Source organism: Globicephala melas, chromosome 7 (assembly GCF_963455315.2).
Source record: "Globicephala melas chromosome 7, mGloMel1.2, whole genome shotgun sequence".
Taxonomy (NCBI): domain Eukaryota; kingdom Metazoa; phylum Chordata; class Mammalia; order Artiodactyla; family Delphinidae; genus Globicephala; species Globicephala melas.
The window spans coordinates 29,602,668-29,891,025 of record NC_083320.1 but is presented as its reverse complement, the minus strand read 5'-3'; the positions used below and the strand labels follow the sequence as shown (position 1 = coordinate 29,891,025).

Sequence of the window (288,358 nt, the reverse complement as noted above, 5' to 3'; positions counted from 1 at the left end):
CATATGGTAATTCTATTTTTAGTTTTTTAAGGAACCTCCATACTGTTCTCCGTAGTGTCTATATCAATTTACATTCCTATCAACAGCGCAAGAGGGTTCCCTTTTCTCCACACCCTCCCCAGCATTTGTTGTTTGTACATTTTCTGGTGACGCCCATTCTAACTGGTGTGAGGTGGTGATACCTCATTGTAGTTTTGATGTGCATTTCTCTAATAATTAGTGATTTTGAGAAGCTTTTCAGGTGCTTCTTGGCCATCTGTATGTCTTCTTTGGAGAAATGTCTATTTAGGTCTTCTGCCCATTTTTGAATTGGGTTGTTTGCTTTTTTAATATTGAGCTGCATGAGCTGTTTATATATTTTGGAGATTAATCCTTTGTCCATTGATTTGTTTGCAAACATTTCCTCCCATTCTGAGGGTTGCCTTTTCATCTTGTTTGTAGTTTCCTTTGCTTTGCAAAAGCTTTTAAGTTTCATTAGGACCCATTTATTTATTTTTGTTTTTATTTCCATTACTCTAGGAGGTGGATCAAAAAAATCTTGCTGTGATTTATGTCAAAGAGTGTTCTTCCTATGTTTTCCTGTAAGAGTTTTATAGTGCCCGGTCTTACATTTAGGTCTCTAATCCATTTTGAGTTTATTTTTGTGTATGGTGTTAGGGAGTGTTCTAATTTCATTCTTTTACATGTAGCTGTCCAGTTTTCCCAGCACCACTTATTGAAGAGACTGTCTTTTCTCCATTGTATATCCTTGCCTCCTTTGTCATAGATGAGTTGACCATAGGTGCGTGGGTTTATCTCTGGGCTTTCTATGCTGTTCCATTGATCTATATTTCTGTTTTTGTGCCAGTACCATACTGTCTTGATTACTGTAGCTTTGTAGTAAGTCTGAAGTCAGGGAGTCTGATTCCTCCAGCTCCGTTTTTGTCCCTCAAGACTGCTTTGGGGGCTTCCCTGGTGGCGCAGTGGTTAAGAATCCACCTGCCAATGCAGGGGACATGGGTTCGAGCCCTGGTCTGGGAAGATCCCATATGCCATGGAGCAACTAAGCCCCTGCACCACAACTACTGAGCCCACGTGCTGCAACTACTGAAGCCCACACGCCTAGAGCCTGTGCTCCACAACAAGAGAAGCCACCGCAATGAGAAGCCCGTGCACCGCAGCGAAGAATAGCCCCCACTCACCACAACTAGAGAAAGCCCACGCACAGCAAAGAAGACCCAACGCAGCCAAAAATTAATTAATTAATTAGTTTTTTTAAAAAAGACTGCTTTGGCTATTCGGGGTCTTTTGTGTCGCCATACAAATTTTAAGATTTTTTTTTCTAGTTCTGTAAAACATGTCATTGGTAATTTGATAGGGATTGCATTGAATCTGGAGATTGCTTTGAGTAGTATAGTCATTTTCACAATATTGATTCTTCCAATCCAAGAACATGGTATATCTCTCCATCTGTTTGTATCATCTTTAATTTCTTTCATCAGTGTCTTATAGTTTTCTGCATGCAGGTCTTTTATCTCCCTAGGTAGGTTTATTCCTAGGTATTTTATTCATTTTGTTGCAGTGGTAAATAGGAGTGTTTCCTTAATTTCTCTTTCAGATTTTTCATCATTAGTGTATAGGTATGCAAGAGATTCCTGTGCATTAATTTTGTGTCCTTCAACTTTACCAAATTCATTGATTAGCTCTAGTAGTTTTCTGGTGGCATCTTTAGGATTCTCTATGTATAGTATCATGTCATCTGCAAACAGTGACAGTTTTACTTCTTCTTTTCCAATTTGTATTCCTTTTATTTCTTCTTCTTCTCTGATTGCCGTGGCTAGGACTTCCAAAACTTCCAAAATGTTGAATAATAGTGGTGAGAGTGGACATCCTTGTCTTGTTCCTGATGTTAGAGGAAATGCTTTCTGTTTTTCACCATTGAGAATGATGTTGGCTGTGGGTTTGTTTTATATGGCCTTTATTATGTTGAGGTAGTTTCCCTCTATGCCCACCTTCTGGAGAGTTTTTATCATAAATAGGTGTTGAATTTTGTCCAATGCCTTTTCTGCATCTATTGAGATGATCATATGGTTTTTCTTCTTCAGTTTGTTAATATGGTTTATCACATTCATTGATTTGCGTCTATTGAAGAATCCTTGCATCCCTGGGATAAATCCCACTTGATCATGGTGTCTGATCCTTTTAATATGCTGTTGGATTCTGTTTGCTAGTATTTTGTTGAGGATTTTTGCATCTATATTCATCAGTGATATTGGTCTGTAATTTTCTTTTTTTGTAGTATCTTTGTCTGGTTTTGGTAGTAGGGTGATTGTGGCCTCATAGAATGAGTTTGTAAATGTTCCTTTCTCTGCAATTTTTTTGAAGAGTTTGAGAAGGATGGATGCTAGCTCTTCTCTAAATGTTTGATAACATTCACCTGTGAAGCCATCTTGTCCTGGACTTCTGTTTGTTGGAAGATTTTTAATCACAGTTTCAAATTCATTACTTGTGATTGTTCTGTTCATATTTTCTACTTCTTCCTGGTTCAGTCTTGGAAGGTTATACCTTCCTAAGAATTTGTCCATTTCTTCCAGGTTGCCCATTTTATTGGCATAGAGTTGCCTATAGTAGTCTCTTAGGATGCTTTGTATTTCTGCAGTGTCTGTTGTAACTTCTCCTTTTTCACTTCTAATTTTATTGATTTGAGTCCTCTCCTTCTTTTTCTTGATGAGTCTGGCTAATGGTTTATCAATTTTGTTTACCTTCTCAAAGAACCAGCTTTTAGTTTTATTGATGTTTGCTATTGTTTTCTTTGTTCTATTTCATTTATTTCTGCTCTGATCTTTATGATTTCTTTCCTTCTGCTAACTTTGGGTTTTGTTTGTTCTTCTTTCTCTAGTTCCTTTAGGTATAATGTTGGATTGTTTACTTGAGATCTTTATTGTTTCTTGAGGTAGGCTTTTATTGCTATAAACTTCCCTCTTAGAACTGCTTTTGCTGCATCCCATAGGTTTTGGATCGTCATGTTTTCATTGTCATTGGTCTCTAGGTATTTTTTGCTTTCCTCTTTGATTTCTCCAGTGATCTCTTGGTTATTTAGTAATGTATTGTTTAGCCTCCATGTGTTTGTGTTTTTAATGTTTTTTCCCTGTAATTGATTTCGAATCTCATGGTGTTGTGGTCAGAAAAGATGCTTGATATGATTTCAATTTTCTTAAATTTACTGAAGCTTTATTTGTGACCCCAGATGTGATCTATCCTGGACAATGTTCTGTGCGCACTTGAGAAGAAAGTGTAATCTGCTGTTTTTGGATGGAATGTCCTATAAATATCAATTAAATTTATCTGGTCTATTGTGTCATTTAAAGCTTGTGTTTCCTTATTAATTTTCTGTTTGGATGATCTGTCCATTGGTGTAACTGAGGTGTTAAAGTCCCTCACTATTATCGTGTTACTGTCAGTTTCCTCTTTTAGAGCTGTTAGCAGTTGCTTTATGTATTGAGGTGCTCCTATGTTGGTGCATATATATTTATAATTGTTATATCTTCTTCTTGGATTGGTCCCTTGATCATTATGTAGTGTCCTTCCTTGTCTCTTGTAACATTCTTTATTTTAAAGTCTATCTTATCTGATATGAGTATTGCTACTCCAGATTACTTTTGATTTCCATTTGTATGGAATATCTTTTTCCGTCCCCTCACTTTCAGTCTGTATGTGTCCATAGGTCTGAAGTGGGTCTCTTGTAGACAGCATATATATGGGTCTTGTTTTTGTATCCATTCAGTGAGCCTGTGTCTTTTGGTTGGAGCATTTAATCCATTCATGTTTAAGGTAAATATCAAGATGTATGTTCCTATTACCTATTTTCTTAATTGTTATGAGTTTGTTTTTGTAGGTCCTTTTCTTCTCTTTGTTTCCCACTTAGAGAAGTTCCTTTAACATTTGTTGTAGAGCTGGTTTGGTTGTTCTGAGTTCTTTTAGCGTTTGCTTGTCTGTAAAGCTTTTGATTTCTCTGTCAGATCTGAATAAGATCCTTGCCAGATAGAGTAATCTTGGTTGTAGGTTCTTCCCTTTCATCACTTTAAATATGTCATGCTACTCCCTTCTGGCTTGTAGAGTTTCTGCTGAGAAATCTGTGTTAGCCTTATGGGAGTTCCCTTGTATGTTATTTGTCATTTTTCCCTTGTTGCTTTCAATAATTTTTCTTTATTTTTAATTTTTGTCAATTTGATTACTATGTGTCTCGGCATGTTTCTCCTTGGGTTTATCCTGCCTGGGGCTCTCTGCACTTCCTGGACTTGGGTAGCTATTTTCTTTCCCATGTTAGGGAAGTTTTTTGACTATAATCTCTTCAAATATTTTCTCGGGTCCTTTCTGTCTCTCTTCTCCTTCTGGGACCTCTATAATGAGAATATTGTTGCATTCAGCATTGTCCCAAAGGTCTCTTAGGCTGCCTTCATTTCTTTTCATTCTTTTTTCTTTATTCTGTTCTGCCACAGTGAATTCCACCATTCTGTCTTCCAGGTCACTTATCCATTCTTCTACTTCAGTTATTCTGCTATTGATTCCTTCTAGTGTATTTTTCATTTTAGTTATTGTACTGTTCATCTCTGTTTGTTCTTTAATTCTTCTAGGTGTTTGTTCTTTAATTCTTCTAGGGCTTTGTTAAACATTTCTTGCATATTTCGGTCTTTGACTCCATTCTTTTTCTGAGGTCCTGGATCATCTTCACTCTCATTATTCTGAATTCTTTTTCTGTAAGGTTGCCTATCTCCACTTCATTTAGTTGTTTTTCTGGGGTTTTTTCTTTTTCCTTCATGTGGTACATAGCCCTCTGCCTTTTCATCTTGTCTATCTTTCTCTGAATGTGGTTTTTGTTCCACAGGCTGCAGGATTGTAGTTCTTCTTGCTTCTGCTGTCTGCCCTCTGGAGGATGAGACTATCTAAGAGGCTTGTCAAGAAATGGAAAATTTTATCCAAGCCAAATTATAACCCAGGAAGAGCATCTCAATAAACTCTGAGAACTGTTCCACCCGTTAGAAGTCAAGGCACAGTTATATAAGTTTTTTGAGACAGAGAGCTGTGCATCAAATGATGTATTATTGACAGTTTACACAATCCAGATCTAAGCATCATTGTGGTCCCTTACAAGGTCAAGAAGGAATGTTATCTCTTAAGGAGTTGTCTTGTTGATGCTGGAAGAATGTTGCTCTTTTTGGCTGAGGATGTATTTCTGCCAGTGTAGGAGGTTTGGTCGACGCATAATGCAGAAACACAATGCACAGTGCGGGGAGAGCTGGGAGGTCGAAGGGCAGAGAAAAAATGTTTTATGTTTAAATTTTTCCTGTTTTGCCATAAACTATGAATTTTATTTCACACATGTAACCTAGCAGTAAAGAGACAGGACTGTTAATTTATCCCCCAATGCTGATATCACCATTTTGGGAGAATGGGGGAGAGAAAGGCAGAGTGGAGGGAAAAGTGTATAAGGAGGAACTCCTCAACTACCAGGAAGCCAAGAGATGTGTCCAAAATGGATAAGTACTACACAGTAACATGAGCATATTATTTATCAATATGGAGTAAATACAATGGGGGCCTAAGGAGAGTAGAGAGAAATGGAGCAGTAAATGAATGTTTTTCTTTATAAGACTTTTGATACACATTGACTTTTCAGCTATGTGTACGTATGTCTTTGACTAAATAAAAGAAAAGGAAATAGACTAGAGTGAAGGAGATGCATGGGAAGGTATGGCAGATAGTGAGATCTGGGGCCCGGTGTTGCCTTCCTTCTCCTTTCGGATATTTCCAAATTTTCTGTAATAAAAGTGTAATGTGCTTATAATTGAAACATTTAAACAAACACTTTTTAAAAAACATACTTACAAATATTTATGCCGAAGTCATAGTCCCAAAATGTTGATAGGCATAGACATTACCTGTGGAGTTACTTAAAATGCAGAAGCCCAGGTTTTACCCTCTGAGATTCTGGACCATTATGGATGCCCTAAATAGACCAGAAGTGCCACATATTGTTCAAAATATAAAGCAATACCAAGCCAGGAAACTTTTCCTCAATTTCCTAAATTACCCAATCCATAATACATATAGAATGGATAGGAAGTTTAAATAGTGTTTTTCTAGACTGGACGATTTTCTAATCTGTGTGTGTTCCTGCAAAAGCCTCTGCTTTGCTAGTACTCTCAGCAGCTGCCAGCTGGGGTACAGAAATTTGCATTGCAGCACTCTCCCCGGTTACGTAAGAAACACTGCTCCGGGACCCCATTCCACACGGGGGCGCTCTCCCAGTTTGGTCCCTGTACCTCAGAGTCCATACGAGATCCAGTTCTTCCTTCCACTCCCAACATCTGGGACCACTCCGTAACCACAGGGGCAAGAGACACACTTGGAGCTTTCCTGGAAAGTACAATTTGTTTGACAGCAGCAACAGCAGCTAGTAAATTCAACTGAAAAAAAAAAATTAGCATAGTGAAGCAAGTTCCCTCAGGCAATGGGAGTCCCAGCCTCCACTGGAAGTGTTCAAGCATTATTCATTCTGCTCTACCACCCCCAACCCCTCATCAGGGGATGACATAGAGAGCTTCCCACAGCCAGGAAATGGCTGGATTTCAAGGTCCCTCATAACCCAAGAGTGGTAGTCACCTACAGCAATTTTGCCTTTCCCCATACCACCCCCACAATCCCCCACCCCCACCCACCCCCAGGGACATTTAACAATGTTTAGAGACATTTTTCTTTGTTACAACTGGGGACTGGGGTGGGGTGCCACTGGCTTCTACTAGGTAGAAGCCAGGACTGCTGCTAAAAATTCTACAAGGCACAGGATAGCTCCCTCCACACACTCCAATAAAGTATTATCTGACCCAATATGTAAGCAGAGCCTAGAATGACAAACCATGTGCTAGAAACTGTGATACAATTATTCAAATGAGGTTAAAAGATAAGCTGTCCTCTTCTTTTACCACAATAAAGCTCTATTATCTATTAATACTTGGCTTGATAAAATGTGTTCTATGTGCAGAAATTAAAACCATTTACAGACAGGTGCATCAGTCACCCTTTCCCAAATAGGATCCAAACACACACTATCGCCACCTCTCCTTAGCAGGCACAGCTGTAATCTCATAAAAGATGCTTTGCCTGATATGCTTTTCTTTAAGTCTTACTTCACAACAGAAGCTGGAGATGGTAAAAAATAAAATCTGTATACAAAGCTAGTGAGAAAAACAATTTGACAAGTGATGTCCAATGCTAAAAATAAAGTAAGAGGTGTTAGTTTACTAGTATTGAGGAGAATATAAGATGCTATAAAGCAAGTTCGAGATGCTATAAAGCAAGTTCAAGAATATAAGATGCTATAAAGCATGACATTTGTTGGAATGGATGGTACAATTGCGACATCATACCAGAAATTAAAGATCTGGCAATGTGCTAAGGTAAGGTGGTCTGTTATGTTTTATTATCACGTAGATGTGGTGAGGCCAACAGATTAGGAGACGACTGATTGCCACTGAAAAGGATGTTTGTAACTCATACTTCTCAAGAGGAGAGGGAATGGTGTGCCGCACAGGGCCACACGAGGAAGCGCCAGGGTCAGTTAGGAGGCAGAAGAGGGAAGCAACAGCAAGAGTATTGCAGTTTTCAATGGGAAGGAATGGGTGAAACAGGGTAAGCAGGCTAGTTTGAATAATTTCATCAGGCTGGACACAAAGGCGTCTCTAGCTGTCTGGTACCTGGCCCCAGGTGAATAGGGCAGGTGGATAGTGGTCCAGAGTGTGACAGCCCCATTGAAGGAGGTGATTGGGGTGTGGGCTCTGGATCAGTTTCCTTCCTTCTGACAAGCACACTGGAGGGCAAGCTGTTTACTATCTCTAGGAATTGGCTAACCCTGGGAGGGGCAGTCCCTTCAGGGTCATCAAGGCCCCAAATAACAAAGCATCAGAATACAGAAAATAAAAGACATGGTTAATACACAAAGGGAATGTCAGAATGAATAACGAAATATCAAAACAGTAAGCTTATTCTTGTTGAGTGTGCATGGGTCCATGGGAAGGAGATATATGTCCAAGAAAGGTGAATAAAGCATGAGAGAGAGGTTTCTCTCTCCTCTGTACATCAGGTTTAATTCAAATGGCTGGGTCATATAATGGGTGAGCAAAACCAGACATACACCCAAGCGCACATCAACTGATGAGTGTATAAATAAATTGTGGCATATTCATACAGTGGAATATTATTCACCAATAAAAAGGAATGAAGTACTGATACATGCTACATCACAGATGAACCTTGAAAATCTCATGCTCCGTCAAAGAAGCCAGACACAGAGGGTCACATATTGTATGACTCTATGTACATGAAATGTTCAGAACAGCCGTTGTATGTAGATTAGTGGTTGCCAGTGCCTGAGGGGAAGGGGGAATGAGAAATGATTGCTAACAGGTACAAAGTTTCTTTTGAGGGTGATGAAAATGTTCTTAAATTAGATAGCAATAACGGTTGTATGTCTATGAATATACTAAAAAAATTAAACCGTACACTTTAAAAGGGTGAAATTTATGGTATATTAATTATATCCAAATAAAATTGTTATTAAAATAAATAAATAAACAGACTGTGCAAGTTTCCTCCTAAGACACAGTGATGAATTTATAGTGACTGAATAAGAAGGTAGGGCTCTGGGCTGGCTGTCAGCCCAGGGGAAGGGCCTGCCCCCCAATCCCTTCCCGACTGCCTGGTGTGGGTAATTGTATTCCACCCGTAGTTATTTATAACTTTGAGACTTGAAGGCTTTTGATAGTCGAGAGCCTCCTATTAACATGCAAATAATCCTGGGAGAGTTGTAAAATAGCAATCACTCCCCAAAGTGGAATGCAGTCTTGCAAAAGAAGCTGCTGGCCACCTGCATTCAAATGTGTTAGTGTAGGTATTGCAAAAACTGCCGTGAGCCTCAGCTCAGCAGGTGACAGCAGGTAAAAGGACGGAGGGTGTCTCAATCTGGGACAGAGAGCGAAGGAGGTGGAGCCTGGGAACATCCCGGGCTTCACAGGGAGGCATGGAGGTGAAGGCAGAGAGTGGCAGAGACAAGCCCGCACTCCCCACGCCGAGAAGACTCTCTTCATTCTCCCTGAGTTGACAGTACGGCCACCCACATCAGGATGGGACTAGGGTACAGACTGGAAAAGACCTCAAGTAGGCTCGGGGGCAAATGGAGCAGGACAGGAAGTTAAAGAAATCAGCAGGCACAGCATCACAGGCCAAGAGGCAGGGCAGGGCTCAGCTGGCCTCAGCCAGGGAGGAGAGGATAGAGGATGCTGAGTTCCAGGGACGGGACCTTAAGGCAGCAGCACCAGGACAAGCACAATGAGCCTGAATCTCTCCCCATATCAGGTTCTGACCGTGGTTCGGTTCTGTACAAAGTGAACGCCAATGACAGAAGTACCAGGCCAGCCCTCACCAGCCTCAGTAGAAGGATGTGCTCTAAGAAATACGTTGGTGATCGATAGATTGCCGTGACCTCCCTGTGTCAGTAAACATTACTGAAGTTCTACCTGACACAGGCCCTGCAGCATGTGGAGAGATTGACACTTGGTCCCAAAACGGAGCGGGGAGCTAGTTACACCCAGAGTTGGAAAGAAGGCAGAAGGTGTGCCTCCTGTGGTCCCTGGCAGAGAAAGGCATCCTCCTTTTAGACTCTGCAGCAGCGTCGCTTCAGACAAGAGGGCTGGGGGCGGTGGCGTAAACCGTGTCACTGCCTCCTATTTTGTGAGCAGATATTATCTGACAGCCTGGAGAAAAGGTACTTAAGAAGGGGGAGGGGGAAGGCACACACGGAGATGCTGCTGTACCCAGAAGCGGGAAAGCCATCCTGCATCTTGGTCTCAGACTTGAGTGAGCACCGCAATCACCTGGAACAGAAAGGCACGTGGCTTCGTTAAGTCCGGGGTGGAGCCTACCAATCCCTAGACGATACTGATGCAGCTGCTGCCCAACCCGCAGCCGGAAATTACGAACCAGCCCTGGGTAAACTCTCTCACCTGTTTTCTCAGGTCATCTGAGCAGACGGGTCCTGAGAAGAAACACACACAAGTCTACAAGGAAAGGTCCAGCGCCACACAAGCTGGCTAGGGAGAAACAGAGGGAGAGATTCCACTGAAAAACACAAGTAGTGGAATAATAATAACAGCAGCTAACGTGGATTGATTGTGCCCTTAGCCTGTGGGGAGGACACTCTAAGTGCTCTATGATTTATCTCACTTAAACCACAGGACAAGCCCACAACGGTGGTGCTATTCATATCCCCGTATCCCCTGTTTAGTTGGAAAGGGAAACCCAAGAACAAGGGTGAAAAGCAGCTGGCTGGTGCCAAGATTCAGGTCCAAATCGAGTGGACCCACATCCTTAACCACTGTGCCCTGCTGTTGGCAGAGGAAACAGAAATGACACTGGAAACAGAGATGCTAGCATCTTCTTTCCCTCATGAATCCTCCTGCTAGGCCTTCAGGAAGGCACCTCAACTTTGCAAGCTAGTCTCTTTTGGGAGAGAAGGAGGTGAAAAGGGAAGTGTGTTCATTTGGTAGGGATGCCCAGCCGAAATACCACAAACTGAGTGCCTTAAACGACAGAAACGTACTGTTTCCCAGTTCTGGAGGCTGACAGTCCAAGAGAGAGGTGCCGGCAGGTTTCCATCCCTCTGCTGGCTGCAGGGGAGAATCTGGTCCACGCCTCTTGCTTAGTTTCTGGTGGCTTGCCGGCCATCTTTGGCGTTCCTCGGTGGATGGACATATCACCCCATCTTTGCCTTCATGTTCTCACGATGTGTGCGTCTGTCTCCAAATTTCCCCTTTTTGTAAGGACACATTCATACAGGATTAGGGGCCTCATCACACCTGCAATGACCTAAATTCCAAATAAGGCCATACTCTGAGGTGCTAAGGGTTAGGACTTCAACATATAATTTGAGGGGGACATAATTCAACCCATAAGAGGAAGCAAAAATCTTCCTGGTATGAACTCCAAATGCCTAGATCCTAAAGATATCAAAAATACTTTGGGAATTCCCTGGCAGTCCAGTGGTTAGGGCTCTGTGCTTTCACTGCCGAGGGCCCGGGTTCAATCCCTGGTCAGGGAACTAAGATCCCACAAGCCACAGAGCACGGCCAAAACAAAAATACTTCCCTGGGCAGGGCCAACCCACCATATGTATAAACTAAATAAGAAGCCCCACTTTTATCCAAGACTTTAGAAATAGGAAAAAAAGTAGGAAAAAAAGAGGAGTACCTTAAGGGAATTTTATAATGAGAATTCTTTTTTTCCTAACACTTTTCTTCAACTTTAATGCTTCTCTTTCAGGTATATCTACCATCCAATTATAAAGTAGGAATGCAGCAAGTCAGGTGAAAATGGTCTTTTGGTACCTGCCACTAACCACTGTGTGAACCTCTCCTCTTTGAACAGCATTTGAATAAAAGCTGTGCTCATTTGAGGAGAGCAAGGTTGAATCAGAGAAGATGGATGTGAAGATTTCTCGGAACAAAGGTCTAAGAAGTAAAGCAAAGAGAACTGATGTTCTGTATCAAAACGCCTGGGAAAGACAGCAATCTAGTGATTTCATTATTTGACATTTTCCCACTCCCACGACTCAGGGTGGGGTGTGCCAAAGGTAGAAAAACGCAGTGTCTGAATCTCACAAGAAGTTCCTGTGACGGGGGACGGGCAGAACAACTTTTCTTTGGGGACAGAATGCAGCATCCTAATTAATTGGAGAGAGTACAGCAAGGGCATTCTTGAGAATGCCAATTTACATCCAACACAGAATTCAATTTGCCTTCATGTATGTCATGATTGTTTAGAGAGGGGTTGATGAAGAGACTTGGGGTCCAGCCTTTGCTATAAATACCTCATTCACTCTCTCCTTTATTCACTGTTGGACTCCGATGATGTGCCAGGTGTTGTGAAAACAGTGAGTTAGAAAGTGAGATTGAACCAGCGCCTCCTCTTGTGGGGCTCTTCGACCTTCAACAGTACTTTTCTTCATGTGTTAGCTCCTCAATCCGAAATTTGAAAATTGAATTTCCCTAAAGGATTCAACTCGGGCTTCGCTGGTGGCGCAGTGGTTGAGAGTCCGTCTGCAGGGGATGCGGGTTCGTGCCCCGGTCCAGGAAGATCCCACATGCCGCGGAGCGGCTGGGCCCGTGAGCCATGGCCGCTGAGCCTGGGCGTCCGGAGCCTGTGCTCCGCAACGGGAGAGGCCGCAACAGTGAGAGGCCCGGGTACCACAAAAAAAAAATTAAATAAATAAATAATAATAATAAAAAAATATTGTAATAGCATCCTCCAGGCATATTAAAGACCACAGAAGTGAGCTCTGCCCTACAGGGTGCCACAGGTGAACATTTGCCTATGTCAGGGTAAAGAGCATTACCACCAGCCTTCCCTGTTCTCCAGAGACAACCCTGGGGCCTCGCAAGTATTGGCAGAATTTCAGCAGACGGTGAAATGACACACACATGTACACTCCCCCTGCATGTGTGTGTATGGTGAATGTGTGTGTGTGTGTACACGTGAACACAGATATCTATGATCTGTTGGGCTGATGATGCTGGCAGTGAAGCAAGGTGGGGGGGAGAGAAAAAAAAAGTGTTGAGAGAGAGGAAAATGGAGAGATATTTAATCTCAATGTAACCTTTCGGTGACATTTCTTTCTGCAGTAGCCGTCTAGCTAGCGAATGATGCCGCTATTCTTGGGTTAACACCTTAAGAGAATTTTTTGATTGAAAATGTGGATTCTTTTCAAGAAAATAGGGAAAGCTACATATTTAGATGCAAGCCATTCAGGCCGAAGGCACAGCAGGCTAGGCCTTATCGGGTATGAATGTGCCAATGACAGCCTTGTCCTGTCAAGCCTCTGCTGTAATTAATTACACACGCCCTTCGAGATTTCAACAGAAATGAAGGTCTGAGGGTCTCCTGGGGACGATCCACGAAAGCCACAAAGCAGATCTCTTGGACACAGACTGAAAACATCAGGTAGGAAGGGGTTCCCTCGGCTGGATTCATGGGAAATAAAAGGAAAAATAACTTAATATTGGTATTTGTGACAGGCCAGGCCTACAAATCTGCAAAGCCTCCACAGGCAACAATCTGGTTTCCTCCTTTTCCATGAATGATGCGCTGGGAAGGCCGAGCCGGAAGAAATAAAAAAACAACAGCCCTTCATTCAAAGTAGTTCCTTGGAGGAGCAAGGTCAGAGGGGTGAGAAGGATGGGAACATGTGACCCAGAGGACACACAAAAGCCAGGGAGGGGGCAGGGTGGGAGGGCTGTCACTGCCACCCCCCCCCCAGCTCTCCCCACCAAAGCCAGGGTCACAGTGTCAAGTTCTCTCCTAAGATCTCCTTTTGCTCTCAGGAAAAAAATTTTTTTCTACTTGACATCCATTTTTAAAGATTTTTTTCCCCCTATAGTGTACATGCTCAGGTCAGAAAGTTCACTCAGGGACTTCCCTGGTGGTCCAGTGGTTGAGATTTCACCTTCCAATGCAGGGGGTGCAGGTTCAATCCCTGGTCAGGGAGCTAAGATCCCACATGGCTCGGGGCCAAAAATCCAAAATATAAAACAGAAGCAATATTGTAACAAATTCAATGAACACTTTAAAAATGGTCTACATCAAAAAAAAAATCTTAAAAAAATAAAAGTTCACTCAGTCCACTTTCAAAATGCCTCTGTGGTGCCCCTGTCTGAGCAGCTGACACAGGCGCTGAGGGCCAGGGCTTCGAACCTGCCCAAACTTACTTTGCAACAGTACAGAGTAAGAAAGGGCCAAGCAAGGGATGGGGCCGGGGAGGGAAAAGCACTGACTCCTGGGCAGAGAGAGGCGAGAGTGTCTGAGGCCAGCTGCTACCTCAAGCATTTCAGCATCAAAAGCTGATCCAGCTGGAGTTACGGGAGCTCCATGTAACTAACTAGCATTTTTTCTTTTCTTCCTGGCTAATGGCGCGCGCGCGCGCGTGTGTGTGTGTGTGTGTGTGTGTGAGAGAGAGAGAGAGAGAGAGAGAGAGAGAGAGAGAGAGAGGAGATCCACTCAAAGTCCTGTCAAGAAACAACCGAGGGGCTTCCCTAGCAGTCCAGTGGTTAGGACTCCATGCTTCCACTACAGGGGGCACAGACAGGTTAACTGAGGGGTGAAACAAGATGTTTTCTAGCCAAGAGGAGAATACACATAGATGTGTGTGTGTGTGTGTGTGTGTGTGTGAGAGAGAGAGAGAGAGAGAGAGAGAGAGAGAGAGAGGAGATCCACTCAAAGTCCTGTCAAGAAACAACCGAGGGGCTTCCCTAGCAGTCCAGTGGTTAGGACTCCATGCTTCCACTACAGGGGGCACAGACAGGTTAACTGAGGGGTGAAACAAGATGTTTTCTAGCCAAGAGGAGAATACACATAGATGTGTGTGTGTGTGTGTGTGTATGAAATGGGTATTTGTATCCCTCAAACATATATTTCTCAATTATTTTGTGAAGAAATTGAGAGTAGGAGATATAACAGAGCATTAATATTCACTTCTCGTTTTCAGCCCGAGGAGCTCATTGAGCCTGAGCAGGCCTGAGTCTATTACTTAGATTGGGCTTGTTATTCGTTTCTCCATTTATATCCATTTATTGCATGTATATTTATTTTCTTTATGAAAATCATCGTTTCTATGTACAGCAGAATATCCATGTTTAGCTCTCCCTCAGTTCTCCTCATTCTTTTTTCTGAATATTGAAAAATCTCCTTTTCAGAAAAATGTTGATTAGACTTGTTTACTGGGTGAAAAAAATCCATTCTCCAAGTGTAAAATGAATTAGTAGGAAAGGAGCTTTTTGGAAAAAATAGAATTATTGAATCTAGATTGGCGTAACATATATTATACTGCAGTTTACTCTGAAGAGAGAGATGAGATATGGATGACATCATTCTAACAGAAAATCTCTCTGGAAAAATACTTTCCTGCTTTGAAAGAATTTTAACAAACAGTATTTTAGATGTAAGATTGAATCACATTGTAGGTCAAAAACAATTAAACATCCACAATTTCAATGACTGATTCAAATACAAGAGGACTGAGAAAAGCGTCATTATTTTTTTACTTAAATACAATAAAAGTTCCGCTTGAATTGTACATTTAAAATGGGTGAATCTTATGGCATATAAATTACATCTCAATGTTGTAAATTAAATGTTTGTGTACCCTCCAAAATTCATGTCGAAACCCTATGCTTCAGTGTGGCCTTTGGGAGATAATTAGGGTTAGACGAGGCCATGAGGATGAAGTCTTCACGAGTGGGATTAGTGCCCTAATAAGAGTGGTGAGAGAGCTTGCTTCCCTCTCTGCTCCCTGCCATGTGAAAATACGAGAAGGTAGCTATCACAACCTGGAAGAATTCAACCATGCTGGCACCCTGATCTCGGACTTTCAACCAGGGAGAAATAAATTTCTATGGTTTACAGGCCATCCAGTTTATGATACTTTGTTATATAGCAGCCCAAATGGACTAAGACATGCGATAAAGCTGTTACAAATACTATTGAGTTATTTATTCATAACTATTTGCAAAGCACTAACCCATTATTTATAGGTAGGAGATCTACTGAGGGTCCATGAAGCTCTATGAGTTATCTAACTTATCCAGAGAAGGGGAGAAAAACAAGCCACAATGAAAAGCCCAGACCTTGCTCCTCTTGGCTCAGTCCCCTACCTCACAAGACTTGAGTGTAAAAGGGCCCAATCTATTGCCAGCATTTGCAGTTCTCCAGGACAGGAGGATAATTAAGCCAAGGCCACAGAAGTTTGTAGAAAAAGAACCAGAAACTAAAGTCCACCATCTCAACTGCTTCTTTCTCCATGGTAAGTTAACCATTAACTTGAGACCAAACAGGGACTTCGTCTTTTTCTCTGAGGCTTCCCTCTTCTACTGTGACACACCTACTTCTCCCTACCCCACCTCCTAGCCCACCCTGGAAAGTGTTATCAGACAACAGCCTCCCTGTGGAAGTTCACCTCAACCCAAAGGGTCCATGCTGGGAGACAGGAAAAAAAACAGAATTGGCAGTAACACTCTGAAAGTCTCTTGGGTGCTGTTCAGCGTGCCACCACGCTAGCATGCTTTCCTGGTAGCAGATGGATCCACTAAATCTACAGGAAGCCCTCTGAGAGGTGCTTCTCAAACTTGAATCCGCAGCGGATCTAAAACGCAGATTCTGATTCTTTAGGTCTGGGCTGAGCTCTGAGAGTCTGTATTTCTCCCAAGATCTCGGGAAATGCTGATGCTGCTTGAGCAGGTACCACACTAAGCAGTGAGGTTTTGAACAGCACTCTTCAGAAGAAATGTAAGGCAAGGCAAAAACGTGAGCCCCGCAGACAATTTTAAATTTTCTGGTAGCTACATTAAAAAAGTAAAAAGAGGGACTTCCCTGGCAGTCCAGTGGTTAAGACTCCATGATTCCACTGCAGGGGACCCGGGTTCGATCCCTGGTTGGGGAACTAAGATCTCACATGCCAGCGTGGTGCGACCAAAAGAAAAAAAAAGTAAAAAGAAGCCGATGAAATTAATTTTAATACTACATTTTTAATACATTTAATAAAAATGAACTTATTTACAAAACAGAAACAGACTTAGAGAACGAACATATGGTTACTGGGGGAAGGGTTGGGGGGATAGTTAGGGAGTGTGGGATCGACATGTACACACTGCTGTATTTAAAATGGATAACCAACAAGGACCTACTGCATAGCACAGGGATCTCTGCTCAGCGAAACGACCTAAATGGGCAACATTTAGGTTTCCCACTGAAACAACCTAAATGGGAAACAACCTAAATGGGAAAAGAATTTGAAAAAGAATCGGTACATGAATATGTATAACTGAATCGCTTTGCTGTACACCTGAAACTAACACAACATTGTTAATCAACTGTACTCCAATATAAAATAAAAAGTTTTAAAAAAATTTAATACTACCTTTTTATTTAACCCAATAGTTCAGAATGTCATCATAACTAATGTAAGAATTTATTTTTGAGGTGTTTTACATTCTTTTTTTCATATTAAGTACTTGAAATCTGGTATGTATTTTACACTTATCTCTATTCCAACAAGCTGTTTTAAGGGCTCGGTAGCCCCATATGACCAGTGGCCACTGTTACAGGACAGCTCTAGGGACCTCCTTACACGGCCCTGTAATGCCTGGCCAGGCACCCCACAAGCAGCAAATGCTAAGGGGAATTATTCCCATTCTACTCTATTCTTTCCTGGTGAGAGGTCTGCTAAGAGTTCCTGGAGACTCAGAAAAGGAGACAAGAAATGTCTTGTCTTTTAGGGAGGGGCATGATTCCAAGAGAGGAAGGAGGGCATTTGCATTTGGGAGCCTAGCAAGGACACAGGAAGTTCAGGGTGGCCAAGTGTGGTGGGTGAGAGGCAAGGAAGAGGCCCCAGAGCTCCTGAGCTGCTCTCCGGTCCCTGACTCTTCGCCACCCATCACTGACCTGGTGCTGCTTGGGTCCCTGCCCCAGACTCGGAGGTCATGGCCAAACTCACCAACCCTATGACTTGAATTTAGTGCCAAAATCAAAGAGGGCAAGAAAGAAATTAAAGAAGTATAAAATAAAGAGAAAAAGGAAAGTGAGAAAAGTGGGAGATAAAAGAACCCCAAGGAAAAGAAAAACTCCTCTAAATACTTAACCTCTATTTACTTTCTCACTTCCTTACTCTTAGTTCCCAGACTACACACAAAAAGATGAATTTTGGAGACTTTTTTTCCTGCCTTAGCCTAGAAACAGGAGGAGGCTTGAAGCTACAGCATTTAGCTTTTACAAACCAGCATGAGAGTATCCCTCATGATTCTTCTACAGAATTGGCTTCTAGAAGTCATAGAACTGGAGGACCATCGACTTCAAACTCCCTTCAAGGCAGGAATTCTTTCAGAAACAAGGACAGCCAGCCAGCCCTTCCATGAGAACTTCCAGAAAGGGTTCACTACCTCCATAAGACATCCTTTTCCATTTTCAAGAAATGTTACAAAATTGTTTCTATCAAGTGGAAATTTACCTCCATTTAATGTTCATCCACTCATCCAAGTCCTATTTTCTGGAACTACACAAAATATATGTCATCCTTATCCTTTAAATAATTGAAGACAGATGTTCTGGCGTGCTTGTCCTAGATCTCTTCCTGTTCAAGTCTGCCAACACTTTTATATCAATCTGAGACCAATATATATAATATTATAATTGTCCAGAAAGAGAATTAGTTAAGTAAATTGTAGTCCTTCCATACAATGGATTACTATGCAGCCATTTAAAAATGATGATGGAGATGCAGATTTATTGACATTGAAAGATTTTTACCATATGTTAAATGATTAAAAGGCAGGCTAGAAGACCATATGTATCGTAGGATCCCATTTTTAAAATACATATGTAAGTATAAATAAACAGAAAAGTCTAGGAGAATACACACTAAAATATCACAGAGGTTATTTATGGGTGAAGGCGTTATAGATATTTTCATCTTTTTGCTTAACAGCATTTTCTCATTCTTTTACAGGAACATGTGGTCCTTGTATAGTACAGTTAAATAATGTTTTCTGTAAATAAATTGTAACCAGTCTTCATAGCAGGTAAGGATCAGTGACAAATCATTCATCATTCATTTATTCATTCAATGAATGAATGTCTACTATATGTCAGACACTGTTCTAGGTGCTGGGAGACAACAGTGAACAAGACAGTCAGAAATCCCTGCACTTCTGGAACCTACATTCTAATGAAGAAGACAGATATCAAAAAAGAAATAAGAAAAATATATAGCATATTAGTAGTAACAAGTGATCTGGAATAAAAATAAAACAGGCAAAGGGTGGCAAGTGTACGGGAGGTTGAAATTTTAGATAAGATTGTCAGGGAAAGCCTCACAGAGAAGGTGCTAATTGAGTGAAGACCAGAAGTAGGTACAAGGACGTGCCACAGTTTAGGTGTGTGTGGAAAGAGTCAAGGGAGAGTAAGTACAAAGACCCTGAGGCAGGAGCATGGCCCACATTCAGAAACTATCAAAGAGCCCAGCAGGGCTGGAGTGGAGGGAGCTGGGGAGAAGGAGACAAGGTCAGAGAGGAAACAAAGGCCAGATCAGCGGGGCTTCGCATCCCTCTAAGATGGGCAGCCCACGGAGGTTTCTGGGCAGAGGGCTCACGTGATCTGACTTGTGTTTTAACAGAGTCACTCTGGCTGCTGCTGTTGAGAATAGACTGAAGTGGGTAAGACCAAAAGCAGGGTGACCAGGTGGCCTCTGGAATCATCCAAGCAAGAGATGACAGCGGCTTGGACCACTATGGTAACCAGGTGTTTAATCAGATTAACCAATTGTTAGTGACCAGAGTATATTTTGAGAGTAGAAGCCTCAGGATTAGCTGACGGGCTAGACGTGGGGTATAAAAGACAGAAAGGAACGCAGAGGTTTTGAGGAGGAACGATTGCAGTGATTGTATTCGAGATGGGGAAGATTGGGGAAGGGGCAGACAGGGTTAGAAGTCAGGAGCTCAGCTTTGAACATTCAATCTGAAAACCTCTTGGTGGTTTTCACCAAGTGGAGGTATCAAGAAGATAAATGTTTCTGGAGACAAAAGAAAGGCGCTGGATAGAGATATGTTAACGAAACAAAATTCAACTGAGAGACAAAAAACATTCAACTGAGGACATTTGAAAGATCTTACTGGCTTCAGGCACTGATTCATGAATCAGGCAGCATCTAGTCTAGCAGATAGAAAGGAACCCCAAGGAGCTGTACAAAATGAAAAGTTTTATAGGCAGAAGGGTGCAAGAACAAGAAAGTTAGGCAAAAATCGGATCGATTATCACAAGGTTACTTTCCCTTTTGGCAGGGGCCTATCGGGTAGATTATCTAACTGGTGTTGATCAGGGGATTCCCGACTGACTGGTTCAAGGTTCCATTTCTGGGAAAATCAAAACCTTAATTAAGCTAAATCTCGGTTTTGGTGACATGGGGCTTCGCATAAGCAACTCCCTTTGGGGTCCGTTGTTCTTAATAGACATAAATCAGGAGGTGTCAACAGATGGGACTTAAAGGTATGAGACTGCAGGAGATGACAAGACTGTCAGTGTAAGGAGAAGAGCTGCAGGTCTGAGCCCTGGTGCACCCGACGTTATAAGTTCAGGGAGAAGAGGAAGATCCAGAGGGAGACTGAGAAGCAGCTGAGTGGAGAAGGAAAAAAGACGGAGAAACTCTAGCATCCTAAAAGCTAACTGAAAAAAGAGATTGAAGATGGAGGGAGTGGTCAACTGTGTCAAGGGCTGCTGCTAGGATAAGTGAAGGGAGGAACGAGGGTGACCTTGGGATTCAGCGACACAGAGTTGTGAGTGACCTTGGTCAGAGCAGTTCTGGTGGGGCAGTCAGGGCTGGAAGCAGTGGTGAAAATCTCCTAGGAGTAGGATCAAGAGAGGCTGGGAGGAGAGAAACTGGAGACAGCTTTCTGGGAGCTTTGCTCTAAAGTGAAGAAAAATAGAATCATAACTAGAGAGGAGGAATCCAGAGAGGGTTTTTTGTTTTGTTTTTTCTGAGATGTGAAACATAACAGCATGCTTGTCTGTAAGTGGAAATGATCCAGTAGAAACAATAGGGAAGAGAAGGGAAAATTACCGGCGCAGTGTTTTGGGTAGATGAATAGGTATGGGATCCAAGCACCAGTGGGAAGTGAAGCCCTTGCTAGAGGCACAGGATCATCCTCCACGGTACCAAGACAAAAGGAGGAAATGGGAACAGATGCATCTACCAATAAGTAGATATATTGTAGGAGCGTGTAGGGTTGGTCTCTGATTGCTTTAATTCTCTTAGTGAAACAGGAGGCAAAGGATATCTGCTCAAGGTGAGGATGAGGTGTGAGGTGAGGTTGGAGGAAAGAGGAGAAAGTGTGAACCTATCATCTAGGAGAGGGAGAAGAGTGAAGGGATTACGGTACTTGTTTGCTAAGCAGCATTAAAGGTAGGCACACTTGAATTCAGTGACCATAACATCATGTTTGAGGCCTCCGATTTATAATTCCTTTTTTTTTTTTTTTTTTTTTTTTTTTGCAGTACGCGGGCCTCTCACTGTTGTGGCCTCTCCCGTTGCGGACCACAGGCTCTGGACGCGCAGGCTCAGCGGCCATGGCTCACGGGCCCAGTCACTCCGCAGCATGTGGGATCTTCCCGGACCGGGGCACGAACCCGTGTCCCCTGCATCGGCAGGCGGACTCTCAACCACTGCGCCACCAGGGAAGCCCCTATAATTCCTTTTTAAAGAATAACTAGGGGGCTTCCCTGGTGGCGCAGTGGTTGAGAGTCTGCCTGCCGATGTAGGGGACGCGTGTTCGTGCCCCGATCCGGGAGGATCCCACGTGCCGCGGAGCAGCTGGGCCCGTGAGCCATGGCTGCTGAGCCTCCATGTCTGGACCTCAACAGGAGAGGCCACAACAGCGAGAGGCCCGCGTACCGCAAAAAAAAAAAAAAAAAAAAAAAAAAGAATAACTAGGAATCAGTCAATGGAAATATTGACTTCACTACTAAAATCACAGAGCCCTAGACCTTTTGAATTGGAGGATACTTGAAATACTATCATTCAGCTTCTTTCTTTCAAAGAGAAAAACATAGGAGACCAGGGAAGTTAAGATGTTTACTAAACGAGGTCCCTAAACAAGTTAGTGGCAGAACTCAGATCCTTATGGAGGGGAAGAGAATAAATAATTGAGTGGTGTGTCCCCCAGATACAGACTATACATTAATAGCTGGAATGTATATAACACTTCCTTGCTAGAGATGTACAATAATGGCATGGGCTACCTGAGAGGGAGTGAAGGTTAAAAGACATCTTTTAAGTGTTGTGAAGGATGGCTCATGCATTACAGAGTTAGTCTAAATTACCCTTCCAATTCCAATGTTCTACCTTTCAGATGAAATGTTCAAGAATACCGTGCATGAGAAAAAGCGTACCAGGGCAGCGTTAGGACTACTAGGGTAACTAAGGCCCGCAGCTCACGTAACAAGCCTCCTCCCCTAAAGTCTTCAACTACAACTTTTGAAATGGCAGAACTGACTGAAGTTCCTTATTTCCCCTGCCTGTGCTACGGTACCTGTGCTTATCCAGCAGGAAATGTCTATAAAACAAGTAGCCAGAGGAAGAGGTAGGAGACTTAAGATGCTTGAATATTAACAGGACAGATAATTAGTCCTTGAATAATTGATGCACTTAGGCTCCCAGGCTATTATTGTGACAAACATTCCTAATGGTGCTAAAACTAATCCAAAGATTTCCCAGTGCCAATCAATGAATGGACCACAAGTTTGCTCCAAAGGAAGTGCACAGAAATGATGATTATGTTGCTATTCTAATAAATAGGAATTGCCACAGGAGAGACGTTGCCTTTAAACAAAATCTGGGGAAGTTTCCTTCAATCTAGTTTGTTTCATAGCATGTTCGTAGTTTTTAAATTTTTCTACAGCATATTGGAAAAGAATTGGGGGAATGATAAGGACAGATATAACACGTCCACTGATAATTGCCGTGTGTCAGGTGGGGCTGGCAGATTCGGCCAGAGCCCTGTTAGATTCAGTTTATTATTTACATAGCAAAAGAGCAAGGAGCAAAGGTGCCAGCTCCTGTGTCCTCTGTCCCACAGAGGGGGCCAGGTGACAACAACATGGACAATAGGAAGCTCTATTGCAGAGGAGCTATCACCAAGCTCAGCTAAAGAGTTTAAAGCCTGCAGTTGTGTGCTCAGAGTAGGGACAAGGCCTCAAACCTCATCAGAGGCTGGGAAGCAGTGAGGAACTGTCTCATGTTGGCTTCCTAGGGAGACTGGGAGGCAAGTGGGAAATGCCTGATAGCATCTTCTCACAAGTCTCTCATGTTCTGAGACAATCACAGGGCCTGAGTGGAGACATGCACAGATCGCCATGGCGCCAGGGCGGAGCCGTCCCCTATACCATGGTGGGCTTAGAGTCTCTTGGGAAGGATGGTGAAAGAGAGGGAGGAATGACATGCAGAAATCAGTAAAAATAGTCAAAAGAGCTCTGATTAGGAAGCTGAGTCACTGACTAGTCGGCAAGAGAAAGAGGACCTACAGGCAGCATTGGCTCATTGAGGGGGGACCCACTAGGGGCAAGGAGCTGACAAACAGCCCATTGGACACAACATAACGGGAGAGTCCAGGGCATCCCCAGCACATGGATCTGAAAACACTACTTCACATCAACAAAATCAAAAGCTATTCAGAACAAAGAATTTTTTTTTTTTCTTTTCTTTTTTGCCGTACGCAGGCCTCTCACTGCTGTGGCCTCTCCCGTTGCGGAGCACAGGCTCTGGACGCGCAGGCTCAGCGGCCATGGCTCACGGGCCCAGCCGCTCCGCGGCATGTGGGATCTTCCCGGACCGGGGCACGAACCCGTGTCCCCTGTATCCGCAGGCAGACTCCCAACCACTGCGCCACCAGGGAAGCCCAGAACAAAGAATTTTTAAAGGCTAACGAACTGTTCTGAGAAACATATTATGTTATGTCATATAAATATGCAATTGAAGAGTTTCTGTCATAGATGGTGCTCCCTCATTATTGTCAGCAGACTTTGTTAGAATCTGGATCTTCCTAATCCTTCAGATCCTACACAGCTACAACCTGGTGGAATAAGCAGGGAAAAGTATCATTTAAAAAGAGAGAGAGAGCTTCCCTGGTGGCGCAGTAGTTGAGAGTCCGCCTGCCAATGCAGGGGACGTGGGTTCGAGCCCTGGTCCGGGAAGATCCCACATGCCGCAGAGCAACTAAGCCCATGCACCACAACTACTGAGCCTGCGCTCTAGAGTCCGTGAGCCACAACTACTGATCCCACATGCCACAGCTACTGAAACCCACGTGCCTAGAGCCCATGCTCCACAAGAGAAGCTACCGCAATGAGAAAGAGTAGCCCCCGCCTGCCGCAACTAGAGAAAGTCCACGTGCAGCAACAAAGAACCAGTGCAGCCAAAAATAAATAAATTAAATAAATTTTTTAAAAAATAAAATAAAATTACCTTTAAAAAAAAAATCACTTTTGTTCCCCTACTGGACTAGTTCCATGGCATCAAAAATAGCTTCCAGGGCTTCCCTGGTGGTGCAGTGGTTGGGAGTCTGCCTGCTGATGCAGGGGATGCAGGTTCGTGGCCCGGTCCGGGAGGATCCCACGTGCCGCGGAGCAGCTGGGCCCGTGAGCCATGGCCGCTGGGCCTGGGCGTCCGGTGCCTGTGCTCCGCAGAGGGAGAGGCCACAGCAGTGAGAGGCCTGCGTACCGCCAAAAAAAAAAAAAAAAAAAGCTTCCATTCTTAGTAATTTAAGCATTATTTTATCAGAACTTTAAGAATATGTGACTTTAATGTTTCATTGCATTATCTACCAATATTTTAATTTAGTCTTAGACCCAAAACACTTTCCAAAGGAGAGCATCTCCAATCTGGTAATTTATGTCAACAAGAAAATATGATGAATTAATATAAATCAGATTTACTGCCAACTTTTCATGAATAAATTTATTTTGTTAAGTAGCTTATTAATTAAATAGGAGTATGATAAGATAAATGATAATAATACAAATAAATTATAGCCCCAAGTTGCTTGTTATTTTCAGAGAGAAATGTTGTAGGTAATAGCCATGAACAGGAAAACATGTTATACTTTCAATACCAAAATTCAAAAATAATTTTGGCATAGCTGCTCCATCAGTATATGAAAATTAAATAAATTAAAAAGAAACTGGGGGCTTCCCTGGTGGCGCAGTGGTTGAGAGTCTGCCTGCCAATGCAGAGGACATGGGTTCGTGCCCCGGTACGGGAAGATCCCACATGCCGTGGAGCAGCTGGGCCCGTGAGCCATGGCTGCTAAGCCTGCGCGTCTGGAGCCTGTGCTCCGCAACGGGAGAGGCCACAACAGTGAGAGGCCCGCATAACGCAAAAAAAAAAAAAAAAAAAAAGAAACTGGAACACATTCTTGTTTTTTTTAATTTGTTTATCTTATTTATTTATTTTTGGCTGCATTGGTTCTTTGTCGCTGCACACGGGCTTTCTCAAATTGCGGCGAGCAGGGGCTACTCTTCGTTGTGGAGCACGGGCTCTAGGCACACAGGCTTCAGTAGTTGTGGCACACAGGCTCAGATATCCTTGATTGTGGTGCATGGGCTTAGTTGCTCCACAGCATGTGGGATCTTCCTGGACCAGGGCTCGAACCAGTGTCCCCTGCATTGGCAGGAGGATTCTTAACCACTGCACCACCAGGGAAGCCCCTGGCACACATTCTTAATGATTAATATTCCACACATATTTTGAGCGAGACATGAATAAATGAATGCTGACAATCTAGCATATGCTGTGACAAATGAGTGTCATAGACAAGATCAGCAACATTGAATATCAAGATATATTTGAAGATTCCTCGTCTTCTCCCTACCCAAAGAAATCAGATGTATTATTTGGCTTCTGCTAAGCATCACAATGAACAACAGTTTATTGAGGATCTGCTGTAGGCACTGGGCCACCATCCCAACACAAGGATTTTTAGAAGACAGCTATCCTAATGTAGCTTGTTCTTCTTGAGCAGACATAGGACATAGAAGGATAAATATATAAGTCAAGGAAACATATTTTGCATCAAATTATCACTACAGGTAATGAGTGTTGCCGAGGGAAAGTAACTAAGGATTTCTCTGGAGGAGGAAGTCTTCTTGAGGGTAGGATGGCTTGAAGGAAGGTAGCTCTTAGATAAGCAAAGGGAAGGTCTTCACAGTATGCACTATCACAGGTCTAGACAGGACTATGGGTATATGCACTCAAGTGTGTATAGATAAGTTTGGCTGGAAGAGAGGAGCTGTGAAGGGAAGCACATTTGTTGTTGATGATCATGCAATGAAATGTGGTTCATACAGGTTAGAAGAGACAACATGTGGAGCCTTGAAAACCAAACTATGTTGGGGACTTCCAACAGGGGAATGGAAGGAGATTGAATGAAGGACGTTCCCACTGGAAATCATAAATTGCTCTTGGCCAATTTGGGAGTGTCGTGGGAAGGTCAGTCTGGCAGGAGCATATGTAAAGGATGGGTTTGAGGAAGGAGAGATTAGAAGCAGGGATACCAGTCAGAAAACTAATGTGCTGGTTCAGTCACCAAGTGATGAAAAGCTGGGAGGCTGGGAGAGATCAAGATGACTGAAGATTCTAGTGTGGGTGACTAGGAGTCTTTATACTTGCTGAATGAATGATTGAACAAGGGAGCAAGGGCAGAAATTCAGAGTGAAAGCTGGTTTAAAAGGGATAGATGGTAAGTTTGGATTTAGACAAACCAAATTTATTGTGATGACTGAATACGGAGGTGGAGGTCCTCAGGAAGCAGCAGGAGATGTGAGACTAATCAGAGCAGTCAGAGCTGTAGACATATGTTTGGAATTAATCCCCAGGGAGGTCAACGTTTAAGCCATGGCAGTAGAAGGATCCTACACTGGGAGCTCATGTACAGAGAAGAACAACAGAGAAGGCTGAAGAATGAGGTTGAGACATGTTCAAACTTAGGGAGAAGAAAGAGGAGTTGGAACTAACAAAGAACCCAGAAAAGACATAATGTGAGAATTAAATGGAGAAACAGGACAATGAAACGTCGTCAGTGCTGACTGGATCAGAGCAGTTCAGGAGAATGACAGCAAAGATCATAGATAGCCTTGGAAAGAATGGCTTCAGGAAAATAACAAGGTGAAAGCTAAACTGCAATGGATTAAGGAGTAAAGGTGGCAAAAGCAAGTGTAATGCTTAGCAGTAGAAAGAAATGACAGCAGTTGAAGGGAAAAGAAAGTAAGGGAAAGATCTTAAAGAAATATCTGTGGTACAGAGCGTAAGTACTGCAGGGCACCATGCTTGACCTCTATGGACTGTGGAGGTGATATATGGTTTGACTCTTTAAATTTGATTTCTACTTTTTAGTTTAGCAGTTGACATGCACATCTTTTGATAAAGGACCCTCTACTAATTCTTTATACTTGTATTTTATTTTCTTAAATACTTTTTAACCCAATGTATATTCTACAAGTAAGGATACAATGATATATTTTGTTCCATTACATGATGCTTTGTACTATATAAGGTTAAATGTAGAATTTATAAAAGTTATAAAGCAAAAGACAAATATATTTTAGTTTATAGGGTTTCAGTAACTGAATACATCCTAGAATATTTTGGAACTTGAGTAAGAGTAACCCTATTTGTTGGTTACCCATGTCTTCTTGTATTACAAAAATCAGCACTCCTTTATCAGACCCTTTATCTTCAGACACTTCTTACCCAATCTTCGTGCCTATCCTCATCCTCCTTCTCCACAGCTAACTTTTGTTCTTTTGCTCATTTTCTTTCCACTTTCCCCTAGACACCTATGTTGTTTGTATCTTCAGTCTTTTCCTCTAGTCATAAAATGAGCATAACTAAAATAACAAAGTGCTTACTTAGTATGTGCCAGGGACTACTGTACATGCTCTCCATGGGTTGTATCATGTAATCCTCCCAATGCATTTTATGGATGACGAAACTGAAGCAGGGAGAGGTTAAATGACTTACCCAAGATCACATAGTTTGTAAAAACAATGAAGCCAAGATTAGAAAACAAAGGAAGTCTTACTCCAAAGTCCATAGCCTTAACCAATTGCTACATTGCCTCTCACCAGATCCTGTAAGTCTCTTCAAATCTGCATTCCTTCCAGTCATGAACTTCTTCAGAGTACTAACTTCATTCAGTAATATTTTCCTGTGATTATGGGCAACCCACATCGTGCCAGGGGGCTGGGGGTTCAGGCGCTAAGAGTATGGACACTGGAGCGCCCTGTCCAGGTGAGGCGAACAAGAAGTCATTAGAATGGAGTGTGAGGGGTGAATGCACGTTCACAGGCCCTCACAGGCCAGCGGCAGGGGAGGGGCTGACTTTCCTCAACACCATCACCCCTAGGCAAGTCAGCCTGCTAGCCTTTACTAGATAAGAGACTGGAGAAATTATTGAAGCTCTTTTCAGGTCTGTAAGTAAAATATAACAGATTATGTAGTGTTCTCCAAAATCTGTCCTTATCTTTCTTCTCCATCACTTATAGCTGGCTTCAACAATCAACTGTATGTCCATAGCTTCTGCATCTGCAACGTCAGCTTGGTCCTCTCTTCTGAGCCCTAACTACAATCAGTTGTCCATGCCAATGGGATGCCCCTGCTTCCAACTCAAACCTTAAGTATTTAAAACCCATTGAGAACCAAACCAAACCAACCCACTGACTCTCTGAAACCGTTGTGTGTAGAGAGTGGTGCTGTCCACACCTGCCACCAGCACCTCCATTCTTCCAGAAATCCAGGGAAGAAGCCTCTTTTTATTCTTCCTTCTCCTCCCTTGGTCCTGACATCTAGTCAGTATGTTTCCCAGTTTTTTTTTAAATTCCTCCTTCCTTTCCATTTTTTTTTTACTGCCACACCAGTTTCAACTTCCTTAGCAAGCCTAACCATTGCAGTAGCAGCATCCTAACTCACCTCTCTGCCATGAACCCCTGTCTCTTAAATGAGGCCAGATTAGTCTTCCTGAATCACAGCTGACCATCTCTCCCTGTCCCACTGCCTAGTCTATCCTTCCATGCTCGTTATGCTCTCACCCCCATTACCTTCTCCTCACCACTCTCCTTCATACATCTTATACATGTCAAGTTAAACCGCTCCCTATTTTCAAACCAACCATGAGGCATCCTGTGTATGCAGCTTCCTGCATCTGGAATACTTTATTTTTGGATGTCCAAATACTGCTCATCCTTGAATGCTCTGATCAGATGCAAAATTTTCTCTCCCCCTTGGTTGGAAATGATCTCTTTCTGACATGAACTTACACAGCATTCTATTGCACTTCTAAGCACTTGACGATTTATACCTTGTTTGTGTAGTCGTGCATCTTCTCTCTTCTACGTGGCCGTCTTGGAGTGCACAATCCCGTTGTGATTCTTTCTTATATGAATAGATACTGTCCTTAACACAAAGTGCTCAAAAATATAAACAAGTGAATAAAAAGAAAAAGAATGGAAGGGCAAAAAAGACAAAAGATGGAATGACAGAAGATTGGAAAGATGGAAGAATAGAGGCAGTAATATAGCATATTACCATGGGCTAGAATGACATTTCAGAATTCTAAGCAGTAGGCATCTTTCCATCACAGGGATTTAAAGTAGGAAAAATAACTGACTATAGTGACATGTTAGAGAAGAATTTTCCAAGAAGCCAGTTATGTGAAAGAAACAAAGTAATACCACCGTAATGTTCAGATGCACACATTGCTGAAAGCTAGAAATTAATGCAAATAAGTAGGCTTTTAAACAATACAGGTTTTTTTTTTTTAAGAATTGTTGTTTTGGAGGTTTTTTTAAAATTAATTTTTATTGGAGTATAGTTGCTTTACAATGTTGTGCTAGTTTCTGCTGTACAGCAAAGTAAATCAGCTATACTTATACATGTATCCCCTCTTTTTTGGATTTCCTTCCCATTAGGTCACCAAAGAGCACTGAGTACCCCGTGCTATACAGTAGGTTCTCATTAGTTATCTATTTTATACATATTAGTGTATATATGTCAATCCCAATCTCCCAATTCATCCCACCCCCTCCTCCCCACCTTGGTATCCTTGTTTGTTCTCTACGTCTGTGTATCTATTTCTGCTTTGCAAATAAGTTCATCTGTATCGTTTTTCTAGATTCCACATATAAGCAATATTATACGATATTTGTTTTTCTGACTTACTTCACTCTATGACAGTCTTTAGGTCCATCCACATCTCTGCAGACGGCACAATTTCGTTCCTTTTTATGGCTGAGTAATATTCCATTGTATATATGTTCATCTTCTTTATCCATTCCTCTGTTGATGGACATTTAGCTTGCTTCCACGTCCTGGCTATTGTAAATAGTGCTGCAATGAACATAGAGGTGCATGTATCTTTTTGAATTATGGTTTTCTCCAGGTATATGCCCAGCAGTGGGATTGCTGGGTCATATGGTAGTTCTATTTTTAGTTTTTTAGGGAACCTCCATACTGTTCTCCACAGTGGCTGTATCAATTTACATTCCCACCAACAGTGCAGGAGGGTTCCCTTTTCTCCACACCCTCTCCCGCATAGACTGTTTGTAGATTTTTTGATGATGGCCATTCTGACTGGTGTGAAGTGATACCTCATTGTAGTTAATAAGGGAGATGAAAGAGCAAGGAGCTAGAGATACGCTAATGAAGGAGTTAAGAAAACATATTCTCTTCTAAACTTGAATTTTTGCTTGTACCTGGCAATCCACAGGCTCTCAGCACCACCCCATTAAACACTGCCTAACTCAAACATTTCACTAATAAGCTTATCTCCTTAAGGCTATTTTTTAAAAAATCAAATCAAGAACTCAGCACAATCTCAAAAGTTTCTGCATTTACACAGATATCTAGAAAATTATCCTTAAGTAGAAAAGGAGTTTAAAATCAACTAGTATATAACTGAAGAAATGGACAGATCAATTTCAAGCATTATTCTTCATACCCTGTCAATTTCAAATGCAGAGAAACGGATGAATGAAGCTGTCAGTGCTGGCCATTTCACTAGCGCTGTAGTCATCTGCTTCTAGCTGCAGAACGTTAATTTCTTTTAGAGAAGCAAAGTACAATTTTGGAATGTATCTTAAACATGCCTGGATTAGACAGAAATCAAGGAAAAAGTACAAATGTCCCACAAAAATTAAAAATCATAAATCTCTACACGAGGAATGTGTGATTAGATTACTAATTTTTCTTTGTGAATTTTTTCCTAGCCTCTATTTGTACCACAAAATCCCTCAGTACAGGAAATGAAAAGTTCCAATCCACATATTAAAAAAAAAAAAAATTCAATTCCAAGGAGATACAAGGCACTTGGCAATGCCTTAAAGCAGCGGTCCCCAACCTTTTTGGCACCAGGGACCGGTACCCATCTGTGGCCCAGGGGTTGGGGACCCTTGCCTTAAAGGAAGAGTGTTTCTTCCAGTTTTTTGTTTGTTCTTATACTTATGAAACTATGAAAATGAATAGAGAAAGGGCTCCTGATTAAATGAAATAGAAATTGGCTTGTAAAACCTCCATTATAGCATATAACAATTTCCAATGCAACTTCCAGTTGGATTTCAAGGTTGGATACCACATTAAAGTCATCTTGAGTAGCATTTAATTGATCCACGGTTATTACACAAATATTAATCATTGTTAGTCTAACCATAAAGTACCATGAATATAGCATCCTGGGGTTCTTGACAAAATATAAGGTATAAATATACACACACACACACACACACATACTCTATTTAAATAACAAAGGGGAAAAAATACCTACCCTGGATTAGCAGCTTCCATCAATATCCAGGCAAAAGAAATTAAACCAAAAGCAAGGCTACTTCACAGCAAGATTTATTAATACATCCAAAAGAAAGAAAGAAAAATCATTTTGTCACACTATATACAGATAATACATACAGTGTTTTATACACATATTACATCAGTTTTTACACAAGAAAAATATACATAAAAATGTAAACCTTTGTATACAAAAACCCTTAAACAAATTAAACAAGGACCAGATAACAAAAGGAGACCAATCCATTATTATTTCATCAAATTTTTAAAACGGTGATACAGTACATTCATTGAGATATATATGGAAAACGTGAGCCATCTCTTCTTGTTTAAAGGGAAATTACAAACCGAAAGCCCATCATCTCCCAAAATGTGGTCTCCCCCAGCAACTGCACACCCAATGCTATAGATATGCCTTTCCTCAGAACTGGGGCCTCTTCCCAAAATCTGCCAGTCTCCTCATCTAGCTCCTACAGTCTGTGCAGAAACAAGTGGCTCCTAGCTTTTGTGCATATAACTAAGCTTCCAGCCACTCTTTACACAAATACAGAGAAGATTCTCAGTTTGTAAGTTCCCTTTAAGCAGCTTTTTTTTTTTGTATATATTTTTCATGTATGGCCTTAAAACATACTTGTGTGCCAAGGTGAAGGAGAACACTGAAAAAGAAGGGCTTTGAGAACGGCTAGTCCTTGCTACCGTGCAGTTACTTCGTTAGAAGAGATTTCGAAACTGTGCAACCTGTCATTTTACTGGTTTCCAATAAGCTACCTCACCTTTGATTTCCCACTGCAACTTGGTTTCAATCTGTACTTCAGTACTCTGGTTAGTACCATACAATTGCCAAGAGGCTTGTTAAAGGCTGCTTCTGATATCAAGTTTCAGCTAAGCTACTGTGTGAAATCCCTCAAACCCCAACCTCTAGAGTCTTCAGGGGTACTCTTACTCCACCTGTTTTCTGTTAACATCTTAAGATTCAGGATTGTCCATTTACACACTCCTCTCTCTATAAGGTCTTGAAATGGAATCTGCTGCCAACTCATCACAAAATAAAATATGTAACAGTTTTCTCATAATATTCTTTCATTCAGTGTATCAAATTGATATACTAATGAAAAATACCTGAAGCTGTGGGGAGTAAGAATTAAATCTAGGTCAAGTGCGTGCAGACTTGGAGTTCTTAAAAAAAAAAAAAGTCTGGGAAGACCTCTAACTAAACAAATGCAAAACCTACTTAAGACAACTGCATGAGAGAGCTGCCTTCTCTCAAAGCTGAATTTTGAACAAGGCTGAATAACAATTAGGTGATATATTTCCCTGCAGCTAGAGAGTAGTTAACTTCCCCCAGGCAAAATGATCTTAATGATCATTATTTATTAATGAAAGGAAGAGGCAAGTTGGTGAATTAAGTTGGTCTAGGAGATGGTGGATGACATACAGTAATGGAAATGTTAGGATTGCTTTATAACTGAAATAAACAGGTTAGTTTGTGGTACATCTCCATTTCAGAGAGAGGAAAATGCACAAGGTTCCCCAAGTGAGTCTCCAGCTCTCTTCCTCTCATGGGACAGATGGCATTTTTAAAATGACAGTCTCCCTTTCAGTTAAAAAAAATAAAAATAACAATAAAAGGAAAAGGAAGATAAATAAATAATGTGTGGACGTCTTTAGATGAGACTTTTAAATGTTCTTTAAATAACTTTTGATAGTGTATTTTAAATCATTACATACAACTGCCATTGCAGTGACAATATTCCAGTAGGGGCAGCATTTTGCTAAATGTAAAAGATTGCCATTTAAAACTCATACATATACATATGTATATACAGTATATCAACACTATTTATATACATATATATCTAGAGAGCAACATTTCATTGCCTTTGAACATCTATATATCCACTCCCACAATATATACTAGAGACATACTGTGTGAGTATATATGAAAGTATATGTACACATGCTCCGACATGTATATATACACTTTTGTCTGTGTGTGCATAAAAGCTTTAAAGGCACAATATATAGGGATGCAAGTTTTCTAGAGAGCTGCAGCAAAGTTAAGACAGGATGTCACCAATGTGAGAAAAGTCAAAAGGAAATATAGCAGAACTCATTACACACGAATTCACTAAAGCAGTTTCATCATGAATAAAATGAATTATAGAATTTAAGAGGCTTAGGTTATAGAAGTCAAGAGGCTTTCCATTAAAATGAAAATGGTAAATTTATGATTAAATCACAAAGCAAACCAAACTTTTGAAAGGACAAATTAATGACAATAAATGACAAAATAAACCTAACACTAATGTCAATCATAAAATCATAATTATGTTCTTTTTCAATTTAAGTAAAACGTCCCAAAATTATCTAGGTAAAACTTTCGAAGCAGTCTTGTTTGAACGTGGTTTTTTGGGTTTATTGGTTGTTTGTTTTGAGACAAAGATGATGCCCAATTCTCAAAATTACTATAAAAAGTATTATAGGGCTTCTCTGGTGGCGCAGTGGTTGAGAGTCCGCCTGCCGATGCAGGGGACGCGGGTTCGTGCCCCGGTCCGGGAAGATCCCACATGCCGTGGAGCGGCTGGGCCCGTGAGCCATGGCCGCTGAGCCCGCGCGTCCGGAGCCTGTGCTCCGCAACGGGAGAGGCCACAGCAGTGAGAGGCCCGCATACCGCAAAAAAGAAAAAAAAAAAAAAAAAGTATTATATACAAAATTTGTATCTTCTGGGAAATTTCAGAGACAAAGATATTTAAAAGAAATGAGTGAAATATTAATGAAATATGGCTAAGCCAAATGATTCTGGCGAGAAAGGACATAATAAAGGGAAAAAACACAACGAAGTGTGATTTTTAAATGTTGAGAGATTGACTTAGAAGGTAATGAAGATGAAGAATAGTGAGACTGGCAAGTAAGTACAGTTCTAAGAGGAACTCATAAACAAGACTATAATCCTAAGGACTTCCATCTTTGTATGCTCTGACGATTACCCTAGACTGTCACCTCTTCTTGTTTATAGAATAATCCAGAATTTTCCATAGACGTATAATCTTGCTTAACAAAGGCTGTTTATCTATTATACACACACTTTTTTTAGGGAAATATATGTATATATATATTTATCTATACACACACATATACATACGTGTATATATAGATTTATACAAATGTATAAATAAACATAATACTTCTCAATCTTTCCACTGACAAGGCAAGTTCACATTCAGCAAAGTGCCACCACATCCCATATACACATCTCTGTACAGATATACACAAAAGGGTCTATTTTCACCCTTCAATCAGGGGGAATTTATTCTAGCAAATCCCATAGTAACTGAAGGGAGAAATGGCACCAATACAACCTCCCTTCTTTCATTTGCATGCATATGTACAAGAAATACGCAGATTTTAAAAACCTATAAAGCAAAGAGTGAATGAAACTGGGAGATGCTGCAAAAAATACAACTGTAAAAAGAACAACGTACAAAGCTTTCCCAGGTCTTGAGTTATCTAAGATGAATGAGGCTTCAAAGGTAACTACAAACTCAGATGGATTATTAGAAGTTGTTTTGACATGTTTCAAAGTATATGATTTTTTAATATTAAAAATAAATGTGATTGGAGCATTTAATAACAACTCTAGCTTTGACTATTTTAGACCACCAGATACTTCAGTAATGAATGTATAGCAAAAAGACAAAACTCAAAATATAGGAATGTATTTTTTTTTAAATTCCAGATAAATCAGGTAAATAGTCAAGGGTAGCATAACTTTTCGTATAGCCAAAATATGGGGGTTGGGGGGCATGCTAACTTCATAAATAACAACACAACTGAGTAACTTTTTTTTTTTTTTTAAATTTTGGAAATAACTGAAATCAACCCAGCTTTGAAATGTTCATGGTGAAATGATCCCACCAACTCTTTAAACAAAGCAGCCCCTTAAAAAACGGCATTCTTTATAAAAGGCCTATACTTTTCTTAAAATTTCACCAAGAAAAGGTGATCAATAATATCTTATAACTCAGAAGATGAAGAAATCTATTATTAACATAAAAAAGGTTCAGCTGATCTCTGGTCCCATCACCCCAATAGATAAACACAGCTCATGTCCAGGTCTGTTTCTCTTATTTTTACTCTCAAAAGTGAGAGGCTGGTCTTTAGAACCTGCTGTTTCTTGAGTCATTTTAAAAACACAGCATAAGTTAATCAGAAGGTTAAAATAAAATGCACATGATATCAGAGCTAGCCTTTTAACATAACATAATCAAGAATTTGGTGTATTTATACAACAGAGACGATGAGAAAGTAACTCCAATACCCTCAACTAAATAAATCATATTTCTACTATACATTGTTACCTTTTTCTCTTTTGACCTAAGCACACATTCATCTCTCTCACACATGTGCCCCCAATGTATATTTTTGCATGTGTGTGAAAGCACAGACATATACATGCACACAAGTACTTTAATTCTATTTTTAAGTCACAGTGGGAATTCCTTAGTGAGGAGGGATAAAAAGTTCCTGAATAAGACACTGAGAACATCTAGATTTATTATTTTCTCTATTTTACTTCCCAACTTAACTGTAATTAAAGAATAAATCCATAGGAAATAAAAGAGGTTTTAAAAACTTAGTTTACAAATTCCAGCTACAGTAGTTGGGAGCTTTACTTGATCTATGTATTTCTATTTACCCTGTAACTAAGCTTCTAGCCATCGTAAGTGTAAACCACAGATCATTTACTAAAGAGACATCATTCTCAACAGTTCTATGAGCAGTAATAAATGGTCTAAAGGTGTTCTATGTTTTGAGGCCCCAGGATATCCTTTTATTTTATATATCTGCAAGGTAGCAAAGGATAGCTATACACCTTGACACGGCAGAGATCCAGTGTAAAAAGGTGCTTCACTAGTTTGTTTTGTAAAAAAAAAAAAAAAAAAAAAAAAAAAGCTCATATATAATTTTTTAGCTATTAAACACATAGGCAACATAATTCATTACACTCAATACAGCTTTAGTATAAAACTTATAATTTATGAGGTGATGTTAATAGTATAAATTAATATACCTTTTCTCTTAAAATCTACAATAAGTATTCTGAAAGCTCATTGGGGAAGGAAATTTTTTAAATAAAAGTTTTAAAGCTGTGCGTGGTGGGAAAGGATTCTGTATGCTGAGGCTGAGATGAGAGCCTGAAGGAGAAGGAAAAGCGTCCCATGCAAGACACCGTGGGCTACGAAACCAAATGTTTTCTCTTTCTTGCGCTCTCTTCAATGATGAGTCACCTTTAGCTTCTTTTAAAACTATTTTCTTATTTTAAAAACTGCCCTAATTTCCACAAGGAATCCCTGAGACATACTCAACACTATACAGTGAAAAGAACTATCACTGTTGAGAGGAACTGATTCAACCCTTCAGAGCAGATGAAGACACCGTCACAAGCACCAAACCTCCCATCCCTTCCACACTCCTCGGCTGGAGCCAACTGTACCTCAACAACGCAGGGTGGAGTCCTTTCAGGGCAAATCAGTCTATTCCCCAAGTAAAAGCAAGGGTGGCATTTAGCTGCATTAGAGCCTTCTGCACGGCATGTTGAAATTTTTTCCAAGGGTAACTTTGGGTGCATATAGAGCTTACTTCAGTGGTCCCCAGCTTAAAAAAACAAACAAAAACCAAGTGAAAGAAGAAGATTCTATTACTCTTAGGCAAGGAGCAGTACAGATTGTGTGTGTGTGTGTGTGTGTGTGTGTGTGTGTGTGCGCGCGTGCGTGTGCGCGCACGCGCTTCAGTGCCGGGTCTCTAATAAGACTGTTTTTGGACTGAACTTCAGATCACCAAAACCCTGCCACTCAAAAGTAGCCAAACAGCCCCAAGATTTGGGAACCTGGGGTAAAAAAAGTCATTCCAAGTTTGCTCTCTTTTTTCTCTCTGAAATGCCATGTTTCTTTTTATTTGCTCTGTATCACAGTGCAGAGAGGAAAGCTAACAACAAATAAGAGCTGGAGTGAAAAGAGAATTTTTGCTATTTAGAAATAAGGCTAAGTTTGACCCACAATTTTCGCATTAATGACACCGGTCATTAGGAGAGACATAATTATTCATTTATGTTTTATGTTTTCTTTCCTAACTCACTGGTTAGGAAAGAAGAAAATGCTTAACGCATATCCAGCTATGTCCTTCACTGGTATCTTATTACACATCTTTTGAAAGGTGGCATTTAAACAATGCTACTTCATTCTATTGAACATGGATTTCGGGTCCCTCCAGAATATGATATTGGAAAGCTTTATAAAGTTCAGAATATTAAGAAGTCATTACATTGTTTTACTTTTCTATAGAATGCCCATGAAAATTCAGTTGTTTTCAATGTATTGAGAGGAAAAAAAAAAATCTACGTTCTATCACACATATATTCCCACCACCCCCCTCCACCCCATCCTCAAGAAATACATTTCTTGTCAGGAAAAAATCCTTGGAGCGATGTAGGTGTCTGTGATGAAAGATCTGGTATGACTACATTTTCTTCCAGGGAATCCTTTAAATTGCCTCATTAAACTGCAGAGTTCTGTTGACCATTTAAAAGACCACTGTGTTATTCTATATATACCAGATTAAAAACAGAATTTAACAGAATGTTAAAAGAAGGCTAAAAAGAAAAAGGATGAAGCAACTGGAAACGAGACACCTAAACAAAATTTAAAGGAATTTCTAACCCTATAAAACTTGAACTGGTTCACCTGGTGGTGTTAACATCCTCGTCTCCTTGCGATACCATCCACAGCAATCTTTTGAACTAACGGGAGGAAAAGGCAACGTGCCCCACACAAGCACTGCCGACGAAGCTACCACCCGTCACCACCACCCCCCCCATGCAGGGGCACAGGAAGGACTGCAGGCAGGTATCAGTGAACTCACAGGATGGGTGTGACCTACATAGGCTCAAATTCTAGTGCCCAATGATAAAAGCCCAACGGTAAAGGTCAACAGAAATATAAATTTCTTCATGTAAGAAGCAAATTGTACAGCTAGGGCATCTGCATGTATCACGGACACTGTTTCCTTCCAAATCAAAGAACTGTCTTTGCCTCTGTGGATCATGATCACTGACTGAGAACGAGCTCTGATAAGGAAAAGCTTTAGTGTTAGTCGCAGAAAGTGATGATTCTTAACTTGCGGTTGAGAGGTTGGGCTTATTTAAGAAATAAATCTTATAAATAACTATTTGGCAAAGATAAAGTATTAGCTTTCGTTAGCCTTAAACCGCTCAAGACAATAAACTACAATTTTAAGGAAAAGAAAAAAATTTTTTTCCAACTTTATCTCCATACCTACTATTTGCTTCTCATTAAATTATACTCTTTTCATGGAAGGACACTAGACACGCCGTACTGCCTGCCAACATGAAATTGCTCAGGAAGTCATTTATGAAGCAGTTCTATCTCACATGGTAGGTTACTAGAGAAAATAATCCTTTGCCATATAAGCTATGCGACGATAATTAGAAAATTTTTCCATTGCATAGTCTGTCACTTGGTGGGTTAAATGTAATTGCTATTTACTATTGCGAATTGTTAACTAACTACATAACCTACCCAGATGTGCAAATTGCTAAGCCATTTGTACAGAAGAAAAACAATGTCTTAAGTACTTTAATTAAAATAATACTAACAATTATGCAGAGGGTGCAAAGGAGAAAAACACATCTTTCCTTCGGATGCTACAGATCACAGCCAGTGAATATTATACGTTAGAATGGAATTCAGATTCTCAGAGCACAGAATGTATCCATTAACTGCAGCAACTTTGTAAATTAAATCACATTAACACAATCTAACTGGCCTTTATAAATGGTCCCAAAGTACTGCAGAAACAGAGTGAACCTTCTTTGCCACTATTTCTCATGAGTTTAACACTAGAGTGAAAGCTAGTATCCACCTAATTAGATAGAACCTTATATAAAATTTGTTTTTGATTCCAGTATTGCCTTATTATAGAATAAGTGCTATTTTAAAAGACACTGATTTTCATATTTCTGGAGTAAAAGACACTTCATTCCTTTCTTTACACATTAATAGCCAACCTACTACTAATAGACTAGAATTGCTCCATTAGCTGAAAGAACAACATAACAGATATCTCTGGGTTCACAGATGTTCTTCTCTCTTCCAAAAAGGGACTCACAAGAAACAGCAAGAACAAACAAATCGCAAGCTCGGATATTTGTTTTGAAGTAGACGAAACGAGAAGAAAAATTTGTTTTTTTGCTAACTCCTCAAACCTACACTGGTACTTTCTACAGGTGCCCTTCCTTCAGCTATCATCGTGGGCATCTACACAAAAATGAATTTACTCAAAGTTTTTGGTGTGAAGCTGTAACTGGCAACATTCCTGATCATTTCATGCCTCCTTAGCAGAAAGCAGAAAAGGGCTTAAAAATGCACAGAAAACAGAAAATTGCAAACAATAAAATGTGCAACTTACTGCAAACTCAGTTTTGATAACTGAAGAATTTTAAGCAGCTACCACAAGGGACAAATAGCCAGAAAAATTCAGATCAACGTCCCATGACTTGCCCTTCACTGTCAAAGAAAGGCTGATGAGAAAGTCAATGTGTATGTACCACTTTTACCTCCATAAAAAAGAAAGTCAATGGGCTGCTCTGCTACAACCTTTAATTAGTACACAATGGAGACGGAATCAAATCACTGGGAATGGACAGTTATCTCGTGATGATTATAACGGGATGTGAAGAGTTTAGCAAACTAAATGACACTTTTGAGCAGAGGTAACTACTCGTAATCATTTCATTACAGTACATTAAAATAAAAAAGCTTACTAACATAGGTTCACAGGTGAAAAATATTCAGATGATCTCTTCTCACCCTTCAGAATAGAAATTTACGGTGCTACCAAATATAATTTTGCTTTGTGACATAATTTTATAATTTAGACATTTCTCAATCTGCAAAAAAGGCAAAGCTATTAAAAAATAAATCTTCCAATCAATTATCATGATTAAAAAAAAAAACTAAATATATTACAAACATATTTTTGGCCCACAAAAAGAAACTTCAATAAATACAAAATAGGGCATATAATGATTTCATACAGTCATGTGACATTTCCCCTCCATAATCTCAGGCACGTTTTATCTGCATAATGCCTGCTGATTACCATCATTCCTTTAAAAAGCAGAGAAAGGAAAGCTTTCAAAAGAAGGGACTGGTTAGAATTAGCACGGCATAAAGAGCACACATATAGGAAGTAGGAAAATACATCCAAATCTTTACCTATTGAAAAGGAATTAAGATCAAATATTCCCTGACAAATGAATTATTATATCCCATCATCAATAGATATGTTCTCTCTACTCATCTTAAAATATATATATGTAAATTAGACTAGACTCAGGTATAAATAGCCAATGGTATCTCAAGGGACAGTGAAACCTCTCAGCAAAAGCAGAGTACAGATGCCTTTAAAATCTAGTTCCACCCTTGGGCGGGGGGATCGGGGGTCGGGGAGAAGGCAGGTAAAAAGAAACCTCACATATTCATTTCATAGTCACCAACTTACTAAACTATCCAATGGGATTTTTAACCCTAAAGTTCTGGTACTTAAAAAAAAAAAAAATTCCCCAAACTTAAACCTAAATACTTAAATTATTTTAAAAGTACCAAAGGGTGGGTAAAATTTGTCTAATTTCCATATTCCGCTTTGAAAGAAACTTTAAAATGTGTATCCTTCAGATATTACACATCACTTCACAACCGGCACATTGATTCTACAAGTGTCGTCAACATTTTACAAATCTTACCAAAGAATCACTACTGTAAACATGAAAAATTCAAAAGCAAAAGATGGATCAAGGAGTTCACAGATCCCATCTTTCCAAACCTATCTGACCTATCCTGCTTTTCACATCAAAATATTTTAATTACATCTTGCGAATATATTCCATGGAAGAGGGATTTAGAAACAAATGCATGTCTAAAAAGGCAAGATAACCAACCACCAGACCTCAGAATCGCAGCAACCCTGCAGTCCCTCCAGGCAAGCTTTTCACGACATCTGCAGGGCACTGACATGAATTCAGCTTTTTGTGTTCTGGGCTAACTTAGCAGAAAAGGGTTGTGCTATTCACGCCACCAGACCACCACCCTTCTCCATTCAGGAAAGTCAGTTAACTCAGTGGGAAAGAATGACCAACCTTATCAGGGCTGTGAGATGTGGGAAAGGAGAAGAGCCTTCTACTCGTTAGGAAAGAAAAAACAAAACAAAACAATGGGACAGCTGCTTCCTGCCCTGCACAAAAACACACGCGTGGGTGCACACATACACACAGGCAGTTAAAAGACTAATTTTTTTCTTTTTAATTAAACATGATCACAATTAGGAATGGAATCCTGGCCTCATGTGATGTTTAGCAGTCGGTGCTAAGTCAGAGCCTTGATCTGCCTCTACACACCACTTGCCATCTCTTACACAGGAACTCAATGAATAGGCTCATTCCATTTAGAACCACCTATGTAAAGACCTGGTATTAGAATGGAAAGCATTGATCTGAATACTAGGAAATAGTAAAGGGCACTGGTAATCTGAGGTATCTTTCACTTCTAGGACTTGCTGCTAAAAGTCGATTCTATCCAGTCACTGTGCTGAGCCACTAAGGAAACCACTGGGGGAGAGTGGACCTGCCAGGAGGGAATGAGCACCAGTGCGAAGGAGCACATGTGAACACTGAAGCGAGGTCCACTGTGGGGTAACCTGCTTAACTGGAAAAGGGAGTTCTCCTCTAGTCCCCATCTGTTATTTTTAAAATCTTCTTTAGGAAAAGGGGAGAGGGGTGATAAAGAGGAAAACAAGATAGAAAACACCAGGTTCCCCACCTGCCTGCAAGCACACAGATACGCTCAGTTAGGGGAGGTAAAGGGAGAAGACGCATTATTGGTACTTGTAGCTGTGGCACCTGTCACTGTGAAGCCTGTGGGAGGCGCTATTGAGCTGTGGCTGGGCTGCAGGTCCTTGGGGATGCCACTGTGAGAACTCAGCTGGTGGCCGAAGGCTGCGCTGAACTGAGGGAGTTGCTGCTTGGGAGAGGTGGAGGCCAGCAGTTCAGCAGAAGGCCCCATGCCACTGAAGCTGGTCTGCGGTAACCCCGGAAGCACACTGGAGCTGCTGGGGGTCACGGTGGCGAAGGCAGGCTGTGTGGTCTCTGAGTTCGAAGTGGTGGGTGGTGTGGATAGGGAAGTGGAAAGAAGATGTCCATCTGCGCCGAGAAGGTTGCTAAATGGAGAGGGATCTCCGAGGCTGACAGGGAGATTGCCCCAGTGAGTTCTGGGGTTTACGACTCCTCCAAGTGGCACCTCAAGTTGGGCTGGGAGCAAGTGCTGCGCCATGATGGGCATCTCTGCTGAAAAGGTAGCTGCCATGTTATCACCAGAGTAAGATGTTGTGTGGGGAGAGGTGATATGGTCGCTGTAGGGAGACGGCACGTGCTCACTGTCATAATGGCTTCCGTGGGGCGAGGAGTGTGAATGGTCACTGCTGTATTGCTGTCGTGAGGTGATTAGGTCATCTGCCTTGCTCAGCAGCTGGGCAGGATGCGGCCTCTGCGAGGCATGGCTGCCATCGTGAAGTCCATGAAACTGTCCTGGGAAGGCTCTCTCCCCAAGGGCACTCTGGCTGATCAGAGTGGCAGAAGTAAGGCCAACGTTGGCTGGGGCAGAGAACTGCCCCTGGATCTGCCCTGCCAGGGGTGTAGGTGGGTTAGACAAGGTAGCAGAACGGAGCAGGCTCTCATCCAGCTCTAGACTAGAAAAGTTGTCGTGGACTATACGCCCATTCAGCAGCTCCCCCAGGTCCGTGTTTACCTCTCGGCTCAAGGACTGAATTCCTGAAGCTCCAGTCCCTGTGGAGAACACCCCTATTCCTCTGTCTGACAACTCCTGGACGGGCACACCATCTGACTGGGTGAGCACCCCAATGGTACTCAGGCACTCAAGAGACGTCACGGCCTGCAAGGCCCGCTCAAGCTCCTCGGCCTCTTCGGTGGTGGGGAGGAGGTCCCCGTTCTTGCCTGAGTAAACGAGAGCCATCAACAGTCAGCAGAGCTTTCACCGCCCCAGACCACAAAAATCATACAGCGGAATTATGTGTAACAATATTCTAGTAAGGATCGGATGGAAAGGAAAAAAGTGAAACATTCAGCTGCAGGACAGGTGTGAGGGGTCAAGCTGTCCCGGAACCTGAATCACATCTTCAGTTCGTTTACAGCACTATCAAAATCCGTCTGAGCCAAGTGTTCAGTGCTTAGGAGTCTAAGCACTACCAATTTAAAACACGTGGTGACTATCTGATTTCACGTATGTTTTTACCCGAAGCTATATTAACGTCATTAAAACGGAAAACATGTCAGTCAGTTCAGATCTGAGACAAAAGGCTGTGTGGGAGGAGCCGCCTTTGCTCCTCTACTCTTGGGCTCTTCCAGCTGGAAGGGCAGCTGTGAAGCCTACGATACAGAACTCACGTGCATATCTCAGCGCAACACCAAGCACTCAGCTCACTTCATAGGTTACCTTTTGAAATGCTTTTGCGTTACTCTCTACCCTTCCCCTCTCATCCTTCTCCCATTTCTAAGTGATTTTCACAAAATGGAAGTCACAGGCCTCACTGATTTCATTTCCAATATAAAAAACACATTGTTAGGAACTTGACTAATCACCCCCAAAATATCCAGTTTTTAATGGTGAAAGAAACCTTCTAAGAGTAGAAAAGATTTCCCCTGAAAGCACTAGAGAATTGGCAGTATTAAGTCAACTTTGTTCTGGAAAAGTGCACTTCAATTGAAGTACATGGTGGGGTATTAAAATGAGGACAAGTTCTGAAAGGTTTCAATAAACTCAAATTTAAAATGTCTTTGTTCAAAAATAAACGAAGGGTGTATATGTATAACTGATTCACTTTGTTATAAAGCAGAAACTAACACACCATTGTGAAGCAATTATACTCCAATAAAGATGTAAAAAAAATAAAATAAAATAAACGAAGGTAGGTGCCTTCCCTGGCGGTCCAGTGGTTAGGACTTAGGGCTTTCACTGCCACGGGCCCACATTCAATCCCTGGTCGGGGAACTAAGGTCCCGCGTGCTGCGCGGTGAGGCCAAAGATAATAAATAAGTAAAGGAACAAAGTTATAAACGTAGCTCTCAAACCTACCGATCCACTAAGGCTAGGATATCAGTCTAAAAACCGTACATGCCTCACCTTTTAAAGAGAGTAAAACAGCTTCAGTGCTTTACCTTTCCTGTCTCTGGTGAAAGACGTTACACGTGAGGAGGGATACTCCAAACATATCTCAAAAAAGCTACCTCCCCCTTTAAAAAACTCATTTTAAAAACCAGTTTTCTCCAATCAAAACATTGACCATACCTTCAAAAAAATCAAAATCTTGTAAGTCATCAGGTAGCCGCGGCAGGACGTCTGAAAAGTCCTCCTGGTTCAATTCCAAGTCATGTGGAATGTCAGTGATCTCATTGGCAATGTCATCCGGCAGCTCATCAGCACTCAGCTCTGGCGTGGACGGGCTCCTGGGGAAGACGACACGATTGGCCCCGCCCCCCCCCACTTGACCTCCACATCAGTGTCCCCAAGACAAGTCTGTCGATGCAAAAACGGAAAATCCTAACTCAAAATGTCTCCCTTCCTACTCTAAGAGAAGAAATTCGGAAACCAAAACGACAGAACTCGCCATATGCAGTTACACACTTTTGCAACGCTTACCCATGTATTAAGAGAAGACAACCATTTGGAGATACTATTTTTACTGCAAATTAGAATGAATGACAATTTGGTGCACTAGTAAAATGAATTACAATTTGGTATGTCAAGTGTGTCTTAGTACTTTATAGTAGAATTTAAAATCTGGTCAAAATAATAATTAAAAAAAAAAAAAAGAAACAGGGCTTCCCTGGTGGCGCGCTGGTTAAGAACCCGCCTGTGCCAATGCAGGGAACACGCGTTCGAGCCCTGGTCCGGGAAGATGCCACATGCCACGAGGCAACTAAGCCTGGGCGCCACAGCTACTGAGCCTGCGCTCTAGAGCCCGTGCTTCGCGACAAGAGAAGCCACCGCAATGAGAAGCTCACGCACCGCGACAAAGAGTAGCCCCCACTCGCCGCAACTAGACAAAGCCCGTGTGAAGCAACGAAGACCCAATGCAGCCAAAATAAATAAATGATGAATGAATGAATAAATAAATAAATTTAAAAAATGAAACAGATAAAACTGGGATGTTTAGCTGAAACAGAAGCCTCATTCATCTGGTCAAAATGCTTATTACCCCTGACAAAATTAATAATGCATCAGATTTCTGATGGAATATTTCTGTTGGAACATATATGGAATTTCTGTTGAAACAGAAAAATCTGAGAGTAGTCAATTAAATTCCCAATATCAGCATTTGCTCTCTTGGTTATCAAAAGCTTTACTTCAGATCTAACCCCATCAGATATTTTGTTAAAAAAGCATACTGAAAACTACAAGGTCTAGGCTTATATACCAAATGGTTCCTTTAGCCTACTTCCAACACTAGAAAAGTAAACGAAGCCAGATGTTCTGAGAACAATCAGAACACGTAAAGCAGACGTAAACTCTGGCACCACCACTGACCGGATGTGAGAGGCCTCCACTGGCAGTGAGACGCTGGTGGGCATGCTGAGGTTCCCCTGAGGAACTGCAGGGGGAATGGGCTTTTGGGGTCGACGAGGTCCACGCCTTCTCTTCTTCTTGTGTTTTTTGGTAAGTGCAGGAGGCTTGGTTTTTTTCCTGGGTTTCCTCTGCTGCTGGTGCTGAACTTTACGGGAGCTATCTCCTCTCAAGAAATTATCCTTTGGAATGAATAAATGGGTATTTTTAAACTGAGATTATTTGGGAAAAACCAAACAGCTATCTGAAAAAAATACTTATATCTCTTAAAATTCTATATAGTGCCTAAAACTATGTATAACGATAATTAAATGAATAAGAAATTCATTTTAAAATTTAATTCAAATCAATTCAATATATACATATAGCTCATCCCACATTTACAGGCATTGTCATAGGTGCTGTAGTATAAAAAATTGAATAAAATTTGATTTGTGCTCTCAAAGAACTTAGTCTCCCATGGGAAAAACATGACTACAAGGATACATAAATACAGTAGAAAAAATTGGGCAATAATGATATAAACACCTTCTAAGGGTACACAAAAGGAAAATCCTGTATTTGTAGTTAGGACAAACAGGATTTTAAGTTGTTGGGATAAGGGGGAAGATCATTCTAGGCTAAAGGAAATGGCACAAACAGACAAAAAGGACAGCAAATAATTGGGTATGACTATTGCTCGCGGTATAATGGAGGACAAAATATAAAAGTAACCTGTAAAGAAGTCTGGAACCAGATCCTATATGACTTTGAATACTCTGTTAAGGATTTTAAACTTTATTTTATAGGCAATGGGGAATGAGTTTTGATGACAGGAGTACATGTTTTAAAAGGATTAACTATCCTGCTAGTAACGTAAAGGGATAAAGAGAAGAGGCAAGTGAGTGGAGGAAGAAGTTCCAATCAGAGGGCTATTTCAACAAGTATTACGAGACTGATAAATAGCTGAGGGCCAAGTGAGCAGGAATAGAAAAGCGCCGGCCTGTTGAGAGAGAATTCTCAAGATGTGACAGATCCTTGGGTGTGGTGAGGACGTGGGGAATATAAAATTCTCAAATGTGTCCAGGATTTCTAGCTGAGGTGATTGTTAGGGGATAATGCCATTAGTTGGGATACAGAACACAGCAGAATAAACAGAATCAGGAAAAAAGTTAAGGAATTCAGTTGGCCTCAGATAGAGTTTGAGACGTGAAGACGTCCAGGGAGGCAGGAGAAAACCGTATCTGGTGCACAGGAAGGAAGACAGGGATGGAGATGGAGACCTGGAAATCTTGACACAGTAAAAGTCCTTCAAATAATTTATAGGGACCAGGGAGACATGGTAAAGAGAGAAGACAATGGGCACACAGCTTTATAAAACTGTTGCAGTTAAGTGAGGAGGCAAAGGAAGAAGAACCAGGAAGGAATAGAAACCTGCACTACAACTAGCTTTCGTCAGCTAAGTACCCTTAAATCTGAAGACCCAGATGCACATTTTACTCTCTCTACAATCGGAAAGCATTTTACAATGACGGCATATTATTCCTGCCGTCAGCCAGGTGATGGTCATTACAGTTGGTGCTGCCTACATGTTCAAAGTTGGTCATAGCTCTTTGTCCTGTCATTGTTTGAATGAAGGTATATGCATCGTTGGTTTTACATGCAGAGGAAAAACTGCTGAGTATGCAGAAAGGCACAAAAAGTGGCAGTGTGTAAAACTGTTACTGGTGAAGCAAATATTCATTATTGAAGAACTGACCACAATACCCCCCACCCACCTTTTTATTGCAAAGCCACAACCAAAGGAAAAAGGAAAATAATCCACAAAGTGGACAAAGCTGTGTTATAGTAGATGTATGTAGAAAATACTGCCTTTCACACACCAAGAATTAGCTGAAACCAGGAGTGCTATAGAAGATAAAAATATCTACGTCTATCTATCTAAGACTAAAAAAGCTATTTTGGTAAGTATAAAATAAAAATTTTAAGTGATAAGAAATGCACTGTGCCACGTTTTTTCCTTCTTGGTGGTATATAAAACAAACGTGGTTTTTACGATTGATGTCACCTCTGAGTTGATGAACTCAGTAATAACTCTTATAATCAAATACATAAAAAGACCTGAAGACTAATAATTATCACTAACATCAAACAAATTCAAAGCAAGAATAAAATTAAGCATAAATTCAGGAAATCTAAAAGATGTTTAATCCCAGACAAATACTTGAATCCAAACACAATTACAGACTCAAAATTCACAAATTTAGAAAACAACAAAAAAGAGGCTGCTTCCCAGCCTCTGTAATTCCTTTTGGTTCAACACGTGACGTCTACTTCTTTTATGCCCACTATGTAACTGAATAAATAGTGAATAAGCAGCTACCAGTACCCACCAGGTGCTGGCATCCATTCCAGGATTTCCCTCTAGGACCAGTGTGAATCTTGAGCAGGAGGGAGGAAGAGAGCTCTAGCCAAGAATATACTAATCCTACTGGCTCTGCTTCTGGGCTTCTGTCTTCCTCTCAGGCTTATGCTGTGGAGCCACGCAACGTGTTTGGTAAGGTGCCAGCTCCTCCACACAGAAGTGCCCACGTCTGAGACCCTGCCTGGCCCTTGGTGTTCCCTTACTTAGCTCCTCCAAAGAACACCTGTGTCCTAGAGGCTTTCCTAAAGCCAACTGCTCATGTACCTACACTACCTACAAACACTGTTCACTCCCAGCATTCTCACTGTCCCATTCCACTTCTACGCAGGACAACCCATTTAGTAACTTACCATCTGTTGTATGGTCTCATACCTGTTGAATACCATGTTCTGTCTGCCAGCCTGGACCTCGGGCAGCTCTAGCCTCTTCTACCAATGGCTGTCCTATCAAGTGGCTGAGTCTAGCTCAGAATCTCACCCCTATCCCCCACAAGCCATGTGCCTAACCGATAATTTATTCAACCATTACTTACGGAGCATCTTTGTTCCAAGCACTGGGGATATAGTAGCATTGAACAAAAAGATGTTCCTGCCTTTGTGAAGTTTACATTCTAGTAGGGGGATTCAGACAATAAACAAACTAATGAATACATAATGTTAGGCAAATATAAATGTTAGGAAGAAAAATAAGGTAGCGTACAAGGATAAAAAGTAGCAGGGTAGAGGGGAGGCAGAAATGAACTGACACTTGATCAGAAACCTGAATGAAATGAAGGAGTGAGACATGGAGAATCTGGGGAAAGAACACTCCAGGAAAAGAGAAAAACAAGCAGAAAGTCCCTGAGGTGGGAGCATACTTAGAGTGTTTAAGAAAGAGCAAGAAGGCCAATGTTGCTGGAGCTGTGGAAGTGAGGAGAGGGTATAAGACGAAGCTGGAGCGGTTGCCAGGGCCAGATCAGGAAGTGCCTCATAGGCATGGTAAGAATGGATTCTAGATGCGATGGGAAGCCACTGGAAAGTTTTGATCAGGGAACTAAAATGATCAGATGTATATTCTAAAAGGCCTGCTCTAAAGGCTACATACTGAATGATTCCATTTAGAAGACATTCTGGAAAATGTAAAATTATACGGACAGAAACAGATCAGTGGGGATAGAAAAGGGCTGACTACAAAGGGCAACACTAGAGACTTTTGGGGGGTGATGGAATGATTCTGTATCTTGATTATGTATCTGTATGCATGTCAAAATTCATAGTACTGTACACTAAAAAGAGTGAACTTTACTATAGGTAAATTCAAAGACAGTGGGACCCACATGCATAGTCTACCCTGACTGATCTGTGAGCAACACATCCGGGCACAGGAGGCGTGGCAGGAAGAAGGGAGACTAATTAGGAGGCTATTACAATAATGCAGGCAAAGATGATGGTAGCCAAGGCTAAAATGGTAGCAGCGAAGTTGGTAAAATGTGTGTGAATTCAAGATATAGTCTGAAAGTAGAGCCATGAGATTTGCACAGTTTTTATCACCCAGTGTTAGTCTCTCACTGGGGGACGGATGGAATACAAGTGTTTGCTGTACTCTTATGTAATTTTAAACTTAAAAATAGCTCAAACTAGGGCTTCCCTGGTGGCACAGTGGTTGGGAGTCCGCCTGCCGATGCAGGGGACACAGGTTCGTGTCCCGGTCCGGGAAGATCCCACATGCAGCGGAGTGGCTAGGCCCGTGAGCCATGGCCGCTGAGCCTGCGCGCCCGGAGCCTGCGCATCCGGAGCCTGTGCTCCGCAACGGGAGAGGCCACAACAGTGAGAGGCCCGCGTACCGCAAAAAAAACCCAACAACAATAACAAAAAAAAAATATGGAAGTCATTCTTTAACCGTGATAACACCTCGATAAGCTAACAAAAATGTCTATGTTTTAAATGTTTTAAACTTAAAATGGGAAAGTAATTATTCAATATTTGTATACATAGTTCAGTATACAACTTTTCAAAATATATGGTCCATAAAGGAAATCTAGAAAACGAAACAGGTTCTTAGAGAAGAAGCCGGTAAACTTCATACACGGCTACTGAGGTCCAGAAAGGATGACTCATTAGTCCATGTTATACATATAGCTAGTGGCAAAGCCAGGACCACAGTGTTACACTACTAAGTCCTGTGCAATGGCCACTTGGTTACCCTGATGCATCCCTGCAAACTAAAATATGCTCATAGCAGGTAAGAGTTGTCTTATTCAATTTTTTAATACATAGGTACCTAACACAATACCTTGCAAATAGCAGAACAACTCAGTAAGTGTCTGATGGGTGAAATGCATTTATTTTAAGTGATTATATAATTCAGGTAGTTCACTAATTCAGACTTTTCTCTCCAAATTATTCTGAATTAATTAGGGCTTACGCTACCAGCATTAACTAAAGCAATAATTAAGTCCAATGGAATTATAATAAGGGTTGGCTTTTGGCTGAAATTTCATCAAATATCCAAGACATTTGCAGAATTATATATAAGAAAAGCAAAATCCTAGAGAAATGGAGCAAAGAAAGATCTTGGGAAATCTGCCTATGTATAAAAAAATGTATCTTGAGAAGTATAGACTAGCTATAGATAATAAACAAAATGACCACATCTAACTAACTACTAAATACTTTCTAGAACAGTGTTTTCTTTCAGTGAGGGTATAAAATTAATTCGATCAGTTATGACCAGCATTTCTTTTTCTTTTTTTTAGTGAAATAGAAGAGACTACAAAATATGAGGTACTAAAAGAGTACTGTTTCACAAAACTCGTTTCAGTGATTTACATACACATATAGTTTGTACTAAGTCATAAAATATTTCCTACTCTGGACAGCTATCAAAACTTTGAAAGCCTCAAGCTATTATATATAGGATGGATAAACAAGTTCCTACTGTACAGCACAGGGACCTGCATTCAATATCCTGTGAAAACCATAATGAAAAAGAATATGAAAAAGAGCATGTATATACATATATGTATAACTGAGTCACTTTGCTCTACAGAAGAAATTAACACAACATAGTAAATCAACTATACTTCAATACAATTTAAAAAATATATATATGAACTTTGAAATCCTCTGTTGCAGAAAATAAAATTTGAACTTACCATTTTTTTGGCATGTTCTTCACACAGAGGTGTCTGGTGTGTAATGTCAAAAACGGGCACAGAGCACTGCTGTCCATCTGCAAACTTGGCCGTGCAACTTGAGAAGAGTTGCTGAGAGCGGTTCAAGAGGATATCTGGGTTTTTTTTAAGTTAGGAATAAAATACACTCAAACCATTTAATTTTTCGAGCTCTACATAAAATTTGTTTCTTCCCTAACTTGTGCTTAGTAAGTATAAATTTTATTATCTATAAAAGCTAAAGAACCAACCCAACTACTAAGAATAGAAAAATGATAATAGTTATCATCTTTATTTCTCAGAATATACTTCTGAAGGAGTCTATTTTGCTAATGAGCTTCTAACATGAGTCTCCCATTGTGATTTATGGCCATTGTGATTTCTGTTATTTAGACAAGCAGGGTCATTTCCTTCCTAACACATTGACTCCTAAAAGTTCCACTATGATGATTAAAAACAAACAAACAAAAAACTTTCTTTTAAGGAAAATTTCTGCCTAAGATACTCATCAAGAATAAATATTTAAAGATATAATTACAAAAAACTTGACTATCCAAATTTGAATTTTTCATTTCACACTTCCAACACCAAACTCAAACTTATAACTTATGAAAAATTACTTTTAAATCAAAATTGCACTGTTAAAATTGGAACATCAGCTTTTTATCATCATCATTTTTAAGCATCTATACTTTTAGCCAGCCACTAACTACATTTCCGTAGATTTACTTTTTATCTATTAAGGAAATACCTTTCCTTTTTCCTTTATGCTTTTACGGTTAAGGCTATTTATAAAGCCTGTACCGCATAGAAACTACTGCTGAAAAAGCTGTGAAAATACAACACCAAGAACAGAAAGGAAAGCAAAAATCAGACAGATAGCAAAGAAAAGTAATTGCAACTATATAAATTTTTAAAATGCCACTCAACTTCGAATGTTTAATAAAAGTGAAAGTAATAAGATTTCATAACCAGTCTGAAGCTCCTTAACATAGGTTTTCCTCAAGCATATCCTGTCTTAAGATATATTCTTTCCTAGTCAGTGATGTTTGTTATCTTTCATCTCAAATCAGCACCATATTCTATAAAAATAGCAAATTAATCCCATACCAAAAAGTGTACTGTAAAACTGCATAACTTTCTTGGAAGACTAAAAACAGTTTTTGAATAATGGGATTTGACTTTCCCATCAATGAGTGTCATGGTTGCCTCATACAAACTACCTAGAACCACTGGAAGGACCAGAATCCTATTAACAAAATTTATTTAAGTGACAGCCACTGGAAAAACCTACTACTTGCTGTCAGCTTTGCTCATTTTGATATGATTCTTGAATACAGAGTCACAATGATATAAGCAGAAAAAAACTATTCAGAGGACACCAAGAAAATCAGAAGTAATATAAAAATTATTTTCAATTATTACAGTTATGATTTCAAAAGCCATTCATCACTTGGCCTGAGAATGAAATATATCACCCCAATGAATTAGTACTTTTCAACGCACACTTGATTTAGTTAAGAGGATACGTTGGAAACAATGTCTGGTGAATGGAAGGGCTTTGTTGGTGCACTGTTCACCCTTCACGGTCCCACTGCATGCTGCTGGCTCCACCTCCTTCAACTTGGTCCGGCTTATGCTAAGGAACAAAAGCCACAAAACTGATTTTTAAAAATGGTTTAAAAATCCAGGGCAATTATTTAAATAATGTTACTACTCTGTAACACCCACATTTTTAACTACCTACGTTCATTATTTAAATGCAAATATGGGGGCTTCCCTGGTGGCGCAGTGGTTAAGAATCCGCCTGCCAATGCAGGGGACACGGGTTCGAGCCCTGGACTGGGAAGATCCCACGTGCCGCAGAGCAACTAAGCCCGTGCACCACAACTACTGAGCCTGTGAGCCACACTACTGAGCCCCTGTGCCACAACTACTGAAGCCCGTGCGCCTAGAGCCCGTGCCCCACAACAAGAGAAGCCACCGCAGTGAGAAGCCCGCGCACCGCAACAAAGAGTTGACGCAACTAGAGAAAGCCCACATGCAGCAACGAAGACCCAACACAGCCATAAATAAATAAATAAATAAATATTTTAAAAATGCAAATATGAATTACAATGACCAGTTCCAATACTTTTCCAACCTACTGACAAAACAAATATTACATTATAATTGGTCTCAGCTATGTCTGTTTTTGTTTTTTTGCTTTTTTAAGTGATATTTTGGTTCCTTTTACTTTACAAAGAGGCAGTAGAGAATAGTGATGAAGACCATCGACTAGATCAGAAAGACCTGGTTCTGAATCTCCGCTCTACCTCTTATTAGCTCTGTGACCTTGGGCAAGTTACTTAGCCTTGCTTAAGCCTCAATTTCCTCACCTGTCAAGTGGAGATAAGAGTACTTCTAGTCGACAGGCAAGCACCAAAAGACATAACACACCTAAAACACTTACCACATACAGTATATAGTATGGTAAATAGATAATAAAGAGTCAATGGTTGTTAGCCACCACTATCATCATCATCATCATTTTTTTTTCAGTTTATTTTTTTTAACATCTTTATTGGAGTATAATTGCTTTATAATGGTGTGTTAGTTTCTGCTGTATAACAAAGTGAATCAGCTATATGTATATATATCTCCATATCCCCTCCCTCTTGCGTCTCCCTCCACCCCTCTAGGTGGTCACAAAGCACTGAGCTGATCTCCCTGTGCTATGCACCTGCTTTCCACTAGCCATCTATTTTACATTTGGTAGCGTATATATGTCAATGCTACTCTCTCACTTCATCCCAGTTTACCCTTCCCCCTCCCCGTGTCCTCAAGTCCATTCTTTACGTCTTCGTCTTTATTCCTGTCCTGCCTCGTCAAGCTGCTAAACAATACAGCTGCAGAAAACTTAACCTAATACATGAGGAATGGGATACAGAACAGAAAGCTACGCAGTGAAGAATCTCCTTTCCACCCTCGTCTTGATTTGCTAGTTCCCACTCGCTCTATAATAAGTATTCTTTTTTTAAAGGAACTCCTTTATTTATTTACTTATTTATTTTTGGCTGTGTTGGGTCTTCGTTTCTGTGCGAGGGCTTTCTCTAGTTGCGGCGAGCGGGGGCCACTCTTCATCGCGGTGCGCGCGCCTCTCACTATCACGGCCACTCTTGTTGTGGAGCACAGGCTCCAGACGCGCAGGCTCAGTAATTGTGGCTCACGGGCCTAGTTGTTCCGCGGCATGTGGGATCCTCCCAGACCAGGGCTCGAACCCGTGTCCCCTGCATTGGCAGCAGATTCTCAACCACTACGCCACCAGGGAAGCCCAGTATTCATTTTATTAGTTTGTGATCCTTCCATAGTTTTATACAAACATAAAAAAAATTTAAAAATAAACAATATTTAAATTCTTGAAAGTATCAATATAAAAACTATGCTATCTATGTAACTCTATAAAGCGTCACAAACTATTAGGCCTTTACACATGCCTGAGCATGGAAAAAGAATCTACTTAATGCACTGAGTCACAAGTCAGGCATCAAAAATAAAGAAATATTTTGAATTGTTTGTTTCTAATATCTTTCTAAGGATTTAAGTGGAATGATTTACACTAATTAGAGAAGGTCATATAGAATAAGTTACATATGAACTTATTACATAAAATCTAAATAAAAGAATATTTTCATTGTAATTGTAACTTTCATATAAACAGTAAATGCAAATAGATGCTTCCAGGTGCTGCCATAGAAGTTGCTTCAATTAAGAATTCTGCAAGGGCTTCCCTGGTGGCGCAGTGGTTGAGAGTCCGCCTGCCCATGCAGAGGATGCGGGTTCGTGCCCTGGTCCAGGAAGATCCCACATGCTGCAGAGCGGCTGGGCCCGTAAGCCACGGCCGCTGAGCCTCCGCGTCCAGAGCCTGTGCTCCGCAACGGGAGAGGCCACAGCAGTGAGAAGCCCGCATATCGCAAAAAAAAAAAAAAAAAAAAAAAAAGAGTTCTGCAAGATTTGTCAGATCACAAGAGTGAGGAACTAGGTCATTAAGGCCTGTAAAAAGAATACACACTTTCAAAAAAAACGAAGCTTTACTAATTTGGCAGCTAAGCCTAATTTCTCTTGGTCTAGATTTAAATAGAAGGTACCTCTCTATTTTGAATGGATAATTTTCATTGAACAGTTTAATAATTTGCTCAGCCAGCTACCAGGCCTAGTGTTACAACACGACCCTCACTTTCTTTACCCTAAACTTCAAAGTAAACCATTGGTTTCATTTTTTTAAAATCACCATTATGTTCCAACTCACCAATCTTTCTCTTAAAATAAACCCAAAGTCAGAATATCAATATCCCCATGGATAATTAAGGTAAAAATGCCTGCTGTGATGTTAGATATATTTTATTATCCAAATAATCCCAACAAAACAAAGGTTTTGATGTTGTTAATATGAAAATATCTACGACGGGCTTCCCATTTGTATGCTCTACTGGATACCCCATTAAAAAGGAAGTTTTCACACAACCAACACTATCTCTCTGCAGGATTGTGGGTTACAAGATACTGAGATTTGGGTTTACATACTTTAAGCTATTTCAATGACTTGTTCCACATATTCACCGATAAATATGACAAAGTTACTATATAAAGAACATTTTAATGTTGTTCAGTTTATATCTAAACTATATTTAAAGAATACCTATTAGAAGGTAGTCACTATAGTTTTAATTTCTAAAATATTTAGTGACTTCCCTGGTGGCGCAGTGGTTAAGAATCTGCCTGCCAATGCAGGGGACTTGGGTCCGATCCCTGGTCTGGGAAGATCCCACATGCTGCAGAACAACTAAGCCCGTGCGCCACAACTACTGAGCCTGTGCTCTAGAGCCCACAGCCACAACTACTGAGCCGGCGTGCTGCAACTACTGAAGCCTGCATGCCTAGAGCCCGTGCTCCGCAACAAGAGAAGCCACAGCAATAAGAAGCCCACACACCACAACGAAGAGTAGCCCCCGCTCCCTGCAACTAGAGAAAGCCCGCGCACAGCAACAGAGCCAAAAATCAATAAATTTATAAGTAAATAAATAAATGAAATATTTAACAGCGGGACTTCCTTGGCAGTCCAGTGGTTAAGACTCCGTGCTTCCACTGCAGGGGGCGTGGGTTCGATACCAGGGAACTAAGATCCTGCATGCCGTGCAGCACAGCCAAAAAATTTTTAAAGAAATAAAATTTTAAAAATTTAAAAATAAAATAAAATAAAAATGAAATATTTAACAGCAACCTTTTAAATGTCTTTTGTGGAACTAGGTCTTTGAGAACAAAAAATATTAAACACAGAGGACATTATTCAACTGACAGCTGATTTCTGCAAACCTAAAATATATGTAATGTAAAGCAGTTAGTTTTAATCACCAAGGAATGATTACGGCACACTGGCATATGATTATCAGTGATGCACTGAGCAATAAACTTTTTACTAATCATGGGAGACATAACCAAATGACATCACATAAATCTGAGAACTATAATCAAGTTCATCTTGGTGTTTGTTTTGTAATACTTAGTTATCATGAAATTTTCTTAAAAACATCACTAAGGGTGGTTTGGGAGATGTTCTGAAAAGGAAGCAGTCGATTCTGCCAGTTAAAAATCATAGGCAAATACAGTTTCCACACAAACAGCAAATTGTCCCAAGCTCACAGTATATTCTCTTTCATCTCTGACAGGGTCATTATAATATACAAGACCCGATACATACAATGGTCTACATCTAGATTGTTTTATGTTGGACAAAACTCAAATTTCTACTGAAATTATACTCTTGAAAGCATTATATAATATAAATGTTAGATACCATTATTTTAAAACCTATGTCAAACTGAGTGAGTTCTTTCAATAAACAGAGAATAGAGCTTCACTTGTTCAATTCTATTCATTCATTCATCAACACTGGAGATTAAAAACAAAATATACATTGTTCCTGCCCTCATAGAAACCACTGTCTAGCATGACAGACAGACATCAATGTAAGTATAAATTCAACAGTGAAGCAGAGTACAGAGCACAACAGCATATATATCAGGGGGACCCAGCACAGTCAGTGGAATCTGGGAATGCTTCTCTGAGAAAGGCAAGTGTCTGAGTAAGAAGTATGCTAAGATGTTCTAAGATGATCTAAGATGTTCTATGATGTAAGCTAAGATGTTCTATGACAGACACTACCTCCACTACGGGGGACTGGGAGCTCTTAAGAGTGAGGGGAGCTTTTTTCGTCTCGGCCGCCGACATGCCATCCCGACTAAGGAAGACCCGGAAACTTAGGGGCCACGTGAGCCACGGCCATGGCCGCATCGGCAAACACCGGAAGCACCCGGGAGGCCGCGGTAATGCTGGTGGCATGCATCACCACAGGATCAACCTCGACAAACATCACCCAGGATACTCTGGGAAAGTTGGTATGAGGCATTACCACTTAAAGGGGAACCAGAGCTTCTGCCCAACTGTCAACCTTGATAAATTGTGGACCGTGGTCAGTGAGCAGACACGGGTAGATGCCGCCAAGAGCAGGAATGGAGCTGCTCCTGTCATTGACGTGGTGCGATCGGGTTACTACAAAGTTCTGGGGAAGGGAAAGCTCCCAAAGCAGCCTGTCATCGTGAAGGCCAAATTCTGCAGCAGAAGAGCTGAGGAGAAGATTAAGGGTGTCGGTGGGGCTTGTGTCCTGGTAGCTTGAAGCCACATAGCGGGAGATTCATTAAATGATAGCAAGTGCTTTTCCAAAAAAAAAACAGTGAGGGGAAATACTGCAGGCTGCAACCACTATGGAGGTATATTAGATATACATACACAGTTTCAAACAACTTAAATATGCCAAGAAGCAGAAAAATCTTAAGGGCATAGTATTTTTTGAGATACCCAACTGAAAAGTAGGTTATTTTTTTACAGCAAATATAATGAAAACCAAATTACACAAAATGAAATTTCAAAAATTATATAGCTATGTAAGGAATATGATCAATAGCTACAAAGCAAAGGTTAATTTTTAGTTTTCTGCTTTTTTCCTCAAATGACTCATGCATGATCACTACAGAAAAATTAAAATACACAGACTACAAATTTTTTTTAACTTTATCAATAATCCCACCATCTAGAGATAAACACTGGTAATATTTAGGTATATAAACCCCAAAATGTTTTATCTATATAATGTTTATTTGCGCATGTGCGCACACGCGCACACACAGAAAAAGACTAGAAGGAGACAGAATCAAAATGTTCACAGTGCTTGGCCTGTTTTGTGAATGTTGACACTATGGTGATTTCCTGCCTTTTTCTATATTTTTCAGATTTTCACAATAAGCAAGTATCTTCATTATAAACAGAAGGGATTCTCCCCCCAAAGAAATCCAATGTAATAAAACATTTTGAATACATGATATATGGGATTATGTAGATATTAACAGAAAATACAATGGAAAGAAAATTTTAAAATAATATAAGTAAAAAACATACAATACCACTTTTGTGGCTTAAAAAAACCTAAATATTACTTTTAAATAACACAAAATTTCTAAGCATTGTATTTTTTTAAAGACAGGTAACATTCTCAAATCCTCTACTGAATAAATTCTAATCAAACTCCAGCAAAATTATAGTAATACTTTAATTTTACTGTCACCTCATGGCAGGATTATTCTGCCATCATAGAACTTTGAGCAACAAAACCAAAATACAATGCTTAAATATTTCAAGATAATATGCCCACCACTCACTGTGTCTCGACTATCCTCTCAAAAATTAGAGAAAACAGACTGAGGTGAGTTCTCAGAAAGAGGTGGTAGTGTGCGGCTCTGACCTGGTCCGACGGCATGCAGCTCTCTGTAGCTCCTGGATCAACTGGCCAGTACATTCTGGCTCTCTACTGGCCGCCTGCAGCAAAGCTTTCCTAAACGTGTGCCGGCATTTCTTTTGACGAGATTCTGCCCGCTCCAGGCGGCAGAGGTGCTTATATTTCTGCTGAAAGTAAGTGCAAAGTTGGGTCACCCTGGAGCTCCTACTCTCTGTATCATCATCATCCGACCTAGAGAGTGCAGGGAGAGAAGGAGAAAACTTGATTACACGTTAGGCTCATTTTAAAAAGGGGAAAAGCAGATGAAGAAGGGGGGCTGGATGCACAGGCCTGAAACTTGTGGCATGTGAGCACACATTTAACAAAATTAGAGGAAGAGAATTTCAGTAGAGCCGCTGAAAATAAGTACAGTGTTTTTACAATAAGTGAGCAGTAGAGACAATCCAATGCTCTAAGAAGCTTAACCTTCTTATTCTTAGTGTGTCATGATTAGACACTCAACGCATCAGTGTCTTCCAAGTTTTAAGTGACTAGGGATTTTGGGGAAGAAAATAATTTCTTTACCTCTACTTATTAAAAAGTCTGAGTAAATGACACGACGGTTTTGAGGAAACAGCATAATTTCATAAACGATAGGTCATACCAGAAATAGAGCAGTGAATTCCAATGGACCATGAATACTATCTAAGAGCTGCTCTTTCAGATGTACTGGTTTTTAACTACCCTTTTTTTGCTAAGCACTTAAAAGAATTTTGATTCTAGGGATCACAATCATTCTACAGTATTTTTTTAAACTACAGGAGATATCCTAAACAACATTTCATATAACAGGGAATTACACAGAGGCTTTTCTATCATTAACGCTAATGTTGATTGATTGGTGGCCCCTGCTGGAGCACTACACTGAAAAGGATGCTGAGGGCACATTCAGGCTCAACAAGAAAGAGAGCTGTGGTTCGTTAGCAATGTCTACCACCAGGGAGGTTAAAAAGGTCACCTTTCTATAGAATAAATGTGACCTCATTTTTTTTTACTGTTAGGAATAATGCACACAAGACTTGAAAACTGACCTGTGTTATTTTACCTTCCTTCTCTTATAACATAAACAAACAGCACACATATGACACTACAGACGACATATTTATTATCTTACTAATATTCTGTAAATCCTTTCCTGGTTTCTCTTCTTGAGTGGTAGTACCTGTTTTTTCTTCAGAATAGCCCATAACAGGCTACTCTGTAAACTTCTGTTTGGTATATGTCTTAAGAGTCATGTTCTCTTCAGTACAGTTTCTACTACAGATATACCAATTGAAGGATCTCACTTCAACCTTTTCACCTATTAGACATTCAACATTTACTCTATGTCTATCATGCTTTGTGAAAAAGCTAGGAGCTTTTTAAAATTGCAGTTTCCCAAGACCTACCCTACATCTACTGAACCAGAATTTCCATGGGATGGGATGCAGCAATCTCTATTTTAATTGTTCCCCGAAGTCCCACAGCAGGTCTCCATTCGGGAATTGTAGTAGAGCCAGTACATGCTGTTAGTATCTTTAATGTGAGGTAGAGAACAATAAACATAGGAGAGGTACAGATAAAATGCTTTTAAAGTTCCCTAGAAAGACTGCTGGATGAAAGGCTTTTTGTAGAGGAGATGACAACAGAACTGAACCTTGAAAAAAGGGTAGAATTTGAAGATGAGCACAGAAAGGTACCTCACAAGGATAAAGCAATATAAGCCAAGATACAGAGATGGACAGGATGGGAAACAGCAAGGACTGAGTAGCTTGGTTTGGCTAAGGCGTGGGGAATGCAGGGGAGTGCTGGTGGGTTAGGTAGCCTTTCTAAAGCTAAAGGCCAGATTAAAGAGTTCAACCTTTATTCCATAGGCAATGAAGAACCTTGTAGATTATTAAGAAAATAGCTAACAATAACAGAGCTATGCATGAGAAAGATTACACTGTCAGCAGATATAAATGGAAGAAGAGACAGAAGAAGAGAACAGTGAGGAAATTATGATAAAACTCCAGGTAAGAAATAACAAGAACCCTACACCAGGGGGGCAGCAGCAGGACTAGAGAATATCAGAGGTAATCTGCATGTATAAGAGACTCTGGGGACTTCCCTGGTGGTCCGGTGGTTAAGAATCTGCCTTCCAATGCAGGGGACGCGGGTTCGATCCCTGGTCGGGGAACTAAGATCTCAGATGCTGTGGGGCAACTAAGCCCGTGCGCCCCAACTACTGAGCCAGCGTGTTCTGGACCCCGCATGTTCTGGACCCTGCACGGTGCAACTAGAGAAGCCCACGCGCTACAACAAAAGATCCCATGTGCTGCAACGAAGATCCCATGTGCCACAATGAAGACCCGAAGCAACCAAATAATTAAAAAAAGAAAAAAGAGAGAGACAGACTTTGTCAATTGGGCAAAGAAGATGGAAGGGACAATAATCTCCCAGCTGTTTCCATTGGCAAAGAGCAGGAAACAGGAGCAAGAGCAGATCTGGGGTAGGAAATAAATTCCATTTTAGACCTAGGTATTTAAAGTACAGACGAGGGGCTTCCCTGGTGGCGCAGAGGTTAAGAATCCGCCTGCCAATGCAGGGGACACGTGTTCGAGCCCTGGTCCGGGAAGATCCCACATGCCGCAGAGCAGCTAAGCCCGTGCACCACAACTACTGAGCCTGCACTCTAGAGCCCGCAAGCCACAACTACTAAGCCCGCGTGCCACAACTACTAAGCCCGCGTGCCACAACTACTTAGCTCACACGCCTAGAGCCCGTGCTCCGCAACAAGAGAAGCCACCGCAATGAGAAACCCGTGCACCGCAACGAAGAGTAGCCCCCACTTGCTGCAACTAGAGAAAGCCCCAGCAGAGCAACGAAGACTCAACGCAGCCATAAATAAATAAGTAAATTTATGTTTTAAAAAAAGTACAGATGAGGCAACATAGGGAGTGGTGGAGAAACAGTTGGAAATTATAAACTTGGGCACGTTTAGAGAAGAGATACAGATTTCGGAGTCAACGGCTAACAACTGGGAGGGACTAAAAGTAAAAGGCCACAGAGATAATAGAAAGAACACAACACATAAGGGCCATTATCACAGAAGAATTTGGTGACTGGGTATGAAGGATAAGAAAGGCAATAATGACTTTGAATCTGTATAACTAAGAGAATGGAAGCGCCATAACAGAAAGATGAAAGAGAAGCAGTAAGTCTTAAAGGGAAAATAAAGCTAGGGTGGAAAATCAACTGCCAACATTGTTATTTAAAAAGACTCTTATTACTGCAGAGAAAATGGACTAGATGAGTGTTTCTCAAGTTAACCATGGGAAGATGCACCTGGATGCTGCATGTTACATCATGATAAAAGTTTTCAAAGCTTATTCATAACTTCCAAAATTATCTTGCTGTGGTCCAGTAACAAGCAGTTTGCAGACTAGCACAGATCCACAGACCATCCTTGGCACTGTCCTAAACTAGAAAATCTTCAAGATGCCTCCCACTTCTAAGGTGCTAGACATTAATATTTCAAATCTGGTTGCTGAGGAAGAGTAGCAAATTAGGAAGAGAAAGGCCAGTTCCCATAATATACCAGCAGTGACAAGGGCTGGTACCTACAGCATTTCTCGATGTGTGTTAAGTTTCCTTCTTTCTTTAACTTTTCTCATCTGGGTGAAATGGAGACACAGCTGGCTCACCCAACTCCCATGGTCAAGAGAAAGAAATGATACATGTGAAATCACAATATAAGTACAGGTATTATTATTAAGATGCTACTAATAGCTCCAAATAAATACAGAGCAGTAAATTCCAAACCTGATTTCGTAAAACTTCAGGCTTGTCTGTAATCTCAAGGCATGACGTGAAATTTTCCAAATAAAAGTCACTTTATCTTATTTTATTAAAACAACAAAAGAGCGAAAACTTCCCACAAAGAAAAGATTCATGACCAGATGGCTTCACTGGTGACTTACACAAAATGTTTAAAGAATTAGGGGACTTCCCTGGTGGTCCAGTGGTTAAGACTCTGAGCTTCCACTGCAGGGGACATAGGTTCAATCCCTGGTCGGGGAGCTAAGATCCCGCATGCCACGCGTATAGATAAATAAATATTAAGAAAAGAAGGCATAGTCAGAGCTGAGGGAAAAAAATAAGGCATAGACAGTTACACCTCAATAAAAAATAAATTTTTTTAAGTGACAGCAAAATAAAAACTTTTTCAGACTTTCAAAAGCAGAAAGAATTTATCACTGGAACACCTGCACTACAAGATATATTAAAGGAAACCTCTCATACAGAAGAAAATGACATCAGATGGCAATCTGGAACTACTCAAAGAATGAAGAGCTCTCTAGAAATTGTAAAAACATGGGGGATTATAACATGGGTAGAAGTAAAATGTACGACAACTATAGCACAAAGGATGGGAAAGGAGAAATGGAAGTACACTGTCATACGGTTCTTATACATGAAGGGGTATAACACTTAAAGATACACTAAGGCAATTAAGTATGTATACTGCAAACCCTAAAGCAACCACTATAAAAATAAAACAGAGGAATGCAGCTAATAAGCCAAGAAAGGAGATAAAATGAAATCATCATAATCAAAAAAGAAAAATGGGAAAAAGGACAAGAACAAATAGGACGAATAGAAAACAAACAGAAGATTTTAGACTTAAATCCAATAGTATCAATAATCACATTAAATTTAAATGGTCTAAATACCCCAAATAAAAAGCAGAGATTGTCAGAGTACATAAAAAAGTAAGACCTAACTATATGCGGCCAACAAGAAACCCACTTCAAATATAAAGACTAAAATAGGTTAAAAGTAAAAGGACTGAAAAAGATACCAAGTTAGCAGTAACCAAAAGAAAGCTAGAGTGGCTATACTAATATCACATAAAGTAAGATCTCAGAGCAAACACTATGACTGGGATAAAGAGCGTCATTTTATAAAAATAAAAGGATCACTTCATCAAGAGAACAGAACAATCTTAAATGTTTATGTATCAAATAACAGAACTACAAAATGGGTGAAGTAAAAAGCGAAAGAACTCATACAAATCAACAGCAAAAAGGCAAAAAATCCAATTTTGCAAAAGAAAACATACAGATGGCTAATAGGTATATAAAAAGATGCTCACCATAGTTAATCATCATTAAAACGCAAATCAAAACCACAATAAGATATCACCTCACACCTGTTGGAATGGCTACTACCAAAAAGAAATAAGTGTTGGTGAGGATGTGGAGAAAAGGGAATCCTTGTACACTGCTGGTGGGAATGTAAATTGGAGCAGTCACAATGGCAAACAGTATGGAGGGTCCTCAAAAAATTAAAAATAGAACAGAATTACCATATGATCCAGCAATCTCACTTCTGGGTAAACATAACGAAAGGAAATGAAATCACTGTCTCAAAGTGAAATCACTGCCTCAAAGAGATATCAGCATCACTGTATCATTATTCACAATAGCTAAGATGTGGAAGCAACATAAGTGCCCACACACAGATGAATGGATAAAGAAATTGTATGATATGTATACAATGGAATATTATTCAGCCATAAAAAATGAAATGTTGCCATTCATGACATCATGGACGGACATCAAGGGCATTATGCTAAATGAAATAAGTCAGAAGTAGAAACAAATACCATATGTTCTTTCTTATATGTGGAATCTTTAACAAAACAAAACAAAACAGGGACTTCCCTGGTGGTCCAGTGGTTAAGACTCTGCGCTCCCAATGCAGGGGGCCCAGGTTCGATCCCTGGTCGGGGAACTAGATTCCGCATTCATGGTGCACCTAAGAAGCCCGCATGCTGTAACTAAGATCCTGCATGCCACAACTAAGACCCAGTGCAGCCAAAATACACAAAGAAAACAAAACAAACAAAAACCCCCATCAAGCTCATAGATACAGAGACTTAATTGGTGGTTGCCAGAGACAGGGGTAATGAGTAAGAATAATAGGTGAACTGTGTTTTGGGGGATTTTGTTTTATTTGTTTTTTAGTTTCCCTAAATTTTTAAAATTTTATTTATTTTAATTTATTTATTTTTGGCTGCATTGGGTCTTCATTGCTGTGCATGGGCTTTCTCTGGTTGTGGAGAACGGAGGCTACTCTTTGTTGCAGTGCACAGCCTTCTCATTGAGGTGGCTTCTCTTGTTACGGAACACGGGCTCTAGGTGCACGGGCTTCAGTGGTTGTGGCACGCAGGCTCAGTAGTTGTGGCTCACGGGCTCTAGAGCGCAGGCTCAGTAGTTGTGGCGCACGGGCTTAGTTGCTCTGTGGCACGTGGGATCTTCCCAGACCAGGGCTTGAACCCACGTTCCCTGCATTGGCAGGCAGATTCTTAACCACTGCACCACCAGGGAAGCTCAGTTTCAATAAACTGAATAATAAAAAACGATCCTGTTTAGTCTCTCATGGTAGAAATAAGACAGCAAAAGAAACTTTGTGAACAATGATACGAAGAGTCTTATTCAGGGGCTGAAGGTCGTCCTGCTCTCCATCAACATTGCCTCACCCCATCTTCCACACCCAAGCATACATATGTTGTTTTTATTGGCTACAAAGCAAATGTGATAATATTAAGGGATGGTTTACAAATAAAGAATGTAATTTTCAAAAAAAAAAAAAAGTGAGAGAACTAAAAGGAGAAATAATCAAATCCACAAGTAGAGATTTCAACATCCCTTTCCAGTAACTGACAGAACAAAATGAAAGAAAATCACCAAAGATGAAAAGAAAGAAAATTAAAGAAGACCTGAACAACACTATCAACCAACTTGACTTAATTGACATTTACAGAACACTGTAATCTAAATGTGGTCTCTGAACACAGTACAATTAAATTAAAAACCAATTCCTGATAAATCCCCACATATGTGGAAACTAAATATCACTTCTAAATAACCCATAGATCAAAGAAGACATCAAAAGGGGTATTAGAGGGAATTCTCCGGTGGTCCAGTGGTTAGGACTCTACTCTCTCACTGCCAAGGGCCTGGGTTCAATCCCTATTCAGGGAACTAAGATCCCACAAGCCACGCAGCATGGCCAAAACAGAAAAAGGCGGGGGCGGGGGGGGGAATTAGAAAATATTTTGAATTGAATAAAAATGAAAACACGTCGTATCAAAATTTGTGGGATACAGCTAAAACCAGTATTTGGAGGGAAATGTATAGCACCAAGCACCTATGTTAGAAAACAAAAAGGACTTCCCTGGTGATGCAGTGGTTAAGAACCTGCCTGCCAATGCAGGGGACATGGGTTCGATCCCCGGTCTGGGAAGATCCCACATGCCGTGGAGCAACTAAGCCAATGAGCCACAACTAAGCCCACGTGCCGCAACTACTGAAGCCCGCACGCTGCAACTACTGAAGCCCATGCTCCGCAACAAGAGAAGCTACTATAATGAGAAGTCCACGCACCGCAACGAAGAGTAGCCCCCACTCGCCACAACTAGAGAAAACCCTCGCACAGCAACCAAGACCCAACGCAGCCAAAAATAAAATTAAAAAAAAGAAAACAAGAAATATCTCAGATTTAACTGATTTAAGCTATTACCTTAAAAACGTCAAAAAAAATTAAAGCCAAACAAAAGGAAACAAAGAGCAGAAAGCAATGAAATAAAAAACAAGAAATTAAAATAAAAAAAAAATCAATGAAACCAAAAGCTTTCTTCAAAAAGATTAAAATCTGGGCTTCCCTGGTAGTGCAGTGGTTGAGTCTGCCTGCCAATGCAGGGGACACGGGTTCGTGCCCCGGTCTGGGAAGATCTCACATGCCGCGGAGTGGCTGGGCCCGTGAGCCATGGCCGCTGAGCCTGCGCGTCCGGAGCCTGTGCTCCGCAACGGGAGAGGCCACAACAGTGAGAGGCCCGGGTACCACAAAAAAAAAAAAGATTAAAATCTATTTGAAGCTATTTTTTTATATTTATTAATTTATTTTTTGGCTGTGTTGGGTCTTTGTTGCTGTGCGTGGGTTTTCTCTAGCTGTGGCGAGTGGGGGCTACTCTTCGTTGCAGTGCGCGGGCTTCTCATTGCTGTGGCTTCTCTTGTTGCGGAGCACAGGCTCTAGGCGCTTGGCTTCAGTAGTTGTGGCTCAGCGGGCTCTATAGCACAGGCTCAGTAGTTATGGTGCACGGGCTTAGTTGCTCCGTGGCATATGGGATATTCGCAGACCAGGGTTCGAACCCGTGTCCCCTGCATTGGCAGGCGGATTCTTAACCACTGCGCCACCAGGGAAATCCCTATTTGAAGCTATTTTAATTAAAACTTTGAAGTTATTTGCACAAGGACAAATAGGCCAATGGAAGAGATTAGAAAATGCACAAACAGACACACACATTTATGTCAAGGCTTCCAATGCAATGAAAAATAAGTGTTCAATAAATAGTGCTGCTTAAATAGAGAAGCCATATGGGAAAAAAAAAAAAAAAAGATCCTTGGCCCTAACTCACATCACATATAAAATATACAAAAATAAATTCCAGAAAGATTGTCAGTGAAACAATAAAGCTTCTAGAAGATAATATGAGAAAATAGCTTCATGACCCTGGGGTAAGCAGTGATTTCTTATAAACAGGTCACAAATTAACCACACAGGAAAAAACTAATAAACTGTACCCATTGAAATTAAGAAATTAAGAACTATCAAAGACATCTTTAGGAATGTGAAAAGGGAAGCAGTTACTGGCAGTACTTACTGTTCCTTAATAGTACATTTAAGATACCAACTTATTTCTGCTACTGAGAGACGTAAGTAAAATCTTAAGAGCTCCACTTTGGCACAGGCATCTACAACTAAACTAAGTAACCAAGGAACCTCTGCCAAAACAAGGCCAAATTTTCTCCCCAAATTTCTTTAAGTACAAGTTTGGTTTAGGAAGAAAGCCCATGAAAAGGTTCTTCGGGGGGAATGTAGCGATCACGCCACTGTGCCTTTTTTTCCCCCAAAACACAATGAACTCACTGAGCAATTTTAAATGGCAAAACCTTGAGAAATTTCACATGGCCAAAACTTCTTGAAGATATAATGGACAGGCTTGGTAGGGCCAATTTTCTACAGCTCTCCATTTTCTATTACACTGAAGCACAACAAGAAGCTGGAATAAGGTAGTTCTACAGGTAGTCTAAAAAAAAGGACAGAGGTTCCTGTGAGAGAACACAGTGGCAGATGCAGATGGGCAGCTGCAGGCACGGAAGGGATGGTAAACCAACGCAATCCCAGTTTCACCCAAGGAAAAGAATGTAGTGCCCCATGCCTGAAGCATAATCCTAGTTCAACGAGAATATGCTGAACAAGTGAATAAACAAATGAGTGAGGAGGAAAAGATTAAAGGGACAGCTGGGCAGGAAGTAAGGAAAATTGCTTGTAAAAAGGAGAAATATATACTGAAGGAAAAGAAGAGCCAGTCAAAGAAGAAGCAAGTTAGCCAAACTGGCCAAGAAAGTAAAATGCTACAGAGATGTAGACAAAGCTGATGGTCACAAGTCTGTAACAGCAAAAGAAATATTCTGAGAACTGCACTAGAAGGCAGAAATGGAATATACATGGCTCCTAATCGAGGGCAAATACTCCCAATACTAATGTTCAGGTAATTTTCAGAATTAAAATAGGATTCTTAGCTATCATTTATCATTTCCCACGAACCAGGTATTGTGCCGAGCATCTAGTTATGTTATCTATTCATAGCATTTGGAAAATTAACCCAAAATATCCCAAGTCAGGCTAAGCTGATTTGAATATCAACCTTAGGAAGCACAGTTGATATTATCTATAACTTAGAAAGCTTAAGCTCAATTGTACTTCTGTCTGAAAACAAGAAATGCTAATGGTGAGGAAACAGTCTTAAATGACATATAAAATGGAATCTCAGAGACAGAAAAAAAATATATAGCATTTTCCAATAGTAACTAGGAGACAGGGGAGACAGGGACAACTATACGGGATATAAAGCCCAAGAGTGGAAATGGAGGCATCAGGCTGTTACAGTTTAATGACACTGACCATTAATAAATCCAGCTAACTCTCCTTGCTCTAATTCCATGTCCAAATAAGCTTCTGACTATAATTTGCTTCCCATATAGTTTTGCTTAGTGAACATCTGTACTACTTAATGATGATACTTCCTACTAAAAACTGTCATTTTGGCTTATACATTAGCCTCTAGTGAATCAGCTCCCTAAGGCTAATCATTTCTGGGTGTACTAACAAATCACATTTTTAAGCCTATAAATTCAGAAACCGGACCTTAGAATGTATATGCATACTATGATACTGTGAAATTCTAGGAGTCGGCCTGGGTGCAGATAGTCGCCCCTCTGTCTTGCTGAACACCTATTCAAACCACAGTACTTAAATGAAAATAATAATTAGCTGAGTCTGTGAGTCATCTTTTAGCCCCACAGAAGGATCTATCTCAGTCCTGTCACACCGCATCAAGCATATACCTATGATGCTGAGGCAGTCCCCTGAAAGAGAACTAGTCTCCTTCTTACCACTGAAGGGGCTGGGCATTAACCTACAGCGTTCTGATACGGTAGATATCGAGAACCTCTAACGAGATTATTTCAAAAAAATATTTTAACACAGCAATATTCAGCGCATTAGAAATATCAGAGAATGGATAGGGATATCCCTGGTGGCACAGTGGTTAAGAGTCTGCCTGCCAATGCAGGGGACACAGGTTCGAGCCCTGGTCCGGGAAGATCCCACATGCCGTGGAGGAACTAACCCCATGCGTCACAAATTCTGAGCCTGTGCTCTTGAGACCACGAGCCACAACTACTGAAGCCCTCGCACCACAACTACTGAAGCCCGTGCTCTGCAACAAGAGAAGCCACCGCAATGAGAAGCCCACGCACCGCAACAAAGAGTAGCCCTCACTTGCCACAACTAGAGTAAGTCCTCGCGCAGCAAAGAAGACCCAACGCAGCCATAAATAAATAAATTTATCTTTAAAAAATAAAATGAGGGCTTCCCTGGTGGCGCAGTGGTTAAGAATCCGCCTGCCAATGCTGGGGACACGGGTTGGAGCCCTGGTCTGGGAAGATCCCACATGCCGTGGAGCAACTAAGCCCGTGTGCCGCAACTACTGAGCCTGTGCTCTAGAGCCCATGAGCCACAACTACTGAGCCCGCATGCCTAGAGCCCATGCTCCGCAACAAGAGAAGCCACCGCAGTAAGAAGCCCGCCCACCAGAATGAAGACTAGGCCCCACTCGCTGCAACTAGAGAAAGCCCACACACAGCAACGGAGACCCAACGCAGCCAGAAATAAATAAATAAATTTATTTAAAAAATAAAAATAAAATAAAATGAAATTAGCATATATAGGAAAAATCAATCTACTACAGTGGAAATTTAAGAATAAAAAGAGGGCTTCCCTGGTGGCGCAGTGGTTGAGAGTCCGCCTGCCGATGCAGGGGACACGGGTTCGTGCCCCGGTCCGGGAAGATCCCACATGCCATGGAGCGGCTAGGCCCGTGAGCCATGGCCGCTGAGCCTGCGTGTCCGGAGCCTGTGCTGCGCAACGGGAGAGGCCACAACAGTGAGAGGCCCATGTACCGAAAAAAAAAAAAAGAATAAAAAGAAAAAGGAAGACTCACGTGTGTCTTTCGTATCTGAGGGTCTCTCGGATGGACCAGGCAACCTGGTATGGCGAGGCCTGCTCTGAGTCCTCCAGTTCTTCTCCACTCTCTTCAGACCAGTCCAACCCTAGGACAGAGGAGAGGATGTTGCAAGTTAGAAAAAATGAACATTTATTTAAAATTTAGATAAAAAGCTACCTGAAATACATAACCCGACACCTATAGCAAGTACTCTCATAGTGTGAATAAATCCCTCCTGATGAGTTTCAGTCCTGTTCCGGCAAAGGTATTAATAATGAATGTATGACATGCACTCGCATTTAAAATAATGACATTACAACAAAAAGGCTATATTCCACGGATGAACTTCTTTTGTCAGATGCTTCACAAATGGAATAGAAACAACACAAAGCAAAGAGAGAGTTCAAGTCAAAAAAAGGGGTAAAATTTCTTAAGTATCAAAATGTTATACACTAAAATAATGTCGAAAAACATAAAACATGTTCAAAATGACAGGAGAATAAGCCTAATTCATGTTCAGGCAAGAAAAAGTCAAAAGGTGCCAGTGGACTCATGCTATACGTCAACAAAGAAGGGGCCTAGAATATATTGTGAAAGGCAGGCACACTCCATCCCCTTTTCCCAACAACATCTCTGGAGGAAAGGACACCATCCACTAGGCAGGGCCATTCCCAGGCTCTTGTCCCCTACGGGAAGAGGGAAGGGCAGGATGGCAATGTTCTATTTCTAGTATCGCTTGGGGTTTCTTTCAGTTCTTTTAAACAAGAGCTGTCACATTTTGAGTTCCATTTGGAAAACAATGTTAGAGGGAAAAGTGGAGAAATACAGTATAATAATGCTTATTTATTTTGTTAAATCCTATTATTTTTAATGACTGGATAATTGTTAGCTTCCAACATACAGGTTTTGCCTTTTTTTTTTTTTTTTTTTTGGCCACACAGCAGAGTATGCGTGATCCTAGTTCCCCAACCAGGGATCGAACCTGTGCCCCCTGCAGTGGAAGCACAGCATCTTAACCACCTGACCGCTAAGGAAGTCCCAAAGGTTTTGCCTTTTTAATTTTGTATCTTGAAGAGGTCTTAAATATTGATGTTGCATAGCCTAAAATACAACAGTGTGTGGACTACATAACCTTAATAAACTCATACCACTATGAAACTTTAATTAGATACCTTGATGACTAGTATTCTATGTCTTCCTTCTTGAGACCCTCAAAAATCAAAAGACCATCTTCATTAGGCACAGTTAGTTAAAAAGGACCTCACAGATTTCTTCCATAATTTAAATGAGTTTACATGTGCCAAATTGGGAAATTAAGAAAAGGTTAATTGAAATGCAAATTATAAATGCTTAAAATTAAATATTGCCATTGGCATAAAGAAACGCCAAATCTAGTTCCAAGATGACTATTCAAAATGTCAGGTCATCTTAAAAACTAAGTTACTTTCTCTAACTAAAATAATTAGTAGTTTGTTAAAGAGTAAATCAAAAAAATAAAAAACAAATAAGTGACCACATCATCACCTTCAGGACGTTGAAAGGTGAGATCCTTCAAACACAAAGTGACACTCAAGGCACCTTTAAGAATTAGAACATGAGTTGTTATTTTTTATACTTTCTGTAGAAGTCATAATAATGTCTATTAAGATACCCATGCTTTTCTCTGAAAAAGTCAAGATCTAAGTCATAAGAAGTAAGATGGAAGTGTTTCTCCTGTTGTAAAATTAACTGTCCAATAAAGCAAACCTTTGATCTTGGCTTCATTATCACTAGTTTCAACGTAACTAATTGAGATAACCAGCCCAAACAGGACTGTAGAAGCCAATTAAATACTGCGTTTTTCTTTAAGTATTCTTTGCTGACATGAATGCAGAGTACACTTGGTTATAATAGTGCACTGTAATTTCTGGTTTCTCCAAAATAAACTGTTTAAAAAATTTGGGTCCCTCATATGCTTGAATTTTTAAAAAATAAAAAGACAATACTTTTCTATGAGTTTTAGTTCTGTTCAAAATGATTGAAAGTCAGCCCTCAACACAACATAGCATTTCATAGTTTCAAAAGCTAAAATATTATCAGCATCTAGAAATAAACAGAAATATAAATAAAAATTTAGCAGATGATGTGGGTAAAAGGTAGAATAAAAGGCAAACATTTGGAAGAGAAGTTAGATCTCTGCCTCAAAACTAATGCCTAATGAGTTCCAAACAGATGACTAAAATAATAAAAGGGCTAAAAGAAAATATAGGTGAACATATTTATATGCTCTTGGAATGAAGAGAGCCTAAACAAGAGGAGAAAAAAACCTGATTCAAAGGAAGAAATCTTTAAAGAGAGAGAGAATACATAAAAAAATTTAACCTCTAAATTCCAAAACCTTTATAGTAGATACTAAAAGCAAGTAACAAATGGGAGTGAGAAGAGGTTTTGCAACAAACATTAAATATGTATAAAAAGCTCTTACACCTATCAATAAAAAAGAGAAATGCTTAAATAAAAATGGATGAAAAAACTGACAAGATAAAATAGGAAATACATATGTCCAAAAAAAGTAGTATGAACCAATATTCAAAACTACATTATTAATCTAAAAGAGCAGTCCTTACTCAAAAGTATGGCCCACAGATCCCCAGGGGTCCCTGAAACGCTTTTTAGGGACATGCTTAGGTCAACGCTATCTTCAAAACAATACTAAAATGTTATTTGCCTTTTTTACTGTGTTGACATTTGCACTGATGGTAAAAACAACAACAAAAAACCCATGGTGGGTGAAACTGCTGACACCTTAGCGTGAACCAAGGCAGGGGCACAAAACTGTACCAGTTGTCAATATATATTCCATACCATGACTTGCAATTAAATGAAAACAAGTACACAAAAAACAATTTAAGACCATCCTTGATAAAGCACTCATTTATTAAAGACTTTATTTGATTATATCTTGATTCTTGTGTATATGTCTTTATGATGCTGTGTGTGATGAAATGTGAGGTATATATAAAGCAACTCTACTGCATCCGAAGAAAGTACAGCAGCTGTCTTGAGGAAAAGCACTTTGTAGGACTCTTAGTTGTGACCTGAACTAGCTGCTTTTCCCTCATTCAATACCAATTTTATTTGAAAGAGTGACTGACAAACTATTGGCTATCTTGCAGTCATTTTTTCTAAAATGAACATAGTGAAACCATCACCCCAAGGAAAACAATGAACAGTATTTATTGCCAATGGTAACATTCAAATGTTCACTTAAAAGCTCAGTTTTGGGGGAAAACTTGAATTTATCACTGAAAGTATGACAAATATCTAAGAGTTGGACTTCTCCGATAAGACTGGTGTTAATATTAATGAATGCAATCTAAAATTTTTGTATAATGAAATGTGTCAACATTTGGGACATCTGTGTAACTCAGTAGAGCAATATCTTCCAAATGACCAACATACGATGTTACAACATCACGCATGGGTAAAATATGCATTCAAATATCAATGGAGGGGGGTTCCCTGGTGGCGCAGTGGTTGAGAATCTGCCTGCCAATGCAGGGGACACGGGTTCGAGCCCCGGTCTGGGAAGATCCCACATGCCGCGGAGCAACTACTGAGCCTGCGCATCTGGAGCCTGTGCTCCGCAACAAGAGAGGCCGCGACAGTGAGAGGCCCGCGCATCGCGATGAAGAGTGGCCCCCGCTTGCCGCAAGTAGTGAAAGCCCTTGCGTAGAAACGAAGACCCAACACTGCCAAAAATAAATTAATTAATTAATTAAAAAATAAAATCAATGGAGGGCTTCCCTGGTGGTGCAGTGGTTGAGAGTCCGCCTGCCGATGCAGGGGACATGGGTTCGTGCCCCGGTCCGGGAAGATCCCACATGCCGCGGATCAGCTGGGCCCGTAAGCCATGGCCGCTGAGCCTGCGCGTCCGAAGCCTGTGCTCCGCAACGGGAGAGGCCACAACAAGTGAGAGGCCCGCGTACCGCAAAAAAAAAAAAAAAAAGAAAAAAAGAAAATCTATGGATTTTAATGTAACAGTATGCAAAATTCCTAGATATGGTTTCAGATTCCATGTTGAAACTAATTTTTAAGAAACTACCACTTGTCAAGTTTTGGTGTAGAACCAATTACAAATATCTACAATTATTTGGAAAAAACTATTAAAATATCCCTCCATTTTCTAGCTACAAATGTGTAAGGCCATATTTTTATCTCCTAACCAGAAAAAAAAAAACCCACATATCAGGACACACTGAATGCAGAAGCACATATCTAGCACATCAGACATTAAGATTTGCTAAACAACGTCAAACAATGCTGCTCTCCCCATTATATTTGTTTTTGTTTTAGAAAAGTTATTTTTCATAAAAAGAACATGTTAACATGCAGTAAATTTATTGTTATTTTAAAATGAATTAGTATTTTTTTTAATTTCTCAGTTTTAACTTCTAATTCAGTAAATATCAGTAAATATAACTCACATATACAAAATCTCTACCGTGTCCTCGATAATTTTTGAGTGCAAAAAAAGTGATTCTAAGGCCAAACACTTGAGAAACACTGATCTAAGGTATGCAAATTAAAGCAAACTTTCTATCAAATTTGCAAAGGCTAAATAATAATAATAATATCTAATATCCAGGGCTGTAAAGATGTAGAGAAACTGTCATTCTCATACACTGCTGAAAGAAAAGTAAACTGACAAAATAATTCTGAAGGAAAATTTGGCAATATACATCAAAAACCTTTTTAAAAAGTGCAAAAGCTTGGGATCAGCCATTCTGCTTCCAGGAATCTATTTGAAGGAAAAATTAAAGACGTGACGGTAATTATTTTACTGAGAGGGCTATATAGCTATAATACTTTACACTTTAATAAATTGGAAATGATTTAAATTCAAGAAAGAATTCAGCTGTGACAAACTGTGTATGAAAAATTACTAACGTGATAATACATTGCAAAACATTTTTAAACAGGTTACAATACTGTACATACAACAGGAACTTACTTTTATATATTTAAAAGAATATGCCAAGATATTAACAAATAGGTATTAATAAGGCTTGGGGTGTTTTAATTTATTACTTTGCTTATCTATATTTTTTCTTTAAGTTTTATTAGTTTTTTTAATTACCAAAAGTCATACATGGTTTAATAACAAATGAAATAATATGAAGCTATAGAAGAAGAAATATCACTCCCATCTCCCCAAACACATCCTGTCCAATTCCATCCCCTGCCATGGTAGCCAATGTTAACAGACTGATAGTGTACATCCATTCACACTTTAACTATGCTCATACCAGAGAGGCATACATCTATCCATATGATTGATCAATAGATATACTGGTGTCCCTTGTTTGTTCACTTTGCTTATTTTTACAAACATGGGACAGTACAATACCTCTTGGTATTTTTCTACTTGTTAATGTATCATGAGCACATCCAGGTAAAAGATGGAGATTTCATTCATTCTTTTTAATAGCTGCATACTTCATAAAATGTATATGTACCAGAATTTACTCAATTCTGAATTTCCTATAGGTTATAAAGGTTGTTTTCAGATTTTTAATACTGCAAGCAATACTGTAAGCAATGCTGTAGTAAACATCCTGGAACACATATCCTTACATTCTGATATTTTTTTTATCCATAGATAGAGTCCCAAAAGTGAGCTTGCTGGCTATACATATACTTTTAATTAGTATATATTGTTGCATTACTCACCAGCAAAGTATGAGATCCCATATCCTCATCAACAACAGATATACTTTTTGCCAATATGATGGTAACTCATTGTTACTTTAATTTGCGTTTCCTCGTCTGTTACGAGGATTGAGGCTTTCATTTGTTTATTGACCATTTATATTTCTTCTTCCTCTATTCCCATCCTTTTCCCATTTTTCTATTGCTGTCATATGTCATGCAAATAATTTTTCCTAAAGTTAGAATCACAACTCACAACACATTCAAGAATAAATTCCAAGTGAATCAAAGGCTTAAATGATCAAAAATAAAACAAAACAAACTATTAATAGAAAATACAGAATAACTGTATAAACTCGCTATCAGAGAGATTTTCTTGAGTAAGATAAAACTCAGAAGCAACAAAGGAAAGACAGACATTTGACTATATTAAAGTTTTATCTGTAATTTTTTGCTTTTCAATCGTGAACAGGTATTACTTTAAGATTTTTTTTTTCAGAAAACTGTCAGCAGATATTTACAATGCTATCTTATTCCAAAGTCCTGTGATAAGACATGTGGAGAACTTCATTAGACACACAGGGACTGAGCTCAGAGGCACAAAACCAAACACAAGTGCTTTTAATACTGCTACTACTACTGCTAGAAGCTATAACTGGAATTCTAAATTCCCAGCTCCTATTTCTTCTGTAACCTGTTCACCAGTCACTGTCCTGTCCAGTAGCATATTTACTTTAAAGCGGTCTACCTAAATACGAATCTTTAATTGACCACACTGTCCAAGTATTCTTTTACTCCTATTACATGAGAAGGTTATGAAAATAAAACCTTGTGCAATAGGCACATCTTGTCACATTACACACACATGATATGGTAAAATAGACGGTAACTCACCTAAATGGGGAAACAGATCAGTGTCCAGCTGATGTTTTTGGGTGCACAGTTTCACCAGTCTCTGCAGTCGACTTATACAAGAGAAGTGTGGAGAGAAGGCTGTGGCTTTCATAAGGACCCGGTCAGTCCTGGGCGGGTCCACGACGGGAGCCCTACTAGATGGCAGGAGGGGCAGAGGCCTCTTGTGAGACAACTGCCTGGCTTGTGCTATAGTGTGTGGAGTGGGGGCCACTCCCTGCATTGGTAGGCTGGTGTTCTGAGGTTGAGGTGACTTGCAGACTAGACCCTGCGGTGGCGCTGGAGGTTTTAAAGTGGATAAAGGTGACAGGTGGGAGTGCTGCTGCGGAGGCTGCTGCTGAGAAGGTGCAGGAGGGGGACTAAAGTGCTCTTGTCGAACTTTTAAAATCTCTGTCTCTCTCTGGCGCTGCCGATTCTGGGCCAACTTGCTCTGCAACTTCTTTCTCACAGTTGCCCCTTTCTTTAGGTCATCATCTTCCTCGTTGAAAGCAAATGGGTCTTCCAACTCAGTTTCCAGGTAGTGGAGAGGGACCCTTGCCCCCGGTGGAGAGAGGGACATCCCATCCAGTCCATTGGGCATCTTCAAGGCCAACGTGGGCACCGTCAGGCTAAAGGCCATGGTATCCATCTGGTGCCTGACCTTTACCTCATCTATAGGATCATTCTTTTTCTTCCTCTCTTTTTTCGGGATAAAGCCAAGTACCTGCAAGTGGCTGTTGCAGTACCTTTAAAAATACACACATATACAGGAAAATGTTCATGATACATATTAAGAAAAGGAGAATATAAAACTACGTATCATAAAATGTGAATCCTAATATGTTCAAAATGCATGACTATAATAACTCTTTGGCATTCATGGATGTGATTTATACAACTTCCACTACCCTCAAGCAATCCTCAAAGTCTGTGCAATTTTCCTAAAGCAAATATATGAATTGCACATGTGAAGAGGCTGCCAGACAGAAGCAAGTCATTCAAATAGTGAGTGGCCCTGGATAACCAACCACCCAGCTATTGCTTCTCACACCGCTTTGTTATTCTCTATTCATAGCATACAAAGTAGCTCATCAGGAGTCTAAAGGATCACTTAAAATTCTCTTATGGAGAAAAAAATACATGTCCCAATGCCATTCAAGTATTGGAGATTCACAAAGATCTTATGACATAACACTTCAGAATGTTAAATGTCAAAGAAATGATACAAATGAACGTATTTACAAAACAGAAACCGACTCACAGACTTAGAGAATGAACTTATGGTGATGGGGGGAGGGGGGAAGGATGGAGGGAAGGGATAGTCAGGGAGTGTGGGATCCACATGTACGCACTGCTGTATTTAAAAAGGATAACCAACAAGGACCTACTGTATAGCACAGGGCACTCTGCTCAGTGTTATGCGGCAGCCTGGATGGGAGGGGAGTCTGGGGGAGAATGGATACCTGTATATGTATGGCTGAGTCGCTTTGCTGTGCACCTGAAACTATCACAACATTGTTAATTGGCTATGCTCCAATATAAAATAAAAAGTTTTAAAAAAAAAAGAATGTCAAATGTCTACTGTGTGTGTTCTACACACACACACACACACACAAAGAGAGGGAGAAGGAGAAAATAAAATAATAAAACTAGTTAGTGCGATAATCGATTAAATGAGTTTCTCAATAGCCAGCCACGTGTTAAGTACATGGATTACCTCCTCTAGCTAGTTTCTACCTGCAGTAGGTACTAAAATAATGCTCTTTATACAGATGAGGAAACTAAATTTTATACAAATTAAATAACTTGCCCAAAGCCACCTATCTGGAAAGTGACAGAGCTGAGACAAACTAAAAATCAAAGCTTGTATAGCACAGGAAACAATATTTAATATCCTGTGATAAACTATAATGGAAAAGACTATGAAGAAGAATGTATATATATGTATAACTGAATCACTGTGCTATACAGCAGAAATTAACACAACATTGTAAATCAACTATACTTCAATTAAAAAAATAGAAAAAAATAAAAGTCAAAGCTCACAAAGACTCAATAAGTCTTCAACAATGAGCAGGTTACTTCTGTAATATAAATGCTATTTTAAAAATACTATGAAAAGACAGAATCCTTCTACATAATGAGAAAGTAGAATGCATGTTATTCCAATAAATTTCACTGAAATCCTGTGAAGGCTTCTAACCAGTAGAAAAGTAGTATTTCCTAAACTGGTATACCTCATGCAGTTCCAAGGTATGTTAACAAGTATGTCATAAAAACAGTATTCCATGCTTAAATAAATTTGGAAAATGCTGGCTTAAACAGAATTAGATAATGATTTCATCATTTGTTTCTGCTAAACAACCTCTCAAAGCATTCTGTATGATAATGTGCATTATATACCAAGGGTAGAAATCTACCCATATAGCATTGCTTCCCAAACATATTTAAAACGGCACCTATTTTATTGCAGCATATTTATGACATCTCCATAGAACACAGTTTGGGGAAAAAGGCAATAAAGTAAATAATGTCAATCCCCAAACTCAATGGGTTGCAACAAAAAACTGTTTTAATGATTGTTAAAAACACAGATTCACCAAAAATCAGGACACATGGTTTTGTTGGTTTGTCTTAAAAATAAATCTATCAGAGGCACTCTTTAATTTTAAATAGAACTATTAAGAAAAAGCTTTCTGGACAGTAAAGAGACGTTACACTGTGTTTGTGTGTGTGTGTGTGTGCGTGCACGCACACGCGTGTGCCTAGCAGGTTTGAGCTAGGTCCCTTACACACCTTAAACAGAACAGAGTCATCAAGCTGCAGCCAACAGGGAAAAGGGTTTCAGGGATAACTGTACTAAGCTTCCCAACAAAGAGTTAATGATTTTTGTTATTTTCTACTCATTTTCAAATTAACAAAAGGATTAGTACTATTAGTGGGGAGAAATGAAGTGGGTTTTTTAAATTTAGAAATCAAACTCTTCTGCTCATTTACATGGGCAGCCTGGACTGGTAAATGAGGCTACTATGTACTACATTACCTAATCCAGCAGAGGCAAATCCGCATGTACAGTTCTCCTTCAATCCCACCCTCAACTCCCACTCCAGCCACTGTCACACTATCACAACATTTAGCCTGAACTCTTAAAAACTCTGCCTCTTCTAAAAGGGAAAATTCTTCATAACTAGAATTAGAACAGCTTAGTTATGAACAGCATTTAAAGTAATGCAAATATAGGGCTTCCCTGGTGGCACAGTGGTTGGGAGTCCGCCTGCCGATGCAGGGGACGTGGGTTCGTGCCCCGGTCTGGGAGGATCCCACATGCCGCGGAGCGGCTGGGCCCGCGAGCCATGGCCGCTGAGCCTGCGCGTCCGGAGCCTGTGCTCCGCAACGGGAGAGACCACAGCAGTGAGAGGCCCGCGTACCGTAAAAAAAAAATAAAATAAAATAAAAAAATAAAAAATAAAGTAATGCAAATATGAATTTCCAGTCTAAAAGAATACAGGGGACTGACTGCAAATGGGTTGTTTTGAGGGGATGAAAATGTAAAATTAGACTGTGTTGATAGTTGCACACTCCTGTAAATAAACTAACAAATACTGAATTGTACACTTCAAATGCGTGACTTGTATGGTATGTGAATTATATCTTAAGTTGTTTTAGAAAAGAGTAAATATAGGAAACAAGAAAATTTCTTGGTAAATATATACCATTAAATAAATATATATATAAAATTATACCAAACTTAAATTTAAAATACTATATAAAATAACCAACTTAATATACCCATTTATCTCTAAGCTATCAAGGCTACAGTAATGGGCCTTAGCTTCCCACTGTATATTAGAAAATGGACTTTTCAATTATACCAGTACTTCTACCGAACGTAACACTATTCTATCGAAAAGACGGAATCCCATAAGTTAGCACTTATAATACACACCAGGTTAAGTTACACACCAGATATTAAGAAGCTTCCTCTAGCTGACTACCAACCAGATAATTCTGTCAATTGAAAGTCCTTGGGAATTTGTTTTCTAAAACTATACATAAAACCATGTCAAATCCCTAAGTGTCCAAGGAGTAACTGCCTTAACAATGATAAAAGCTTATTTTCAAAAGAATATTAATCTTTTCTACATTGTATCATATAGTACAGTTATAACTATTATATTTATACACAGGTTTAAACATATTATTACATGAATTCAATCTGGGTTTCTCGAGGTAAAATATTACCTCCTACTAATGTCTACTTTAATCTGTTTTCAATCAACCCTACAACAAGAAAAGTATTCATAGCATTTGTGTTCATGTGATTTTGGACCAATTCTGAAAAAATGTATAACTTAGCATTTATTAAGCCTAGTTTCTCTTGACACAGCAACACAAAAGTCCTTTCCCTTCTTGTTCTAAAAAAAGAAAATTACTTCAAATATAAAGGTGAAGATGTATGCTTCAGAGAATTAATATTTTGGAGAAATTCAGAGTGACTCTCACTTTACTTCTTGCTGTTAGCTATTAAGATAACACTTGCTTCGACTGAAATAAAAAAAATCCAAGGTTGACAAAAATTGCAACTGTGTGTGATAAACTAAATTTAAGACAAAATTATAGAAATGTGATTATAATGGATCTTGAAGTAAAAAAGTTAATCCAAGTCCATCCATTCTTCAAGTTAGAAAAGGGCAGCAGTAAGAAATTATTTTCAGTCAGCTAAAACCAACTGGACAGACATGCTTAGCCTAATACCTTGGTACCTTTCTCACCTGAGATTAAAATTTTATTCCTTTCCTCACTAAACAGCTGTTTCTAACTTTCAGGTATTGTAATCTGAAGCCTAAAGTGCTCATTAGAAATTCTACGGGAGTATTCCCAAATCACCACATTATACTGTACTCATTTTGGTGGGATATTTATCAACACAAATTATTTATTTCACCCTAAAAGTTTAAAAGTTGCTCACCATGACATATAAAATACATGATTCCTTTTCAACCAATTTACGTAGGTGACATTCGCTTATATATAGGAACAAAAATAAAGGTTGTATATGTATTTTTTAAAGACAGAAGTAAAAAGTTCAAATTTCTACCTAAAGATAACAAGTATTTGAAACTTTTAGGAAAATAAGCATGCATCTCTCTGTAATATCCTACAATGATCAGCATGGTTTCTGGAGAACTGAGAATAAAGAGACATAAAAAAAGAGATTACATGTGAAATCATATAAATTTTCCTAAGAATATGAAAGATGAATAATCAGCATAAGACTCCTTTAAAAACACCTCCACATTTTATTTAACTCAGAAAAATATAAATTCATAATCCTAGTCAAAAAGCCTACTTTACTATGAAAATACAGTTTCTAAATTATAGTAAATATTGTCTATATGGAACACTTTTTAACCAAAAGAAGTCTGAGAGGAAGTAAATCTGAATGATTCAAGTAATCATTCTTTTGAATAATTCTTTTTCAATAAGTACATACCATTTGCTACCTTTCAAACAAAGATTTAAAAACTCTAAAATTATTATCATTAATTATAACACCTAAGTAGTTCCTATAATTTCTCTCACTTTGGCTGATGAAATTCTAAGTAGAGAAATCAGGAAATACTTTCTAAGGCTGCAAACCAAACACATCAGTGCCAAGACTTCAAGCAAAAAAAAATTTTTTTTTTAAATAATCCTAGAAAGTCTATTAAGTAAAAAAGAAGAAAACAAACATACTTTTCAAATAATTCCCCAAAGTTACTACTCCATTTCTTAAATATTGCCATCACTCATCTTTAGAACCATTCTAAAGTTTACTTAGATTACCCCCAGAACTCAACATTTAAGTTCATCATATCAAAACACAAACAAACAAAAAAACCCAACTCCCAAGCCTACTAATTAATAATCAAAGATTGCTTTCCACTGTCAGCGCTTACCTGCGGTCCTCTGATTTAGGGATGGGGTTGGTGCAGCGCTGGCTATTATACTTGGCCACATATTCACATTGCTTGAAGGGGGCAGTCTTGTCCTCCAGAACGTGTCTGATACAGAAAGCGTAGCCGTTGAGTCGCCGCTGCTTGCACAGTTTGGGGCTATATGAGCACAAGGGCTTATTGTCAACCTCAGAGAAGTGTATATGTTTCCCTTCATACATCACGTGACTCTATTCCTTGTGAACATCAGCTAAAAGACCACCACAAAAAAAGAAACCCAAATGATAAATCAGAGAGTATAATGCAGATTTAAGTTGAGAATTTCACTGAGGGACTTCTGCCCCACAGCCATACCTGATTTTAAATCTTCTGCACCATAGCAATGTTAAGAGAACCCCAAGGATACCACAGTTTGGAATGCTGCAGAATCAAGATGAAGCAGATTGTCTACAAAAATATCAAAAGGCCTAGTTAACAAAGAGAAATAAGCAAAGCTTGCTCATCTGGGAAGTAAAATACTAGGATATCACCCTTCCTAACAGGATGGATTCTTCATTGTAATCCAACATCCCAATATTGAATTCAAATAATAAGACACATTATAAAATATTAAGTTGCCCTACCACTCCAAATTGAACTAAATAATTTTTGCTTTGGTTAAGTTTTGTAAATAACTCAAAGCAGCAGGGCTCTTCCACCAAACTAATGTCATAAGGTGGCAAGTCACTTTTTTCACTACTGATGGTTGCATGCTATGCCTATTTTCAGAACCCAGGTCTCTTTAAAATGACAATGGAATGAGCTCGTAGACCCAAAACTTCCCCCAGAACTTCTACATTTTTTGATATGTTGGCAAAATATTTAGCAGCTTATAACAAATGTTTCTATAAACTCCAAAAAAAAGAACAAATTCCTGTTTTAAAAAGTCATTTTCCCTCTAATATTCCCCCCTACCTATCCCATCCAGACTGTAAATTTCTTGAGTCCAAAGACTGTTCACCACATTTCCACCATTCAGTTGAGTGCTCTGCAGCACACTGTGCTATAGTATAATTATCATGGCTTATGAGTCTTCGGAGGTTTAAGAAAACAGAAGGAAGCAATCACACAATAGTCACTATCTCTCTACACACAAAAGGTCCAGCAGTAACATTTATGTAACATAACACCATATAGTCTGCAATGAAACTGAAACAACTAACCTGTCACATCAGGACATAGGGGGCTGCTGTGGTCTAACCCAGGGATCCCCAACCCCCAGGCCGTGGACCCGTGACGGAACCCGCGGCCCACCAGGTGGGCAGCCGGGGAGCAAGCGATGCTGCATCTGCCACTCCCCATCGCTCCCCATCGCCCACATGACCACCTGAACTATCACTCCCACCACCCCACCGGTCCGTAGAAAAACTGTCTTCCACGAAACTGGTCCCGGGTGCCAAAAAGGGTGGGGACCACTGGTCTAACCCACCTTCTCCACATTCCAGAAGTCACCCAGACAGCTGATGAACAGCTTAGATACCAGCTACAGAGAAACTCAAGAAACACTCTGTCACTTCCAAAACTAAATATGAAACTCCTTATACCAGTGAATGACAAGATACATAAATCCTTGAAGAGTCAGAAGATAAGTCTGCTCAAGTCTGTTTATCTGCCAAGGTAACTACAGTATTCACCTTGAACAAATGATTTAACCTCAGTTTTCTCATCTGTAAAATAGGGATAATATTAGTAGCTATGTTATCAGGTTGCTCTAAGGATCCGATGATACAAAGCACGCAACACGTGAAGTACCATGCCTTGTATAAGTTAAGCACTGAAGAAATAGAAGTTATTACTCATAAATGTTCTTATTATTACTACATTTTACCTGCTGATGATAAAGGGAGAGAATTTGTATTACCTTTGAGAAGCATTACACTTACTTTAGCAAAAAAAAAAAAAATCTGAAACATTAGCCTGGTTAATAAAAATCACATTTGTTACTGAGTAAACCTAATCACACATCAATGTAAAACAAAAATAAGAGCTTTCCCTTTTCACTTTATCAGGAGGCAAGGAAGAAAAGTTGGACTAAAAATTTAAATTTAGCTGCCCCGAAGGTCTGGATGTTCAGGACAGGAAATTATTTCAAAGCAAACCCATGCTGTTTCATTTTTACACCCTCTTTGGCCTGCTCATCCACCTGGCAAACATAAATCTTTCATGAATTAGTCCAAGTAAATCTACATGAACTTCAGGAAATAAATAGGCTGGAAATAAGTGACTGAAAAAAGTAACTGCCAGTATGAAAAAAGTAGCCTATATATGTATGAGAATGTTTTATAAATCATATGAAGGGTTAATGTTCACTTTTTACTGACATATTCTATCTAGGTGGCATCATATCTATCAAGATTGATGATTCCCCCTTTCTTTCCAATGTTTATGCATCTTCTTTTTTCCTATTTGCATTGGCTAGAACTACTGGAACAATGTTAATAGTAGCAACCACTGGTACTCCTAACTTTAAATGAGAACTGTTTTGAGTAATGGCAGCAATAATGCTGACTTCTGTGTTATGTTAAAGAAGTATAAAGAAATTCCTACTTTATTAAAAGTTGTTTCTTTTTAAAAAAAAACTCAGAATTGATGGTTAATTTTTATTGAATTCTTTCCCAGCTTCTAGGGAAATGATCATTTTTCTCTTTTGTACTTTTAAAAGTATGTACTAAAAATATTTAGTATTGGGCTTCCCTGTTGGCGCAGTGGTTGGGAGTCTGCCTGCCGATACAGGGCGCGCGGGTTCGTGCCCCGGTCCAGGAGGATCCCGTGAGCCGTGGCCGCTGGGCCTGCGTGCTCCGCAACGGGAGAGGCCGCAGCAGTGGAGGGCCCGTGTACCGCAAAAAAAAAATTTACTATTTAGTATTTCCTGATACTGTACTCTTCTTACACTCCTGGGATGAAAGCAACTTGGTCATCATGCGTTATTCTTCTAACGTATGGCTGAGTTACAGTTGCTAATATTGAGGATTTCTGATTTTTGTATTTTGAGAATGTCTAGAGGTTTTTTTTGTGCTTTGGCAGAATTAGGTGTTAATATAATATTTTAAAAAACAATTTATAAAATCTATGTTCCTGAACAGTTAAAAAGCATTGTAGTTATAATGTTACTTAGAAAGTTGCCTGGGCCTACTAGTGTTTTCTGCAGATGAGGTTTTCAAGTTTATCTGCATACAATTTAGCAATGTGACCTCTTACGTTTAAATTTCTAAATATCTGTGACTCATTCTCGTATTCTGTGTATGTCCATACATATACGTGATATTTGTGCTTCCTCCTTTTGTTCATGATTGGGTTCAACAGGAGTTTATCTGTTTAATATTTTTACGAATATCCTCCCCCCAAAAACAAAAGCAAAACAAAACAAAACAAAAACCTCTTGGATTTATCAGCACCTCCATGTATTTTCTAATTCATCAATTTCTGCTTTTATATTTGTTCATTCTTTCTGCTTTCTTTCCATTTATTTTATTATTTTGTTAACTTCTTGGGCTGAATTCTTTTATTTTCATTCTTTTCTTGCTTAGTAATTTGTTTACATCTATGAATTTTCCTGAGTACTGTTTTAATCATATCCCATAGGTACTAATACACAGAATTCTGATTATCAATACTTTCTAGTTGATTTGGATTTTATTTATTTCTCCTTTGACCCAAGAGTTATTTAATTTTTTCAGATGGTAGAGTTTTATGCTTCCCTTTGTTTTAGTGCTAGTTAAGAATAAGGAGCATTGGGAATTCCCTGGCGGTCCAGTGGTTAGGACTCCGTGCTTCCACTGCCTGGGGCCCAGGTCCAATCCCTGGTCAGGGAATTAAGATCCCACAAAAAAATAAAAATAAAAAAGAATAAGGAGCATACTGGTGTCTGAGTGATTCTCTGGGCCCAACAAAGGAACCAAGTTTCCAGAGCTCTGAAGACAAGGGGTAACACCCCAAAATATGGACTTATTTTCCATTCCACCTTCATTGGCCTAGCAGCTACCAAGAACAAAGGCTGCATCTCCAGATACCTAGTAAACAAATGCAGTACTGCTTCATGAACTGATTGCTTCTCTGAGGTGCCCACAAGCATATCTGGGGAGAAGCTTCATGAATAAGTCGAGGAACGGCTGTCTTATGAGACTGGAGAGATTCCACAAAAGAATGGATGTCATGAAGGAGGCAATGGTTCAGGCAGAGAATAGATGCTGAGATTACAAGGAAGCTGGAGAAACAGAAGAAACACTTGAAGAAGGAAAAGAGAAACAGCTGGCTGCAACTGCCCTCACATCTTGAGAAAACAGCAGCAGTGTAGAGGAGTGTGAGGAAGGACAAAGGTGCTGAGACCTTGCTGAGAGCCCAGAGAGCTGACTGCAGCACACACTCATCCCCTGGGCAAGTCCTCGGCTGCCTCCCAGGAGTGTAAGACCCCAAATGAAGAAAAGCAAAAGCCCCAGTAGGCTCCTCAGGAGAATGGAATGGAAGACCCATCTCTTTCTCCAAACCCAAGAAAAAGAAATCAAGAAGCTGGTTAGCAGTGACCTTGAAGAGACAGCTAGCAGTGGAAGTCTTCCCAAGAGGAAGAAATCGTTCCCCAAAGAGGAACCAGTTAGTGACCCTGAAGTCAGAAACAAGAGTGCCCCCAAGAAAAAGAGGAAATTCTCTTCCAAGGAGCAGCCACTCAGCCGTGGACCTTTAGAGTCTGCTGGCAGCAAGAAGAGCAGCTCTAAGGAAAAGTTCTAAAAGCTATCCCAGGAAGATCAGAATGGACACTTCCCTGGTGGGGCATGACCCACAGAGATATTTCTCAACCCATCCTCTATATCCTAATAAAAACAAATTCACAAGGAAAAAAGAAAAAGAAGGAGCATAATCTGCATATATTTCTGATTTTGGATTTGACTGAGTTTTTATTTGGGGACTAACAGATATTCCTGGGAAAGAGTATTCGTTGTTTCCAGGGTATGTTGTTAGTTGTATCATATATCATGCTATTAACATTCACTATGTTATTACTTATTTCGTTTGCTTTCTCTATCTACCAAGAGCTGGAAGAGATGAATCAAAATCTCCTACTATCTTCTTATTTGTTTCTCCTTGTATTTATTTTATAAATTTTAAAGCTGTGTTATTTGATACAGAGATTCATGATCACTAGACTGTCACTCTTTATCATTAGGGAATATAACTCAATTGATGCTTTTTGTCTTGAATTCAACCTTGTCTGACACTAATACCTGGACTCCATTTTTTTGGATGTGAACTTGCTGGTTAAGTCTTTACCCATCATTTTACTCTCAGGTTTTCTGAGGCACTGTTTTAGATCACAGGTCAGCAAACACTGGCTTATAAGACAAATTTGGCCCACTGCCTGTTTTTGTAAATAAAGTTTTATTGGAAGGCTGTCCTGTTCATTCATTTACACGTTGTATATGACTGCTTTCATGCTGTAACAGTAGAACTAGTAGTTGTACCACAAAGCCTAAAATATTTACTAAATTATTATTTGTTGGTCCCATTTTTAGATGCATCTCTTAACAGGTTTGACTTTTTTGCTCCAATCTGAGTCATTTTCTTTTAATAAATGAGTTCATCCAATTAATAATTTTGTATTTACTTACATGACAAATGTTTCATCTTAATTTTATTACCTTATTTTTTGTATTGTTTTTAGCTTTCAATTCTATCTTTTTATTACATATTTCACTATACAGTCTATTTTCTTAGAAGATTTATAGTCTGTGTCCTTTAAATAACATTTCTTTACTCCAAACTAAGAAAATTAGTATATTTAGCATTATTGTGATTAATCTCATGTTATGAATGAGAAAAATTTCCGTTTTTGTTAACTACCTACCCATTCCAACTCAGTGTTTCTTCCTTAGATTATTATTTCTACATTGCTATAGCTTATGACATTTTAATGTTTGTCCTACATTTAAAATTATTCGATGCTAATCACTACTCTTTTAACTTCGTTTTCAATTCATCTCTTGATTCAATAGTTGATAAAATATTTACCTCCCTTTTCCACATTCCCCACCAAGGACTGACTTATGGAAAATAAGCCATGGTTTTTGTTTAAAAATATATGTCAACTGAAATTATACTTAAACTATAGCTTGCCTGGACATAAGTCTTGGATCATATTTTTTTCTTTTCTGTCTATTGACTTTGTATAATTTTTTTCCATGTCTCCTAGAATGAAAAAGCCTGAGGCCAGCCTCTTTTATTGGAGGTTTGATTTTTTTCCCCCCACTTTAACCTAACAATAAAAGTCTTTATGGGAATTCCCTGGCGATCCAGTGGTTAGGACTCAGCACTCTCACTGCCGGGGCCAGGGTTCAATCCCTGGTCAGGGTATTAAGATCCCGTAAGCCACGTGGTGTGGCCAAAAATTAAAAAAAAAATTTTTTTAAGTCTCTATATTTAAATACTAGAAGCCATTCTAGAATTTCGTCTTTTATTGTGGGAAACTCTTCCTTAGTATCTTGAATTTTTTTTTCTACTTCATTTATTCTATTGTATCCTTCAGGGGTACCAATTATTGGTATGCTAGATTTACTGTCTTCCATATCTGTCTGTCTCTAGTCTTTATTTTTCGTTTATTTATTTATTTGCGGTATGCGGGCCTCTCACTGTTGTGGCCTCTCCCGTTGAGAAGCACAGGCTCCAGACGGCCATGGCTCACGGGCCCAGCCGCTCCGCGGCATGTGGGATCTTCCCGGACTGGGGCACGAACCCGTGTCCCCTGCATCGGCAGGCGGACTCTCAACCACTGAGCCACCAGGGAAGCCCTCTAGTCTTTATTTTTACTTTTTCCATTTTGGATTGTTCAAATTTCTCAAGCTCACCTCCATTATCATCAGCTATAGTGTATATGTGTTGCTTTGAAAGTGACCTTCATTTCTACAATGACTATATTTTCCTCTTTTATTTCATACCCTGGTTCCCTGAGCTCACTCTTATATCTTATTTATTTCTTGAGCTTTTGTATCTCATCTTTAAACTCCTGTTTCAGAGGAGCCATGTCTCGCCCCCAACTCTGCACACCACCTCCCAGCATAAGGAACTATTTATTCATAATTTTCACTTTCTCTGTTCTTTCTGAAAATGATCATCTCCAACACTCCTCCCTTAAGGCTTGACTCAATGTTGGATTAGTCTCCCCAACTCGCAGGGGCCCACATGGCATAGATTAGGGGATGATAATTTAGGCTTTATTTCTGTTCAGTTGACCAGATCAGCAGCTATATGGTTGCATGCTGCCAGTTTCTCCTCTACTCTCAACTTCTTGCAAAAATAGTACGACTCTACGGTTTGTTATTCAACCCCACCTCTCCTGCCACTCAGGGAGCACAATGTATATACCAACTTTGACATTCCTAGTAAGGGGATCACTAGTTTCGTCCTCATGGTGTGTCACCTACTTGGGAGGAAGCTGCTCCCCCACTTTGCTTGAGTTCTACAGAGGAAATCATCCTCTCCTTGCATCCTCTCTTGCCCTGGTTCCATTCCCACTGCACTTAAATAGCACTAATTCATATATTCTGATTACAAGGTTTTTTTTTAGTTATCAAAGATTGAGTTTTTCTTCTGTTTCTCATTCTCCTTATTCTTTTTAGTTGGTTTAGACAACAGAGATGTCAGTATTCTGACATCATTAACCAGAAGTATCTTTTAAAATTCTGTATAGTAAAATGTACCAAAATAAAATCAAAATCATAAAACAAATTATCTAAGTTTTACAACAAACATATTCCTTACGTTATTTTCTGTTTATTTTAAAGAATCAACATGTCATTAAAGAAGTTACTAAACTTGATTCATTTTCACTATGTCAAATCCATGTGATTCTAGCTTTAATGACAAGTATTTATTTATTAAACACTGATGGCAAGTCCATCATTTTCGGAGAAGCTATAGAGGATATTAATAGTAAAAGACATAATTTTTTCCCTGAAAAGATTATAATCTATGCAATGAGAGGCACTCAATAGAAAGGACGTGAATAACTGGAGGACTTCACCCAGAGCTCTGAGCACCCAGGCGCCTCTGGTCTCACTAAGCCCAAGGATAGGCCCTCTGTCCAGAGCAATGGATGTCTTCCTCTTTGTGCCCCCTCCTCCAGCCAGCCCTAGCCTCAGAACACAGCTCAGTTGTCACCACATGCAGATTCCCTAAGGCTGAGTTAGTTACATGCTCCTCTGAGGTACTCTGTGCATTTCCCTGTTTTAACCCTTATCACATTCTACTTTAATTGCCTGTTCTTCCGTTGTTTTCCGTCTTAGGAAATAAGCTCCTAGAGGGATAAACAGCTTTCTGTTCATCATTATATCCCAGAGCTTAGCATAGTGCCCAGAAGTTAATAGCTGCTCAATAAGTACATGCTGCCTACATAATAGCTTCTGTAGTACCTCAATTCTAGGTTGTCTACCCAAAACAGGTTACTAGATTCACCCACCAATCATTAATTTTTAAAAATCACTAAATTGGTACTTCAGACAGTCTACACAATAATTTCTAATAGCCATAGCCATATACCAAGAGAAAGTATAATTTAGAAGCTTTAAATTTTTTGAATATTGCAGTACATCTGAGGTAACACCAAACGTTTCATCAAATAGATTCACATAATTTGCTACCCAACGTCTATCTGGCAAATAATGTTTTTTAAAACAATGTAAGGGGCTTCCCTGGTGGCAGTGTTTGAGAATTTGCCTGCTAATGCAGGGGACACAGGTTCAAGCCCTGGTCTAGGAGGATCCCACATGCCGCGGAGCAACTGGGCCCGTGAGCCACAGCTACTGAGCCTGCGTGTCTGGAGCCTGTGCTCCGCAACGAGAGGCCGCGATAGTAGTGAGAGGCCCACGCGCCACGATGAAGAATGGCCCCGCTTGCCACAACTAGAGAAAGCCCTCACACAGAAACGAAGACCCAACACAGCAAAAATAAATTAATTAATTAATAAACTCCTACCTCCAACATCTTCTGAATTAAAATCTACCTATTCAACTTCCTCCTAACTCTAAGAATTCATTAATCTATCCAACTGCCCTCTTTCAGCATTTGCCACAAGGTGCCAAAGCTCTTGCTAATGACCTCTATGCCATTACAAATGGGTGTTTAATTGCAATATCTTATAAACAACTTCTCTTCAACCTTAGTTTTTTTTACATCTACCTGTTATTTTTTTTCTATTAATATTTCTTTGATTTTTAACGTATTAAAGTCCTACTAAAAGCCAATTTTCCATCTCCTTTTTGAACAATCACCTACCTGTTCTCCATTTTCAAATCCCTCTTTTAAAAGCCCAATTCAGGGACTTCCCTGGTGGCGCAGTGGTTAAGAATCCACCTGCTAATGCAGGGGACACAGGTTCCATCCCTGGTCCAGGAAGATCCCACATGCCGCGGAGCAACTAAGCCACTGCGCCACAACTACTGAGCCTGCGCTCTAGAGCCCGACAGCTACAACCACTGAAGCCCGCATGCCCTAGAGCAACTACTGAGCCCGAGTGCCTAGAGCCCATGCTCAGCAACAAGGGAAGCCACCACAGTGAGAAGCCTGTGCACCACAACGAAGAAGAGTATAGCTGCTCGCCGCAACTAGAGAAAGCTTGCACGTAGCAACAAAGACCCAATGCAGCCAAAAATAAATTAAATTAATAAAAAAAATTTTTAAGCCCAATTTAATCTTTATACTTATATTTTCTATTCCTTAATGTATTCAAACTCACTTTATATACCATAAAAGGAAAGAATGTTGGGGGACAATGGCCCTCTACTTTGAAATCTAACTTCCTTCTTAATGAGTATTATTTAATATCAAAACCACTTTGTCTATAGGGACTTCCCTGGCAGTCCAGTGGTTAAGACTGCACTCCCAATGCAGGGGGCACTGGTTCGACCCCTGGTTGGAAAACTAAGATCCTGCATGCCGCATGGCATGGCCAAAAAAAAAATCACTTTGTCTGTAAACTGGAAACTATTCATCTGGTCTTCTCTACATTAACAGGTTTTTCCTTTTAAATTAAAGAAGAAATCATCACAAAAGCGCTAAGGTAGATCTCAGGGGAAGAAAAAAAAAAACTATATATTTTTCATTTTTTACGTCTAGCCTCCCACCACTTAAGTTCTTTACCCCTACTCCACCAAAGATGAAGTTCACATGGCCTTCACTCATTGACATTCATTGTAAGATAAAATAAGAGATGAAACATATAATTTATAAAGTCCACATGATCTTAATCAAATGGCTTACAGACCCTAATATTTAAATACAATCCCACTGACTAATCCACTTAGAACTATACCTAAGCTCTACCTTTTAATACACGATGAATATCACTAAAAAAAAAATCCTAACCAGACTAAATGTATCACAGCTATAGTACATACTATATTCCGCTGTGGAAATAACTTGTTTAGAATTAGAATACAAACAGATCTATGTTCCCTTAAAGAAGAGAATTAAGGTAATTAAGCACTTAAGAGCAGCAGTAGAATATACACTCTTATTATTACCAAAAAAGCAAAAATAACTTATTACTGAGAATAGACCCACAGAAAGAATACTTTCACAGCAAACATATCCATATACTGAAATTCAAGAGAAGGAAATATGGGTAGGTGTAAAACAACACAAAAAAATCCTTCTTGATATTACATGCTGAGTTTAATGAAAAATAAATTCCTTTCCACAGTTTCTTTCTTCTGCAAAAACGGAGGAATAAGACATTAGCAGGGAGAAAAGTAAGAAAGATAAGCTTTTTTTTTTTCCTGAAGTAACTGTTCATATTTCTTTTTTTTTTAACATCTTTATTGGAGTATAATTGCTTTACAGTGGTGTGTTAGGTTTCTGCTTTATAACAAAGTGAATCAGTTATACATATACATATGTTCCCATATCTCTTCCCTCTTGTGGAGACAAAAGACCTGTATGCAGAAAATTATAAGACACTGATGGAAGAAATTAAAGATGATACAAATAGATGGAGAGATATACCATGTTCTTGGATTGGAAGAATCAACATTGTGAAAAAGACTCTACTACCCAAAGCAATCTACAGATCCAATACAATCCCTATCAAACTACCACTGGCATTTTTTACAGAACTAGAACAAAAAAATTCACAATTTGTATGGAAACACAAGACTCCGAAAAACCAAAGCAATCTTGAGAATGAAAAATGGAGTTGGCGGAATCAGGCTCCCTGACTTCAGACTATACTACAAAGCTACAGTAATCAAGACAGTATGGTACTGGCACAAAAACAGAAATATAGATCAATGGAACAGCATAGAAAGCCCAGAGATAAACCCACGCACATATGGTCACCTTATCTTTGATAAAGGAGGCAAGAATATACAGTGGAGAAAAGAGCCTCTTCAATAAGTGGTGCTGGGAAAAACTGGACAGGTACATGTAAAAGTATGAAATTAGTACACTCCCTAACACCATACACAAAAATAAACTCAAAATGGATTAAAGACCTAAATGTAAGGCCAGACACTATAATACTCTTAGAGGAAAACATAGGCAGAACACTCTATGACATAAATCACAGCAAGATCCTTTCTGACCCACCTCCTAGAGAAATGGAAATAAAAACAAACAAATGGGACCTAGTGAAACTTAAAGCTTTTGCACAGCAAAGGAAACCATAAACAAGACCAAAAGACAACCCTCAGAATGGGAGAAAATATTTGCAAATGAAGCAACTGACAAAGGATTAATCTCCAAAATTTACAAGCAGCTCATGCAGCTCAATAACAAAAAAACAAACAACCCAAACCAAAAATGGGCAGAAGACCTAAATAGACATTTCTCCAAAGATAAGCTTTTAACAAAAGCAACCTACAGCCCTTTCGGTCTTCCAACAGCAACCATAAACCAATTTGCAAAAATTTGAACATTATTTTCTTTGGGACTGCCACTGTATCACCTCCATGTGGAATCTCTGCGTGTCATTACTGTTCTTTTGAGTCTCAAGTTTCAGAAGCACGTTCATTTCACTGCCACAGCATTTTCCCCTAATTGCCATCTGTAATTTTATATTCTACCCCCTTTTAAGAGCCTGGACCTACAACATACCTTACAATTTTTTCTAATCCAACATGAACCTAAATTCTCAGAATGTTAGTTTTCTAATATATTTAATACAAACGAAAAGAATTTTTACTTATCCCAGATCATATAAAGTCTTAAAAAGCATGTCCCCCCTACTTTAAGCTTTTTTTGAAATGAATTTTAATTCAACTTCATGGAGCATAAAAATGCGATACTAAACAGATTATTATTATTATTGATTTTTTTAAAAACCAGCAATATCCCACATATCAATGTGAAAAGTAGTAAAATTAGACTCAGAAATGATAAAAATCTATGAACTGATGTGATTCAAAGAGAAAGATCAGTGAGAAAAACTGTCTATCACCCCAAAATATAAACAATATTCAACATGAAGTTCAAACTTCAACATGAAGTTCAAACAGAAATGATAAAAATCTATCAACTGATGTGATTCAAAGAGAAAGATCAGTGAGAAAAACTGCCTATCACCCCAAAATATAAACAATATTCAACGTGAAGTTCAAACTAGAATATTTAAAAATAAATTGCTTATTGAATGTCTATTATGTGCCAAACACTGTGCTCAAACAGCATTGTACAAATAAGTTTGCACTGTGAATTTTAATTAAAATGGCCTTTATGCTAGTCGAATTCTTTACCTAATCTACTAGAAAGGTAAGGATAGCTCATGCAGCAGTTGAGAGCACTTACTGGCTTTAGTGGGCATCAGAGATGGTGCTTCAATCTGGCTCTGCTAATTACTGGGTGTCTGACCTTGGGCAAGTTATTTAGGTTTCAGTTTTCTCAGTTGTAAAGAAAGGATTTACAATAGTATGTACCTCATTGAGTCACTTAGGAGAATTAAATTAGGTATTTCATGTGCATGGTATCTAGCACATACTAATCACTTAATGTTAAGTACTATTAGAAGCAGTAAGTAGTAGTTTATTGGTATTATTTTAATCAAAGACCTGCAGGGCTGAAATGCAGTTTCCAGCTGCTGCTGGGTTTCTGAATGGTACAACATAATTCTCGGTTAAGTCAGGTCCTCCCACTTTCTTGAGGCTAGGGTAACAGAATCCACTGAGACCTGTTTTCTATAATCCATATTAAAAATCTAATATTAAAATATCTTCTACATTCTACAGAACATCTATATTCCTGGTGTTCTGGTGTTCTTAGGATGACAATACTAGCAGAATGAGCAGTGTCTGATTGGGTTACAGCATTTATTAGCTCCAGTTAACAATCCTTTACAACAAATGCTTTCTGAGTTTCTAGCCATGCCACAGTCACTCTCAATTGTTACAGAAACCCTATATTGCAGGACAAGAAGAAAGAAAAATTAAGTTGTAGTTACAGTCCTCAAAGTTCTTTTGTTCTAAGAAATCTGAAACCAATGGCCTCTTTGTTGCTAAATTCCAGGTCCACCTTTCCATCCTTATCTCACTTGACCTCTCTGCGGCACCTGACACTTTCTCTTTCTCGAAAACTCTCTTTCTGGCCACTCAGTCATGGCTTCTCTTGACCCCAGACTTAAATGTCAATGTTCCCCAAGATGCTCTTAATCTTGTTTTATAGGGATCCAAGATGAAATGCCTACATGGGCCACAGGGGTGGGCCATGGCCAGACTTTGGCAAACTTTGCTTATCTAAAGGCAGCAGACTCAAACCAGTTCCAACAAGTTGTCACGATTAAAACACACAGGCGCGCGTGGACCCAAGGGTTCCAGATCTTCCAATTTTTCAAAGACAAAAATCCAAATTTTCCCACAAAATCTTTTCCGTGTCAGCAGCTCATTTAAACTGTTGAAATACAAGATGCGTGACCTTGAGCAAGTTATTTTACAAATCTGTTTCCTCATCTATAACGTGTCAATGATAAACTCACACACAAAGAGTGAATGTCAGACAAAACATTTTTACAGGCTTTCATTTTAATGTCTGCTCTACATCTACCCCAAGATTACATTATTCCAAGTTTCAAGCAAATGTATAAAACTGTGAATAGGCATAAATGCATTTTACTGGAGAAGGGGCCAGAAAGATCATCAGATTCCCCAAAAAGACTAAGAACCACTGACTAAACCAAATTTTTCTAATTCTACAACTTCAGCTGTTACCTATACGAGGATGGTTCCCAAATCTACATCCCGTCAACCTACGAAGACCGCTTTTTACCTGCGTAACAGCCTCTGCACTGACTTCTCTCCATCTCCACTGCCACCTCGTTAGTCCAAACCTTCAATCTCTTCTCAGCAGCTGTCTCGCTTGCCCTCCTTCGTTCCACTTTTTGTACAATTCAAATCTTCTAAAATGCAAATAATTTATTTGGCCAAAGGCCTACATAAATGTAAAATGAATCCAAATCCCTTGGCCTAAGTACAAACTCCTTAGGACCTGGTCAGGCTGACCACTCCCTCTCCCATTACAGATTCCTACTCCCCCAATTCCTACAATTTGCAATACAGAATACTCCTTTGTCCTTAGGCATTTATTAGTACTTGCAGGTCCCACCTCCTGGAATGCCTTTCTAACTCCTCCCATTCGCTCAGGGCAGAAATCCCCCCCTGGAAAATGCTAACTGCTTGCCCCTAGGCCAGAATAAGTAGGTTTCCTTCCTCCAGGCTAAACTATCCCTCACCATTCAAAGATGTAAATGTCAGCTTTATTTTTCTTCTCCACTAGACTAAAAACTCCTCAAGGGCAGACAATGTGTCTTTTTATTACAAGGCCCAGGGCTACCACTATAGAAGCTAATCTGTTAAATGAATGAAACACCACTGGCTTCAGCAAATCCTACCCCTCACCTCAGATAAACATCCTACCCTCCCAAGGTAAGCCTACCATAAGCCACAGACTACTCAGCCCTTCAAAGCCATGCAACACACACAGCTGCAGGCAGATAACTTCTAGAGTTTTAAAGGAGCTAGAAGTAAACCCACCTTCTCTGTCCACTGGTGTACTTACCACTCCTTTACATTTACCAACTCAGAGTTCAACGACAGAGACGAGGCTATCATCAAGCTACTGAAACTTTCTATGAATATACTGCTGATTTTTACTGGCACAAAAATATTTATTTGCCCCATGAAAGTAATTATTATATTGTATCTGTACTCAAATACGTATTAGTATTAATATATGCTGAGTCAAGCACTCATTCACAGTGAAAAATTCACATCGAGAATATTAAAAAATCTTTAAAGGAAAATATTATATAAAGGTCACATGCCAGGCACCACTCTAAAGGCTTTATGTGCAATTCCTCATTTAATCATCACAGCAACCCTATGAAAAAGGTGTTATTATCACCCCCTTTCATAGATGAATAAACTGAGACTTAATGAGAGTAATTTACCCAAGTTACATAGGTAGAATTCAAAGCCAATTTGTCTCCACAGCCCAAGCTTTTAAGCAATACAAAACTATACAACACTGTTAAATGGAAGATCCTGAAATTATGCGGTATGCACATACAATCACAAAATAGGGAAAAACACACACACACACAAAATGTTAACAATGGTTATCTCCTGAATGGGATGAATATGAGCAAATATTACCTTTAGTCAGAAAAAAAGCAAACAAATGAGAAATAGTATAGACGGTGCTAATAGAAAAGTAGAGTGGGCTAGGGGAATTAGGAGCCAAGCACATGGGCTATCTCATCTAATCTTTACAACAAAAAGAAGTTATTTCTGTTCTATAGATAAAGGCTGAGAACCTGCCCAGTGGAAGAACTGGGATCAGAACCCAAGGCCCAGCCCAAATACGGCTGACGGCAGGATACTATGCTACAAATAAAATGCAACCAAAAAGCTGTCTTAAAACCAAGTCACATTCTGGGAAAGAATCAGAACCAAGTAGCCTGGCATCTTAAGTGCAAGGAGGGGAAAAAAGGGAGACCTAAGGTTTTCATTTTAAGCTGATCAAAAGTAACTCTGCAAGTGTCCCCAAAAAGCCAGGACCAGCCATTACAGTCAGGGTTCTGGAATAAACTCATACCTAAAGGAAGTGGGGAGGAGACTCCACTGCTGTTTGTTTTGCAAAGCACAGAGTCGCATTAGCATAAGTTAAATGGACTTGGATGGGACACCATTGTATAGGCAGTGGAGTAGCTCCACTGGGGACAATTTGCTGCCTCCACCCCAGTCTCACCAATTCATCCATTGTTTACAAGTTACCAGGTGTGTGTGGGGAGACACGGAGTGCTACCTGTCTCGGAATATTGCTGTTAACTGTATTCACATACAAATACCTCTCATTATCAATAACTACTGTTCCAAAGCTGGATAGTGAGAGTTACTAACCCTGGGGAAACATTTCAGGTAAGAATGAATGGATCAGCATTTTTTTTTGAAATGACATGTTTAATTTTGGGTGCTCTGACTTGGAAATTTTTAAATCCATCTAAACTATAATTTCATTTCTCTAAAAATAGTACTAACATTACTCACTGAGAAAAATGGTTGGGGTAGGGTATACAAATTTCCTTACACAATCTTTTGGAGGAAAGAAAACGATTACTTCAGACTTATAAATGAAAATTAAACATCTGTTTTTGAAACTAAATATTTAACAGTGAAAAAGTATATTACCTTAGCAACTTAAAATTCATTTAATTTTGCCTTGAAAGTCTTTTCTTAGTTTCACATACAATGTATTTGAAAACCACCATTCCTTCAAAAATAAAGTAGCCCATGGGGTGATTAGATCAGGAAAGATGTGTAGGCCGGGGAGTTCAAAACTTTTGGGATTTGTTCATATACAGATTTTGGAAGTCTGGGAATATGATGCCAACAATATACCTTAAAAATATCAAATTATGAGGCAAAGAGATTTTTTTAAACCTTAAAATGTCCTAAGAGGCTCATAGACTGATTTCTTCCATCCAATATGCTCCAAAAATAAGGACAAGCTATAACAGAAGTAATAATTTTGGGTACACAGTATATGAAAACATCAAAATCAATAAGCAATTTCAATTAATCAATAAAGTTAAACAACCATTAAATGTAATTTGCATTTTTGTAAGAAATCCATACAATCTCAAATATCAAGCCTTTCTTAAGTAAAATACTAAATGGCTGGATGGCTGTCATTGTGGAGAAACAGAAGGAGTTTTATTTTAGGCAGACAAAAGGAAAAGAAGCCACACTTACTAAGAATCACAGAAGGAATCTCACTTCCACGCCTAACAGAAGTCAGCACTGACCAAGTCCTGGGTTACCCCTTGCCCTCTGCAAGTACCACCTTGTCCCTGGGTAACAGTGTTCTGGGTGGGTGGGGGAGGAGGGATGAGCAGTCAGAATGTGGAACACCTCTGCCAGCCAACTCCAGCCTGCTACCAGGCAGGACACACATACCTACACACAACCTCCTGTCCTAGGTCTGCTAAAAAAAAGCTGGGAAGAAAAGGGCGAATGAAAGAGGAAAAATCACCTCTCCAAACATGCCCACGCTGGGAGCTGGGAGTGGGGGGCAGGGCACATTAACATTTCGACTTCCACACTAAAGAACACCAGGAGGTTAAGTGTAGCCACAGGAAACATCCCATCCCCGAAAACCAGGAAATCTAGATTTGGAAATTTAAGTTTTCGATTTCTTTTTCTTTTTCTTTTTTTTAACTTTCAAAACTCACGGCACCAAAATATAGCTAAAATTGGATCCGTTTAAACATAGAGAGAGAGAGAAAAAAAAAAACCCATACTCAAACCACACCGTGTCAGCTATGTTCTGTCCCCCGAGGACTCTTCCACAGACCCTTCTGAGTTGTGGCAATAACAAGTTTCCTTAAAATGCCCATTTTTCTATTTCTAGGGTCGAACCTAAGAGTATCACAGAAATCCAAATAGCTGTTATCAGAATAAATAAACGACTGATTCTTAAACTGCAGACTTTGTTTCAGGAGCTGCCCTGCCCACCTCCACTCCCTCCTCATTGTTAATGCTTCCCAGCAGGGTCCGTCCTGAGAACCTGGGTCTCCCTCTTGGGTCCCGTCCCCGCGCTTGTTTTCCCGGACATTGACCAAATAGGACAGGAAACTCCTCCATCTGGGGGCTGCTCGAGACATCCAGCCCCCTCTCACTGACAGGCTCCTCACCGCTCCCTACCTCTTTCCCTCAGCAAGGCTATCCAGAAAAGGGGGCTCGAGACCCAAAGGAGCCAGGGATGGGAGGAGGGTGGGTGCTCAATCTGAACATAACACCCCCGGTTTCCGGGGTGAGGGCTAAAAAAGCGATTAGGAAAGCCTGCCCCGTAGAAATACCACCTGAATTTACCTCCTCCCTTCCCACTGCAACAAGCCCAGTCACTAACTAATAAGCTAAGACAAATCCCTGGAAAACTTTTGCAAACGGGCCGAGCGGGCCCTCTCCCCAGCCGGGGGGCTCCCGGGGAAGGGGCTGGAGTCTGCAGCCCTGGAAGGGCTCGCCGGGGAGCGGGCGAAGGGTGCAGGGGCGGAGTACCTTCCACGGACAGGAACTGGCAAAGAGTTTCAAAATAGCCGAGTGCTCTCCCCCACGCCCTCGGGGGTCGCGAGCGCTAGGACCGGGGCTCCCCGAAAGGAGACCAGCCCCCAATTCGGGCCTAAAAGGAAACTTTCCGGGCCGCGGCTGCACCTGACTCTTCACCACCCCTTCACCCCACCCCACGCCCGCCAGGCCGCCCGCCCCGCCCCGGCCTGACCGCCCGGAGCGCAGAGGAGGGGGAGAAATAAATTCAACTATTACCGGAATCGGGGGTGGGGGGCGTCGGCGAGAGAGCGGGGGAGGGGGGCGGCTGGGCGCCCATTCCCCGCTCCTAGGCCCTGACGCCCCGGTCCCGGCCGCCCGGGCCGGCCGCCCCGCGGGGGAGCCTTCCGGGGCCCCGCGCAAGATTCGGCCCAGCAACGCCGCCGTCCCGCCCGGAGGCCCCGGGAGACCCGAAGGGGCGCGGGGAGGCCCGGGGTGCGGGGGCAGGGCGCGGCCGCTGCGGCGCCCGCCGGCCCGAGGCCTAACCGGCGCCCCCACCCCCACCCCCACCCCGGCCCGCGCAGGCCGCGCCGCTCGCCCCGCTCCGGCCCCGGCTGCACCCCCGCCCGGCGGCCTGCCGTCGTCAACCGTGGGCGCCCCCCAGGCCCCCGAGTCCCCAGCCCCCGCCACCCCGGCGCCGGCCCCTCTCACCCTTTCATTCTCTGCCCGGGGCCTGGCGCGGGCCGGCGAATCCCCGGCCTCACGTAAGCGCGGTCGCCGCCCGCCCTGCCTGCGCGGCCCAGCCCGCCGCCCTACGGGAGCCCGGGGATGTGGGCCGGGCCTGGGGCCGCCTCTGCTTACCTTTCAGCTGCTTTTTTTTTTTTCCTCCTTCCCCCCTTTTCCCTCGGCTGGTCTGACAGATCAGAGTGAGAGGCGCTGGCAATGGACTAGGAAGCTCGGCTGCCGCTGCTACTGCTCTCCCCTGGGCTCCGGCAAGAGCCTTTCCCTGTCAAGCAAGAGGGGTGAGGATCATATTTTTATTTTGGAAACTAAAAAGTGCTCCCAGGGTCGGTGATTATTAAGGGGAAATCCCTGAATATACTCTCCAGCCAAGAAGGCAGGGCTGCCGGAGCTGCACAAGAAGAGGCAGCAGCCTCCTACAGCACCACTACAGGCACTGCGAGGACATAACACCAGAGAGCAGCTCCTCTGCCCTCCGAAACGACAACTTTCCTACCATCTTGGAGGCAGAGGAAAGGGGGGCCGGGGGGAAAAGTGCACCCGCTCCCGGTAAAGTACAAATTTCGAATTCTCATCTCTGGAAAAAAGTCCACACCGGCCGTCTACACCGGCGCTTGGGGGAAAAAGCGGGGAAGAAACTGGGGGTGCTTGAGAAACGTTTGCATTTGCACCAGGGGGAAAAATGTTTCTGCATCTTCTGATGGCAAGATATCTTTACAAGACACAGGTTTTCCGGTGATTATTGTTTTCTATTTTCTGTTTAATTTTTTCCATGTTCGTGAGAGTGGTGTTTGAATTTTTTTTCAGGCTAATAATGATTTTTTTTTTCCGTTACAGATCTAAGTTCTGGGTCTGGTGGTCAGTTTATAAATTTGGACTTCAAGAGACTTCCTAGCGACTTTATTTGTCTACTTATTTATACGTTTTTGTATTGATATACAGAGAGATTTATGTTTCCTCATGTATAAAAATTTGTGTTATATATTCCCCTCCAAACTGAGATTGCTGGAAGACAGTTGTAAAGGGATGTCTTTTGTCTCCTTTTCTCAAAGCAATGTAAATAAAACCTATTGACTGTCCAGAAGGGCAAGATACAGCTGTTTATTTTTCACAGTGCAAATTAAGGCAGAGATCACTGGGGGCATAAATACAACTTAAGTATAACTGACCACCTTTATAGAAATAATCCTAATGCTGTTATGATCTGCCCATGAAGAAATACTACTGTAAAACTGAAAACAGATTTTAAAGACAGCTTTAGATTTTCTCTAAGTACAATTGCTTATTTAGAATTATGTACAGGCATTTAATTTTTATTTTAATTTAGATCCTTTAAGGTTTAGATCTTTGGTGCATTACACATGTTGCTGTCCACTTTATGTGTCACAGAATTGAGAAATGTGTCTATTCTTGTTAGAGTTGAAATGCTCAGAATTTCTAATGTGCTGCCAAACTGTGTGAAGTGCTTTTAATATATTGCAATGGATGTCATGAATCTACTTTTTTCCAATAAGCAAAGCTTAGTAGATAGATGGGAACAAAGTCACACAGTGCAGAGCTAACACAGGTGAGGGAGAGAAGGGTGCTGCCCACTTGCAACAATTCCCATAGAACTCTTACTGGAGAAGAACAAATTGCAGAGAGATTTTGCTGTTTTTATGAAGAAAGAGAAGAATACTAGAAAATGAACAAAAAGTCTTTTTGTATGTTCTGCAGGGAATGATGAATCTTGTACAAAGAGTTATTTTTCTGACGCAGGTTGGCTGACATAGTGGGAATGAATTTGTGATAGTAGTGCGTTGCATCAGTAGAATATTTATTTTTAATTGGGGTATAGTTACTTTACAATGTTGTGTTTCTGCTGTACAGTGAAGTGAATCAGCTATGTGTATACCTATATCCCCTCTTTTTTGGCTTTCCTTCCCATTTAGGTCACCACAGAGCATTGAGTAGAGTTCCCATTAGTTATCTGTTTTATACATATTAGTGTATAAATGTCAATCCCAGTCTCCCAGTTCATCCCACCCCACCCCCCTTACCCCTTTGGTGTCCATACGTTTGTTCTCTATGTCTGTGTCTATTTCTGCCTTGCAAACAGGTTTTTTGTAGATTCCACATGTATGCATTTTTGTAGATTCCACATGTATGCGTTAATATACGATATTTGTTTTCCTCTTTTGACTTACTTCACTCTGTATGACAGTCTCTAGGTCCATCCAGGACTCTACAAATGACCCAATTTAGTTCCCTTTTATGGCTGAGTAATATTCCATTGTATGTATGTACCACATCTTCTTTATCCATTCATCTGTCGATGGACTCAGTAGAATATTTAATTTCTTTCATTTAAAATTTATTACAAAGCATTTAGAAATAACTGATGACTCAGTTTAAAATGTTTTTTGAGCTTCCAAATTTAGAAATTCCCATAATGTTAAAATGAGTTCAGATAATGCACGTAACAGATATTTATTATTTTCATGCTGACCCCCATCTTTATCATCTATATTTGAATACAGTACCTGAATAGTCTTGGTTTTCTTTTGCAGTTTTTTTCCCTTACTCTTTGCTAGAAAAATCTAAAGTAATTAAAGTAAAATTAACTGATTCTTATCGTCTCAGAAACTTCAGTTATGAAGTTGTGTTCTATTTAGTTGTTTTTTTAACGTTTGGAAATCAAACACTTCGGTCACAACAAGGAAATCCGTTCCCTTAATGAAGAAATCTAGTGGACTTGAAAAACGTGTTTTTGAGCAACTTGTTTCTTATATGTGACATGACATGACTTTGTAGATATGCTTTGAATTTTTCAAGAAATTAAGATGTGTTTGCCTTAAGCTGACTGCACCCTTTTATGCAATCCCTCTTGTGACCAACAAGCTTGTTTGTGTGATGTCCATCAGGGGATAGGGATATGGTGCACAATCTTAGCATTTCAATGTCTTTCTCTTTATAAAGCTTGACTTGTACAGGGCTGTGATCCATGATGTTTATCCACCAGCTGAGCTAAATAGCCCAGACTTGGGGAATTACAGCCCCAACGACAAGAAATCCTGCTAGGTTTGTAACATTGGTGAATTTGATTGGTCAGTGTTTATTTCACTTGATAATTGAACTCATTTCCGGTGTTATCTCTAATTCCTAGAAACTACAGGTGCTGACAAAACTACTGACATAATTAACCTAAAATAAACGTATTTTGCCCAATAAAATTCGCAATACTGTACTCAAATTTGGCTAACATTGAGCCCCTAATACATCTTGGTAACCTTGCTGGACACTTTTATGTATGTGCTCTGGTTTAATTCCCCCAAGGGCTCCAAAAAGCATTATTTTTCTTTCCCTTCTCCCCTCCTTCTCCTCCTTTCCACTTCTTTCTTCTTTTAAATACAGTTGGGATAATCGTCTTCAATTTCAAGGAATGTAGACGTTCTTGGCCCTAAGGCTTTCAATAAGATTCCAAATCCTTTAGCTCTATATTCTGAGGTGCCTTCCACAGCTCTGTACGCTATATCTGGAAATGCTAAATTTCTGCCATTTACTCTTTGCCAAAAACAAACTGAGTAGCCGGCAGCTGGAGCCCCTTCATTCACTAGTGGCAACCAGCGGCTTATTTCACCTTCATGAAGTCTAGTACCTAAGTCTCCATTGTTTTCAGACAAATATATATTTGTCAATTGAAATGCACTGTGTTTAAGAGAGATTTCCTTCCTGATCCTGAAAGGGAACAGTACATGTAATGCACTAGCATAATTAGAAATGTTACCTATGTTGTAAAGTTATGGTATTTTCTAAAAGATCTAGTCAGTGGATGAAGTGACCTGGAGCCATGAATGCCAAAGTTTTACCTATGTGATACTTAGAGCAGTAGTGTCTTTTATTTATTCTGTTATTATGCCTTAATTTCACCAGTAGCTTGTTTTGGCCTTTAGTTGAAATAGGAGACACTTGCCTTAATATTTTTACTATTATAAACTTTAATTGATCTGCCTTTTGGTATTAATGATTTTAATTTTGTAAAAATTGACCACCTTATTGTGAACACTATGGTGAAGAAAATACCACCTAGGGAATTCCCTGGTGGTCCAATGGTTAGGACTCCACACTCTCACTGGCAAGGGCCCAGGTTCAATCCCTGCTCTGGGAACTAAGATCCCACAAGCCACAGGGTGTGGCCAAAAGAAAAGAAAATACAACCTATATTCTTAAAAGAGCTCATTCACAGATTGTGTGGATTTAAAGTGAAAGATTTATGCATGTTTAATATATTAGATGTTTTTAAGCAATAAAGCCATGCCTTTATTGGCGAATGTTTTGCTGACAGAATCACCAAGTGTTTAAAAAGACACTGACAGCAGACATGATTATACAAATTTAGTGGGGGGGTTTGGGAGAGTAGGGGTGTGATTATAAACCTTCCCTAATCACAGAAATGTTTTTTTCTAACATTTCTAAAGGCAAACTCTGAAGTGATACCAAGAGGTCCCTAGTAGTTTGAAAACTTCCAAGGAGGTGAAAAGAAGTGTGTGTACAGAGCCTAAAAGTTTTCAAAAATCATACTATTATGATGGCCATAAATGTAATTTTTTTTCACTTCAAGCATTTCTGTTTTGGAAACATTTGTTGGTAATGTTTCTATCTAAAACAAAGATTTTAGTTTTATTGTGGTTACTGTGCCCTGGAGAAAATGTTTCTGAGACAAGCATTGTATTTGGGAGACATCCACATCATAGCTTTAGGTTATTCGAATATGAAATTTCTATAATATAGATGGAACTGTAGTCAAAACACACATGATCAGGTAATCTCCAAGTTCTGACACCTACCCAGGGGCACTGAGACCTGGGGACTACTACCTAATGCCAAGCCAGAAACCAAGAAAGTCTTTTTTTTTTTTTTTTTTTAAATCCCCATAAGGGGCAAAAGATACCCTCCAAAAACCAGATGGTCACTGGCAGCAGCAAGTGCAAGACACATCCCTGGTGCCATTTCCCTGCCTTCTCGTCACGCTGCAGGCAGAGGATGCCCCATCGCCTTGGCCATAGCATTCTTGGGCCGTTGTATTGACTCCTTACCTTACACTGGGGAAAACACCTCTCCAACTGAAGTCGTTTTTAAAGTAATGGTTAGTAAAAACACCCCAAAGCAGTATTAAAGATTGGATTTGGGCAGAATTATAAGTGTTAGCCAACTTTTTCTATAATTCATAATGAGAAAACTGTGTCCCAGAGGTGGTGGTTAGCTAAAACATTGTAGTAAGAAGAGAAATCCATGGAGTCCTCGGAATGATAGGCAGAGATCAACACAAAGGTGACTGTTCATTTCTGCTACGTTCCTGGTTAAGCAAGCTTTGTAGACCCGCTGGGACCTTAACCACTATTTCCATGGGAAAATAAACCCCAGGTTCCAAATAACTAGTTCACAGTGATATTCTGGAACACAGCCCTTGAATAAGTTTGGACTTCCTGTTCTATAATAACTTTGCCATATATTTGTTACAGGCTGCCAGAATTCAATCGTAAGGGAAAAGGGGGAAATCCTCTCATTCAGTTAAGGTAAGGAATAACTATTTAACACAATTTAAACAGCTTGATTTAAATTCATGTAAGGAAGATTATCAAAGATACAATATGGTGAGGCCAGTTGTAGTACACCAGGAAGAGGAAAAGACCTCAGTCAAAAATAAAAATTGTACTGTTTACCTTAACCGTATACACTGGTGTTTCTGTTTTATACATACCTGGGTGCTGTATGGTCTTACAGTAGGTATTTGCATTCTGTTTTATTCTTAAGGAAAACCAGGAGAAAGAAATGAGGACACAGAAGTAGATAAGATTCTACTAAAAATTACCCAACCGAGCCTCCTCCTATTAGGTCAAGGCTGTTTTTGCCCCACAGAGCAAGCCACAGCCATTCTTGTGATGCCTCTTTTCTTCTCAGCTCTGCCAGGTCAATCCTGCTCTGCTCTGAGGACTTCTTCAAAATCTTGTTCCTGAAGCCTTCTGGTGCCAACCTGAGTGTACAGTGACCTTATTCTTACTTTAATGCCTTGAGTTGTTTTCTAGGATTTTTTTTTTCCCCACATGCGTTCCTTTTGTGCAGGAGGAGCTGTAATGGTTTAAGAGTTTAATCTCCAGTCCAGGCCATCTGGTTTAGAAACTTGGCTCCACCATTTTCCTTGGTAGTGTGACCCTGGGCAAGCTACTTAACCTCTAAGGAATAAGAACAGTACCTACCTCATTGCATTGTTTGAGGATTACAGGTCATAGTGCATGTAAGGCACAAGGCGGGTCTTAGTGCCGTGTAAAAGCTCAGCTGCTCTCTCTGGTTGCTTGCCAGTAAACACCTTACAGGCAGCACATCCCAAGGTCAGGGAGTACTGCTTTGTTTGTGTTGTGTTTTGTTTTTAAACACCACCAAGACAGTGGACTTAGCAGCACTAGTCACAAGTTGAATTAATTCAATACAGAAAAAGATAGAAGACTGTGATTATGACATACCAAATACCTACAAAAACAATCCATTTTTTCCCCCAGATATTTTTGAACACCCAAATAGTTGACAGTCAGTAGCAAAGATTTTTAAGTTTAGCTGAGATTTGGGTGTCCTTCAGACTCAATCAAGGTCTTAAAGAATATAAAATGAGGACTTCCCTAGTGGCGCAGTGGTTAAGAATCTGCCTGCCAATGCAGGGGACATGGGTTCGAGCCCTGGTCCAGGAAGATACCACATGCCAAGGAGCAGCTAAGCCCGTGCGCCACAGCTACTGAGCTTGTGCTCTAGAGCCTGCAACGCACAACTACTGAACCGTGTGCCACAACTACAGAAGCCCACAAGCCTAGAGCCAGTGCTCCACAACGAGAAGCCACTGCAATGAGAAGCCTGCGCACTGCAAGAAAGAGTAGCCCCTGCTCAGAGCAACTAGAGAAAAGCGTGTGTGCAACAACGAAGACCCAACGCAGCCAAAAATAAAATGTAAATAAATAAATAAATTATATATGTATATATATATATATATAATGAGATACAGGAAGAGTACATATAGAACATATAGCAAGAGAAATATTGTTACCAGTTAATGCCTTTTCATTAGCCGTTCTAAAGAGAGAAATGCATTTAAATTTCAATATGAGATATTGGAGAAGACTTTTCTGACAATAAGGCATAAAAAGGTTTACAAAATATCTTCAAAGCAAGTCATCCTGGGACTTCCCTGGTGGTGCAGTGGTTAAGAATCCGCCTGCCAATGCAGGGGACACGAGTTCGAGCCCTGGTCCGGGAAGATCCCACATGCCACAGATCAACTAAGCCTGTGCGCCACAACTCCTGAGCCTGCACTCTAGAGCCCGTGAGCCACAACTGCTGAGCCCATGTGCCACAACTACTGAAGCCCACACGTCTAGAGCTGTGCGCCGCAACAAAGAAAAGCCACCGCAAGGAGAAGCCCACACCGCAACAAAGAGTAGCCCCTGTCACCACAACTAGAGAAAGCCCATGTGCATCAAGACCCAATGCAGCCATAAATAAATAAATAAATAAAAATTTTTAAAGAGTCATCCCACAAAGGGAATAGTAGGTGTTTGACACATTTAGTGTTTCCAATGAACTGTTTGATAGGGCAGGTAAGAGTTTATTGTTTTAAAATGCAGTGTTAAGTAGTAGACAAAGTGTGGGGTTTAGATCAGAAAACCATGTGTGAATTCCAGAGCTAATATTTATTTACTAACTGTACAAACTAAGGCAGTTTCCCTAGACCCTCAAACCTCAGTGCCCTCATTCTCAACACAATTGCTTGAATAAGATGATTTATAGAACCATATGTAGTATACTATATGACATATAACAGCCACTCCACAACTGTCCATTTCCATTTTTTGTTGCTGAATTCATAGAAAGTGCCTAGAATTAAGGCAGGACTTTAATTAGAAAACTATAAAAAGGGGTCATGCTCTAGAAGCAATTTCTCAAGTACTGAAGAACAAATATCAAATTAATTAGAACCCTATTTACATATTTACTACTTTTTTGCATGATTTGTGTGAGATTTCTCTGTTTGGTTAGTTACTAGTGCTCTTGAGAAAATGATTAATTATTTTTAAAAAATATGATCAAACTGTATATTTTCACAGTAAGAACAGGCTCAGCCAACACAAAACAACAAGCGTTTATTCACTCAGCCTTGTGCCAGACAGCTATGCATTTCCCTGGCACTTGGCTCTAACAGAAAATGATTGTGGGGTCTTCTTATTCAGGGTACTGGGTGATAAAGTGGTGAGAGACCTCATCTCAGCTCTGGCACAGAGTCTTTACAAGAGGGAACTTAAATCAGTTTCGCAGCTTATGACCTACTAAAAAGAGTAGAGTGTTATAGAATAGAAAATACCCAAAGTCATTGCAGTCAAAGTATTATTTCACAAAAAGTTTCAGTTATAGATACATATATGTATATTTTTATGGTGGGTTAAGGACAAAAAGTTGAAGAGATACTGCTATATCTTATGAGGCTGACGTTCGTAGCATCCTGCAGTGGTGAAGTAGTGAGCAAGACAGGCGGTCCCTGTCCTCATTGGCTTTACAGTCTAGGTACAGGATAAGGGTCTGAATGGCCCTGGTTGAACACTATAAGGAAGGTGAGGCCTGAGAGGAACTTGGAGACCACTGCGCTTAAAAATATTTTAAGTTTTTTTTTTTTTTTTCTGACTCCCGGCCAAGCTGGATGCATCTGTGGTAAATGTGCTGGCTGATGAGAACATTTGAGTCTGGATAGGTTATCTCATCAAAATACAGCTTGTCCATGCAGTTTAGCTGGCTGTACCTCAAAGACACGAAGGAGTGGTTGTATGGTCAGAGAGAACCTGGAAACGCTAGGTCTTCGTTGCTGGTAAAAATAAACTGAACAGGCTTGTAATTCAAGTCAATAAAGGAAGTAGATCAGCTGAACATTAAATTGTTTACCTACAAGTCAAAGATAACTTGCATCTCCAGTGGTTGAGAGCAGTGGTTGAGAGTCTGCCTGCCGATGCAGGGGACACGGGTTCGTGCCCTGGTCTGGGAAGATCCCACGTGCCGCGGAGCGGCTGGGCCCGTGAGCCATGGCCGTTGAGCCTGAGCATCCGGAGCCTGTGCTCCGCAACGGGAGAGGCCACAACAGTGAGAGGCCCACATACCGCAAAAAAAAAAAAAGAAAAGAAAAGAATTTGTTGCAAAGGTTAACTCCCGAGTTGGTTAACCTTCTCAGTTAGCAGGGTATTTATTGAGTGCTCAATGGGCATGGTACTCGGTTAGGCTCTGCAGGGAAGTAAAAGAAAATATGTGCACAGTTGCACATATGTGCACAGTTGTGCACAGGGAGTTTATGATCTACTTGCAAGGTAAATGACATCTGGGAAGCCCTTGGAGAACAATCAAGGGCTCAGTAGGGAAGAAAAGGGGCAGAGTAAGAGAAGCCTGCCTTGGGTTATTGTGGGAGATCCGGCCCTGACTCAGTAGCCGAGGGACCCCTGGCTGCTCTCAGAACTGTGAGCCTCTCCCACTCTTAAAACCAATGAGAGTACGTGTATAGATTCAAGAAGATCTGTGGACGTCTCTAGCACAGTCCTGGCACATAGGAGATACTAGATCAGTGTTTGTTGAATTTAAATGGAGAGAATTTTTATTTACCTGGACAGAGAAAATGGCATTTGGTAAAGCAGGAGTGAGCATGTCTCAACAGAAGGTGTGTGTGGAAAAATGGAGGAAAAGACAGCAGTAGGGTAGGGCCCAGTTAAGAGGACTTTGAGAGCCAAGCTGAAAAGTTCAAACAGATGTAACAGGCAAGATCTTCTGGACTTCCCTGGTGGTCCAATAGTTAAGACTCCATGCTCCCAATGCAGGGGGCCTGGGTTTGATCCCTGGTCAGGGAACTAGATCCCACACGCTGCAACTAATTTCCTGAGTGCCGCAACTAAAGATCCCGCATGCTGCAACTGAAAAAGATCCCGCATGCCGCAACTAAGACCCAGCACAGCCAAACAAATAAATAAATAAAAGTTTTTTTAAAAAAGATCTGCTATTTAATTATTCAAGGAGTACCTGTGAATCATTTATACTGTGCTAGGCACAGTGGTTAGGATATTAGGGAAACAGCAGTCCCTGCCCTCAAGTGTCTTACGTCTGGCAAGAAAGGAAAGAATTATTGTTTGGGGGATGTTTTATTTTTATACAGATCCTACTTTTCAAAATATAAACTGTGGGGTTTCCCTGGTGGCGCAGTGGTTGAGAGTCTGCCTGCTGATGCAGGGGACACGGGTTCGTGCCCTGGTCTGGGAGGATCCCACATGCTGCGGAAAGGCTAGGCCCATGAACCATGGCCGCCGAACCTGTGCATCCGGAGCCTGTGCTCCGCAAAGGGAGAGGCCACAACAGTGAGAGGCCCGTGTACCGCAAAAAAAAAAAAAAAATATATATATATATATATATATATATATATAAAAACTGTGAAGGCTAGGGGGTTTTTGTTTTGTTTTTATTTATTTATTTGGCTGTGTGGGTCTTAGTTGCGGCATGCAGTATCTAGTTCCTTGACCAGGGATCGAACCCAGGCCCCCTTTGTTGGGAGTGTGGAGTCTTAACCACTGGACAGCCAGAGAAGTCCCAAGGCTAGGGGTTTTGTCCTTTTTTTTTTTTTTTCCTCTTGAGCTATTTTGTTGACTTAGCATCTAGAAGAGTGCCAAGCACAAACTATGCACCATAAATATTTGAATTAATGAATATTTGAGATTTTTAAGCAGTACAATCTCTTTGAGATCGTTAGATAATCAAGATATGGCTTCTGGATAGGTTAAATGAGAAAGGTTCTAAGGAAGCAAGTATGGACTTTCTGTTGTCAATCTCAATACAGGTCCAAGACGATTAGTAAAATATCTGTACAATTTTAATTATGTCAATAACCTTTGAGCATTATATTCCATTTGACCATGTTATAGTCCAGTTAAAAATATCTGGGATTGGTGTTAAGTATTCTTGGCGTATTTCCGTTGTACATTCTTTTTTTTTTTTGACCACACTGTGCAGCTTGTGGGATCTTAGTTCCCTGACCAGGGATCGAACCCACGCCCTTGGCAGTGAAAGCTCAGAGTCCTAACCACTGGACCGCCAGGGAATTCCCCAATTGTTGTACATTCTTCATTGGTAAAAACACTTAAAATGTATGCTCTATTTTTGTTTATGTATTTATTTTCTGTATACTCTACTTTTAAATGACTAATGTCACTTAATATTGAACACTTGACAGGCTAATAAATACAATATAAGAGAATCACCCGAAGTAAAAGGCAAACATACAAGAGGGAAAAAGTATGGCTTTCAATTAAAGCCTTTTGTGTGGAAACGCTCAAGCATATTTGAGCAAATATCTTGGAGTGTTCCCTTCCCCCATTTTGTAGGACGTAATCAACTATACCATCTGCTCCTCCAGGTAACTTGGCAGCTGTTAATTAACTAACATTGTTCCCTGAGTTTTGCTGTCACCATAGATGGTTCCAGAACATAAGAACCAAAGATTTGTCAGAATAGCTTTCATACTACAAGTTTCCTTTAAATTATAGACGAGAAAAAAAAAATCAATATTGACCAACTGGGAAGAATTAAATAAATATTTACATAGTCATAAATCATTTCAGTTTTCTCAGAGCTTATTACCATGATGTTTTATATATCTAAATGTTTTAGGTGTGCACAGCAAGAGCGGTTAAGTAATTTAATACCAACAAAATTTATACTTCAAATGGGGAAAGAGTGGATCATCTCGGTTTGTGGTAAGATACACAGATGCTTCCTGTTGCTCCGTCCAGAATGATGTTAACATTAACCTCAGAGGAGGCCGTTAAGCCAGCCTTGAGCTAGATGTTAGGCACTATGTTTCTCTCTATGGAGGAAGGAGGGAAGAATTACGTTACCTAAAATATATGAGCAGCAAAGTCAGAGTACTTCATGCAATAATCACTGATGCAGTGATAAATTATCACTCAGTCTCTACAGGATGTGTCCAGTTCTCTGAAATGAAGCTAAGAAAAAGATTATAGGGGAAGGAGACGCATGATACCATTCTTAGAAAACTGATGTAAATACTCCATGGAGATCATTTGCCCTTTTTTTTCTCTACTGGAAGGGCATTTCTATCTTGTCTGAATCAAACTGTTCAAACAGTGTTTTTTGCTTCCCTCCCTCTGTCTTGACTTGAATTCAGGAAACTTCTGAAATGTTGATTTTTTTTAAGCTGTTGAAAGGATTTTGTGTATTTATAGTTTTACATGCCAACTCCTTAATTTGAAATAATAGTAAAAAGCAAACATCAAAGCAACAACCACAAAAGCCTCCACAGTATACTAAGTTGTCTAATTTTTCATTTTTGGATTGCATCCATTAATAGTATTTGTTTTCATTGGTCTATATTGTTGCACCAAAGCCATTACAATGTTGAAGCATACTGAGTCTTCCAAAACACAGCAACTCTTCCAACATGTAGCCATCTTAAAGGAAAATAGCAAAGACAAACAGTAAGCAACACAGCCGTTACTATTTCAACTAAGAATCCTGAAGCACACTACAAATGCTTTTCGTGTTACCTAATAACTGGAAAAACATTCTAGAAGTGAATTGCTTAAGATTACATAGAGTCGCCTGATTCTATAGAGGAATAACTTTGGGTATGTTCTGTTGTAATTTTTGTTGTTGTCAACTAAATTACAGACTTTATTCTGATTTTGCAGGTCTACCACTAATGTCCTTTTTCTGCTTCAGGTACTCAGTCTGTTCTTGTCTTTCATGACCTCCACCCTTTTGAACAGTACCAGTCGGTTATTATTTTTTTTAAAACATCTTTATTAGAGTATAACTGCTTTCCAATGGTGTGGCAGTCAGTTATTTTGTAGACTGTCTCTCAGTCTGGGTTTCTCTGATATTTCCTCATGATTAGATGAGGGAATGTATTTTTGGCAAGAAAATCTCAGACATCATATGTCCTTTTCAGAGCATCCTATCAGGGAGCACATGATGTTGACCTGTGTTACGACTGGTTGTATGGTTTTGTGCTGCTGCTGTGACACGTCCCCACAGACCTGGCACCGTAGAACACCACCCAGCTTTTTTTGCGTGTGTGTGGTACGCGGGCCTCTCACTGTTGTGGCCTCTCCCGTTGCGGAGCACAGGCTCCGGACGTGCAGGCTCAGCGGCCATGGCTCACGGGCCCAGCCGCTCCGCGGCATGTGGGATCTTCCCGGACCGGGGCACGAACCCGCGTCCCCTGCATCGGCAGGTGGACTCTCAACCACTGCGCCACCAGGGAAGCCCAACACGCAGCTTCTTATCTCACAGTTTCTGCAGCTTAGAGGGCCAAGCTGAGTGCGGCTGGGCTCCCCGCTCAGGGTCTCCCAAGGCCAACATCGAGGTGTCAGCTGGGCTGTGTCCTCAGCTGGAGCTTGTGGTCCTCCAGCTCATTCATGTTGTTGGCAGAATTCAGGATGGACTGTTTTCTTGCGGGTTGGCAGCGGGAATCACTCTCAGTTCCTAGAAGCCATTCTCAAATTCTCACTGGTGGCTTCTCCATTTACAAGGGCAGCAGGAGAATTCCCCTCCCCTACAGTCCCTCTCACGCTTTGAATCTCTGACTTCTAGACCCAGATTTAAAAGGCTCATATGATTAGGTCAGGCCCAAACCCATACTCCCTTTTCTAAAGTCAACTGTGTCACATAACCTAGTCACGGATTAAAATCCATCGTATTCACAGCCTGGATGGTTATGAAAGGCATGTCGAAGGTGGGGAGGAAAGGGAGGGAGTGGACATCTTAGAATTATGCCTACCACACTTGTGCTATTAGCCCAGTTACTTGGTTTGGCTGGTGTCTTCTGGTTTCTCCGTTGTAACGTTACTATTTTGCCATTTGTAATTAAAAGATACCTTGGGGGAGATACTTTGAACTATGCGAATATTTTATTTCTCCTCAAACCTTCCTACACTAATTTTAACATTCATCAGTGGAACTGTCCATTCTCCTCCATTTATTTATTTCATTGTGGATGCATGGATATATATTTTATTTGGGGAATTAGAATCCAACACTATCATTATTTTGTTGTTCTAATTGTTCCAGCTTTGGCCATTGGGAGCTCTTTCAGGTTAGCTCCTGTGCCCTTTCCACATGCTCTCATCCTTTTTCAGCACTTCTTTACTTTCTAACACCATAAGACACTCTAGATTCACCCTGTATTTTTTCCTGCTCCAGCCCCAGAATAAATCACTTTTCCACGGATAACTCCAGTTTTAATCCAAGAGAACTAGAAGTACATTTCAGTTTGTACTGGCTACAAATTGGTGTCTCCACAGGTTAGGTGCAGATTAATGAATGTATTCGTTTCGATTTGCTGTCCTAACAAAGTACCACAAATTTAGTGGCTTCAAACAGCATAGGTTTATTATCTTACAGTCCTGCAGGTCAGAAATCCGAAATGGTTTTACTGGGCTAATATCAAGGTGTCAGCAGGGCTACGTTCCTTCTGGAGGCTCTAGGGGAGAATCTGTTTCCTTGCCTTTTCCAGCTTCTAGAAGCTTCTACCTGCTTTCGTTGACTCCTGATTCCTTCTTACGTCTTTATTTATTCATTTTTTGGCTGCACCTCATGGCTTCTGGGATCTTAGCTCCCCTATCAGGGACTGAACCCAGGCCCTAGGCAGCAAGAGTGTGGAGCCCTAACCACTGGACCGCCAGGGAATTCCCCTTCCTATGTCTTTAAAGCCAGCAACATAGTGTCTTTCAACCTCCTCTGACTCTTGTCCTGCCTTGCTCTTATTAGGATCTTTCTGCTTACATTGTGCCCACCCAGACAATCCAGAATAATCTCTCTATCTCAAGACCCTTAATTCAGTCACATCTACACAATCCCTTCTGCATGTAAGGTAACATTCACAGTTTAGGGGATTAGAACATGGACATATTTGGGGGCCATTATTCTGCCAACCACATAAATATATTTGGACTAATGGGGCTATCAGTCCACATAAATCAGGCAAAAGGAAAATATCCCTTTAATAACAGGTCCCTTTTTACTTCTTAGCCCAGTAGGTCCCTTTTTTAAAAATTGCAATATATTTGCACATTTGTCTAAATCCTTTGTAAAAGTAATGTCATTAATCCTCCATTGGTAGGACATTGGATTTTTTTTTTTTTTTTTTTGCTGTACGCGGGCCTCTCACTGTTGTGGCCTCTCCCGTTGTGGGGCACAGGCTCCGGACGCACAGGCTCAGCGGCCATGGCTCACGGGCCCAGCCGCTCCGCGGCATGTGGGATCTTCCCGGACCGGGGCACGAACTCGTGTCCCCTGCATCGGCAGGCGGACTCTCAACCACTGGGCCACCAGGGAAGCCCAGGACATTGGTTTTGATTTGTCCTCCAGAAGCAGTGAAGAACTCCTGTTCATCTGTCTCTCCTCCTCCTTCACTGTCACCAACAGCACAGATTTTACAGGACCACACCCAGTTGTAAAAGCAATTATTATAGTTTACCATGATGCATTACTCTGCTGTCCAAAGAGCTCGGTTTCTATAACCTGTGTGTACATTATTGGTTGGAAATTACATTGCCAGAGATAAATGAAAAAAATTAAATGTTCTGGGCTTCCCTGGTGGCGCAGTGGTTGAGAGACCGTCTGCCGATGCAGGGGACACGGCTTCGTGCCCCAGCCCGGGAAGATCCCACATGCCGCGGAGCGGCTGGGCCCGTGAGCCGTGGCCACTGACCCTGAGCGTCCGGAGCCTGTGCTCCGCAACGGGAGAGGCCACAGCAGTGAGAGGCCCGCGTACCGCAAACAAACAAACAAAAAATGTTCTCTTCATACTCCTGCCTATAACTGTGCATTTACTTTGTATTCATTTCTGACTGTGCAAGACACTAGATAGATATTAGTGATGACCAGTAAGATGTAATAAATCATGGTTCAAAATATGGGGATATTGCTTTTAGAAGCTTAACCTCAGGGAATAATTCAAATATCTAATTCTTATATACTTATTTTCTGTCTGGGAGTTCGTTTCTAAAACCAAGGTTTTCCCATTCTTACTACTTTCAACAAACTAGAAATACAATTTTTGATGTAAAGTATTATGTGTGAAAAGCCATTTAGGGGCTTCCCTGGTGGCACAGTGGTTAAGAATCTGCCTGCCAACGCAAGGGACACGAGTTCGAGCCCTGACCCGGGAAGATCCCACATGCCGCGAGCAACTAAACCCATGCACCACAACTGCTGAGCCCACGTGCCATAACTACTGAAGCCCACGCACCTAGAGCCCGTGCTCCGCAACAAGAGAAGCCACCGCAGTGAGAAGCCCGCGCACCGCAACAAAGAGTAGTCCCCGCTCGCCGCAACTAGAGAAAGCCCGCGCAGCAACAAAGACCCAACGCAGCCAAAAATAAAAACTAATTAATTAATTAATTTTTAAAAAAACAACAAATAAAAGGAAAGCGATTTAATGCTTTCTATTCTAGTACTAAACTATAGATTGGTTGCATACTAAATCACAGGCTTCTAAGTATACTTTTTCATTCTTTCTTTTTAAAGGATGAAATATCAACAACTTATTAAACACTTATTCCTGCCCAGTGCTTTACACATAATATGTTATTTGGTCAACTCTATGAGGCAGGTGTTACTATCATCATCACCCCCATATCAATAGGTAACAGTAATAGAGATGACATGGCTGCTAAGCAGTAGAACCAGGACTTAAATCTAGGGAACCAATTCCAGAGCTTTCTCCTCTAACACACAGATCGGTGTGTACAGTATCACATAGTGTTGCCACCAGTTAAAAAAAAAAAATTTGGATATAATGATTGTTCCAAATCCTGCTCGTAACTGGATCATTTTCCCCAACTTTGGCGTATAGCTGAAAAACTGTAATCTCAATAGACTGTGATACATACGAACAGAAACTTTAGAAACAGCCTAAATGCTGCACAGACTTAGTAAATCTAAGTCCTATTGAATGCACATACAATAACTAGAGCCCAGGACATTTCAGACTCAAGTTCATCATTACCGCTGTTGAAATCATCTCTTTAATTTGAGGGCGTTACTCAGGGAGAATGTAGCTCCCAGCACAGTTATTCAGAATAAGGTAGAACTATACACTTGTATCTTTTGCCATTGGCCGTTACTTTCCCATATTTAAGTTGGACTGCTATCAATTTAGGTATTTGCTATGATTTGAATGTTTGTGTCTCTTTAGAATTCATATGTTGAAATCCTAAATGCCTAAGGTGATGATATTAGGAGGTGGCGCCTTTTGGAGGTGCTGAAGTCATGAGGATGGAACTTTCATGAATGGGATTAGTCCCTTCCGTGTTGAGGACACAGTGAGAGATGGTAGTCTGCTACCATCTGTTGCAGACCCTGGAAGAGGGTTTTCACCAGAACTTGACCCCAGCCTCCAGAACTGTGAGAAATAAATTTCTGTTGTTTATAAGCTGCCTAGTCTGTTGTATTTTGTTATAGCAGCCCAAACAGATTAAAACAGTATTATTTCTCCAGTTCTTGGAAAAATCCTGGATGGAAACTTAAATTTTTGCTGCCTCATGATAGATTTTTTTTGTTTTTTTTTTTGGCACACGGGCTTAGTTGCTTTGGGGCATGTGGGATCGTCACGGACCAGGGCTCAAACCCGTGTCCCCTGCATTGGCAGGCGGACTCTTAACCACTGTGCTACCAGGGAAGCCCTTGTGATAGATTCTTAACAATATATTCTGTTCACATCTAGTCAGAAAGAATGATTTTCATGTTTACTTTATACATTTGAGTACTTACATATTTCATTCATAGAAACGTGTAAATTTTTCCATTCCAGAACACCTGAATCAAAAATATTTTCATGTTGAAGTTTGTAGATATTTCCCAACCTAGTTATTTTTTTTAATTAATTAATTTATTTATTTTTGGCTGTGTTGAGTCTTTGTTTCTGGGCGAGGGCTTTCTCTAGTTGCGGCAAGCAGGGGCCACTCTTCATCGCGGTGCGCGGGCCTCTCACCGTCACGGCCTCTCTTGTTGCGGGGCACAGGCTCCAGCGCACAGGCTCAGTAGTTGTGGCTCATGGGCCTAGTTGCTCCGCGGCATGTGGGATCTTCCCAGACCAGGGCTCGAACCCTGGTTATTATTATTATTTTATTATTAGTTATTGTCTATCAATAACTTTAAAGAAATAGAAGATAGTATCCTAAAAGACCAATAAAAATTACACAGCATGTATAATGTATTCCAAATGTATAGAGAGGCAGTTACTCAACATTTGACAAACTAGCTAATTTCAGACTTTTTGCTCTGGATCTTTTGATTTATTAGTTTGCCTGAGATCAAATTGCAACACCCTTAAACTATATTATGAACAGGGTTCTCCTAAAGAAGATACAGATATTTATTATTTAGGGGTAAGACAAAGTTTTGTTTTTTTAAGAGAGGACCTTAGTTTTAGCTTTGGAAAATTTATGCATGGCCTTGAAAACTTTATTAATTTATTCATAAAATATTTACAGTGAGCCTACTTAAGGAAACTGTACTAGGACTTATACAGATGGTCACATACTATAAGGGGTTGAGAAATTATTGTCTCTGATAGTTTCTGGTGCAATAAAGCACATGTATGCTTTTAGTGACCAGAAAGATACCAGATCTCAATTTCCTATTGGGCCCATAGTTCTTTCTCTGGTCCCTGGATGGGTAACCCTCCATTATGTGTTTTCAGTGATACATATGAAAAATGTATACATTCATATTTGTGCCTCTAAATCCATAGGTGGTAGATAAAGTAGGTGGTACCTAATATCCCCATTTTACAGATGAAAAAATATATATCAAAGACCCAGTCATTTAAATCAATAACAACTGCTATGACCCAGGGCCTATTTGCTTTAGTTTCCCTGTCTCTACTCCTAGTTAAATAACAGAAATGATGTGAGAAGAGAACCACCTAGATGGTAAAACACTAAGATGACTTTCTAGTACTTTTGCAAGCAAAATTTTAAATGTATAAAGAGGATGGCTTACTGCTCTAGTAAAATGCTCCCTCCTCCAAACAAATGATAAATTTGGAGGAGAAACGTTTTCTCTTCAAATAAAATTGTGCTGCTCTTTGATCCCATGATGTCATTTCAAGGAATGTGTCCTAACGGATGTATTTGGAAAAGTATGCAAATGTTTACGTATAAGGATATTTATTACTACATTATCTGTAATAGAAAAAAAAATCTAGGAAAGCCCTAAATATCCCATCAATAAGGAAGCAGTATAGTATAGTGGTTAAGAATCACCTGGATTCAAATCCCATCTCCATAATTTACTATGTGATCGTGGACAAATTATCTCACTGTGCTGTTATCTTACCCATCTGTAAAGTGAAGCTAGTCACAAAATTTACTCCACTGGGTTGTGACAGTGTTTAGAACAGTGCCTAATCCATAGTATATGCTCAATACATTTTAGTTATCATTATTGATAGGGAATTGGGATCCATTTTTGTAGAGGCACACGATGGAATGCTAGGCAGCTTTTTAAAAAAGACAGCTTTATGCACTACTTAACCAGAAGGCAGTCTGTTGCTGACTCATTCTATCTCCCTCCCTCCAATGCCCCCCAAAATATGTAGCTAGAGAGGGGCTAAATTTGGTGCATATATGTTGAAGAACAGAGAGTAAATTTGGGGGGGCTCTGGTGGAAAAGAGTAAATTTCGAGGGTTTGCGGGGGAAGGAAGGTGAGAGGCTTTGGGGCAACATGGAGGGTGAGGAGAGAAAAGACCAGCCAACTTTTCTTTTTTTTAAAGCAAAGAAAACTTATGTTTATTAAAATGTTTGTTAGGTGACACACACTTTGCTGCCAATTTGACATGAGTAAATAATTCCATTTAGTCCTCAGAGTAACCCTAAGGGGTGGGTGTTCTTGCTGGTTGACCACAAAATCATAGAGGTGAAGTGGGTTGGTTAAGTCACACATGGGGCTTGACCAGGATCTGTGAAACTCCAAACCTGTATTAGTTCATGACTTCGAGATACTTTTCTCAACTCGATGCTCTTCACTTAAATGTCCTCTCTAGGTGAGGAGGCACATCCATCAGTGCCTCCAGATAAAGCATAAGTTCCTTCATGAAGCAAACCACATTGTCTGGCATCTACAAACCTTTACGGCACCATTTTGTCAGAGCCGCTGTTTTCCCAAAAGGGCATGCTTTCTCAGATCTCTGCATCCTTGCTTGCTGTGCTCCTTCTGTCCACTTGGCTTACTCCTACTCAACCCACAAGACTCCTCACAGTAAGCACTTCCTCTTGGAACCCTCCGTGTCAGGGCTGTCATGAAGGTGCCTTCTCTGCTGTTCCCAGAGCACCTTGTTCTTGTTCTGTCACAGCACTTGCACATAGATGCAATCATCAGTGACTTGTCTGTCTTTGCCACTGATGACCGGGTCTATCTCCAGCACCTGTACAGTCCTCAACCCATAATAGTTGCTCAATTAACATATAGGAACTGGGGATGGATATTATCCCTAGTTATCACTCTTCTTGAGCATTTTTTTTTTTTGAAGTATAGTTGATTTACAATATTCTGTTAGTTTCAGGTGTAAAACAAAGTGATTTGGTTATACATATATATTATGTATATATCTGTATTCTTGAATATAATTCCTTGTGCTATACAGTAAGTCTTTGCTGTTTATTTGTTGTATATATGGTAGTCTGCATCTGTTAATCCCCTACTCCCAATTTATCCGTTCCCTCCTCACTCCCCTTTGGTAACTATAAGTTTGTTTTCTTTGTCTGTGAGCCTGTTTCTGTTTTGTAAATAAGCTCATTTGTACTATTTTTTAGATTCCACATATCAGTGATATCATATGATATTTGTCTTTCTCTGTCTCGCTTACTTCACTTAGTATGATAATCTCTAGGTCCATCCATGTTGCTGCAAATGACCAGCTAACGCTTTTGATGTATTAGTTTGGTGGGTGGGTTCAGGGGAGAAAAGGGACCAGGGAAAGAATTATGGGCCCCATAGGAAACTGAGATCTGGTGGTCTTTTTGGCCATTAAATGCATACATATGTTCTACTGCAACAGGAACTCTAGCAGAGACAATAATTTCTCAACCGTTTATTGTGTGGTAAGCATGCTAAGTCAGAAGTGAGTCAACACTGCTCTCTGGGAGGTGCTTGCCAGGGAAAAGGAATGACTTCCTGGGCTGCAGGGCCGATTTAGGAAAATTCCTTGCCCAGCGCCCTAATCAGTACTTTGGTGCCTGGGAAAAATTAACTTATTCCCAGGGGTGAGCCGTTGACTTGCTCCACTCAAGCTTGAGGATTAGGCATTATAATTTGAGTTAACATCACAATGTTCAAATTTAAAAACTGAGCAGGCACAGTCCTTGCCTAGTAGCCTTAGTTGTAAAGCTATTAAAGATAATAGCAGGTTGGTGTATTCGTAGCATAGAAGCTCCTAATAATCTCTTTGGTAGTTTGCCTAGCAGAAATGTCTCTGACCCCTTTTAGGGTGGTTTCTGTTTTCCTTCTGAAAACTGCTTTTCTTGCACAGGGACTTAATGAATTAACTCACAAAACATGAAATGGAAGAACCAATTCCAATCAAAAAGATCTTAGTGGAATAAGATGTGGACTCTCAAAGAATCAAACAAGTTATTTAAAAAGATTAGGTATCTCTTTTCTGGCAGTCAATAGATTTATACAGGGTACCACACTTCCCTGAAGCCACTCCCTTACAAAATATTTATCCTAATATTCGAGTTTTGGATGAGAATCTGAGAATCGTTCTGGTTTAACCAAAGGGCAATATATTTTGTATGCTGAGTCACAATGAAGGAAAGGTACAGATTACATGAGATGACAATGACAAATGTGAACCTGTAGAAAATGAGCCTCATATATGACTGGGAACGACGTGAGAGGAAAAGTATTAGCTAAGAACATGAGAGACAAACCACTAGAGATATAAAGAGTGAAAGAAGTGAGGAGCAAATCCCACCTCTTATGGAACAAGAGGTTTTAAGAGAGATGGACACCTGCATTTGACTAGAAAGTGAAGGGTAAACATAGGGGAGGGCACCGGTCACAGAGTAAAGACATACGCAAGTTACTGAGGAACAACCCCAAATTCCCAAGGGAATGCTGCTGCCCCTCACTCCTCATTCCCTCTGGGTTTGCAGATACAAAACAAGCTCCATCCCATGACGGGGTGCAGCTGTTTAGTTGCGGCTACTAAGCAAACCATAAATTTCCACTTTATGCTTTATGGGAATTGTAGTTTGGGGTTTGAGGAGCTATCTGAAGGCTCTATTATGATTTAACTTTATCCACATAACGACACATCTCAGATCAAGACCAGGTTATTTTCAGTCTTCAAAGAAAAAAAGCAGAAACAGGCAAAAATTTTTGGCCTTTATTTTTCTTGGCAGGGGAAATTGAGATTAATGAAATTTAGTCATGCTTTACTGCTCCTTTTAGATTTCCAACATTATCCCAGGGCTTTCCAGCAGCAAGGTATATGCTTCTGTTCTAGAACAATGGGACAAGGTCACCCTAACCCTAGGCACATAAGGAAAATCCCCAAGTCTTGGAAGAGTTTAAAGACCTCAACAGACTCAGTTCCTGTCCTAGTTTGCCCATGACTTGCCACCTTTTTTTAATTCAGAAAATAATTTACATTAATAACATACAGTACATTGTCTGGCAGGGGGGTTGCTTACTCTGCTGAAGAATATAGTAAATCCTGTGAAGTGGAAATGGAATAGAAGATACTGAAAAAGTACACTTTGGGTTCCACTACTGTACTCAAACTGTGATACTAAATATATTACTTGAGGAACATTACTCCATTTGGCCTAGTACTTACCCAATCTGCAGTAACCCAGGGTGGACAATCTGTAGGCAACCTAACAAAGGCTCATTTCCTCCTCTAAATAGCCTTAATCCCCCCAAAAGCATTTCAGTTATAGGTGCCAAGGTTCTTGAGTTGTATTTAAAAGCTTAAAGAATTAGAGCCAAAGAGAAGGGCCTGAACTCTATCCTATATATGAGAGGGGACTTACCAACTTTATACTAAATACAAAAGCAGTCGAGTTGTGGTAAGTAATGAGAAAATAGCTATAGATGAATTGGTATATTATAGAAACCTCACTTTATAGTTGATTAGAGTCATTTTTTCCTGTGTATCTCCCTCTTCATTACTGCAGTATGTATCACAGGGCCGATGGCAGGAACTAATTGTCCCCCAATACCTATTCTCCCTTTGTGGTGGTTTTAATTATTTGACCCTCCTCCCATCAAGAGGTGGGATGTATGCTTCCTCCCCTTGAATCTGGGTGGGCTCTTGAGACTGGCTTGACCAATAAAGTACAGTGAAGTGATGCTATATAACTTCTGAGGTTGTCATATAAAGCAGCTTCCTCCTTGGTCTCTAGGAACGCTCTTGCTCTTGGAGCCCTGAACCACCCTGTGAGTACAACTGTCCTGAGACTGTTATGCTGAATAGGCCACAGGTAGATGCTCTGTAAGACAATCCCATCTGACCCTGTCCTTCCACCATTCCCGCCCAGGAGCCAAACATGTAAGTGAAAATGCCATCTGGGGACTGAAGGTCCTCCAGCCACAGCTGCTCCAGTTCCCAGCTATTTGAGTCATCCCCCAATATTCTAGTCATCCAGCTGTGACTCCATCTCCCTGTGCCCTTTCTATATTTTGGATCCACGGAATCTCATGAGCATAATAAAATGGTTGTTGTTTTACACCACTAAGTTTGGGGTGGTTTGTTACATAGCAAAAGATCAACTAGAACACATCTTAGAATTTCTGTTTTAGTTGAGTAGATGGCTGTCCAGCTGGAAGCTGCATTTCCCAGCATCCTCTCATGCAGGTGAGTGTGGCTATAAGTCTTGCCTATGGTATGTGAATGGAAGTGATGCAATTTCCAAGTCATGTCAATAAAACATCAGTGCTTGTCCTCCACTTCTCGCTCACTCTTCTTGTTGGCTGAGACATAGTGATAATTGGAGCAGCTACGTAGGATCCATAGATATTCTACATGGCTGTCACGGTTTGGATTCCCCAGGTAGCACACTCTGAGCAGAATTCAATGTGCAAAATATTTATGAAAGAGTTCCATGGGGGTCAACACCTGTAAGGGAGAGGCAGAAGGCAGGAGTGGGCAGAGGGAAAAGTTGAGCTGCAATGCAGGTCCAATGACAGCCTCAGCCAGCCCCACAGAACGCTTGAGAGCTAAACAGCCTTTGAGAAGTGTCCTCCATTGGGTCTAGATGGCCAGGCCTTTATACTCCCACGTGAGTCAGTCATTGGATGTGGGTACCCTGGTGTATGCCTTTGCCTGGTTGTAATCATAGTGTATTATCTATTACTGCATAACAAAATAACCCAAAATTTCGTGGTTAAAAACAACAAATATTTATTAGCTCATAATTTCTGTGTGTTAGGAATCCAGAAATGTATGGGGTTGCATGCAATTAGGCTGTTGGCTGGGGCTACAGTCACCTCCACTCAATTGGCAGCCAGGATTCAGCTCACTGATACGGTTACTGGAAGGCCTCTTCCTTACCACATGAGGCCTCTCCATAGGCTGCCTAAGTACCCTCACAACATGGCAGGCAGTGATCTGAGACGGAGAGAACCAGAGAGCCCAAGACAGAAACCACAGACTGTTTAAAACTTCATCTCAGCAGAGGCATCCCGATTCATTAGAAGTGAATCAGGAAGTCTAGCCCACACGCAAGGAGCGAAGATGACAAAAGGGTGTGAATCCCAGGAGGCAGGGATCATTGGGGCCATGTTAGAGGCTGCCAACCACATGTAGTATGCATACAATTTTGCATCCTATTTTTAGTTTTCATCAACTTAAATGTTTTGTTTTGCTATTTTTCATTTAAACAATGTTTTTAAAAATTACAGAAGCAATATATGCTTATTGTAAAAGCCTTCAAATGCTCAAATGTTGTGGGTTTTTTTTTTTTTTTTTTGCAGCACGCGGCCTCTCACTGCTGTGGCCTCTCCCGTTGCGGAGCACAGGCTCCGGACGCGCAGCCTCAGCGGCCATGGCTCACGGGCCCAGCCGCTCCGCGGCACGTGGGATCTTCCTGGACCGGGGCACGAACCCATGTCCCTGGCATCGGCAGGCGAACTCTCAACCACTGCACCACCAGGGAAGCCCCAAATGCGCAAATGATAGAGGCATACAATCCTTTTCTTTATGCTATTCCTCAGACTAGTTGAACTACCTAGAGGTAAACACAATTGGTTTTTTTTGCATCTGCTGAGATACTTTTCATATATGTATTTCTCTTTGTAGTCCTAATACTTAATATTGTATTCACACACAGCAGATACTCTGCAAATCTTTAATAAATGTTGGAGCTGAGTTTCAGGCTTTGAGATGTCACTGAATCGGGAGTCAGAAGGGCTGGTTCAAATCACAGGATCTGTCCCTTCATTTACTCCTTATTCTCCTTGGCCTCCATTTCCATAATTACCAAATGTACGTGTGATACTAGATTTTTTTCTACAGTCCTTTTCAGATCCGAAATTATATGCATCTAAGAAGGAAATTAGGGACTTCCCTGGTGGTCCAGTGGTTAAGACTCCGTGCTTCCACTGTAGGGGGCATGGGTTCCATCCCTGGTCGGGGAACTGAGATCCTGCACGCCGTGCAGCATGGCCAAAAAGAAATAAGAAGGAAATTGTTATTCATCTTATGATCTCTTTATATACCAATTCAAATTAAATATTGTAAACTAATTACTAGTTCTAGACTGTACATTTTACCCTGTTTTTCAATATCAACATATGCTTTTCAGTGTAAGTTATTTTAAAAAAATTAAGATGTCAATGATTTTGAATATCAATCATAGTTTGAATATCAGTCATAGGTAAGTCTTTAATCTTTAAAATTTTTCAGTAATAAAAACTATAAAACACTTTAAGCACAAGGGTATTTGGCTCTGAGATCTTTGTTCTCTTACAATCTAGATCTGAGGTCTAATCAAATTTCTCATTAACATTCTTGTCTCTTGGGCTAAATGAAATAAGCAACATACTGTGCAACTGTTAAGACATTTTAAAATACTGGTTATTAGAAAATTATTTGGGGATTACTGTTTTCTTTATCTTTTTATAAAAGGTGGCCATTATGTATACACACATACTTTTTTGGTTCCAAAATGTCTTTATCAAGGTTCATTTTTTTCACATGTACTTGTTTCCAAAAGTTGGGTCAATCACAAACCTAAGGTCTAGCTATGCTAAGGTAGGATTAACCTTACAAAATGTCTAAAAAATTGTCATACTCATGCGTGTCATTTATTTCTGCTTGAACTATTCCCCAGCCACACTGGGCCTTTGGTAACAGGGGTTTGTAATCACTTTGCTAGTGACATTTTAACAGTGGTCATGAATGACATTGTTAACATTAAAAAAAAACCCACCTCTTACCACTGCTTTTGTTGCTAAGCTGCTTTAGTTCTTCTCCCTGTGGGAGCTTGAATCGTGGTGGGGTAATTTGTTCCGGCAACAATAAAGCTGACAGTTTATATTAGCCAAAGCTTCATGTTGGCAAAAGAATTCACCTGTCCCCTTTTATGCACATCAATAGCTCTTACCCTCCTTCAGTACCCTTTCTATCACCAGCATATAGTTTTCCCTCTTCTGATTGCATTGCTTTTTGGTTTTGCTTTCAGAAGTAGTCTTTTTTAAGGGTTAGAATCCAACAGACTCAGTAAATCTTACTGTGACTAGTAAAAATTCCATCAAAATATGCAGAGCTCTGCAATAATAAATTAATCTTCACAATCCTGGTGGACAGTTTGTAGTAGCAGTATTCTGTTACTTAGGTTGACCTTGGACAAGTCATTTAATTCTCCAGTCTTAGGAAAGAAATACATTTCTTTAGGAAAACAGAAGCTAGAGGTTATATTAGGCATGACTTTCCCTCACAATCAATGGAATTGAGTTTTGTACTCAATTCACTTAGAAGGGGGACTTCAAGGGCTCCCATGGATGGTTAGTTGCAACCTCCTGAAACATCCCGCCAAGTTCTGAACACACATTTTCCTATAATGATGGTTCTCAGTCCCTAAGCACATTGAGCATTCACTGTGTCAGGAAATAGGCCAAGCAAGTTTTAGAGGCTTTCTGACTTGCTCCTCATAACAACCCTATAAGGTTGGAGGTAGGTACAATTATTAGAACATTTATCCTCATTTTACAGATGAAGAAATAGTTAAATTTTTCCAAGTAATATTTCCAAAGTTGAACAAGATCTGACCTGGCAAGAAACAGTGTTTAAACAACTCAGCACCAAACAATAATAAATTATTGTATACTGAGTATTGTTAACAAGGTATAATACTTTTTATTGATGTATTCATTATAATACAATTCACAATAAATTTGGGGGGCATTCTGTATGAAGTTTAGGCTTTAAAATTTTTCCTGTATATATATTCAATTCTTATAGTGGTCCACAAGGTTTTTTGAGGCAAAATGGGACAGTAAAAAATATCTCTAATTAAACATTCTTGCCTTTAGTCTTTAACTGGGTAACAATGGGCAAGTTATTTGATACTTCTTGGGTCTTAATACCAATTGTTAGCAGGGTTTTGTGAAAATTAGACACAATGTACTTAAAGCTTTAATGGCACGTATTAGAATATCTTTTCTAAATGGTATTATTTATTATTCCAGGGTCTTCCAGATTGCCGTCTTCACCTAAAAGGACTTGGCCTTGATCCTTTGTAGATTTCTCATTGTTGACTCCCTTGTTGCTTACAGTCAAAATTACATCAGCTGTTATTCTTCTCATCTATATGTATTTTTCTTCTATCTGGGTCTCTTCTTCAGAAAGTCTTGCAACCATCTTCAATGTTTATGGTCACAATAACCTTAATATTTAGCGTTAGGTGACTAATAGGCACCCATGGGACAGACTTTCATGTTTACTTTATGTAAAAACTAACAAATTTTATTGAGTACTACTTAGCCCAAACAAGGTATTCTTTACAGAATTCCAAGTTCAACACATGCTGCCTAGATGGCAGTCCTAGGATCCTGGACCATCTTAGTTATATATCACCTTTTCTCCATTTGAATGCAATATTCCCTCACCAAGAATCCTATGAAGTCTACACTCATTCATTGAAGAGTACTGTGCAAAACACAAAACTGAAAGTGTTTGCCCCCTTGAGGTCAGCAACAGTGCTAAGGGATAAAGAAGGTAGAGAGAGATAAGAAGTTTGTATTAAATTCAAAGACTTTCACCAAGAATTTATACAATTTATACAATTTCAGGCAACTGAGAATTTTAAGCAAAGTACTTTAAGCAAAGTATACAACTTCATGACTGAAGTGAATAAAATAATTCTGAAAAAACTGTTACAGGTGACAAATTTTGTACAATTTTTGAAGATAAAGTACTGGTGACATACTATAGTCTAAAATTTTTATCCTCTGTTATATCAGTAAAATCGCAACCTATAGTTGGGCTAAGTCTTTGATGAAAGCAAAAAGGAATAAGGATTACAAAACAAAGGATTCTGAACATAGATTTTGAAAACAAATTAATATAGCATTAGATTATCTCCTAGATTAATTGTAAATTTTTAATTTTTTTTGACAATAGAAAATTATGAGAGCTGTTAGTTTTGCCTTTTATTACTGGAATAATTTAGTTGACTTAATACTACAGATGGTGTTAATATAATAAATATGGAACATCAATGAGGACCTAAATTATGTCTCTTGAAACCTCCCTCATTCCAAGGGTGTATGTGTGTGCAATCTATTATACAAAGAAAAATATCCCATAAATCACCATGACATTATATAAACAGATTCAAAAGAAAACAGAAAAATGTGTTATCCATTAAGCTTCTCAATACTGATTCTTAGACGTAACAACCTATGGAATCTGTACTAATGGGAGGAAATTATGTGCAGCAGTTAAGAACAATGGGCTTTGAAGTCAGAGAACCAGGCTTGATTCTATGACTCTTTTGCTGTGGCCTTGGGCAAGCTACCCAATATCCATGGGCTTTAGCTTCTTCACCTGTAAAATGAGATAATACTGGCTGACAGGGAAGTAAAAGGACAAAACAATATAATGTATGTAAAGCCAGAGTGCTTAGTATGTAGAAAATCCTGAATAATCATTAGCCTTCATTATTATGATTATTATTAGCGCTGTCCAAGTATACATCTGATGTATGATTATATTATATATATTTTCTATTTACCCAGCTTCACAGAATACTTAAATCTTTTCTTTAGCACTAGAAAAAAATAGGTCCTAATGGAGCTATTATTTCATCCATTTTACAAACTAAGTGATCAATGAAGATAAACAAAAGTTCATATTTTAAGGATTTTCTTTTTTATGTCACAAAGATTATCAGTGCTTTTACATGAAAGGGCATCTATACATGTTTATTAAACTATTTAACATTTACACGCAATACATAAATGTTTGGAAACCTCAAAGTTGTTTGACAATTGCAATATCGTTTTCAAATAAATCATGGTAGAACCTTAAATATTACATCATTTAGATTATTTTTTAGAGAGATACACCTCTAAGAGATCATGCCAACGTAACTGTCCTTTAACTAACTGGGTGCTAGTAGATGTTTCAGCATATGGATGGTTCCTCTACTGCATGGGCACCCTCTGTGACAGCTTTGACACATTTAGCCATTGTCTGTGAGGCTCTGCTAATTGAATCTGAAAGATATCAAGAAAATGTGCGTTTTGATAACACAACTTCAAAAGAAGCACACAGTAAAACTTTCCTGTTGCACATATTCAGGAACAACAACAATAAAAAAGACTGGAAGAGTCTATGTAACTATACATAAACATTGTAAAATCAATAAGTTCAGAAGATAAGCCCCTTAATAGCTAAATGCTTTTAATAAGTACTCCTAGGAATGATTAAATAATTATATACAGCCATATAAAGGGCCAGTATGCAACCATTAAAAATATTATAGAAAAGTATTAAAGACAGGAAAAGAATGTGCAATATACCATTACTGAAAAAAGGTTACAGAACAGTGTACTAAAATCCATGAATTCACTTTATGGGTGAATTTTATGTATGTGAATATTTCAATAAAGCTGTCCAAACCCTCTCTCCCAGAGTAAATAAGTAATCTCATTTTTAGTTTAAATAAATTAATATATGTGTATATCCCTGGATGACTGGCCAAAATGTTAAACATAGTTATTTCTGGGTAGTGGGATCATAGTGATTTTTCCTTGCTCTTGTGGCCTTAGGTATGTATTCTACAATGAACATAACTTTTATAATACAACTGAAAAAAACCTATTAATAATCTGAGGGCTTCCCTGGTGGTGCAGTGGTTGAGAGTCCGCCTGCCGATGCTAGGGGACACGGGTTCGTGCCCCAGTCCGGGAGGATCCCACATGCTGCGGAGCGGCTGGGCCCGTGAGCCATGGCCGCTGAGCCTGTGCGTCCAGAGCCTGTGCTCCGCAATGGGAGAGGCCACAACAGTGAGAGGCCCACGTACAGCAAAAAAAAAAAAAAAATAATAATAATCTTAGAGCTTCCCTGGTGGCACAGTGGTTAAGAATCCGCTTGCCAATGCAGGGGACACGGGTTCAAGCCCTGGTCCGGGAAGATCCCACATGCCGTGGAACAACTAAGCCTGTGTGCCACAACTACTGAGCCTGTGCTCTAGAGCCCATAAGCTGCAAATACTGAGCCTGCGTGACACAACTGCTGAAGCCTGTGTGCCTAGAGTCCATGCTTTGCAACAAGAGAAGCCACCACAATGAGAAGCCCGCACACCTCAAAGAAGAGTAGCCCCCGCTCGTCACAACTAGAGGAAGCCTGCATGCGGCAACAAAGACTCAATACAATCAAAAATAAAAATTAAAAAAAAAATAATCTTAGATACAAACTGCACCAAGAACTTGAAAAATATACTCCTATCTGCTTTTAGACAGAAAATTATTTTAAATTGTCTATCAACTATCTCATAACCTAGATGTTATATCAAGTGTTGTAAAATCTGTAGTAAACAAGTTTGTTAGTCTGCATTCCTTAAGCACATTCTTAACCATTTACATCAGAAGCACCATTTGGCATGTTTCACATTTTAGTGTTTTGATTCTTCTACTGTAATTCTCAGAAAAACCTTCACAGATGTTTGTCACTTAGAAAATTCTCCCTAAATTGCTATACAGTAATTCTTCATACAGTAGTAAAATTTTATATTTAAAATCTGTTAATTCTTGGATTTTCAAACACTACTTACATTTCAGAAAGAAAAATTAGAGTAAAATCAGAAAACATAAAGTTACATTAGTTCTGATATTTGAAAAATCTTCTGAGATTAAAAACATCAAATACTACCACTAGCACGTTGGAATCATAATGCTAAATTAGGTGATTTTACTCCTCTCTACCTTTCATGTTTGGCAGCCATGCTGACAACTGCGTACCTGTCATGTAGAAGTCTTTTATTGTTAGCTGAGGTGGAACAAGTGGATCAGCAAGAAGGTGTTGGTTCACGAGCTGCAAAAAAAGAGTAAGAGATCAATAATAATAGTATTGAAAATTAGTACTGTTACACCAGAGGATACATTATTATGAAAACTGCGTATAGGCGTGTTTTTACCTTGGAAAGCTCATTTGCTTGCTGGAAATAATTAGCTCCTTCGACATCATCATATCGAACAAGATTAGGAGAGACTTCTTCCAATCTGTTCCTTACTTGATCCAGAGTATCATATGGAAGAGTCATACCTGCAATCTATAACATAACAGGTTCCAAAAATTGACATAAAGCATTAATACTTAAATATTTCAAATAATACATCATTGCAACTATGGTAAAATAATGCAGTACTACTATGAAAAATATATTGGTGTCCATTTGTATGTATATTAAGCAGGTGGTTAAGTGGGGAATACTACTGTAAATAATTCTTCTAATTCATAAACAGCTGTCAATACATTAGTAATTTGTTTTTAGAAAATACACTGATTATGAAATAAAGAAATGCTTTGCTAAATTTGAATGCTTTGGCTAACCTGCTATTGCTCATATATAAAGTTGACAGACAACTGTATATTATTATTTTAAATCTCATGATGCTTTTTATAGTTAAAGAGTTAAAAACACAAGTCAAAAGTAAAAACACCTATTTCAAATCCCCATGTTTGTTTTTTTTTCGGCCACGCCATGTGGCCTGTGGGATCGTAGTTCCCCACCAGGGATCAGACCCGCGCCCTTGGCAGTGAAAGTGTGGCATCCTAACCACTGGACCTCCAGGGAATTCCCCAAATCCCCGTTTTCTGAACACGTTTTTCCTACAGAGATTATTCAAGTCATCTCTGCATTTCAGACGTGCATCTTCCTTGACTTCGAAAATCATTCTGACGAGCTAACATGTCAAACATTCCATTAGCATCACTAAGGACAAATACCTCAGAAAGTGCTCTTATAATTTTCCAGTCTTCTCTTGCCAAGCCAGGAGGTGTCACTGCTACTTTAGTCTGCTGAGCTCGGCCCTCAGTATTGACATAAGTAGCAGACTTCTCTGTGTAAGCAGCGCCGGGGAGAATAACATCCGCTATAGGAGCTCCAACATCACCATGATGTCCTGTGAAAAGACGGAAAATGGCAAACCACATTTTAGCACAAAGCTGAGTAGATATTATACATGAACACAGTATATATCCTTTTAAAATTACATTTTTATAATTATAAGTGTTTTAAAAATTAAAACAATATAGTATTGAAGTATTTGGAATAAAAATTAAAGCCCACTTTGCCCACAGTTAAACTCCCTTCCCAAAGAAAACTATTGTGAAAGCATTTGGTATGTGTCTTCCCAGATTAATTTTTGCAAATACACAAACACGTATAACAACATAAACACACATATTATGGGCAACTAGGTGTATCATTTCTCTTGATCATTACAAAGTGAAAACGCTCAGATGTATGTTAGTGAAATTTGGTAAAGTAAACTGAAATGGTGGAGGAACAAAAAGTGTCAGGAGTATGACATACAGGAGTATGATTAAGAGCATAAACAGAAGATTACAGAAAATAGTATGCTGAAAGACTATCACTCATTAAAAGTTTAACAGAAGGTGTTGGAAGAAAAAAGAAACTTTAGTTAATTGAAAGAAAAGCCAATGTACATGTTTGCATATGTACATGTTTGCATATGCATAGAAGTACATATGAACTGTGCATCTATCTAAACCATCATCAATGATTATCTCTGGATAGAACTAGGATAGGATTTTAGCTTATGCATTTTGGTTTAACTTTATTAAACTAAAGATACGGAATATTACATAATGCTTTTTATGTGGTATGGCAATAAAAAGCCTAGTGTAAGTGTATGGTGTTTGTGTTAAATGAAGTGAAAAGTTATATACTTTTCTCTATAAAATATCCAGGAATACTCGACTCCTTTTATTCCAAAGAGGCTTGATTACATTTGCAATGAGTTAGAGATCAAGAAAATGAGTCAAACACAAAAAACCAAAGGAGTGCTATTAAATATAATTCATTAAGTGTCTTATGACACAGGACTCGTGATTTTCTAACTTTTACACTGTTTATATATATAAAAAAGCTTCTCCTGGATTACATAATAACATTAAATATTCTTTGAAAAACTGAATTTAATGTTACATAATATTTCATAATTTAAATTACTATTACTGGGGGTATTTAGGTTTCTTCTAATTATTTGTTATTAAAAAACATGAGGTGGGGCTTCCCTGGTGGCGCAGTGGTTGACAGTCCGCCTGCCAATGCAGGCAACACGGGTTCGTGCCCCAGTCCGGGAAGATCCCACATGCCGCGGAGCGGCTGGGCCCGTGAGCCATGGCCACTGAGCCTGCGTGTCCGGAGCCTGTGCTCCGCAACGGGAGAGGCCACAACAGTGAGAGGCCCGTGTACCGCAAAAACAAACAAACAACATGAGGTGATAATTCTTAATAGCAATAGCAACTATGTAACTAATAAACCTATTTTTTATAAACGTATTTTTTTAAATATAAAATCTAAAACATTTAAATATCTATAAAAATACATATTAACAAATATGTTTTTAAAATTGGTGTGTGTGTAGGGAAATTCTCAAATGGAAAATAATCAATCCACTAAATATATTGCCATATAGTTCCTAATATACACAATGTACTATTCTCTTCTGTTTCTAGTGCCATAGATGCTACTAACCTTGATAAATGATGAAACAATCCTTTGGCAAATCCTGTCGAGTAATACAACCTCCATCTGCTCCCAGAAGAAACAGCACTTTGGGAGGGTTCTTCCGAATTGCTTCCACCCCAGGTTTATAGCCAAGGTCCAAAGCAGCTACTTGGCTTGCAATCCTGTAAAACAAGTACGAGTTTTTAGCATACTTGTTGTGTTTTCATTATAAAAATTTAAATGTGATTCTTGAAATGATAACTAGTCTCTTTTCTATTCAATGCTGTCAAAGATCTTCCCTCATCATTTTTACCCATTTGAAATAGATGTCAAAACCAGAAGCAGCTGTCTTTTACTGTTTCAAGAATGGCAAAAAAGTAAATAAGATGCTTAGGACACTGTTTCTTCATGAAGTAATACTTAATGGACTAATTCTGGAAACTTTATGCCAACTGCAATTGTCTTAAGTTGATTTTTATTCAATACAGTAAGACTTGATAAGTCCAGCACAGTCATTAGAGAAAAATTAGATGATTTTGAAAACCAAAAGGGAAAAATTTAAACACCACTCATAAAACTAATTCAGAGAAAACTATAATTAGTATACTGTTGTATGTTCTTATGGAATTTTTTCAATGAACATACATTACTAAGAGAAGCAGATAATAATCTTTTAAAGAAAAGGTTTCAAAGAACTATACTTTGAACATTTGGGAGTCTTTGGTCTAGTTTGCTGTTGTTAATTTTCTTACAAGAGATAGTAGCCATTTTGAGGACCTACTGTGAATAAAGCTAGTTGGGTTTTACGTATTTGGTAAGGGAGGAGGGCAGGTCAAACGAACTCCCAATAGATGCTGCTGCTCTGTCAAACTCTCTAATGGGACATCAAAAGAATAAAATAGTTTGAAAAATTTAACAAAAGAAGTGCAAGATTTGTATAATGAAAATTACAAAACAACTCCAAAGGAAATTAAAGACCATAACAAATGGAAAGACATCTATGTTCATGGATTGGAAGACAATATTGTTAAGATGGCAACACTTCCCAATTGACCTACAGATTTAATGCAATCCCTATCAAAAAATCACAGCTGAATCCCTTGCAAAAACTGACAAGTTGATCCTAAAATTCACATGGAATGCAAGGGACCAAAACTAACAAAATCTATCTTTTTTTTTTTTGTCACTCTGCATGGCTGGCAGGATCCTAGTTCCCTGACTGGGGATTGAACCTGGGCCCACGTCAGTGAATGTGTGGAGTCCCAACCACTGGACTGCCAGGGAGTTCCCAATCAAATCTATCTTAAAAATGAACAAAGTTAGAGAACTCACACTTTCCAAGTTCAATTTCAAAACTTAGCTCCCCCTGCCGCCCCACCTACACAATATATTTTTTAAATGTCTCTCCTTCTAAGCCTGGATGTCTCTCAAAGATCTGAGCAGAGACTCACACACTAACTTATGACAGAGCCCACCTCATCTTGGAAAACAAACTAAGTAACCTAAGTTTGCCTCTGCAAGAATGATCAGTAAACAAAAAAAGGATTAAAAGATTCTCCAAGAATTAGAAAATATGCTTTACTCTGAAATAAACTTACTATAAGAAATAAAGACAAGGGACTTCCCTGGTGGTCTAGTGGCTAAGACTCCGAGCTCCCAATGCAGTGGGCCTGGGTTTGACTGTTGGTCAGGGAAATAGATCCCACATGCCACAACTAAGAGTTCGCATGCTGCAACTAAAGATCCCGCATGCTGCAACTAGAAGACCCTGCATGCCGCAATGAAGATACCGCGTGCTGCAACTAAGACCCGGCAGAGCCAAAATGAGACCAAATAACAATGTAAAAGTAAACCAACTGGCTTCTTCTGAACTTAAAAGGAAAAACCATATCAAAAATTTCAATTTGAAAATGGAGAGTTCTATGATATTCCCAGGCAGAGGTAATGTCAAATGAATGTCACTCAGTTATATTCTAGTAGAAAATTTTAACATCAAAAATAAGGAATCCAAAAAAGCAAGTGGACAAAAACACATACATATATAAAATCAGGTTATAATCAGAGACAAAACTCAGATTAGATGAGATCTTCTCTAAAATGTGAAAGAAAGGTGAAAAAAATACTGAGTATTAAAGGAAACAACTTGTGATCTTTGTATCTAGCCAAGTGGTCATCTGTGAGAAGGAATCAGAAAGACATTGTTAAGACACAGAAATTTTTCTTAAAAAGTTATTAAGTACCCATTCAGTAAAAACAAACAACAAAAAAAAAATTAATAAAGACATGGATTCAAAAGTGAATTAAAAATAAGAAAATATCTAGTCTCTTTTTATTCTAAAAATTCTAAAATGCTAAAAATTGTGGCTAGAAAGGATCTAGAGGTGGTCAATGCAAATAAACTATTTTAAAAATATAAAGTTTTGGGGACTTCCCTGGTGGCGCAGTGGTTAGGAGTCCGCCTGCCAATGCAGGGGACATGGGTTAAATCCCTGGTCCAGGAGGATCCCACATGCCTCAGAGCAGCTGAGCCTGTGCACCACAACTACTGAGCCTGTGCTCTAGAGCCCATGAGCCACAACCACTGAGCCCGCGTGCCACAACTACTGAAGCCTGCGCGCCTAGAGCCCGTGCTCTGCAACAAGAGAAGCCACCACAATGAGATGCCTGCGCACCTCAACAAAAGAGTAGCCCCCACTCTCCACAGCTAGAGAAAGCCCGGGCACAGCACCGAAGACCCAACACAGCCAAAAATTAAAAAAAAAAAAAAAAAAAAAAGGTAAAAAAAAATGTTTACGTGATGAACTACAATGCCAAATTAAACCAATAAGTGGGGAAATACAACGCTGAAACTAATGTTTAAGAACGCATTTGAACACTTTTACATTTAAAAAAGTTTGCCTAGCAAACTTAAAAGTGTTTAGCCTCAATCCTTAAACAAATTTGAAGATTTGAAAAATAATACTTAAGGTAGAAAGGATTATAGGAAATTGGAAATTCACTCACTAATGCAAAATGAATTACATGTTAAGATGAAGGAAAGGTTAAAAAATTTATATATATTCACATTATATAGCCATTAATGTTTATGTTTATAAAGAATTTCTAATCATGAGAAAATTCTTGTTTGGTAATGAAAATCAATCAAAATCAGGACACAAAATTGCATACACAGTATGACTTCAACTATATAACTAAAAAAATATTTATATACACACACAAAGAAACCCAGAACAAAGCGCACAAAAACTGCAACAGTAATTATCCACAGATTGTGAACTATGGATAATTTCCATTTTTGTATTCTTTCTTCCCTTTCCAACTTTTCTAAATAAATCTGCACTATTGATATTGTCAGAGAAAAGCCTCACTTTATTTGAATTCTCACGTTAGCTTACATATATTTTTTTTAAATAAATTTATTTATTTTTGGCTGTGTTGGGTCCCTGGTGCTGCACGCAGGTTTCCTCCAGCCGCGGCGAGCGGGGGCCACTCCCCACCGTGGTGCGCAGGCCTCCCACTGTGGTGCCCCCTCTTCCCCCTCACCCCCACCGCTGCAGAGCACAGGCTCCAGGTGTGCAGGCTTCAGCAGTTGTGGCACGTGGGCCCAGCAGTCGCGGCTCGCGGGCTCCAGAGCACAGGCACAGCAGTTGCAGCGCACAGGCTTAGCTGCTCCGCAGCACGTGGGATCTTCCCGGGCCAGGGCCCGAACCCCCATCCCCTGCATTGGCAGGCAGACTCTCAACCACTGCGCCACCAGGGAAGCCCAGCTTACATTTTTATCACTTAAAAGTCAGAGGACTTATTGCAATTTTTGAACCACAGTATATTAATATGATACAGATTTTTAAGATTTTCTTAGCACTTACTGCAATTTGGATATTTTAAATATTATTTACTATCTTGGCTTTTTCTCACACAAAATAAAGGTTTCTATTTCACATCTGCTACTGAGATAATGTCGCTAAATGTCGCTAAATATTAAGTTGTTTGTAAATCTAAATGTGACAGTGTACACAAAATATACACAAAATTATAGATTATAAAACAACTACTCGGGCTTCCCTGGTGGCGCAGTGGTTGAGAGTCCGCCTGCCGATGCAGGGGACACAGGTTCGTGCCCCGGTCCAGGAAGATCCCACATGCCGCGGAGCGGCTAGGCCCGTGAGCCATGGCCGCTGAGCCTACGCGTCCGGAGCCTGTGCTCCACAACGGGAGAGGCCACAGGCCCGCGTACCGCAAAAAAACAAAAAAAAACACAAAAAAACAACTACTCAACTTACCTATGAAGGATATTCATAACTTTCCAATCACCAGTAACACCACTACTCATCCGAATCTTTTGAGCAATGTTGGAAACAGCTGCAAGAATTGCTGCCCCATCATTTCTTTGGAGTGCAGAACTGCCTAAAACCACCATTGGTTTTTTAGCTTCCTTTAGGACCTTTAAGAAAAAAGAACTTTCATTTAAAAAAACATTAGAAGTGGGAAGGAAATCTAAAAAAGAGGGAATAAATGTGTATGTATAACTGATTCACTTTGCTGTACAGCAGAAACTAACATAACATTGTAAAGCAACTAAACTCCAATAAAAATTAATTAAAAAATAAAATAAAGGGCTTCCCTGGTGGCGCAGTGGTTGAGAGTCCGCCTGCCGATGCAGGGGACACGGGTTTGTGCCCTGGTCCGGGAAGATCCCACATGCCGCGGAGCGGCTGGGCCCGTGAGCCATGGCCGCTGAGCCTGCGTGTCCGGAGCCTGTGCTCCGCAACGGGAGAGGCCACGACAGTGAGAGGCCCGCGTACGGCAAAAAAAAAGAAAAAAAAAGAATTAGCTTTAAAAAATAAAATAAAATAAACAAACATTAGAAGTAACTAAATCTAACCAAATTTGCATCTATAATATGCTGTCCCAAGTTTTAGTTCTAACATGAATGTCTTAATTTGCTAGTCGACATATGGATATACATACAACCAGATTTACTCAAAAATCTCTTGCCAATGCTACTGTGAAATAGCTAAACTAGTATCAAATAAAACAGATTTTCAAAAAGGAATAATTGGGAATGAAAACTCTAGCCAAACATCCTTTGGTCAGAATGACTATGGATAGGTCCCAGAAAAAATTGTGGAATGTCCATACAGAGGTTCAGGTGATATTTTGTAACAGGAGAAACCATGCTGAAGTACCATGTCTACTATAGTCCATCTACTCTCTATGCCCCAGACAGGGAGGAGAAGGTAGGGAAAGCAATGATCACTAGATCACAATGCAGAATACCTTAAAGTTAAAGGCTTTGCTTTAAGCCACAGTAACTACCTGAATACCAAAAACTGAGAGGAAATGCATCCCAAGTGCAAAAGAAACTACACATACAGTAGAGGATGGAAAAATTAGAAGTAAAGCTGTAGACTATAACAGTTCACTCTCCTGCCCATCTTCTGTGTCATTCTTCAATAAATAGCTGGACCCAATCAATGAATCAGCATGAGAATTATGCCTAGATACTACAAAAAGGAGGATATTCACAAGAGGAATTTCCCAAGGAAATGTGAAGTGCTTTCAGTAGCCTCAAAAAAATAAGAAACAGTTTTCAATAGCCTCAAAGAAAATGAAAAACAATCCCTCACTTAAAAAAAGAGCTCAGAGAAGTTACATAATAGAGAGTATTATGGAAGACTTTCATCAGAGAATTCAAGAAAGAAATAGAAGAGAAACAAAGCAGAAATGAAAATCATTCTAGAAACAATAAAAAACAGAATTAAACATGACTATAAATACCGGGACAAGAAAGATAGTTTATATGAAATTATATAAAATAAACCAAAAAAGAAAAGAATAAAGAAAAAATGACAGAAAAGATAGAAGAGGAGATCCAATATCTGCACTGTTAAGAGTTCTTAACAAAAAGAACTAATTAATGGAAAATACATTTAAATATATTAGAGAAGAAAACTTTCCTGATGAACACTCATCACCTTCTGGGGTATGGGGATGTGAGCTAGAGAGAAGAGAAGGATTCTTCTCAATACATTAAAAAAAAATACTTTTGATCACAGTAACAATAATGATGTTATTCAAAACCGACAGACAAAGAAGTTGGGTTTGGCTGCTTTGTGCCCTCACACTTGATTTTCTTCTTGCCTACACCTGAAGCTGTCGGTAAAGCAACCATCCTGGAACCATGAGGAGAGGCTCACACACAAACACACGTGAGTGAGTAAATGCACTGAGGATAGCAAAGCAGGAAGGTAGGCTCCTGCCTTGATGACATCTTTGGACAACTGCACCATCTGTCAAACTGCTTACCTTCAGAACCAGTTATGTGAGAAACAGAAATCTTTTACATTTTTTTAACAATCACCATCCCACACATCACATACACACACACACACACACACACACACACACACACACACACACAACTCCTAAAATAAAGAGAATCTTGAATCTTCAGACTGAAAGCTGTATGTCCCATTAAAAAAAAAAAATGGTAGAGAACCACCATCAGTAAGACATATTCTAGTGAAGTTACTAAATTTCAAAGATAAAAAATCAAGCATGAACTATCAATAAAAAAGTATCTAGACAACAACAACAAAAAATAGGACAGGATTGGAAGAGAATATGGCTGACACTGGGCTGCTTCTCCACAGTTACAAAAGGCAGTATCTATAAAGTTCAGAGGGAAAAAAAGTATAACCCTAGATCTTTATATCCTGTCAAGGCTCTCTTCAGGAATAAAATAAACATTCTCAAGCAAGAAAGAACTCAAGGAATGGTGCACTTACATCTCCTCTAGAAAACAAAAACAAACAAAAACAAATCCAAAAGCTCTAAACTCCAGATGGCAATTAAATGAATGTAAATAAAGAACTTAGTAATGAAAAAGTCATGTAAAAAAAACTGGTGAGGGACTTCCCTGGTGGTCCAGTGGTTAAGACCCCACACTTCCACTGCAAGGGGCATGGGTTCGATCCCTGGTCCGGGAAGTAAGATCCCACATGCCGTGTGGTGTGGACAAAATAAATAAATAAATAAAAAACAAACAAAAACTGGTGAAATTTCTTTAGGAATAATAACCCTTGCTGTAAAGAAAGATTTCACTGAAGTTTAAAGTTTAATTCTTTCAGTTTTACTTCATTTTTTAATGATAACTTCAAGTAAAATTAAACTCTGATAAATAAAAATGTACAGTATGATTTCATTTTTGTTTACCTATCCATCCATCTTGCTCTATATATGAATAGAGAAATGACTGTATGATGTTTCATCAATGCTTGTTTGGGGTAGTGGGATTTTGGATAATGTTTACTTTCTTATATATTATTTTCTATGTTGCTATATATATGTAGTTTTTAACAGCAATCACATATTATTCCAAAAATAATAAATTTTAAAAATAATACTTAAAAATCAACAAGAGTAGATACATATAACTCAAGAGCACCTGGCTGAAAGGATGGCTGCCCGAAGCAATGTCTTGAAGAATTTTGGGAGAATCTCCCAGATGGTCGTAGCTGTAAGTGAGATCAACAGGGCTGCCTATAAGGGCCACTTTTAAGTCATTGTGGAGCCAACTGAAAGAAAACAACAGAGTTTTTAGAGCTAAATCACTAAGTTAGCAGTTACTGGTCTCTTCAATGCTATGTGCTACATCTATTTAAATTAGAAAATGTTAAAAGCACTAAAGCCCTCCCAGAACATTTAAATTTAACAGATATTATTGCGTACCTTTCAAAAATAAAGTGTTGTAAAAATACAGGCATACCTTGGAGATATTGTTGGTTCCTTCCCAGACCACAAAATAAAGTGAGTCACAATAAAGCAAGTCACACAAATCTTTTGGTTTCCTGGTGCATATAAAAGTTATATTTACACTACACTGCAGTCTATTAAGTGTACAAAATCATTATGTCAGAAAAACAATATACACACCTTAATTAAAAAATACTTTATTGCTAAAAACATGCTAAACATCGTATGAACCTTGAGTGAATGGAAATCTTTTTGCTGGTGGAGAATCTTGCCTTGTGCTGATGGCTGCTGACTTTGATCAGGGTGGTGGTTGCTGAAGGCTGGGCTGGCTGTGGCAGTTTCTTAGAATAAGACAGTAATGAAGTGTGCCGCTTCGATGATCTCTTCCTTTCATGAACAATTTCTCTGTAGCATGCAGTGCTGTTTGATGGCATTTTACCCACGGTAGAAATTCTTTCACAATTGGGAGTCAATCCTTTCAAATCTGGCTGCTGCTTTATCAACTTAAATTTATGTAATATTCTAAATCCACTGTTGTCATTTCAACAATTTCTTCACAGAATTCACCAGGAATAGATCCTATATCAAGAAACAACTTTTTTTGCTCATCCATAAGAAGCAACTCTTCATCCATTAAAGTTTTATCATGAGATTGCAGCAATGCAGTCACATCCTCAGACTCTACTTCTAATTCTAGTTCTCTATTTCCACCACATCTGCAGTTACCTCCTCAGCTGAAGTCCTGAGCCCCTCAAAGTAATCCAGGAGGTTTGGAATCAACTTCTTCCAAACTCCTTTTTAACACTGATATCTTGACCTCTTCCCATGACTCAAGAATGTTCTTTTTTTTTTTTTTTGCGGTACGCAGGCCTCTCACTGTTGTGGCCTCTCCCGCTGTGGACCACAGGCTCCGGACGCGCAGGCTCAGCGGCCATGGCTCACGGGCCCAGCCACTAGGCGGCATGTGGGATCTTCCCGGACCTGGGCAAGAACCCGCGTCCCCTGCATCGGCAGGTGACTCTCAATCGCTGTGCCACCAGGGAAGCCCTCAAGAATGTTCTTAATGGCATCTAGAATGGTGAATCCTTTCCAGGTTTTCAATTTACTTTCCATCAGTAGAATCACTAGCTATGGCAGCTACAGCCTTATGAATGTATTTCTCAATAAGACCCAAAAATCTTACTCCTTGATCCATGAGCTGCAGAATGGACGTTGTGTTAGCAGGCAAAAAACAACATTAATCTCATTGTGTATCTCCATCAGAGCTTTTGGGTGATCAGGTGCAATTATCAATTAGCAGTAATATTTTGAAAGGAATCTTTTTTTCTGAGCAGTAGGTCTCAACAATGGGCTTAAAATATTGAGTAAACCATGTTGCAAACAGATGTGCTATTATCCAGGCTTTGCTGCTCCATTTACTGAGTACAGGCAGAATAGATTTAGCAAAATTCTTAAGGGCCCTAGGATTTTTGGAATGGTTAAGTTGAGCACTGGCTGCAACTTCAAGTCACCAGGTGCATTAGCCCCTAACAGAGTCTGTCCTCTGAAGCTCTGAAGCCAAGCACTGACTTTTCTTCTCTAGCTATGAAAGTCCTTCTCCAGCAATGGCATCTTTTTCCAATATAAGGCTGTTTCGTCTACACTGAAAAATCTGTGGTTTAGTGTAGCCACCTTCATTAATTATCGTAGCTAGATCTCCTGGATGACTTGCTGCAGCTTCTACATCAGCACTTGCTGCTTCACCTTGCACTTTTATGTTATGGAGACAGCTTCTTTCCATAAATCTCATGAAACAACCTCTGCTAGCTTCAACTCTTCTTCTGCAGCTTCCTCACCTCTTTCAGCCTTCAGAATTGAAGAGAGTTAGGGCCTTGCTCTGGATTAGGTTTGGCTTAAGGGAATGTCATGGCTGGTTTGATCTTCTATCCAGACCACTCAAACTTTATCCATTATCAGCAATAAGGCTATTTTGCTTTCTTATCATTCATGTGCTCATTGGAGTAGTACTTTTAATTTCTCTCAAGAACTTTTCCTTTGCATTCACAACTTGGCTAACTGGCACAAGAGGTCTATCTTTTGGCCTGTCTCGGCTTTCAACAAGCCTTCTTCAGTAAGTTTAATCATTTCTAGCTTTTGATTTAAAGTAAAAGATGTGCAACTCTTTCTTTCACTTTGACACTTGGAAGCCATTGTAGGTTATTAAAACACACCAACATTTATTAAATTCACCATATTATACAGGTATGGTTTGTGGTGTTCCAAAACAATTACAACACTAACATCAAAGATCACTGATCACCATGATAAAATGTAATAATACTGAAAAAGTTTGAAATATTTTGAAAATTATCAAAATATGACAGAGACACAAAGTGAGCCGATGCTGTTGGAAAATGGCACCAAAAGACTTACTTGAATGAGGGCTGCCATAAACTTTAAATTTGCAAAAAACACCGTATCTGCAAGTACAATACAGCAAAGTGCAACAAAATGAGGTAAGCCCATACACACCAAAGAAATTCAATGAATTAATTTGCTGTGTTAGAATGCTAACTCTAAGCTAGCTATAAATAAAGACTTTAATTTTAGAATAAATGATCTGTAGTTTTTATTTTGTCATACTTACACAGCAGAGTCAGTTACCTCCTAATTATCCATTCAGGCCATTTAAATAAATTTCATAAAAAACAAACTACATCATTCATATTTATTCTCTATGACAAGGAAGTATGGATTCAGCTCCTCCAAAAATAGTTATAAATGTGGTGACCATATAACTCTGGTTTGTCAGAGACAGTGGTGGTTTTAACCTGTCATCCTGGAGTAATTAACAACTCCCCTTTCTACTCTCAACAGTGTCCCAGTTTAGACAATCAATTATATGGTCGATCTATTAAGTCTCTAAGATATAAAAAGATGGAGAGTCATTCTACAAAATAACTGGCCTGTACTCTTCAAAAAAAAAGTCAGAAAAGGAGACTGAAGAGTCATGACACTAACTGCAATGTGTAACTCCAGACTGGATCCTGGGCAGGAAAAAAAAAATTATAAAAGAAATTATGGAAGAATCAGTGAAATCTGAACACAAACTATAGATAAGATAAGAATACTGTATCAATAGTAAATTCTTGATTAAATAATCAAATTCTTAAATGGAGAATATCCCTTGTTCTTAGGAAATCCACACAGAAGTACTCAGTGTGGGATAAAAAGAGCATTATGTCTACAACCTACTTTCAGATGGTTATATTCAAACAAATATATACATGGAGAGAGAATAAAAAAATATATGAAACATGAACATTGACTAATCGGGTGAACATTACACAAAAATGGGTATACAAAGAACATTTCAAGTATCTTGAATTATTTCAAACTAAAAAGATAAAAAGATCAGCAAGGGGAGAAGCGGGGAATGGAGCTGTTAGAAATTGCCCTCCAATTATCTTTTGGAGTCTCACTCCCACTAACACTATTAGGAATCAGCTAAAATAGTCTTTATTTCATATATAAAACAAATTATCATATAAATGTTTTTAAAACCCTGAATATTATTACTAACCTCTTTCGAATTCTAGCATTAAATAGTGGTGCCTCAAAACGTGGATTTGTACCAACCAGGAGGACAACATCTGTCTCTTCCACACCGGCAATTGTAGTATTAAGAAGATAATTGGAACGTAGATCTGTGCTAGAAACATGAAATATAAAATGCAAGTTTTACTTTAAAACTAATACACACTGACAATCCATGAAATACTCTTCTGTCATCAAACCCATGGCACTCCCAGAGAAAAAAAGAATCTATGAAGCATTCTTAAATTACATCAAAGGTTCAGATACTTATTAATAACTGGATTCTCTAATAGCTCCTGGTCTGACTTTGGTCTATATGTGATAATAAGCTGGTTGGTATGTTGGAGTATCCAAGCTGTCACATAAAAGTCATTGATGCCATAGATGTGTTGGTTTAAACACAACTTGTAACCAGAAAAAAAAAAAAAAAGAAAGAAAAAAAAAAAGAAAGCCTAGATTCTAGCTTCAAACTTCTCACCCAGCTCCTGTGGTAGGGAACACCTCTTCAGTGCATAGGGTGTCAGAGTCCACTCTATTAAGTAAATCTTTGAGAGATACTAGGGCTTCAGCATCCACCAAGCCACCTGCAATTGCTGCCACATCGTTGCCTTGAAAACTCTGCAACTAAAAATGGATGGAAAGGCTATCACCAAGAAACCTTCATTCAGCAAAGGATCACAATGAAATGTTCAGAAAACAAAACAATGATGTCATTTTCAAGTACAATAAAAGGAACAAACTTCTAACTAAAACGTTCTCACACTAATCATTAATCTGAAAGTGAGAAGCAGAAGCGTACGTGGGGCCAAGGTTAATAACATCAGCCTGGAATAAAGATGTATGTATGTATGCATGTATTTATTTATTTATGGTCGCGCTGTGTGGCATGTGGGATCTGATTCCCTGACCAGGAATCGAACCTGTGCTCCCTGCAGTGGAGGTGTGGAGTCTTAACCACTGGACAGCCAGGGAAGTTCCTGTTTGTTTTTAAATTAGGAACAAAGGGTCTCAAAATGAGGTCTGGAAGATGAAGACTGTGGAATTATATTTAAATACAACTTCATCTGAAGGATCTGTCATTCCTTCAAGCCCTTTATGTATGTTGCTTTTCTCTGGCCAGAAGGCCATTCCCCGTTTTTGCTCTGGCAAGCTTCTATTCATGCTTAGACTTTGCCTAAGGAGTCACCTTACCTATGTGACACGATACCTGGTTAGGCATCCCTCCAATGTGCTCTCTCATATATCATTTTCTGCGTAACTACCCAAAGCAGCATATGATAATTGCTTAATTATGCATCTTTTCCTAAAAGACTGTGGGAAGTTAAGAACTATGTGCTAGTGGTCTTTATATCCCTACATCTAGCATGACATGTTGTACAGTTCTCAATACATGTTTTCTTTTTTTCTCAATAAATGTTTGTTAAATGGAAGATAATCTTGGCAAGATGAAAGAAGTGAAGAGAAACATATCCCCTCTTCATTAGAAAGATGTGCCTTGGAAATCACAAATATAGTTATTCTATACTTCAATTTTTTACCATTCCAGCTACACGAGAGAGTGCGTCCTCCCAGGTGGTGTATGTTAAAAGCCCCTTTTCATTTCTGACCATCGGCTCGGTAAGTCTTTGACGTTTTAGCCCATCATAGGCAAATCTAGATGACAGAAATTATACCATTTGTGGAAACTTGCTAAAAAAAAGCAACTATAATTTTCAAGTTTAAAATCTAAAAGAAATGTTATTAAAATACAGTACTGGTTAAAGGTCAAATAGAACAAACACTTGGATAAAATAATTATTCCAGGTTTCTTTGGAGATGAACTAATAAATATTCTACAAACATCATCTAAAACTAAAATACCACCTAAAATGTTTGAGTTCTTATAATTTATTTTCAGCTACCTGAATAATCTTAAAATTACAATACACAAGAAATCTGGTAGCTGAAAAAGCCAAACCATTTGTAAAACTTGAGTATCTTTAGATATTTCATCAAAATTATACTGTGCAAATCTAACTTATATTTAGCTTCTATTCTCCAATGAAACAGAGGCAAACTGAAATAGATAAAGTATCTTAATTTACTTCAATTTCTCTATCTGGGAGGAAAAAACCTATTTCTCAATATGAAAGCCAGTTAATATGAAAGCCAGTGATATACCTAGGACTATTAAAGTCAGTTTTGTCTAATTCTCTATATAAACAGTCCAGATTTCAATAGTCTATATTAATTTGCAAATATAAAAGACTGTTCCTTAATATTAAAATTATTATAAAATTTCCTTTAAATCAAGTCCAAAAGTTAAAGGAAACAATATAGCACATACCTGGTTTTATCAGAGATCCACTCTTCATTGATGTCCTCATGCATCCTTGGCAAAATCCTCATTACCTCTCCAGTTCTTGTGCTGACCACAATATTACTTCCAACTGCATCCATTACATCAATGGATTCTGTCTTTCTAAGAAAATAAACACATATATTTACTAGTTGATTTTGAAAATAAGGAAAAGGTTTCTGTTACCGGGTTTACCAAAAAAAAAAAATTTTACAAATTTCTTTTCTGAATTTCTAAAACTAATGGAACTCAGAGGAACTGTGATTTAAAAAATTAAATAAATAAAATAACTATACCCTCATATTTGAACAGACCGTAATGCAAAAATGAAGCCTTTAAAACTGTTATCTAAAACAGAAACCAACTGGAACAGCTGCAAATAGCAAAATATGGACAATTAGAGTATCAAAATAAATAATAAGAGGGGTAAGATTTTGCGGTATGGCTGATTAAGGAGCTTGACAAATCCTCCCCCCAAAAACAAAAATAAAGCTAGACAAAAACTGACAAAAGCAACCAATTCAGCTCTTTGGAGAGCTAACAAAAGCACACAGTATCATGAAAAGCTTTCATGTGTGGGAAAAACTCCTGAACTTCGAGAAAGAACAGTGGAAATCAGTGGTGTTCTGGCTTGGGACTATTCTTATCCCCTTTCCTACCACCTTGAACTGGAGGTTCTGCCAAGATGGGGCAAGCTATGAAGACAGGAGCTTCTTTCTTTCCTACAGACAAGGCTCACTCGTTTTGGAGAAATGGCAAAAGTTGTCTGTGGAAGTGGTATCTTGGAGGCCACCGAGCCGAGGAAAGTCAACAGTACTAGCCTGAGGCTGTAGTCACAGTCAGGGCAAGCATTCCTAGTGGAGGCTGCACATATGTGCAGCTGAGACCAGAGAGAGCCCAGGCTATTCACACTCTCTTGGACAACACAGAGACCCAAAAGACCTGGTGTAAAGTACAAGCTGGGTAGACTTGAAAACAGCCTTATCTCTGAATATGCTCTTCTATTCACACACAGATCCAATGGCAGAGGATGAAAGCTTTATTGGCTCAAAGAATTTAAGCACAGTCATTATCTGACTACTAAGCTATGCAGACACAGGAGCAACTCCTAAGAAGCCTTGCTTAAAAATAAAAACAAGAGGGACTTCCCTGGTGGCACAGTGGTTAAGACTCCATGCTCCCAATGCAGGGGGCCTGGGTTCGATCCCTGGCCGGGGAACTAGATCCCACATGCATGCTGCAACCAAGACCCGGTGCAACCAAATAAATAAATAAATATTTAAAAAAAAATAAATAAAAACAAGAATATTAAAATATGTTCAAAGAAATAAGGAAAATCATGTTTAAAGATGAAAGGGAAGTATGAAGCATTGAATCAACAAAGACTCCCAGTAAGGATACAGAAATTACAAAAAAGAACGAAATAGAAATTCTGGAGTTGGAAAGTATAACGGTAATAAAACAAATCACTGTAGGGGTTGAACAGCAGATTTGAGATGACAAAAGAATGAATGAATGAACTTGACAACAGATCAACAGAATTCATCCAATCTGAAGAATAAAGAAAAAAAAAGTTTTAAGAAAAATGAATAGTGTCTCAAAGACCTGTGACACAACATTAAGTGTAGCATTTGTATGTATTATGGAGAGGAGAAAACACTCTCTATTTAGACATTTCAATTATGTACTGTCTCCTCCCTGCCCCCAGCTCCCTAAACCTTTTGTATACACAAATACATGGTTTAAAGTCTGGAATTTTTTTTTTTTTTTTAAAGCCTGGAATTTTAAGATACTCCCATATACTCTGGTACTCTGGTAGGAGTTTAAAATCAGAAGGCAATTTGATGATATATTTCTAGAACCTTAAAAGTATACAAATTTATTGCAACGATCTATTTCATTTCCTAATTTAATCAGAAGAATCAGAGATATATAAGAAAAGTTATAAATATGTTTATTTTAGATTTGTAGGACTTCCCTGGTGGTGCAGTGGTTAAGAATCCACCTGCCAATGTAAGGGACACTGGTTCGAGCTCTGATCCAGGAAGATTCCACATGCCACAGAGCAACTAAGCCCATGTGCCACAAATACTGAAGCCCGCACGCCTAGAGCCCGTGCTCTGCAACAAGAAAAAGCCACCGCAATGAGAAGTTTGCGCACTGCAATGAAGAGTAGACCCCACTTGCAGCAACTAGAGAAAGTCCATGCACAGCAATGAAGACCCAACACAGCCATAAATAAATAAATAGATAGATAGATTTTAATAAATAGATTTGTAATTATAAAGAATAAGAACTAATTAAAGTATAATATGTATACGTGGTTGAAAATTTAATGTACAATGAGAGGAAACTATAAATTTTTAAAAATCAAGACAATCTTATTCCTTGGAAGAACAAGTGAATAAAATAATTTTGTGATTAAGTACTTTGGAATTAATTTCCAAGAAAATTACAATTAATTTGCACAGTTTCATCCTATCCTTCAATTTAACAACTTATCTTCTATTAAAAGGGTTTTACTTAAAGCAAATAAATAAAAACTTGGACCAGAACAATTAGAACTCATGAAGAAAATGAATCTTAAAATTTTTTGAATAGTACTGAATTAAAGGACAAAGAATACCATGATGAATACCTTGTTTCCCAAGGCCGAGCAGTAAAGGCATAGGGCTTAGAGGTCAGGGCACCTACAGGGCAGATGTCAATGATATTCCCAGAAAGTTCAGACATGAACATCTTTTCAATGTATGTGCCAACTTGCATATCATTTCCTCTGCCTGTTGTTCCCAGATCATCTACTCCTGCAATCTCACTTGCAAATCTGCAAGATAAAAATGTACCATCAAATGGTCAAACGCAGCAAACTTACCTCATTTCCTATTCATTATCACAAAGGTAATGATTTTCCAAACACTAGAAAGATAGATTTTCAATGGAAAATGTAGTCCCTGAATAAAAATAATAAATGTTTCCATTTAATTTGAGGTGTAACACACGTACAAAAAATTGCACAAATCATGTGCACAGCTCAGCAAGTTATCACAAAGTTAATGCTTGTAGATTTTGATTTTTAAATCCAAGTGAAGTTGATATTAACTAAAAGTGAAAACTTATTCATTTTACTGGCTTATGTAAAAAACACTGAATACAACATTCCTCTTCTTTCACCAAATAAAAGTTGATATCCGTTCCAGTGGTGTTATTCCACCAAATTTTGTGAATATTAAATAAGTATACAAATGATATTGCAGAAGAGAGAAGGAGAAAAAGATTACCTGATGCACCGAGTACACTGTATACATCTAGTCATAATGGTTTTTATCAATGGCCCAATGTTCTTGTCCTCCACAGCACGTTTCCCCTCTAAAAACCGGCTCCTATCACTTCCAAACATCATGGACTGGTCCTTAAGTAGATTATGAAAGAGTTAACCAAATTTTGCTAACAAAATTAAAACAAAAAGATTTAAGGAATTAGACTACATACCTGCAGATCACATTCACCTCCCTGGTCACAAATAGGACAATCCAGTGGGTGATTTGCTAGTAGGAACTCCATCACACCTTCCCTGTAAAGAAAATTGTAATATATATAATTACATAAATTGCTGACATTCAAAATGGTTTACATATAGCCTATTTAAATAACTGTCACAGATGTATACTCTAATATAGTTAACATGGATTTTACATTTACTATAAGAAACGCCAATGTAACTATCATAAGAGTAGTATTAAATACATAATCTAAAAAATGTTTATAGGAGTCCAGAATAAAACATCATTAGAGAACCTAGAAAATTGAGTTTTAACAATACAGAAATACCAAAAGTTGCTGAATGGTCTTCAGAAAACACTGGCATTAATTCAAAAAAACATGAATGTAAAGCAAAAACAAACACAATCAGTGCCAGTACAGTACAGTACAATATCACTGCAATAATCTCAGTTCAATAAGCCCCAAACAAACTCACTGTTACCACAAGATGAGCAAGGTTCTAAACAAGGGATTTTAATGCTGATTCTGCCGCAGGCTCAAAACCATAAACACCTGACTTCACCTCCTCTATGTGTACTCACTTCCAACTGCTCCTAGAAGCCAAGCACGCCAACTTCTTCAGAGCTTGATACTGAATTTCTCGTCTATGGGAAGGTCTACATACTGAAATGTGCAATTTTCTGCTCTAATAAAAGTCACTATGCCAAGTTAACAATAAAGTACCTGGCTTTCTTAGTTTTCTCTGAGTTTGTCAGGATATTCCAACCTTTCATTACTGGCATGGCACAAGCAGCTACAACCTGGAATTTCAATGCAAAAATCTCTAAGTATTTGTATTTATTTGTAATTATAAGTTAACCCAATATACAAAAATATTAAATTAACATTAGAAAACCAGGAAAGAACAGAGTATTTTTGAAGACTGAGTTTTTTAGTTTTCATATTTATAATATGACAATCTGGCACGATACAGTTCTCTTAGAAACTAGACATCTTAATTTTATTCTAATAATTAATGAGATTTTTTTATAAGAGGCTCTGAAATAGAACGTCAAATAACTGTGTTTTGATTAGCAGGCAGTACTGAATTAAAATTGCACAAGACAAAATGAAATTAAACTGAAAGTGAACCTCTTCACTGCAACTCTCTTCTCTAGTGAAAATGGCACAGCATAAGCACTTCTAATGTGCTGCTTGGCAGCTCCACATCCTACTTGTGTGTCACACACCATTTGGAAATAGTGAGTGCTCTAAAAAGACCCATTTAATTTCTAAATGTTACCATTATATGCCACTTGCATTTATATAAAGCACTTTCTTCAATGTGTTTCCAGTTTTGAAATGAAGAGAATCAATCACACAAAAAATAAACTTAAAGACAGAAGTAAACAGGACCAGATTCTCCACTACAACAATACTGATTCTAAATAAAGTCTGCTGCAAGGTTTAAAGTTTTCTACCTTCTACAGCATGGTATGGAATTTTAGGTATCAAGTACCTTAGGAGCTTTCTCAATTTCAACAAGGCACATCCTGCAGTTTCCAGCAACAGACAACCTTTCATGATAACAGAATCGAGGGATCTGCATGCCAACCTTCTCACAAGCCTAGAAGACAAAGTAAAAAACGTTTGCACTAGAATAACCTGACCTCATCCTTGTCTTGTCTAAAACACAGTAAAAACAAACAAAAAACAAACAAAAAAACATGAGGCCATCCCCTACCTATCTTATTACTCCTACCTACAAATATCTGTAACTTGATCCTCAGAGAGATTCCCCTCCTTTTCTTTCCTCTTGATTCCAACCCGTCTGCTCTGAAGCTACCTCTTTAAAGATCCTCACCGTGCCTATACCTTACATGAAAGAAACTGGATAAAGAAGCATATTCAGACTGTGCTAAAGGCTTGACTCCCCATTTCTACTCTGAACCATTGTCTACAAAGACTCCTCCTTCAAACTCTGTCCCAATGGTTTCATACCTTGACTTCCTCATTGACTAGCCCTCCTCCTTTAGATTAGACTCCACTTTACACCTTCCAGCTGACTATAATCTGGTTCTATCTTTGGCTCCAAATACCCCAGCCAGGACTCTCACTCCCTTCCCAGTTCCCATTTGCTTAGTGAAGGATATTAGTTCCCTCTACCAATTATCCCTGCTCCTTCTCTGAGCCTACAAACATACTCAAACTTCCTCTAGAATTAGTTCTTCCATCCTTAGCCCTCACTCTAAAGCAACCTCATCGATTTTCAATATTTTAACTACTTAGCAAAAACGTATGGAGTCTTCCTGGGTGCTAGATGCAGTGGGTCAACTGTCCCAGCCTTCACACTAGCTCATTTACGTATGATTACATTCAAAACTTCATCTGTGGCCCTGAGGGTCTGCAGCCCTGATAGGCCTCCACTTCTTTAGATATAAGTAGGCATTCACATGTGTACACTCTACAGACAGTTAAAATTCAATCTATTTCTGTCCCCTACTATACATCCCCAAATAAGCTAACAAAGGCAGAAATCATAAAAACTCCTCTGCTCTTCATCATTCCTAAAGGCCTGTCTATCTACATCTCACTCTCCCCTGAATATACCCTCTTGTTTTCATTTCCATTACCACTATTTTAGGCCTTTTCACTTCCTGCTCCACTAATGCAAGATATACTCTTTCTGTGTCTCATTCCAGTCTTATTATTCTCCAAACCACCATCCTCTACAGTCACTGTCATACTGCTTAGTAGCCATGAATATTCTTGATGGTCCAAACTATAAGCTCTTCAACATTGCATAGATTGTCTTGAATGACCAGACCTTCTCTACCAGAATAATCTGCTTTCCTGTTATCTCCTCTTCTACACATACCTTATGTTCCATCAATACCAAACTACCTGAAGCTTCCTTGTCCACATATAAAAACCTACTCATCCTTTAAAATCTTCTCAGAGGTCACCTGAGATATTCCTGACATCTCTTTCTACCTATACATGCCAAAATACTCTCCACTGCACATTGTACATAATTTTGTTATATATTTATGTTTACATGTGTATGCCTGACAGTCTAGAAATTACTGTTAAAATGAATAAAGAGCATTTAGCTCTGCAATAATTTACGATGGAATGAAGCACTTCTTCTCCATGACCAACTCTGTTAGTTCTGGAGGAATTTGGAGAAATTAAATACTTAGGGCATAAATTCGAGAACCTACTACCCTCCATTTATCTGCTTTGTAGGACACATTCCTAGAAATATTATTAAAGATAGAAAGGTTACATAAAAGTGAAAAGCATCAAGCAGGCTCACAACAAAGGTCACCTTTTCCCCAAACTTACCTATATTAACTAAAATTTTATTTTAGGTAACTTAAAACTTCTAAACGGGAATTTATTTGAAGGCAGAAGTGAAACAAAAGAACGGCCACAGTTCACTGAGAAAGTCAGAAACTGATAAATGATAGTTCACTCACTCTGAAATGCCAAGATTTCAAATCAAACTTATTTTCATATAAGTTTACTATCTATATATAGTTCTTTAATGAGCATTTGTCAAGGAATCTTGAAAATTTTAGAAGCAAATGAACAGTATAAAGAAAATAAATTATTTTTGTTTTTTTAAATCAGAACAAACGCAAAAATAAAGAATTAAAATGAATGCCTACTTGGAGGACGGTAGTTCCTGGTTCCACCATGACAGACTGACCATCAACAAATACTTCAATCAAGTTGCTTGCTGCTGTGGCAGTTGTTCGAACTGACCGTCAAAAATATTGAGGTGAAAATGAAATTAACAGAGTTCAAGTTATTACAGCAGAGGATAATGGATTAATTAACCTTCACATCTAAATTTTTTCCTCATTTTGTACTATTCCCTTCTATTTCTCTAGACGCAAACTTCTAAATTATTGACTTAGAGGAAAGCTTTTCCGGTCCTGAATACCAAACAGAAAATGGCTGTCTACTTTTAACAGCAGTTTAAGTTGTAACTTTTAATACCACTGAAAATATGTTCCTGGGAAGACCACTTCTCAAAAGCAAAATGACTGCTCTTTCCATTTTGGCACTGATGGGCAATTAGCTACTTTCTATTCCATGATAATTTCTATAAAATGTTTAAAGTTGTATTTTGAAAATTATTCTATTCAACTTGGGTCACTGTTTCCATTTTTATTTAAAATATATTATGGGTCTTTCAAGAAACATTCCATAAACTTATGAATTTACAAAGACAGAAAGTCTAGTACCCACAAACGCAAATTCAAAAAAAGACACTCACCACATCCTTTAGGAGACTTAGAAAGGCTCACTAAGGCCCTTCTTACAGGTATCCTTAACATATTGCTAAGAATAAAACAAAGAAGAGTTATATTATCATAGGAAAAACAATGCCAATCAGAAACTTTTGGATAATATTTTATGGTTTTAAAGCACTTCATATATATACATTATTTCATTGAACATTTCACAAGTCCTGATATTTTTCCTGAAATTCTAGAGATGAGAATACTCCATCTCAGACAGATTAACTGACTTGTACAACATTAAGAAGCTACAAAGGAGCAGCTAGCACATAAATTTGAATCTTCTAATTCTATATAAAGGGCAAATTTGTTGTTTTTAATTATAAACAAATGATCAAACTTAATATATTACTATATAGTAAAATAAATTTGAAAAATTTATTTCAAATTTATTTTACTATAAATTTATTTTTATTTATTTCAAATTTATTTTATTTTACTAAAAACAGTGAGTTTATCATTAATTGCTATGTAAAATAAAGCCTACCTTTCTGCCTTCATTTCCTGCTAAAATGCATTCTAACATTCTACGTTCTGAGCAGTTATCTACTAAATGCTTCTGAGATATTCTGAGCTGGCTCACAAGCCCAAGCCTTTAAAAACTCTGGAGTGCTATTTTCTGTGTCCAGTAGTACATTTATCTTACAGATTTGCAATTATCTGTTTATGTGCCTGTTCTACCCCCCCTGTATTATGAACTTCTTTAATCTTTCTATCCTCAGTACCTACCCCCAAGGCTGCCACACAGTAAGCTCTAAAACAGTGGTTCTCTATAAGAGATAATTTTGCTTCCCAGGGAACATTTAGCAATGTCTGGACAAACTGTTGTCGAGACTAGGGGAAAGCTATTGGCATCAAGTGGGTTGAGGTCAGCGTGCTACTAAAGATCCTACAAGGCTCAGGACAATCTCCCATAATAAAGAATTACCTAAAGTGTCAACAGATCTGCAGTTGAGGAGCCCTCTCTAAAGGATTTGCTGTATTACTGAAATAAATCGAAGTGGATTATATAAATTAACACCAATTAAAGGTATTCATAAGCAAAAAAGAGAGAAAAGTTATCTGATCTTTTAGAGTTTTTTGTCCATTCACTTGATCATATCAGCGAAGCACTGAACTTTCTGTCTACTCACTTGATTATATGGGCTAAGCATCTAATTTTTCATTTGGAACTCTTAAAAATACAACAAATTATGTGATCAGAATGTATCGCATAAAGAATTTCAAAGTTTATAGTAGAAAACTGTATATATACATAAGTTTTAAGCATGTTTCACAGAAATTTCATTAAATCAGACATCAATAACTCAAACAATTCATTAATTCAGAATTTGTGATACTGAATCTGCAGACATCTGTCACCTACTAGTGAGTGACTTTTTGGTAAATCACAGTTTCTGTCTCTTTATCTATAAAAGAAAACAATACCTCTTAGGCTATGTGTTACCAGCAGGAGCTCAATAAATGTCAGTTATATCTGAATTCAATTTAGACGGTACTAGCCACTGAAAATCAGTTTTAAAGGGCTCTTCCTTTGTGCTCCTTCTCTTTACTACCAGCACACACTGTGTATATGTGTGTGTATATATATACATATATATATACACACATATATATATATATCTTTATTATTCCACCTACTAAACTGTAAGTTAGCAATCAATTTCAGTATCTCGAGTTTGTAAGCTCCTTGACAAGGAATGGTGCACTTTGGTCATTTCCCTTTTCTGAAGACCTAGCACAGTGCCCCTAAGAAAATGAACCATCAAACAGAGTTGACCCTTAAACAATATGGGTTTAAACTGCACAGGTCCACTTACAGGCGATTTTTTTTCAATAGTAAATACTACAGTACTACAAGATATGAGATTGGTTGAATCCTGAGATGAATCCTCAGATGCAGAACCATGGATATAAAAGGCCAACTGTAAGTTATATACAGATTTTCGACTGCACAAATGGTTGGAACCCTTAATCCTCTCATTGCTCAAGGGTCAACTGTAGTCTTACCACCAAGTTCCAGAATGAATAGCATCTGTCCTATTAAAATCTATTCATATAAAGGTAAAACTGAACTTGCTAAGTTAAAGGCAGATCAAAATCAACAATATTTCATACAACAATGTAAAAACTTTAATATTACATTTGTCTCCAAGACAATATGAAAGTGGTGCCCACTTTAGCTAGGAAATCCACCAGGACTAGGCTGTCTGTTGAAAACCCAGCGTCAAGTGGAAGACTGCATAGCCCCAACATAAGAAATACAGATTTGCAAAACTTTGATAAGCACTTTACACTTATTTGGCTACCATGTAAGAACAGAAATAATCATCTCTAAGACGGGAAAATGCTAATGAATAATCATTTCTAAAACTAGACTGGACACTTTTTGGTGCAGGGACAATACTACTCCACATTCTCCACCAGGTATCCCGCATCCATCCACTTCTCTCTCTAGGTACTGTCCTATTCCAAGCCACCATCATCTCTTGCCTGGACTGTTACAGTAGCCCCCTAATAGGTCTCCTGGCTTCCACACTGCTCCCACAGCCTCTCCCATCTTCCCAGGGGCTGTGACCTCAGACGGAAATGCTCTTCCCTCAGATCTTTCTGGCCCCTCCTCATCCTCCAAATTTTGGCTTAAAAGGCATTTCTCAGGGAGACTTTCCTTGACCAGCCTAACCAAAATATCCTAACTACTCCCCAGTCACATCACCCATTTAATTCTTCCTTGTGGACTCACTTCTAGCTTATAATAGGTATTCAACAACTATTTGTTAAATGAATTCTATCTCTACTCTCTGGCCATCACTTCCACTTTCCTGGTATTAAAGAGTGCAGGTGCTCCGGCAGCCTTACAACACCCTGCTTAAAGATGCACACACAATTCAGCGGGAAAAAAGGACGTTCCGCAAAAAACCAACTTGATGTTTATTCATCAGAAACAGTTCACGTTACATTTTCTATACCCTCAATTCGTTTTTGAGCAGAGCTGTATCTGATCCACGTTTTTACAGTACATGCACATGCACTGGATTCCCAAAATTTTTAAACAACGTAGCTTTGTTATTTGCAGTGCGACCTTGAGCCAACTTTTCAAATGTCTTTTTTCCTCAGTTGCCCCACCAGTGAAAAGAATAAGAAGTATTAGCCAATGCAATCTATGGACAAAACCAAAACACAAAACAACAGAGGCATGGACGGTTGCTAAGGCAACAGCAGCCAAACAAGGATGCACTATACCAGCTATGTAGTAATTGGGGGGAAAAGCTCAGTCTTTAGGCCTAAGTCACTTGACAGGTCCTCTCCCGGGAAACAAAACGGCCTCCTCTCCAGGAAGGGGACTGTCCTGCATTCCCCTGCAGACGGAAGGTCACCCACAAGGCTGCACTCGGGCCAGTGCTCCCCAGGGCCTCGTGATTTCCTCCTCCTCTCTGCTTCGTCAGAGCACAGACGTTGGCTAACAGTCCTCACCTGCCAGCTCTCGGGGGTTCCCGAGGAGGCGGGGTGGGACGCGGCGCCCATTCAAGGACAAGAGGAGAATGAGTCGGTTGGGCCAAAGAAAACAGTCTCGTCAATAAACACACTCCGGGGACCAAGGCACCTCAGCCTTCTCCCCCAAACACAACCTCACCTTCTCCCTGGAGCCGCCGAGGCTGCCCTGCAGAATTGTCTACAACCCGCCGACTCCTTCAGAGGCCGGGTTTCTTATTCAATATGGCGGCCTCGGGTATCTCAGTCAGCCGGGCCTGGAAGAACGGAAAGTCGGGAGGGACGAGAAACCACAATTCGACAATTTCCCGTTTAGATTGAGCTCGGCAACTTCCGTCAGCTTGACAGAGGGCGGGGTGGAGGACGTAGCAGCCGGGAGGAAGCAGGGGCGGGAAGTTCCGCCGGAAGTAACCTGGGGCCGAGGCCGAGCGTCTTCCGTCATTTCCGGCGCTTCAACGCGCGGTTCCGGTAGTCTTTGCAAACCTTGGAGGTTGTGATTTAAGCAATGCCGATTTTATTAATTGATTTGCAAACACGAAGAAAGTTCGGCGGATAATTTGTGGGCCGTTAATTAAGAGCCCTTGATTTTTACGTTGAGAAATCTTAACGTAATTTACTTTTAACCTGCCGCTGGGGGCATCGGAGAGAAACGCCTGCGTCTCTATATAAGGCATTTCCGGCCTCGTTGCGGGCCTTTTTTCCTGTTAGCGCTCGGCGGTGACCGTCTGCGCTCCTCTTTTCCTCCGCTGCCTTCCAGTTCCCTGTCAGCCGTCGCCATGGGTTTTGGAGACCTGAAAAGCCCCGCCGGCCTCCAGGTGCTCAACGACTACTTGGCGGACAAGAGCTACATCGAAGGGTGAGCTGACGGGCCGGGGTCTGGGCAGGGCCGGGAGCAGTGGTGCCACGTGGCGCGGCCTCGGCTGCGCCTGGAGGAAAGGAAGCCCGACCCCAGGGCTCTCCCCCGGGAGGGGACTGCGAGGGGAGAAGGGTTAAAAATGTGCTTTGTTTCGGCTTACTTGACTCCACCAGGTTTTTCCGCGTCTTTGCTCAGTTAACAAATGTAAACCTGTAGGTCCACGTTAGCGATTGCAATTTCTGAGGTCTAAGTGGCAGTTGTGTCTCAGGGTAGCTCGGAGAACCAAATAAATGATCCCTGATCCTAAGAAATTTATTTTTTACAGAAAACTAAAGCTGCTTAGGTAGTCCGGTAACAAGAGGGCGAATTGCCACTAATTTGACGGTTGTAGCTAGCGTTTGTCGTTGGCTGGTGTTTGTGGTTTTTCTTTTAAAGGTGTGTGCAGTTACTTTTGCATCGTTGACAGGTATGTTCCATCACAAGCAGATGTGGCAGTATTTGAAGCAGTCTCCGGCCCACCACCTGCCGACTTGTGTCATGCCCTACGTTGGTATAATCACATCAAATCTTACGAAAAGGAAAAGGCCAGGTAAAAGTATCTTTGTGTTTATCTGAAGAATAGAATGCTTTCTAAGCTTAAACTCAGGGTTTTCACGTGACAAGTTAGGGTTCAGGCTACTGTAGTTTTGTGGGGATATTGTAAGCTAAATTTCCTGTGACTTTAGAAGGCCAAGAGGCTGAAATCCTCCATTTTTTCATGTAGAACATGTAACAGGTAGAACATGACAATTTTGAAGAAAAAACTAGTCAATCTAAGAAACAGAAAATTTTATTCAAGCCACATTGAGGATTATAACCTGTGAAAAGCCCATCAGAAACCTCTGAAAACTGTTCTGTGCATATAAGTGGTTTTTTTAAAAAATTTATTTATTTACTTGTGGCTGTGTTGGGGTCTTTGTTGCAGTGCGCAGCCTTCTCATCGTTGTGGCTTCTCTTGTTGCGGAGCACAGGCTCTAGGCACGTGGGCTTCAGTAGTTGTGGCTCGCGGGCTCAGTAGTTGTGGCCTGTGTGGCTTCAGTAGTTGTGGCACATGGGCTTAGCTGCTCCGCGGCATGTGGGATCTTCCCAGACCAGGGCTCAAACCTGTGTCTCCTCCTGCATTTACAGGCAGATTCTTAACCACTGCACCACCAGGGAAGTCTCCATCCATATAAGTTTTTGTTTTGTTTTTGTTTTGTTTTGTGTTGTGGTTTTTTTTAACATCTTTATTGGAGTATAATTGCTTTACAATGGTGTGTTAGTTTCTGCTGTATAACAAAGTGAATCAGCTATACATATACATATATCCCCATATCTCTTCCCTCTTGCGTCTCCCTCCCTCCCACCCTCCCTATCCCACCCCTCTAGGTGGACACAAAGCCCAGACCTGATCTCCCTGTGCTATGCGGCTGCTTCCCACTAGCTATCTGTTTTACATTTGGTAGTGTATACATGTCCATGCTACTCTCTCACTTCGCATATAAGTTTTTGAGACAAGGTTGCGCATTAAATAATGTATTATTGACGGTTTATACAATCCAGATCTACAGGTGCAAAGCGAGTAGTGGGTCATGGGTCATCATGGCCCAAGATTCAAGATTCAGAAGGAATGTTATCTCCTCAGGAGGGCTGGTTAATGCAGATGCACGATACACAGTATAGAGGAGGGAGGTGGCCCAAACAGGCAAAGAAAATTTTTATGTTTAAATTTTTCTTGTCTTGCCACAAAATATGAATTTTAGTTCATCAACAACAGCAATTCAGCTTTTCCCCACACTGGCCTGCCAGTGTTCCTGACCCTGGCCTGGGGGACCCACCTCAGGGGTGAGGGGTGGCTCATTCTTTCAGTCCTTTGCCATTCTTCTGAAACTGCTAACAAGGATGGAAGTTTGGGCAGGTGGACTCCAGTTCACTAAGAATGGAACTGAGCGTACTTAATGAAATCTCAAACAGAAATACTCATTCTGAAAGTAAATCTTTGTGTGTATTGAATATAGTGTTTCACATGCTACTAATGTTTGTTGGGTGAGGAGCTAAACATATAAAAGCATTTACCTGGGAATGTTGAAGGGTAAATTCTTGGTACAAAAGGGGTCTATTGATAACTTGTAATGAAAACAAGTTCTCATGTATTGTTTGAAAAGGGACATCATACCGACCTAATAGTAGCTAGCTGATTAAATTTTTTTCAAGCCTGCCAGGAGTGAAGAAAGCTTTGGGCAAGTATGGCCCTGCTAATGTGGAAGACACCACAGAAAGTGGAGCTACAGATAGTAAAGATGATGATGACATTGATCTCTTTGGATCTGATGATGAGGAGGTATGGCATAAGTTGACATTTGTGCGTATCATTGTGCTTAAGCACAGGCTCTGTAGCCAAAGTGCTTGGGTTTGAATCCTGGCTTCACTTTATTACCTGCCTTTTAAAAATTCTCACTGGCTACATGATGAATAAAATTAAATCGCCATCTTTCGGCTGAGCTCATGATGGATTTGCTTTTTACTGATAAAGCTGGTCTGCTTTAAGCTGAGGACCCACCAGCCGTAAGCTGAGGAACAACCAGCTTTGTGAAGTATATTAAATTTTTTCTTTACAGGAAAGTGAAGAAGCCAAGAGGCTAAGAGAAGAACGCCTTGCACAGTATGAGTCAAAGAAAGCCAAAAGTAGGTCATTTTATAATTTGTGTTTAACTTAATTGTTTTCATAATAATTTGAATAATCTTTTTCAAAGACTGATCCCCAAAGTAATTTCCTTTCCTCCCCATTCGTTGAATTATGTCACTATTTCAAAACCTTCTGTTGAAGTGGAGCTTCAAAACTTCCACAGCTACTGGTCTGCAACTGTTCTTATGGTAGCAGTTGTGGCATTCCTCTGTGGGAAAGAAACTGTTACACAACTAAACACCTCTTTCTCAGCAAAATAGAAAGTGGGCATATGTGTGACGAACACAAGGTGTATTTTCTATAGTTTTATGTGGCTAAGGAGATGATCCATTTAGAAACAAATTAAGATTTGTTAAGTGTCTTGAAGTAGGGCAAAAATAATTATTTGAATAATGCTGTTCCTTGTACTCTTTTTTAGAACCAGCACTTGTTGCCAAGTCTTCCATCTTATTAGATGTGAAACCTTGGGATGATGAGACAGATATGGCAAAACTAGAGGAGTGCGTCAGAAGCATTCAAGCAGACGGCTTAGTCTGGGGCTCTTGTGAGTTTAGTCTTTGCCTTTTGACACTGGCATCTGCAGTTTGCATACAGTTTAAACCTTTGTCAATCAACAGGACTTATCTAACTAAGATTTTTCTTGATGCTCTTTTCAGCTAAACTAGTTCCGGTGGGGTATGGAATTAAAAAACTTCAAATACAGTGTGTAGTTGAAGACGATAAAGTTGGAACGGATATGCTGGAGGAGCAGATCACTGCTTTTGACGAGTATGTGCAGTCTATGGACGTGGCTGCGTTCAACAAGATCTAAAATCCATCGTGGATCAGTGCTCTTAAATAAAAGCTTGAAAGACACTCTTGGCTCTTGACTCCTAAATAAGAGGATGGTATTTATTTATATTCCTTCCATTTTGAAGGAAGAAATTTAATGGATAGATAATTCATAAATAATATAAATTTGGGTCCGCATTGTCGTTCGACGTTTAGCCCAAAAAAGGAGGGAACTACCTGTTATAAATACTGTGACTATGCATAGATGTAGAGTAGACTTTATAAACAAATTAACAGAAGTGGACTCAGTACAACTTCTTTACCCATTAGTGATGTCCTCAGTATGCGATGATAAAACTTTTACTGCAGTATTTCAAGTGTTTATATTTGCCTTGTTTTTTAAAAGAAATCGCGGTGGTAAACTTGACTGAAAATTTTGTAGTAAGAGGTTTTTTTGTTTGTTTGTTTTTTGACCACATCACGCGGCTTGCGGGACCTTAGTTCTCGGACCAGGGATTGAACCCCGGGCCCAAGGCAGTGAAAGCAGCCAGTCCTAACCACTGGACCACCAGGGAACTCCCAAGAGTTTTGATTTTAGATAATTAGTCCCATATATAATGGTTCAAGACCTTGCCCTTTGCAAGGGGTTACAAAGTTACTTAATATCTGAGCTGGCTTTCCTCGATGTGAATGTTGGGAGTACCTTAAAGAATCGAGAAATGAGTCAAAAACAGGGAAGTGCTCAGGTCAATACACAGCAAATAATGTCATTTGCCAGGTCATGAAACATTTGGAGATAAAGGAATTAAATGCCAGGACTAATTTATAGTTAGTAACCAGTGACTTTACAGTGGCTGACAAAGTAATTTGTTGTGACCTAGCATCTTCAAGTTAGGGGTTACTTGTGACTTAAAAAAAAAAATCACACGTTTACAAATCCCACCTAAAATTAATGTTATGAGTTGGCACGTGCGATTTACTAAAGGACGCCTAACCCAGGGGAGGGGAGGAGTCCCAGAGTTTGTGGAGGCAGATGTTGCAAATTTAAGGGATGCCTCCTGTACTGTTCAGGGAGAAGTTGTGTTGAGCATGTGATTTTGAGTAGTAGTGTGTCCTGGGAGGGAGGCTACATGGGTGACTGATCCCTTGGGTGCGGTTCATAAGCCTGGCTTGGGTGTGGAGGTGGGACATCTTACCTGGGTTTGTAAGTCTGATTGAGCCTGTTGGGGTGTGGAGACTTCAGTACTATGGTGGTGCTGCAGGTGAGTGTACTCAGAGGATGGTGTTACTGTAGTCAGGTGAGACTCCAGTATTGGAAACCGCTGCATCTTAACAGTTAAATTTGGGATGTATCGAATATTTGAGTATATATTTTTTACAGTAGTAGTGTTCACAAAAGTAGAGCTTGGGAATTGTAGACCTCTAAAAATCATTTTGTAGTCTCTGTAGGCCAAGGAAATTGAATGAGGTCCAGGTTTTCCTAGCTGAACCGGACGATGCTGTTTTCTTCCCTCCCAATCTGATTTTCTTTGTATGTGGCCAACCAACTTGAATGTGGGAAATCGTTTAAATTCTAAAGAAAATGTACTCAATCAGACATATATGTACTGATGAATAAAATCACCTTCAACATTTAGTCCAACAGACTCAGTCTAAAATCACTGGGGAAATTTTCAGGTTTTCAGTATCGTGAGAGCCAGCAGAGGGCAGCACTTCATTTTCTGGAGAACAGGAGAGCCTGGGGATTCTGGAAATGCTGTGGAAAAGTAGAGGTGTAGTAGTGAATAGCCAAAAATAATTCACAACCAGTGACATGAGTAACAGCTTGATTGAGTACCAAATAGTTTGGCCAAAACATTAAGTATTAAAAATTATTAATGATTTGAGAGTCCGCCTGCCAATGCAGGGGACACGGGTTTGTGCCCCGGTCCGGGAAGATCCCACATGCCACAGAGTAGCTGGGCCCGTGAGCCATGGCCGATGAGCCTGCGCGTCCAGAGCCAGTGCTCTGCAACGGGAGAGGCCACAACAGTGAGAGGCCTGCATACCGCAAAAAAACAAAACAAAACAAAACAAAAAAAATTATTGATAAAAAAATGATTAAAAATGTGGTTAAAAAATTTAAATAGTCAACAAGCCACAGCTGTCTTGTGAATCTTAAAATAATGAATGATGAAGCATGTGACTTTTAAGATCTTGACTCTATGGCCTTGAATAAAAAATGTTTAATGGTATCTTTTAATGTCATTTTAAAAGGTAGATAATACATTAACATCATTCAAAATTCTAGAGGTTATACGGTTACGTCTCCCCTGTCCCCCAGGTCTCCCATTCACTTCCATAAAAGCAACCAATGTCACCAGTTTTTTAGGTCTTTCCAGAGCTAGTCTAAGCATATATGTAGGCTAATTGTAGCATATGACACAAACTTCTGCATCTTAAGTTTTGTCCCTAGAAATAGACTTGGATATCTTGGAGATTATATCTTGGATATTTTGTATCGGTACATAAAAGATTTCCTCTTATTTTAACAGTTACAGAATCCATTGTCTCATATCTTACTGAACCAGTCTAGTTATTGGATCCTTAGTTTGCTTTCAGTGTTTTGCTCTTATGAGCAATGCTTACATATTCATGTGAGCCAGGATACTGAATGAACTGTTTTTGAACCAGTGGGTTCAGAAGGCACAGGTATACATAAAGAGATTTTTTTTTTTTTATTGTTTCTGGCTTTGGAATAAGAACCCACATTTTTTTGCATGCTCCATAAGTGATTACATGACCCTGAAACCTTGTTTCTTTTTCACATTCAGCCATAGCTAGTACAAGGACTGGGCACAGTGTGCGAATTCAAAACTGATTCATTTAATGTCACTATGTTAGATGCTATAAAAATACAAAAGGATTAAGAAAATAACCATAAGGGAGGTGGTTCAAACATACTTAACCCTGTTAAGAATAAAAGTAATTTTGTGATTAAACAAGTACAGTCATTCCTCAGTATCTGAGGGGGGATTGGTTCCAGGAACCACCCCCCAACCCTCAGGTACCAAAATCCTCAGATGCTCAAGTTCCTTATATTAAATGGTGTAGTATCTGCATATAACCTTAACCTGCTAACACCCTCCTCATTAAATCATCTCTAGACTACTCATAATATCTAGTACAATGTAAATGCTATGTAAGTAGTTGCCAGCAGGCGACAAATTCAAGTTTTGTTGTTTTGCAACTTCCTGGACTTTTTTCAGATATTTTTGATTCGTGATTGGTTGAATCTGTGGGTGTAGAACCTGCAGATAAGGAGGGCTGACAATAATCCAAAAGTCCAGAGGGTCAGGGAAGGCTAGAATTAAATAAAAGTTTTTTTAGAGGAGTTAGGACTTGAGCTGGAGAGACCTTAGTAATCCGTTTAAAAAAAAAAAAAAATCCAGGATGCTGTGAAAGGCAGAATGATAAAGGCAAGAATGAGAACAGAGGTTTGGGAGGCAATTAGACCAGTTTGGCTGGATTTTGCAGCGTCAGTTTGGGATTAGATAGGGCCAGGTTTTAGAGGCATCTGAATTATAGGCTGGCTCATTCTGTGAGCGCAATGGGAAGCCTGGTTTCCAAGCCAGAGAATGACAAAAGCAGAGCAGAGGTGGAGGTGGGAATGGGTGGGAGGGGTGGAGGGTGGTGAAATAGATGAGAGGAATTAAGAGGGACAAACTTCCGATTATACAATAAGTCACGGGGATATGATGTACAGCATAGGGAATATAGTCAGTAAAATTGTAATAACTTTGTATGGTGACAAGTGATTACCAGACTTACTGTAGTGATCAATTTTAATGTTTATAGATGTCAAACCACTATGTTGTACGCCTGAAACTAATATAATATTGAATGTCAACTGTATTTCAGTAAAAAAAAAAAGGCAGAGCTCCAATCTGGAGATGATGTGGATAGAATCAGGGAAATAAGAGGACTGTTTTAATAAACAGAAAGGGCTAAATTATGGCATATGTGAAACATTTTATAAATTTAATATATTTACTTTAGAAAGTAATGGAGATTATAGCAGCATTGAAAAATGCTTGATTTTTCATTGACTGTAACTATGAAAAGATAAACTTATGGACAAAGACACAGATACCAAAAGAGTTGCATTAGTGTTGGGGGATGTATGTGTCATTTTTTCCCAAACAAATACATTTGGCAATGGCAGTTATGTGTCCTTAGAACAAAAAAGGAAAAAAAATGCATGCCTCACATACATTGTCTAATATGAACCCCATTATAAGCCTGTGAGATAAAGGCAAACACTGTTTTCAGCACTTACAGGTGAGGAGACAACTCTGAAAGATGATTCCCCAGTTATCCACCTAGTAAGTGAGAGAGGAGGAACTCAAAACCAGGTCTTCATGGGCCAGATAATGTATTGGCAATAATGGGGAAAGTTCTTCATCCCTGCTTTTAGAAATTTGATTCTGTTTCACGTAACCCTTTCTTCATACCCTCAATTAGGAAAAGTAAGAATGTTAAAATCACATAAGTGTAAACCTAAAATGAAAATTGAGGCAGTTAAACAGATATTCTCTCAATACATGCCCTGTATAGATGATATTAGTTGCATTTAGAAAATGTCCCAAATGGAAGTCTGTCATTTGGAATGTTATTGGCCTGAATAGCTTTTAGTAAAGTAAAAATCAAAGGAAACTGTCCGTAGACTTCTAAGTATGCATCACCTAAAGAACTACTGCTCAGGAGGCCACAACAGTGAGAGGCCCGCGTAGTGCGGAAAAAAAAAAAAAAGAACTACTGCTCATATGTGAGAATATTAAAGAACTATGAATTACTATTCAAGCCTGATTCCAACCTGGGCATCTTCTATCCTCACTTTGTCCCTATAAAATGGGACTAGTCTCTCTTTTCTGAACGTAGCCTGTTTTCCAGCCTCTGAACATTTGCTCTTCCTATGCCACCTACCTGAAATAGCCTTTTTTCACCTGCACTTGTTAAAATTATAGTCATTCTTCAAGATGCACTTAAATTACCTCTTTCAAGAAGTCTTTCAGTCTACTTTTTCCTGCCCCTTGCAGCCTCTCAGCCCATATCCTTTTATAGTATTTATAAACTGTAAATTAAAAAAAATTTAGAAAACATTTAATTAATTTATTTATTTGGCCACACCTCGCGGCTTGTGGGATCTTAGTTCCCTGACCAGGCATTGAACCCAGGCCCCAGGCAGTGAGAGCACGGAGGCTTAACCACTGGACCACCAGGGAATTCCCGATAAGCTTTATGAATTTTTTAATAAAATGTATAAATTTTGAAGTTCTTTGTGTAAGTTCCCTTATTCTTCCTATGAGATTTTTACATTCATTCAAGAGGAAGAAGGGATCTAACATTTACTAGGTAATTACTATGTCAGAAGGTGCCAAGAGTTTCACTGAGTATGTATAATACCAGGTAATATTATATTAATAATAGGTATTTATAGGGCTAAGCACCACTTTTAGTGCTTTACCTGTGTCAATTCATTTAATTTTCATAATAACACTATGTGGCAGTTACTACTATTGTGATCCCATTTTGCAGATGGGGGAAACTGAGGTCTAGAAATTTGGATTAATTTAGCCCAGGTCATAGAGCTAGGATATATTGGAGCCATAATGCAAAGCCAGATATCCTGCCTCTGGAGTCCCTGAAACTTGCCCACTGTTTCGAAGAGCTTCCTTCCATCGAGAGGGAGCCAGGTCTGTCTTGTTGGGTTTATGCCCCAGTCCCTGGGAGCCCTGAGATTCTTTATTCTCCTGCCAACTAGGCATTGAGCTTCCTTGCTTCCTCCCCAAATTGCCCCAGTGCCCTCCTCTCCTCCAGCCCCTCTGTCCTTTCGGTCACTCATCCTGCCCATTAGGGGTCATTAGACCCCTGGAGAGCCCCATTATCCAGATTCCAGCTGCCAGGGGAGGAAGCTGGCTGGGGAGTCTCCAATGCTGGGGTCCAAGCTTGGGTCCTATGCTACACTTTAGATCTTCCCTCAAGCTGAGAATAAAAAATTAACTCCTGTTTCTGCTGGAAAGTTCCTGCCCTGGTTGCTACTTTCTACTAGTAGATTCCTGTAAGTCACAGCCCCACTCTCAGCTATTTAAAAAGCCACTAAAACTGGAGTTCTTAGCCTAGGGTACAAGGATCCCCTGAAATTTTATTTAAAAGCATTTTTCTGGGGAAAGGACCCATAACTTTCAATCGATTTTCAAATGAATTCAGAGTATTTATTAATTCTGACTTTTCAAGTTATTTATTATTTATTTATTGGCCATGCTGCGAGCCTTGCTGCATCTTAGTTCCCCGACCAGGGATCGAACCCAGGCCCCTGGCACGGAAAGCTCGGAGTCCTAGCCACTGGACCACCAGGGAATTCCCTCAAGTTTTCTTTTTCTATTCTAGAGCCAATGATACTTTTCAGGATCTCAAATATTTTCGTAGGCCTCTGGAAAGCTCACAGGCCCTAGATACTGTGCCTGTAGCCCGTAGCGTGGGAAAAACGAACAGCTCTGCCCGGGTTCCTAACTCACAAACCTTAGGAAGCACCGCCCTGAAATGTAACTTCCCGACCACCACCAGCTCTGTAATGTACTCTTGCCCCTGGTTGCTTAATCCCCTTCCTTCCTGCTCCTCAGCCTTCCTCTTTCTCCCCCAGCCTTCAGAGTCAGTGTCTCCCTTTGCCCAAACTAGGGATGAACCTACAGAATTCTCTTTTCTTTCTTGGATCCTCCAGCTTTTCTCCTGATCCTGAGAGCCTGTCCATTGAGGGTCGAGGGGGACACCAGAGTGGAATATCGCAAGCCCTGGTGGTGCAGGGGCGGGGTTCAAGGGTGCACAAAGGGCTGGAAACTCACAATGAGCCTTTCTCTCCTTGTCTTCCCTTAACCCATACTGAGTATGGCAGAAGCCAGGAATCTTGGGAACGACAGAAATTTGGGATAGGCTGAGCTATGCCACACATTTTTTTTCTTGGAATGATTTCCAAACCAGATCTGATTGTTGCATGGGGCTAACAGTAAAGAACAGAGCCAATAAATGATCTGATCTTAGCATTTTTAAAAACTATGAGATGAAATAAAAAAGGATACCGATTCAAGGAATAACATAGCTCCCCTCATGACTTTCAAAATAAAACCGAGAAATTATAGAAAATTAAATGTTTTTAAAATTGCAGTAAATAGCAGAGTTTGTATTCATAAAAGACAGGGTACAAACAGAGACGTGAAAAAGTAGCAGGATCTTTAGGAAACCCCAACTGCAAGGACATAGATTTCCAGTGTTTCTTGACCTGCACACTGGAGGCCATCTCTTTCCTCTGAACAGTCTACATGTGTCTTGGCTCTCTTACGGCACTTACTACTGTCTACCTTGTTTTAGGATTGTTTTTATGCAAGTTTAATCTCACCCCCTGTAAGTACCTTATGCATCTTGGCATCCCTCACAGTATCTGTCTACCATGGTTCTGTATAACTCTTATTCATCTATTTGCTAAAGGCATAAATGAATAGAAGTCAAAATACTATTAGTCTTAAGTGCAACAGATTTGCACCATGAAGAGGTCACTGACTTAAAGGTATACTTTATTGGTCTTATAAATATAGGAATAGAAGGTAGAAATATATCAATACGTCATACATGCTTTATTTTCCTGAAATCATTCTGATATTGAGCTGGCCTATCTACTATCTGGATGTCAGTGTTTCATGTTTATAGCAATCTTATACTTATTTGCGTATATACATACTCAGAATTTTCCAAAAACATTAATTTTTTTTTTTTTTGGCGGTACGCGGGCCTCTCACTGTTGTGGCCTCTCCTGTTGCGGAGCACAGGCTCCGGAGGCACAGGCTCAGCGGCCATGGCTCATGGGCCCAGCCGCTCCGCGGCATGTGGGATCCTCCCAGACCAGGGCACGAACCCATGTCCCCTGCAACAGCAGGCAGACTCTCAACCACTGCGCCACCAGGGAAGCCCAACATTAATGTTTATAATGATATCATGGGGAATTAAAGATGGGCATATATCCCCATTGAGAGGTAGGGTATATGTCCCCTCCATTTGAATCTCAGCTGGCCAGTGACTGCTTTGGTCAATAGAGTACAGTGGAAGTGATACTGTGCCAGTGTCTGGCATAGCCTTTAAGAGGAGTAGGAATTTCTACCCTGGTGTCTAGAGCCCTACACTGCCATATAAGTCTGGCTAACCCTGAGGTGCTATGCTGGAATACCCGTGTGAAGAAAGGAGAGGAGAAGGGAGGAGGGAAGGGGAGGAGAGAGAGGGGAAGGAGAAGGAAGGGAAGGGGATGGGGAGAAGGGAGGAGAGCCGCTCAGCCAGTCCCCAGCTGTTCTAAACCTCAGGCAGCTGGGTCATCCTGGTCCAGCTGAGGCTCTGGATATTGCGAAGCAGAGAGGCAAACCTCCCTTCTGTGCCTTGTTTAAATTGCTGATCCTCAGACTTGTGAGATATAATAATAATAATAAATTGCTATTTTAAGCGACTAGATTTTGGGACAGTTTTAACCTACTCTAACCAACTATTACTTTAATTCATAAATGCAAATACAGATTACATGAAATAAAGAAATAAAGTACATATGTTGTATTTTAAGACTAGGTCTAATAGGTTACTTGTGCAAAATTAAAGTGAGCTTAAGCACACATATTTTTATATTTTTGAAATTAGTCATATATTTAATATTCAGATTTAGAACTTTTAAAAAGTCATTAAAATTGAAAAAATAGTGTTAATTAATCCACTACAGTATAATTAGCAAGAATAACACAGATAATTTAAGTTGCTGGAAAAAAATGAAGATCCTTCTTATGTTTTATATCAATAGAAAAATATGATGCCAATAAAATGACCAAAAACAATAAAAAGATACAGTCAGCTCTATGTCTTGGACCCAAACAATCCGAAAGCATCTGTCAGGGGACCCACACAAAAGCCATATGATCTGTGCAAGAGTAAGAATTCACTGGGCTGTTTCCAGGAGACACAGATTCTTGGTTTCAGAGTTCCTGAGCTGTTCACTTACTGTGCCAGAACAGCTCACTTCCCACAGCGTATATTTTAGTATCTCAGCAACTGAGGCCGGAAAGCGTGCTTGGAACTTCTTACTAATTAAGACATAAAGAATGGGGTTCAAGCAACTATTGAGGAATGCCAAGCCAGTGGAGAGGGGGATTCCGGCCTGCAGCACCTGGTGGAAATAGCTATTGTGGTGAATCGTGAGCTCCCAAATGCTAAACAGGTGATACGGAGTCCAGCAAATCAAAAAGGCAATGACCACAGCCAGGATGGTCCAGAAGTGCTTACTGGAGATCAGGATGCTTCGCTTCTTCACCTTGAAGATGAGGCACAAGTAGCAAATGCTCATTGTTAGAAGAGGGAAGAGGTACCCAACAATAACTTTCACCCAGGTCAGAATATGATGCCTCATCAACGTGAGGTCAGGATCATGCTCGTGGAAGTTGTTATAGCAAAGAGTGTGGTTATTGAACTCCAGAGTGTCCCGGAAAAACAGGGCGGGACCACCCATTAGTGAAGCCAAAAGCCAAACAACTATAATAACAATCAGAGAGTTCCTTAGGGTCCGGTACCGATGAGATAAGACAGGGTGGATCAAGTAGATATAGCGGTCCAGGCTTATCACCGTCAGGAAGAAAACACTGGCAAACATGTTCAACTGGGCAATGAAGGAATTGGCCTTGCACAACCAGATGCCAAAGGGCCAGTGGAAATTCATGGCCACATAGGAGATGTACAGGGGCAAGAAGAGAAGAAAAATGAAATCTGCGATGGCTAGATTGAGGAACCAGAGAGTGGTGACTGTCTTCTTCCACTTGAATCCCGTAAACCAAATGACAAGGGCATTTCCTGGAATGCCCAGCACAAATGCCAAACAGTATAACACGAGGGAGACCCAGTGAATGACTCCTAGGTGTGCTTTCTCCTCCAAATCAGTCTCTGGGGAGTAATATTCCAGGGCATAGGAGTAGTTCTCAAAGTCTTCAAATAATGTTTCCTCTAGATCTTCCATGACCTTGCTAAATGCAAAATGAAGAAATCTATGGAAGCAAATTTAAAAAGAAAGAAAACAATTTTTAAAAGAACAAATGTTTAATGAATGATACAGAACATAAGGATAAAAATATTTTATCTTAATAGACACTAATAACAATTTACGACCAAAAGGGGGACGTAACCACAGAAGTAGAGATTTTTTAAATGAGAGGAAGCTATGAAAAAAATACTTATTTGAAATATTTGGCAAAATGTTTCCTGAAAAAAAATGTACTCTTCCAAAATGGACACAAGCAGAAACAAAACCTGAATAGACTTACAACCATTAAAGAAATATCATATGTTAAAAAAATGTTTTTCATCTTATGAACTAGAAATAGTATATTTCTGTTGGACACTCCAGGTGTCCAAGTCTCAGTGGACCTAAGTGTTGCTATAATTATTCTCAAAGCTGTGAGAGTTTAGTTTTGTAAAGTATTCAGTAAGTGCTAAATTAAAATGATTGACTCTATAGGTACAATTCCTATGTTCATAATGCTTGTAGGGCTGACTAGAGAGAATCTAACATTCAACAAATATTTATTAAGTTCTTACCAGGCATTATTATTTTATGGAAGATGCAAAAGAAAACAGATGAATACTTATGTGGTGATGACTTCAAAATCCTTATTTGTACCCTGACTTCTTAAGATCTAGACAGAGTTCCAATTGCTTCTTTGGCTCACCCACCTGGATGTCACGGGCAAGCACTGGAGATTTTGACCCACTGTTTTGCACCCATGGATGTTTTGATTCTAGGTTTATAAATTCAAATATGTTCACCAGAATTATATCAATATGGAAGGCTTTTCAACTACAAGATATATTTTGGAATGAACTTGACTATGACCACTTAATTTCTATATTAATTTCTTATAGAGTGCAGTTAAGCTTTATTTAAATTTATTTTCCTGAAATTACTTTGTTTTGAATTAATTCAAAGTAATTCTTTTCTACATTACAACAAAGATTTGATTTATTAATCAGTTTTATTTTTTGAGGTATGCGGGCCTCTCACTGTTGTGGCCTCTCCCCTTGCAGAGCACAGGCTCCGGACGCGCAGGCTCAGCGGCCATGGCTCACGGGCCCAGCCGCTCCGCGGCATGTGGGATCTTCCCGGACCGGGGCATAAACCCGTGTCCCCTACATCGGCAGGCGGACTCTCAACCACTGCGCCACCAGGGAACCCCTTTATTTTTTTAACATCTTTATTGGAGTATAATTGCTTTACAATGGTGTGTTAGTTTCTGCTGTATAACAAAGTGAATCAGCTATACATATACATATATCCCCGTATCTTCTCCCTCTTGCGTCTCCCTCCCACACTCCCTATCTCACCCCTATTTTGTTTATTTTTATCCATACCAAATGTTATCTATTATAATTTCATGCAAAGTAAGTTTTCTTTTGTGGCCTTTTTTTTTTTTCCCCATGCTATCCAGTCCAGTTTCCTGCGTTAAGAAGACTTGAATGTCAATTTTTCAACCAAATTGTTTACTGGGTGTAAATATAGCTTCATCAATTTATTTTGTGTTATTTCTATCTGTAGTATTCAAAATCAAGTAGAAAAAAGACTAATAGTTATATTCATTTCATGGAGCTCTAATCATTAATGAGGCAAATATGTAAGATTTGAGATTATAGTAGGGTTAGAACAAAGAGGTCAAAACATCTTGTGTTGCTCACAGCCAGCTCAGACTCAATTTGACTAACACTAAATTCATCATCCTACTTAAAATCATTTGAGGAATCTAGCAGAGCATAGTTAAAAACAAAAGCATTTTATTAGCATTCTCCCAACCCCAGACCCAGCTAACTTCTCTTTATCTTTCAACATTCAGCTCAAATGCCACCTTTTCTTGGAAACATTTTCTGACATTACCTTCCCCCATATAATTATAATACATAATAACAACTATTATTACACACAATAGTCAATGCTATTGGGCATTTACTAGATGCCAGGCATGTATGATCTAATTTGACCCTTGAAAGAATCATATAAAGTGGACAAGTACTATTGTTATTTCCATCTCCAAGAAAAAATACTGAAGCTTCAAGAAGCTTAGTGACTTTCCCAGTTTCACGCAACCTATAATTGGAGAGTCAAGATTAAATTCAAATCTGTTGAAGCCAGATCCTGGGCTCTTAACCACTACGACATTCCCCTCTTCTGCCATACTTCTCTTATTGTACTTAATACACTATACTGTCACTGATTTCTCTTTGATTCCTGCCCTGCCAAACTGTGAACTCCTTGAGAATGACTGTCATCTCTGTAACCCACAGTGCCTAGTACAGGTCTTAACATCTCACAGGTGCTCAACATGTGCTCAGTAAATAACTGGCTCTGCTAGAAAGCCTGTTCAGAACCAAATGTAATTTTAAAGCCTCAGGTGAGCGTTTGTGAGTTCACCCCTAAGTCACTCTCATTGCCAGAATCTCTCTGGCCTTGACCCACAGTTCTATCCTCAAGATCTAGACTTGTTCCTTGTCACTGAGTCCTTTCCTTCATGTGTCCAAGACTGGCTTCTTTCCCGCTACCCTTTTCTTTCAGGTCTGGGACCTTACTCTGACCTCTTCACTCCTTCTGGTAGCTGAACCCCCTCCATGTCAAATCCTTTCCAGCCTAATCTCCATCTCCCTATCTTGGTTTTCTGCCTGTATACTAAGACACCCTTACCTTCCTGGTGCCTATGACCTATTCTTTTAGACTATGAGCAATTCTGAGGTCAAATGGCCCTAAATCACCTTACAAAACCCTAAGCGGTGAGTAGATGGAACTTGATTCCCCAAATATAGAAAAGCCAGTGGAGGACTTCTAATTACACAAAACCACTATCCTCTGCAAGTCAGGAGCTTACAAAGTCATTGCTGACTGTGCTGAGCCGGAATGGTCGCAGGGCCTGCTGAAGGATTCCAACCACCCCTCATCCCGTTTCTCTTGGGGCAGGGGGAGGTACCTTGAGGATGAGTGATTTTTCTGAACAGAATCCCTTCAAACAGAAACCCTTGTTCCAGAGAAATTCCTAATCTTCCAGAAAGCAGATGAGTAGGTTAGATGCAATGAACAGTTCAGGCTTGGAGAAAGATCTTCAAGAGGAGCTGAATACTGTGTGGAGAAAAGGGAACCCTCCTGCACTGTTGGTGGGAATGTAAATTGATGCAGCCACTATGAAGAACAGTAAGGAGGTTCCTTAAAAAACTAAAAATAGAACTACCATATGACCCAGCAATCCCACTACTGGGCATATACCCAGAGGAAACCACAGTTCAGAAAGACACATGCACCCCAATGTTCATTGCAGCACTATTTACAATAGCCAGGTCATGGAAGCAACCTAAATGCCCATCGACAGAAGAATGGATAAAGAAGATGTGGTACATGTATACAATGGAATATTACTCAGCCATAAAAAAGAACAAAGCTGGGTCATTTGTAGAGACATGGATGGACTTAGAGACTGTCATACAGAATGAAGTAAGTTAGAAAGAGAAAAACAAATATCGTGTATTAATACATATATGTGGAATCTAGAAAAATGGTACAGATGAACTGGTTTGCAGGGCAGAAATAGAGACAAAGAAGTAGAGAACAAACATATGGACACCAAGGGGGAAAGCAGCGGGTGGTGGGGGTGGGGGTGGGATGAATTGGGAGATTGGGATTGACATGTATACACTGATGTGTATAAAATGGATAACTAATAAGAACGTGCTGTATAAAAAAAATAAAATAAAATTCAAAAAAAAAAGAAAAAAAATTGCAATAAATGCAGCTTTTTACAAAAAAAATTAAAAAAATAAAAAGAGGAGCTGAATACTGCCCAGCTGAATCCTTCACAACAAATATAAGCTAGGAATTCCCCTCGGACTTGAGTAGATGTTTTTGTGTGCTGGTGATGGTGAGAGGGAGGGGTGGGATGAAGAAAAGTGAGAAGTAAGACAGAATTCAGCAACTATCCTACCAAGTCCTTGGCTAGAGACAGTTAACCCTTGAGGGCATATTCTTGCTTAATTATTGTACCTTGTTTGTATATTGCTTTATAGTTTATAGGCACCTCCAGATAGAATTTCCAAACCTTACTTAGACCTACCCAAATATCTAGAGACTAACTAACTGTATTAGTTTCCCAGGGCTACCGTAACAAAGTACTCTAAACTGGATAGCTTAAAATAACAAAGTTATTGTTTCAGAGTCTGGAGAAAACTGAAATCAAGGTGTAGGCAGGGTTGTTTCCTTCTGAGGGCTATCAGTGAGAATTTGTTCCATGCTTCTTGTCTAGATTCCAGTGGTTTGTTGGCAAACTTTGGCAGTTCTTGGCTTGTACATGCAACAAGATGTTTTGACCTCTTCGTTCTACGCCAGAGTCTCGGGCCTTCCCCTACCCTCTTTCTCTTCTTCTCATTGGCTAAATGAGGATGCAGTGATGAGCCATCATGTACCAGGTGGATAAGGAAAACATGATTGTTCACAAGGTAGAAGCCTGGGTCCCTGGATGACCTCATGGAGCAGAGCTGCCCTACTTCTCTGATCCACCTCCTTCTGGATTACTAAGTGAGAAAATATTTCCCCCACTATTCTTTTAAAGCAGCTGAACCTGTATCCTAACTAATATAGCTTCTCTAGGCCTTGACATTAAGCACTGTGGTGGAGACTTGTCAGTGCTCACCTCCTATGAAAGATGTTATAAGAAACCCTTGAGGTGGGAACTATTCCTAACAATCGTCATGGCTTCCGGAAGAAAGAGAGGGGAGCTTCCCTTAGGGAGAGCAGAAAGAGGAAAAAGCTCACTTTGTAAGGAGGATCTCTTTTACCCCAGCAATGGTCAGGGAGCCATTTAATGAACATCCTTTTTAGCCATCAAAAGAGAATGTGAGAGAGTTTTTGCAATTGATTCAATTGATTACGGTGGGCTGGTAAGACTCCTGCTTTGTAAGAAAATGAGGGGCAGATCTAGAGTTGTAATAGACCTATGTTATTTGGGCAGAGTTAAACAACCTCTGCCCTTTATTTCATAATTTAAATGTCCCAAGGGCAGGGAACTTTAATGGATGCAACAGTCCAAGTTGGGGAGACAATGGGATTTGGGTAAACCAAAGAGCAGTGGACTTGCTTTCAGTGGAGAGCAGCTACTCAGTTCCAGCCAACTGCTTCCACGTGGGAAATGAGGGCTTAGTGTTGCCAGAGTTTTTGACAAATGGCTGAATATCTATATTTTTAATGTGAAAAGTTTCCAACTCCTAAACTACTGTTTTAAAACGAAAAAGTTGTGGACTGTATTCAGCCCAGCTATAAATTTGTGACCTCTGGGGAAGGCAAACTCTTTGAAGACTCTGAGCTTTTCAAAAGCATAGGAGGAGGCTATACATTAAATAAGACAGGAACAAAAGGACAAACGTATGATTGCTCTTGTATGCATAACTATTCAGGTTCATAGACACAAAAAGTAGAATGGTTGTTGCTAGGGACTAGGGGAAGACTGGAAATGGGGATTTATTGTTTAATGGGTACAGAGTTTCAGTTGGAGAAAGTGAAAAAGTTCTGGAGATGATAATGGTGATGGTTGTACAACGATGTGAACGTATTTAATGCTACAGAATGGTTAAAATGGTTAAAATGGTAAATTTTATGTTACATATATTTTCCCACAATAAAAAAAGAAAAGAAAGAAAGAAATTCAGAGACTTTCTGGAAGAAGTGATCTCTGTCTTGTCTTATAATTAAAGAATTGAATAAACAACACACACATATATAGTTTTTATCTTCTGTGTATAAACATAGTAAATGTTCATTGTAGAAAAGTTAGAAAAGTATAAAGTATAAAAGGAGAAAATAAAAATTGACTTCCATAATCTCAAAAAACAAACAAATAAATAAATAAATAAAATGGAAATAGAAACTCTGAGTTGGCCTCTGAGAATGACTTGCCTCTTTGTCCCAGCAAGGCAACCATAAGATTTTATGCTACTCGGGGCCTCTCCATAGATCCTCATTTTAACCTTCTCCAATTTGATATAAGAGATTGACTATAAGAGTTGAGACAACTCTTTTTTTCTCCAGGAAAAAAGGTGCTATGTACAAGTTCCTAACCTTACTGGGTTTCTGTTAGAGTTACTACAGAGGACGATGATAAGAAAGGCAAAGAAATGGATCATAACCTAGAACCAGAGCTATTCCTTGGAGTGGTAACAAAGCTGGTTCTCAAGAGGAATGGTGAGTAAACTCCCTGCTAAATGACCCTCACCCTGTCTTCTGCCACCTCTCATTAGATCCCTATGTCCCCGCCTCATCATTGCTCTAAGTCCCACAACTTGGGCCTTTCAACTCCTACCTGTAAGCTCTGCTGTGCCCCAGACTTGAACTCAAATATGTTCCTTGTTCAAAGTGTAACTTAGTAGTCATGCTGATCCATGGTTCTCTTTCTACTTCATTCTCTGATTTGGGTAACTGGGTTATTGCCTTGTCCCTCGTCCTTGCTCCCAGCTTCCAGTTTTGGATTGCCATACCTTAGGTCCCCTGGAGAACACTGACCTCTGTTACCACATTTCCGTGACCCTGCTCCTTTGCTCTCTGGGAGGATCCATGCTTCTCTCCTACATTGGTTAGACTACTGACTTACCACCCCAGGAGGCATTGCTCTGACACTAATTCTCATCCCTTATTACCACCAACATCTGTACCAGAGGTACTCAACCAGGGACAATTTTGCCTCCCAGGGGATATTTGACAATGTCTAGAGACATTGTTGATTGTCACAACAGGGGATGGAGGATGAGGGGGTACCTAGTAAGTAGAGGCCAGGGATGCTGCTAAGCACTCTGTAATAGACAGCTCCCCACAACAAAGAATTATCTTGCCCCAAAAGTCAAGGATGCCAAAGTTAAGAAACCCTGATCTACACACATTGAGCTCAGTCTGAACTCCTTTCTTCTATCTCTTGCTGCTGAATCTGCTCTTTTCCCGTGGGCACCTTCATCTTGGGAGTCCTGGCTTGGCCTGGTCTGCTCTATCCCGCTACCAACCAACTGTGTTTTATAGCGGTTGCAAACTGTTAGTCTGTGTTGGTCTGTGTGTCTGTGGTTGAAAAAGTGTTAAAGATGTTTGGTGTAGATGCTAATATTAAACATTAATAGAGGGCTTCCCTGGTGGAGCAGTGGTTGAGAGTCCGCCTGCCGATGCAGGGGACATGGGTTCGTGCCCCGGTCTGGGAAGATCCCACATGCCGCAGAGCTGCTAGGCCCGTGGGCCATGGCCGCTGAACCTGCGCGTCCGGAGCCTGTGCTCTGCAACGGGAGAGGCCACAACAGTGAGAGACCCGCGTACCACAAAAACAAAACAAACAAAAACAAAACATTAATAGACTTCACAAAAATATTGCAATTTTTAGCTTCTTTTGATAATTTGTATCATCTGGTAATAATGGGCCTGTATTTTCTGTAGCAGCATTTGCATTCCTCTCCAGACAAGGTATGTACTCTGACTTGCCATGGTCACCACCACTTCCAAATCACTCATTTATGACACTTTCCAGGATGCTGTCAGTACTTGAATTTGAAGTCTTTGCTAACACTATGCCTTGTATATAGTAAGAAATAAAATTACTGGGCTTCCCTGGTGGCGCAGTGGTTAAGAATCCACCTGCCAATGCAGGGGATGAGGGTTCAAGCCCTGATCCGGGAAGATCCCACATGCTGCAGAGCAACTAAGCCCATGTGCTACAACTACTGAGCCTGTGCTCTAGAGCCCACAAGCCACAACTACTGAAGCCCGCATGCCTAGAGCCTGTGCTCCGCAACAAGAGAAGCCACTGCAATGAGAGGCCTGCGCACTGCCAAGAAGAGTAGCCCCCACTTGTCCCAACTAGAGAAAGCCCGCGCGCAGCAACGAAGACCCAACACAGCCAAAAATAAATAAATTTAAAGAAAAAAAGAAATAAAATTATTGAAAAAAATAAAACTATACACGTATGAGGGTGCAAATGAAGTGTGTGATAATGCAATCTCCAGATAATATCTGCAATCTCAAAGTAAAAATGTGGTCTGCAAAGAAAGTTTACTGCCTTGGGCATTTCTGCCAATTTAAATTTAAGGACCTACATTTAAGAACATGTATTTTTTTTTTTTTTAAGAACATGTATTTTTAAACTTTTAAAAACTGATGTTCTGCTGTATCATCCATCATGATGTGTTATACTGATCTGTTTATTCTTAATGAGATAAGAGAGAAAGAGCAAAAAGAGGTGCAGAAAGAAAATATGGGGGAATTTGCGCTCAGTTTCACCATGTGGCTATATATATACATACACAGGTACATACATATGCATATATGTGTGTGTGTATATATATATATATATATACACACACACTACTTTTTTTTCATATTTTATATTTTTATTTATTATTATTTTTTTTTGCGGTACGCAGGCCTCTCACTGTTGTGGCCTCTCCCGTTGCGGAGCACAGGCTCCGGCCACACAGGCTCAGGGGCCATGGCTCACGGGCCCAGCCGCTCTGTGGCATGTGGGATCTTCCCAGACTGGGGCACGAACCCGTGTCCCCTGCATCGGCAGGCAGACTCTCAACCACTGCGCCACCAGGGAAGCCCCTTATTTGTTTTTTTATACAGCAGGTTCTTATTAGTTATCCATTTTGTACATATTAGTGTATATATGTCAATCCCAATTTCCCAGAGATGCAGAGGTGAAACTAGAGGGATATCTGGGCAATAGAAAAAAGCCTTGCTAGGCAGTAACCAGAAATGAAGATGGGTAGCAGGCAGACTTAGGTCTTTAAATCCAGGTTTAAAGGAAACTGTCATTTATTAAATAGGAAGAGTCAAACCGTCTTGGCTGGCAGTGACTTTCCATTGAGATGTCATATATTTTTCTCAGTTTAGAAGAGCACAATAACAATGCCAGGATGAGGCTTTAGACTTGACTGAAAGGAGGAAATAGCTACTGTATTTGTCTTAAACCATATGTGTTGCTGAAAGGCAAATAAATAATTCTGACTGAAATAAAGACTAATAAAGATCTATATGATCTTAAATCTTTTGAGTAGCCACTGAAGTGAGTGCCAAGCTGCATTGTGGACATGAATATAAACAGGTCCACCCAAGTCCATTAGAAATGTGTGAAAAATGCTTGGTGTGGAGCAAAGTTCAGAGAAGCATCTCTCAAGTTTGTGGTTTGGTTTCCAAAGAATGTGAAGAGGCATATTTACTACAGGGATTCAGCTGCTGTGAGGAACCAAGTTATCACATTCCTGGGTTACAATTACTTCGATACTCAAGTGACAAATATCTAGTTCTGGAGCACAGAACTGTTTATTGAATTAAACAAAGTGGTTTCTTATCTATGCAGATTTAATAGATGGTAAAGCTGAAACTCTTTTCTGAGTAAATAGATTTCACTACAAAGAGTTCTGGCAGAAAGAATAGTGATAAATAGTCTATAAAATCCAGATGATTGGGGGAAAGGACGTCTGGTAGAAATGTGTATAATTAAACTTTTAAGTGTGGTTTTAAATGAGGCTTGGCTGTAGAGGGAAACATTTTGTTTATCCACCTTGACAAAACACAGATTCTTTCTGGCAGCACATTTGGTGAATGCAGAGGGGTTCAATTTAGTTCCATATCGTTGAGTTAGATGGGTTTTCATCGACCATTGCAGAAATGTATACCTAACAGAACCTTAAGAAAATTTAGGCTCTTATCTGCTTTGATCAGAGAGAAGGATTTGGTGTTGCTGACAGTTGTCTACGTGGATTGCCTTTGTAGAGTTCCCCATACACCCTGATAAAAAAGAACTCAAGAATGTATCTTCTGGGCTTCCCTGGTGGCGCAGTGGTTGAGAGTCCGCCTGCCGATGCAGGGGACGCAGGTTCGTGCCCCGGTCCGGGAAGATCCCACATGCCGCGGAGCAGCTGGGCCCGTGAGCCGTGGCCGCTGAGCCTGCGCGTCCGGAGCCTGTGCTCCGCAACGGGAGAGGCCACAACAGTGAGAGGCCCGCCTACCGCAAAAAAAAAAAAAAAAAAAAAAAAAAAAGAAAAGAATGTATCTCCTGTAAAATGCATCTCCCGTGAAAAGAACAGGGGCGCTTGAGGGAACCTGTACTCTGCTTCTGATTGAATGACAGGAATGAGTAGAAAGAATCAATGGACATGAGAGAGAAACTCTTTGGTGAAAACCACAGATCCATTAACCGGCAAACATACATCGTCAGCAAACTTTACTTTTCAAGAGCCATCTACTTAGGGAAGAGAGATTTTGTTGAAAAGCATGTGTGTGTGTGTGTGTGTGTGTGTGTGTGTGCGTGTGTGTGTGTGAGGGTGGGGGGAGTTATTTGAGGTCATTGCTCAATATTTTCCACTAACTATCAAATATAAACTGTATACCACACCCCAGTTTGTGCTCAAGATGTTTGGCACCAGCAGAATATTTTGCTACCCTTTGGAAAAACGATCTCTGCTTGGAAGGTGTTGGGGCACAGTAGTATTTTATAAAGATTCCCTGTTTATTCACCCAAGAGAAACAAGGGAGTTTTAAATGGAAATTGAAGGTTGAGTGTGATATTGATGGTTCCTGGGGTTGGGAGGGGGTAGAAAGGTAACTGTTGGATTGCACCTTTCCACCCCAAGGCCTGGCACAGCCTCACCTTGAATAAGAGAAGCGTCTTGCCTATCTGTAGCTCCCATGTCATTTATTGCTTAATGCCATACTTTAAGACAAATGACAATATTCTTTGGCTTATTAGGATAAATGTAAGTGTTTTGGTTTGGCTGGAAAAGACACAACAAAAAAAGGGAGTGTTTTGGTAATGAAGGCCTTTGAAGGTCATACTTAGGCATTTGGATTTTATTGCATTGTCAGCTGGGAGCAAATAAAAATGTTTGTAGCAGGGAGTGGCATTGCTGAATTTTTGTTTTTGTAAAGATCATCTGGTAGCAGTTTGGGAGATATTGCCGCAATTGAAGTCAAAGATGGAAGGGCCTTAGGCAGTGAGAGTTAGAATGGAGATGAGGGAGACTTATTTGAAAGACATTCATTTAGGAAATTAATAGAAGCTTTCAGGAAGCTTAGCTAAGCTAGGATAACCTTCACCATAACTTTTTTTATTGAGTTGTCATTGAAAATCAACCCTGGATAGAAAAACTATAGCTAATTTCAGGCATACAAATATTTTATTCCATTTTAAAGGCAATGGGGTGGGGGAAGAGAAAATTTTTTCTTTATGAAAAAAATACAATTTAATCAAGTGCACATGAAATGATACCTATTTTCACTCTGTTGAGATCAAGGTCTTTTCATAAAAGGCACTTGCAGGCTGATTTGCATATCCTACCCCCAGGCTTCACTAGGACAGTTTAAGAGAACGCAGCACATATTTGAAAGGTCAACGCCTACTTACATAACAGTTGATTTAATGCTCCACCCAGAAGTTTGTGTCCTGATTTGTACAATCTGTATGGCTCTGTTGATTGTGGGGAGGAAAACAGAGTGAATGATTAACCTTGGGTCAGGGAGAAACTTTCAGGCTTAATTTCTTTGCAAGACTTTAAGATAATGAACACATGGGTAAAATTTAAATATCAGGCCATAACGTGGTCTATCGCCTCTGGAATCAGAATGCCTGCTTTCAAATCCCAGTCTATTTCTTCCTGGCTGTGGAATCTTAGACAAATCACCTACTACCCTGAAGCCTCAGTTTCCTCATTTGTAAAATGAGAGTAGTAATAGTTCTAACTCATAGGGTTGCTAATGATGATCACAAAAGGAAATCCTCAGAAAGTGACTAGGTCAGTGCCCGGCACAGAGAGCATGCTCAATAATTATAGCTATTGATTACTACCAGTTGAAGACTAAAAGCAGTACACAATGGAGGGGGGTAGAGGGAAAGTAGAAAGGTAACGGGATTTCTTTGTATCACTTCAGGAGAAAAATGAGAAGATTTAAGTACAGATTTTAAAACTTGTTTTGCGTGTTTTATATTTTGAAAAATATTGATCTGTATTGAGATCACACCTTGTTAGATGCCTGCCTTCTGAAGGCAGTTGGGGCACCCCTATGTCGAGGCCCCAAAGGCCACTATTATCCCCAAATCTGACCAAGAGTGGTGAGAAAATAGACACTGTAAAGCATTATATTTCTCTTCCTTTTTAAAAAAGCTATTTTCATCTTTTGTTAAAGGTCTAGGTCTTTACCTCACTTTTCTCCAAATTTTATCTAGAGTCTGGGAAAGAATCACCACCATTAGCAATGTAATGTTTCAAAGCCTTGGTCAGGGCAGAAATCCCTAAATTTCCTTAAAAAGTGATTTCTATGTATGCAAATAATTTTTTTGGCAAGAAGAAGTAGGCACTTAATTTGGAAACCTTGATACCATAGGACTTCTGTAACTCTATTTTTGTAGGGCATATGACTAGATAGCTACTGGAGATCTGAATTGTTCAATTTATGTCGTGGATATTTTCATCCACATAAGCAGTCAAAATTAGAGCTTTAATCCTTTTTAGGGTCTTCTGGGCAATGTTATGTCTACTGAAGAACTGATCTTGGAAGCAGCAGCCACAACAGAATACCTACCAGATTATTAAACTGCTCAAAAATTGATACCATGGTTTAGACAGTAAAAAAAGGTTGTACATGACTATGTTGGTCTGCGTCTAAAATCGTTAACCATGACCTGAAATCTCTGCAAAGATATGCTTCAGAAAACTCAGGGACACCGAGTGGAAGTTTGTGCTGCTACCGTAATATACCTCTGTTTTCTGTTTCATCATTACTTGGCACTAAAAATGTTTTGGCCTTAATCATGTATTGTCAATAAAGTTGACAGAAATCTAGGAAGAATTCCCAGTTGAGGATAGAAACTGAATTAGCAGCTATTATATGCTTATTCAATTTGTATCAAGATATTTCCTTTCTAAAAAAAAAGAAGGAACAACACTCAAGTAATTTGCAAAATGTATTGAAGTTGCAGACACTTCACAAAACTATTCATCATCCAGAGAGGTAGTTAGTGAACTTGGTAAAGCAGGTGGAAGGGAAACTTGTTTTGGTAGCAACGGTAATGTTTTTCAAGACAGAAGCAGAAAAGTGGGGGGAGGTGGGAGGGACAACAATTCTAGAACTTCCTCCCATTCATACAAGATTACGCCTGAAAATATTTCTGCCTTTTTTTCACTTAGAAGGAGATATAGGAGGGAGTATAGGATCAAATGTAGTAGTGGAAGATAAAATAAAGCACCATTTGAAAGATTTGCCCATTGACAGTAAACAAACAGTTGAGTTCCACAATCATTATTGCGATGGTTTAGAGACATCCTTCATGAACACTTTTAATTATTTGACAGTAGTGAAAGTAAAGCTAGCAGGCTCAGCATTCTACTTTATCATGGTCAGTCTCTATTAGGTGTAGTTTGTAGAGGTCTGCAAAAACAGATGTTGAGGAGACCACTGGAAAAAGCAGTGCAGAAGAAAGGACTCCAGAGACTGAATTATATCTGTTGGAATGGTTGAAGGAATCAGTGAGAAAGGAAGACTAAAGGAGTCTGAGATTGCAGCGCTGTTTATAGTAGCCAAGATATGGAAGCAACTTAAATGTCCATTGACACATGAATGGATTAAAAAAAAGATGTGGTACATATATGCAATGGAATACTACTCAGCCATTAAAAAGAATGAGATAATGCCATTTGCAGCAACATGGATGGACCTGGAGATTATCGTACTAAGTGAAGTACATCAGACAGAGAAAGACAAATATCATATGATATCACTTATATGCTGAATCTTTAAAAAAATGATAAAATGAACTTATTTACAAAACAGAAACAGACTCACAGACTTAGAGGATGAAATTATGGTTATGGAGGGGGAAGGGTAGGGGAGGAGGGATAGATTGGGAGTTTGGGATTGACATGTACACACTGCTATATTTAAAATGGACAACCAGCAAGGACCTACTGTATAGCACAGGGAATACTGCTCAATATTCTGCAATAACCTAAATGGGAAAAGAATTTGAAAAAGAATAGATACATGTATATGTATAATTGAATCACTTTACTGTACACCTGAAACACAACACTGTTAATCAACTATGTTCCAATATAAAATAAAAATAAATAAATAAACTAATTAATTAGAAAATAAAGGAGTCTGAGAGCTGTTTTCAGATACTTGAAGATGAGGAAAAAGTAAGACATTTATGCTGTCTTAAGGTCATAAATAGTAAGATATTTATGTTGATTCCAAAGTTGGAGCTAGGGCAAAAAATTAGTTGGCATAATAGCTAGGAAAAGTTTGACTTAGTGGATGGGATTTCCCTGGTGGTCCAGTGGTAAAGAATCCGCCTTCCAACGCAGGGGACACAGGTTCGATCCCTGGTCAGGGAACTAAGATCCCACGTGCCGCGGGGCAACTAAGCCCACGCGCCACAACTACTGAGCTCGCGCGCCTCAACGAGAAAGCCTGAGTGCCACAAACTACAGAACCCATGCACTCTGGAGCCCGTGCGCCACAACTACGGAGCCCATGCACCCTGGAGCCTGCGCACCACAACTAGAGAGCGAAAACCCTCATGCCACAACTAGAGAGAAGCCTGCGTGCCGCAAAAGAGCCTGCGCTGAAGCAAAAGATCCGGCATGCCTCAACGAAGATCCCAAGTGCTACACCTAAGACCCAATGCAGCCAAATAAAAAAGAAAAGAAATAAATAAAATAAATATTTAAAAAAACGTTTGGCTTAGTGGAACCAAGAACTTACAGCTGTTCAAAACCTACCAACTGGAATGCCCTGGATACCCAGTGGTTAGGGCTCCATGCTTCCACTGCAGGGGGCCTGGGTTTGATCTCTGATCAGGGAATTAAGATCCCGCATGCTGTGAGACGAGGCCAAAAAAAAAAAGAGAAAACCAACCAACAAACCAAAGAGATATGTATACATTGCACTTGAATGGCTGCTGGTGGGGACACTGTAGATGGCACTGACATCTGCACTCAGGGGGTCTTTAACATCATCCATTAAGGACAAGAGTCTATGATAATAGACATTACTTTTGAGCCCTTATTCTCTATTTACTGCTTAGGAAACTGAAGGTGAGGAAACTGCAAAAACCATTCAGTTGGCAAGTTGCCATGGTTAGGTTCTTATTCGAAATGTGTAAGTGCCCAAGTTCTTACCCTCTGGGCACCCAAGGTACAAGAATCCTTCCTCAAGAGTGTTTAAGGAAATAGTTTTTGAGAATGACACTGAATTCAGAGAATAATTCTACTTTCCTTTTCTAGAACTATACCTGTGGCTGAATAAAAAAGCAAAACAAAAATAAACCACTCTCCCCTGCAAATGAGGAAGACTACGTAGGAGGAAGCTCAGAATGATATAAGATAAAGAAATCCTCTTTGTTTTTTAATTAGACCCTTTCTCACCACTCCTCACCAGGCCCCCCCGCCCCCAAGGCCCAGTGGACCCAGCTTGTGAGAACGGTTTTTATCTTTGAGCTTGTGTTGTGGCTACACAGTAGTGCTGTGCCAGAGGCCCATATTTACCCAGAATCTATTCTATTCCTGGGCCTGGTTCTAACTCTGCTGTTAAAGTTACTGCAAATGTGGAAAAGTGAAGAACCAAATTACCAGACCAGGAACCAAATTACCAGACCATGGCTGGACTCCTATCCAGCCACGGCAGCTGGATTCTGAGGACATTAGGCAAACACATATTCTTTACTGCTCCATAGCAGGTTAAGTCTCAAGTCCCCTCGTGGTCTTTTATGGTGACCTGGGCCATATATGGACTGCATTTGCCCAAGAGCCTCTTCTTTCTGCCGGGACCCCACTGTGGTTTCTTCTTGTCCTACAATGGGCAAGGGCACTTTCAAATGGTGCATATCCACATCTTGGCTTAATACTTCAGGCACAGGACATAGGTGAGAGAGAAGAAAATCAGAAAGAGGAAGAAAAATTTAATCCAGTTTCTAGTTCTTTTTTTTTTTAATTAATTTATTCTTTCTTTATTTTTTTATTTGTGGCTGCATTGGGTCTTCGTTGCTGCGCGCGGGCTTTCTCTAGTTGCAGCGAGCAGGGGCTACTCTTCGTTGTGGTGCACGGGCTTCTCATTGCAGTGGCTTCTCTTGCTGCGGAGCACGGGCTCTAGGCACGCGGGCTTCAGTAGTTGTGGCACGTGGGCTTCAGTAGTTGTGGCTCGCAGGCTCTAGAGCACAGGCTCAGTAGTTGCGGTGCACGGACTTAGTTGCTCCGCGGCATGTGGGATCTTCCCAGACCAGAGCTCGAACCCGTGTCCCTGCATTGGCAGGCAGATTCTTAACCACTGCGCCACTAGGGAAGCCCCCCCAGTTTCTATTTCTGATCAAAGCCCTCCAACCAAATCCCACTGTGAGGCTCTGAGGACTCCATTTTGTCCTCACCTAGCAGAGCCCTCAACAGGAACCAGGTTCTTCATGGGAGCAGTGCCCCCTAGAGGTTAGCATGACCCATCGTCACATCTCGAGATTTTCCTCTTACCTTAGATATGTTTCTTATTAAAACAAACGAGAGCTATTTTATCTCAGTACACTACTGTGGATACTCGTGACCCATCTCTGAACATCTGGACATCTTACTCTATCCATTCCAGGATTCCTTCACAATTATCCCTGGTGTCCCGGTTCCAGAATAGTTTCTTGTTGGTTTTCCCCATTGGTCCACCCACAAATTCAGATTGCATGACATAGGGTCAAGATTAGGGTGAGGCAAGTGAGGTTGGGTCATGCAAGTACAGAGCCAGATCCTGACTTCACTTAAAATTTTGATAGTTTGTTCAGCATGGATCTTTTACATACAATTTGTTTACTGAGATTTTTGGTGCCTGTTAAATTTTGCCTTAATTACCTCACCCTAGTTCCAGCCCTGCCATGACACCTGAGCCCATTGACGTCAGTGGAAGCAAAAGCCCCCGCTTCCACTGCAGGGGGCTACAGTTGAATGGTTGTAAGTGGACTGGTTGTTTGCCCTCGTGATCACATGGCTGCCAGGGAGCTGTGTCTGCCGCTGCTCCCCAGCATCAGGAGAGAGTGTATCGCTATATCATATACTGCATATTGCTAGCTGGGAAAAGGTCAAAATCCAAAATTCCAAGTACAGTTTCTACTGAATGTGCTTTGCTTTTGCACAATCATAACGTCAAAAAATAAGTTGAATCATCATAAGTCGGGGACGGTCTGTACTTTGGATAATTCAAAAGCCAAGTATTTCTCCAAGCACTCAAGCCTAAGAAAGCAGTCAGAAAATGTCCTGGCACCTATACAAGTAACACAATGTATCATCACTGAAACATAATGCAAGCAGTTCATTTCCTGACAAGGAGCTTGGAAGAAACTGAGTAGCAAATCACTTGATACAATAAAATTTCTTTTTAAAAATTCTACTTTTAGAACACTTTCCTCTATCTTTTCTGTCCATCACAGATTTTCTCTAATAAGACAAAGTCAGACAAACCACTTCAAGCCTAAAGTCTGATTCCCTGAAACTATGCTTAATAACTCATGTGACTAGTTATTAAAAGAAAAATCTTGGCAATTGTAAGCTCAACTTTAAAGCCACTTAAGAATAGTCATGTTAATAGTAACCATAGATATCTTGAGTCAAAAACACTTTAGTTTTGCTTGCATTCAAGATAAAGTTTTGAAGGTTCCGGAAAGAGATATTCAGAATGGTCATTCTGTTACTTCTAAAAAAGTCTAATTCCGGGATTCCCTGGTGGTGCAGTGGTTGAGCGTCCGCCTGCCGATGCAGGGGACACGGGTTCGTGACCCGGTCCGGGAAGATCCCACATGCCGCGGAGCGGCTGGGCCCGTGAGCCAGGGCCGCTGAGCCTGCGCGTCTGGAGCCTGTGCTCCGCAACGGGAGAGGCCACAACAGTGCGAGGCCCATGTACCGCAAAACAAACAAACAAACACACAAACAAACAAAAAAACCCAAAAAGTCTAATTCCACCATACCGACCTGGAAAATTGACTGAAAGGCAGTGTCCAGAATGTTCTTTAGAATTTACCTGTCTTTCACTTCGGAACTAGCTTGTTAAGCAACACCTGCGTTGAACTTTATGCCAGTTACAGTGCAAAGCAAATCATCTTCTCAAACAGGTTCTCCCAGCTGTAATGTGCTGAGGCAGCAGTTACAGGCCCTGAATTATTACCCTAAAATGGATTTGGTAAGCCTGCATTGAAGAGATAGATAATATGAACTCATGGCTTATTCCGTGCCTTTTCAACAACCATGAGAAGGGAGTCGATGTGATGTACCCAGAAGGTATCCCAATCAACCACTTTCACCTGCATTTCCATGGGATGGGCACCGTTCACCCAGGTACTGAGATTGGTGCCCTTTGGTGACCTCTTCTGACCTTTGGGCATGCTAAATTTCTGCTCAGCGCAAGCTTTCTCCTTGACTGTGAGCTCAAGTAAGTCAAGAAAGGGATGTGGCAGCCTAAAATAAAAAGAGGGGGAGTGAATTTGCCCTTGGCTGTTTTCATAGAATTGGGGGAGTATTTGTCCAACTCTGCCTGAGCTGGTCAGAATGCACCCGGGGGTGCTGTGTTCTTTCCTTGGAATTAAATTTATGAAGAACAAGGATAAACTGGAGCATGTCCAGAAGAGAGGGAACAGGTTGAAGAGAAAGCTTAAAATGACATCATGGGAGGAGTGCTGAATGAACTGGTGGAAGCTATTTATCCTGGAAAAGAAAGAGCAGGATAACGTTTTTCATGCAGAGAAGGGAATTGTTTTATCTGGCCAGAGAGTAAAGCTAAGAATATGAGGGAAAGAGAAATTTTAGCTCAGTATGAAGCAAAACTTTCTAGAGAGTATAGTTTTTAAAAATTGGCATTTCGGGCTTCCCTGGTGGCGCAGTGGTTGAGAGTCCGCCTGCCGGTGCAGGGGACACGGGTTCGTGCCCCAGTCCGGGAGGATCCCACATGCCGTGGAGCGGCTGGGCCCGTGAGCCATGGCCGCTGGGCCTGTGCGTCCGGAGCCTGTGCTCCGCAATGGGAGAGGCCACAACAGTGAGAGGCCCGCGTACGGCAAAAAAAAAAAAAAAAAAAAAAAAAAAAATTGGCATTTCTTCATTTAATACGTATTTCCTGAGCATCTCCTATGTGTTCTAGGCCCCAGTGAAACAGAAGGGAATAGCGATGAACTGAAGCCATGGAGCTTTCAGCCTAGCACAAAGCTTTGTCAGATAATGGCCCATTTCTCATACTTAGAGATGTTTAATGAGACAACCATAAATTGAAGGTTTTTCTGGCATCGCATGTGACTGGACTTAATGTCTAAAGTTCTGCCAACCCTGAAACTCTATGTTTTGTTTACTCTAATGTTACACTTGATGCAGTTTGATGGCTCTCCTGGCCATGGGTCAGGATGTATGGCTCTGATTCTGTGGCTTAGCCATGGTCTTCTATCAGTCAATGCATATATGCAGTGCTGCCTCTGCTAAGTGTAGCTTCATTTTGTTTTATTTTATTTTGTGCTAAGAGGGATGGGGTGGCATGGAGAGAAACCACTATAAAAGTTCTTTCATATGTGACATACAGTGAAGGGAAACAATTTTCTTATGTCCCATATTCACCCCCGAAGATCTGGTTGTCATTTCTATTACTTTTATTCTTTTTCAACTTGCCATTATTGCTTGGGGAATGGGAGTTCTTCCTTCACACACCAGTTTCAATTCTTTAATCTCTTTGAAGGAGGAAGGAGTCAGGTGGCTAAAAACCACAGAATCATAGTCCTTAAAGTAAGATGAGATAGTAGAGATAATCTACTCTAGTTCTTTCATTTTATACACAAGAAAACAGAAATTTAGCAGAACACTTTAAAAGACCTGAATAGAAAGACAGAAGCACCAATAACCACTAGAATTTTAGGCAGAATATCGACTTTGGGCAAAGAAAGTTTTATGAAGAATCAGAGGGACTTCCCTGGTGGTCCAGTGGTTAAGACTCTGCCCTCCCAGTGGAGGGGGCACGGGTTCAATCCCTGGCTGGCGAACTAAGATCCCACATACCGCATGGCACGGCCAAAAAAGAATCAAATAGAACTTCTAGAAATTACAAAGTTAATCTTGAAATTTAATTTAATGGATGCATAAGATGTAGCTTAGACCCAGTTGAAGGGAGAATGTAAACTAGAAGACATATCTGAAGAAGTTATCCAAAATGTAACACAGAGAGACAATGATATGAAAGGTATGAAAGGAAGGCTAAAAAATGAGGAGCAAAGAGTAAGAAGATCTAACATATATCAACTCAGAGTTTCAGAAGGGGATAAAGCCTTGTGTTAACCAGGTGGTTAAAAGTGGATGCACAGGGACTTCCCTGGTGGGCCAGTGGATAAGACTCCGTGCTCCCCACGGAGAGGCCCTGGGTTCAATCCCTGGTCAGGGAACTAGATCTCACATGCATGCCACAACTAAGAGTCTGCATTCGCAAGGAAGATCTCACGTGCTACAACTAAGGCATGGCGCAACCTAAATAAATAAACAAAAAAGAAAGAAAGTAAAAGCCAAGGATCTTTAAAAAAATTTTAAAAATAAAGACAAAAGAAAAAGTGTATCCACAATCAGAATCTAGTTTATATTCAGATGTTCTGATCATTCAGTAATAAAGGATTATAAAATAATGTCCACAATAGTCCTAATCAGGACAGAGGATGACTGATTTGGGTACCACTCAATCTGGTGGTTCTCAGAGGTGCCAGATATTCTCTGGAGAGGAGAGGGTCCCCCATTGTCTTGAGAGCATCCACAAACCCTTACATCTGTGGTTTAGGAGGAAGGGTTCCTGTGGTCTTCATCTAACTATAGAACAACTCTTTAAGAGAATAAAATTGGAAGACAAAAATCATCCTAAAAGGAAATGAGAACCATGATTTGTAAAATTATGAAATGCCTGTAAATTTCTCATATTGATCATGTTTTTGCTATCTAATTATTCTCCTCTAGTGAGTAATAGTAAAGTCCTTAAGACAAATATAAATTTTTGCAGAGCAAAGAATATGGAAGTTGGAGAGATTTGTGACAAGAGAAGTAGGTAGAGTCAGCTACTGAGAGAGAGGAAAGTGCTGAGTTTCTGGGGCTCCTCAAGGATAAGAAGAGAAAACCGGCAGCTGGTTCAAGCCTGGCTCTGAGGTTGAACAGTAGAAAAACACAAGCAGGATTCCCCAACAATGTATCACTGCAGTCAACATAATAAGTTTTTCCTCCTTACTATAGTCAGATAAGAAATGACAGTGTAGGTAGAACCTTCCTAAGGACAACAATAATATCTCAAAAGCTAGGTGGAGTTGTGTTTCTGGCAATATGGTATTATAGATATTCTTTTAAATCTTTTCACTACAAAATCTCTAAAAGCCACTGTACTAAATGTAAAAATCATCTTTTTAAATGTATGGCTGAGCTAGCAATAAAGTAAGGAAAATCCTTAGTGGCCTGAACTGAAATGGGAACAGGAATCTAGAGAGACATCATAGTTTTTGGCTGTCTTATCACCCATGTGATCTTTCCTTTGTTCTTACCTCCATGCAAAGCTCAGAAGGTATAAGGTAGGACCTGGAAATTTCCTTAAATGCCTAGAACCAATAAGCAACCCAGTTTTTGGTGAGAGGCTCTGTGTGCATATTGGGGGTGCATTTTCAACTCTGCCTTAGCTTCCACTTTCCTTGCACAGAATCTCAAGGTCATCCAGAGGTGAGAGCTTAGGGCCTTTTCGGGTCTTTCTTGTCAATGCACAGAGCCCTGGGCATGTGCACCACCCTATACATGCATGTGGCCTTCTTGATTCAGAAGCTTCCCAAAGCCCCTCTGTATGTCTCATTCTGTTTTTAATTTTTTGTTAGTCTAATGTTTTCCCCCAACTGGTATCCATCACCTCAGACAGCTGCAAGGTTAAGTAATTGCCTGTAATTGTTTTCGACAAATGTTTATGGGGAAAAAGTTTTTCACACTTAATGAGCTCTGAGTTAAGTCAGTCTTGCAAGTGGGATTTTCCAGGGAACAAACAGGTCATATAGTAAGTCTCTGGGGATGAAGCTTTGAAGGAGCTCCAGCCCCTTTCTGTTCCTTCCAGTGGCTGTCGGGCTGCTGGTCTTCACCATGAATGCAGGCTGTTGGTCTTCAAGGATATCACAAAGCAGGAGAGTCCGAGATGGGACTAGGGCAAGTGAAAAATGCCACAGAGCTCATTGCTTTTACTGAGATTGAACAGTTTTTTCCCCTCCTTCTCCTCCTCCTCCTTCTTTTTAAACACTCCCCGGATTGTTGCAAGCCTTTGGGAAATTTCCAGAGTTCTGCAACATTTGATTCTGACCATTAGCCAGTTTCTTGTTGCTTCTGTGGAAGAGAGAATTTTCTGAGGTCCTTACTCCACTATTTTTGCTGATTTCACCTCGATAGGGAGTTTGAACTGGCATACTCTGTGTGTCTGGAAACCACTTGGCCCAAATAGCATGGTGTTCTTTTAAAAATTAGGCTTATGAAATCTAGGAGGAATGTAGACTACTTAATAGTTAAATTCCTATGGAAAAATGTATATTTTCCCACCATTTCCTTCTCCTTCTTAAGCTTGATTTAGCCCTAGAGACTATAAAAGTGAATGAATAAATAAATGAATTAATCAGTTAAATTCGTGACTCATCAAAGCGTCCAGTACAGGGACTTAAACATAACAGACACTCAAGGAATAGTGCTGAGCCAAAATGGATTGGCTCAAAATAGGCAAAATTGACCTGTTCTCTATTATATCTTATCCTATTCATAACATTAAACATTTGGATTTATATTTATCCCACATAAAATTGTATACTTTTTATATTGAAGATTTCCCACTTCCTTTAGTTTTTATGGGATATATATATCTTAGTGGGGTAAAAAATAAGTCCTATAATATAGATTTTTTTTTTTTTAACTTACAACATAGTTTTATAAAGGCCCACAATTACACGAGATAAATGATAACATCTACACAGTTTACGCACGTTACATTTACAATGTAATAGGGCAGGAAGAGATATGGTAAAACATTTAAATGTGTTACATTACTTCAATTATTTACAGATCACTAAATAGAAGGTACTATTTACTTCTGAATCCTAGTAACCATACAAAAATTATTCCTCTTTTCAACTACATTTTTCAAAACATCTATCACGTAAACAAAATTGTTGTATCTATCTTCTTGATTTTTCTCTACTATAAACCATAATGGCACACTTGAAGCAGAAAAAAGAAAAGTAAGCATCATTCGGTCCATCCTTAAGGAATCCAGATCCTTCAATTTATGAAGAAGGACAACACTTTCAAATGTTTCCTAACTAGTTTTACTTATATCTAGTAGGAATCTTTGTGCCTCCAACAGTAGACCCCCCTTGACCTGAAATGTGGTCAACCCAAAGCCTGTAGGAGTTCAACTAGGTTTAAGCTTTACACAGCATTGACAGTGAAACATAAGTACAATCCAAATTCTACTGCATTAAAATAAGCAAAGGTATCATACTCATGGCTTTAATATAATGTTCCTAGTCTAGAGCACAAGTGTTTCTGGTATAAGCAGTACCTGCCAATAAATAATCTAGACATGATTTAAAGAACACTTTTTTTTTTTTTTTTTTTTGGTTTGTTTGTTTTTTTGCGGTATGCGGGCCTCTCACTGTTGTGGCCTCTCCCGTTGTGGAGCACAGGCTCCGGACGCTCAGGCTCAGCGGCCATGGCTCACGTGCCTAGCCGCTCCGCGGCATGTGGGATCTTCCCGGACCGGGGCACGAACCCATGTCCCCTGCATTGGCAGGCGGACTCTCAACCACTGCACCACCAGGGAAGCCCTAAAGAACACTTTTATTATTACAATATGCTCTTGTAACTTACTTTAAAATTAAAAGAATAACTATTTTAAATGTTTCTTAGAAATTGAATGTTGCTAGACTGGTTCAGTTAAACCCATTCTAGTCAAAGACTGCTTTGCTGCTTTATAGAGTACCCCACAGTAGTAAGGATTTTTGGAGATTCATAACAAAAAGCTTCACAAATAATATTTCCAATAACATTTTTATATCATTTGTTCAGGACATTCTGATTGATAAGCAGTTAAAGGTAAAAGAAGGAAAAAAAATGCTCACCGCTAAAGACAGAAAATCTTACTCTATTATAATGAAATGATAAAGGTTTTCCTGAGATTTTCCTAATGTCTGCCAGTGATGCTGAGATAATTTTTAGAACCACTAACACCTTTCAACATTTAAGGTGATTCTAAATAGCAAAGTTCAAGTAGCGTCACATGCCTAAGGAATAGGAAATCAGAATATCCAGAATCTTACAGTCATCTAATTATTTGGCCAAGTGATGAAGCAATTTACCTGCTACCCCCACCAACACTGTGACTGTCCATGCCATATGACTGGTTTAGGTAGGAGTCCATGGATCTTGGACCCCCCCAGGATCCATGGCCATAGTCATGATCCATCCCTCCATAAGATCCGGGGCCATAATCACGATCCATTCCATTAAAGCTCTGATAAGTATTTCTGCAAGCAAAGTGTGTGTAATCGTCCTCGAAGTCCATGGCGGAGGCTCGGGGCCAACGGCCTCAGCGGCGCTGGGCTGAGCTGTGGTGGGAGGCGAGCGCCCGTGACCCGCGGTTACACACAGCCAGTCAACGCGACCAAGAGCCTATAATATAGTTTTAACAGTAAATTCTTTCCATTAAAAAAAAGAAGAAAGGAGAAAGGAGGGAGGAGACAGGAAGATATTCTTGTCAGTTGTCAAGGTGGTGGCCACTGACAAATTTTGCAAGTATTCTGACAAACACCTAGCAGAAATAGGCTTATTTTCCATCAGAAAACTCATAACTAACTCAATTGAAGGATATTAGGTAAAGAAGCCTGTTTGGAAATCATCTGAAAAGATTCTTGTGTCTCATGTCTTTCTTAATTTGTTATAATGAATGAGTCATAATATATTAAGAGGATTAGAGCTGCTTATAATGAGAGTGCTACATTTAAAGGACTAACAATATAATATGATTATGATATAACATAATATGATGGGATAATATGATTCTTTCATTTCCTGTTCTCACTAACACATTACAAAAACAACTAAGTGGCTTTTCATTTTGCTTTATTTTGTTAGAGAAGATGTGAACGTTAAGTAGAATCTGGCTGTTTTCACACACAAACACATACGTGCACAAATAATGACAACTCAATTTTATAAAAATGTAATGAAAACGAAAAAAAAAAAATGTAATGAAAACGGTATAAAAACCGTTTTATAAAAAAAACCCAAAACGTTGTATCTCTTTACTTCTCTTTGACTCTCCTTAATTAATAATGGATATAAAAGCAGACCTTTAATGATTATTCTAACAAAGATAGTCCACATCTTTAAAAATTCTTTCATCTGTATTAATACTTAAAATCATCTAAGAAAAAGCAAATGGTATTTTCCTCAGTTCTTGTGACATTATGTCTTTCAAATTTGAAAAAAAAAACAAACAAAAAACACTCTGAAAAATAGGAAGGTTCTTCAAGACATCACACCCAGTCTCCTTAGAAAGTCTTTGATATGGAAAAACAGAGGGATTGTTCCAGTTTAAAAGAGAAAAGACCAAAAAAAAAAAAAAAAAAAAGGAATTTAACATGACTATTGAGTAGATACTGATTTTAAAACACTCTAAAACATATTTTGAGGATAATAGGGAGAATTTGAATATGAATTGAATATCATTAAGATATCTTTTCATTTTCTTAGGTATGTTAATGATATTGTTTTGTAGGAGAATCTTCTTTATTATAGGTGCATGCTGAAGTTTTTAGGGCTGAAGTCTACAACTTAACTTTCAAAAGATTCAGAAAGATATATATATATATAGTCCTGGGATAAACCATAATGGAAAATAATGTAAAAAAAAGAATGTATATATATGTATAATTGAGTCACTTTGCTGTACAGCAGAAATTAACACAGCATTGTAAATCAACATTGTAAATCAAAAGACAAGAAAAGAAATATATATATATATATATATATATATGTACACACACATGGTAGTTGTCCAGCTGGGAATGTAAAATCTGATTTCAATCATGAAATGTGGTAAGTGGAAATGCATTGTCCAGATCCCCCTACAAGGACAAACTAACTCCTGGGAGAGCTGTCAAGAGGCCACATCCAACTAGTAGCCCTTCAGAGACTGCTGCTACTACACAGAGCCCCTTTGCCCAAGGTCATGCCCTTCTAGGTTAGCCAACTGTCAGCGATGATTGAGGTGGAAGTAGAAAGGCCTGGTCACTTTGGACCAATGGGGGATAATCCTGGTGGGTCCATTTTAGCTTCAGAGGTCCATTTGGAGTCGGCTCTGTCTGTCAGTCCTACCTTACAGCTCAACTTCTCCCTCTGCCCGGTTGTGTTGTTCCCCCAATGCCCCGCCCCATTCCACATGCAGGTATCGATCCTAAGGGCACAACCTAGTAAATATCTGACCCTTAAATTCTGTCTCAAAGTCGTCTTCTAGGAGAACTGAATCTGCGACACAAGATGGATATCAGACAACCTCTAAATGATGAACATTTTTTTTTAAAGTTCTGTTTTCTTAAAAAATAGCAGTGTCATCAAAAACAAAGAAAAGCTGTGGAAATGTTCTGAATTAAAAGAGGCTAGAGGGCTTCCCTGGTGGCGCAGTGGTTAGGAATCCGCCTGTCCCCGGTCGGGGGGACAGGGGTGCGATCCCTAGTCCGGGAGCATCCCACATGCTGCGGAGCAACTAAGTCCGTGCACCAAAAACTACTGGGCCTGTGCTCTAGAGCCCTCGAACCACAACTACTGAAGCCCATGAGCCTAGAGCCCGTGCTCTGCGACGAGAAGCCACCGCAATGAGAAGCCCGTGCACCACATCGAAGAAGCAGCCCCCGCTCGCGCCAACTAGAGAAAGCCCGCGCGCAGCAATGAAGACCCAATGCAGCCAAAAATAAATAAGTAAAATAAATAAATTTATAAAATAAAATAAAAGAGACTAGAGAAACGCATGACAACTAAATGAGATATGTGATGTTGGACTGCATCCTGTACTAGAGGAAAATAAAAGACCAAAAAGAACACTGCTGGATCAATTGACAAACTAGAATGTGGATTACAGATGAGATTTTAAAAAGTATTGCATCAAAACTATTACATATAGAATGGATAAACAGCAAGTTCCTACTGTATAGCACAGGGAACTATATTCAATATCCTGTGATAAACTATAATGGAAAAGAATATTTAAAAAAAGAATGTATAGGGACTTCCCTGGTGGCACAGTGGTTAAGACTCCATGCTCCCAATGCAGGGGGCCTGGGTTTGATCCCTGGCCAGGGAACTAGATCCCACGTACATGCCGCAACTAAGGAGCCTGCCTGCCTCAACTAAGACCCAGCACAACCAAATAAATATTTTTTAAAAAATGTGTATATATGTATAACTGAATCACTTTGCTCTACAGCAGAAATGAACACAACCTTGTAAATCAACTATACTTCAATTAAGAAAAAGTACAGCATCAATTTTAAATTTCCTGTAATTGGTAAATATACAGTGGTTATGTAGGAAAATGTCCTTGTTCTTAGGAAATAGACACTGAAAAATATAGGGGAAAGGGGGCACATTGTATGCAACTTCCTCTTGAACGGTTCAGAAAACGTACATACACACATACATAGAATATAGTAAAAGAAAATGGGGCAGGGAATTCCCTGGTGGTCCAGTGGTTAGGACTCTGCACTCTCACTGCCCAGGGCCCAGGTTCAATCATAGGTTGGCCAAAAAAAAAAGCAAATGGGGCAAGAGTTTAAAAGTTGGTGAAGCTAGGTAAAGGGGGTGTGAGAGGATTCTTCTTACTTTTCTTGCAACTTTTCTGTAGGCCTGAAATTATTTTCAAATAAAAAATTAAATATATGTACGTATATATGTATATATAAATATAAATAATAACAGATCAACCAGCTGTAGCAAAATGTTAACAATTGATTTATGTTATAAGTATATAGCTGTTCTCTGTCCTATTCTTTGAACTTTTCTGAATGTTAAAAATTTTTCATAATGGAAATTTGGAAAGAAAATACAGGCCAGGATGTTTGCTGTGGCTTACCTCTTTAAGGCTTGCAAGATTATGCCTTTAGGGCTTCCCTGGTGGTGTGGTTAAGAATCCGCCTGCCAATGCAGGGGACACGGGTTCAAGCCCTTGTCCGGGAAGATCCCACATGCCGCGGAGCAACTAAGCCTGTGCACCACAACTACTGAGCCTGCGCTCTGCAACTACTGAAGCCCAAGCGCCTAGAGCCGTGCTCTGCAACAAGAGAAGCCACCACCATGAGAAGTCCGTGCACCTCAACAAAGAGTAGCCCCCTGCTCGCCGCAACTAGAGAAAGCCCATGGGCAACAACGAAGAACCAACACAGCCAAAAATAAAAAAAAAAAAAAAAAAAAAAAAAAGATTATGCCTTTATTTCAGGTTGCTGCCACGAGCTTTTGGTCACTCTATTTGTGATTAACTTAGAGAACACAGATTAGCATACCAATTAGACTCTTAAAATTTCCCCCTCTATAAAGTAGAACTCTGTAAATCGTTAACTATTTACCTCCTCACTCTAAGAAACCCTGTTAGATATACAGTATAAACTCTGAGTACCAAAACTTTGTCTTTTTTTATTCTCTACTATGTCCTTAGTTGCTAGATAAATTGCTAGAACGTGGAATATGCTCTGTAAATACCTGTTAAAGGAACAAGTGAGGAAGATCTAAAATAACTATGATTTTGGTATAGATGAATAATTTTACCTACCAAACTCCTATCAAATCAACTCTTTTACCTACCAAATCAACTCCTATCATTATGGTCAAAATTAAATTTGGTTTTACTGTTTTTGCTTACTTTCTCTTTCTTACTACAAGTTGGGAGAATCAGAATTTTGTCATTATTTCAGCAAACAAGTAGTTAATCAGGGTGAAGCTGAGCCGGGAAGTAGCTTGAAGTAGTGCTTCTGGGTTCCTGGGGGAAGCAGCAGAGAGTCTTTTGAATGCAAACCCATTAGGGTGCTCAGGTGCAGGGTGACCTTGAGGAAAGAGGTGCAATGGTAGCTAAGGGCTTAGGAGGAGAGGACCCACCACACAGGATTGAGCTGACTTGAAACAGGAGAACCAATGCTCCACTACATGTGGGGGATTGAAGTCAGGAGGCTCTATGAAGCCGCACGTCAGAGAATATAGCCCATTTATTAGCAAATTGTCAGTACTCACTCAGTGAGACTGGAAATGAATAAAGCTGCAGGAGACAGAGTAGCCAGGAATCAGAATGCAGAGATTAGGACTGGAGCAGGAACCAAGAGGAAACTAAACCGATGTGGAAATAGGGCACAGCGGCTGGAGGCAGCAGTTTTGTCCTGTTTGGATGTTTCCCCACATGGGCCTGGGCAGAAGTGTTAACCATGAAGCAAGAGCCTTCCCGTGATCATGACCTCCTGACAAACCACTGGGGCTGACGGTGCTTGTGGCTAACTGGGGCTAAAGTGTCCCTCTGAGGCACACACTGCTGTTGTTTCAGGGCACCCTTTATCTTCTGCTTTACTACCCTTACTGTTTCTACTTCCAGCTCAGAATCAGAGAAAGTAGAGCAAAGTATCACCAAGAGCCTGCAATTTTTCATCTTTATCCTCCCATCCAGAGCCCACCTTCTCATTTGCAAATCTAGAAAGCTGTTTTCTCCCTAGGCAACTTTTATTCAAAATAATGTGTTTAAATTTATAACTATTTTGCATTGAATAATTTAAAATTATCTTTTAAACGAACAGATCAGCAAATTATCTGAAATGTTTTCACAGTGACGTCTTACCATACGGCTTAAAAAGGACCACACTCCTCCATGTCTTGACACATTGAGGTGGAACACTGGAAGTAAAATCAGTACAGTGGTCTTAATACAGAGGTACGCCGTCAGACACGACTTATGATATTTAGGCATCCTGAAAAATACGGTTTATGGCTGGGTTTTATTTCAGGTTCTCTCTGCTTGTCATTGTCTTCGTCTATTTTGCAATCGTGCAATAGTCTCCTCCAGAGAAATACAAATGAATTGTGTCTGATGGAACGCAATCAGTTATTGCCCTGTAAATACCGACGAGTTCTGCCAGTTTTGTAACTGTTTATAAATCCATCTCAGCATTCCTGATGGTCTACACATTTGTGAGACTGTGAATTCTTTTTACCCATTGTAACATCTTCTTTCTTTCTTTTTTTTTTTTTTTTTTTTGCGGTTACGCGGGCCTCTCACTGCTGTGGCCCCTCCCGTTGCGGAGCACAGGACGCGCAGGCTCAGCGGCCATGGCTCACGGGCCCAGCTGCTCCGCGGCACGCGGGATCCTCCCGGACCGGGGCACGAACCCGCGTCCCCTGCATCGGCAGGCGGACTCTCAACCACTGCGCCACCAGGGAAGCTCCCATTGTAACATCTTAACTGATTCTATCATTAATAGAGTTAAATAAAACCTTTGAAACAGGTTAACTTTATATTTGTGAGTCATGATTTACCTGTTTTTTAAAAAATGGTCTTTTAATAGGCCTTTAGTCTAAAAGTATTAGTCTGACCTTAGGAGGACAAATGAGTAGGGAGAGGTGGTTTTTTAAAAAGTGTACATGAAGTTTTTTTCTGGCCCACTCAATTTCCAAAACCTAAATTTACCTTCCACTCCTAGGATGATGATGGAACTGAGCATCGGGACAGGGGGAAGCACTCATTTAGGGGAAAGGGGTGGGGTAGGGCTGGGGGGCTTGGTTTAAGTGCAATACCAGGCAAGCAGGGAAGGGCTGAAGGAGAGAGAATTCTGATCCCCCCCCCAACATTTGTATTGCTGAGGCAAATTCTTTCTTTAGGGATCCCAGCCTCTTTTCCCTGCATCCTTCATTCCTATCTGCTCTCTTTAAGGCCATATGTTAAAGCCAGGCCCTTGATATGACTGCTGGAAGATTAATACACTTGTTTGACACAGCCAGGATATTAGCACAGCATTCAAATATGCGCAGCTTTCCTTTTCTCTCTCTCTCTCTTTTATTTTTTTTGCAGTCAGACTGAGGCCTCTTAATCCCTTCAGCTGCTACTCAGAGGAAGGGAGTCCAGCCAGTGTTCTAGCCACACCAAACTCCAAAATAATTGGTTAGATATGGCACTTTGCCTGATCAGCGCTGCAGCTGGAGAACACAGAATGCCTTCCTCGGCCTGAGGATGGATACACTGTCTGCCTCACCGAAGAGGGATGAAGAGAAGTCCCAGTACTATCTGATCGGCTCCTGCCCTTGCCTCAGCTCTCCCTTGGGATAACTAAACCCATCAGGGTGTTTATGCAGAGTGGACTTTTATTTCTACATTCCCTTCTCCAGTCCTCCCGGTCTGTCTTCTTTCTCTTCCGTCCCCTTGGTTAAAATTTCCTCTTCCCTACCAGTCCCTCCTGACCACGTGCTTTGACGTAATCCAGAAACAATTACCATCCTTTCTGGGTAGTATTTTATGGTGGTTAAGAATGAGAGCCCTGGGGTCAGGCAGGCCTCAGCTTCTAACTGCAGTGCCACTTATCACCTACCTGTGTGGCCTTGGGAAGTCAGTCAAAAGCTCTAACCATCAGTTTTTCCATCTGTAAAAATGATAACAGGGACAATAATATCTACTTTATCGGGCAGCTGTGAGGAGGAAATGAGGCAATGGAGTGAAGCTCAGTGTCGGACACAGTCATCTCTTATGACTATAACCTTCTTCTCAGTTTCCAGTCTCCTATTTCCTATTTTCCCTCTGTTTCTAGTGTACTTCTATTTCCTATTTTCTTTTTTTTTTTTTTTCTGCAGTACACGGGCCTCGGCTCTGGACGCATAGGCTCAGCGGCCATGGCCCACGGGCCCAGCCGCTCCGGGGCATGTGGGATCCCCCCAGACCAGGGCACGAACCCGTGCCCCCTGCATCAGCAGGCGGACTCCCAACCACTGTGCCACCAGGGAAGCCCAATTTCCTATTTTCTCATTTGTAGGTACTACTTCACATTTTTCCCCTCAGTCCAACATAGATACTGATGAGGTTCAAGACATGCTAGCCCCAAATATGACACCTTGGCATATGGAATAGTTTTTTTTTTTTAATTATTTATTTTATTTTATTTATTTTTGGCTGCACTGGGTTTTCGTTGCTGTGCACGGGTTTTTCTCTAGTTGCGGCGAGCGGGGGCTACTCTTCTTTGCGTGCGCGGGCCTCTCATTGTGGTGACTTCTCTTGTTGCAGAGCACGGGCTCTAGGTGTGTGGGCTTCAGTAGTTGTGGCTCATGGGCTCAGTAATTGTGGCGCACGGGCGTAGTTGCACCGAGGCATGTGGGATCTTCCAGGACCAGGGCTCGAACCTGTGTCCCCTGTATTGGCAGATGGATTCTTGACCACTGTGCCACCAGGGAAGCCCTGGTATAGTTTAAACTGAAGAAATATGAGAAACAACGGGTACAGGAAGGATTTCTGACCTTCCCCTGAGTCAGGACGTGAGATCCTCATGTGAGAGGTGCCCTCTCCACACCCTTAGGAAAGGAGCATCTTTATCTCCAAAGAAGGAGGGATGCTGAGAGGAATCTGAATGAACAGGCCTTGCTAAGTTTCCCCCAATTTACCACCCTTAGCACATACCCCTTTTGTCCTATCACATTTCTCAATGACTCCACTTTTCATGCAACCTAGTACACATAAAAATACTCAGGTTTGGGTTTCCCTGGTGGCACAGTGGTTGAGTCCGCCTGCCGATGCAGGGAACGCGGGTTCGTGCCCCGGTCCGGGGGGATCCCACATGCCACGGAGCGGCTGGGCCCGTGGGCCATGGCCGCTGGGCCTGCGCGTCCGGAGCCTGTGCTCCGCGACGGGAGAGACCACGGCAGTGAGAGGGCCGCGAACCGCAAAAAAAAAAAAAATACTCAGGTTAAACTATTTCCTCGGGTCTTCATTTTCTTACGAAAGCTCCTATGTCATGTAAAACTTTTATTTAAAAATGTGTATGCCTTCCCCCTGTTAACCTGTCTTTTGTTATAAGTGCCCCAGCTGAGACTTTAGAAGAGGAAGAAATGATATTTTTTTCCTCCCCTGCATTAGCAAATCAATGACAGTGGTCACATGTACCATATTTTTTGATTACAAGCAACTTCAGTTTCTTCATTTGTGATCTGGGGAGAAACACCATCAGTAAACCATTGTAAGGCTGTTGTAAGAATTAAACAAGATAATGTATATAAGTGCCTAGCACAGTGCCTGGCTCCTAGTAAGAGCTCAGGAATTGTGTTGTATCTCACTTTATTAATCCTTTCATTAGGGTGTATTATGAAATAATTCACATAACTAGCATATCGCTTTGTTGAAAAGTAGGGAATTCTTGGGCTTGCAGCTAGTTTAATGATCACTGGCTCTAATCAGAGAGCTCGTTTGATGATATTATTTGTAATTAGTTTAGATATCATTTTGGACTTACGTTTCATCCTAAAAGAAAACATTAGCTGAAAGATACCACTCTGAGCAACAAAATAATGGTTTCCTACTGTTACAGTAAAGCTACATTATGCTCATTCTTTCCTTTCCAAAGGGGGACATTTTGACCCTGTGATAATGTTTTACTTAAAGGAGTTTATTTTATTTTACATCAAATGATTCATGTAGATGAGTTCATTTCTTGTGATGAAGATGGAAACGAAGTAGCTGAGCTTCTTGCTGTAATCTCACTGACTTGCTGTAATCCAACTGGCTAGAAAATACAACAATTGTCTGGCTCAGAAAAAAAAAAATAAAACAAAAAACGAGCTTTCCCAAAGAAATTCTGTTTGGGCATTCTCTTCAGTTTGATGAATGAGTTGTTTACTGAGCTTGAGACAGTGTAAAAAGGAAGAAATGGCCTTTTAAAAAAATTTACTTATTTATTTTTGGCTGCTTTGGGTATTCATTGCTGCGCGCGGGCTTTTTTTAGTTGCAGCGAGTGGGGCCTACTCTTTGTTGTGGTGCACAGGCTTCTCATTGCAGTGGCTTCTCTTGTGGAGCACGGGCTCTAGGCATGCGGGCTTCAGTAGTTGTGGCACATGGGCTTCAGTAGTTGTGGCTCCCGGGCTCTAGAGCGCAGGCTCAGTAGTTGTGGCACATGGGCTTAGTTGCTCTGCGGCATGTGGGATCTTCCTGGACTAGGGCTCGAACCTATGTCCCCTGCATTGGCAGGTGGATTCTTAAACACTGCGCCACCAGGGAAGTCCTGAAATGGTCATTTTCAAGAAAATTATTGAAGTGCACTCAGTGAATTTGAGCAGATTGCATTTGATGTGGCTTGAAAATAGATGTAGTTTTTAACAAATCAAGCTTTTGTTTAATTAAGACTGAAATAAAATGAGTGAATATTCTTGTAAATAATCTAATAAAACATTAAAATGAAGAGACACTCTCCACAGTCATCTCCACGCCTGCCCGTGTTCTGGGGGATAGAATACATTTCTGAGGAAATCTGAGAATACCACTTTTATATTGTGTTTGGTATATTATAATTCCTCTTAAGAGATAAACAGTTTTAGGTGTATGCTGAAGTTCCCCCTTCCTTATTCAATCTCTCAAAAACCAAAAAGCAAACCAAGGAGAAACGCTATGCTTATACATGAAATATCATTCCAGAGCAAGGCATCTCTCCCAGACAAGGAAGGAAGAATTTAGTCATTTTACTATCTTCTAAGTTTTTCCATCATCTTGGTTGGTGCATGTAAAGAACTGAATTAAATACATTGTGTGTGTGAGTGTGTTGATAATGATAAAATCACCCCAGAGGTGAATGGTTTTATTTTGGATAGAGTTAATGAAATGAAAGCCCATATGGGGCAGAATGACAATCAAACAGAAAAGTCATGTTTAGTATTATCTATACAGTTGGGTAATAGAATAAACAATTTGTTTACACTTAGTATTTCCCGTAAAGTAACCAAACGATTGATTTGACTAAGCTCTTATTTCCTGAACTTGCTGATGGTTTGGTATTAAGGAGAGAACCACCATTTCTCCTAAAGGGTAATTTGTGTTTTTAGATATTACTTTCCTAATGAATTCTTGCCTGATCTCTACAAGCCTATCCCCCAACTTATTTCAGGGTCCCTGCTCTACACTCTTCACACAGAATTTTTAGTTATATATTTGAATGCTTATCTGATGAATGTCTCTCCTCCACCAGCATGTAGTTTTGCTTACCTTATACTCCCAGAACCTAGCACAGTGCCAGGCAGAGAATAGAGCTCAATAATATTTATTGACTAGAAGAACAGCTATTCAGTGGGTTTTGATAAAAGGCATTCATGCTCACGGGCATCGCAGCAACTAACATTTATTTATATTTGTCTGAGAAGGCAAAGGTGAGTTTGAGAAGGAAATTTAAGCTCTTAATTACCATCAAATCCATTAGGTCTTGTTCTCAGTTCCTCGTCTTATTAAAGGTGTTAAAAGAATGTTGCATCTCACTCCTTAGAGATGTATTAAATCTGTCTGGCCACTTAATTAGACCAGGACTTTTAAATGACAACAGGTCCCACTTACAGGGAAAGATGATGAGGTTTTTCTCTAAACTATTATCAGGAGCAAATTACTTCACTATAAACCAGTTGTCTAATAATGTATTACTTATAATTAAGACCAGTTTACCTAATACATGCAAAATGAGGAAGCAAATACCAAGCACACCTAAGTATATAATACCTTTTAACACATTACAGTAATACGGTAACACCTCCTGAGTACTTGTTAAGTATGCTACAATGCTAAGCAACTTTACATGCATTTTCACATTTCATTTTCACAACAACCCTGTGAGGTACTATTATTATTTCTATAAGGCTAAGAGAGGCTGGGCAATTAGCAAAAGTGGTGAAGCCCAGGCAAGACTTCTGGGTCTGTCTGACTTCAGGGACTTCCTTCTTAATCCTTGTACACAACGTCTCTGTAGTAATCATCTGTTAAGGTGTTCATCTCCCTTGCTTAACGTGAGAGCCTTAAGGCCAAGGTCTAAGTTTTACTCATCCTTGTATCTCAAGTACAGAACAGAGTGCAGGAAACATAATAGGTGCTCAATAAAAGTTTAGTGAATAAAAGAGGAAGTACTTTCTTTTTTTTTTTTTTTTTTTTTGTGGTACGCAGGCCTCTCACTGTTGTGGCCTCTCCCGTTGCGGAGCACGGGCTCCAGACGCGCAGACTCAGTGGTCATGGCTCACAGGCCCAGCCGCTCCGTGGCATGTGGGATCCTCCCGGACCGGGTCACAAACCCGTGTCCCCTGCATCAGCAGGCGGACTCTCAACCACTGTGCCACCAGGGAAGCCCCAGGAAGTACTTTCTCATCCTCAAAACTATAGTATGTTTAGTATAGTTTTAGTGTTAAACATAGTTAACTATATAATGTGCATAAATAAAATACACAAATCAAACAAATACTTATGTAATAAAACAAATCATATATGAATATATCTTACTGTTTTTGTTAAATTAGTAATCCATATTTTATGTTGAAGCATACGACATTGTCAAGGTCAAATAACAGCACTTTTATATGGTATAACTTCATTAAAAAAAAAAACCTATGTCAACTCTTAGCTACATAATTAAGCAGAATGCTCCATTACCAGATGTTTTCCACTGAAACAGAGGTTTATCATTATAAACTGCCCAAGAGAAAGTTTTATGAAAAATTAAGGGTGTCATATCTATAAGCACTTTCTTCTAGGTCTAATGATCTAATTTCATATACAAATTATTTTTCATGCCCTTAGCTCCTAATGAAAATTAACCCAGCTCATATTATTACACTTGGCTTTGATTCTCTCTTTTCTAAGCTGCCAGGTTGCATACCTCCTTGCAGAAGTCCTTCTTCATGAAGTTCTCCCTTTTTGGTATTAACTCTGCCTTTATCCCAAGCCCTGATGCACCCCCTAGTGTTCCTCGAACACTTCTATAATTATTATGTCTGTGTATAATGATCACTTTTTGTTGAATGCTGGGGTCTGTTATACACGATTGTGTAAAGCATTTATAATGGAGGAACTATACTGAAAGGGAGCGGAATACGCCACCCCCAAATATGCCGCTTTGGCATGTTAATATTTTGAATTAAAATTACTTGAGAAACAGCTGGTACAAGGACACTCTGACCCTCCTTTGTCCTCCTGAAAGCAGAAAATAAATTTCCTATGTGAAAGGTACCCTCCCAGTGTCAGGAGGGTAGAAGATATCCTTATCACCAGAAATAGGGAATTTAGGGCCAAGAAGGCTGTATAAACAAAACTTGTTACTTCTTCACTAATTTACTACCCCAAACCCAAACTTCTTTGTACTGTCAATTCTTCACAAATTTATTGTTTCTTTGTCTAAAAGGTATAAAATTTGCCTGCCTTGGTTACTTCTTTGACTCTTTTATTATATGGACTCCCGTACACATGACATTAAATTTTTCTCCTGTTAATCAGTTTGATGCTAATTTAATTATTACACCAGCCAAAGAACTTAGAAGGGAAAAGTTTTCCACCCCTACAATACCCAACTGATTTGGTTATTATACTAAGTGACTGGCTGGTTGACCATGGACTGTTCTTAAATAACTTTTTTGTTTCTTGCATAAAAAGAAACACAAAATTAGAACTTCAGAGGGCTTTCAAAGCACACAGCGTAATCTTTGCTTCTGCATGATTCCTGAGCGAAGGCTATGACCTCTCCTTACTGAATTCTTCATATGCTAAATTTTATGAAATAAGTTACTTTCTTGGTTTCACCATGCTTTGAACTTTGCCATCTAGTGATTGCATTTTTGTCAGCAGTACCAACAAGGTCTCATGTTTTTGGTGTTCTAACTTAGTCCATCTAACCCCCTGGTGGGCCTGAATTCTTTTTCTACTCTACTTCAGTATTCAATTTAAAAGCTACACCCTGGGACTTCCCTGGCGGCGCAGTGGTTAAGAATCCACCTGCCAACGCAGGGGACACTGGTTCGAGCCCTGGTCTGCGAAGATCCCACATGCCGCGGAGCAACTAAGCCCGTGCACCACAACTACGGAGCCTGCGCTCTAGAGCCTGCGAGCCACAACTAGTGAGCCCGTGTGCCACAACTATTGAAGCCTGCACACCTAGAGCCCGTGCTCCGCAACAAGAGAAGCCACCACAATGAGAAGCCTGCACAGCACAGCAAAGAGTAGCCCCGGCTTGCCGCAACTAGAGAAAGCCTGCGCGCAGCAACGAAGACCCAGTGCAGCCAAAAATAAATAAATAAAGACTCCGAGCTCCCAATGCAGGGGCCCCCAGTGAGGGGGGCCCAGGGTCAATCCCTGGTCAGGGAACTAGATCCCGCATGCCTCAACAAAGATACCGTGTGCCGCAACTAAAGACCTGTCACAGCCAAATAAATAAATAATTTTTTAAATTAAAAAATACAATTAAAAAAATAAAAAATACACCCCAAGCAAAGTCCACTTGAGAATTTCTTGGTCCTAGTTGGGTTAGCCTGGCTTTGAGTTGCACCTATATGATCTGGCTTGGTTAAATCCTGAAATACTGTATGTATATCAGCAACACTGGTATTACAGGTTTTCGGGACATAATGAGAAACTTCAATGCAGAATTTAATTAGGCATGGATTTCCTAGAGAACAGAAATAACACAGTGAAAACTGTAAAGTGCTATGTAAGTATATTTTTATTGTAACCTGAAAATTTCCCCTGTTGACAGTGGGCACAAATGGGGTAGTATTTAGAATTTTAATTCAGGATTCATTAAGGTGTCCCCATTGGCTGATGTAATATCCACTATGTTTGCCCAATAAAGAGATCATACTTGAGAAGAGTTCACTGAAAAGTATTTCCAGGGCCTCCAGAAGATGCATTACATGTGTCTGTAGACACGTTTGCTCCTCTTGGGTACCACGACTCCATCAGGTGTGCTGCCAGAGTGCTGGCTACTCGCCTTGTCAAAGCTGGCTAGAGACTGGGGATGAAGTGAGGGCAGTGGGCTCAATTCGCTTCCATTATATAGATCTTTTTTTTTGTTAGAGGAGACCCAAAATAGGCCTGCTTGTGCCCTGATGTTTTAGTGGAAACAACTCTGCATTTTTTTTTTTTTTTTGCGGTACAAGGACCTCTCACTGCTGTGGCCTCTCCCGTCGCGGAGCATAGGCTCCGGACGTGCAGGCTCAGCGGCCATGGCTCACGGGCCCAGCCACTCTGCGGCACGTGGGATCCTCCCGGACCGGGGCACGAACCCGCGTCCCCTGCATCGGCAGGCGGACTCTCAACCACTGCACCACCAGGGAAGCCCAACTCTGCACTTTTAATTGCATGCTGCTCTTACACCCCCTCTCCTCTCAGAGGTCATAGGCTGTTCTGGGATCCCCCTCCAGCAAGTTCTTCCACAAGCTTCCTCAGGCCAAGAAGGACTTCTGGTGGGTACACTCCATCAGTTGCTCAGTCAAGTCCAAATCTTGTCATCTCACTTTGACTCATGATGGGACACCAGTACCCACCTCTCTCACTGTGTCACCTCTTGCATAAACTGTTAACTTGCATACTCGCATCCACCTCCATCCCTCCCTTTTCTAAACTCTATATCCTGTAAGTATTACATAGGTTTTTTTTTGTTGTTTTTTTTTTTGCGGTACGCGGGCCTCTCACCGCTCTGGCCTCTCCCATTGCGGAGTACGGGCTCCGGACGCGCAGGCTCAGCGGCCATGGCTCACGGGCCCAGCCGCTCCGCGGCACGTGGGATCTTCCCAGACCGGGGCACGAACCCGTGTGCCCTGCATTGGCAGGCGGACTCTCAACCACTGCGCCACCAGGGAAGCCCAGTTTTAAAACTTTTTAGTTTAATAACTTAATTATGTCTCCCAGGCAGCACAACTCTAAGCTTACTGAGGGCAAGAACTTTCCATTAAAATCCTTGTGTCCTCTCCTAGCAAATCAGCTGATGGTTCAATATTTGCTTGACTGAATGTGATATGTCAGATGGTTTCTCTTAGTTAATGATAAACAAACAACCTCCTTCACCACCCCCAAAATGGAAAATAGCAAACTTCCAAAACAAAACAAAACAAAATTTAAATCATTCAGAAAGCCCTAACATACCTTCTTTATTTGATGTGATAAATTCCTTTATCACAAGCAAATTCTTTATTTGTACTCATCCTGCAAAGACTTGCTGTGTGCAGTGTTTCACACACTCGAGTTCACATGGGCTGGTTGATTGCGTTTGCTGAACAAGGGGCCAATGAGACTAAGGTTGGATGGTTGGCTCTTGCCTGGGTCAGTATGCTTCACACAGAGAGAAACTCTTCCAGAGGCAAAGCCAGGGTCTATTTAACCCCTGCCCTTCTACCTTCTAATGAATCATCTTGCCCATTATATTCATTAGGCTGAAGGAAGGACTTGCAGATAATTTCTAGCAAAAAGTTTGTGCCTGACTTATATTTACTTTGTTCCTACTGACACCAGTTTCTTTAACAATGAAGAGCATTTTTCATCTTATTTGGGTATCTTGGAATAATCAGAACATGCTATGACAACTGAAGAATATGAAAACATAGAATCTGAATAAAAGATTTGTCTCACCAAATACTTATTAGGTACCCACTGTATGTGCTAGGAACCCATTATATATAGCACATTGAGCAATGACTTAGTAAGCAGAGGTTGAAAAAAGGGGAAGGGGGTGAGATTGGAGTACTGGAAGGAACCTTGCCCGTCAGGTTTATTTAAGAGGAAAGGAAACTGAGGCCCATGAAGCTTGCTCTGCCTCAAGCCATGAAACAAGTTAGAGGCATAGTTGGGATTAAGCTCTGGGGTGACAGACGGAAGCAAAACAGCAAATATAAAGATATTGTGGGACCACAGATTGGGGGCATGTTTGGAAATTGTCCAATTTAAGATGATGCTGCATTACTAACCTTCATTTAGCTAGTTCTGTTTTTTCTATCTTTAAAATTTTTATACTATCAGTTTTTATTGTGGTCTTGGCTTTTACTACTTTCATTAGAAGTTTAATGAGGCAGTGGGGGTGGGGGACGGATGGATTGGGAGTTTGGGATTAGCAGATGCAAACTATTACATGTAGGATGGATAAACAACAAGGTCCTACTGTAGAGCACAGGGAACTATATTCAATAGCTTGTGATAAACCGTAATGGAAAAGAATATGAAAAAGAATATATATATGTATAACTGAGTCACTTTGCTGTACAGTAGAAATTAAACACAAGGGGACTTCCCTGGTGGTACAGTGGTTGAGAATCTGTCTGCCAATGCAGGGGACATGGGTTCGATCCCTGGTCTGGGAAGATCCCATATGCCACGGAGCAGCTAAGCCTGTGAACCACCGACTACTGAGCCTGTGCTCTAGAGCCCTCAAGGCACAACTACTGAGCCCGCATGCCACAACTACTGAAGCCTGCACACCTAGAGCACATGCTCCACAAAAAGAAAAGCCACTGCAATAAGAAGCCCACGTACCACAACAAAGAGTAGCCCCTGCTCGCCACAACTAGAGAAAGCCCGCGTGCAGCAACACAGCCAAAAATAAATAAATAAATGAACTTAAAAAAAAAAGAAAAAAAAAAGAAATTAAACACAACATTGTAAGACAGCTATACTTCAATAAATCTTCTTTTTAAAAAAGAAGTTTTATGAGGCAGGAACCTTTACTAAAGTTAATGCCACCAAAGAAACCAGGTGAATTAGAACTGAAGACCCCCCACCAGATTGAGGGTTTAACTTTTTGTGGTTTATATGAAAATTGAGACCTGAAGAAAAAAGTAGATGGGACTTTTCAAAATTTTGAAGTTTTAAAATTATACAAGTAATGAACTATTAGAGAAAATTTGGGGAAAAAAGAAGAGCGATATCATCTGAAGGGGTCCAGCATATGCTACTGTGGCATAAAAATTATTTTGAGCAGAAGGCATTTGAGGTCCCAAAAGAACTCAATTGTCATAAATCCCCTCCCCAGGAGCAACAAGGAAAGGTTGACTCATCGCCGTAGATGAGAAGTCTCACAAAAACTATCGTATCGTCTATCTATTCTCCTAAAGCCCATTTATATTTCTAAGAAGTCATTTGTTTTCCCATAAGTCCCCTTTCTCCCTCTCCCCTTCCCTTATTAAGAAGTCACTTGTTTTCCTGTAAGTATCTTTCTCTCTCTCCCCTTCCCCTTAAGATGGTATATAAGCTCCAAATTCTAGCCTTCCCTTTGAGTCACAATTTTCTGTGAACTCCCCTATGTATGTTAATAAAAATACATGATTAAATTTTGTTGTGTTATCTCTTGCTAATCTGTCATTCGTTAGTTTAATTCACAGGCCTTCAGAACCAGAACTTAAGAGGACAGAGTAAAAGTTTTTCCTCCCTGATATACCATCAGTTCACTATCAGCTTAACACAACCATTTTCAATTTGGCATATTTTTCTTCAATTTTTTCAAATCCATTTACTTTTTTACATAATTATAATTATTGTTAGTATTATGAGTACTCATCCATGATGCTATATATCCCTCCAAGTTATAACTTAATGACTACTAAATATTTCCATTGAGATAATATACAAGATGTTTCTTAACTAGCTTTCTAGTGCAACCATAGATTTGGGTTGCACTAGAAAGCTATTTGTTGCATATCTGTTGGATATTTAGATAGCTTCTGACTTTTTAAAATTATAAGCAATTTGGAAAAAAGTCTTTTAGCATAAAACTTTTTCTTCTTTTAAAATTACTTCCATGAGTTAGCTTCAACTGCTGTAGCCTTTGAAAGGGGAATGTTGGGTTAAATAGCTATCTCTCGGGGAGATGACAGTGGTAAAGTAACACAGAAAATGTATGACCTTCTTTTATAAACTAAAGGACTTAAGTCTTGGGTAAAATCATACATAAAGGCCGTGAAAAAACTTAAAAATCATTTAGTGTTTGGAAGAAGTGCAAACATGATGAGAATTATTTAGAAAGAGGAATTATTTGAACTAGGTAATTTGAGATTCGAGAGCAGTCCCTTGAATTTTTCACGAAACAAAACAAAACATACTAGTGGATTAATTTAGCAACAAGTTTGTAGAAGCTTGGGTGAACGAGTTTTCTTTTAAGTGAGAAGGGCCAATTTAAGAGAATAATTGCTGGTGAAAGTTCCGTTATCAAATTTTCATTTGGTTTTCACTAGCTTTCATTTGGAGGGAAGGATAAACGATCAGACAAAAAACAATTGGTACTCCCAGTTATCTGACTACCAAAAGAAGAGTCAAGTTAGCTGAACCTTTTCTTCCAAGTACTTGCCTTCAATTAGCCATTTGTCCTTCATTAGATGAGCCCAGATACCAATTATTCTAACAGGCAATTGATTAGGAGATTTCAAAAAACGCAGCAACAACAAAGAAATGTTTGTTTTGAAGAGCCACAAGCTATTCATTTTAAAAAGACAGGAGAAAACCAAGCCACATTACAACTCAATTTAGAACTTTTTTCCTGCCTTGTAATTGAAGGAGGGCAAAGTCAATTTTCATCTTGAGTACCATTTCCTCCTACTCGATTTCACTACAGTGGGCTTTCCACTAATGATGTTTGACATTTCTGAGTCAAGACTACATTTATGAGTTGTAATTTGCTAGGTAAAAGCTGAGGAAATGACTGAAAGTTCATTGTGCCCTCCCAACCCCTACCCTACCAACCTCCTCCTGTTCTCTCAGGGTTTTAGATTTAATCACAGCTGTTGTAAACCCTGTTACACTCTTCCTAAACACTTTTGACAGGACCAAAAATATGAATCTGCACAGAGAGCTTTTCATAAACTATCAGGAGTCCTTTTCCTTTTTTGCCAGCTGGTAGTTAGTCCAAATACTGCTTTATAAATAAATCATCTGCAGGCATCCTCATCAGGTCAGTTCCAAACGCGGCAGTTCAAAGAAAACAAGAAAGCACTTACCAGTTAATTTTCTGCGAGGAGAGAAGCTTTTGTGATGTGTGGTGTAACCTCCCTGCTCCAGAATGAAATGGAGAGTGGTTTTCAGAACAGCTACGTTGGACACTCTTCTCCCAGCCTCCTCGTTTGGCTTTTATCTGGCTTTTGAAATGACACTGTAGAGGAGAATGATGTTGGGTTTCACTTGAATGTGGTTCTTCCCTTCCTATCCTACCCTCCATAAAAATTCATCATGTATTCCAGGAGAAAAGTAAGCAATGAACACACTGCACAAATTCTTTTACTCAGCGTGTACACGTGTGTAACTGAGGTTTGTTTTTTGAATAGAAATCATTACTGTTGGCTGCAGTGCCGCAGGCTGAAAACCAGTGATGGGGGAGGCACCAATCCCTCCTTTGTTTGGGTGGACTTTTGCTTATGAAAAGTCAATTTAAATTTCATTCCAGACTTCCCTGGTGGCAGAGTGGTTAAGAATCCGCCTGCCAATGCAGAGGACACAGGTTCGAGCCCTGGTCTGGGAAGATCCCACATGCCGTGGAGCAACTAAGCCCGTGCACCACAACTACTGAGCCTGCGCCCTAGAGCCCACGAGCCACAACTACTGAGCCCACGTGCCACAACTACTGAAGCCCGCATGCCTAGAGCCCGTGCTCCACAACAAGAGAAACCACCGCAATGAGAAGCCCGCGCATCGCAAAGAAGGGTAGCCCCCACTCGCCGCAACTAGAGAAAGCCCGTGCGCAGCAACGAAGACCCAATGCAGCCAAAAATAAATAAATAAAATAAATTTATTTAAAAAAATTTAATTCCAACAATGGGATGAAAAGAACCTTAGAATGTCAAAGGAGAGCTCTTCAAATGCACCAGGGCTCATTAGGAGAGAGATTTTATTTCCTGGGTTTCAGTGTATTTCTGATAGGGAAGAATCAGAATCACACCTTAGTTAGGTATGTTTTTTTTTTTAAATTTAATTTAATTTTTTTAGACAGCAGGTTCTTATTAGTTATCTATTTTATACATATTAGTGTATATATGTTAATCCCAATCACCCAATTCATCCCAGTTAAATATGTATTTTAATTTTTATTTCTTTACTTAGGTGGGTTGAGAATTTTCCAGGCTTTGAGGAAATTAAAGGTCTGATTCTTAGCTCTCATCTTATCTGTGGCCCTGGCAGATGAAGGCATGTCTGTATACCTGAAGCAGGACTCAGAATTCAGAAACTCACGGGGTGAGATGTGTGGGGGCTGACAGGAAGCCAGCCTTGATGCGGCTGACTTGTCCGTCTGCAAAGCTAATGTGATTTTCATAACGTCTAACGTCAGCTTGAGAAACTGAACATTATTGGGTCATAAAACGTTGTTAGGCAAGCTAATTGAACACGTTAGCTGAGCAGCCAGAAGAACACACAATTTGCATTTGTCTGCTGTGAATGCTGAGGGCTTAGCAGAATGTGCCACTGCGAAATATGCCTCTTCGGAGAATAAGAATTATTTTGAGCTGTTTATTTTAATGAACTGCAGGCATAGAAGAAGCTCTGAAAACAGAATAGAAATTACGCATTTGTAAAGGGAAATTTTACATTTGTAAAGAAAATTTACATGAGAAAAGGGATCTGTATCAGGAAGACAGCTATTATACTTCTTCATCTGAGAGACTTATCTGCTTGACCCAGCCGCCTTTGTTTACCGAACATTTCCTCTTTTCACCTTCTGGTGAATTGCCTTCCTGGACCTTTAAGCCCCAGACCCCATCCCTTTCCTTAGCTCAGGATGGAATATAACCCTCAATCTTCTGGCCACCTTTTAAGTGGGGCTCCTGTATGTATATAATTTAAAAAACTTTTCCTCTAGGGCTTCCCTGGTGGCGCAGTGGTTGAGAGTCCGCCTGCCAAGGCAGGGGACACGGGTTCGAGCCCTGGTTCGGGAAGATCCCACATGCCGCAGAGCAACTAAGCCCGTGCACCACAACTACTGGGCCTGCGCTCTAGAGCCTGCAAGCCACAACTACTGGGCTGCGTGCCACAGCTACTGAAGCCCGCATGCCTAGAGCACGTGCTCCGCAACAAGAGAAGCCACCGCAATGAGAAGCCCGTGCAACAAAACAAAGAGTAGCCCTTGCTTGCCACAACTAGAGAAAGCCCCCGCGCAGCAACGAAGACCCAACACAGCCAGAAATAAATAAATTAATTTAAAAAAATGTTTTTTCCTCTATTATTCTGTCTTTTTTACAGGGTGGGAGTGGGGTACTTAGCCAGGAACAATGAAAGGTAGAAGGAAAATTATTTTTCCTCCTCTAAAAGACAAAGTCTAGAAAAGCGAAAGCAGCGATCTCCACTGAGGGTGGGGTGGGAGCAGAGCAGAATAACCCTGGGGGAGGGAGTGGGTACGCTTCTTCAAATTACAAATATCCCTCGGCACCATAAGGATGTACACTCGCCCACGTTTGCCCCTAGTCCCTTGATTCCACAGAAATAATCACTATTAATAAACAAGGCGTATCTTTTGTCAGTGTTATCTGAGTTGGTGAAGGAGGTCATAGTAAACCATCTGCTGGAGGTGATATCCAGTCACCAGTTCCCATCCCTTGGCATCAGCTATATTAGTATTTACTGAGTTATATGCTGTCTTCTGTAATCACACAAAAGCACAATTTCATCCATAAAAGACATTTTTGAGGAGAATTTCAGGAAGTTTTGGTTACTTTAGATGGTTTGGGGTTTATTTTCTGGTAGTGGAGTGAGAAGCATTGAGCAGCAAAGGACGGAGAAAGAAGACAAAAGAAATGACATTTCACAAGCATTTACTGTGTGCCAAGCATAGTTTAAACACAGCCCACCCTGAAACCCAGGAAAATATGTCAGCCTTTTTATTTTTACGTTTTACCTACCACCTAAAACAACCGAGTTGTAACAGAAGTTTACTTAGCTTTGAAATTGGTCCCCCCAAATCAAGGACATTAAATAAAATCTCTCTCCTAGTCAGCCCTATAGTCTATAGTCTGCTATGTGTCTGAGGAGCTCCCTCTGACATCCTAACGTTTGCCTTATAGTTGATCCTTTATTCAAAAGTAGTGAAAGCTGAAGTGCTCAGGTGTGCTAGACATAACTTACTTGCATTGGTTAAGCTGGTGAGTCCGTTCATTGGAGGTCTGTTAAGGGAACCTCTCCTGTAAATTGCAGAGTTGGAGTTCAGTCCTGAGCATTCTGACTCCAAACACCATGCTCTTAAGACACGTAACTATTAGACTGTGCAGCTCTCTATGAGAGGAGATGTTTCCAGAATTGAGAGACTAGGAGGAAGGGGCAGGAATGACTTCTGCCAAATGAAAGGCTTTCAGGACGGTTCCAGCACGTTCTAAATCACTGCAAGTTCTCTGAAGCCTCGTGTGGTCAGGGTTTCAAGGGGTCTTTCCAGAGGGGCACATGTGTATAAGCAGGTCTATAGGGCCAGCTGGGCTCAGAGGGGAAGATACACAGTGCCTCTATCATATTGTTTTGGGGAATGGGATCTTTCTCTAAAAATAGCTTTTCTCCACTGATGCTAGAAATTTCACTGTTAGAAAATTGTTCTTTTGAAGAAATTCCATTTTATTTTATTATTGATTTAATTTTTGGCTGCGTTGGGTCTTCGTTGCTGCATGTAGGCTTTCTCTAGTTGTGGCAAGCAGGGGCTACTCTTTGCTGCGGTGCATGGGATTCTCATGGCGGTGGTTTCTCTTGTTGCAGAGCACAGGCTCCAGGTGCGCAGGCTTCAGTAGTTGTGGCTCGTGGGCTCTAGAGCGCAGGCTCAGTAGTTGTGGCACACGGGCTTAGTTGCTCCGCAGCATGTGGGATCTTCCCGGACCAGGGATCAAACCCATGTCCCCTGCATTGGCAGGCGGGTTCTTAACCACTGCACCACCAGGGAAGTCCCGAGGTTCCATTTTAAAAGACAGGCTTTCTATTAATCAAGTGAAGCTCTAGTAGTTAGAATGGACTGGGTAATTTTAAGATGATCATCCCCTCTCCCTACCCCAACCCCTCCAGAAAAAATTGGGGTCAGCAACTTGGCCTCCCATCTTACGATATGATCAAGAATATCTTTATTCTTTTCTTTTCTTGTTTGATGTTAAAATAGCACACTTGCCCCAAACACCTGAATACTCTGATGATAGAAATTTCAGAAATAGACATTTGGGAGAATATAATCAGGTCACATTGGTTTTTGTTAATGGTCATTTCTAGCCTTTTTGTTGTTGTTTGCAAAAAAAAAGAAAAAAAATTGACCCAGAACATAACCACTAGAAAAGAGATAATATGATACAGATGGACATTTTCTTTTAAAAGAAGCTAATTTGTGAAAAAGGGAAAGACTTCACTTCTTTTGAGTTTTTTTCCTCTTATACAGGGAGATGACTGCCTTCACGTGTAAATGCCCTTCTTAGGCCTGTTTCTTTGTGGTAGACAGAGTCAGAGATTAGACTTTGGGGTCTTTACTGGGTTAACAGTAAGGCTTGGGACCATGCAAAGCTTTTCCTTGGGACTCACAGTTGCAGACTCTGTGTTTCTGGGAGGTCACATAGAGAAGCCATGCCCACCTGGCCATACCGGGCAGCTTCCATGCAACTTAAACCAGAGAATTCTTAATGGGCACAGAGGACAAAGGCTTCATCAAATTCTTGCTTTAAATTCTGTTTGGCCCCTGCAGGAACCCAACCTTGAGGATACTTAGAAATTCTGTTAAAGGATTTAGCAAATAGCTTTTTAATTAAGATACACAAAGCTTTAATTCCCTGTGGAAATGGGGGGTGGGGAGCGGGGAACAGCTTCTATTGTCTTTCATTTGAAAAAAACCTTCTCTTTTAATATGCCAAATGCCAAATCAAATGAAATCTACATACAGGGATTTAGAATGATGTCTTAACTATCAGATGCTCAGGGCCTGAAACTTTTGGAGGCTAATAAAACACTCACTTCTCAGAAGGTGCCCATGCAGTGCAGCGGCAGGGAGGCTGGTGGGCAAAGGCTTCCGGGCTCTGTGCTCTGAATCTTTGTGGTAAAATAATTTCTCCGGGAGAACTGGCCGCAGCTACCCCGAGTCTTGGAAGAAGTATTTCCTCTTTTTGTAACCAAGGGAGGTAAATAATCTTTTAACTTATTGCCCTAGGGAAAAAAAAAATGCGGTTTGCCAGTGGTTAAATAAATCTGGTGTATGTCTCTTAGTTAACAGGCATCTGGGTGACACCATCCTTGGCTCTGACTCGAGAGAAAGGAGGGCTCTGGACGTTCAGACTCTTTAATTATGCTGCTTTTCTTGTTAAGCTGCAGATTATGGATATGATGTAAGTGTATCCGGATTTTTCTAAAATGTCACATTTGGGGAAAGGAAAAGGATCGAAGAATAAAGCATATTTTCTTGGCTTCTGTAACTGGTTCAATCACTGCTTGCGTTTTTCATTAGGAAATTGGTAGCCTGCGAGCGTACTGCAGCTGCAGATGTGTTTTGTTTGCAGTGCACAGTGTTTTCTAGAGTTTGAATTAATTTCCATCATTTAAAAATCAAGGGATCTTACACAGACATCAGATTGTTGGCTCCTCATGAAAAAAATTACCAGATCAGGGTAACCACGGGCCTGCATCCCACGAGGATACATTTGGACGAGGCTGAGTAGGGGCCGCACCTCATGCCACCTGGCCACTTCCGGCAGGGCATTTCTTTCCATGTCGACACTTTTCTCCCCTGCCTCACTCACTCACTCATGGACCACATTCATCTGGATCTTCTGGGAGTTTGCACTTGCAACCCTCATGTCCCTTTCCGATTCTTTTCCTCTTGAGTTTCTTCAGTTTAGGACAATTGCGTACACAGAAAGGTAAGTCATTGGGCAATCATTTTTATTGCATAAGGAATTTTAGGTTTGGTCATTTAAAAAATATGAATTCCCAGTGCTTGCCTTCTAAAACCTGACTGCATTATAAAGTATGATTAAATCAACAAAACCGGCTTCAACTAGCTTAACTATGGAACACTGGTGGGTGAAAAGGAAGAGCAATGGAAGAGATCTGCCCCGTGCAGACAATAATAGAGAGCTCTGTCTTTAGTGAATTTTAAACCAGTAATAAAACCAACTAAAGCCCTTCTGCTTTTTGTGATCACTGTGTGCCAGCAATTCTAAACAACTGGAAAAAAATCTTTAAGTTCTTTAAAATCTTTAAGTTCTAAAAAATATTGCTGTGATTATGTTAAGGGAACCACTGACTGAAACTGCCTGCCAGTGGCCAGGCATGATAGTAACCACTTGCATGAGTCATCTTACAACAGGAGTTCCTGGTAAGGAACGAGGAACTAACAAGCTACCACCCACCAGAAGAATTCGGGAAAGGTCAAAAGGACAGAGGAAATGCCAGTCGATATGTCCTACCAACCTCCCAGAATCCTTCTCGCTGGAATCCATCTTGGCTGAGCAATGCATGTGCCATCAGGATGGACCCTGAGTCAGAATGACTGGCCAGAGACAACCTGGAAACTAAGCCCATTACCGTACAACTTGAGACTGCAGGCCACATGGCAGAGCGGTTTTCCTGGGCTCCCTTACCCTCCTGCTCTCCGCCCAGGTGCCCCTTCCCAATAAAGTCTCTTGCTTTGTCACCAAGTGTGTCTCCTTGTACAACTTATTTCCAAGCGTTAGACAAGAGCCCAATCTCAGGCCCTGGAATTGGCCCCCCTTCCTGCAAAGATTATTCTGACTTTTAATTACATATACATAATTAAGTAAATTTTATTTTTGGGGACTTCCCTGGTGGCGCAGTGGTTAAGAATCCACCTGCCAGTGCAGGGGACACAGGTTCAAGCTCTGGTCCAGGAGGACCCCACATGCTGTGGAAGCAACTAAGCCTGTGTGCCACAGGCTTATCTGGAGAATGGGGATCATGATATTATCTACATCAGAGTGTTGTGAGATTTCTATAAGACAGTATATAGTAAAGCACATAAAGAGTAAGGTCTCAATAAACATTTATATTATTATTACTTGCTATGAATTGCCCAAAGTGCTTTTCACTTATACAATCTGTTGATGAAGGGCTATTATTACCTATCCACTTTGTGGCAGGGACCATAACTGCCTCCTCAAAATCCATTCCTTTCTTCTTTCTTACCTTCAGAACCACAATTTTATTTAGGAAATAAATATTGTTGTTGTATCCAGATAAAGCGCTACATTTCCCAGCTTCCACGGATGCTGAGAATGACCACTAGGATTTATGTAGAAAACATGGGCTGGGGCTTGAAGAAAAGCTGGCTCTGCTTTGGAGGGATGCTTTGGAAGGTCGACCAGATGACTGAAGATTCAGCAGCTCTTTAGGAACTACAAGGGAAGGAAAAGTGCAGGAGAGATGTTACAAAAAGCCTAGACTCCTCGAGACCTCAGCCTGGAAATTCTTGAGGCTGTATTACAATCTCCCACCTCCAAACTTATTGTTCATTAGAAATATAAGCCTTTATGTGTTTGGGTCACTACTACTTTGAGTTTGTTGTTATTATATTTTATTATATTTTGCCAAACCAAATTGTAACTCACATACACAACACCATGCTAAAATCCTTAAAAAATAATAATAACTTCATCATTCGAGATATCATTATAGGGAATTCCTTGGCGGTCCGGTGGTTAGGACTCCACGCCCTCATTGCCAAGGGCCTGGGTTCGATCTCTGGTGGGGGTACTATAATCCCACAAGCCATGTGGCACAGCCAAAAAAAAAAAAAAAAGGAATCATTATAATTATATTAAAGTCTCATTGTGTGAGGTAACCCGGGTAAGTTTGTCTTGAAACAAACAGAAAACTTTGGGAATATACCTCACAGTGTTGTTGTAAAGATGGAATAAAAAGAAAGAAAGCACATGAATTGACTTGCCTGATACAGTCCCTGGCATGCAGTGATTATTTGGTTTGTAGTGGCTAACATGATAGGGCTATCCCAAAGGGAATCAGGCTTGAGAAAACTTTGCCTTGTCCTTGGAGTAGAAAGCAGGGACAATTATGTTAATAGCTCATCAGTTGACAGTATGTATCATTATCTTTTTTGTCTGATAAATTCATTATTCAAGAGGATTTCAGTTCAAGAGTGATTGAGAAGATAAGTCATAAAGGAGGGTCAATAGACTTTCTGAGTCTGGAAGCACAAAAGGAGTGACTTTCTAGTCAAAGATGATGACAGGCCACAATTTGTAATCTCCTGATGGGAGATTGGATTTCTGGTCTATGAGAGAAAACGTATCCTTGTACCCTGCATCTAAGCTCTGAACTGATTATGTCACCGTTTAATGTCTAGGTAGGACGTGTATTCAGAAAAGCACAGCTGTGCCTGGTCCAGAGAGCTTGGCTCATCACTGCCTGATGCTTTACTCCTATTTGCTGGTCATACAACCAGCACATCACAACACAGAACAGGAATGAACTCAGTGGCTCTGTGTGTTTCTGAACAGTGGAAACATCTACAAAGATTGTCTCCCTAACCTGTGGTGGTCAGTGTGATTAATGGGTGACTTTGAAACTTTCAGACAGATGGTCATTGCCGAAAACCCTCAGTGAAGTCACAATTCACATGCTGAGGAGAAGTTTTTTAATTGGCTCAGTCTGTTTCAGCATCATACTCTTTTCAGTTAAGCTATAAAAGAGAAATAAAATGTCAGAGACAGAGACAGCGCCCAGTCGATGTATATTTATCTCATCTTAAGTTTATTCTCACCGGACTTAGGAAACGGGCCTCTCTGAAAATTGTTGGCCATGTCATGAGACATCTTTTGTGAAGCCACAGTGTCCAAGATGATGTGCAAAGCACATAAAACTACTGCTTTCCCAGCATTTTGTCCTGCTTATCCAAACAATGGCCTAATTTAAGTGGAAGGAAACATTTTCTATGGCAGCCATTCATAGATAGTTCATACATAGATAGTGTAGAATTGGTAATCACATTCTAATGTTATAAATTGTTTTATGACATTAAAAAACAAGCTAACTCAATTCTATGGTATATATAGGAGACACACCTAAATCAAAGAGATTATGCCACCTCCATACAATGGAGTCTTCTGCAGGTGACAAAGGAATAAAGAATATCTCTAGGGCTTCGCTGGTGGCGCAGTGGTTAAGAATCTGCCTGCCAATGCAGGGGACACGGGTTCGAGCCCTGGTCTGGGAAGATTCCACATGCTGTGGAAGCAACTAAGCCCATGTGCCACAACTACTGAGCCTGTGCTCTAGAGCCCACAAGCCACAACTACTGAAGACCGGGTGCCACAACTACTGAAGCCCGCACACCTAGAGCCCGTGCTCCGCAACAAGAGAAACCACCGTGATGAGAAGCCCGTGCACCGCAACGAAGCGTAGCCCCCGCTTGCCGTAACTAGAGAAAGCCCGCGTGCAGCAACGAAGACCCAGTGCAGCCAAAAATAAATAAATAAATGTATTTTAAAAAAAAAGGAATATCTCTACATACTGATGTAGAGTGTTCAGCAAGATAATTTCAGTAAAAAAAAAAAAAAAAAAAAAGATGGGTCCAGAACTATATTACAGTATGCTACTTTTTGAGTAAGTGTTGGGCTATACTCTGAAGGCCTACAAGGCCTGCACTTGCTCAGCTTCAAGACCAAAGAAAGAGCCTGGAGTCAGCAACAGAGACATCAATGGTTTAATGGATGGGGGATCCTACACGTCTGAAGCAAGGTCCTGGAGTGACATCCCACTGTGTGCTGCAGCCTGTGGGCAGCACATGGTGGCGGTCTTCACACCCAGGGGAAGGGAAGATTGCCAGGTATGGGGGGAATTGACATTAGGTTGGTTCATTAGTTACCAGGGAAACCAGCAGAGGGGCATGCCCCTCACTGTCCCTTTGGTAAGAACAATCTCTATGTAAAACAACTATACCCCAATTAAAAAAACAACAACAATAATCTCTAGCTGGGGCCTCGGGCAAGTGCACAGGAATGTCAGTCATGTGAGTAAGGTATAGATGAAGCAGACACTGGTAGGGCAGAGGATGTACAGAGAGCAAGAGAATAGCCATCTTGAGTGGTCTGACCATACAGTAAGATAGAGTGTATGTGTATGTATGTATCTACATGTGTGTATGTATATGTATATATTGACAAAGATTCTTTGCTTGACCAAACTTTACTCCATCTCCCCTGAACCCTCTCTTCACCAAGGATTCTTTCTTGCAAAATCTAGTTTTAGCAAGAATCCTGCTAAGTCAGTTTAGGAGAACTCCCCACAGATGCCTGATATAGATGCTAAATTACTAGCCTCTTTCTCAACCACCCCCAAAATTTAAGTAGTTTCCAAGCTTCTGGAATATGCCCCTAGGTTTCATTTTGAGGCTCTAGACCTTTGGTGGGATTTTCGCCCTCTCCTGAGGAAGAAAACTTCTTTCACATTTATTTTTTTAATTGAAGTATAGTTGACTAACAATGTTGCGTTAATCTCTGCTATACAGCAAAGTGATTCAGTTATACATATATATACATTCTTTTTTAAAATACTTTTTTCCATTATGGTTTATCATAGGATACTGATATAGTGCTTTGTGCTATACAATAGGACATTTTTGTTTATCAATTCCATATATAATAGCTTACATCTGCTAACCCCAACTTTCCACTCCATCCCTCCCCCAACCCTGTCCCCCTTGGCAACCACAAGTTTGTTCTCTATGTCCGTGAGTCTATTTCTGTTTCATAGATAGGTTCATTTGTGTCATATTTTAGATTCCACATATAAGTGATATCATATGGTATTTGTCTCTTTCTGACTTACTTCACTTAGTATGATAATCTCTAGTTGCATCCATGTTGCTGCAAATGGCATTATTTCATCCTTTTTTATGGCTGAGTAGTATTCCATTGTATATATATACCACATGAGGAAGAGTACTTCTTTAGGATGACTCCTAAGGAAATCATAAAAGAGATCTACATGGCTCAAATAGCAACTTCAGACTCAGAAAGAATTGGATGGGAGATAGCTGGATGTTTGATCCACTTAGATGGACTTTGGAAACACCAAGATGGTTGTTTGGTTGCTCCTAAGTCTGTCTCTTGACTCACTGTATATGGTTTACATACACTTGACTCAACATGGAAAGGACAAATTGTGGGATGTATTAGACAAACACATTTTTTCTGTGTTTACAGAGACGGTTTTTACATATCTTGTCACAGGAAGCAGGATGAGACACTCCAAACTTTAGGAAGTGTGTAGAGGACTTGGTAAGCATTCAAAGAACATGTTTAAGGGAATTCCCTGGAGGTCCAGTGGTTAGGACTCTGCACTTCCACTGCAGGGGGCATGGGTTTGATCCCTGGTTGGGGAACTAAGATCCTGCATCCTGCATGCCATGTGGTGTGGCCAAAAAATAAATTAATTAATTAAAAAAGCAAAAACAAGAAACAAAGAACATTTTAAAATATATTATTTATTTATTTTTTTGGCTGCATTTGGTCTTTAGTTGTGGTATGCAAGATCTTCATTGCCGTGAGTGGACTCAGCAGTTGTGGTCTGCAGGCTTAGTTGCCCCAAGGCAGGTGGGATCTTAGTTCCCTGACCAGGGATTGAACCCGCATCCCCTGCATTGGAAGGCGGATTCTTAACCACTGAACCACCAGGGAAGTTCCAAAGAACATGTTTAAGGCAAATAAAATGGTTGGGAAATTTGATGCAGTCCAGGCCTGGAAACTCTGAAACAATCATAATGGAATATTAGGAATTCCTTCCCCATCTTCATACAGGATCTTGAATTTGTTATCTGACTTAACCTTTTTTTAAAAAAATTTTATTTATTTATTTATTTATTTATGGCTGTGTTGGGTCTTCGTTTCTGTGTGAGGGCTTTCTCTAGTTGCAGCAAGTGGGGGCCACTCTTCATCGTGGTGCACGGGTCTCTCACTATCGTGGCCTCTCTTGTTGTGGAGCACAGGCTCCAGACGTGCAGGCACAGTAACTGTGGCTCACGGGCCTAGTTGCTCCGCGGCATGTGGGATCTTCCAAGACCAGGGCTCGAACCTATGTCCCCTGCATTGGCAGGCAGATTCTCAACCGCTGCGCCACCAGGGAAGCCCTCTGACTTAATCTTGATGTCATAATTCAGGAACTGCGGTGGTAAAGTACTGGCTCTCCCAGTTTTCCCTCTGCGGAGCCCCACTGTGCAGGAATGCCATTAATTTGCCCATGGCATAAAATCCTAGCTAATGCTTCAGAGGACCAGGCTTTGTCTTAGAAATATTTTCCAGTGGATAGAAAAACAGCTCTTCCTGTTTTATAGCTCACTGCAGGCTCTGTCCCTGAGAGTGTCCGTGGAACTGCTGATGCAGAAGTTTATTTCAGTGAGGCAGTATTAGGCAGCTGCTATGAGGGTGAGACTGACTCCCCCTGCTGAGTCTATGACTAATCACTTTATCCAAAACTTTGTTCCCTTTCTTGTTCCACCCATGTATTCCCCTCAGAATTGAGAAGTATCAAAGAAATGGCGGCAGGGGGCGGGGGTGGGGGGGTGGGGGTGGGGGTGGAGGTGGGTGGGGGGGTGAGGGTGGGAGTGGGGGGGTTGGGGTGTGAAACCAAGCAGAACTGTGCGGGGCCTTCTCAGGTACAAAAGCCCCTCCACATCTCCCATGTCTTGTTTATAGAAAAAAGGCGTTAGTCTCTTAGGCCTTTCCCCAGTTCCAAAAAGCAGACTCAAGCAGTTACTAATTTGAGAAATGAGGGAATGCAGAAACGAAGGAAAAGCAGTTAAACAAGAAAAGTAATGATAGTTGAAACAATGTTCAGCGATAAAACAGAGTGCTGGTTCCTCCTCAAGGGATTTACATAACAATCTGATGTATATCTTTGAGTGTTCTGCAGGAACTAAGACCCCTACCGGCTGCACGATGGTGACTACATGCTGACCACAGGGTGGAACCTGAAGATTAAAATTCCCTAAACATCACCCTGTTACCTCACCACCAACCAATCAGAAGAAATTCCACGAGCTGCAACCCTCACCACAAATGATGCCCTGAAAGCTACTGAGGAATTTGGGTCTTTTGAGAAAGAGCTGCCCTTTCTTCTTGTTTGGCCTTGCAATAAACCTGTATTTTCCTTTGCCACAGTCTGGTGTAGGTAGGTTGGCTTTGCTGAGCAGCATGCAAGAGGACCCAAGTTCAGTTCCAAAAAAATTTTGGTGATTACTAGGGGACAGCTATCCTGAGTATCTTACCCTTGGCACACAGGCTCCTGGCTGGTGGTGTCACTCAGATCCTCTCCAGCACTGCCGCAACAACTCTGCCTCACAGACAGTCCTGAGCACTTGCTGCACACCACCACTGTGCTTGCAGCAGCCCATCACTGGCCCACGGCACTTTCGATTCCATGATGAAGGAAACATTTCTAATGCATGGTGGAAGCTCATGTGGGATGACACCAATGTATTCTTCCCTACTGGGTGGCCTTGATTGGATTTTCCTTTTTTGGGGGTTGGGGGTGGGAAGAAAGGCAAAAGACTTGGTCATCTGATTTTGAGTGGAGTGCTGCTGTTGCAGGAAGGGGGACCAAGAGTGGGTTCTTGTCTAACACTTGGAAATAAATTGTCTGAGGAGACACACATGGTGACAAAGCAAGAGACTCTATTAAGAAGGGGCACCCGGGCAGAAAGCAGGAAGGTAAGGGAACTCAGGAGAACTGCTCTGCCACGTGGCTTGCAGTCTTGAGTTGTACGGTAATGGGGTTAGTTTCCAGGTTGTCTCTGGCTAATCACTCTGACTCAAGGTCCTTCCTGGTGGTATGCACATCTCTCAGCCAAGATGGATTCCAGCGAGAAGGATTCTAGGAGGTTGGTAGGACATATGGACTGGCATCTCCTCTCTCCTTTTGACCTTTCCCGAATTCTTCCGGTTGGTGGTAGCTTGTTAGTTCCTCGTTCCTTACCAAGACCTCCTGTTTTAAGATAACTCATCCAAGTGGTTACTATTGTTCCTGGCCAGGCGAGCAGTTACACCCCTAACAATTCCCCCCTGAGAGACTTCATTCTCAAGATACTTGTTGGAATTGGGGCAGAGGTCTCTTCTTCTGCAACTATTTCTGAAACAGGAGGGAAGTGGGCAGGGCACAATCTTTAAAAGAATGACATAGCCCAAGAACATGACATAAACTGATTAGAACCATATAGGTCCAAGATGGCGGACCAGTCGACTTCCACTAGACCTTGAGCCTCAGTCTACGCTCATTGTAACACACCAGCAAGCTAAATGACACACTCACAGGTGCCATGACAGTTCCAAGGCTGACCATAAGGGTCAAAAAGTGGGCAGGGGCCCAATTCCTGGAAATCTCCACCCCTTCCCCAAAGTAGTTGGACTACTCCTCCCACTCACTAGCCTATGAAATTACCCACCCCTATTAAAAACTGACACCTCCATAACCTGGGGCCACTCTCACCTTCTGAGATGGCCCACACTCTGTCTGTGGAGTGTGTTTCTCTCTAAATAAATCCACTTCTTACCCATCACTTCGTTTCTCACTGAATTCTTTCTGTGAGGAGACATCAAGAACCTGAGCTTCGTTAAGTCCTAGACCAGGTGTGTAATCTCAATTAAAAGACTGTGGGTTCAACTCCCAGTCTGAGTTGCATGGTTTCACCACTTTAACTGGAGTTTCCCTTCCGGGTTGAGGAGTCCCTTGGCCATTGGGCACCGCTTGAGTGGTAATTGGGAAACTCCCTGTTAGACCAAGGCTTGTTTGCACTTCTGTCTGGAATGGCAGGTAGGAAACTTTCCATTCTAGTGCTAGGGAACTTGCCACCCTGAGAAGCTGCTGGATGCGGATCTGCCAGTTTTTCTGCCTCTAGTAATATCGGCCATGAATAGAAACACGTGTTCTATTCCATCTTGTAGTCCCCTAGCATGTATTTTGCAAAGCTGGGGGATCTTCAGCTAGGTTCCCATGAAATAAAAAAAATGGTATTTTATCATAACACTGCTTAGCTTCAGTACTCCTTGGGGTGTGGAGAACAACAGCCCCTAATGGCTCTCTAAATTATAACAGCATCTTTCAACTAGAACTGTCTTGTAAAAGGGAAAGCAAATGGGATGAAATTCCTTATGCATAGGCTTTTTGTGCTATAATATCAAAGTGAGCCTTTTGGAATTGGTTTGGCTTTTACCTTGGGTGTGTGTGTGAGTATCTCTGTACATGAGTCTGAATCCTGTTTTCTCTTCCTGGTTTTGACCCTCCTTAGGGGTCCTGGTTTGGGGGAAGAACCCACTGGTGAGGGAGAAAGGAACTGAAAGGATTAATCATTCTCAGAGACACTCCTAGGACTGACCCTCATTAGAGGGCCATGGTACTGACCTTCATTAAAGGATCCTGATAACTTTCATCAGGCTGTTGAATGTTCTCCTAGGCTCATCTGTGCACTTCTTTGTAAAGTCCAGTTTTAGCAAGAATCCTGCTAAGTAATTTCACCAAAACCTCCCGCCCTCCGTATTTGACCACCCTGGATATCTGATCAGAACCCTCATTCTGAATTCACCCTCAGGTGATTCACCACCCTGGCCTGTCTTCAGCAAATCGTGTTAGGTGGGTTTTGCCATAACCTTCCTTATTCCTGATGTTTCCTCTTAGTAATTTTCCCTTCACTGTCCCCCCTCCTGCTCCATAGCTGTCAATTTCCCCTTGTCCATGCTGTATTGAGAGTTAAGTGCAGTCTCTCCTTCACTGTGAAGTCCCAGCTGGAGAGGTTCCCATACCTTTGCTACTGCCCTGAATAATGCTTGTCTTCCCATTTTAACAAGCTGTAAATGACAAATTAATCAGTCAATCTAAGAAAGAAGTGGAAAATTGTATTCAAGCCAAATTTGAGGATTATAACCCGGGAAGAGCATATCAAAAAGCTCTGAGAACTATTCCGTCCATTAGAAGTCAAGGCACAGTTACATAAGTTTTTGAGACAAAGGGCTGTACATCAAATGACGTTTATCGACAGTTTATATGATCCAGATCTAAGCATCATCAATGGTGGGTCGTTGATCCTTACAAGATCAAGGAGGAATGTTATCTTTGGAGGAGTTGTCTCGATGCTAGGAGAAGGTTGCTCTTTTTGGTTGAGCAGGTTTGGTCGATGCACGATGTCTATACAGTGGACAGTGCGGAGAGAGGAGACCAAAGGGCAAAGAAGAAGATTTTTTTTTTTTTTTTTTGTCACTCCCCAGAACATGCGGGATCTCAGTTCCCCGACCTGAGGGATTGAACTCGGGCTCATGGCAGTGAAAGCACTGAGTCCTAACCCCTGGACCACCAGGGAACTCCCAAGAATTCTTTTGTTTAAATTTTTCTTGTCTTGCCATAAAATATGAATTTTATTTCACAAAGCATCACTGAATATCATTCTTCACGGCAGCACCGTAAGGGACACCGCGACACCTTGCGGCCAAACTGCAGTGTCGCACGGACCTCAGCACCTGGAGCGAGTGCAGATCTCAGAGTCTCATGGAACTCTGCACCTTGGCTCCCTAAGTGATACTTCCTATCACTTCTCCCTGCTGAATACTTCCTCCCTACTGGATCGCCCTGTACCTCTGCTCGGTACGAGGGGCCTTCCCCGGGCACTCTTTGGTGAGTCTTTGCTTTGCCTAATTTTAGTCAGATCCCTGAAGCTTCTAGACTCATCTGTGCAATTCCTCTAGAATCCTGTTCTGGCAAGAACCCTGCTAATCAGTTTCACTAGAACTTTCCACCCTCCATAACTGATCACATTAGATATCTGATCAGGTTTGTCATTCTCCAGCCCCCAGGATGAGTCTGACCAGCCTGTTGAGTGTTTAGAAGAATTCGGTTGGATTGGTTTAGTCAGAACACATCTTTTCATGATGTTTCCTCCTCATAATTTTACATCCACTGCCCCCGACCCTGCTCTTGGCTGGAAGTTCCCACTTGCCCATGCTGTATCCGGAGCTGATTGCGGTGTACTCCCAATCGTAGAGGTCCCTATCCCTAGGGCTGCGGTCCTGAATGAAGCCTGTTTTACCACCTTAACAACTGTCATTGAACTTTTGTTTTAGAGTGACACCGCATACCACACTGTAAACTGCATTGCTGGCAACAGGCATCTATGGCATCGCACATGTCTCGTACTTAGCCCAGTCCGTAGGTATTGCAAGCCGCTCCTTTCGCGGCACTTTGCACGGCACTGTCAGGAAGAGCGAGAGGAGGGAGCTCAACGTTCTTTTCGAGCTCCCTAAATTTTTTTTTTTTCAGGTAAAAACCATGTTTTCCTTTTTATTGACACCTTTTCCTCTCTTGGCTGCTACTTTGGTAATAATTAGGTCCCCACCTCTCAAGAACACTGCATCTGAACAGGCTGAGTATTGCATGTAAACGCTGCATGTGAACACAGTCTCCAAACCAGGGCTTTTGGAATAACAAGAACAACATAACTAGGAACAAATAACAAGAACAGCAAAACCAGCCTTTCTCTTCACTTACAAAGGAGTCACTCAGAGGGGCTTCCCTGGTGGCGCAGTGGTTAAGAATCCACCTGCCAATGCAGGGGACACGCGTTCAAGCCCTGGTCTGGGAAGATCCCACATGCTGTGGAGCACCTAAGCCCGTGCGCCACAACTACTGAGCCTGTGCTCTAGAATCCGTGAGCCACAACTACTGAGCTGCGTGCCACAACTACGGAAGCCCGCAAGCCTAGAGCCCGTGCTCTGCAACAAGAGAAGCCACCGCAATGAGAAGTCCACGCACCGCGACGAAGAGTAGCCCTCGCTGGGCTTCCCTGGTGGCGCAGTGGTTGAGAGTCCACCTGCCGATGCAGGGGACGCGGGTTCGTGCCCCGGTCTGTGAAGATCCCACATGCCACGGAGCGGCTGGGCCCGTGAGCCATGGCCGCTGAGCCTGCGCATCCGGAGCCTGTGCTCCGCAGCGGGAGAGGCCACAACAGTGAGAGGCCCGCGTACCGCAAAAAAAATAAAAAAAAAAGAGTAGCCCTCGCTTGCCACAACTAGAGAAAGCCTGTGCACAGCAATGAAGACCCAGTGCAGCCAAAAATAAATAAATATATATTTTTTAAAAAAGGAGTCACTCAGAGGGTCCAAAGCTCTGCTTTCCAAATGTAGAAAACCTGGAGCTCAATGTAAAACTGGAAACCAAAACGTACCAGAAATGAAGCATAGGACAATACTTCCTCAAATGCTCAAGGTCTGATCATCCTGCCTCTTCTACGAGGAATGGCCCCACTCCAGCATTTTTAAAGGAAATGCTATTTCTCTTTCTATTTCATTTTCTAGCTGGGTATAAGATCTGCTAAAAATGATACAATGAATCAGAATAAATCAGCTCAGTCACAAGAGATCCTCCCAGATAATGATTTTTGGTTGCTGAGATTATTCAGCACATCATTTCAAAGTGGCAAAATTCAGGACAATCTTGGAGAGAATTCAAAAGTGGCAGCTATACTCGCTGATAGGTTCACGTGAGACACAGGTACATACAACCCCATTTTACAGTGTATATGTCAAGGGGCCAAGACCCCTGATCAGCACCACAAGTTATTTTGTACATTACACTGCACAGGACAACAGAGGGAAAGACACCTTCTTGGAGAGGTTCTTATCACTCTGAAGGAGGCTAGAGTCCAGCGCCCCGGGTGGTAAGACGAAATACCAATAGTTCAAAAACCTACCCTGGACTTATTTTGAACCGAGGTAGAAAGACACACAGATATGAAAATGATTTCCATGAAGGAAGAATATATTTATGACACCATAGTCTCCCACAGCTGGTCATGCAGGACCACCTGGGGAGGTAGCAGGCAAGGTCAGCAGGCGGGGACCGGGTGCAGAGGCAGGGGGACATCGAGCGGGTTGGAGCCTTTAGGGAGGTTTTCTTGGGAAAGAATGGGAAAAGCAACGTGTGAAGCTTCGACCCGCAGTCCCGCAATACTTGCAACTTCCCAGTCTTGAGATTGAAGAAAGAATTCAGGGTCAGAGTCAGAGATATCAACGATTTATCCGACAGGGAATCTTACAAGTCAGAGGCAAAGGTCCTGGAGGGACGCTCCACTGAGTTCGGCAGGTAGGAAAGCACAGCAGGCTTTGCTACACACGGGAGGAGGAGGTGATCACTTATGGGGGGCATGACGTCAGAGGGGCTCCTTGGTTGCGAGGGGACTGATGGAATGCATTCCCCCACAGCATTTTGGGTTAGCAACTGTTGAGAGGGCCGCTGTTTCCTGCTGATGACCGAACAGATTGGAGCCATTCTGGTCCGAGGGCTACAACAATCGTTAGCTGGGGATTGGGCCAATCACGTGGGCAGTTATTGATGAAATTTTCAGCTTAGCTAACACAACATTGTGAATCAATTACACTTCAATAAAAAAAATTAACTCAGTGAAACAAACAAACTCCCCAAAGATAATGTAAAGGAACAAATTCAGTTAGTCCTTGTTATGGACTGAATCGAATCCCCCAAATTCATCAGAACGTGACTGCGTTTGGAGACAGGACCTTTAAAGGGGTAATTAGGTTAAAACGAAGGCATATAGATGGGCCTTAACCCAATATGACTGGTGTCCTTATAAAAAGAGGAAACAGGGAAACGGTCAACATAAACAGAGGGAAGACTATGTAAGGACGCGGTGAGAAGGCTTCTCTCTCTGAACCAAGGAAAGAGGACTCAGAAGAAACAAACACTCTCAATACCTTCATTTGGGCCTTCCAGCCTCCAGAACTGTGAGGGGATAAAGTTCTGCTGATTAAGGTAAGAAAAACTAACAAACAACCTTTTAGCTTAGAGAGATGCCTAGAGGCACGAGGCTGGGAAGCGCACCTACAGGGTGTCCCGTGAGGAGAGGGAGGGTGGGTGTGCGAGTCCACAGCCTGGGGCACTTTAGCTCTTTACCTGGAGGCACCTAATGTCCCAGCAGAGCCGGACAAGCATCCTACTCAAGCATGAGGACCGCTTCGCACACCCAGTGCAGAGCTGCTGGGCGTCTCCATTGTCTGACCATAACAAGGGCTGGATTCTCACCCAGATCTGCAAATCAAGAGACACATCTCTCTGGAAGATAAGAGCTCCATCCTCAAGATAAAAAAAAGAGACTGGAGGAATACCTGTGTAGGGAATCCTCTCAAGGAAGGACGGCCATACCTGGACCCAAGGGGCTTGCTTCCTGTGGGGGGCTCCTGTCTTATGTGCAGCAGACAGAATGTCATAGTGACTCAGCAAGGGGGGTGCTCCAGGGCACCGAGACCATCATGCAGTATCTCACCCTCTGCTACACCGTGTAGTCGTCTTTTTACAAGTGAGAAGTACGACATTATTCTGCAAGCGGAAGATTCCAGAGGCTTAAAAACGCAAAGGTTTGCACCTTGGGAGCCCCTTGGAACGTTGACAGCTCAGGATCTAAAAGAAAGTTCTGTGTTGATGAGTTACACTGTTCACGTGGAAGGAAATGTCAGTTTATAATCAATAATAATATTAGTGGTCCAGTGGTTAGGACTCCCCGCTTCCACTGCAGGGGGCATGGGTTCGATCCCTGGTCAGGAACTAATATTCCGAAAGCCGCGCAGTGCGGCCAAAAATAATAGTAATAAGAATAATAAGAATACTAAGAATAGGGATAATACTGAGTGAGGTTATAACTAAACCTCAACGTATAAAGGAGATGTAAAAGGAGCACATAACTTAGTGGGTGAGCCATGAAACTAGAGATGGGATTTGGGGGTAAATTTGCTACTATCTGAATTTTAATCCAGACATCTCTGTTAACAAGCCATTGGGAAGTCATTTCCCACACATTTCCTCCTTTTTACAAAGAAAGGGCTGGCTCAGTTATTTGATAAAGCCCCTTTCGGGCCTGAATTCGTTGGCTAAGATTTACTGTAGTGTCTTAACGCTTTTTCATGCCACAGTAGTGTGGAATATTAGAGGAAAATCTAGACTTTTAGTTGATAGAGAGCCAGTTGGAATATCAATGATAGGATTTAGTTTTAGGAAAAATTGGTTTGATTTTTAGCTTGATTACTTTAGCTTTAATATTATTAGGTGAACTTGAGCAAATCATTTAATCTTTGAGCCTAGTTTTCTCACTTACAAAATGAGGCTAATAGGCTAAATGATTTCCGAGTTTCCAGCTAGTCCCAGAGTTCTGTTTCTACATAGTTGTTTTATCATACTGTTGCTTAACTATCATGCTGTGACTAACACTTTAGAAGCTACTAATTTTACGTCAAGCTTTAAAGTCTATAGTTTTTTTAAAAAATAAATAAATTTATTTATTTATTTATTTTTGGCTGTGTTGGGTCTTCACTGCTGTGCGGAGGCTTTCTCCAGTTGCGGCGAGCGGGGATTACTCTTCGCTGCGGTGCGTGGGCTTCTCATTGTCGTGGCTTCTCTTGTTGCAGAGCGTGGGCTCTAGGCGCCCAGGTTTCAGTAGTTGTGGCTCGTGGGCTCTAGAGCGCAGGCTCAGCAGTTTTGGCACACGGGCTTAGCTGCTCCGCGGCATGTGGGATCTTCCCGGGCCAGGGCTTGAATCCGTGGCCCGCTGCACTGGCAAGCAGATTCTTAACCACTGTGCCACCACGGAAGCCCCTAAAGTCTATAGTTTTTATCTTCGGAAAATATTATTTGATCTTCAGTATGTCCAAGCCAATTTAATAAAATCACCTTAAAACAGGGGGAAAAAAACTTTCAGCTTAGGATGGGGAGGCAATCATACACCTAGGTAAGGGTGAGGCAGGGCCAGGTCCAGCAGGGGATATACAGAGAGCAAGAGAGCAGCCATCTTATGAGACCTGATCATACACAATGTAAGCAAGGGTAACATGCTGCAAAAAAAAAAAAAAAAACCCAATAAAAGCTGGCACCTAAACTCCCCCTGAGCTCCTGTCTTCTGTCTTCTGACGAGGTCAGCGATTTTCCACACGGCCCCGTGCGTCGTGCCTGCTGGCGGTGCCTTCGGTCTTTAGGACCTGGAAAGGTTCACTGAATGAAGTGTATATATATTTTTTATATATTCTACTGTAATCCTTGGTGTCAGAGGATGGCAACATCAAACTGAGCACTGAACACACCAATTTCAAAAGTAAAGAAAAGATACACTGGAAAATGTAAAAATGAATGGAGACGATATTAGTCAAACTAAAGTGAACGATCGGAGGATGACAGCTCTCTCATAAAAACGACAACAACAAACAACCTATCACTGGAGAGTCTGAATAGCTCCTTAGCTTTAGGGTTGTTTCCCAGCTGTGTAAAACGTGATCGTGGAGAGTCTGAGGATCTTAGTACCTCCTGAACCTTGGGATGCAGGCCATGCCGGCTTCTCCCAGGCAGTGAGCCGTAGCTCGGAGACCATGTTAGAGACCCCTTGACATTAGTCGCTCTTTTATTTTCTTTTACTTAAAAAAAATTTTTATTGGGGACCTCCCTGGTGGTCCAGTGGTAAAGAATCCGCCTTCCAATGCAGGGAATCGGTTCGATCCCTGGCAAGATCCCATATGCCGCGGGGCAACTAAGCCCGTGCACCACAACTAGAGAGAAGCCCGCGTGCTGCAAGGAAGATCCTGCGTGCGGCAAGGAAAGATCCCACGTGACAAAGATCCTGCGTGCCCCAACGAAGATCCCGTGTGACAGAGATCCCGCGTGCTGCAACTGAGACCTGACACAGCCAAATAAATAAAAAAAATTTTTTTATTGGACTATAACTGATTTACAATGTTGTGTTAGCTGCTGCTGTACGGCAAAGCGAATGTTATACATATACATATATCCACTATTTTTTAGATTCTTTTCCCATATAAGTCATTACAGAGTTTTGAGTAGAGTTACCTGTGCTACACAGTAGGTCCTTATTAGTTATCTATTTTATATATAGTAGTGTGTATATGTCAGTCCCAATTTCCCAATTTATCCCTCCCTTCCTTTCCCCCCTGGTAACCATAAGATTGTTTTCTGCGTCTATTTCTGTTTTGTAAATAAGTTCATTTGTACCATTTTTTTAGATTCCACATATAAGCGATACCCTTATCCTTATTCTTATCCTTCTCCGTGTGACTTACTTCACTCAGTGTGACAATCTCTAGGTCCATCCACGTTGCTGCAAATGGCATTTGTCACCCCCTTATTTTCTGTCTTTGATATAAATCCTTAAGGATAGTTTGAATTCTCTCTAATCTAGGAAAGTTCCTCAGTCTCTATCTCCTCCTCTCCCCCACCATTTCCCTCCATCGGGTGTTCACCACACACACAGTCAGTGAGTCCCTCTGCCTGCTCTGAGCAGCAGCCTTGCAGGGACTGGGCCATGGTAGTGAGAGCCCCGAATCCCAACCACTAAGTCACCAGGGAACTCCCCTAGTAGCATCAGTTTTATCTTTCCGATGCTTTTGCATGCTAATAAATGGCAGCACTGGGAATTCCCTGGTAGTGCAGTGGCTAGGTCTCAGCTTTCGCTGCTGTGGGCCCGGTTCAATCTCTGGTCGGGGAATGAAGATCCTGCAAGCCTCGCAGCACAGACAAATAAAGAAAAAAAAAGTGTCAGCACTTGATAGCACACATACATTGATTAGGTGCTGTGTAATCTCTCTGTTTTTTTTTTTTGGTTCATAATTGATTAGTTTTGACAAAAGGTCAATTGATGACTGCAAAGAACGTGAACTGATAGAATGTAATATTCAATTTTATACACATATTTATCTTTTTGCCAAAAAGTGGTGTCCTATTTCTCTTGAATACCATATATCACCTCAGTATTTAACATTTGGTTCAACTGAATACAGATGGTTACTGTTTAACAGCATTTTTAAAATTGAAGTATAGAGGATTTACAATATTATTGTAGGTTAGTTTCAGGTGTGTCGAATAGTGATTTAGTATTTTTACAGATTATAGTCCTTTTTTTCATATAATCTTTTATGAATTGGTCCACCTCTTGGGGACTTTTGGGGATAACTGGAACCAGTTGCTCCTTCCCCCCTTTTCATTAACCATTGAGCTGTTGGTCTCCAATGATGTGACCCCCGAAATCCCATTGGTTTGGGGGACAAGTCACGATAGTAGCAAGGCAGACAACAGTGGCGATCTATTCTATTCTATTCTTTTGGCCAAGCCTTGCGGCATGTGGGAGCTTAGTTCCCCGACCAGGGATCGAACTGGTGCCCCCTGCAGTGGAAGCGTGAAAACCTAACCACTGGACCGCCAGGGAATTCCCACAGTGGTGATGTTTTAGACCTGAATAGCCATGTTCAGTGGGCCACGATTTCCTGAGAAGGAGCCCCACACCTGGACCCCAGGAATGGTCTGAGACCCTTGAGATGGCATCCGGTGGTGCACTCTCTCCGTACTCCGTGAAACAGGCCGGATGTGGATACAGCAAAGCGCAGAGAAAAATGGGACGTGGTTTACTGGGTGCCCCAGAAGCACAGAACATTCTGGACACAGGTACTTTCATCTAAATGACTCAGATGGCCCCATTGCCTATCAGACTCAACTCTCACTAGGACGGGAGTCACTCCTCATCCCCTCAGACCACCTTTTCCAGAAACTGATGAGTTCAATTCCCTATATACCCCCAGGTGCTCTATCCTGGACACTGGGTGCTCACCAACCGGGACACGTATGTAGAGTTCCCCTGGGCAATGAGTCCCAGACACTTACCCTTGACCCCAGCTTTGTACAGGTATCACTGACAAATAGAAATTGAAAATACTTAAAGTGTACAGCTCTATAATTTGATATACACATACATTGTGAAATGATTACCCAACCAAGCTAATTAACACGATCATCCCCTCGCATAGTTACTTGTGTTTGTGTATGTGTGCTGACAACACTTACAATCTACTCTTTTAGTAAATTTCAAGAACAAAATACAGGGACTTCTCTGGTGGCACAGTGGTTAAGAATCCACCTGCCAATGCAGGGGACACGGTTCAATCCCTGGTCTGGGAAGATCCCACATGCCACGGAGCAAAAAAGCCCGTGTGCCACAACTACTGAGCCTGCGCTCTAGAGCCCATGTGCCACAACTACTGAGCCCACGTGCCACAACTACTGAAGGCCGCGCACCTAGAGTCTGTGCTCCGCAACAAGAGAAGCCACCGCAATGAGAAGCCTGTGCACCGCAACGAAGAGCAGCCCCCATTCGCCGCAACTAGAGAAAGCCTGCACGCAGCAACAAAGACCCAATGCAGCCAAAAATAAATAAATAAAATAAATAAATTTTAAAAAAGAACAAAATACGGTATTAACTATAGTCACCATGTTGTACTTTAGACCCTCAGAACACACTCATCTTTTTTTTTTTTTTTTTTTTTTTTGAGCAGACAATGGTTTATTGCAGGGTGAAGCAAAGAGACAGGCAGCTTGTGATCAAAAGACGCAAACTCTCGGGCTTCCCTGGTGGCGCAGTGGTTGGGAGTCCGCCTGCCGATGCAGGGGACGCGGGTTCGTGCCCCGGTCTGGGGGGATCCCGCATGCCGCGGAGCGGCTGGGCCCGTGAGCCACGGCCGCTGGGCCTGCGCGTCCGGAGTCTGTGCTCCGCAACAGGAGAGGCCACAGCGGTGAGAGGCCCGTGTACCGCAAAAAAAAAAAAAAAAAAAAAAAAAGACCCGAACTCTCCAATGGTTTTCAGGGAAGTTTTTAAGGGCAAAATTTGGGGTGATGGCTGCAGGGTGCGTGACTGACTTGTTGGTGGTGAGGTAACAGTGGTGTTCCAGGAATCTCAATCATCAGCCTTCTAGTTCCGACCAGTCTGGGGTCTCAGCATACAATAACCATCCTCCACCTGGGTGGGGGGCTTAGTTCCTGCAGAACAACTCAAAGATAAGTGTCAGATTGCTATGTCTGCCCCTCGAGGAGGAATTAGGACTCTGTTTTATTGCTACACTTGTTTCTGGACTGCTTTTCCTTTGTTTTTGCATTCCTTCACTTCCCTAATTAGTAACTCCTTGAATCTATACACTTTGAAAATCAGGGAAAGTCTAGGAGACTCCAGCCTTTCTCTACAAACAGGGAACGGGGGACATGGAAAGGCGTTTGTACCCTGGAGGGCCCCACAGGGTCCTGCTCAGTTTCAGAACGCCTTAAGTGTCACTCCAAAAGTCTGTGGCTCCCACTGGGTGGGTCCCCATCAGAGAGAGAGTAGAATGAATACCTGCGTGCGTGCGTACGCGTGCGTGTGCACACACTCACATACGCACACACCCCGCTGCCCTCCACTTCTCCCAGGCTGAACTCGGTGTTTCAAACTTAAACTGCCCTTTAAGCCTGGCTGGAGATCTTCTGCCCCTTTAAGAGAAGACCCACGGGGTAGGAAAAGACCAAAGAGCCAAAAGAATTACCATATTCCTTTTTTACCTACTGCCCTCCTGCTGCTTCGTGATGACTCTGTCTACCAGAGGCCAGAGCACTAGGACGGACATAGCCCCCCAAAGAATGAGAATGGACTCACTCCTTGGTCAAAGAGAGCACAACTCGCCTTTTTTCAACCCTGGAATTAAGCTTTGGGATTCCTGATAAAGTTTGGTCCCTTTAGGGTTCCCCCAAGATCACCAAAAGCCCTGAGCCCAAGTACAGGATTGGGCTGCCGGTAGCTAGGAAGTGAAGAGGAATTGTATGCTGCTGGCTCTAAATATGGATTGCAGAATTTGCTGGACTCTGAGCAGCAACTTCCTTCGGGCGGTGGTTCGCCAGTAGCCCGCGGTCCGGCAGTACCCAGCACCGCAATCCTGCTCAGATGCTGAGGTTCTCTGAGGTTCCTCTGGCCTCCCTGCTCCACGCCTGCCAGACCATGATTTGTGACCACATTTCACCATGATTTCCCAGGTTTCCCAGCATTTGCTCAGATCTCTGATGCTTGAAATGGCGTGTGACTACTCTCCAGGTCTCAGGGACCTAAAGGTCTGGGTACGCTCTTCATTTCCCACCTGGAGCAAAGGGGCAAGAGTAGTAACAACTGCAAAGCCTCTCCAAGATGGCCTTGGTAAATTTCATCCCTAGGGAAGCTCCTTAAAGCCTGTTGGGGACACCCTGTTTCTTTAAGAAGAAAAAACTCAAAAGCCAACTGAATTCCAAAGGAGGCTCAAATGCCCCTTACTGTTTTGCAAATGGCTCTCTTAGCCCGAGGTGGGTCTGCCTGTGACTGGCTGTATCCTTCTCCGCTTTGAGTCCTGGGGGTCTAAGAAATTGAGTTTGGGGTCTCTGTCGGGGGAGGGGGGGTCTGGCACCTGCAGACTCACCCAAAAATCATTAGCTACCCCTTTGGGCAAAAAGAGTACAGCCTGCTGTTGAACTACGGTGTGCCAGTTGCCAGAGTCCTGCCAATTCTCCATGGTTCGCCAGGTGCCCGCGGTCCACCAGGTGCCCACGGTCCACGAGGTACCCTGCCCACGGTCCACCAGATGCCCATGGTCCACGAGGTGCCCTGCCCACGGTCCACGAGATGCCCACGGTCCATGAGATGCCCTGCCCACGGTCCATGAGATGCCCACGGTCCACGAGGTGCCCACGGTCCACGAGGTGCCCTGCCCACGGTCCACCAGATGCCCACAGTCCACAAGGTGCCTTGCCCACGGTCCACGAGGTACCCTGCCCACGGTCCACCAGATGCCCACAGCCCACAAGATGCCCACGGTCCACGAGGTGCCCTGCCCACGGTCCACCAATTGCTTGAGGCCTGCTGAACTGTCATCCTGCAGCATTGTAGTTGCCACGCTGAATCTGCCCTCATCTCCTTAGCTTCCCAGCCCTTCTTTTTTTTTGTTTTTTTGCAGTACGCGGGCCTCTCACTGCTGCGGCCTCTCCCGCTGCGGAGCACAGGCTCTGGACGCGCAGGCCCAGAGGCCATGGCCCACGGGCTCAGCCGCTCCGCGGCACGCGGGATCCCCCCGGACCGGGGCACGAACCCGCGTCCCCTGAATCGGCAGGCGGACTCCCAACCACTGCGCCACCAGGGAAGCCCCCCAGCCTTTCTTTGCTTCTCTACACACACCTCCCCGTGACTCACTATTAGTGCAAGTTCGTGTGACGGATGCACAGTGAGGCCAACAAACCGAAATGTCAGAGTTTGGAGCAGAGAAAGGTTTATTCCAGGGCCATGCAAGGAGACAGAGTTGTACTCTTTGACCAGCATCTCCCCATTTCTCCCACCCTCAGCCTCTGGCAACCACTGTTTTACTCTCTGCTCCTATGAACTAGACTTTTTTAGATTCCACGGAAAAGTAAGATCACACAGTGTTTGCCTTTCTGTGTCTGGCTTATTTCCGTAGCATAATGTCCTTCAGGTTCATCCACGTTGCAGCAAATAACAGTACTTATTTTTTTTTTTGCGGTACGTGGGCCTCTCACTGTTGTGGCCTCTCCCGTTGCGGAGCACAGGCTCCGGACGCGCAGGCTCAGCGGCCATGGCTCACCGGCCCAGCCGCTCCGCGGCATGTGGGATCTTCCCAGACCAGGGCACAAACCCGTGTCCCCTGCATCGACAGGTGGACTCTCAACCACTGCGCCACCAGGGAAGCCCCAGTACTTACTTTTTTTTAAACCCTGAATAATATTCTATTGTATATATCTATACACCACATTTTGCTTATCCATTCATCCATCGATGGACACTTAGGTTGTTTCCATGTCTTGGCTACTGTAAATAATGCTGCCATGACTTTGTGAGATATCATTTCCTCTGGATATACACCCAGAAGTGGGATTGCTAGATCATATGGTAGTTCTGTTTTTTATTTTTTATGGAAACTGCATTGTGTTTTCTAGAATGGTTGTACCTACTCACCCTCAATTTTTTTTTTTTTTTTTGCATACGCGGGCCTCTCACTGCTGTGGCCTCTCCCGCCACGGAGCACAGGCTCCGGACGTGCAGGCCCAGCGGCCATGGCCCACGGGCCCAGCCGCTCCGCGGCACGCGGGATCCTCCCGGACCGGGGCACGAACCCGCGTCCCCTGCATTGGCAGGCGGACCCCCAACCACTGCGCCACCAGGGAAGCCCCTCACACTCAATTTTTTTTTGAAGGGTTTAAGGACTTCTCCACTTCCCATTAGAGAAGTCCCCGTACTACTGCTATGTTCCTGAGTAAGACATGTCTTGCCACTTAAACAATTTGAGGCTGGGGAATCACACTACTAACACCCGACAAAAAGCAACGCGATGCAGTAGCCATCAAGCAGCAAGCCAGCCAAGCGCCAGCGGTGCCCTTTAGGCAGTGGTTGCTGCCGTTGGGTCCCACTGATGCGCCAAGCAGTCCGAGGACCTACCATCTCGGTCTGGTGAAACCACTCTGCCATGCAGTGCCAGTTGTTCTAAAAACCTACCCTGGATTTGTTTTTTTTGTTTGTTTGTTTGTTTTTTTGGTACGCGGGCCTCTCACTGTTGCAGCCTCTCCCGTTGCGGAGCGTAGGCTCCGGACATGCAGGCTCAGCGACCATGGCTCACGGGCCCAGGCGCTCCGCGGCATGTGGGATCCTCCCGGACCGGGGCACGAACCCGCGTCCCCTGCATCGGCAGGCGGACTCCCAACCACTGCGCCACCAGGGAAGCCCTCTGGATTTGTTTTGAGCATAAATAGTAAGACACTCGCGCAGCGAAAATAATTGTGATGAGGAAGAAGTCCTGTACTAATTTCACAGTCCCCTAGAAACAGGAGGGCCACCAGGGAAGACAGTCTGCAGGATCAGCGGGAAGAGAGAGGTGAACGGGGGGCAGGGTCCTTTCTGGAGGTTTTCTCCAGAGGGGATGGGCAAGATAAACAAGAGCAGGAACTATGATTGGAGAGTTGGAACAGTTACTAGGAACCCTGGACCATAAGGTTGGTCTCCAGTAGTCTCACACCTGGCCCTGCAGTGATTAGGGCAGGGGATAGAGTCCTGGACTGCAGAGGTCTGATAAAAGGATCCGCCTGGGCAAGGGGGTATGGACCCTGAATTGGTTTGCTTGCATATCAAAGTTTTGCTGGCGGGCAAGTTGCTTGTTATCTCTTGGATGTAGTTAATCCTGGAGAGCGGGTTCCCAGTGTCCACAGGCTCCAAATGCCAGAGAATTAGGAGTACATTAAATAAGACAGTACAGTTAATACAACTGACCCTGTGGCACTCAAGCATTTCTCAGAGGCTTGGCGGTAAGGATGATACCTTAGTCATAGTAGATACGAAAAATGAACACGTTCTAGAAACCTGCTGTGCAACACTGTGCCTACAGATAAAAATGCAGTATTGTATACCTGACTCTCGGTTAAGAGGGTGGATCTCATTAAATGTTCTTACCACAATAAAATGAAGTATAATAAAATAAATATAACAGTAGGGAACTACATTATTACAGTATTTTACGAGGCAAACAAGCAGGCAATGGATCACTAACATACCTATCAGTAAAATTAGCAAAAGTTTGAAAGGTTTGTTACTTACAGTTTACCAGGCAGGGTAGACTATAGCAGGATCCCGGGGGAAGTAAGCTGCTAGCTCTGGAAGGTAGACACCCCATGGGTGATATTGCTGTAAATGGTCCCGGAGACGCTTAGGGGAGGAGTAGGGGAGGCTGCTGTAAGTGTGGAGCGACACAGCTGGGTTGAGTCCAAGGGGTAATTCTGCGTAAGAGCTTGAGGAGGACGCGAAGTCCTCTTTAGCAGTGAACTCCTGGGCTGGGGTGATGCTATCCGCGGTAAGGTCCTTTCCAACAGTGAGCCAAAATCCTTTCTGAAAGGTGGAAAGTCCTCTGTACCCTGGTTCATCTATTTTTTTTTTTGCGGTACGTGGGCCTTTCCCGTTGCGGGGCACAGGCTCCGGACTCGCAGGCTCAGCGGCCATGGCTCACGGGCCCAGCCGCTCCGCGGCACGTGGGATCTTCCTGGACCGGGGCACGAACCCGTGTCCCCTGCATCGGCAGGCGGACTCTCAACCACTGCGCCACCAGGGAAGCCCTGGTTCGTCTATTTTGATGCTGGAAAGCCCCACGCAGGGCTGCCAGGCAGCAGATATTCTCTCTGCTCTCAGGTCCCTGGTGGTCTGGACAAGTTGTTCTGGCAGTCTCAGGTTCAGGTGGGGAAGCAGCCCCTCAGTTTCTGAAAAACAACAGCAATGACAACAATGACCACCACCACCACCACCACCACCAAAATGACTCCAGTTCTGACTCCAGTTTGTTATTCACTGTATGGTCATGTACAAGGGATTCTGAGGTCCATTTAGGAGCAAATACCCATAAATGGTGTTTCCAAGGATGCCAAAGTTTTCATCCCTACACCCTCTTCTTCAAAAGCCTCTTGAGTCGGGCTCCTGTTCCAGAGTCCATCATCAGAACTCTATTTCTCCATTGTCTAATTTACTTTAGTTTAAATTTTAATTTAGCTAATATTTCACATAGAAAAAAATTCAGATAACTCATAAACTATAACATAATAAGCACCAGAGAAAAATTTCACTCTCTTCACTGTCATCTTTCCCATTTCTCACAACCTCAGCTCTGTCATAAATGATTTTATTAATTTCCTGAGTTTCATTTGAGTTTCTTTGTGAAAATACAATTACTGTATATATTTATATTCCTAGTTCTCCTTCTCTAACACAAAATTATTATACTTTGCTTTTTTCTCTTAATGTATTCTGGAGCTCTTTCCAAATAATCAAATGTCACCAGTGAATTTTTAAAAAATAAGGTCTATGGAATTCACATCAGCCTCTAAATTCTTCCTTATAGCAACTGTATTCCAATGGAATACTTCTAATATTGTTGCAAGTCAACCAGTGAAAACATCTGGGAGCTTAGAGGAAAAGGCTCAAGAATATAGTTCTCATATTGATGACTTCATCATACAGAAAGCCAATAGGAATTATTGTGTTTTTTAAAGTTAAAACTCCAGAGAACATAAGTTTTGCCATGATTTTTGAGCTAAAGAAAGGAACAAGGGGACTTCCCTGGTGCTGCAGTGGTTAAGAATCCGCCTGCCAGTGCAGGAGACACGAGTTTGATCCCTGGTCCGGGAAAATCCCACACGCCACAGAGCAGCTAAGCCCATGCACCACAACTACTAAGCCCGCGTTCTACAGCCGTCGAGCCACAACTACTGAGCCCAAGTGCCGCAACTACTGAAGCCCGCATGCCTAGAACCCGTGCTCTGCAACAAGAGAAGCCACTGCAAAGAGAAGCCCACGCACCGCGGTGAAGAGTAGTCCCTGCTCGCCACAACTAGAGACAGCCCGCATGCAGCAATGAATACCCAACATGCAGCAATGAATAGCCAAAATAAATAAATTTATTTAAAAAAAAAGAAAGGAACAAGTGTTAGGTTAATGACATTTTTGGTCCTGATCATTACCAGAAGTTGCAAGCACTGTTTTTGAAGGCTACAACCTATGTTTCTGCTAGCAAGAAAAAAGGAAGGAAAAGAAAAAATGTGCAGGCGGAAGCAAAAGAGGGGAAGGAGAGAAAGAAAAAAGAGAAAGGAGTAGAGTATGGTAAAAACTGGTCAAGAATTATTGCGAACTATGCCAAACATGTCCCAGCTTTGTCTTTGTATGAAGGTGTATTACAGGTGTTTCCACAGACTGTAAAAGTGGAATAGAGTTGATCTGATTAGACTGAAAGAAGAATAGGGTGGGAAGACTAGAACAGAGATGTTAAATCTCACTGTGCATAATTTTAAATCGATCTGGGGGAAAATGTTATGATATTAAAAGTGTAGCCGCTTGCCCTGGTGCCATGCCTTTGTCTACATCCACTCCTGACAAGCAGAAGCAACTAGCAAAAATGTTTTTGGTCTTTAGTTCTGGTGGATCGTCTGTACGCTTAGTTAGAAATAGGCTTGTATTGCTATTTAGTGATTTGCCAACTTTAGACATTATGCAGTTGACTCGAACAAGGCTGGGGTTGGGGCACTGTCTCCCCCTGTGCTCTCCTCCCCGTATTTACCCTGCCATTCACCTCGGTCCGCCATATATCTCTGCAAATTTAAGCTATATACTTTAACTTTCATTCCCTTTCACAAACCTCTTGTTCCAACAATCAGAAAGATGAACACATTAGCACTACTATCTTTTCCTCATCCTTCCTTCTTCTTCTTCTTTTTTTTAATTATTTATTTTTGGTTGCATTGAGTCTTGGTTGCTGCACACGGGCTTTCTCTGGTTGTGGCGAGCAGGGGCTACTCTTTGTTGCGGTGCATGGGCTTCTCATTGCGGTGGCTTCTCTTGTTGCGGAGCATGGGCTCTAGGAGCGTGGGCTTCAGTAGTTGTGGCACATGGGTTCAGTAGTTGTGGCTTGTAGGCTCTGTAGTTGTGGCACACGGGCTTAGTTGCTCCACGGCATGTGGGATCTTCCTGGACCAGGGCTCGAACCTGTGTCCCCTGCATTGGCAGGCAGGTTCTTAACCACTGCACCACCAGGGAAGCCCCTTCCTTCGTCTTTTAGATGAAATTTTTGTCAAGGATGGGAAATATCTTACAGGAAAGAATCAAGAACAAGATAAAATGAATGGATGTATTTTGTGACCATTCTCATTAATTTTTAAATTGTGAGTTGAATGGGGCATATGCGTGAATTCTTTTCCCTTAAAGATGACATTATACCCTTTAAAGAGGTAAAATGCCAAGCTAATGGATAAGACCTTCATAATGATCTGACTTGTGAATAGGTAGATAGGCACAATAACAGAACTTGGGGGAAATATAATCCAAACTCTAAACCTATGGAATCTAAATTCTTTTATGACTCAGGAATGAGATCTAGGTTTTCCCTATAGCCTTCTCCCTTAAGACATTAGCCTAATGTTAGCTTACACAGTTCACAAAATACAGGTATTATTGGAATGATTTCTGGACATAAAAGAGAAGCTCTTATTCTTCCTTTGAAGAAAGAATATGAAATAACGTACACATAGGATCATTTTTCTCCCTGAGGAGGGAATGGAATACATATAATCCCAACCTTGATTCCTAGGGTCCTTTAAATAAATATTTGCTGAATGTATGGGTTTAGATCTGTAGTGGATTAATAAAGGATTGGGGGGAAATTACAAGTTTTAGAGCTTCATCTTAAAGATAATTAAACTCTGTCGAAAATGCACCCATTGCCACTTGACAGAAATCTGGTCTGGAAGGACTGCTAATCTGATGCAGGATAGCACTTCCTCTAATTTTACATGATAGTGTCACGTTGGAAAAAAATGCAGCCAACCAAACTAACATGCAATGGTTTCCTGTAACTTAGTATTTTTATTTCATACTTAGTGAAAGAACAGTTTCAGACTCAGATACAGACTGCTATGTATCAATCTTGTGCATGCAATAAAAAAGGAAATATAAGTAAAATTGGTTATGGTGTTCCCCAAATTTCTTCACTTTCCAACTTTTCTAAATCACTTTTTGAATCAATTGTTAATGGCTGTGGTTTACCATACAGTACTGTCTTTTGTGCCACCAAAAGTGTTGGTGGTGCACCAAGCCTTCAAAAAGTGCTCCATTACCAAATCCAGGATTTTTTCCAAGCTGCAGATCCTATTCCTCAAGTTTTGATGCCAGCACTTTCTTGATCTATCCTGAAGAGTTCAATGGATGGTTTTCAGGTAACATCCAGACTCATTTTCCTTCTTCAATGATTTGTTTGGACTAAAACTTAAGAGCAGTTGTAACTGACTAACCATACCATCAGGAATAATAACTATGTAATTTCACTTTTTTGGGGAGGGGATGTTAGGCTTACTATTTAACTGTTCAGATATAGGTTTCCAAAGTGCATTAAGAACTAATGTACTTGGTGAGTAATTCAGGGCTCCCACGGTTTAATAGCTTGTAGCGAGTGCCATCTCTCTCTTTTGTAAGTGCTGGAGAAATCTCTTTTTGGTCTTGGAAAAATCTTCCCTCTTTTTCTAAGAAAAACTCCCTTTAAGTCTGAAAGACTCCTGTGTCTCTCCCTCCCCTTAATTCCTCCTCCTGTTAATTCCCTCCTCTGAGGGCTGTGGGCTTTATTATATTAAAAAATGCACTTAATTCAGTTGAAATAAGGACAATGTGAACAGCTTTTTTCTAAGAAAATCTTCCCTCTTTTTCTAAGAAAAACTCCCTTTAAGTCTGAGAGACTCCTGTGTCTCTCCCTCCCCTTAATTCCTCCTCCTGTTAATTTCCTCCTCTGAGGGCTGTGGGCTTTATTATATTAAAAAATGCACTTAATTCAGTTGAAATAAGGACAATGTGAACAGCTACATTCAAGTTCCTATGTGTGGAGGGAAGGACAACTAGGTTAATATAATAGCCACCTGGCCAATATTGAGGCCAGTTTGTAAAATGCACCCCGATTTCAGAAATGTTAAAGAGTGAAAAATGTGTGTCTTAGCATCTGTGAAATACATCATGTCATGGTGGCTGGGTTAATGGGTGATGGGTTTTCTTTGATCCGTTCCAGGGTTGGGATTTGGAAAGGGCTTAACTTAAAAGAAATCAGTACTTCTTGGTGTGTTTAAAAAATCTAAAGGGGTTGACGAACGAACAGTTGCAATAGCCCTCATTTAAAGCGGAGGAGAAAGTTGTAACAGGGGGAAAGATATAGTGGGGGAGGCAGGAGCTGAGAATTACATAAAGAATGGAAACTACGGATGCCAAAGCAATGGATAGGTTTAAAAAAGGGGAGGGGGACAATGTCACAAGCTCTCCAAAAAAGCATAATGATAGTTACAGCAAGAGCCAAAGAGCAAAGTAGCTCATGTTAAGATTATTTTTACGTAAGACATAAGCTCTCCAACTGGAGGCCCTCTCATTTTAGGTATGATAATTTTCCTTATCACAGATTATTATGATATATTCAGTACTGTGATTGATTTAGGTTTGTATCCATTATACACAAAACTGTTTTTGCACACCACTATACTTGTAGTGAGTGGTACAGAATATAATTAAATGACTGAGTAGATTCTGGTCAATATTCGGCACCCTTTCATATGCAATGCAGGTCTCTGAATACCTAACTTCTTTAAACCTCACTTTTCTCATTTGTCCAAGGGGGTCATAATAGCATTCGTCCTAAGGTCCTATAAAGGGTTGCCCTGAGTATGCATTGCAAGAATACACACGTAAACCTTAAACACGATGCCTAGCACAAAGTAAGCGCTCATTAAACAGCAGCTTTTGTTAGGTGCACCTCACGCGGGAAACACACGAAAACAGCGCGAAAGACTAGCTCTCTTAGTTCCATTTTCTACAGTTCTACGTGGCTTTGAATTGGCAAGCAATTTCTATTTGGTCCCTCAAATGCTAAAACCTTGATGTCTATCCTGCGTTATAAGCCTAGTCTTTTGGGTTGGAACACGTTTGATTTCACAAGCTCCGGACTGGGGCCCTGACCCTGGAGGAAGTGTTCCCTTTCAAGATGTGGGGACGGGACAGCGCGGCGGGAGGAAGGGTACTCCAACCACCAGGGGCGGGGGTGGGCAGGGGGCGGTCCCGTGGCTCCTGCGTCAGAGGGGCCCCTGTTTTCGCACCTTCGTTGACGTCAAACCTTAATGAGGGCTGCAACGCTACATTCCCCGTGGACGTCTACGTGGGCTGAGTCGTGATTCGGGACCCGGGTCCTGCGAGTGACGCTCTCGCTCTGCTTATCCTCCCGCACTGGCGGGAGAGACGGTGGCTCCAATTTCTGGCTCCGCGGGCGGCGGGCGGCTCTCCGGACAGCCCGGGGGTCTGGGCGTCGTGGTGGATCCGGAATAGGAAGGGAGCGTACTCCCTGGGTCCTTGGCCTCCACCCGGGCCGGGAAGGAATCACGGCGGCCTCCACCGAGGTGAGAACGGCCGCAGGGCGGAGTGGGGGCGGGGCGAGCGCGGGAGGGGCGGGGCCGGGAGGCGCGCAGCAGAGGAGAAGATCTCGGGCCCCGAGCGCGCGGCCGGGGGTGGGGCCTGCTCGCCTCTTTCGCGGGGAGACTTCTTCCTCCAGACGGACGCGTAGACTGCTCGCCCGGCTCCAGCGCCCGCTTCGCAGGTCCTTGGCTTCCCCTCACCCCGAGTCCCTTTCTGCCCCTCTTACGTGAGCGGGGCCGGCGTCTCCGGGCCGGGATCGAGGTGGCTGGGGCGTGGGTGGAGGTGGCGCGCAGGCTGCCTTGCCCGTCTGTCGGGGGCCCCAGGTCGGAGGGGCTCGCGGACTAGGCCTTGGGCAGGGGCAGGGGAGGAGGCGGCCTGCGGAGGTCGGATTTAGGGCTTTGTGCCCGCGGGAAGTGCAGGGGCACCTATGGGGCCGAGATCCGGAGCCACCTGTCCACAAATCCCTTTCTCCCAGTGCCCTGCGTTGTGTCCAGCTGTCCCCAAATCTAGCCTTTACCGGCCTCTGGCGATCAGAATTTATTTTGGAGGCGTTAGATTTTTGTGTTAACAATCATTTTACTATTGTCGTGCAACAGTTGTGCAAATCTGGTCAAATTACGCCGTTGTTATCACGTGCTCCTAAGGCCCTTTCCAGTTCCTAACATTTTCCGGCGCGATGAATCTGGCAGCGCGTGGGAGAGATACTGACTCTCACGGAACTAAAACGCTTTTTACCCCTTCAAATTGAATTTTGTTTACCTTTGTTTTTGTTTTTTACAGCAATTATGTACTATCGGGGGGGAAAAATCGCTGAAAAAGCTATAGCAATCTCATCGTCAAGAGAGAGTCACTATTAACAATTTGGGATACATAAACAGATATTCGTGTTACATAAATGGGGTGCTAATGTGATCTACTGTTTAATACATGAAGGACTTTTTCTATATCAATGCATAAACATCTTTCCACTGCCTTCTCAACTTGCACTGATTTGGACCCAAAGCCTGTAAAGCAAGAATTTTCTTCTCCCTGAACCTTGACCAAGTGGCCAACCTTAGCAAAGAAACTCCTAAAAGATTTAATAAAATATCACTGCAGTGGCCAAGATGTTGGATAGAAATAAGCTGAATTCAGGGTAACAATCATTTTCTATGAAGTATTGTTTGCTCGCTTAATAATTTGAGGCAATGTGTTTTTTTAAATGGCAGTTTTCAAACCATTAGTGAATTGTGAGATTAATGTAGTGGGTCATAACCACTGGTTTCATAAGCCGAAATAAGATAACATAGAAAATACCAGAATGCATTACCTGTAATGAAGATATTGTTTTGTGAAACTTATAAAGTGTGCATGTGTGTGTGGTGTGTGCATGTGTGTCTACATATGCTGGGTTGTGATATAAAATGTACTGCTTCCCGTGTGCCATGCTAATCAAATTTGAAAGTCACAGTCACTAAGGTACTGTCAGCGCTCATCTCAGAAAGGGAGGGAAAAAAAAAAAAAGAATGGGAGCGATGATGCAATTAAGTTTAACAATAGTTCTACTTTTTTCTTTGGAACATGTGACAGTGTTTATTGTAGCGAATTAGATCTTAATTATTTGTTTTCACCTAATATTAAAACAATCAATTAGCATTCCTGAAAATACAGAGAGAAAGCCTTTTAAAGAAGTTCAGAGGTTAAGAGCATAAACTGCTCAGATTGACCTAGGGTCAAATCCCAGCTACGCTGGTTATTTGTGTGTGACCTGGAACAAGATAGTGCTTCTCTCCTGATTTGTAAAGTGGGAGTTACCGGAACACCAGCTATATAAGGCTGTTTGATATTCAGATGAGATAATGCATGTGAAACTGTTGATTTAGTGCCTGCACAGATTAAGTACTCACTACAGGTTAGCTATTAAGACTGAACGGAGGTATCCAGGATAATTCTTGTCGCCAGAGGTAAACCCATAGAAGGTGGATAATCCAAAAGAGGGGGAAATTGAAAATCGGTTAATAATGTTATAAGGAAAGGGACACTGAATTAAGATGGTCTTTTTATATCATTTAGCCATTGTTTTGTGACTGCTCCCCAAATGTTTTTCTATTGCTAGAAAAGTAATTTAGATTATCTTATTCAGTAGACCAAATGCCCTTCTATTGTCTTTACTTATTTATTATTGAACTGATGTCTCTATTGTCAAGCAACTGAAAAATATTTGCCACAGGGATTCTGGGTTTTGTTAGCTCTTATTCAGTACCACTGTCAGCTTGAGAAACTCACACACTTATAATTCAAGGCACTTCAAAAATGTGTTTGTTTATCTCTGCAGTAGGTAAAGATCTCAGGTATGCAAGAAATAATACTAAAAAAAAAAGCACTTTATTTCTATTTTGTGACACTTCTGCTGAAGTTATCTCAGGCATTTCAAAGATCTCTCTTCACTGCCCCAGATTGGTTTTGCAGTTTTAAATGTTACATAAACCAATGAAATAAGAGTGTAAGCATTGTCATTTTTCATAGCACTTTATTTTTATGAAAAATAAATCAAATGCTTTGGCCTTAAAAAAAGGCTGTTGCAAAAGCACTTAATTGGGTATCACAACTGTAAAAGGTTGGGGGAAATTTTAAACATTAATTGTAATACTTCTCTCAGTTTTGAAAATGTCTTTAAGTTCTTATTCTGTTTTAGAGGAACCAAAATGGAAATGTTACCGAACCGAACTTGGGTCTGCTCGCCCGCTGCACAGCAAAGCCAATCTACTGACACCGGGTTGTGGTGAAGGAAAGTACAGCGTTTATTTGCAGGGTGCCAAGCAAGGAAAACAGGCAGCTCGTGTTCAAAAGACCCGAACTCCCCGATGGCTTTCAGGGAAGGGTTTTTTAAGGCCAACATTTGGGGCAAGGGTTGCAGCTCGTGGACTTTCTTCTGATTGGTTGGTGGTGAGGTAACAGGGTGATTTTTCGGGATTCTTAATCATTAACCTTCTGGTTCCAACCAGTCTGGGGTCTGCCTTCCTGTTAGCATGTAGTCACCATCCTCCACTGGGTGGGGGGGTCTTAGTTTCTGCAGAAAAACTCAAAGATATGCTTCAGATTGTTATGTATATCCCTTGAAGAGGAACTAGTACTCTGTTTTACTGCTGAAATATTGTTTAAGCTATCATTACTTTTCTTGCCTAACTGCTTTTCCTTTGTTTCTGCATTCCCTCACTTCCCTAATTTGTAACTGTTTGAGTCTGCTTTTTGGAACCAGGGAAGGCCTAGGAGACTAAAGCCTTTTTCTACAAACAAGAAATGGGGGACATGGAGGGGCTTTTGTAACTGGGAGGGCCCCACAGGGTCCTGCTTGGTCTCAGTCCCCCCTTTTCTTTGATACTTCTCAATCCTAAAGGGAGCAGGGGTGGGACAAGAAAGGGAGTAAAGTTTTGGATAGAGAGGTTAATCATAAACTCGTCAGGGGAACTTGGTCTTAGGGGGACTTGGTTTCAGAAACTCCTTGAGGGTAAATCATGATGTGTTTATGAAAATATGAAAAAAATAAGACTTGGAAGTCTAGCTGTCCTATCCACAAAAAGCCCTCAATGAAACAAAAAAGTCTATCTTGACCTTAAATCAAACATGTATTCATTTGTATGTTTTAAGTTAGATAAAATATTAAGGTTATGTGTGTATGTATTTTAAAAATCATCTTATTGACCAATTTTTAAAAAGTTAACTCACCAACTACTGGGTCTTATCAGATAAGAGGGCTTTTATCTTACACTGATAAAATGAAATAGTATGCAATAGTATGCAATCTTTAAACATACTGTTTTGAATTATATATAATCTCATATAGAGGTGCTCATCATATATGGTTAAATGAGAGAGGAGACTATAGAATAGAATGGGTAGTACCATTCCATTTTTGTAAAAACATGTTTAGAACAAAGAAGAATATATGGCAAATGTAAATGGTGGGTAGTGGAATTACGGCTGATTTTATGCTCTTTATTTCTTAATTTTTATAATTGTACTATCATTTTGTTTTACTTTCATAATAAAAATTAATAAATTAATAAATATCATAAAATTAATAAAAGTCATTTCTTAAAGAAAAAATTAATGTGTGTTTTCCTAATTTATAAGTATAAATGAGACTAAGTCTTTGCTCTAAGGGATACTGACTCTTTGAACTTGGATGTTTTGGGTATTAACTAATTCTCCAATATTCTAGGAAATAATGCTGAATAGTTTAACAGTTATATTCCTTATCCTATGAAAAGCATCTTTGAGTAGGAAAGAACTGTTGTTCCAGAATTTTCTTAAAGCCCTCCTTGAGTACACTGCTTTCCAAAAAATTTATACACTGCCTGAAGATATGGTCTAAATCTTTAGTCTGCTTTTAAATCCTATCATGTCAAAACTCAGTCTACTTTTCTTGCTTTATTGCCCCTTAAATTCTTAAATGAAAACTTAGCTCCAGATGAATTTGTCAACTCACTATCTCCAAAAGTATCTTGTGCTTTCTTGCTTTTATACTTTGCTTCTTTGTTACTTGGAATAGCTTTTCCTGACAGTTGTGTAAACAAATTCTACCCAGTTTCCAATGTCCAGTTAAAAAAAACATATCCACCGTGACATCCCTGGTTCCTCCAGCTAAAACTGAATTTTGCAGCTAAACCTATTTGCACTTATTATTTGTGCCTAGGCATTTCTCAGATACCACCTGATATTTTTGCATTTATTTCCCAATTCCATCTAAACTTCTTGAGAGCAAGAAAGCTTGTATTATATTTCTCTCTATCCCTTGACGCTCCTAGCATAGAACCCTGCACAGGGTAGGTGCTAAATGTTTATTCCTTGATCGTACGGTGGTGTCAAGTGTTGAGTTCAAGTGCTGGAATTTCTTGTTAACCAGTGATCCTCGGTAGGGGGGTTAACACTTTGCCCACGACAATGTGGACGAATAAAAAAAGGATAATTTGGCTTAATTATCAATTGATATAGATAGGTGATAAGGAATTGACAGTAGTTTTTATTAAAACTAACACAAAAGCTAAGAGTTGTGTAGTTAGTTCAGGACTCAAACTTAAGTTTCACATAAATATTTCTTTGAAAAGTCTCTCATGAAGCTCATTTTGGGTTTGATGGCCTCTGTTCTTAACCCTCCCAGAGGCACAGGTGTGCCTCGCGTTCTTACAGCTACTGTTCCCAGAACCCAGAGATCTGAAGTATTTGACGGTGGGTTATATGCACCCTCAGAGTTACTCTGTTCCAGAACATCTTAAGAGGTCATGTGGGATTCAGTGCGTCATAGTATGTAAAGTGCTTTGTGTTCAAAAGTTAGTAGTTTTTCTCCTATTACTGGAAACATAATCGTGTCAGTCTTCAAACTTAAATTGTGACGAGGGTATTTATTTAATTTGGTTAATGGTAGACACTCATAGGGCTTATCATTTTTTGTTAAACAGTTTTATTTTAATTTATAGATGTTTGCCAGGACTAAATATAGCTGATGAAATATCTGACCTTTTCTGCTCAAGGTAAATGATTTGTTACTTTATAAAAATACCAGGTACCAATAGAATTCAGAGTTTGTATAAAAAGACCCATTTGGTCTTGTAAAGTAATGTAATCCCGGGCCCCAAAGAAATGATCTCTTTAAGAATTTTGTTAGTACATGAAAAATGACGTATTATTGGTTCAACCTATATCAGAATCACCTTGGAACATTTTAAATATGTGTAATATGCATGTGCCTGGCTTCCCACCAGGGGATTTTGATTCCATAAGTTTTTGGGGTTTTAGCATGTGAATTTTTCCAAATGCCAACAGGTGCTTTTGGTTTACTGTAGCTCTGTTTCATTGTGGCATGGCACTAGAGATGATGAAATGGCAGGTAATAATGCCATGGGAGTTAAAGTCCATAAGGGTTAAAGATCAAAAAATATTTAAAGTTTTTAAATTTTGTGTGTGTGTGTGTGTGATGTTAGACTCATGCTTTCATTTTGCCTTTTATTCAATGAATGTTTTAATTATATTTTAAATAAAGCACTAAAAAGTTTATTTAATGATTTTTCAGAGTTCAGGTTTAAACTCTAGAGTTCTCTCAGCCTGAAAATTGCCACATCTATGAATACAACTTAAACTTTCTTTCATTTTGTTGCTTCAGGTTAATAAGTGACGTAAGTTAATGGAAAAAAGACGAAATTTTAAGTAAATAATTTCTTATATATTCTTTATTTCAGAAGCTGGTTTAATTGATTTATTTTCCCTATAAGTGAGAAGTCAGAAACTATCAAAGTTTCTCATAATAAAAAGTAATGGGTAAGTGAATGTTACGATAGCATTTTGATTTAATGAAGCTTTTCTATTCTTATTGGTTTTAAGGCTGTGGTTTCAATTTTTGAACATTGATTTTAATGAATAAACTTTTTCTGTTGCAGGATAATCTTATCAGAAACACTCATAACGTTATAGGATCATTCTCTTTATTTTTTTCGACAGATAAGAGTGTTTAAAATAATTAGAATTAAAACCTTGATGAAATTATCTCTTAAAATCCTATTTTCACTTTCACAAAACAGCAAAAAAACTCATTGTATTTAATTTATTACTTAAATTTGTTATATTTTGTGTATGTGAATAAATTGTGTGTGTATCATAATTACTTGGGAAATTTAAAAAATTCTGAATTCTAGGCTCTATTCTCAGATTTACTAAATCAGAATTTTGGGGTATGATTTTTATATTCAGCCTGGTTTGGAAACCAGTATGTAATGCAGTATGTAATGATGAAGGATTATAGTTTTGGGGAGGAGGGTAGAAACTTGGAAACTATTCTTTATTTGTAGAGAAATCTTATTGCACTAATTGGAAAAAAATTCTTCATATTCGTTTGGTTTATGTAATTGTCAGAAGAGAAATGTCTTTTGTTTCAGAGGCTGTATTAGTTGCTATTTTGTTTTTTAGCAACTTTGTTGGATAAATTACTTTAAAATCTGCCTCTGTGGATTAAGCAGAAAATAAATGTAGTATCTTTACTCTCATGCTAGAGAATAAGATGTTATATATGACACTGAGAGTTCACATAATCTGGGATTTTGTGTAGAAACATAATGGGAAAATTAATAAGCATTGTTAAAGTATAGTAAATATACTATAGTAACAACTTAGAAATAGTAATTTGTCTTTATAAATTGAGTACTGTATTCAATACTGAATCACTTTCTGATAACTCTTAACAACTTAGAAAATCAATAAAAAATGTAGTCATCTAGGCTTCAAATACTGGCAACACACTACTCTTTTAGAAGATGCATAGGTCTCAGAGAAAGACAGATACTGTATGATATCATATATATCCACGTATATGTGGAATCTAAAAAATAAACTAGTGAATATAACAGAAAAGAAACAGACTCATAGATAAAGAGAACAAACTAGTGGTTACCAGTGGGGAGAGGGAAGAGAAGAGGGGCAAGATAAGGGTAGGGAATTAAGAGGTACAAACTGCTATGTATAAAATAGATAAGCTACATGGATATATGGTACAACACAGGGAATATGGCCAATATTTTATAATAACTATAAATGGAATATACCCTTTAAAAATTGTGAATTGTACTGTGTTGAACACCTGAAACTTACATTGTGCCTCAACTATTCCTCAATTAAAAAAGAAAAGAAGATTCAGAGGTCTCATTTTATTCCAGGCTCATTGATTGGTTCAGTAGCTCATGGTAGCCTTGTCTGTTTTCGCAATTATTAGAAATATGAGTGGGTAGGACCCAAGAATGAATTTCTGGTCTCTGATATTATCATAGCTATTTTCCTTATGGTAATAAGGAATTACTGTGCTTTTGCCATTTTTGTTTTTTTCCAGTTTGAGTGTTCAAGGACAATAGCCATCTGACTTTGGTTATTCAATATGCAGAACAGACCAGGATATTGCAGCTATTGCTGTGTGCACTATAATAACCTGGAACAGGTGAGAAGATCCTATTACTATGGTTATACCACAAAGGACCTAGTTGTAACTTTCCCTTCTTTTACGTTTAATTAAATTCATTTATTCCTTCATTGAACAGACTATATTGAGACTCTACTAATGGGCAGATACTGTTTAAGTTTCTAGGGATATAGCCATGAACAAAATCAGTTTCCTTTATTCATGAAGCTTATACTTTAGTGCAGTAAGACAGAAAGTAAGTAGTCATATAAGTTTAGTACATAGTATGTCAGATTGTGATAAATGTTATGAGGAAAATAAAATAGGGAAGAGTGTGCAATTTTAGGTAGAGTGGCCAGGTAAGGTTAAGGAAGTGACATTTGAGTTGAGATTTGAATGAAATGCAGGGGCCAGGCTTGCTTATATCTGGGGGAAGAATTTCTGGGTAGAGGGACAGGAGAGCAAGGATAGAGACCCTGAGGCAGAAGAGTGGTTAGCATGCTAACTAAAAGCCAGGAGGCCAATGTGGCTGCAGTGGAGGTCAGGTGGGGGGTGGAAGTTAAGTGACAGGTGAGGAATTCAGAGCATTAGATTTTGTAAGTCATTGTAAGACAAGGTAAGGACTTTGAATTTTATGCTTTGATGCACAAAAGTTTAAATTTTTGCTATAGTTGAATTTGTCTTATCTTCTTTTGTTACTTGTGTTTTTGGTGTCATAAAAATTGCCTAAAAAAAAAATTGCCTAATCCAAGTTCATGAAGATTGATGCCCTGTCTTTTAAAAATACGGCCACATTAGTGGTTAGAACTTCAACATAAGAATTTGGCGGAGGTGGGAGGGGTGGACGCAGTGCAGTCTATAGCATTTACACTGTTTGAGTTTTGGATGTTAAACCAATTTTTCATTCCTGGGATAAATTCCACTTGGTCATGGTGTATAATTCTTTTTATATGTTGCTGGATTTGGCTTGCTAGTATTTTGTTGCAGATTTTTGCATATATATCCATAAGATATATTGTCTGTAGCTTTTTTTTTTTTTTTTTGGCTGTGTTGGGTTTTCATTGCTGCGTGCGGGCTTTCTCTAGTTGTGGCGAGCGGGGGCTACTCTTCCTTGCGGTGCACGGGCTTCTCATTGTGGTGGCTTCTCTTGTTGCAGAGCACGGGCTCTAGGTGCTTGGGCTTCAGTAGTTGTGACATGTGGGCTCAGTAGTTGTGGCACGTGGGCTCAGTAGCTGTGGTGTGAGGGCTTAGTTCCTCTGCAGCATATGGGATCTTCCTGGACCAGGGATTGAACCTGTGCCACCTGCATTGGCAGGCGGATTCTTAACCACTGTGCCACCAGGGAAGTCCTCATCTGTAGCTTTTTTTCCTTGTGATGTGTTTGGTTTTGGTATCAGGGTAGTACTGGCTTCATAGAATGAGTTGAGTAGTATTCCTTTCTCTTCCTTTTGTTGGAAGAGTTTGTGAAACATCAAGTATGGAGATTTTGAAATAAGTATTCATGGTCATAGTAGCTGCAGCTTTCTGACCAGGATTGTTAACTTAGAAGATTCTCAAGTTTTTCTTCAGCTGTGGAATTGTCTCATAGGTGAAGCAATCATATAATGAAGCTTCTGCTAGTGCTAAACTGTTTGATCTTTGATGATATCTAAGACAAGTTTATAATATATAAAAATTATGCTGTTTAGTAGCATTTGTTTTGTTTAATGATCTAATAGTAAACACCTAAATTCATACTAGGAAGAGTTTTTATTATTGTGATTTCTACATCTCTGCCTTTTTAAAAAAGAAATAATTTTTAATGCTGGTTATAAACATGAGGAGGCAGATAATAAATCTCAAGTTCTCTTCAATATTTCTCTCATGATTGAGAAATTATATCATCACTTGAATGGAAAATTATTTGTTGAACTTTTGCTAGTGATAAAACATGTTTATGCTTTAACTACAAGTTCTAGTCAATAAGCATTCAGTATAATTTTTTTGCTTAAGGTTTAGAATAATAATTTTTAGACATTTGGATACTTCTGTACTAAACTGACATTTAAAAAGATTCTGTTGATGGTAGCTGAGGTAATTTGTACTAACTATAAAAGCTTGAAAAAAATACACACACACACATATATATGTATATATATGATTCAAAGCTTTGGTGAACTACTAAGGCAGTGAAGACATATGGGGCCCAGATCTAGCTGAATATTGATCAGAATATTCAACAGAAATAATGGAAGCCAAAAGAAAGAAAACAACTGCCAACTTAGAATTCTATACTCAGTAAATAAGGTGAAATAAAATATTTTCAGGAAACAAAAATTAAGGGAATTTATCACCAGCAGACACTTACTAAAGGAAGTACTAAAAAGAGTTTTTCAGGTAGAGGGAAAATGATTCCAGTTGGAAGCTCAGAGATACAGGAAGGAACGAAGAGCAATGGAAAGGTAAATAGGTGGGCAATGTAAATGAATAATATCTTGTGAGATTAACAACAGTGGCATATAAATTGGAAGGGGAGTAAATTGAGCTAATACCTAAGGACCTTGCATTGTTCAAGAAGAGAGTGGGGACTTCCCTGGTGGTCCAGTGGTTAAGACTCGGCACTTCCAGTGCTTCCAAGGCAGTGGGTGCAGGTTTGATCCCTGGTCAGTAGAACAAAGATCACACAAGATCCCACATGCCATGAGGCATGGCCAAATTAAAAAAAGAGAGAGAGAGAGTAAAAGTAACAAGTACTTTTGATCAGTCAGGGTTGCATGTTATAGTCTGTTACCACTAATAGACTAGGAAAAAGTCTATATAAAATATAGATCTTTGTAGTCTATATAAAATTGGAATAATAAAAAGTAGTCCACAAAAAAAATAAGAAAGCAGAGAGATAGGGACACTGTGTAGGCAAGAATAGAATAATAAAACAGATTTAAAAATAAAAACAAGAATTAACTACAAATGTATCAGTAATAAATTACGTGAAAATAGACGATGTTTGAATTAAACTATATTCAGTATTTTATCAGAGGTCCTAGTCAGGGAAATAAAGAAAGAAAAAGAAAAGAAAATGATAAAGATTAGAGAAGAAGAAATAAAACTGTTAGTATTTGTATACAGTGTGATTGTGCACAAAGAAAATCCTAAAGATATTTAGATGAACTATTAGAATTGTTAAGTGATTTTTAAAAACTTTTGGGCCAACGTAAAAATAAATTGTCTTCTTAGAGTAAATATATATATGTATAGCAATCACTTTGCTGTACACATAAAACTGACATAACATTGTAAGTTAACTATACTTCAATAAAAAATAGTTAGAAAAAAAGAATAAAAAAATTGTCTTTCTATATATAAACACCACATAGAAGATGAGATTTGAAGAAGGTATTTACAACAGCATCAAAAATCATCAACGTTTAAGGAATATGTATAAAAAATATGTATAAGATTTTTGCACAGAAAACTATAAACATTGAGAGAAATTTAAGAAAAATTTAAAAATTAAATGCACACACATACACAAAAGAAAGTGAAAAGGCAAGCCACAGAGAGGAAGATGATACAGATCTTCCTCAACTTATGATGGGATTACATCCTGATTGTAATTTGAAAATATCTTAGGTTGAAAATGCATTTAACACACCTAACCTATTGAATATCATAGCTTACCTAGTCTACCCTAAAATTACTCAGAACACTTCATCAGCCTACAATTGGGCAAAATCATTTATGCAAAGCCTATTTTATAATAATTGAGTAGCTCATGTAATTTATTGAATACTGTACAGAAAGTGAAAAACAGAATGTTTTTGTTTGTTTGTTTGTTTTGCGGTACGCGGGCCTCCCACTGCTGTGGCCTCTCCCGTTGCGGAGCACAGGCTCCAGACGCGCAGGCTCAGCGGCCATGGCTCACGGGCCCAGGCGCTCCGCGGCACGTGAGATCTTCCCGGACCGGGGAACGAACCCGTGTCCCCTGCATCGGCAGGCGGACTCTCAACCACTGCGCCACCAGGGAAGCCCCCCTTATGGTTTTTAGATGCATATTTTAGAATTGCTTTATAGAAAGGGTATATTAATTTATACTTCTACTAGGTGTATAATGAATTTATATTGTGACACTCTCACTACTAATGATTATTACCCATTTAAAAATATTCATTTTCTTTTTACTTTATAGCATATATCCAGTGATCAACACAGATACTTGACCACACAGAGTAGACAATTGATGGCTACCACTAGTTTGATGGATCGTTTCTTGCAGGATGTTCTGAGGCACCACCCATATCATTATCAAGAAAGCAGGTAAAGTAACTGAGTGGAATAATATTAGCACAAAGTTAGTTATATGTTACAGTAAATGTTTGTGTTAATTGTTCTAATACTTCCTAAAATGAACCTTTGAATCAAGGAATATAACGTGAAATTTTATCTAGTAACTTACCTTTGCAATTATTTAAAAATTTTTCCTAGCTTAGGTAAGAAATTTCACTCTAAAAGTTATGGACTACACTGTGCTTTTTCTAAAGAAAAGTCTTAGGCCAATAAATAATTATATATCATTAAGGTGTTTTGTAAGGATGTCACAGGATTAAACACGGTAAAAAGGTGGGAGCAAACATAACTTTTACGAGATTAGTAACCAGAAAGTTGGTGACAGTAGCCAAGTAAGGGTGGTTAAGGTAAAAACTAAGTTAATTCCACATTAATGGAACTATTTGCTATTTTGTCAAATAGAATTGGCTCTTTTTATAATTTGTCAGTATCTTGATAGCTTACTCTTGTATTAATTTATTTTGGTTTTAATAAAAATAAATATTTTGATAACATTTAAAAAAGTTAATGTCCTATGTTAAAGAAGAACTTTGGTAGAAAATCAGATTATGTACTGTGGTGAGTTTGCAACTACAGCTATACAAGATAAGGCAAAATAGATCATTAGCACATCTGTGCAGAATTATTTGAGTTCAGCACTAGCAGCAGAAAAAAGGATAAACTTCTTGGACGCTTTGCAAGTCACCAACCTAGAACTTAGTAAATGGCGAAAAAGTTTTAATGGGAAAAAGTCAGGAAAAAAATATGTGGTTTTCGTAGAGAATGAACTTGAGGACATGGGGAGGGAGAAGGGGAAGCTGGGACAAAATGAGAGAGTAGCATGGACACATATACACTACCAAATGTAAAATAGATAGCTAATGGGAAGCAGCCGCATAGCACAGGGAGATCAGCTCGGTGCTTTGTGACCACCTAGAGGGGTGGGATAGGGAGGGTGAGAGGGAGACGCAAGAGGGAGGGGATATGGGGATATATGTATACATATAGCTGATTCACTTCATTATACAGCAGAAACTAACACAACACTGTAAAGCAATTATACTCCAATAAAGATGTTAAAAAAAATTATGTGGTTTCTTAGCTGGTGGAAAGATGGAATTAGCCTATCTTGGGGTCAGTATAAATTACCAGTTTATAGTGTATATAAACAATGCTTCAACAAACATATTTGTACATGCAACTTTTTCTGTGGAGTAGATTCCTAGAATTTGAACTTTGGGGCTAAAGTTTATGGACATTAAAAATATTTTTTATTTTTTAACTTTTCATTTTGGAATAATTACAGGCTTACAAAAATTTAGCTGCAAAACTGGTACAAGGAATTCTTGTGTAACTTTTACCTAGCTTCCCCAAATGTTAAATCTAAAATAACCACAGTACAGTGATCAGATCCATGAAATTACATTGATACCATACTATTTACAGACCTGATTCAGATTTTGTCAGTAGTGTTACTAATGTCCTTTTTTTGGACCAAGATTCCATCCAGGACCACACAGTGCATTGAGTTGTCACAATTCCTTACTTTCCCTTAATCTCGAGTAGTTCCTCAGTCTGTCTTTGATTTCAAGACCTTGACACTTTTTAAAAGAGTACTGGCCAGTTATTTTGTAGGATATTCCTAAATTTGGGTATGCCTGATGTCTTTTCATTTTTTTGATGGTCTCCTTTACTGTGCAAAAGCTTTTAAGTTTAATTAGGTCCCATTTGTTAATTTTTGCTTTTGCTTCTATTGCTCTAGGAGATGGATCCAAAAAAATATTGCTGTGGTTTATGTCAAAGAGTGTTCTGCCTATGTTTTCCTCTAGGAGTTTTATATTATCTGGTCTTACATTTAGGTTTTTAATCCATTTTGAGTTTATCTTTGTATATGGTGTTAGAGAATGTTCTAAGTTCATTCTTTTACATGTAGCTGTTCAGTTTTCCCAGCACCACTTATTGAAGAGACTATCTTTTCTCCATTGTATATTCTTTCCTCCTTTGTCGTAGATTAATTGACCATTAATGCATGGGTTTATTTCTTTTTATTTATTTATTTATTTGGCTGTGACGGGTTGTAGTTGCAGCATGCGGGATCTTTCGTTGCAGTGCGTGGGCTTCTCTCTTGTTGTGGCACATGGGCTCCAGAGCACATGGGCTCAGTAGTTGTGGTGTGCAGGCTTAGTTGCCCCGTGGCATGTGGGATCTTAGTTCCCCAACCAGGGATCAAACCCACGTCCCTTTCATTGGAAGGCCAGTTCTTAACCACTGGACCACCAGGGAAGTCTGCGTGGGTTTATTTCTGAGCCCTCTGTCCTGTTCCATTGATCTATGTTTCTGTTTTTGTGCCAGTACCATCCTGCTTTGATTACTGTAGCTTGGCAGTATAGTCTGAGGTCAGGGAGTGTGATTCCTCTAGCTCTGTTCTTCTTTCTCAAGATTGTTTTGGCTATTCAGGGTCTTTTGTGTTTCCATACAACTTTTAAAATTATTCGTTCTGGTTCTGTGAAGAATGCCATTGGTATTTAGATAGGGATTGCAGTTAATCTGTAGATTGTCTTGGGTAGTATGGTCATTTTAACAATATTGATTCTGCCAGGAACATAGTGTATCTTTCCATCTGTTTGTGCCATCTTCAGTTTCTTTCATCAGTGTCTTACAGTTTTCTGAGTACGGGTCTTTTGCCTCCTTAGGTAGATGTATTCCTCGGTGTTTCATTCTTTTTGATGTGATAGTAAATGGGATTGTTTCCTTAATTTCTCTTTCTGGTAGTTCATTGTTAGTGTATAGAAATGCAACAGATTTCTGTTTATTAAGTTTCTATCCTGCAACTTTATCAAATTCTTTGATGAGCTCTCGTAGTTTTTTTTGGTGGCATCTTTAGTATTTTCTATGTATAGTATCATGTCATCTGCAAACAGTGACAGTTTTACTTCTTCCTTTCCATTTTGGATTTCTTTTATTTCTTTTTCTTCTCTTGTTGCTGTGGCCAAGACTTCTAAAACTATGTTGAATAAAAATGGTGAGAGTGGGCATTCTCGTCTTGTTCCTGATCTTGGAGGAAATGCTTTCAACTTTTCCCTGTTAAGCATGTTGTTAGCTTTGGTTTGTCACATATAGCTTTTATTAAGTTGGGGTATGTTCCCTTTATGCCCACTTTCTGGAGAGATTTTATCATAAATGGATGTTGAATTTTGTCAAAAGCTTTTTCTGCATCTATTGAGATGATCATATGGTTTTTATTCTTCAATTTGTTAATATGGTGTATCACATTGATTGATTTGAGTATATTGAAGAATCCTTGCAGCCCTGGGATAAATCCCACTTGTTCATGATGTATGATCGCTTTAATGTGTTGCTGGATTCTGTTTGCTGATATTTTGTTGAGGATTTTTGCATCTATATTCATCAGTGATATTGGTCTGTAATTTTCTTTTCTTGTAGTATCTTTGTCTGGTTTTGGTATCAGGGTGATGGTGGCCTCATAGATTGATTCAGAAGTTTTCCATCCTAACCTTACACCTAAAGGAACTAGAGAAAGAAGAACAAACAAAACCCAAAGTTAGTCGAAGGAAAGAAATGATACAGATCAGAGCAGAAATAAATGAAATAGCGACTTCCCTGGTGGTGCAGTGGTTAAGAATCCGCCTGCCAGTGCAGGGGACATGGGTTTGATCCCTGGTCTGGGAAGATCCCATGTGCCGTAGAGCAACTAAACCCATGTGCCACAACTACTGAGCCTGAGCTCTAGAGCCCATGAGCCACAACTACAGAGCCCACACACCACAACTATTGAAGCCCCGCACCATAGAGCCTGCGTGCTGCATCTACTGAGCCCATGCACTGCAATTACTGAAGCCCACATGCTCTAGGGCCCGCGTGCCACAACTACTGAGCCCACGTGCTGCAACTACTGAAGCCTGCACGCCTAGAGCCTGTGCTCTGCAACAAGAGAAGCCACCGCAATGAGAAGCCTGCACACTACAACGAAGAGTAACCCCCACTTGCCGCAACTAGAGAAAGCCCACGCGCAGCAACAAAGACCCAATGCAGCCAAAAAAAAATTAAGAAAATGATATAATAAAAAAAATGAAATAGAGACTTAGAAAACTAAGAAAAGATCAATGAAACTAAAAGCTGGTTCTTTGAAAGATAAACGAAATTGATAAGCCTTTAGCCAGCCTCATCAAGAAAAAAAGGGAAAGGGCCCAAATCAATAAAATCAGAAATGAAAAGGAGAAGTTACAACAAACACCACAGAAATACAAAGGATCATAAGAGACTACTGTGAACAGCTATATGCCAATAAAATGGACAACCTAGAAGAAATGGTCAAATTCTAGAAATGTATCAATACAATCTCCCAAGACTAAACCAGGAAGAAATAGAAAATATGAACAGACCAAATACCAGTAATGAAATTGAATCAGTAATTTTTTTTTTTTTTTTTTGCGGTACGCGGGCCTCTCACTGTTGTGGCCTCTCCCGTTGTGGAGCACAGGGTCCAGACGCGCAGGCTTAGCGGCCATGGCTCACGGGCCCAGCTGCTCCACGGCATGCGGGATCCTCCTGGACCAGGGCACAAACCCGTGTCCCCTGCATCGGCAGGCGGACTCTCAACCACTGTGCCACCAGGGAAGCCCTGAATCAGTAATTTAAAAACTCTCAAGAGACAAAAGTCCAGGACCAGACAGTTTCACAGGTGAATTCTACCAGACATTTAGAGAAGAAAATTTTAATTCTTGATAGACGTTTCCTGGAAGGCTATACCAATTTATATATAATTTATTGCATAAATTGTATATATATGTATATACACCGGTAGTATATGACAGTGCTCATTTCCTGTCACTTTTGCCAACATTGCGATTATCAACCTCTTTCTTTCTCCCTAAAATAATAGGCCAAAAAGTGTCTCTTAATTAACGTTTATTTATTTATGAGTAAAGTAGAATTTCTCTTGCTATATAGTTATTAGAAATATATTTATTCTATGGATTGTTTTTTCATATACTTTGCTTATTTTTCCATTGAATTGTTTGTATATTTTGGGTTTGTATGCAATATTTATGAATAATAGTTCTTTGTATTTTAAATGTTATTTGTATTTTAAATATCAGAATCTGTCATGTGTTTATCAACTCTGTTATCATGTGTTTATCAACTATATGTTATTTTTTACCATATAGAAAGAAACATTTTAACACAATCTAAGGAGAATTTTTCTTTATGGCTTCTTTCATGTCTTTTTCTTAATTCCATTTTTCTCTTCTTTTAAATATTTTTAATCTTCTTGGAATTTATTTTTATAAGTGGTATATAGCAGTACTTACTTTTTAAATATACTAATTATCTCCACTGATATAAAACATCACCTGTAACATAAAATTCCTGTATTTGTGTGTGTGTATCTACATCTACTTCTATATCTATATATTGTATTTTGAATACCATTTTCTTTCATTGAATGGTTTTAATCCCATGCCAGTACCACATTACTTATGTTTATAAGCTTTCTGAATTATATAGTTCATCTTTAAAAAATTTCATCTCTCTTTCCCCCCTTGTCTAGACATTGTTGGTTTTTCTATTATTTTAGACTTCTTGAAAGTCAGCTCTTGCTTTACTTTTGTTTCCTATTTATTGGTCTTTTTCTTAATTTATATCTTCAAGTTTCCTGAGGTAGGGGGATTTGGTTATTTTTCTGTCTTTTTGAATTAGATGCTCATTTAGTTAATTTCTGTTTACTAATTCCTATTTTAATGGGAAATTTAAAAGTGTGAAGTTTTCATTTTGATCACATCTCATAGATTTAATATATAGTTATTTATTTTGTTTGTAGATAGTTTAAAAAGTTTTCCTTTTTAGCATAAGAGTTATATAAAAGAGTGGTTTTTAACCTTTAATGGTTACATTTTTGGAGGCCTTTTTTTGTTGTAAAGTTAGTTTAAAATGAGTAGAAATACGGATTGTGATTTAGTTGTTAATTTTATTTATTTATTTAGTTGTTAATTTTAAACACACATGAATACAGATGAAAATTTTTTGGGATTTCCAACTTGTTTGATTTTATGATTCTGCCTTCCTTTCTTTTCTTAGCCAAATATTACAAAATTAATTTTAATTTGAGACTGTGTCCTCTAGGAATCTTGCCCAGGGTAGGAAGAAAATAACATTTATTATGCATTTAATAAAAATCTTAAACAGATGTTAGAGTATTTTTATGGATTTTTCCCCCTTGCTTTTTAGATCAATGCAAAATGAGAGACTTCATATGACTACTGTGTCACCTTCTGGAGTGGTTCCGAATGACGATTTTGTTCCTGAAATAATGACTGAGGATGCTACTGGAGTCAGAGAAGAGATGTCTTCCAAGGCTTCTGAACCTGTTGAAGAGCTGTATTCTAAACCTAGTAAATCTCAGGAATATATACAGAGTGTTTCAATTCGGCCATCAGTTATTCAAAAACTGGAGAAAGGACAGCAGCAGCCCTTGGAGTTCATTCATAAAATTGGGAGCCATATGAAAGAATTTAACCCAGTTGGTATTGGTCATGCTACAAATAGTAGACAAAACGTAATATATTCATCAGTGGTTTCTAATGCTTCTGTTAGTTGTTTACCTGAAAGTTCTAATGAAAGACCAGTTACAACTAATGCTACTACTGGGTTACCACTAGGATCCCATTTGGATTCAGTTAACAAATGTGACCCAGACAAAGTTGACAAATACTTTAAACAGCTAGACAGGGGCTCTAAAAACCCTATGCTATCATCCCATCCAGAAACTTCTTCAATAACTTATCAGAAACCTAAAGAATCAAACAGGAAATCTTTATGTGTAAATTCAGATAAATTGGTTATACAGGAAGATGTAAAATCTCAGGGTAAAACTTTGTCAACTGGCTCTAAAGTCCGTGAATTTGTGGGTGCTGAAGGCTTCTTAAAATTGGAATCTCTTTCCAGATTTACAGTAAACCCAACAGTCAACCTGAATAAAACTGACATGCCTTCTAATAAAGGAATCTTTGAAGATGGCATTCCAAAGCATCATGAGAAATTCTTTCCTAATATGGATCATACCCAAGAAGGAAAGCATTTGGTCTTTAACAAGTCAGCCTTCTTGGAACAGAAGATCTCAGTGAGTTCTGAAATGAAGTTTGCTGGTGGCTATCTTCAGTCAGCATCTGATCACCATGAAGAGGCTGTGCCAGACCTTTGGAAGGAGGAACAAATTGACCAAGAAGATAAGAACTGTGAATCAAGAGGTTCTGAAATGAGTTCTGATGGCAGTTCCTCTTCTTATTCACTGACGGACCAATCTAAAGTGACTGCCAAAGAAATAAACCTCTTAAAGGAAGTACATGCTGACTTGCAGTATAAGAACAATAAATCTTGTGTTTCTGAAATAAGCTCTGATTATGATGGCTCCCTTCAGTTGACTTCCAACCAAACTCAAGTAATTGTTAAAGATGTAAGTGTTCAGAAGGCAATGCATATTAGGCTGGTTGATGAAAGCTATGAATCTAGTGATTCTGAGATGAAGTTTGATTGTGATGCCTCACTTCAGTCAACTGATAACTACCCCCAACAGCCTGAAAAAGAAGTAAACCTTCCCAAGGGGGCACACGTTGGCTTGGTTGATATGAACTATGGATCTGGTAGCTCTGAAATAAGTGCTGATTCTGTTTTCTCACGTCAGTCAGTGGTTGACCAATTCCCAGTGGCTGTCACAGAAACAAAACTCTGGAAGAAGGTTCACATTAGCTTGGTTGATAAGAACTATGGATCGAGTTGTTCTGAAACAAGTTTCGATTGTGATGTTTCTCTTCAGTCAGTAGTTGACCATCCTCAACTGGCTGTCAGAGAAAGAAACCTGGAGGATAGGCTTGTCTATCTGAAAGATAAGAATCGTAAGCCTAGTAGTGCTAAAGCACATCTTGATTGTGATGTCTCTCTTCAGACCATGACTGATGAACCTCAGAGGGCTGTTGAAGAAATCTATCTTCTGAAAGAGAAGAATGACATTGTGGATATGAACTGTGGGTCTCATGGTCCTGAGATGAATTTTCATCTGATGAAAACAGATGCTAAGTTAGTGCCTGACCAATCCCAAGTGGCAGTTAAAGAAGTAAACGCTCAGGAAGTAGCTCTTGACCTGGAGAATAAGAGTGTTAAATCTAGCATTTCTGATCTAAGTTTTGATTCTCATGCTTCTCTTTATCGATCAGCTAATGATCAACCTCAGGGGGATTGTGGTGAAATAAATCTGAAAGCGTTAAATGTTGATATGGAAATTAAGAGCTATGGGTGCTCCAGTTCTGAGTTGAGTTTTGATTCCGATCCTCCTCTTATGTCAGTTACTGAGTATACTGAGCTGGATGTTGAAGAAATAAGAAAGAAGCACATTAACCTGGAAGATGAGAGCTTTGAGTCAATTAGCTCCAAAATAACTTTTGATTCTGATATTCCTCTTCACTCAGTAGTTGACCAATCTCAAGTAGCCATTTATGAGGAGGAGTCTATTGATCTGGGAAATAAGAGTAATGAATCTTGTGTTTCTGAAATAACTTTTGATTCTGATATACCTCTTCATTCAGGGATTTATCAACCTGAAGTAGCTGCTAAAGAAACATTCATTCAGAAAGAAGAGTATATACACTTAGGAGGGAAGAATGATGAACCCACCGATTCTGAAATAAGTTTGGATTCTTATATCCCTTTTCACTCAGTGGTTAACCATCCAGAAGAAGCTGTTAAAAAGCTAAATCCTCAAAAAGAAGAGTGGGCACCCTTAGAAAATAAGGAAAATGAACCTTGTGGTTCTGAATTAAGTTTTGATTATGATGTTTTTCGTTCAGTGACTGGATGTTCTGAAGATCCCATTAAAGAAAGAAACCTTCTGAAAGAGGAGATTATACACTTAGAAAGTAAGGGTAATGTACCTGTTGTTTCTGAAAGCAGTATGAAGTCTGATATTTCTTTTCATTTAGTGACTGATCATCCTGGCATAGCTATTAAAGAAGTAAACCAAAAAGAAGAATATGTAAATTTAGCAGATAAAGGTAATGAGTTAAGTGTTTTTGAAACAAATTTGGATTCCAATATCCCTCTTCAGTCAGTGATTCACAAACCTGAAGTGGTTGTTAAAGAACTATGGCTTCAAAAAGAAAAGCAAGCTAAGTTAAAAGGTAAAAGTGCTAAATTTAGTGGTTCTGAAATAAACTTAGATTCTGATTATTCAATGACTGAAACTCAAATAGCTGTTAAAGAAATAGATGTTCAGAAAGAAAAACGTGTTGTTCTAGAGAACAGGAGTGATAAATATAGTGGTTCTGAAATAACTTTGGACTCTGATGTCCCTCTTCAGTCAATGAATGAAAAACCTCAAATAACCATTTTAAAGGAGGACCATGTTGACTCAGAAGATGAAAGTACTGTACATAGAGGTTCTGAAAAAAATTTGGGTACTGATACCCCTCTTCATTCAGTCATTGACCAACCTCGACTAGCCCTTTTGAAGGAAAAACATGTGGATCTGGAAGATACAAACAATGAATCGAGTGATGGTAAAATAGCTTTTCATTCTGATGACCCTCTTCAGCCATTGACTGAACAATTTCAGGAAGTGGTTGAAAAAACAAACCTGTGGAAAGAAGAGGGTATGGGCCAGAAGAATAAGGTTGATGAACCTAATGCTTCTAAATTAATACATAATTCTGATGTTCCTCTTCTGTCTGTGTCTGATCAACCTGAAGTAGCTGTTAAACGAATAAACCTCAAGAACGAAGGTCATGTGTACTTGGAAGATAAGAACAGCCAATATAGTGGTTCTGAAATGAGTTTGAATTCTGATCTCTTGGTTCAGTCAGTAGTTGATCATGCTCAGATAACTATTTTGGAGCAGGAGCATACTGAGCTAGAGGATAAGCACAATCAATCTTGTGGCTCTGAAATAAGTTTTGATTCTGTTGACCCCCTTCAGCCAGTGGCCAACCAGCTTAGAGAAACTGTTAAAGAAGTAAGCCTTTGGAAGGATGAAGTTGACATGGAAGATAAGAGAGATGAATCTAAGTGTTTTGAAATTGTGTATGATTCTGATGTCCTTTTTCAGTCAGCGGCTGGCCAAACTAAAGTTGTTAAGGAGATCAACCTTTGGGAGGAGGATGTTGACTTGGAAGATAAGGTGGTCAAACCTAGTGATTCAAAAATAGATTTTGTTTCTGATGAACCTCTTCAGTCTGTGGCTAATGAAATTCAAGAGGCTATTCCAGAAATAAATCTTCTGAGGGAGGGACATGTTTGTCTGTGTACTAAGAGCTATGAACCCAATGATTCTGAAGTCATTTATGTTTCAAATGCCCATCTCCAATCAGTGGTTGAGCAACCACACATATTGGAAGAGCAACAAGCCAGTTTGGAAGATAAGAGCAATGATCCTTGTGGTCCTGAAATAAGTTTTGTTTCTGATGATCCCCTTCAGTTAGTGACTAGACCACTTCAAAAAGCTGTTGAAGAAATAGGTCTTTGGGAGGAAGGCCATATTTACCTGGAAAATAAGAGATATAAACTAGGTGATTTTGAAGTAAGTTATGATTCTGATGTTGACTTCATAGCTGGGCATTCTCCTGTGGCTGTCAAAGAAATAAACTTGCAAGAGAAGGATCATGACCTTCATAAGAACTGTGAATTTAGTGTTTCTGAAATAAAATGTGATTCTGGTGTTCATCTTCAGTTAGAAGTTGACCAACCTCAAGTGGTTTGCAAAGAAGTAAACCTTCAGATGGAAAAGCATCTTGGCATGGAAGAAAGAGTCAGTGAACCTAGTGATTCTGAAATAGTGTGTGATTCTGATGTTCCTCTTCAAATAGTGATAAACGAACAAGTGTCAGACAAAGAAACAGATCTTCAGAAGATGCTATTTGTGGACCTGATGACCAGTGATAACGATTGTGAAATGATTTCAGATTCTGATGTCCATTTTCAGCCGGTGATTGACTCACCTCAGATGACTGTCAATGAAATCAGCTGTATAAATGAAGAAAGTTTTGTTCCAGAAGATGAGAACTGTGACTCTTGTGATTCTGAACTAGAATATCCTCAATCAGTGACAAACCATTCCAAAAAGGCCTTTAAAGTAGTAAACCAGAAGCAAGACTATATTATTCTGGAAGAGACAAGCTGTGAGCCTTATATTTCTGAACTAAATTTTCAAATTGATGCCTCTCATCAGTCTATGACTTCCCAGTCACAAGAGCCTGGGAAAAAAAAGGCCAAATATATTGACCCCAAAGATAAGAGCTGTCAATCTAATCGTCCTAAAAGAAATTTTGAACGGGAGGAGACTTCTCAGCCAGTGACTCAGCAACGCCAGAAGGCTAACAAAGGAGTCAACCTTTGGAAAGATGTCGAAAATATTGGCCTAAAAGATAAGAACTGTGAATCGAGTGTTTCTGCAGTGGATTGTAATGAGTCTCCTGAGTTGGTGATTCATCAAATGCCTGATAAAGAAAACCTTTTGAAGTTAAAACATACCAATCTAAAAAGTATGAGCTGTGAACCTTGTGGTTCTGGGAAGAATTTTCAATGTGATCCCTCTCTTCAGTCTGACAATGACCAGCCTCAAGAAGCTGTTAATAAAATAGACCTATTTGAGAAGACGTCTTTTGACCTGAAAGAAACAAACCATAATTCCCATTCAGGCTCTGTTCCCATGGTTGATTCTATACGGAACCTGGAAAAAGCAAAGGAAGTCACGGAAGATGATCCTGATGAACCAGTTCTTGAAGGCTTGCCTCATGTCCCTCCTTCACTTGTGGGGAAAACATGGTCTCAGATAATGAGAGAAGGTGACGTGAAAATTAATGCTGTCGTGAAGGAATTTAAGAAAGGTCGTTTCCACTGTTACTTTGATGATGACTGTGAGACCAGGAAAATTAAAAAAAAAAAATCGAATGAAGGAAAAAAGGTTACCTGGAGTGACCTCAATCAGGACACTACATCAATTCAAGTTCTTTCGGATTGTGATGATAATGCAGGTGGTATTTCAGATATTGATGACTTTTCAGTGGCCTTAGATAAACCTAGCCATTATCCTTCAGCAAAGAAGCATTTTGAACAAACATGCCGAGTGGCTTCTCCATGCCAGGCTATAAAAGTCAGCCATGGAACTCAAACCAATCTTGCAAGTCACCCAGGGACAAAAAGAAGAATAACTGGACAAGAGAAAGACTCTCCAGTAAGGAAGCGTTTACTTTTACAGAATGACAGAAAAACAAGAAAGAAAGTAAAAATTGGAAAAGTTGAATTTCCTGAGTCCTGTATTACAGTTTTGAAGCCTTTGCAACCAAATGCCTTAATTTATGTTCTTTCTTCAAATATTAAGCTGAAGAAAGGTGAATCCAACGACTTCTCTAAAAGGAGGCACGGTAGTAGAAATAATTGGGATCTTAGCATACAGTACAAATTTAACCAGAGTTCCTTTAATTGTTATGACCCATTGAATAAACAGATTGTAATTGATCCTTCTTTGAACATAGAAGTACCAGGGCCTGACAGGAATAACTGTATGGAAATTCATTTTAGCCACCTAAATTCTAATGCAGGAGATGATGATACTTATGTACAAAGCTCTGCTTCGGCACCTTTTATGACAGTGTCAGTAGGACATGAATTAATGGCACATCAGGAGGCCAGTGAATCTGTGTTTCTGGAAAAATCCAAGATTTTGAATTCTAGTGAGGTTTCAAAAGAAAGTAATTTCCAGTCAACTCTTTTAAATCATGATGTTGCCAAAATTTCTCTGAAATCAATTAGAAATAAGTTTTTGGAAAGTAAAAGGAAAATTCAGAGAAGGAAGTTGACAACTAATAATAAGCCAGGTTTTCCCAAAGAAGACTGTAGACCAGTTATTCCCCAGCAAAAATCCAGAATTGCTTCAGAAAAACGGTCGATTTGGATTCAGACCAAACTAAGTGATATAATTAAAAAGTATATTCCAAAATACTCTGTGTTTTTGCGTCACAAATATCGGTCCAGGAGCACTTTTGTTAGGATGCATCTTAAGAAGAAAAACTCTGATGTCAGTAGGTTAAAGAAGGCAAAGAGACCAGCTAAAATTCTTTCAAATGCCTCGATTCCATCAGCTGGAGCTGAAGAGCAGTCAAGAGCTATAGCAAGCTCTTCTCCCAAGCAACCTGTGCGGGGCTCTTCTGTCGTTGCAGGAAGTAAGAAGAATGGTAATAAAAAACGCCCTAGAAGACAACAAAGAAAACCTTCTAGACCTGTTAGAACATATGCTTTGAGAAGTATGTATTCTGGTGTACCATATTCTGATAGAATGAGGACACGGCTCTCTAACAAATTGTGAGGTAATGAGGTAAACTAGAGGTGTTTCTATTAAGGGCTAGTTGAAGATTCAGTACTTCAATTGAAAATATATTTGGTACCTAGTGTACATAGCTTTCCTAACTTTGGTGAAAAAAATGCACCTTCAACTATTTTGCTATAGACTTATTTTTCAGAACTTTTATATTAATTTAAAGTTAGTGTTTAGGGTCCTTTTTTTTCAAATTAAAAAACTTCCTTTGTCCATTTGCTGTGGAAGAGCTTCATCTTAATTTATATCACATAATTTAGCACAGTATATACAACTTTCTCCCTCAAATCATGTCCCTCTTATTTATTTTTTATGATTGTGTCTCTCATGTCAGCAGGTTATATTATTGCAAAAATGGATGTGGCAAACATAAAATGCTTTTACTTTTTAAAAATTGGAACAAATGAATATGTAGTTATTTTCTGTGTGTTTTAGAGTGGCATTGTCAATATCATATTCTAACTAGATAATTAAAAAGAAGAAACTCTAATAGATTATCTCAGCTTTTGAGTGGGATTAACCTAAATAATCACGCACAAAATATAATTTATCTTTCTTTTAAAAGCATTCCAGAGAATGAGATTTCATAAAATTTAATCCAGTTTAAAAAACTGCCCGGTGATTTTACAAACATAACACAAACTCTTCCTCCTTCATTTAAACTGAATCTGCAGGTATCTAACTTTCCTCATTTGGACACATGCGTACATGCAATCTCTGCAGGTTTTTCTTTAGCATTATTAGACCTTAAGGGGAAAATGATCTTGCCAGTGTGATTATGCTTTTCTACCACCTTTTCTCCCCTCCACCTGAAGGGTTGGTGGTTTAATGTGAGAATCCAGTTATCTTATGGCCTTATCTCTTAAAAATATTTTAGATGTTTCCATATCCTTTTTAATAGCTTGAACTGAAATGACTGGTTTGGTAATTTGGGCAGATCATTAATTGTTGTTATTAATAAGTTATAATCTTAATAATTCAAAAGATCTAATAAAAACTGATAACTTAAGTGGTGGCCCATTTTGCAAGTGAAAAACTGTATTTGTGCATTGGTTTGGCTTTCCTTCAATTTGCTAACTGATTTTGGTAGTTCACATAAAAATGTCAAGATATGCAGTTTAGGTCTGAGGTACTCAGAAAGTCTTTAGATCCTTTATTCAGGGATACTGGTTGAGCTGGTACAGATAATTATCCTGTTAAGTCAAGGATCCTGGATCCTTTTCTATCACTGATGTTAAAGAGAAACATGAATTTCAGCTACTACATTGTATAAACCATATTTTATTGAAACTAGATCAGTGTACCATGATTTCAGAGATAAAAATTTGTTATCTTAGAATTAAGTATAGTGTAACAGTTGGTTTCTAAATGTAGTTTTATTTCAGGGGCCATTATTGAACCTGTGGGTATGTTATGGTGTCACGTTGTAATTTCTGTACTTGTAAATTTAAAACAGTAATGATATTGAAAAAAATGGACAAATGTTTATATTTTTAGTTCCAAAGCAACTTCAACTTTGCCTCATCTACAAATATTTTAATTTCCTTTCTTAAAATATCTGTAAACCACTAGTTTAATCCTCCAATCTGAATTTAGAAAGAAAACTGTCCTACTGATTAGGAAGTAAACAAGCAGCTAATTCATAAAAATATTCTATTTGTGGGTATTGTTTTTTTTTTTCCTTGTGAAGTAGACACATAATTCCCTTGAGTATTGTTGGTAGGCATTCTGCCATCTTTTAGTGTCAGTTTAAAAGCAAGAGATCATACGGAAAAAATGTACCATGTAATTATGATGTATCATATCTATTGTGATTACATCGTGCACAGAGAATAGTTCTTATAATTCAAGTGATAAAAACTTGAAGTTGAAAAAAAAATACCACCTTTTTCACATTGGAAACTTCTAAGTACCATTTTTTTTTTAGAGGAAAAGGTTTATATCTGAATTACATTAAAGTATAAAATAGTCCTGATGATTTTTTTAAAACATTTTGGAAATGTTTACTAAGTTCCTATAATCATTATTATTTTAGACAGGCTTGAAAACTTGAAATTGTAAAAGTTATAATTGAAATTAAATAAATAGTGAATAACTTTCAGAATTTGGTAGGATACAAGAGTGCCCCTTTGTCAAAATTTGTTTCGGCTTAATTTGCGAATTAGGTAAAAATTAGATGTTTTTTGTGTATTCAAGTATGCATTAAATTCTTTTAATAGTAAAAAATCGAATTATAACCATAGTGAATATTTTTATTAATCTTGTCCTTGTTCAGTATCTTGCATAGATGTTTACTATAATTGTTCCAAATTGTGCAGTATGTAGACAACGTTGTGTGAAGTGTGTTTTGGATTTGTGCATTTAACTTTTTTGTGTAACTAGGGCTCTGAGTGACAGGTTTTTTTGCTAAAGAGAAACTATATTTAAATATTCAAATAATTATATATTTCCATGTAAAACTAATGTGAAGAGTAATGTATTTTTTATAATGCAATTTAAAGAGTAAGTTTGTTTTCAAAGTTATCAAGATAAAATTGATCAAATAATTGAAATTTGCCTCTACTTTCTCTTCATGTTAGGAACTTTATCTGGGAATACTTAAGGAATCATAGATTAATGAAAACAGAAGTTCATTTTATAAATGGTCCTAGAGATAATAAATAGGGGAATATAAATGTTGATGCTGGTGAGAAAATAGTTTAACCAAAGATATGCAGGTTATGTTCAATGAAGTAGTTATTTCAAAGGATTAAAATTAAACAACTGTTTCTTTGGTGGAGTGGTGGGTTAGCAACTTTTTACTTTGTATACCTGTATTGGAAGAGTCAGTGAACAGGACTGAGTTCAGGAGGCAATATCTATATCATTATTTGACACCTACTGGAAGAGAGAACTTTGGTGCCTCCAATACCATAGCGTATGTTTTAAAGAACGAGAAAACATGGAAGAGTGTATCTGTGTCAGTGAGGTCAGTGCCTTTGGCCTCAGCAGTATTGACTTCTAGAGTTTTTGGTCCAGGATTATATTGTTAAGATGAACAACAGACTTCTCTTTATATAAAAAAGTTAATAGAGTAAAAATGTAAGATGGAAGCTCATTTTCAATAAAGGACTTTTATGTATAGAAAAAAATGTGGAAATATGTGAAAAATCATGTAATTAGGAAATTACACATCAAAATGTCAACGTAAGAAGATTACAGGCTGAGGAAGAGTCTCAACATTTCCTTATACTTCATTGAGACCGTAAATAGTAGGGAAGTAACAGTATATTTAATGTTTCCTTTGTTCTTCTTATACTTGATTGTACAATACATATTTAAAAATTTCTCCCAAAGTATTTTAAATTATTTACCTTGGCTAAGGAGTTGTCTAGGATGAACTATAGTTTGTTGCTGAATCTTTGAAGTATGAACTTTTACTTTTCTCTATGTTTATAATTTATTACATGCATGTTGCTTTTTTCATGCATTTTATTTTCTGAATTTTTAAACTGGACATGTATGTGTACATGTTGAGCCTTCACTAAGTACCAGGCATTGTTCTAGACTTTTAACCTGTATTATCTCATTTGATTTTCAAAGAGCCCTTTTGAGTTAGGTACTATAGTTGTGACTAAATAGCAGATGAGAAAATTAAGGCATAGAGCCTCAATTTTGGGATTACAAATGAATGTTGACTGTAATCAAATGGGGATTACAGATAATCCCCATTCCCATCCCCAGTCCCAGGCTGCCCCTAATCTACTGTCTGTCTTTATAGTTTAGCTTTTTCTGGACATTTCATATAAATGGCATCATACAATATGTTGTCTTTTGTGTCTGACTTTTTTCATTTCCCAAAATGTTTTAGAGGGTCATTCATGTAGCATGTATCAGTATTTTCTTCTTTTTTAAATTGCTGAATAATACTTATAATTAGTTTTTAATGAAGCTGGTGACAGAACACTGGTCTTCTGATGACAAATATGATAAAAACTGTTAGGTTTGAGGCTAGATGTTCCTTTATGCCTCTCACACCTGTTATCCTCGATCACTACCCCAAATCCACGACCACCTGCATATCTGCCTTTGTGAGTGCTCTTATTGCATACTTGAATGCTTTATGCTTCCTCTGTCTTTGACTCTTATTTCCTTTACTGACCATCTTGGCATTCTTTTCACTGTGCTTTGTGAATTTTCATTTTCAGTGTCAACACATTACTCTGTGTTCCCAATCCTTTCATTATGAATTGCTTGCAAGTGACCAAACTGAGATTCATATTCAAGTTGCCCTTTATTCTAACCTACATGAGCAGTAAAGCCAGGAATTGTTGATGATGTACAGGTCATAGTGAAAGTTCTGGTTTAAAATTACTGTACTACATAACCACAGTGTACATCATCAAAATCAGGAAATCAATATTGATACAATACAACCCTCTACTCCACAGGCCTTGTTTGGATTTTACAGATTGTTCCAAAATATTCTCTATAGGTCCAGGATTAAATTCAGGGTCACATACTGTCGTGATTCTAGTTTCCTTCAGTATGGAGCCGTTCCTCAGCCTTTATTTTTTATAACTTGACATTTTGAAGTGTACAAACAAGTTTCTTTGTGGAATGTCCCTCATTTTGAGTTTGTGTGATGTTTCTTCATAATGTTTTTCTTTGTGGGGGCAGGGCAGAAATTCTGTGGACTTCTCAGTGTATCATACCAGAAGCCATGTGATGTCAATTTGAATAAATGTGGTGATTGAAGATATCCAGTTTTTGTTCATGCTTTAGACTAAAAGCTTTTAATAATCTGAAATGGGGGCTCTTATAGAGGGTAAGATGAGTTATCAACAAATAGTTACATTTTTTCACAACCGAGCTTTGAGGCAATTGTAACTGTGAATATTTTATCTGTTATGTTTATCATCTACCCGATCATAGATAAGACAGTTACTTATTCATACGTTTAACAAATATTACTTAGACCCCTACTATGTGCCTTGCCCTATGCTGGGTGCCAAGGATCCAAACATCAATCAAACAGGTCTCTAGTTGCTAACTTTCATTACTGATATGAGTGAAAGACAATTTCAATAGTGGTAAGTCTGGAATTACAACATAATTCTTAGGCTTTCAAAAGATCATTAAAAAACCTGTATAGATAACACAAGATACTGCTGTTTGGCATTGAAAAATTCCTCAACTTTCTACGTTGAGGCCCATTGCAAGGCATTTCTCATGATTACTTGGAAAGATTGCTTTCCTGTGTTTGCATTATTATGAACAGTCTGTCCTGTGTTGGTTTGACGCACCAGGATGAA

At 40.2% G+C, this 288,358-nt stretch overlaps 6 protein-coding genes, 3 non-coding genes and 2 pseudogenes across 14 annotated transcripts; 7 read left to right on the top strand and 4 right to left on the bottom strand.

Annotated features, from left to right (window-relative positions):
- Positions 1–42,369: 42,369 nt before the first annotated feature.
- INO80D (INO80 complex subunit D) lies at positions 42,370–84,145 on the bottom strand. The gene is made up of 10 exons (XM_030853908.2): positions 84,052–84,145; positions 83,701–83,947; positions 77,765–78,507; positions 71,177–71,285; positions 59,551–59,775; positions 53,246–53,355; positions 51,699–51,832; positions 46,126–46,343; positions 44,887–45,044; positions 42,370–43,535 (listed from the first exon to the last, which is right to left on the bottom strand). The coding sequence occupies exons 2-10, from the start codon at positions 83,916–83,918 to the stop codon at positions 42,370–42,372; spliced, it is 3,081 nt and encodes a 1,026-aa protein (XP_030709768.1). The 5' UTR covers positions 83,919–83,947; positions 84,052–84,145.
- On the top strand, positions 57,966–58,473 carry LOC115851742 (large ribosomal subunit protein uL15 pseudogene; annotated as a pseudogene).
- On the top strand, positions 65,268–65,340 carry TRNAG-CCC (transfer RNA glycine (anticodon CCC)). The gene has a single exon. It is a non-coding gene; the product is annotated as a tRNA-Gly (tRNA).
- A 3,743-nt stretch (positions 84,146–87,888) lies between the features above and the next one.
- LOC132597579 (nucleolar protein 56 pseudogene) lies at positions 87,889–88,506 on the top strand (annotated as a pseudogene).
- Positions 88,507–130,392: 41,886 nt separating this feature from the next.
- Positions 130,393–162,551, bottom strand: NDUFS1 (NADH:ubiquinone oxidoreductase core subunit S1). The gene is made up of 19 exons (XM_030853933.2): positions 162,361–162,551; positions 158,702–158,766; positions 158,088–158,179; positions 155,933–156,040; positions 155,158–155,234; positions 154,423–154,504; positions 154,212–154,342; positions 153,572–153,757; positions 150,922–151,056; positions 150,134–150,248; positions 149,074–149,219; positions 148,582–148,710; positions 144,712–144,841; positions 141,545–141,705; positions 137,292–137,446; positions 135,515–135,690; positions 134,703–134,837; positions 134,527–134,599; positions 130,393–132,780 (listed from the first exon to the last, which is right to left on the bottom strand). Exons 2-19 carry the CDS (start codon positions 158,760–158,762, stop codon positions 132,689–132,691), a joined length of 2,184 nt encoding a protein of 727 aa, XP_030709793.1. The 5' UTR covers positions 158,763–158,766; positions 162,361–162,551; the 3' UTR covers positions 130,393–132,688.
- A 119-nt stretch (positions 162,552–162,670) lies between these two features.
- On the top strand, positions 162,671–166,633 carry EEF1B2 (eukaryotic translation elongation factor 1 beta 2). The gene is made up of 6 exons (XM_030853951.3): positions 162,671–163,074; positions 163,541–163,663; positions 165,307–165,433; positions 165,711–165,777; positions 166,197–166,322; positions 166,435–166,633. Exons 1-6 carry the CDS (start codon positions 162,995–162,997, stop codon positions 166,587–166,589), a joined length of 678 nt encoding a protein of 225 aa, XP_030709811.1. The 5' UTR covers positions 162,671–162,994; the 3' UTR covers positions 166,590–166,633.
- LOC115853004 (small nucleolar RNA SNORD51) lies at positions 165,550–165,628 on the top strand. The gene has a single exon (XR_004039354.1). It is a non-coding gene; the product is annotated as a small nucleolar RNA SNORD51 (small nucleolar RNA).
- On the top strand, positions 165,934–166,066 carry LOC115853005 (small nucleolar RNA SNORA41). Its single transcript, XR_004039355.1, has one exon. It is a non-coding gene; the product is annotated as a small nucleolar RNA SNORA41 (small nucleolar RNA).
- An 8,463-nt stretch (positions 166,634–175,096) lies between the features above and the next one.
- Positions 175,097–257,462, bottom strand: CMKLR2 (chemerin chemokine-like receptor 2). 2 transcript variants are annotated; one of them, XM_060301961.2, is made up of 7 exons: positions 257,154–257,462; positions 251,095–251,747; positions 227,805–228,013; positions 225,621–225,809; positions 220,670–220,821; positions 188,053–188,115; positions 175,097–176,646 (listed from the first exon to the last, which is right to left on the bottom strand). In XM_060301961.2, the coding sequence occupies exon 7, from the start codon at positions 176,616–176,618 to the stop codon at positions 175,551–175,553; it is 1,068 nt and encodes a 355-aa protein (XP_060157944.1). In that variant the 5' UTR covers positions 176,619–176,646; positions 188,053–188,115; positions 220,670–220,821; positions 225,621–225,809; positions 227,805–228,013; positions 251,095–251,747; positions 257,154–257,462; the 3' UTR covers positions 175,097–175,550. The 2 variants fall into 2 exon arrangements, with proteins under 2 accessions (XP_060157944.1, XP_060157945.1); XM_060301962.2 differs by lacking the exons at positions 225,621–225,809; positions 227,805–228,013; positions 251,095–251,747; positions 257,154–257,462 and adding an exon at positions 223,779–223,947.
- Positions 200,632–201,348, bottom strand: LOC115851694 (DBIRD complex subunit ZNF326-like). The gene has a single exon (XM_030853851.2). It carries the CDS (start codon positions 201,246–201,248, stop codon positions 201,039–201,041), a length of 210 nt encoding a protein of 69 aa, XP_030709711.1. The 5' UTR covers positions 201,249–201,348; the 3' UTR covers positions 200,632–201,038.
- ZDBF2 (zinc finger DBF-type containing 2) lies at positions 257,172–287,805 on the top strand. 5 transcript variants are annotated; one of them, XM_060301959.1, is made up of 7 exons: positions 257,561–257,647; positions 263,682–263,760; positions 265,319–265,423; positions 269,550–269,677; positions 275,936–278,616; positions 278,746–279,064; positions 279,182–287,805. In XM_060301959.1, the coding sequence occupies exons 3-7, from the start codon at positions 265,364–265,366 to the stop codon at positions 283,053–283,055; spliced, it is 7,062 nt and encodes a 2,353-aa protein (XP_060157942.1). In that variant the 5' UTR covers positions 257,561–257,647; positions 263,682–263,760; positions 265,319–265,363; the 3' UTR covers positions 283,056–287,805. The 5 variants fall into 5 exon arrangements, 2 of the variants coding, with proteins under 2 accessions (XP_060157942.1, XP_060157943.1); XM_060301960.1 differs by lacking the exons at positions 257,561–257,647; positions 263,682–263,760; positions 265,319–265,423 and adding an exon at positions 267,575–267,825; XR_009564556.1 differs by lacking the exons at positions 257,561–257,647; positions 263,682–263,760; positions 265,319–265,423; ... (2 more) ...; positions 278,746–279,064; positions 279,182–287,805 and adding exons at positions 257,172–257,450; positions 260,141–261,511.
- The last annotated feature ends 553 nt before the right edge of the window (positions 287,806–288,358 follow it).

Bases quoted from the DNA above. Each gene is read 5' to 3' on its own strand.
- INO80D (XM_030853908.2), bottom strand. From the start codon at position 83,918: ATGTATGAAGGGAAACATATACACTTCTCTGAGGTTGACAATAAGCCC. The intron at 71,286-77,764 runs GTGAGTTACCGT...CCTCTGTCCTAG, and splicing joins TGATCTGTTTCCCCATTTAG to GGTTGGACTGGTCTGAAGAG. The intron at 51,833-53,245 runs GTATCCTCTTAA...AAAAAAACCCAG, and splicing joins CACCAGACATTGTTTCCAAC to ATATCCTCTTGAACCGCTCT.
- NDUFS1 (XM_030853933.2), bottom strand. From the start codon at position 158,762: ATGTTAAGGATACCTGTAAGAAGGGCCTTAGTGAGCCTTTCTAAGTCT. The intron at 154,343-154,422 runs GTATGTAGTCTA...AATCTACTTAAG, and splicing joins GAGGTGAATGTGATCTGCAG to GACCAGTCCATGATGTTTGG. The intron at 137,447-141,544 runs GTAAGTTGAGTA...CTTGTTTTACAG, and splicing joins GTTATGAATATCCTTCATAG to GATTGCAAGCCAAGTAGCTG.
- EEF1B2 (XM_030853951.3), top strand. From the start codon at position 162,995: ATGGGTTTTGGAGACCTGAAAAGCCCCGCCGGCCTCCAGGTGCTCAAC. The intron at 163,075-163,540 runs GTGAGCTGACGG...CATCGTTGACAG, and splicing joins GACAAGAGCTACATCGAAGG to GTATGTTCCATCACAAGCAG. The intron at 163,664-165,306 runs GTAAAAGTATCT...ATTTTTTTCAAG, and splicing joins TACGAAAAGGAAAAGGCCAG to CCTGCCAGGAGTGAAGAAAG.
- CMKLR2 (XM_060301961.2), bottom strand. From the start codon at position 176,618: ATGGAAGATCTAGAGGAAACATTATTTGAAGACTTTGAGAACTACTCC.
- LOC115851694 (XM_030853851.2), bottom strand. From the start codon at position 201,248: ATGGACTTCGAGGACGATTACACACACTTTGCTTGCAGAAATACTTAT.
- ZDBF2 (XM_060301959.1), top strand. From the start codon at position 265,364: ATGCAGAACAGACCAGGATATTGCAGCTATTGCTGTGTGCACTATAAT. The intron at 265,424-269,549 runs GTGAGAAGATCC...TTTACTTTATAG, and splicing joins ACTATAATAACCTGGAACAG to CATATATCCAGTGATCAACA. The intron at 278,617-278,745 runs GTAAGGGTAATG...TAAATTTAGCAG, and splicing joins GGAGATTATACACTTAGAAA to ATAAAGGTAATGAGTTAAGT.